The sequence below is a fragment of the Myripristis murdjan genome, chromosome 17 (assembly GCF_902150065.1).
Source record: "Myripristis murdjan chromosome 17, fMyrMur1.1, whole genome shotgun sequence".
In the NCBI taxonomy this organism is placed as follows: domain Eukaryota; kingdom Metazoa; phylum Chordata; class Actinopteri; order Holocentriformes; family Holocentridae; genus Myripristis; species Myripristis murdjan.
The window spans coordinates 8,905,482-9,193,839 of record NC_043996.1 but is presented as its reverse complement, the minus strand read 5'-3'; the positions used below and the strand labels follow the sequence as shown (position 1 = coordinate 9,193,839).

General features: G+C 40.2%; 1 protein-coding gene across 1 annotated transcript; it reads right to left on the bottom strand.

Annotated features, from left to right (window-relative positions):
* Positions 1–155,684: 155,684 nt before the first annotated feature.
* Positions 155,685–284,717, bottom strand: brinp2 (bone morphogenetic protein/retinoic acid inducible neural-specific 2). Its single transcript, XM_030074545.1, has 8 exons — positions 284,329–284,717; positions 245,267–245,457; positions 240,264–240,445; positions 226,557–226,662; positions 212,115–212,351; positions 163,638–163,860; positions 157,411–157,717; positions 155,685–156,506 (listed from the first exon to the last, which is right to left on the bottom strand). Exons 1-8 carry the CDS (start codon positions 284,715–284,717, stop codon positions 155,685–155,687), a joined length of 2,457 nt encoding a protein of 818 aa, XP_029930405.1.
* Positions 284,718–288,358: the final 3,641 nt, after the last annotated feature.

Below are 288,358 nucleotides of genomic sequence, written 5' to 3'. Positions count from 1 at the left end.
CACTACTACTACTCCTAACATTACTACTACTACTCCTATTACTACTACTACTCCTAACATTAACTACTCCTATTACTACTACTACTCCTCCTACTCCTACTACTACTACTCCTTCTCCTCCTCCTCCTAGTACTACTCAGTGGTGTAGTCTAGTTTATTCTAGTGGGTATACGCGTGCGCGCGCACACACACACACACACACACACACAACATACTGATACGTATCTTTGCGCATTTTGAAGTGGTTATACGGAAATTCGGGACTTTTTCTAGTGGGTATACGGCGTATACCTGCGTATCACGTAGACTACACCACTGGTACTACTACTACGCCTACTACTACTCCTACTCCTCCTACTCCTACTACTACTACTACTACTCCTCTTCCTCCTCCTCCTCCTCCTCCTACTACTACTCCTACTACTGCTACTACTTCTACTCCTACTACTGCTACTACTACTGCTGCTGCTGCTACTACTACTACTACTACCAATAATAATGATAGCTTTATTTAGCACTTAAAAAAGTCTCAAAGCTCTTTACAAAAACTATCTATATAACAAACTATCTATATAACAGTAATATTTTCATCTATTTACTGAATGAGATTCTGTTTTTATCAGCAATTTTATCAGCACTCTGTGCCAAAATGAGTGTGTGAAAAGCCAAACATGATGTACAAATGCTCTTCCTGAGTTCAAGAATGAATGAAAGAAGCATAAAATAATACCAAAAAAAAAAAAAAAAATCCCATCTGATCCCAGACTTCATGTAGAATGTGCACAAGCCCCGCTGCCTCGGGCGAGATAAACATCCAAACAAATGTGAACATTGTTGAGTTGGTTGTGCTACAGTTCAAAGCATTTCCTCTCACATTATCCAGAAGATGTTTATGTTTGTCATTTCCTCACATTTAACAACATAATACACACACACACACACACATACACACACCTTTTGCAAGTTCAGTCACATTCTCGTTTGGTTTTACTTGAAACAAAAATGCCTGTTCAAAGTAGATGCATGTAATTACAGAAGAAAACAACCGGGTATTAGATGAAGACCAACCAACAAACAAATAAAGTCAAATGCCTGTGTGTTTCATTGAAACGTTAATAATGTCATAAATACAGAGCGCATCTGGGGATGAAAAACACTACCAACTTTCCTTTATTACGCTGCCTGCCTCTCCTCTGCTTTTTTGCATTTGAAATTGTTTAAATGCCAAATAAATGAACCTTTTTTCTAGAGACAGGTAATTAATCAGAGCTCTAATTATTTGAGAATGAACAAGAAACAAGTTTTTTGGCTCCATTATCCTGTCAGTCTTTGCCTCTGTGTTTCAGATCTGTACTCATGCTGTGTAATTTGGTATTTCGGGGAAGTGAGGCCGCCTGCTGGATCGTCCTAATAGACTGGAGCACCTGAGGTGGTTTGGCAAATTGAGATTTGTTACTACTGAAGTAAGCACCGAAATATGAGTTAAGCATAATGTACAGTGATGGAGGAGCAAAACCTTTTAGAGACACTAAATACATAAATAAATAAATAAATAAATAAATGATCCCTTCCAGCTTGATGTTTGTGTTGGAAGGAAATTAGAGATTGTTTTATTTTAATATAATTCTAACATCAAGGTCTTTAGTACAGAAACAATAGGGACATTTCAACCATATAGTATGCCTTATTATAATGACAATAATACTGTGTATGACCTTTATTTATTTGTATAGCACCTTTAAAAACAGTTTACAAAGTGCTTTGACAGAGACAGCAAATGCAGAATACTCAGAAAGCAACATAACAACAGAAAGCGTACAGAAAAGCCAACAAAGAACAAAATGAAGGTAAAGTCAATATAAAAGTTAAAACAGGGAAACCAAAGACACAAAAACACAGTAGACAGAAAACAGTAAAAGCGTAAAAAGACAATAAAAGAATAAATATGGGCAGTAATAAATAAAGTAATAATACAGGCAGCAAAAACCATGAAAAATGTAAAATAAATACATAAATGCAATTAAAATGAAAGCAATAAAATAAATACATAAATAAATAAAAAAATAAACAAAAAGGCAGCACCATATAAAAGAAAGTCTATAAAAATGTGTTTTAAGAAGTGATTAAAAAGAAGTTACTGATTCAGCAAAACTTCTCTCCTCATGCAGGTCCTGTTGGTAAAATTCAACCTAAATCATGTAACACCAGTAAATATTTTCACACTTTAAGTGATGTGACGCTCAGGTGACTTCAGGCAGGCGAGTCCAAACGCATTTGCACTTGGACTTGCCTGATGTATGGAGGTTTATAAGCATCTGGTGCCACTTACTGTCCCACTGACCCCCCTCCCACCTCCCCGCCTCCTGATTCCCCCCCAACCTTGCCCCTTATTGCCTCACTTATACCGCTAAGAATGGTGATCCCCTACACATCTGAACAGACAGAAATCTGAGCAGAAAGTTGGACATTACATGCATAACAACAAGCATGTGCAGATTTTTGGCATCTTGTGTACAGAAGCACGTGCACTTGACAACCGGTTGGATTTGGGGATCAAACACTGGATAACCAATTGGATGCGGGGATCACACACTTGGCAACCAGTTGGATTTGAGGATCACACACTTGAGAATGAGATAAAGACTGGGATAACACGCATGAGAACTGGGATTTTAGATGCACGCCACCTGATTTCCAACAACCCACAACCCCACAGTTTCATTAAAGCATGAGTTTTGCGCGACTATAACACAAATAAAATGACTGGAAACAAACATGGACGCTGATTGGTACTATCTCCATACCTCATCCTGCCCTGCTGGGAAGGAAGGGGTCATCACTTTCAGTCAGTTGGTCAGCAGCGGGCTCCAGAGGGCTCTCCATATCCATTGATCTCCATGACATCATTCATGCTGTCTAGAGGATGAAATCTGGTGATTCTAATGAACCCATGACCTTTCTTCTACCACCACCAGCCGCTCAGATTCTTAAAATTGCACACTAACATTTATGCATTGCCATGAAACATGATGACAACATTCATGTTGCCTTGAGGATGAAGCCTGGAAATTTGTGACCTTCACTTGCATGCCAGAGGCAGGGCCATTGGGGCATTGGTGTTTGAAATAATGCTGAAAAAATCCTTCTCTTTCATTCAATGAATGTTCCTTGGCTGCTTCTGGACTTTGCTCACATCTGAGTCACTGACCAGATCAGACAACAGATGAATGCAATATCTTTTTTTTTTTTTTTTTTTTTTTTTCAGTCTGCGAAAAACTGGTGTTTGTTGGTTGATGGGCGAAAAAGAACACTGCACATATACAAAAGCCAAATGGTGGTGGTAAGCGACTGTCTCCTCACACCAGCCTCTACATCCCTCCAGTGTCTCTCTCCACATTTTCTTGTCTTTATGTCCATCTGTCCCTGATTTCTACTCCTCCTCTCTCCCTGTTGATCAGCTCACTATATCATGTGCATTTCTCTTTCTTTTCTCTCTTGCTCGGTCTTTCTCGGCACTGCAGGGCCTCAGTAGGAGTCAGCACAGTATCAGTGGGAATTATCTCTGTTTCTCCCATCTTGGCAAAGACAGGAAGCAACCACATGCACTGAGGGGCTTTAGCAGCAAAGTTAATCAAGACTTTTCCTTCATGAAAGAGACATTTAAAAGGGAAAAAAAAACATAGTTACTTTTCTCCAAACAGATGTCAAAGCTCAAAGAGAGGAGATGAGCAGGGGCGTTATATATCTCTAGCTGGATTAGGATGATTGACATAACTCAATAGCTCAGTCTAACTGATAAAAGCTTTGGATTTGCCTGTAAAATATCTATCCAAACATCACATGTGTTTTGTTGCTTAAAGATATGGCATACATGATGGTTATATGGCCATTAGTTGGTTCCCTTAAATATTCCAAAGTGCATTTCTTTTGTTTTTGCCTCCAGATAAAAGCATGAAGTATATTGGAATAACAGTTATTGAAATAATCTCCTTGCTGTGTGTGTGTGTTATTTTTTTTTTTTTTCTGATTACTACCTATTTTCTGTTCTCAGGAAACCTATTTACTTAGTTCATGGAAATTTCATTTCAGAAGTTTGCCTGACATTCGCTTCACAGTTGGATGGAAGCATAGCCAGTTTCTCTCTTGTTACCCCTCACTGTTCACCTCTTTTGTATCTCCTTCCATTCATATATTTCTCTTTTTCTCTCCTTCTCTTTTACTTTCTCTCTCTCTCTCTCTCTCTCTCTCTCTCTCTCAACTGTCTTCCTTTTGGTCTGTGATACAGAGCAATCTGGAGGGAAAGGGAGGATCCAGCTGAACTGCTGGATCACAAAGGCCAGATGGGACAGAGAGCCTCGGGAGGGCTCTTTGGGAATTTAATAAGTTTCAGGGGTTTGCCCCTTTGTAAAAAGTCAAATGCTTTTCCTTCAGCTAAATGTCGATGCAGACACTTACACAGATGGACAAAGCTCTATAAATGCACACTTAATCTGGGGAACATAAACACACACACACACACACACACACACACACACACACACACACACACACACACATTCAGGCGCAAAGCTTGTTTTGGAGGGCGCTCAAGCCCTTTGCATTGTTGTTTATATGCCAAGATGAGAGGCAGCCATCCGTCAAAGCTGCTAGCTAGTCCTGCTGGTGCTTCAGAGGATGTTTGATGGTGCAAAGACAGAGAGAGAGAGAAAGAGAGAGAGAGAGAGAGAGAGAGAGTACAGAAATAAAAAGGGCAGAGAGTGACTGTCAGTGGAGAGAATCTTGTTTGGGTAAATTAGTCACGTTGTCTTTCTCCGAGAAGCCGGATAAAACACCACCAGGAAGCCCAACTGCTGTGGCCCTCCGCTTTTCTGTGGTCTTGTCGTCATAGACATAGTTAATTGTCTCCCCATTCCACTGTTTGGTGATGATTTGTTTTCTGAACAGGAACAGAAAGGAGAGAGAAACATCGCCACAGAGAAGGACTGAAAGCTCAGTGTGTCTGTTTGTGAGAGAGAATTTGTGTCTTTGGGGAAAATGTGCAACCCTATTGGGTTAACAGATCTTCATGCATAAACGGGCAGGAGCAATTACTTCAATACTTATCATTCAGTGACACACATGCACCCCCTCCCATTACACACACATATTTATGGTTGTCCATCAAAACTGGCGGTAACTTGCACTCATGCAAAGAAGGCCCACTTGAGAAGGCTGTGTTTATTTCCTATGGAAGAGGGAGGAAATTGGAGCTTTCAGCTTGACAAAATCTGGTTTCAGGTGGTAAATACTGCTTGGCTTTTGCAGGTTAGCCCATGAATATCATCAGCAAGCAAATATCATCAAGGGATGATTCTTTGATTTTGAATTAAACAAATGCATTGTATGACTGTCAACACTTTCAGTTCCATAACAAGACTACATCTGTGGTTGACATGGCAATGTTTGGTGTGCTGTAAAATACAAAATATCATAAAGTGCATGTCTGTCAAGTGAAAAAGCTGACTAGGAGTAACCAAAACTCCATGGGGTCTTAGGGCTTCAAAGAAGTCTTAACTCCTGAACGCTGGTGGGTCACGGCTCCTGCAGTTTCTCCCACAGGACCTGAACGCAGCAGAAGAACTGCAGGTGGAGGTTGTGCGGTTGCTTCCCCTGTTATGTCTGCCATCTCCTGGCTATCGTTTCTTCCTCCAGCCTGCGAGTCCCTTGCGAGTAAGCGGCAGTGTCCTCTAAGTACTGAGAACTTATTAAACATTTCCTTAGCAAAGCTTCAGCTGGTCTTTGAAAATGGCAACCTTGATGTGGAGATAGAGAATCCTGTTTTGAAAGACGCTGTGCTGGTTTCCCAGAGGTGGCTGAGGCTGGCTATAGATCCAGTATAAAGCAGGGATGAAAACTGTCACCTGTTTTGCAATATTTGCTTCATGCTCCTGAAATACTTTGTCTCAGAATGACAGAAGAAACTGTTGTTATGCTATTGGACTACTTGTTATTCATCTAGCTGCTGACTCAGGAGAGATACTGAGTGTCAGATCTCATAAGAATTACAACCATCTTTATCAAATGGGTGTTGTTTATAGAAGGTGTTGGTTGTCTCATCACCAGGGAAACTCAATTTTCTTTTGCTCACACTGTTGGAGTGTGAGCGAAATGTAGTGACTTCATGGCTTAAAGTAACTTAGAATTGCTCCTGAATGTGGTGGGCTGCTCCTTCTTTGTTTTTTTAAACTGTTCAGTCTTGAAGCTAAGTCATCCGGTCACAGTAACTTGATCTAAAGAGTTTCTGATGGATTTTTCATTAAAATGACTAGAAATATACTTTTAAACATCAACTTTATACTTGTTTTGATCATTTTTGCCCAGCATACATTTTGCACTTGTTTGATATTCCATAGGACTGTGCACGTACAGGCATGGATTTATGCTTGGCTTTGGAATGGATTTATGCATGTGGAAAGGTGTTAGCATTCGAAATGCGCTGCATACTTGGTCAGTAAACCCTCATTCTGACTGATTATGATTCTGATCTTTTGAAAAATTTCCCCTGGTTAGACAGGTACTGTGGATTCGTGACTTGTTCCCAGACATGTTCACAGCCCCAGTAGATTTTCAGCAGTGTACATCGGGCGATAAGATTATAATTGCAAACTAAAATTGAGGCAGAAATGTGTCGAAACCAATGTTGTGAACTGAAGTTATAAAACAGACATATATATTTCTTTCCCTTTCCATTTGATGACAAGAACTGCAGTTAAAAACTAGCCTGCTGGCTAACACTGAGACGAAATACATGAAAGTTGATTCATGTGTTGTCCTTTAAGTAAAATTAATACCAAAATACAAACTAATAAAACAATACTTTTGTTAAAAATAACTAAAATTGACCCAAAGCTATCATGACAACTAACTAAACTATTGTGGGAGCTATCTGTCTGTATACATGCATCATCATAGAATGAGAGAGATATATTTTTATTTATATTGTTGAAATATGTCTTGTTTTTGTTAATGTGCAAAATAAAAAAACAAAAGGTCTAACTTCCTTGATTTTATGTATTTGCAGTTAAAACAGGATGTTGAGGTGGGACATAGACCTGAGACCCCGTGGGGAGACAACAATTAGTGTAACAGCATGGGGTGTGAGTACACACTCTTTTGTTTGAATGGTAGTCTATGGACAAGATGCCTCAGTTTGCTGAACAAACACCTTTTTTTAGATAAATAGTTGGTGACTTGATAAATTTAGCTTGTATATGACCATACTCAACATGTTCCTCATGACGTGATAATTTCAAAGTCATGTTGAGTCTGTTTAGTAAAAGTGATGATATGTTGTGAGAGACTGCAGTAGAAGCTGCATTTGCCCCAATGCAGACTCAACTAGATGTTTGCTATCAGAAGGCCCTACTGTTAGAGTCCCATGCAGCTGGAGCCATGCACTGTGACATAAAAGTCAGACAAATTGGGAGCTAACCAACAAACTAATGTAAATTTTACATTTGTCCCCAATGAATTGGTGAAAACATTGGTCACAAAACCCAGATGCAAACTCACAAACAGACTTAAAAACTGCGCCAACACTAAATCCATTCACCTCGAGATGACTCTTCATCACAGCTCATGGTTTTTGAATGTTTATAGATGAGAAATTTAAGCTTTGAAAACTGTCTTGCATCAGAGCTAAGTTTGCATTCACTGCTATAAGAGACTGCCACCATTGAGAAAATTGGCTTCATGATGTCAAGGACTGATATAATTGGCTTAAAACAGTGTAACATGGTCCGTGGTCCTCTTTGCTTTTGCCAGTATTGAAACCCGTCAGTCTGTTATCTCCTCTCTGTGGGAAAAAGTGGAGAAGGATTATTGACAAGTGTAGGCCAACAGGAAATCAGTTAGAGAGGGAATCAGTTTTATTTGCTGGGGTGGGTGAAAGGACAGTGTTACTCAGGATTGCTGGTTGAAATTTTTATTTATGCAAACAAGGACAGCATGAGGTCACCACTAAACATGCCCTGTGTGGAAGCAGGAGTCATGGGAGTTGGAGATGTATTGAAGAATATGAATCCATTTTAAAAAGAATTCATAATTTATTATTTGTTTTGCCCGATATCTGTTGCAAACATACAAGAAATCCAAGTTTTACATTTTTATCTTCATTAAAACCCTAACTAAAATATTAAAAGTGGAGCTGAAAGCCAAACCAGACTATGTAAAATTCAGTGGAACAGGCTCAAGGTCCTCAGCAGGAAAGCGCAGTCACCTGCATACTTCAGCTCAAGGACCCGCTCTCTGGAGAATGAGGTGACTGCTTGGAGCCGGCTGAGGTTGACGAGGTTCCCATTCAGCCTGAGGTTAACTGCAACTCTGCTGCTTGCAGGCACACACACACACACACACACACACACACACACACACACACACACACACACACACACACACACACACACACACACACACACACACACACACACACACACACACACACACACACACACACACACACACACACACACACACATACACACACTGAGTGTGCCAGGGCCACTTTATCCTATCCACTCCATTGAGCCAAAAGGCTGAAAATGGGCCTTCACTGTGAGCAAGAACAAGGCCTTGTCTCCAGTGTTTGTGAGTTCGACCACTGGCTTCAGGCAATTACCCTCTTCTGATTTCAGGAGCAGACAGAGACAAAGTGTTCCAGACTCTCTCTCTTTCTCTCTCTCTAAACGTTCAGTGGACTGAATTTTTATACGGGACTCTACTGCACTGCCATCACTCCATACACATACACACACACACACACACACCAAGAATTCTTAATTACCCTACTAAGTTCAAATAAGAGGGCTTGAAGGGATGGCAAACCCATGGAATTTCTTATTTAATATAATTCATGAGTTCTGTCCTCATCATCCAACAATATTTGAGAGTCCCTAAAACTCAGTAACTGTAATAAAATGGAGTTTTAGGGGCTGCATTTTCTACAGTAATCCATTCTGGCAGGGCAGGCTGGGATTTAATTCGTCTTGAAGGCTAACAATATTGTCTGGACCCTAGCAAGACCAACCGACTGTCTAAAAAAGTCAAATTATCCTGTTTGTTGAAACCGAAATAGTTAAAGGTCTTACAACAGTACTTTACCAAGCAAATGTTGTCCTAGATAACATTATTGCTGCAGCGTTCACTTGCTAAAAACATACATTGTGGAGGCTTGTAGTCTAAGCTCTATAAACACATTCTATACAGACAGAGAGAGGGAGAGAGATTTATGAAGGTACACAGTGACAGCACCCACAAAAAGTACTGATGTTTGTGTATTGTGCAGAGAGACATTTGATTCATTTGACTTGGGATAATACATGTAGGCACTGTTACATTTATATAAAGTACAGCCAGTGTATACCAGCCAGTGTTAATAGGACTTGTAGCCATAGCTTAATAGCAGACCTTGTCCCTGGTTAGGCTGGGACAAATTAAACACATAATACAACCTCTAATACCTCTAATAGTAATTTTATTAATTATATTAACAGTTTAGTATTTTAATTTGTTATCATTTTAAAGCAATTCATTATTTTTTTCTGCACTCCTATTTCATGCTCCATTTTAGTCTAGCTTTTTTCTTTCTTTCTGCCTTTCTATTATGCTGCTTTTTTAATCTATTTATTAATTATAATGATTTTAATTGTTATTATTTTCTTCTGCAATTGTTTGTATTTCTTACAGCAGGGTGTTCCAAATCTGTGGGGCCTGCACTGGAAAAGAGGACTGACAAAATGTTGACCAAATGCTGACTGACAAGTTCTAGGGCAAGTCCTTTCACATACTTAAAAATAAATTTTATAAATGAGAGTTTTATAAAATTCTTGCGGCTAAACAAATTATACTTTTTCAGGATTCTGTAATGGTGCCACGTTACTGGCATCTGATCAAATGTTGTCAAAGCTTGTTTGGATAATGACATTATAGGTTTCATTGCTGGTTGGGTTGCCAGGCCCCAGTTGCTGCACAATAAGAAAGATGCAATAGAATAAAGGCGTGCATATGTCCTTGTCAAATGCATTCTGCCTCTTCCACTTCCTACACAGACTGTTAACCTGCGTAATGGCTGCGCAAAATATCATCTGTACCTAAAACCCTTACAAAAAGTACTGATGTTTGTGTACTGTGTGGAGAAACATTTGGCTCGTGTAATAACAGAAAAGGGAAACAGAGACATAAATGGAAGCAAGCAGCCAGCGCACCGAAAGGCCTGAAAAAATTGGCGTTTGTAAGGAAAGTCGCTATTGGCTGTCCCAAAAGTTATGAGAAATCACTAGATGATCTAATTTGCTTACAAGGCTGATCTGCATGATTAACAAATATATAGTATCATTCGTGATTGTTTATCATGAACTGTGTTAGACTGCGCATCCGCTATTTATTTGCACTTCTGCAGCTCCGACAGTGTGAATGACCATCTCAGTGAGACTGAGCCACAGAGCTGCTGTGGGACAGGGGAGACTCATGGTGGTCCCATGACTAGGTTTTGTAATTTCTGCTGTATTTGATAGTTACAGTAGAGAGAGACAGGAAGGGCATGGAGAGAGGGGATGCAACAAATGGCCTGGGCTCGGTTTCCTATCCTTTTAAACAGTCTCTTGCTCTTTCCTGGACTTTTGAACTGAACCCGAGCATTCTCAGTGGCTGTGAGAGTTTGACCACATACTGCAAGTGGAAACTTCTCATTTCACAAGAGAGGGGGAGAAAGAGAGAGACAAAGAATGAGAAAACAAGGCAGGCAAACAGAGTTAGGAGACAGAGTGAGACTGGAAGAAAACAAAGTCTGACTACAAATATGCTTCAGTTTTGGCAAGGCAAAGCACAGTGTTGGCTGGTTTTAATTAATGACTTATTTTGGCATCCAAATAAAATATTAAAATCCAATCTAAAAAAGCAGATTATTCAGAAGGAAACCCAAATTGGATGTTTTTTGGTCTTGCCTGTTGGTCAGTATCTCAGTCACTCTCTCTTAAATTTACCCCACCCAGGAGCATCAGCTGAAACCTCGAAGCTAGATCCACTGCAGCAGGTTTACAGGCACTTTGCTCTTCTATAGCTATATCTAGATCTATCTCTCTATCTATCTATATACACACACACACACTTTGTGTGTGTGTGTGTGTGCTTTTTTTTTTTTCGCTCAGTAAACTTCACACTAAGGATTGTAATCATGTAAAGCCTTTATTTGCATGGGATTAACATTACCTAGGGACGTTCAGTGATTTGTACCTACAGAGATTGTCAATGGCTGTGGGCTAATCCCTTGTGCAACTGCCATGTCTATAATTTCTAAAGTAAAGATTCCTTGGAAAATTACTTCCTGGATTTTGGTGAGGACAGAGGTCCCCTGATAATTACTAATCCAGTGCAAATCGAACTCTGGGTGATTTCAGACATAATTTGTTTTTGGCATATAGTTTTGTTTTCTTCCTCCTTTATTTCTATCATCTATAAACACACACACACACACACACACACACACATATATGTATATATATATACACACACACACACACACACATATATATATATATATATATATATATATATATATATATACACACACACACACACATATACATACATACACACACACACACACACACATACACACACACACACACACACACACACATTATGCTAATGCCATGATCAGTTGCTACTGCCTTAAAAGGCCCATAGCAGTGATTTTTAATGTTGGGCCCATTTACTGCAGTCTACCCACATTTCACATTGCAATAAAGCATTTTGAAAATCATGCAGAGAAATTAAAGATTTGAAAAAAAAAAAACATAATAAAAAAATCCCTTGATTTTCAACTTAGAATATTCTGCTTCTGTGGCTGACAAAGTTATCACCATTCATAAAACACAGAACTGATAACTGGCTGTGTACAGCAAACGTTTCACCGGGGACTATTTTCTGGCGGAGGAACCTTTTCACCCCGCCCAATTTCAAGTCATCAAAACACAATAGTGCTGCTGCTTTTAAGTTCATTTTGATAGCATAGTGGAATAAATGGAAACCAATAGCTGGATAAAAAAGGTCAGAAAAATGGTGTCAGAATTTGAATATATGAATATATAAAGATGCAGCATCGCTGGTAGGGTCCTTTAAGTGACATTCACAACCAAGCAACAAGCTCTGAAGATGCTAAGAACAGCAGCTGTCAAAGTGCAGAGTGACTGCTCTATTGTCCTTTGTAACAGTGAAGGTGTTGAAAACAGCAGACTCTGTGGTACACGATAGCTCTCAAGGTAGATTTATGGCATTTAAACTCTTTCCAACCTTCTGATACCTGTCCTGACATTTCAGGATCAAACGTCACATTGAGAGTGTGAGGACAGATGAACCAGCCCTGTATCATATTAACATAGCCAAAGGGAACATTTAATATTCTCTCTCCATCACAACTGAGGTAAAAGTCGACATCTTGATAGAAACCATGACATAAAATCCTGTCTGTGAAAATGAGAAAATGATCAGGAAGTGGCATTAAAAGTCTTATCATGCAGGTTTGAGCTCCTTTTTAAGGCAATAAAAAAATGGAAGTATGAAATAATTTAATATTTTGGGATGCCCGAATGACAGCAAGAGCTAACTAAGTTGAGAAACCAAGTTAAATACCCAGAAAACCAGAAAAAAAAATATTTATTTTTAGCTACTTTTTTGAGTAGTTTTCTTGTAACTTTTCACTAATTTCTTGTAAATTTTCAGGCCATTTCTTGCTGATTTGCTCATTGCCTTTTTTCCCAATGCTTTGAAAGAAATCAAGTGAATGTGCTCATGTTTCAAACCATCAAAGTAAATTTGGAAGACATCAGTTTCACAACAGTGATCTCAAATTTAAAGATGTGATGATGTGGATTAAAAAAAAATGTGGCCATGTTTTGTGTTGCAGGGGACTGAGAAACGGAGTTCCACAACTGGTAATTTCTTCCTCTATTATATGGCCATTTTTGCATTATATCAAACATAATTACACCCTATACACACTCTGCTTAGCCTTAAGTGTTGACTTTCACTTACAGAGGCTCTGACCATGTAGAGTCATGCTCGGGTGTGTGATATAATTTGTGTTATTAAATGCATCCCTGTGATGATTATAGATTTCAGGGGGAAAAAAAGTGAAAACTAGCACCTGCTTACTGAAATGTATTCATTTATTTTCTTTTTTTTTTTTTTTTTTTTTTTTTTTTTTTAGTAAATAATCAGCACTGTACTGGTCCGTTTCCTCCTTCTATCTGTGGTGTATTGTGTACCATCACAGGAAAAGGGTATAACAAAACCAAATCAAAGACAGCTCTTTGTGTTGCTGTGTTTTTTCCTCTGTCACACACAGATATGGCCACAAACAAACCCTGCCAGGTAGAAAATGTTGACTGTCCCTGATAGCGGCGATGAAGTGAAAGAGCAACGAGGCCTCTCTAATTAAAACCAATCACACTGAGTACAGAAACCCGAAAGCTATACACAGCTGGACAGGAATGTCAACGGTTGTTAGTCTGGTGAGTGTGTGTGTATGTGTGTGTGTGAATAGGTGTGTGTGTTTTCATCTTGCTAGTGCAGTGTGTTTGTGGAGTTGAAAGCTAGGTAATGAAGAGAGGCTGTTTTCTGTTCACTGGACAAAAGCACTTCTGTTACTCGCCAGTCTTGGGAAAAGGCAGTTTTTCATTTCCACTGATAAAATGAAATTCTGACTGTTGATGCCCATGCCTTCTGAACATCCCACACTGTGTTGAAGGCTCATGAATTAGTATACAAAAAGTATGCTGAAAGCTTTTAGAAACAACTTTCTAATGTTGAGTTGTGCTGCTGATCACACAGTTCAAGCCTTGAAGTGATAATTGGCAAGGCTTTCACAGAGAGCGATCCAGCCTGTTTACTCTTATCAAAGAGGTGAAGCCTTCAGCAGGAGGTTATGTTATTGCCCCTGTCCATCTCTCAGCAAGGTAACTCAAAATGCACCAGACTAATTTGCACAAAACTCAGTTGGAGTGTTGGTCATGTGGGGCAATAAGGATGTTTCAGGGGGTGTGGCTGTGGGTGGGGCTTAGCACAAGCAGGGCTGCAGTTTCCAAACACATTCACATTCACATCACAGGACAGGACAGGACAGGACAGGACAGTTTGCTGTGGTGGGTCAAGCGGCCACTGTTCACCACTGACTGGCTTTGAAGGGGTGTGTCTTTTGAAAGGGGGTTGTGGTGGAGTCTTCTCGTTCATAAAGAGGGATGCAACTTCTGGGTGAATGCTCTTTCAAATTTAAGGCCTAAATGTCAAGGACAGCTAAAATGGTGTTATCCTTCACAAGCAAACTCAGTTTGTGGAGAAATCGCATGCATTATTTAAAGCCAAACTTAAAAAGATGTTCAGAAGGATGATTTATTCAGCAGAAAGTCATTATTCGTTGCTTGCCGAATATGGATTTGGATTCATGTTCTTAGTTTGCGTGTGTTACATTTCACCTCTTACTGACAGATTTTTAAGCATTTAGAGACTATAATTCAGGTTGTGCAGTCAGTTCTGTGGTAATGATACCTACCCTTAATGTAACTGCTGATGAGAACTCAGACAGACGTCAGTTAAAATGTGAAGTTGTCCCCATCTTTTCTTAGATTGTTCACTTGCAGATCGAACATCTGGCTGAGCATCACTGGGAGTTTCCTTTGGCATCTTTACATGTTTGCACACTGTGAGCTGGTCGGAGTTGAACACACTTACTCTTTTAATGCAGCATAGTGCATAAAACGACAAGAGGCATGCATATCATTTCCGCCAGCTCATTTAGGAAGTAAGTTATTCTCTACACCGGTGTGTGACGAAGAAGAAAAAAAAAGGGGGAAAAAGGAAATAAAAAACTCACTAACTTCAGGATTTAGTTGGCATAAACCAAAGAGAAATCATGCCATTCTCATCGATTCCCCAGGTTAAAGACTCAAGAATGGAAATGATTTTCTCTGAGTCCAGTTCTGTGAACTCTGATGCTAACCTTTCCCCTGCAATAATCCACTGCTTTTTTACTGAGCCCTGGAGCAAATAGCAAAGCAAAAAACATTGTTTTAGCCCATGACAAGTCAAAGTTTTCAACACAATATACTGAGTCACTTTTCCCCCCAACTGTTGAAAAGTTGGAGGAGTGTAAGTGGATATTAGAATATTTAACGTGTGCCTGAGGGCAACATCAGCAGAGAACACAGCCTACTAAAATAGACATGTTTGATTTTCTACATTCACACATTTCAAAGAGATCTGCCAGAAGGGATGAAATTCACAGAGAAATAGGGAAACTTGTAAAATGTTGGAATTTCAACAAGGTTTCCATTCATTATCTTTAAAAGTTTTATTCACTCTTTGAAGCGGCCTGCATTCGAAAAGGTAGGACGACAGTTTATAGGGCCATAATTCATGTTATATTTACAGGGAATGCAAAATGCATGTGTTTGTGTAGTGGCCCTGGCTGCTGTATAGCCTGGTCATTTGTTTTTGAAGTGATATGGTATGGAAGAATTTCTCAGAATGGTGACAGTTAATTCCAAAGCATGTAAAAATGACAAAATAATGTTTGCTGAGGTCTTAATCAGGAATGCATTTAATGCATGAGTTTACTCAGACCTGTGATGGAATCTGACTCTGCTGGGTTGCCTTGTTTTAAGGGAGAACCTGAGGAGGAGGAGGAGGGAGGAGACGGGCTGAAAGGGAGTGGTTATCTTTGTACTGCACACAGGGATGAAATTGGTATTGATCCTCTTGTCTAAGACAGGGTGAAATTGACAAAAAGCAAATTTCCCCAACACTTGGTGTGTTCTCTATAGGAACAGGCTGGTACACAATGACTTCAACTTCACCATAAGACACAGAGACCTGCTAACACTGCAACCCTCAAGCAAGTAATCATCCAGTAAATAAGTTTGCTTTCTTCGGTGTGTCAACTGGGCCTTGGCTTACTCCGCTCAGTGTTTCTGGTCATGGACAAGGCCACGGCGTCTGACAGCAGAATTGGAGTAGGAGGAAGAAGCCAGCGGCATCGATGCACGCGCCACAGGAGGGGTGATGGACTGCCTCTGCCCCAAAACCTCATCCACGGGAGGGGAAGCAGGACTGAGACGCTGCCTTCACCTCACCCCTGTCTGCGAGTTTTTTCCAACTCCTGCACACATGGGCAGCAGTGATATTAGCTGCTTCAAACATACCTGTACACCTTCAATTCTGTCTGCCAAACACTAGAAGAAGTTAGGAATGGGAATGATTTAACAACTGAGCAACAGGTGCTTTGTGTCACTTCACCTCCATCCATTCGGGCCACTTTTTCACTCATTACATCATTGATATTCTGCTTCGGTGTGGGCCTGAAGAAAAAGGTCCTCTTTTGGTTCTATTGAAAATAAAATTAAAATTCATTAAATAAAGCTAACTGATAAAGTGTTTGTATTTCTGAAATAAAATTTAATTAACTGATAGGATACAACGGTAAAACGTCCTCTTTAGCACACTCGTACATCTCAAATTTGGAGCTTATTTAAACTCAGGACATTTAAATAGAATCAGTGATGACCTTGCCTGATTTTTGGTAGGAGAAAAAAAAAAAAAACAGAATAAACTTTTGAAACCAACCAAACTAAATAGACACTGTAATGTGGAAAACAGGTTGATAGTGCGGGAAGTCCCTTATCTTCCTGAACTTTTGCTGAGCTTCATGAAAAAGTGCACCAAGAGAAAGCGCCACATGTTTATTCCTATCATGTCAAATGTGGCACATGTGGAAATGGTTGTGAGCTGCAGCTATAAGGTTTCGGACGCATAAGGAAAAAAAGTTACAACATAAGCCCTACAGCAACATTGCAGCAGATTCATCTCGATTTCTACCAGTGCATACCTGGAGGTCTCAACTGGGCACTACTCTAATACAGGTTAGAAGTTACTTTACAGTAGGGGAGAGGTCAGCTGTGTTTCCGTCAAGCAAGGTTTTCTCTAGGCACACGTTTGAAACACATTTGTGTGTTTCCGAGTGTGTGTGTGTCGCAGTGGTTCATAAATGGATCACTATCTGAATGACAGCCATTTGTACAAATCACACTGAATATTCATGCACTCTTCTTTGTTCCATCTGCAAATATAATTTTAAAGTCTATGAATCTCAATCCTCCCCTTTTCTCTCTTATGTCTGAAGGGAAATTTGTCTGAAGCCATTTGGAGTGAACAGAGCAATTACAAACTGAGGAGAATGAATTGATTTTTATTCATCAAAACTTCCCAGACAGAGCTACATGCCCAGTTTTCACAAGCAGCTTTTCTGTGTGTATCTCTGTATGCGTGAGCATGTGCTAGTACCTTAACTCATTTCTCCATTACAGCCCATCATTTACATATGTTTGTTGATCTATCTATATTGATCGATCTATAATTAGGATAGAGAGAGCAAAATAAAAATAAAAATACCAAAGTAGGAATGAACACAGTGCGTTAAAGACAAATATGCAATCGCTGTAACCAATTTTCAAACCAAACCTAATTTCCACGAGCAGTGAGGCTTTGTGTTGTTGACTGTTTGCATAACCAGAGGTAAAGAATTAGCATAAATCTTTCCAGATATTCCCAGATTTCATTGATCTAAGCACATCGAAATGTAGATCTCCCTCACAAGTGTCTGGTCATTGTCACCGGTGCACAGTAAACTCAAGGCCCGTGGGCCAGATCAGGACCATGGCACAAATATATATTGTGCCTGTGAGATGACTTTTGATCTTCCGAAAGAAATGTCAAAATGAGAAGTGGACAGTGAAAACAGATATTTTCAAAACCCGTGGGAGGCTGAGCACCTGTTTGCTTGCAATAAAAATAAACCTGTCAGTCTAATGTGTGGAGCTGATGTGGCTCTAATGAAACAATATAACCTCAGGAGACATTATGAGACAGTTATATTAAGATATTTGCATCGTTATGTTGTTGTTGTTTTTTTGTCTTTGTCACTCCCTTCTCAAGCCCTTTCGAAGACCTTCATGAGTCGAAAACATGTTGGTTATTTTTAATGATTGAGCCACTATAATAAAGGCTTTATAAATTTTAATATGTCTCTTTATTGTCACATTGCCTGATATTTGGAGCATCTGCATCGGTCTCTTAAGCACTCTGTTTTCCCCGCTGCCAAAAGCACCTGACACATTCTTGATTTTTGTTTGATCATATAGAGCAACCAGTTATTTTTTCCTGTTTGTCAGCCTTTTAATATTTTAATGTTTGACTTTTGAAATACCCTGGCATATTTTGACCAAATTACTCATGTAAATTAGTGTTATTTCTAGTTGGATTTGTGTGCCAGTGATGTGTATGTATGAACATGTACAACTATGGATTTCTTTTAAGTTGTCTTGACTGTGATGTAACTCTCGCTGGTTTTAAAGGATTCAGGGGAGGCTTGTAGATTAGTGTTCGGCTCGGGCTGCAATCTAATTTCTATCCAAACCTGACCCAAGGCCGAGGGAGTAATAACTGAGCGTGACCCGAACCCAGCGCAGTTCATATAGGCTGAATCACTGAGTTTGTGCTATCCTGTCATGCAATAGTTGTTACCATGGTTACAGCTTGCCTGTTTACCATGATTACACATGTGGGGATTGGGATTTTTTTAATACGGCCCCTTTAATGACTGAGTTTGACATGTTTGATTCAGAGAGCTGATTTGTATGGAAAAGTCCCATTCACTGATGTTCTGTTGACTCTGTTTAGCCCTGTTTTAGGGCTCCACATCTCCCCCTTGGGGTGGCTTCATGTATTCCTGCAGGTTGCACATCTCCCTGAAACCTCACGAGCTGCAGTTTGTTTCTCATCCAAACTTTAAATTTGTTTCTTCGTCACGGCTCATTTATTGTGCAGAGCGGTTCAGTCAGCCTTAACCGCCAGAGGGGATCTGGTGAGAATGGATGGCTTATTGGTAAGTGACTTTCATATGTTTTATTTGCAGTGTTCAATTTGCTGGGTTGAACTTCTACTGGGAAACAATATCAACAAAGCAATAATGTTGCTAATAACTGCAGGAGAGGCTATACCCATTAAAACATAGTTGATGGATCCCCTAATCAAACGCTCAAGCCAACAAGAGGCGAGCTTCTTTGTAACGGTAAACGCTCATTGAGGGCAGCTCTTTATGCAAATGAGACGGCACATTCATGAGCCGTCATGCTTTGAAACGAATGGCGTTTCTCAAGGCAGAGTAGTTACAAGTGAGTGTAAATCAAGTGTACGGATGACTCATAAACACCAACTTTCTTGTGCACGTGAGCTTGCTAAATGTTCTTCTCATGAATGAATTTAGTAACTTTTTAAACACAGCACTGGTGAAAGAGGACTCCAGTGTCTGCTGCCCTGCTGGCTTGGTGCATATTGGAGGAACGCAAGAAGTGGGAGAATGGGGTTTGTACATTTTGACCTGAGGCCGGAGCTGGACAAAAGGTCATGAGGTCACCAAAGTTGACAGTGTTCATCCTCTGGGTTGCATGAAAATGCTTCTCGAGTTTCCTGGAAATCTGCCCAGTAGTTTTTGACATATCAGATTTACCTTTTGGCCTCAGGTCAGCACTAGAGGAAAGGTAAAGTAAATAGAATCTACCTTTTGGGAGTGTGAGTGAACTTGCAAAATACCATGGTGATCCACTGATAATTAGATTTGGTGAATTTTTAGTGATTTTTGTTTTTAGTAGCAACAACAGTTTCTGGATTTATTTGGAATAAACAGAGGAAGAAGAGGGGAGTTACAGCATGAGCAGTGACAGCCAGCATGACTGAACAGACGACGAAAAGAGCGCCACCTACAGAAACTCAAAGAAAGGGATCACAGCACTGGACAAATTGATCGACAGGTGATTTTCGGTAAGTGCTGGGCAAAAAAAAAAAAAAAAAAAAAAAAAAAACAGCAACAAAAAACACAATTAAAAAAGGAGGAACTAGAGAATAAACCCCGTAAACAGGATTTTAATGGATGATTTTTCCAACTCACACAACACAACAACATTTCCACTTCAGGCTGCAGCTGTGGGCAAACAAGTCAGAACAGTTCTCACAGCACCCTAACTTTTTTTTTTTCCCTTTGACCTTAGTTGTTGTTTGTGCTGAGGTGTGTGATTGTGTGTCGGTGTGTGTACATAAGCCATCGATCCGATCAGAGCAGCAGTGTCTGCCGCCCGTCAGTTACAGATGACTTGTGAAGGCAAAGTGACAGTATCATGGCTTTGTGTGGTGACCTATGGTCCACGTGTGTGTGTGTTTGAGTATCGAGTGTGAGACTGAAAGAGGGTGAGAGATGATGAAAATGAAAACCGACTGTGCTCTGAAAGTCCAAGAGGTGAGTGGCAAAAGTAGCAAAGTTATTTGCTCATCCGCTGCCAGTTTATTTTCTAGTTTTGGGTTCACAAACTACCAAACTCTATCACTGAGCATTTCATTGAGAGAAACTGTCTGGGTGTCACAGAAACTATCAAGTGAAAATAGTGAAATTGTTCTGTTTCTATATTACGTCTCTGCTGTGCATTTCAGGTGCCAAATCAATTTGGTGCAGTTTTCCCCGGTGTTTGCAGATAAATTGGCTGAAATGAAAGTCGTTTTGCTATCCACTACATTCATCAGCTCATTATAGCAAGAAAAAAAAAACAAAAACATTTCATATAGACCCAAAAAGACAAGTCCTGTCCTCTGACAGTGTGCCCACAGAACTTGAGTGGAGCAGATCGCTCGCTGTACAAACAGCAATGGGAGGCGACAAAAATCATGGATCGTGGGAAAAAGGAAATACAATGAGGTGAAACGCCAAGCGGACAAAGCTCGTTCCACAATGAGAGTGAATGTGGGGTTGGCTCTCACCCACCGATGAGCACTGAGGGAGAGGATGAAGACGAAGAGCAACCTGTTTTTGTTAACTCATTGACTGCCAGCCATTTTCAGAACAGAAAGCCCATACTGCCAGCGTTTTAGAGCATTCACCGCTAGGCCCGGGTTGGTGGACATTTTTTTTTTTTTTTTTTTTTTTTTTTAGATGGCGCCTGGAACGCAACATTAGTCTCCGTGGCTTCACTTGCCTAGATCACTCGTCTCCATGGTAACCATCAGAGTCACTGGAATTCGAAGAATCCTTTCTCACGTTTGCTACCGTCTTACTACTAGAATTACCGCAACACAAACTCTGTTCTAGTGTAAGCAGCCTAAACTTGTGCGATTTGCAACATTGCGACATTTTTCTCTCTATCCTCTCCGCCTTCTCTCTAGCATCTCTATCCTCTCTGACGCACATACAAGCTTAAATTATTCACACAAACTTCGCCAGCCCCCTCCTAGCCCGCCCCATTGAAAAGTCTAATTGACGTTGCATGCCGTCTTTGGCAGTCAACGTTTGGATTTGAGTGAGTTAAACAGGCAGGTGCTTCAGGACAGACATTTTTCTTAGGGCAGCGACGTTGCATTTTGGGTGATCAACTCATTCTGTCGCCATCCCAGGGAACATAAATTCACTGCTGGCGGTGAGCTCAGCCACGGAGGAGTCGCCACCTTTGAATGTTGTGGTTACAAACTGCAACCATCAAATATCACAAGGGCTGAAGGTGGCAGAACTCAAATGGTGTGGTGAGTAATGGTGAAAGGCACGGTATGGTGGTGGGTCTGGTGAAAACACATGGAGTTACTGATAAAGCAGGATGGCAGGCTCAGGTGAAGTGGTGTGGCTGGCTGGTGTGGTTGAAGGCTGCGTGGCAGAGTGAGGAGCTCGATGACGGGGCAGAGGCTGGCGGCTGGCGGCTGGTGCAGGGTTTAAGTAACACACCGGTGGCTGCATGATGACTGGCAGGTGTGGCGATTAGGATGACTCTCAGGTGTGCAGGGAGAGCGACAGGGACACACACACACACACACACACACACACACACACACACACACACACACACACACACACACACACACACACACCACACACACAGGGAGACAGGGGGAAAACACCAGGCCAGACAGGGACCATGACAAGAAATCCGACTCATTCTGCCTGTCATGTTAAAAAAAAAAAAAAAAAAAAAAATTAGATCTCTGATCCGTTTAATACTGGCCCTTTTTCTGTTTTAAATTCTGTATTGAGAAAATATCTAGAAAATACATACTTATATAGGGAAATATAATACCAGATAGTTGTTTTTAATATAGATTTTTTATATCTTTAATATATTTAATGCAGACAGTGACCCATCTGTGCACAATGTTGTTAATTAATTAATTTTATTTTTCTTCATTTAATTCTGTGTTGGGCAAAAATGCACTGCTGCAGTCGGAGACACGGGCAGCTCCATTATTTATTCAAAAAAGCAAATTCCAGCAAATTCACATTTACAGCAAATTCCATGTACAACCCACAAATGGAATTCAGCAAGGCAAAAATGCTGCAACACTGTAACAAATCAGTAGTTTGCTCTGGCCTGACAAAGGAAACCTCAGTTGAGTCTCCAGCGTTAAAATCTCATGGCTGTCTCTTAATAAAATATCCTAATTAAGAGTCTCTCCAAGAGCTATTTTTCTCTTCCTACCATGAATGTGTAAATATAGAATACAGTGTCTGACTCACTGATTCACGTCATTGGATAGGCATTATTTGAGTTACAAACAGACACACAACAACCCCCATGTAGAGAGGACATGTAGAGAATTTTAAATGCAAAATTGACTCAAGATTACAGTCAGCAATGGCACTACAGTCTGACTCGATTAATGGGGGAAAAAATCATATACTTACTGAGCTGAAACATGTTTGTGATGTAATGGAGTCCAATAAATCTATTGATAAGAAAGAAATGTGACCTGTTTATCGGTCATTCATGCTCCAACACTCTTTTGAATGTATTAAGCAGTGGACATGAAACACCTGCATGAGAAAACTGTCCCTAGTTACTATAATGCTCTGTATACTATTCAAAAACATGAGATTTCCACAGGGTGAAAAGCCGAGGATAAACCATCCACATAAAGTCTGCTCAGTTTTTAGAGACATGCATTACGGCTTTTGAATTAATAAGTCACGCTCCTGAATTTTTTATTTAAAAGTTCAGCTTTATTCAGTAAAAATTATATCTTTGCAGTCTGGCACTTTCTTGTCAAGGATGCTCTGACTGTCTTCTAAATCCATCCTCTCCTTTTACAGCAGTATATACCAGGAAAACAAATACTTAACGAACAGCAGATGGAGGTAAACCAAAAGAAGAGACAATAACAGTCACAGCGCACAAATAATATAAAACCTACTTAAACTTGATAACACAACACAAAGAGCACATGATAAACAATACACGCACTAACTAAATAACTAAATAGGGAACATGAGCCAAACAATGATGAACTGAGTTAATGTCCATTGCCCAAAAGTAAGTCCTCCACATTTTTTCACAGCTACATTTCTATTGATTTGAGTGGGTTTCTTAAATCTGTATAATTTTAATGAATAGGAATTCATTTCAGTCATTTTTTTAAATTTCTTTGTGGTTAAAATCCAACAATTAAAAAAAAAAAAAAAAATCTGGTTTTAGGCACACCCATCTTTTCCCCAAATCCTAATCTGAATTATTTTGCCCCAAAATAAATACAGAAACAAATACAAATTCTAATAGTGGTGCCTCTGCACACCTCTAATACATAGGATTCTAAGAAGAACAACATTTTGAATGATAAGGTCTGGTCAGTGAGGAGGAACTGGAGGGGACTGATGCCCAGTGTGCACTCCTCTGGATGGGCAGGGTGGGGTGGGAGCACGCACATGAACAGATAGAGCGCTTTCGGCCAAAGAAGTGCCCTTTTTGCAAGATTTTTTTCCATTTCTTTTTCTAATTATAGGTATTTGTTTTTAAATTTGTCCCATGATATCAGTTCTAAATTAAAAGAGTGCTGTAATGCCCAACAGCTGCATTCGATTTCTAATTCTGTGAGATCACAGCCAATGCCACTCCCCCTTTGACCTCCCCTGGCACAGCATCCACAGTTGAACTTGACGTACGCTGAGCGGCTCTCATCGGTGACAGCCAGGTAACAACAGTGTTTGTCTCTGTTGTGAAATTAAACCACCATTAAAAGCCAGCCTAACTGAGGCTACAGCCCACCATTAAATTGAACAACAAGCTGTACAAGCTCTTGTCTGGCGTGAACTAGTGCCATCAATGAAAACGAGTGAACTTTGTTCCTTTGTCACCGAAAAATTATGCATTACATGGTTAATATTATCTTTGTTGTTGCCTGTGCTCATGACAAATGCAGAGATATTTCTCTATAATATTATTATAGGGATTTTTTATGTCTTAGATAGTAAATAGTTCTACTCCAGTATCAGTATAAGGTCTCTAACACTATAGGAAGATACTGTATTGCCAAAAGTATTCACTCAGCTATCCAAATCATTGAATTCAGGTGTTCCAATCACTTCCGTGGCTGCAGGTGTATAAAGAGCTCAGTGAATTCCAGTGTGGTATAGTGATAGGATGCCACCTGTGCAATAAGTCCAGTCGTGAAATTTCCTCGCTACTAAATATTCCACAATCAACTGTTAGTGGTACTATAACAAAGTGGAAGCGATTGGGAATGACAGCAACTCAACCACGAAGTGGTAGGCCACGTAAAATCACAGAGTGGGGTCAGCGGATGCTGAGGCGCATAGTGTGCAGAGGTCGCCAACTTTCTGCAGAGTCAATAGCTACAGACCTCCAAACTTCATGTGATCTTCAGATTAGCTCAAGAACAGTGCGTAGAGAGCTTCATGGAATGGGTTTCCGTGGCCGAGCAGCTGCATCCAAGCCTTACATAACCAAGTGCAATGCAAAGCGTCGGATGCAGTGGTGTAAAGCACGCCGCCACTGGCCTCTAGAGCAGTGGAGATGTGTTCTCTGGAGTGATGAATCATGCTTCCAGTGAAAGGAACTCTTAACGCTTCAGCATACCATGACATTTTGGACAATTTCATGCTCCCAACTTTGTGGGAACAGTTTGGAGATGGCCCCTTCCTGTTCCAACATGACTGCGCACCAGTGGACAAAGCAAGGTCCATAAAGACATGGATAAGCAAGTTAGAACCCGATAGAACACCTTTGGGATGAATTAGAGCGGAGACTGCGAGCCAGGCCTTCTGTCCAACATCAGTGTCTGACCTCACAAATCCACTTCTAGAAGAATGGTCAAAAATTCCCATAAACACACTCCTAAGCTTTGTTGAAAGCCTTCCTGCCCTCACACATATGTGTGTGAGGGCAGACGAGCAAATACTTTTGGCAAAATAGTGTATTTTGTGTGAGAGATTCACTGAACAAGTAATTCAGACTATAACACATTTTGTTTTTTAGATATGGGATCCTATAATACTCCTGTTATTACAGGGACTTACAGTGAGCTTGAAACTATATTGCAATACCACACTAGGTTTCTCTCTCTCTCTCTCTCTCTCTCTCTCTCTCTCTCTCTCTCTCTCTCTCTCTCTCTCTCTCGCTCACTCTCTCCAAAAGGCCTGTGCAACCAATGATAGCAATTTTCCATACCCACTGAAACCAGTCTCTGCAATATAGCATTTTTTCAAATGCAACTAAAACTGGGACTGACAAGTAGTTTGATTATTGTACAAGTAGTTTTTTGTGGAATTGCTGGATCAAGCCTTAGGCGAAATATGATTTCTGGGCTAAATTACCATTCACTTTCAACTGGTACGAGAGCAGAGATTTGATTTGTTCACTTAACAGTTCTGTGATGGGCCTGCACTTCTTGTTTAGGCGCAACCTGGTTGTAATGGGATGCTTGCAGTCTCGGGCTGTGGGTTGCTGTAATAAACTGCCCTGCGTTTAGGCTTAAATTCAAGGATGTTATGTGACTTTATTTTTTACAAATAATTATGAGAGGGGTACCCTATTTTTTTTTTTTTTTTATTTTGCTTGACCACCTGTCCCTCAAAATGTCTGTGCACGGCACTGGGTGGGACAGAGGGACAATGTTATCTAAGGACTTGTTCTCTCACCAACCTGATCTCACAGAAATCCGTGAAATGAGCACAACCTCTTAACAACGCATTGCGTGCTCCTGGCACATAACCTGTTATAGTTATGTGTGGCCACCACAGAAACAGCGTCCACTGAAAGTCAATTAGGATCCGTGTCGTATGGCCACCACGCAAACGCTGTCCACTGAAAGTCAATTTCATGTGGGTGGTAGTTCATAGATCCCGGAAGTGCAAATTTAATCAAAATAAAATAATAAAATAAAAAATAAAAAATCGCCAGTTTTCTAGACTAGGCCTACCATATTGACCCGCATAAAAGACGACCCTGATTTTAAGATGACCCCTCTTTTTCAAGACCATTTTTGGAAAATAGGCTACTTTTTATATGGACAAAATCTTGTTTGAATAAAAAAGCCACCGGCCTGCATCAGGCGGGTCGGCCGCGGCACCGGCTGGTACCGCGCCCACCCGGTCAGGTCTGCGGGATCTGACAGGTGAGCGGTCAGTGCCGCGGTCGGCCCGCCTGGTGCCATGGCCGGTAGGAGTAGTATCTAACATGGAAGGGCGCAAGCCAGTAATTTCGCCTAGGGCGGCACATAGGCAGAACCGCCACTGTATAGTTTATAATGTCATCATTTTCATATTTTTCTAGTCCACAAAAATCACATTTTAAGCCATTTTGAAATCAATGAACGAAATTTTATTTTAATCTGAAAAACACCGGCGTTACCAAGGCAACGCGCTTCATGCTACCTGGTGACTCCCGGCTTCTCGGCTTCAAAGACGTCACGCCGTGGGTGGTGGTTCATAGATCCCGGAAGTGCAAATTTAATCGGTATTCTGAAAAAAAGGTCTGATTATTAGCCATAACGTTGTAACCACCCAAGGCAGACTTACCACGAGCTATGAGGATGTGTAACGATGGCATGTGTCCACAAGTCCCGTATAATATCAACTTTATTTTAAGAAAACACGTTTTATTTGCGATATCATATCACGGAGAAGCACTACATTACCCATAATCCTAGTGTTTATCAGCGACGTGTCTGAATTGACAGCTTTCATCAATAAAGTCAATAAAATCTAATAAAGTGCATGAAAGTTGATAATGTGCTGATATGTTACGCCATTGAACACAACCCTTTCAGTCAGCGAAACAGAGCGGGTGGAAAACCCGTCGAAACACGTCAAAAATAGCACTAAAGATTTATATAGTCTATATATATATATTTTTCATAACACATCTTCATTCGTGGTATAAACATAGGCTACATGTTACGGTTATGCTTTTGCTGTTGAAAAACTACCGTATGTATGGTTTTTAAACCTAAATTCACAATGTTTATCCTAACCCGGAAGAGGGGTACCAGAACTACAATTCGTGCAGAGTTGCAACACACAGAGCTGTCCTGCGCCATAGCTTTTGTAGTTCTAACATGTTATGTCTATTATATGAAGTGGTGATCACTAATTTTGCAATCTTAATCAAAGTTTTTGGGTGTGGGAAGAACGCCTGAATGGTCAGATTTTAATTTTTTTTTTCTTAAGATAGTGAAATCATGTTTTTTCCATGTTTTGACACTAGTCGGTGGCGCCCCCTATTGGTTTGCCATCGGACATGATAGTAGAGGTCAAGAGCTTTCCAAAAATGTTGACCCCATGTCTCTACCATATTTTGTTGCTGCACTGTAAGCCTTTAACAGCTATCTCCATGTCCCCTTTCTCTAATCCTTTCTTTGATGAACCAGTTTAAGGCTCTGTGGGGCACCTTTGAAGCATTTAAGAAATTGTATTTTTTTAAAAACATGTTTTTTTGTGGAACCAAAAAAGGTTCTCCTATAGCACTGCTGCGTAAAACTTTGCACTTACTGCAAGAACCCTCTTAAGAACTTTTAAAAATGGCTTCTTTTGTCATTTTTTAAGTTTGTCTTAAAGGCACATTCATGAGTCGGGCCCCTGACCTAAGCATTCTTCTATTCCTGTTCAGCCGTTCACTTTAATGTCACTTAACATGGTCTGCACAATCTATAGACTGCAAGGCCCTTACTGTTCCTGTCCGCTTCATTTTATTTATTGTTATCTGCTGTTGTTTGTGCAGATCACTACAGGCCTTCATCTTCTATTCTATTTAAACCTCAAGGCTGCCCTGCTTCACCTTATTCCATGCACTTCAATCCGACATCATGCTGCTGTGTCACAGTATGCCTCTCCATCACTGCTGCCTGAACGCACACAGGCCTGCTTTACATGTAACATTTAACACTCGGCTCATGTTCAGATTATAGGTAGATTTGATTCACTCTATGTAGTGTTAAGATATATCTCTATACACTTCTCATTTCTCTTTTCCTTGCAAAGACCAGATTGCTGCACCAGCCCCTCTCACAATACTTACAGCCATTAAAACTGACAGTAAACGCCTCATCTTGTTTGCTCCATATCCCAGAGCATCCTGACAATCCATTTAGACAAACATACCGTCCCAACTGTCTGCCACCTGTTTGATTTGCGTGGTTTGATTGATGCATTTCCCAGTTGGGTTTGCACCAAGATTTATTTCCATTTTCGTAGTCTCTATATGTGAGTTGCCGTTGCATTTGCTGTTTGCTGATATTATGTCCATATGCTTCTCTGACCACCTCCTGGTCTAGTTTGAGTGATCAGTGCAAGTGGGAGCCTCAGTGCATCTGGGGTGTATTTACATCTACAATGTGTGTGTGTGTGTGTGTGCATCTTATCAGGGCACAATGTTTATGTGAGACGTTTTGTGTGTGTGTGTGTGTGTGTGTGTGTGTGTGTGTGTGTGTGTTTGTGATGTATTCGGTTTACTTTTTGTTGTGTAACTTGTACTATCTTCTTTCATTTCACGTGATGTCATGCTGTATTATGTACTTAAAGTGAGATATCGATATGTTGTGATGCCAGTGACGCAAGACAAATTCCTGTACATTTATTAACTTTGGCAAGTTCTTCTGACTGTGCAGATACCTTGACAGTATGTACCAAATACATTAAACAATGAAAAATGGATGCAAGCTATAATTTTATGTCCTTCCACTCACACATTCTCAACACACATGAAAAATCACGCTCGCTTGAAGAGAATCTAGCAGATTTTATTACCTAAATTTGAGAAAATTAAAACTTGTGACACTCAGTAACCGATTAAATGACTTATTAAGACAGACATGTTTTCACAGTGTGCCCTCACTGTTTCCGTAAAACTGCACCAGCTGATTCTACTGATGAGTTTCTCCTGTCAGGTTGAAGGTGTGCTAATAAGTGAAATCACCTGCTGCAGTCTTTGGCTGAAAATCTGCAGGCTCCATGGAGGATGGCTGCTTATCCCTGCTGTAGGTTATTCACAAATGCACTTGAAGGGAACAAAAACCAAAAATCAAACAACAAACAAACAAACAAAAAACATGAATTGGTTTAAGATAGAGTTCACTTCAACCTTACTTTACTTTTTCATTCCTCTGCATATGTAATGGAAAGGATTTAGCCAGTAGCATAACACTTTATGATATCTACAGATAACTCATGATTTAGAGACCCAAAGATCCAGTATAAAACCTTTCTATCTATCTATCTATCTATTGATCTGTATATATCATTGATACTGGATCTGAATAGACACAACTGAATTTATACTTGTTGTTTAATAGCTATTTTATTCATTTTAATTTAGAATTTTCCAGTACAAAAACAGTAATTTATTTGGGTATTTTATTTATTTATTATCGCAAGGCCATGCATGCCTAGAGGTTGTCTGTGCTCTTTTTTATCACATTTACAGTTATAGCACTTCAGTTGGTTGGAAAGTTTAGATTATGGGGGCGCTGTTGCTCCATTTAACCAAGCTGAGCAATTTGAACAAATTCTGGCTGTTTTCAATGGCATGACTAGCCTAACAGCATCTACCTGTTAAATGGACTGCATTTCTATAGCACCTTTCTAGTCTACTGACCACTCAGATGTTTGACTCACATTCACCCACTGATGGCAGAGGCTCCCATGCAAGGTTCCTATCTGTCCATCACGTGAAGGGTTCAGTACCTTGCTCAAGGACACACTCTGGAGGAGCTGGGGATTGAACCGGGAACCCTCCGATTACCAGACAACTGCTCTACCTCCTGAGACATGCTGCCCCACCTGTTGTCTATCTACAGATGCAAAAATAGATAAATAAATACAAATAAAAAAAAAAAAAAAAAAACTCAGTGAGGTAAGCTCAATCCCACAGACTGCTGAAATGGGTGACTGGTCCAAACCGGTACAAGAAACTACAGACATCCCATGTTCATAATTAAACAGCGTTTGGGAAACTAATCCTGTCCAAATAAGGTTTGTATAGAGCTTTATATTCACAGATTGCAGTGGGATTTTTTTGGCCCTGATAAGAAACCATGTTACCTCCCAATCATACAATCTTATTGCGACTGGACAGACAAGAGAATAAAAGGAATCTGACGCCAGGCCTTGAGGAGAAATCTGGCCTAGCAGAGCGGGAGCAGCAGCTGATAATGCACGCAACCCTTTGGACAACAAGACAGCGTATATCTTATCTACCTTGCTGTGATTTAGTCTAGGGCCACACTTGAGGTGTCCCGTCTCTTTTTGTTCCTGACACCACAGGGGTGGCGTATGTTAGATCTCATCGGACCAGCAGTTGCAGGTTTGCAGCTGCTCCAGCTGGGGGAGACTTCAAGGATAGACAAGCCTTGACAACAGATATGTAACACTGAATGACACTGAATGACAGGTGTAACATCTGTCCCTCACAGAACACAATGTGAGTGAGCGAATGGAAAAAAAAATGATTAGCAGCCAGTAGTTTCAGAGAAGATGTTCAAACTTGGCATCACATTGCATTAAAAAATCAGCCACTTTGCCTCTATTTCAGCGACATGTTGAGGTGTAGCAAACCCCTAAATGTCTGTTGGCTGTTGGTTGGAAATTGGCTGTAGGGACAGTGATATGGCAACAGGTTCCCCCAGTTGGGCCAGATTAGGTCAGGAAACACTGCTCACAACATGTACCAAAAAGTTAAAAAAAAAAAAAAAAAAAAAAAAAAGAGTTCTGCAGTCTCCCAAAATGAGAGTCCAGAGTAGGCAGGCTTTATTTCCGTTAAAGAACAGAATCCTCCCATGGGTCAGCCCTGCAGCAGACTGAAGCTAACTGGCCTGTACACCTCTTTGTATACTGTTTCGAGGGCCCTCCCTGCTTTTACAATGGAGCTGAGGAACAGCCCTCTTTCTTTCCTTATCTGGCTCTTTTTCCAGACCTAAAAATAATTGTGTCATAGGTACTTTCTCTGGAAACCACCGTGCTCAGTCAAGTCCAGGACAAGTCCAGACATATCCTGACACAATTAAATTCAGACCTGGTTCCTACTCAATTTTTCAAAGTTTATTTTTACTCACAAAAAACTAATTTCTGGTTAAATCACTTAACAGTCTCGGTTATACATTGTTTCTGATTGCTGTTTTTATCTTAAAATTGCTTCCGCAGTTGGCGAAGATGGCTTATCTTGGGAGCAGAGAAGCTGTCCACCTCTCTAGGATTTTTCCAGCACAAGTTACAAGGACCTGAACAGAAAAACAAGGCATGGGTGGAAATTGCAAAGATGCAAATGCAATTCCTAAAGGCAACATTACCCACGACAGATTGGCGTTCACTCATTTTTGCCAATTAAAGTATGAGGAGAAGCAAGACGGCTGGTTCCCTTTTTGTCTATGATGCTGCTGAACCCTGTCAGGACACTTCTCACGATGTCATCACATAATCGAGTAAACTATATTAGGTATTCAATATATTTTCACCGATTCCCCGATTATCTTGCACCTTTCTTTCTCTGTTTGTCACTCCTCTCACCCCTCGTCTATCTCGTTCTCGCCCTCTCCCTCTATCTCTGTGTCTTTGCCTCACACCCTCCATGCTCCTGTGGCGAGTTGAGGTTATGTGCCCCTACATGCCGTTTTTTATGTAGTGTGAAATAACTGCTGGTTAGGTTTGGCACAGCGGACAATGAATACAAATTGAAGGGGGAGAGATAGGCTCAAGGTCACCTGGGAGGATAATTTCCAAATGTGGCTCCATTGTTGATGCAGTAATGAGAGAAGGGACCTGAATTACAGGGTTCACTGCTGAATGAGTGCTTCCAGCTCATTGGCTGATCAGCTGTCCACAGCTCAATCATGACTCTTCATGCCTCCATCCACCTCATAACTTGTCCTTTTCTTTTATGTTTTTTTTTTTTTTTTTTTTTTTAAACCACATTGGATTCTGTCTGTAAAGCTCTGGTGTAGCTGACTGGTTTCTACCGTATGCCTCTATATTCGTATCCACATCAATCTAAAGGAGGGATGAATGCTCTGTGCCAAATATTACCAAATGAGCAATCAATGTGTTGATAAAAGCATGCTTTGGGTGCTATAGGGTTGACTATTGGAGTGTTCATTTGGAGTGTATTGATCAGATTTTCAGATCAAAGTCATTTGATTTATAATTGGTTTGGGACGTAAGGGACAATTCATAAATGATTTTGGGATATACTGAGCTGCAAAAAGCTACCCACGAACACATTTAAGTTAATGAAACACTCACTTGTCAAACGAGACATTAATAAAATACATATATATAACATGTAAGAGAAAACAAATTATTATGGTGAGTTTCACTTTGTGTTAATTGTTCTGTGGCTTGCCATCTCCATTCTCGTTTAACATGGCTGAAGTATTAACATCAGTATTTTGGAGCTCGTGAAATCGTTTTGTGTACACAGATATAATTTGCACATGTGTAAAAAAGTTTTGTAGCCATAGAATTTTTTTGTGCATGTGTTATTTTTTATTTATTTATTTATTTCTGTACACAGAGATATAATATGCATATGGGTAAAAAGTTTTTGTAGCTGTAGAAATATTTTGTGTATGTGTAATCATAATTTGCCAGGAAGATTTTCAACAGTGAGGTTTCACAAAGTCTGAGAGATTTCACAAATTTCATGCAAATTTCCTACTTTTTTGTGTGACACTGAAGTTACAGGCACGAAGATGAGGTCAAAATTCATGCTTGTAACTTGTAGTTTATTTGAAGTTTGTAACTTAAGTGTTGCACAAAAAGTTGGGGAAATTTCTCTCCGCAACCTCAGTGATTCCATGGGGCAATGCTAACCTGACCTTTCTTAATTAAGGACAATTTAGGACAATCACGATTCCTCATCTGCTCTAATGAGAGCTTGACCTTGGAAGGCAGAGAGACAATGCAAGACAGAATAAGAGAGAGAGACAGCCTTTGATAGATTTGTGCTGCTGAATCTCTCATTCTATTAGAGCTGTGGTTTTTCAATCCTCGTCCTGGGACCCAGTGCCCTGCTGGCTTCCTTTCCAGCCATATAATCAGGGACACAGGGTGGATGCTATTAACCGCAGGTAACTACCTGATAGTATACAAAAAAAAAAAAAAAAAAAAAAAAACCCTGGGCCTACTCACACTGAGTCTGATACAAATAAACAAAATGAAATTCAATTAAATTTTTTTGCCCACCAAAACTTTCTACTTCAAGTCCAATGCCGGATTTTTGTCAGTCTCAGAAGAAGTTTGGATATGGTGCAGAAAATGAGATCTAGCAAGGCGAAACACCAAGGGGACAAGGTTTGTTCCAGTACTGAAGGAGAAGATGAGGATGAAGAGCAATGCAGTGTTGGCCTGTTGCAGGTGCTGGTGGACTTTTTTTTTTTCGTAGTGTGGCGACCTTACTTTTTGGGTGTTCGTTTCATTCCATCACCGGCAGTCAGGGGCGCTGTATATGGGGGAAAAGTTAGGACAATTCCAAGGGCCCTTGCCTGACAGGGGCCCCAAAAATAGGTAAAAACTAATATAAAATTATTAAACCATCATTGAGTAAATATATATATGTATTTTTTTTTTCCTGGGGCCCAAAATTCCTGGCGGCGCCCCTGCTGGCAGTCAATTAACTTAGCCAGGGGGGAGGGGCAAACTTTGAATGTTGTGTTTAATTCTACCTTTAAGACTTAATTGGGTAAAAATAAACAAATAATTTTGTATTATTCTTTTTTTTCTAATGATGGAGACCTCGTAAGGTTTGTGCACTAACTGCATTGTTGTATTCATGCATAGGTATTCATGAATGATCATGGGATGCTACAGTGACTTAAATCAACTTCAGTAGTGAAACAGAAAATGCATATGCTGTAAGGAGAGGAAATATATCTTGAAACTCCAGTGGCTGTGGAGGAACAGCAATGTTTAGCCTTGAGACAATTAAGACAATGGATAGTGAAAAAGGGGATTAAAAGGGATTCCTTTTCTAGTCTCTGAACCATGACATGTTTGTTTGGACTAAACAGAAGAGCCCAGTGGACCCAGTGGGTGTCCCCTGGGCGCCTGGACCCACAGGTGCAAATCCTTACATGTCTCTGGATGGTGCATGTGCAGCTGAATTCAAACAGAGAGCTTGCCTGCACAGCAATGTAACCACTGGCAGCTCCTTCCCCAGTGAAAATTTAAAATAAATAAATAAACTAAGATAGATAAATAAAATATGATTTTTTTTCCCCACACTTGTCCTTCATTAATATTTTATACCTATTCTTCTCATGTCCTAGCAAAAACCACTGTCAGTCCTTTCCAAAACCCTTCTAACTGATAGAATGGCTGCTGAAAAAATACAGTGCCAATTGGTGTTGCAATCAGAGGCCAAGTTGTTTAAAACTGGCTTGATTATGAATATTTTGAGTATGAAGAGGCCATGTTTAATGCTGTAACTGAGGTACAAGTAGGAAGAACACCTCCACATCCAACACATCCAACCCAAGTTGGCTCCAGGTGCACGATACAATCATAAGTCAATGAAAAAATAAGGCAATGATGGCACACTGAAAATGAAAGCTCCCACAATATTTGTTGGTGCAACATTTCCACCCCTTGGGACTTCATCGGGCAAACCCATGTGAAGGGGAGGTGTGCTTACATAGCCAGACAAAGCATGACCTCGCACATCATTAGTCACATGACGCTAAAGGGAAAAAAACAACCCTGAAAAGTATTGTAGGAAAAAAATGCAACTACATTCCATTGTAAAATGTACATAATAATTGTAATAGTCCAATGGCCTGTTTTTTTCCTTTTTCTTTACATTCTCCAGTGTCCAAGGCCCTCTTTTATTAGAAATGGAGTGAGATTCATAAAAGGAACCTACCCACCCCCACAATCAATCTTGTCACATCTCATTAACACTGTAGATCCTCATGATTGTGCTTCCTGCACAGTATGTGCTTGACCAGAATCTGTCTCTCATAATCACATCAGACAAGGGTTGTAGAGAAATGACAGTCTCCAGCAGTTTATTGTTTATTAATTTTGCAGATTTTTCTTTACTGACACCCCCCCATATGTTTTTTGCATTTGTTATTTTTGTATATTCTAACAATTGTACCTCCTATTGTCCAATTTCACTTGTGAACATAGGTTCTAAAGATACTTGCTTGCTTCTAAACAACAAAACTGTCTTACCCTTAATCATATATGAGGTCCAGACAGCATTCATAAACAACTTCACAAACATACATAATTTGCTTGGTGTGATCTCTCCGACATCCTCATCTAAATCCTCCCCAGATGCAAAGAAAGCCTTCGGTAGAGTGGAATAGAGCTATCTGTGCTTTTTGCTAACACATGGCACCAGTGTTAAACTTGGTCAGTGAAGACAGTGACAAAAAATGTTTGTCAAAGATCTTTTTTTTTTTTTTTTTTTTTTTTTATCCATGACTAAGATGTAATGAGACGAGCTAAAAATAGCTCATAGATAATAACAACTATGACAAAATGTATGTTTGGTTTTCATTGATGAAATGTTATTAGTATACTTGGTTGAATGAGGGCGGTGCTGCCAATGCTGATCCCGAGTCACAGCCACACAGCTACACAGAGTTCACTTTGATTCAAACTACACTCCAATCAAGCTCACTGGCTTGGTTGGAAAAAAAAGAACAGATCTAAGGACACACTTTACTTATAATGCTGCAGAAAATAATGTTTTGAATGTTTTGCGTCTTGATTTGGAGTAAAGCAACAGTCAGTGCAGGGTCCTGTTACCCTGCTCTTCACACTGTATCATTAAAATGCATATAGTTCACACTGAAGTGCATCTAAAATCCTCTGTGTGTGCTTGATGAAAAGTTACTGTGTTGCTTTCATTATAAAAAATACAAAACGCATTTGACTAAAATGAGACTAAAACTTTTATAGATTTTGTCGACTATGTGTCAAAGCTGAGTCCTGATCACTGCGTCCTGGTTTCAAATCTAACCACAGGCCAGTTGCTGCATGTCATCCCCTCTCTCTCTCTCCTCTGCTCTTCCTGTTTCTCTCTACTGTGACTGTCAAATAAAGCAGAAATGCCAAAAAAAAAAAAAGTTTTTATTTATTTATTTTTCAAAAAGAGTAAAACTAAGACTAAATCAAAACCAGCTGCCAAAATTAACGCTGCATGGCACATGCCAGGGCTGCCAATTCTCTCCCCTCCTCTTTGCTTTTGCCTTTGAACTTGTACAAGTGACTCTGAAACCCAACTCATCATTTCATCCGCAGGAGGTGGGAAACTAAGCAAAAAGTTTCACTCTTTGCTAATGATTCACTTCTCTACATTTCTGACCCTGCCTTATCCATTCCAAAACCGTAATGGTATCAGAAAAATTCAGTCATTTGACATCTTAAAAATTTAACATAATGAGGGGCAAATGGTTTCCAGTTAACCACCTAGCTATCAATACAACACAGTCCCAGTGCCTTCTCATGTTCCACGTCTGGATTCATTTACCTTGTCTCATTCTGTTAGTTCAGTGTGGGAAACTAACATCTCTGGCACAACAGTAAATGTAACAAAAATGATTTATAAAGAGCAGATACAAGAGCATCCTCGGGCCGATAGGGTACAATCTATAAAAATGATTGTCTTGCCTAGATATCTGTATTTGTTTCAGTGTCAGTGCCAGCTGCCAAGGAATAGGTCATATGGGCTTGAGCTTGCCAAATTTACTGTGGTACTATTGGGCAGCCAACCTGCATAATCACCCTTGGTTCAACAGCCAAGACAGCAGTTGGGACCATATGGAAGCTGAATTGTGTCTCTCATCCTCTCCTCAAGCACTAACACTATGGAGTAACTCATCCTTACACCTTCTCATTATTCTTCCAGCTTGATTGTAATATTGACACTAAAGATATGGTTTCAAAATAGGCAGCAGTCCAAACAGACCCCATGCTCCTTCCTATTTGTGACAATCATCATTTTATCAACCTAGCTGGACATGGGTTTGTGGTTTCTAATGGTGGGTGAGTTACTTGAAAGAACTATTGACAGATGACAAGTTGGCCAGTTTCAGCAACCTTTACAACACATTACAACACACACTGCCACACCCTCATACCTTAAACACTCACCTACTACTCCATTTTAATTCCCTACAGCTAATATAGCAAAAGGTTGTGTCATATCATTTCTATATTATTTTATATTATCAGAGAAACTCTTTAAACTCTATTTTAAAAAAGCCCAGTAACTGCTTATCCATTAAACCCTGCTAACACATCTGTCCAAGCAAGTGACATTGTTCCTAGCATTGCTTTGTGACTCATGGAGTTCACCTGCACTTGATGTAAAGATGTATTGTGATTATTATTTTGTTTTTCTCATTTCTAATTTCACCTCACCTAATTTCTCTCAGTTACTTTTTCTGATGTGTTTTTGTGTTTGCTTTTACTGTAGTGGGTATGTATGTGTTTTCTTTTTGCTTCTGCAGGATGGGATAGAGGGTTGTTTTAGGGAACTTTGATGGGAGTAAAGCGAAAATATGCGCCACTAGATGTGGTTGAAATATCAGATATTAAGGTCAGATTTCACAAAATAATGTTGCCAGGAACTATGAATCACAACTGATGTCATCTCAACTTTATCACTAATTATTTATGTCAAGGCATTTTCAGTTAAACTACTCAAAATCGTTTCTTTCCTGGGCAGAGGTATCTGTCTCTCTCCTTCAATTGCTCCCTTTATTCCTTTTGTATTGAAAACTTGCATAGGTGGACACCAACCACCCCCTACACACACACACACACACACACACACACACACACACACACACAGGCAAATTGATATTGATATACAGACTGCAACTTAACAGCTGCCACTTTGCTTTTTTTCTTTTTTTTCTAGAGTTGGTGAAAATTAGGCTCTTCAGTCCAGTAGAAAGTCTGCTTAATGTGCTGTGAGGGGATGTAGAAACACATTGGCAGAAATCTGTGTTTATAGTTTGGAGCATTAGTCATAGACACACATGCAGCTGTACTGAATTAGGGACTCCGGCTTTCACAATTTAAAAAAAAAAGAGAGAGAGAGAGAGAGAGAGAGAGAGAGAGAGAGAGAGAGCTATTGCTTGTATGACTGAAATTAAGAGGAAATGGATTGGATGGGAATTTGCACTGATGCCATTTGAATGTAAATGAATGCCCCATTTAAGAAGATGACTATGATTAACAGTTTCTTCCAAAGTGCTGGATTGTTATTGTCCTGGATGGTGTCAAAATTCTGCTGCCAAGTCTGAATAGAAGTGAGTCAGCTGGCTAATAGGACAGTAACAGAAACAAAAGTTCACAGAGAGTCTGGTTGGGGTTGATGACAATTCCAAACATAAAATCTCAGTTCAGACAGTGAGCTGTTGCTAGACTGAACTAAAGTGCAGTGTGGTGCGGCAGGACACAGCTGGAGTCACACCAAATGACCTCATTCATGTCATAAGGCGAACATTGTGTTACTATGCTTGTTTCATGTCCAGTGCACTGTTCTACCAGATCAAAACCCTGCATTTATACACAAAATCATTGTGTACTGCTAGTCCTACTAATCATATGTTACTGAAAAGTAGTTGCAAATCCAAATGCTCTAGAGTTCATTACATATTTGTGACTTGAGAGAAAAAAAGTGTGAGAATTCATTTTGACATTTGTGATGATTCAGCAAAGGGAAGAGGTATTTCCTTCAGAAGAGGAAAAAATGAAAGTAGTCAAACGCGTCAGTTGGTACTCTCTCTGAAGAAACTAACCATCTTTGTTAAAATGCTTGTTGACATCTAGCCTGCCTCTTCAAGCAGACTGATTCTGAATGGTCCCTCTCTGGAGTGAACGCCTTCAGCACCATGTCAAGATAAGCAGTCACAGCCGTACAGAGAGAATTAAATCACAACTTTGAAGCATATCGTTATTTCAAAAGTGAGGAGAATGGAATGCTTGGGAGTCAGACTTTTTGTTTTTATCATGACGATGAATCAGGAGGTTTGTGTCACTTTTATTGTGTGTATATACAAACCCTACCCTCTAGATATGATATTAAATTGCAAGAAAATCCCAATGAAATTTATCACAAAATGAACCAAAAAAATTAAGAACTACCAATGAAATTGGAACAATCTTACAGAAACAAAGTAAAAAGAATTAAAGAAAGAAAGAAAGAAAGAAAGAAAGAAAGAAAGAAAGACAGAAAATGAAATTGTCCCCAAACTTTGTAAATGCAATGACGTCACATGGGCCAAACTGGGATATCTGTCTGTTTAAACCTTAAAAAAGTGGGTAACTGCAGATAAAAATTCTTTTTAAAAAAAATCGCACAACATTCTGCAGATGACAATTGATGAGTTGATGATGCTGGTGAAAAGATAGTTGCAAAAACGTAAACTTGATTATTACAATGCCACCTTGAGGTCAATGAGTGAGATTTTATGTGCCTGAATAGTGGGTGCATTGAATTCAGCCTGCCAGGTTTTGTGTTTTTGGGTGTTTGGGTTTTTGCTATGAAATTAATGAGTTCTGTAGTTACATTTATTAATACAGCATTACAGCCGCAGGGATCTGTGAAAAAGTAAATATTGCCTCATGTTTTCAAGTTCAGTGTGGCTCTGACACTGAGTCTGGACTAAGCCACCCATACAAAATGAAAGTCATGCATTAACCAACCGTCTATTCATCCATGATTCTCGCAGCATTTATTTCACATTATTAGATGATTAAAAATAAGCAGGTGTCACGCTGTCTGTTTGTGTGTAATGTTGTGGATTGCTGTGGTTTGTGTTGCAATGCCGTCTTCATTGGCATACACCGTTTTGTTCAGTTTGCTTTTGAGTTGTCACGGCTGACACAGATGTAGATTGATGAGCACATGAAATATTGAGACAATTGCTGTTGACGGCCAGCCAACCGGCGACAGCGCACTGGCCGCACGGCACCAATGGGGGATTTGTCTTTTACTCTCTTCCAGCATGAGGAGTCATGGCACAATGGAGACAGAGGAGGGAGAGCAAGGGTGTTTATTCTTCATTATTGTAATGAGCAGACTGCGTTGCTCCAAGTTCTGCGTTGGACTCGGGCTGCTGACCAGAGCTGCAGGAAAGGATTGTTGTTGGCTCTTATGAAACAAATGGATCACAGCTGGGCACTTCCATGAGGATGTTAGCTACATCATGCAAACAGAAATTTTCAGGGCTCATCACCTTACCTTTTTGTGTGTGTGTGTGTGTGTGTGTGTGTTTTGTGTGTAAAAATGCCACACAAACAGGCGAAATTATAGCTGACCCTTCTTGACTGTGTTTTCCTCTAAGTACTCACAATATAATTGAGAATACAATTTTCATTATTCTTTGGTCTGCCATGCTCGTCTCCATCCTGTGTGGTTTAAGTGTTTCTATCACCCTCAGTCACCTCGTTTTTCCATTATAGTGAGGAGGCACCTGTTTGTTAAATGAGAAGAAAGTTGGATTTCATCTTTTTGTGGAGCTGGCATAAAATCCAAACTGGCTCCCTCTCCTGGGTTTAGTTCTTGGCACTTGGATTGCAACTTTATGAAGGTAACTGACTTTGGCACATGTGTCTTATGGGACTGGTGCTTGCACATCATTCCCTCTGCTGTTTCCCATGGTGCAAGTCAGGAGCCAAATTTAGGCCAATCAGACAGTCATCACATGCTTAGCCCCCACCAGCTTCAATTCAAATGGCAATTTTTTTTTAGATACCTTTTTGTTTCTTTATTTTTCTCATGCTTTTCTTGCAGGAAATTTATGATTTAGTACAACCACACAATGTCCAATATATTTTCATGTCCTTGCAAAAATTCTTTCTTTATATTTTATACACTCAGTTACACAAACAGAATGAGAAAAAATAACTACACATGCATCCATTTATATGTACACACACATATATTCACATGTACTGCACAAATATTTATATGTACAGTCACACATTCATGTATGCATACAGAAGTGTCTGCATTCATATATGTAAATTAAATAAGAGAGGTGTTAATTGTGCAAACTAAAGAAAAAAGAAAAAAGAGAATGTGTGTGTGTGTGTGTGTGTGTGTGTGTGTTTGTGTGTATGTGTGTGTGCGTGTCAGGTCATTAAATACCACAGCTTGGCCACACCCCTTTCCCTTCTGATACCGAAGCCAACCGACATATTTGAAGCGCAGCGGATGGTGATGTAGCATAAAGAGCGACAAAGTCTGTGAAGGGAGGCAGTCGGGGAGGATGGTGGGTGTGTAAGCCACGGGAACCTTCAGGCACGAGCCAGGAAGACGAGCAGAAAAAGAGAGCGGTGACGCACAATAATCTGGTTTCTTGTGTGCATGTAAGCATTGCAATTGCAGTTTTACTTAGTTGCACTCTATGGGCCCTATCTTACTTCAGAGACCCTAAACCCGTTATTTGGGGATTTAGCATTGCGTAAGAGGCGTTCCCCCGCATCCCTAAAACACTTGCGCTACCCGCTATATTATGCATAGGTGTGGTTTGGCCGTTACGCCAATTAAACCAATCAGTGTGCCAGGTGCCGTTGCCTTTAAGAGCAGGCTGCGCTATCCCAAATCCTCAAACCGAAACCTGTGATGGAGAGAGGAAGGCCGCGATTTAGTACTGTCTCTGCCATTTTTTCAGGGGTTCAACTGAGGCTAAAGCAAGGTGGCTTTTTATAGGCGAGTTAATTGGGGAGGTGGAGCCGCATGTGCACGTCCACATGTGTCCAAGTAGACGCGCATTGAAGCCGCCTGGGCGCGCTCTTGTAAAAGCCCAAATGGGATAGCAGGTGGTTCTGAGGACCCGCTATACGCTTTCCCTAAAGTGTGTGCTCAAGATAGCAATTATAGGGAAAACGCATACACACGCCCACGGACACACCTCCAGGCCACAAATAAAGGAGTCGGCATAATGTATAGCGGTAGTGTGGCTGCAAGATACCGTTTAGGGATAGCGGAAGCTGCTAAATGCGTAATTCACAGGTAGCGGGTAGTGGCAACGGGTAGCGCAGTGTGAAAGATAGAGCCCTATATCTCCATTTGATCACTCTCTCTCCCTCTCTGCCTCTGCTCCCTCCACACAGGGCAGAGCAGTTGGTGGACGAGCTGCAGCAGAACTTTACCTCCTAAACACTAAACATGTCACATTCTTTGCTTTTATTAATTGATACTCACTGGACATCCATCGTATGTGCGCATAAAACGCATTATTATTATGTTGTAAGTTAATGATGTTGCTTGATCGTGTCTACAATTTCTGTCCACACACAACAGAGATCCAATCTCATGTGACCAACATCCATACACACCTGACAGTCATGTTGAACTGAAAGAACCACTTACAGATGCTGCAATGGAGTTAAAGGACAATACCAGTGATTCTGCATGTTTAGTCTAATATTGTCTTTTTCCAAAGCAGGTAGTAATATTTCAGAACTCCAGTATCATGTTTCCTCCCTTTTATCCAGCCATTGATTTCCATTCATTCCACTATGATATGAAAATGAACTTCCTCTCACCAGTATTCCATCTGTGTAATAAAGTTGTCCACATTAGTTTTCCTGAAAGCAGCAGCACTGTTGTGTTTTGAGGACTTGACCAGGGAAATGTTTGCTCTACACAGCAAGTTATCAGTCTTGTGGTTTATGAATGGTGATGACTGTTAGAGAGAACATTAAAAGATGGGTGTTTAGTATCTCCACATGATTTGCAGAATGGTTTGTTGCAATGTAAAATGGAAGTAAATTGTCGGAAATGAGGCAAACACTCAAGATCACTGGTGTTTTTCAAAGGCGTTAAATAACAGGCACCGTTTCCCTTGCCCCACCAGCCACCAGTCATGGTAAATCAGATTTAGTGGTTCATTTGAATAAATTTCCAGTCCCTCCTCACCTCAGAATGCCTTAAAATACATATGCATTTAGCTGCCCATGCAATTTTCAGTGGTGCCACTTTTCTTTGATTTTGCCAGCACAAATCTGTGCTGTGGCACCTCGGTAAATCAAAGACATGCGTTATTTGTCTTGCTTGCACATGAAAACGCCCCACAAATCCTTGATAAATCAGGTCCTAAGCTGTCGGGTGTCCAGTCATCATTTGGGCACTCATTTCATCGCACCACCAGATGGAGCTGCAGTAATAATGATGATGATAATAATTCTTACTGTAGCCGTAGCTCTTTCTGCCTGCAGTGTTCAAGCTCACTGAATAGCCTTGGAGCACACCTGTGGTGCACTGTGGCAGAGCGCGTGCCCCTATGATAATTATTTGATTTGCTCCTGAGGGGTCTGGAGGTTGGTCATGGGTGTCATGTGATCAAGAGATAACCTCTATCACCTACAGACAAACTAATTAACCTGAAGACCCAGGTTAATTAAACCTCCATTAAGTCAGCAGAAAAGAAAAGGTCATTAACCAATGCGCTGTGCCTCTCTAGGAGCACACTGGTCAAGATGCACGAACACACACACACACACACACACACACACACTGCTGTTCTGCAGCACCATTCAGTCTGTCCTGGCCCTCCTCCTAGATCCCTCCTGGCCAGCGCTAAACCACATGTAGGAGGTTTAGGCTGACAAACACGCTATTTTGTGTTATGGTGTAAATAAGGAAATGTTTTTGTTTTTATTTGATTATGATCTGTTTTAGCTCATGGGTCACACAAGTAGAGGGTGGGGGTGTTCGATTTTGGCCAAAAAAGGGAATAAATTCATTTCTACTGTGTGGCAAAACAGGTCCCAAGACAACACTTGCAGCACTTAAACAAATGTAACCAAAATGGATTATGCCAATAAAATAAGCTAGAAGTTCCGGTACCCACTTTGCAAAGAAATCTGTATATACTTTCTTCCATTTTCCAAATTGAATTGGAAAGTGGATGCAGCAGGTAGCATCTGCAGGAAACTTCCACATAATAGCAGTCTCACAAATAATTGTAACTACACACACACACAAAGGGTTCTGAGAAAAACAATGTTTTTCTTATTGTCATAATTTGCTATGTTGTTTGTTTTTTAGGTGCTTAGTGTTATTTTGGGGCCTGTTTTTCCACGCTATGGAAGGGAATGCAGACATAGAAATACAGTATTGTGTCATAGCAGCCCAGAGGAGCACGGAGCAGCTGTGGACACAGGTAATGTCCAGGGAACTCTACAACCCAATACTTTAACAAAGTTTGTTTTGCTTTAAAGGCAGGTCTACCCATTGCTGGATTCTGTCTCAGAATTTCTTATCAGAACACATCAACTGTACCCTTGATTCCTAGTAAACATGTTGACAGCATTTCCCACCTCAAATTATATTTTAGCCTTATTTTGCAAGATTTTGGAGGTTCCATTGTTATTATATTGGCCTGTGTAATAGGTTACCACCATGCTCTGCTAGAAGACCACGTTATGTAAGACACACACACGCACACGTCTGAGAGGTCGTGATGTGTGTGTGTGTGTGTGTGTGTGTGTGTGTGTGTGTGTTGGTGTGTGTGTGTGATTTCTGAATTTATTCCTGTTTTTGGTTGTTAGCATGGTTCTAACCTGTCTCACCACTGAAGGAGGTGAAGGTGTGGGTAGCTACTGAGCAGTGTGTGTGTTGGAAACATTCAGTTGCAAAATACTCGGAGTTGGAGGCTATGACGCAATTAGCCTTTCCTCTCTTTCAGGAATGTCATCAGCACATAAAAAAGTAAAAATAAAAGAAAGAAAGAAATTTTGTTAAGAAGGTCAAATAATCCATCCATCCATCCATTTTCAGCTGCTTATCCAGAACCAGCATGTCCTGGGTCTTTTCCGGGGCCTCTTCCCAGGTGGACGTGCTGGGAACACCTCCACCGGGAGGCAGCCAGGAGGCATCCTGGCTAGATGTCCAAATCTCCTCGCCTGGCTCCATTCAATGCGGAGGAGCAGTGGCTCTACCATGAGCCACTGGAACAAAGACTAACCGGCAAATTGAAAGCCTCGCCTCCTCGCTTAGCTCCTTCATTATGATGGTCTAAAATCTGTGTGGTGTATTCTCACTTTGGCTTCATATTCATGTAATACACTTATATAAGTAACATGAAATATGAATGTTATTAATCAGTAATCTTCAATAGCAAAGTAGCTGACAGTCATACACAATATTTCACAGCCTCTACGATACAATTCGCACACTGCAGTCAAGACTCCACCTTCTGACCATTAGAGGGCGTTGTGAGCTCAAACTCTCTGAACAGATTCAGTCCTTCTTCTGGGTTCACGGTGAATCATTTGTACAACACTCTTTTTAGGGAGGGAAATGAGGGCTACATTTCACTCTCAAAGGCTCTTGTGTCATTACTTGTGGAGAAGCTGCAGACTTTCATCTCCAAAGTAAGCTGCAAGGAGGAGGAAAGTGTAGTGGTAAACATACTACAAGATGAAGATCCTCTCAAGGAATGTTTGAACCTCCTTCCATCTGGTTAGATATAGAACCTGTGTGCGCAAACAGCTCAGGCAGGATCTTTGTGATTAACATCAGAGACTACTTAAGTGTAATATGTGTACTTTATCATAAAGGTATTGTGTTTACATATACATATAGTATTCACTGTACCTTTAGGAGGACAAGTTGCCATTGTCTTTTTTGAAAATGAAAATGAAAATGACGGGCACTGATCAAGCCGTATCACCAGTAGCTTTTTTCTCTTTCACCTGCTGTATCATTACCCCATATGCATGCAGTAGTAAGAATTAAATAGCAAAAGCAAAGCACTAGTCAGGAGTAGTGACCCAGCTAACAGAAAGTGTTCTAGAAATGCCCCCTAAACTTCATGCATGGTCCCCAGAACATTGCAATGTAATTTTCACAAGAAATGAAATGCTGAGTTCCCCCGGGGTTATCGCAACATATTCAAGAAATGTCCCCTAAATGTTTCCCCGACATAATAGGAACATTCTGTCCAACTTTGATGGGCCATTTCCCTAAAGTTACAGAATGTATCGTGTGTTTTGGGCTGAAGCAGCTCCTGGAGCCCATGTGTTTATGGTGGACTCATAATTAATCAAAAGAAAGAAACAACTCGGTAGTATCTGCAACTAGTCGTTAGCAATATAGGAACCAAATGAACTGGTTGACACTGAGCAACAAGGAAACCTATTGGCAAAAGCCCAAAGAGCACCGCAGTAATGAAGAAATGCCAAAGCTGCTGCTGGTGCTCCATGCCCATGTTGGATAATGTATTAGCCAAATGTGTTTGAAATAAAGTAAAGAGGAAAAAAAAATCATCCCTGAAGTGAAAGCATCCTTTCTCCACCTTTCAACCCGGCCATTTGTCTGACCTTGACCATTGAGCAAGCGGACAGCTCCCACATGACTTTTGTTGCTACATTTTGATTCATTTGACTTATTTGCCCTGTTAATTCAAACTGCACTAAATGGTCAACAAAGTAGCCTCTATTCCACTGATTCGAACCACAGCAGACAGACTACAGGTGTGAAATAACCCTGTGAGGTATTCCAAAATCAAGTGGTTCTCTACTGAAAAATAATGACCATCTTAGAGGCAAGAACCTTGGTTTCTCTTTGGTTCACAGTTCCCTCTCGAAGGTTATTTATCTGATAGAGGACCACCTTGGAGTGGATTACTCCGTGTATTGCATGGTTTTGCCTCACCAAAGAAGTCACAGTATAAGCAAAGACATTGGGCTCTAGTTTCGCAGACCAGGCGAGGCGGGGGCGTAGCGCAGATGCGCTTCGCCAACGGGGTGTGGCCAGGCGGATTTTCCAAGTTTGGCACGCCGTTCTCGGTGGCGTAAGTACTCCGCCGTCCCTCCTACCGGCGCAAGGGAGGAGAGAAGGCGTGGAGTGGGTTTGACACAGCCGATTCACATGTAACCAATCAAATGAGCCCCTGTCCTTGCCTTTAAAATGTGCTGCGCGAAGGCGTAATGAAAGTTTACACAGCTGACATGGAGGTCTATTGCCGCAGGCGGAGCGGAGCCCAGGAGACAGGCGCGGCGGAGACCGGCGAGCAGTGCGCACACGTCACCAAAACCTCACAGGCAGGCTTCCGGAATGTCAGGAACATGAACGATGCAATAAATACCGAAAAAAACACTATTCAATGCTACGATCACAATCAGCACATACATATATCTCCATATCAACTGTCCCGTCACAGCTGATGTCAGATCAAAGGAGATTGGCACCGTTTGTGCTGATTGTGAGGTTTTGGTGATGTGCGCCAGGCAGCCAAACTTCCACTGCGCCAGCTCCGCTCCGCCTTGCGCTGAAAGTAGACGTGGTTTCAGATGGCGAGCTTTTGGCGCACCTCGGCGAAGCCTTTTGGCACGAAACTGTCACTGCGCCAAGCCGAATCTGTCGGCACCTCCCCCCGCTGCGCCGCCACTCCCATATCGGCGAACCTCCGCCTGCGAAACTTGGACACTGTCCGCCTCAGCCGTTTCGCCAGTCGAAACTAGCTCTGCGCGGGGTTCGCCTCACTGCGCCACCCCGCGCTGCGCCGGGAAACTAGAGCCCATTATAGTAAGATCAAACCACTGATCAGTCATTTCTATTACAGCAGCTGCAGTGAAGTGATATTTGCCTCGCTTATACTCAGACATCAAGTTGTTCCTTTCCATTTAATCCCGAGCCTGTGTACTTGAAATAAGCCCCAATATTTTACTAAGAGAGTGTAGAATACTAATAGGTCTGTTATCAGTGTAAAATGTCTTCTTACTGACTTTAGGGATTAGCTATAATTTGGCTCATATTCCTGTGTGTCCTGATTCCAGATACTCCACCTGGACCAAAGGAAATGCTGCGTTACTGATCAATGTCTATGAACAGGTCTAAAAAAAAATCAAGAATTTCCATCTGGTGATAACTGCTGCAGTTTTACAACTTCATTGGTCTGCCAGAAAAAAGAAAAAAAAGACAAGATTTTTTTTCTTCTTTTTAATCATGCATGATATCATCTACAAATTGTGCTAGGTTTGGTTTAGCAGCTGAGGATCTGACATTTGACCACAGATCATCAATATTCTTTTTAAAGCAGTTGGCAAAGTGGTTTGAGATTTGAGCTCTTTTAGGCAGTATTTCATTATCCACTTCTATGCTGCTGGTGCGAGTGATACTCATACTGACTTCTCAAGCACATCTTGGGTAATTCTTACATTCTTTGGGATCCTTTTGATGAAAAGAGGCTTTTTTAGAAGTCACTTATTGTCAGACAAAATTACAGAAAAGTATATAATTATGGACTGTCAGATATTTAGATAATGCTCCCACATTGCCTTGTTTCACTACTTAAATATTTTTAGTTCAAGATCAATCCAAGGAGCAGCATTAACTCTCTTTTCCTCAAGGGAGTGCCTCAGTTTATCACTTATGTTTAAAGCTTTATAAAACTTTTTGTTGAGTAATCATGATTGTGCTCTAAGTGTAACAACATCCATGGAGTAGCAGCCAAATCCTTCTCACAGGCATCCTTATTAAAGTTGTTTAAGTTCCTATTCACAATAATATGCAGAGGATTCTTTGGAATTTTTGTATAATTAGTGATTATAATTACATTCTGGTCAGTCCAACTTGGTTGAACTAACTTTGTAGCACCACGATGTTGCAGAAAAAACAAAAAAAAAAACAGTCTGTACGTATGTTTCAATATATTTTTTTCTTCCTAAAGGGTAGGCTTATGGATTCCTTCACCAACTGTATCATATTTCAAATGTCACCAACTTGAAAACTTCTTTGTATTTGCACCGCTTTCAACCTTACCATTAATACTTAAATCTGCAGAAAATGGAAATGTAGTACATTGTGGCTCCAGCTTAATGACACTATGCACCATGTTGAAATTCGTGTGGCTGTTGAATGGCTGTATGCCTGCCTGGTCACCTTAATTGCGAACCCTCCTGATTTCCCATAGAGACTTATTGAGAGAATTTCATTGCCCAAAGCAGTTGCCCTCCTGTGTTTTTTTTTTTTTTTTTTTTTTTTCAGTCTGTCAGTGTGTAAAGGTCCTACAGGTATATTCTTAAATCCTAGTGTTTCCAATTAGCAGCAATACATCTAGACCAAATGTGTGGTCCCCATGATTATGATTAGAGATGGTGCACAGAAATCCAAAATGAGAATTCAGGCACCAGACAAGGCAACAACTTGGAAAAACAAAATTTTTGCATGCTGATATGTCGAAAGCTCCTAAGTTTTGATAAAATGATCCATCCATCCTCCATCAGGTTCCTGATGACTGTGAAGACAACTGTCCTGAGTGACTTGTTAGTGAGAGACACTGAGATTTTGAACAGAGACATCCTTGTGTAAGTTTAAGATGCTCTGGAAAGAACAATTTCTCTCTCTTACAGACATTTTCAAACGAAAGGGATATGCTTTTTTAAAATCTACTGTACTTTGTACTCTGCTGATTTTTTTCATCAAGCGACAGTGTCAGTCATCACTGAAAGTCTGAGAAGCACAAGAAGGCAGTAAAGGTGCTTTAAGGCCAGTAAAGCATTGAACACCTCAGTGTCAAAGGCAGACCTGAATCAGCTTTGTATGCCAAGCCAAAGTGGCTACATTAAAGGTTAAATATCCCGTTTTCTATCACATTTAATAAAGAACTCAATATTCAGTGAAGTCACTGACAGATAGGTCATCTGTCTCAGAGAATGAAAAGCAGTTTTTATCTGGAGAACAAAGGAGCAGCTTTTTACGTCCCTGAAAACAGGTAATCGCAAAATCAGGTAGGTAGGTAGGTAGATACTTTATTCATCCCGCAGGAAATTCACATTTTCTTCAGCAGTATCCACAGATTACAAATTAAGTAAATAAATAAAAAAAAAAAACTAGAAATAAAGAATAAGATCTAAGTATAACAGAATAAGATCTGAGTACAACAGAATAACCTAAGTACAACCCAGTGTGCAAAAAGCAATGTGCAACAAAAAAAAAAAAACAGAAAAAACCGTGTGCATGAGTGTATAAAATGTGCATAGAGGTAGGTCAATGTGCAAATTTAGAAGAAATATACAGTATACACATGATAAATAGCAGAATATACAGTATACACATGATAAATAGCAGAATCTACAGTATACACATGATAAATAGCAGTAAGCAATATAGACACTATGAACAAGGATTATAAAAAGATAGGAATATGAACAATTCATCCAGATAAATTACAACAATTTCACTGACACAAAACATAAAACACTGTCTGAGACAATACTTTGGCCTTCAACATGAGTCAGTATAAGTAAAGGCAGGCATACCTTTATGGCCAATCAGATGAAAGAGATCAATGACTGAGTTGATTGACATAGGTTGTCACCCATCTAGTCCTGATGGAAACAGCATCAAAGCGCTATACCAGCTGAGGATGTGTTCAGCTGCATCTGTGCTCTCTTTTCAGTGGGTAAATATGTTCATATTTTGCAAATCATACTTGCCTTACTAGTAAGAGTGTGTTATAGTCTGTGTGGCACAGGTATTAGTTGTCATTTTGCTCATAAAAAAGACTAATTGTTCCATCAGGCAAATAATTATTTGATGGAACAAATGGGTACATAGGCAAATACATGAACAAATAGTAGTGTCTCAACACAGCTCTGTGTGCCTATTAGTTCTGCTGCTAAGTGAAGGATCTTAGTCTGTGTCTCTTGGGGTTTGCTGCTGATTACCTACATCCTCTAACACAATTTTTGGTAACTGTTAGGCCAGCTGATGCCATTTGTGTGAAACCAAGAAGAAGGAATGAACAAGAGGCTTGGGAGGAACTGCCTGCTGTGCAGCTCTCTACTCTGTTCCACTGAACAGAACCCCCTGCTGTTCTCACTGTTCAAACACACACAGGCAGACACACACTACACACAGGCACACACGCTGTACGGCTGCAGGTTAGCTTAACCCAGCTCTGCCAAAGTGGATCTTGGCCTGATCCTGTCAAATTGTCCGTGTCGCTGATCAAAGATGGAAAACAGGAAGAGTGGAAAGGCAGACCATAGAGCGACAGGTGTCCAAAGGGGATTACACAGGTCTTGCTATGCAACATAAGTGGGAGTCTAAGAGGGAAAAAAGTCTGATTCATTGTCTGTTGTCATTGTAGCAGATAGAGAGAGAGAGAGAGAGAGAGAGAGAGAGAGAGAGAGAAATCGACATCAAGGCAGATGTGAAGATCGTGAGGAGTGAGAAAGAGAGATGAGAGTGATACTATACAGGGAGCAGAAACAGAAGAGTTTTCAAGCTATTCAGCTGTCACCTTTTTAATTAAAACTGCTCCAGGCAACTTTGCACTTTGGTAGATCCCAAACTGCCAAAGATCACGTGTGATTTCTTGGTTAATGAAGCCCCTCATACTCACATATTAAGTCGTCTGCGTTGGAGTAGAGTCAGAGGAGTTTCATATGGTGAAAAGCAATGGGGCAATGGAAAGAAGAAAAACAGAAAAACAGAGCACATTGAACAGTGGAGACTGGTGTAATACACGTTCTGCAGGGTTTTTTCACTCTTAAGTAACCAATGTCAAATTTTGACTCTGATAACAGACCTGTAAATACACACTGTATATAATTAGAATACTTTTCCCAGTAATGCAGTAACATTTTAACTACATTTGAATTTTCGCTAATCAGACTGCTGTTACTTTTCTAATAAAAACAGTATTACTATCATTACTTGATTGTTACTTGGATTTCAGTGCAGCCATGGCATCAAAAATTACTTCAAAAACCACATCAAACAAGCAGTGATAGAAACCAGGAAAAATCCACAGTCTTCTCCTGATCAAGTTGTTAGTTTTTGAAAGATTTAATGGATTCTTTGCAGGGAAAATATAATATGAGATGAAGGTTGGAGCAGGTTTGTCCTGTCCAGTCTGCCGTCTGTCTGCTGAGGCTAATGAGCACTTCCATTTCAAACAGCCTATAATCCCGACAGTAAAACACTGATGAAGGAAGAAACTACTCACTACTTGCATCTTGTAACTGCATATAATGAACTCGCAATAGACACTGCTGTGACTTCCTCTGACTCAGAATAATCCTCATAATATGATATTCAACCAGCAAACCATCAGAGAATGAAGAGAAATTGCACACACACACACACACACACACACACACACACACACACACACACACACACTCACACACAAATAGATGGGGAACATCAAGTTATACAGTGCTACAGGTTGAATTATCAGCTGTAATGATAATCTGGTAACAGTATGATATGTAATAATATGTAATATTCAAAACTGGTCAGTGCTCACGACTTATGTCTTGTTCTCCTCCTGATCTGGCTTTAAAAAGTCACATAAAAGCAAAGCAATGAGTGTAATTCCTTTATAGGGAGAGCAATTAATAAAGTAATGTGACAATTTGTACAGATTAATGAGTAACTTTACTTAATTATTTTGAATAAATTCCCAAACGGCAAGTGTCACTTTTTCTGTGCCTCTGAAAATGGACAATTAAAAAGTCAATTCTGTAACTGTCAGTATGCAGGTATCATTTTGTTAATTTTAAAAATCTTACCTAGTGCAGCCTGATTCATATTTTCTTGCCTTTATTCCATCCACATCTTAAGTGGATCTCATTTTTCGCATACATTATGCAAAGTTTGAAGCAAACCAGCAACAAAAACTAATATGGCAGATGTACTTTCACAAATGATGTTAATATATAGCATGTAGGAGGAACTCCTTGCCCATCATTGCTCTGCCATCTGCTTCAAAATATCTTAATTTAGTGGTGAATTTCTGTAGCAACTGTCCATTTTTGCATGAGCAGCACTGAGCGTTTTGCTACATTGAACATTCAGCTTTTTATTGGCTTCGGGGGTGAGAGTTATCAATTTTTGGAAACTATCCTGGCAGGCCAATAGAGAGCAAAAGGCCATGTGGCGATGACATTTCTACCCTTTGGACGGATACTCTCTCTCAATAATGCGAACACATTTTATGGATTGTATTTACACCAGGCTAAGGCCCAGCTGAAATCCAGTTATAATGCACAGAAGTGGTCTGGCACATCCCCGTAACAGTGTTTTGTTGAGTGCATTGTACTTTGGGCATTATCATGCATTTGGCCTCATCTGGATCAGACATACATAAGAGCATAACATTTTAATATGAAGGATCCAAAAGTCAACATGGAGCAAGCACAGGGAGCAGGCACGCTCACACAGCATCTGCCCTTTCCTTCCTTCCTCCTTTCATTACATACAATAACACATGCATGCATATATCTGTATGTAACCCATATTTTACCATGTTACATGCAAAGTGCTTATTCTACAAAACAAATGACCTCATTAGAGGCTTTACCAAATGCTGAATTACAGCACTGTCATATGGGTATAATTGGTATAATTACAAGAATGATGGGACAGACTGGAAACGTTAACATGTTCACATAAAATTTTGATTATGAATGGAAAATGCAGATTTAGATTTATCTTTACTGATCCCCTGAAAAGGAAATTCAAAAATGACACAGCAGCAACAATACGTTAACATCAAAGCCATCAAATCAGCCATAAATGAACTGCAGGCAAGCATCACTCACTTTTTCTAAGACCTGCGTGTATCATTATCGGTGTTATCATCTTAGACTGCTAACATTGTTTGATTCACTGCAATATTTCATGCTGGTGGTGAGAAAATTCCCCCTCATCCTTGATTGGACAGTAATTACCACTCTAGACTCAAGTGAACTTTTTTCCAGATGTAGGTCACTTATATCAAAAGAATGACAAAAACAGGATGGAATTTCATCAATATAACTTGGAAGTGCTCATGTGTGTAACTCATCGGAGGACGCCAATGAAAGGCTCACCTTGATTAAAAAAAAAAGAAGGGGGGGGTGGGGGGGTGGGGGGGTTGTTGGCACTGTGCCCACGAAAGGACGTTAATGACAGAGGATGGTGAGACTGCTGCATTATTTCATATTCATTTGAACAGAAAAATCACATACACATGCTAGAGGTGAAGATAAAAAAAACAGCAGCTTTTGGATGCTGAACAGGCAGGAGAGCAGGCTGAATCTGCTAATCCAACTTATTTCTCAAAGATAATCCCAAATGTAGCTGCAATTACAAAACAGATCTTTTTTATTCATTATAAACATGCTGAATATATTGCTTAAATAACTCAGCTATGGGAGATGTTTGAGGGTGTATATCCCTCTCTTCATGGCAGTGAGGCTCATAGCTTCCTCCTGCAGCACTGAGCTAACTCAGCATGCAGCCCCTTGCTATCTTTGTACTGCCTCCACAGGGATGAAAATGGTATCAACCTTCTCGTATGTCTCTGGGTAAGATAAAAGGGACAAAAACTGAATTTCCCCCAAAACTGGGGTGCTCAGAGCTTTTGTTCTCATTGTCGGACACATGTCAGCATTGTAAATTCACACTTCACACAAAGTAGCTCAAAGTTCGGTTCACACAGATTCAAATGAACCAGTTCATGATCATAGTTCACGAATTAGAAATTTGAACTAAGTTCACCGTCCCCAAAATGAAGTAGTTGACATTCATTTCTTCCATTTTTAAATTAGTTGGTCTGTTATGCTTTTTGAGTAGAACCTCCTCCTACCATCCATCCCAGCCGTGAATCATTGTTTTTTTTTTTTTTTTTTTTTTGGAAAGTGGGCAGTGACAAAGTACTGTATACTATTATAGAATAACAGAGGATGAATGAATTTTTGCGATCATCACTAACTTGTAAATATTTCCCAAGGCTGGATACTTCAACTTGATGCGTCTTTTTGAATCCGATCCAAGATGGCTGCTGTTCTGCCTTGTTTTTTTCAGACCTGGCATGCACAGTTTGCACAAACGTGTTCCTATGTTCTTCCCCTCTCTCTTAGCTCTCTTTCAGTCTAGACTCAACTGTCTGATGTGTGGAATCAGTATGTAATTTAATGGTTGAGTCTCCATGGTACTTATGGATGGACTGACTTATAAGCACAATTTCAGTTATTGTAGCTCTAGAAGTGAAGCTGCTTTGCCTCTGGCAGAAATCGTGTCTCCTCAGTGAGAGTGGAAATACTTAGAAAAGTGACCTGCCAATAAGGAAACCATGCAGACTGTATTTTCTAATGTATGCTGTTGACTGTTCAGAAACAGCAGCAATACTATTTTTAATAAAGTGGATGGGCAGAGTTGGAATTTTCATCAAACTGTGGGTGAAAATGAGGGGAAATGAAACACGAGGAGAAAAGTGGGAGAGGTCAGGAATATCAGAAGAGTTGGTGATTATGGGATACATATTTGGCCATCTACAATGCATTTGCAATACATTTTCTTGTGAAATTTGCTTGTAGAGAAAATAGACTAGATGCTGAAATTGGCACTTTGTATCGCAAGCTTAACTTGGACATGAAACTTATGAAGCCATAATTAAAGGCCACCGCAAACAAGCAAGTACCTTTAAGCAACAAATCAATTATTGTTCCTATGGGAAGTCTGTGTAATTTGATATGAAGTGTAAAGAACTGATTAAAAAAAATTGATTTGAAAAAAATTCCACCATTTCAGTTTGTCCAAAATGTGATGCACAGAAGTCAGAGTGTCCATAGCAGTCTGCACGTTCTCAGGTCAAGCATGGGAAATGAAAAAGAGATATGCATCCTTTTAGTATATAGGCCTTTACACTTGAGGGCCCAGGTGGATTCACTTATTAGCTCCCCTCTCTGGTTGAAGGGGTGCTAATCAGTGAAATGAACCTCCCACTGCTTTAGACATTTCTGCATGAGATCACGAGTGAGGTGTCTCCCAATTTCCCAATTTTTATGTCCCTTGGCTGCAATATTTTTTTTTCTTGTCTGGCTCTTGCATTTTGGTCCTTGACATTAACCAGTATTTAAAAGAAATTTCTCCAAATTTGTATTCATGCCCACTCATGTCCAAACTTTCTATGTTATTATCATTATTATCATTATCATTATTATTATTATTATTATTATTATTATTATTATTATTATTATTATTATCATCATCATCATCATCATCATTGTCATCATCACACGAGAATGCAACCACACATACATTTTCACAATGAGCATGTGCAAAGAATCTGAGGAGTGACTTGAGTGGTTTGTTGACATCCCAGCAAAATAAAAATACAACTGGAAATATGGCTAAAAACATCTTAACATCCAAAACTGTAGGGGAAATTAAATGGGGTGATGAAAACAAGGGTGGGTGGTCTAAACAGACAGAGGGAAAGGTTGAGTTCCTCCTAAAAGCTCCTCCACAAGTTGATGAACATAACTGCATGATCAAAGGTGCACCTGTGTGAGGTCAGCAACCTGCTGTGAGCAGGCGCGAAGAAGCAAAGTCAGTGTTATCAAAGCGCTTTGTTTTCACTGTCCACACAACAAAAGGAAAACAGCATTTTCCAAAAAAGAAAAAAAAAAAAAAAAAAAAATCCAACTTGCAGAGCGTTTTCCAAAAGTTGTGGTTTCGGTGACCAAAATGCTGTTTTCATGTGGACGGCAGGTCCAAACAGAAAGAAAAAGTTTTATTTACTTGTGTCAGATGAGAAGCACCGTTGTCTCATAGCAATTGGCTCCCTTCCCTGGAACCCATAGCCTTCGGTTCCCCTGCAGCTTCCATTCCTGGCCTGTCATGTAGCATTTCTATGCTCCCACCTGTGGGTTTCCTCTCAGATGGGAACATGTTTTTGTCCATTTTACAACAATAGGCATCTCAGCTGGACTTGAGACTCTACATTGTATGAAAGTGAGCATGGAGCCCAGACAGAACAGCAACACTGCAATGTCAGTTAATGCAGTTTTTTCGGTAAAAAGTGATGATAATGCTTATGCTCAAGGGGAGGTCTCAATGAAACATGCTTCCAACCTCCAAGAGATTTCAAAAGTCTGTGAGCTGGGGAGGAGGTAGAGGCCTGTGAAATGAGTGCTGCCTGGTAAATATGAGCACTATGAAACCCATAAGGAAGCCTCACAGTGTGTGGGCAAGCGTTAAGCACAGGGTCACCTCATCATGCCTGCCTAGAGACACAAAGTGACCCGAGGTGCCACAGATCATAGGCTAGAGTCATTTTACTTGTTATCTGTGTGTCCTTTGTTTTTAACTTTGTTGCAACCGTGTTTACCTGGAGTCAGGGCCAGTAGAGCATCTTACTAAAGGACACTTTGGCAGGGTGTAACAGGGCCGTCTTTGGTGCAATATCATGGTGCAATTCATCTAATGATTGATCACTTTGATGTACATCTTAAATGGCTGGATATGACTGCCCTCTGAGGTGAAAAATTTTATATTTTAATTTCAAAGCAAATTTCCTGAGTTGACTGATTTGAAAAGGGGCCGTGCCAGTCCCAGAGCTTGACTCCCATGCAACCAGTCTCCTCCAATCCCCTTCTGGCTGCAGGAATGTCGGGATGGCAGGTACATGGCAGCGAGCCAGCCGCCCTTAAAAAGTTTTGAAAAATAGGCTTCTTAGGTTGGCTCATCAAGCTGTGTGCGCGCTGGCTTATCGATCTTTCCCAGGCTTAAAGGAGGAAAGAGAAAAGAAGAGGAAGTGGAAGATTCAAGCTGTGCTGCCACCCCAGCAGGACCAACAACCATAAAAGAGGAGAGGAAGACCCAGAGAGAGAGAGAAAGAGAGACAGACAGACAGACAGACCGAGTTTGTCCTCTCTTTCCACTACTTTCTCCTGTGCTTTGCCCCAAGGCTAACTAAAGTTTGATTGTACTGTAGTCTGTTAGCCTGACCTCGTGCTGTCTAAATAAACAGTTTGTGAATATATGGTCATGCTTGTTGTGTGTGAAAATATACACAAGTAATACTATTTCAGTCTCAATTCAGGTGAAGTGAAGATACTACAGCCTTTACGTTACTATAAGCTCAATAAAAGCTTTGCACCACCCCCAAAGCAAATTCTCCTGTGTGACATTAATACATGAACTCGGCAGCATCAACACACAAAATAGGAAACCTTCATAAACGTATCATATTGATGTTAATGCTGACAGGCAGGGTCACAAGATGCAGATATGAATAGGATTAGTGTCACCTGTGTTTACGCTGCTGTTCCATGTCAACATGGCTGCTGTGAAAAAGGTTTGTTGTCTCAGTTCAGGTGTCAGCCATAGAAGAATCTGCCTGTGTGTCACATTTTACAGGACAGCACACTTCCTAAGTGAAATTTTGTCAAATTCCATTGGTATTTCTTGGTGTTTTATATTTAGTACAAGTCGCCTTGCACTTGGCGTTGACACTGGTATTAGCCTTCACTCATACAGGGCCTGGTTTGTAACTTTAACTGAGGCCGTCTTGATTAAAGTGTTTGATTGTTCCTGTACGGCTTCGCAATTTCTCTGACCCCGAGGTCCAAGGCAGGCTGATTGAAGTAGACATGGAAAGATTATCATGCTAGTAATACCTTTCTGTGTCAATCTAGAATTTTAAATTGTGATGGATTTTCTGCATTAGTACAGAAACAAGGATGTCAGATTTTCAACCGCATGAACGATATAACACTTTTAACTGGACCCTCAAATAATATTGTTCTACTCTAATTATTAAAGCAGACAGCAAGAAGAAAAAAGAAAAAAAAAAAAAAAACAGAATGACAGAAGAAATAATAAATGGGTTGCTTATGTTATGCCGTGTTTCCCAGCTGAGGTGCAACAAGTCTCCGACATGATTTCAGTTGTTAGATTCAACTTGACGTGGGTTGATTAGGGCTTAGCCGATTGACTCCTGCTGGGGAGAACAATGTCTAACACTTTGATTTTCAGGCACACAATATTTTGATCTGTGCAATATGTCTCGGGTAAAAATAAACAAATATTACATTACTCTTTTTTTTTTTTTTTTTTTTTTTTTAGGTGCAATTAATTAAGTGGAAAGCCGTGTGCTGAGGGAGGAACGCTGGGTAACCAAAGAAATCACTGATGAATTATTGAAATCTTAATCTCTGTGACTTTCTGTAAGACTTTTTCTTAAGTTACATCTGCTGCTGAGCGCCACATGCTGATTTGTTTGTTCATGCACCTGCACATTAACACTCAGCTACAGACACACACACACCCAGACATAACCAGAGACACACACAGACACACATTTAAATTTCACAAACTCTAAACACATGCATAGACACTCACAGATGCCTGAATACACACACACACACACACACACACACAGAGAGAGAGAGAGAGAGAGAGAGAGAGAGAGAGAGAGACATCTACCATTCCTGATCTTTCATGCAAATCATCCAAACCGTTTTTGGCAGCTACAGTTTCTCCCTGCATCCAGTTTTTCTTTTCTTCCTCGCAATTAATCGAGGGCTTTAATACTAAACATCTGTTTTTCATAACAAGCTCATCTTCATAACATTTATGTTGCACCTGTGAGTGAACATGAAAGAGCTGTTTTGCCTCATTTTTCATCACTTCTCTGCTACATGTTGCCCATTCAAAATTCAAAAAATATTTAAAAAATGAATGCAATCAATTTTTGGAGTATAGCACAATCATTCGTAAAGTGACTGATGTAAAGTGGTAGTAATTTTCCTAGCCAGCCCATGCATTATAAATTAATTTGTAGATGTCAAATCCTTATAATCCAATTTATATGCTGTTGTTAGAACTATACAGACACACTTGTGATTACAATTCTTCATATTTTTTCCACTATTTCCACTATTTCATCTCTGTCTCTATCCATCTATCCAGTTATCATCTATACACATAGCTCAGAGTACTTTCACGCATAAGCATGCGCTGTTGAGAGAGCATGCATGCATACAAACACACACTGCATGCACGAACCTCTCTTTTTAACAAGTCACAGGTGCATAGAGAGCACACATGGTCTCTCACACACACACACACACACACACACACAAGATTTTGGTATTCAAGATTTTGGGACTGCGCATGTGAATGACGCAAATGAGGTGGCATCAACAGCTGTGCTCTCACTTAACAGCAGACAGTAGAAATCAATATGAGCTCATCTCTTCGGATTATAAAGACACATGGATGTTGTCAGAGCAGTGCTTTTTCAGATAACATGACATCAATCTAACTTATAGTGGTGAGATGATGCTCCTAATGTTTAGATCCATTCACAAACGTGCTGTCGGTGTAAAACCAGCCTCACAACTGTTCATCGTCCACAGTAAAAAAAAAACGTGTCTGCATGGATAATGTGGCAGAGACAATGGAAATAAATCCTTGACGTCCTTAACCTTAAGAAGTCCTCACGTGAATTATAGTTGACATTAGTGGATTGAAATGCAGCATTTAAAACACTCTCTGGTGCTTGAAAAGAATGTACCTTCAATATCCTACTAGAAACGTAAAAAAGCAGCCTTGTTTTTTAAATGAACCCTTGTGAATTTTACATTTGCCAATGGGTTTTGGGAGTTTTTGAAAGCAGGGTCACAGATTGAAGCTTGTAATTCTTCAGTAAAGAGGAGACAATAAAATCAACCAAGTTGGAGTTGTCAAGTTTTCACTCCAACGGATAAACGTATCAGTGATGAAATCAAGTAACACATTTGTGAGTTAGAGAGCGAAGCAGAGAAACTGTACATCTGTTTAAATGATTCCCCGTGGGTATGTATGTGTGTGCCTGAGTATATATGCCTGTGTAAGTAAGTATAACACACACACACACACACACACACACATAAAATAAAAGGAGAACAGATGGAGGAGACATATAGATCCTAAATCTTTCCAAAGATCTTCTATAGAGATCTATAGAAACAGTCCTACAAGGATGTGTGTGCTGAGCATGTGTGTATCCTCTGGCACTGTGCTTTAACCGGAAGTTGCAACCACGACATGGTAACAACGTGATAGAGTGATGATGACAACAGCTGGTGAAGGTGCAGACAGTGTGCAAACATGAAGAATGTGCATAACATTCTAATGATGTCCATCTCTTAAACAGCAAAAGAGAGGAAATCATTAATAATTTCCTCCAAAGTTTATTGAGATGCACCAAGGGCACAGAGAATACGGTGCAAGTACACACACACACACACACACACACACACACAAACACACACACACACACACACACTCATATACATACTGACATGCACACACTCATATACATACTGACATGCACACATATGTATATTCTTACATTTTACATCATATCAATATGCATGCATGTGTTTGTATGCATGCATAGTTAATGCATGTACAGTATATGCACACATGTATTTATGTACATGCATACCTGTATAGACGTACATGCATGTATGTATGAATATAGTGTATATGCATGAGACTCTGCATGTTTCTGCAAGTCAAGTATTCACTTTTGACTGAGGCGACTTCCTGTGTATTCATACAGCTGTGCACACAAACCAGGACGCACAAAAAACTGACATTGCTTCCCTCTCATCTGTGCAGTTAGTTAGCTGCCACCCACAGCCACTGATAGATAAACAGCGCTATTACACAGCTATGTTGAATACTTGATTCTGATTGGCCAATTGAAGAATTTTGCGGTTGATTATTTCTGAATATCCAACCGCCGTCAAACCCTGTTGTCAAGCCATTGTCAAGCCATTGTCACCAAAGATACCCGCTGTGTGTACTGTGTACAAGTACATAATGTGAGGAAAACAGTTCAGCAGCTGACTGACATATTTAATTTTTCTGAGAGTATTCACTCTGGAAAAGGGTTTTATTTAATGGGCATGTAGTAGCTGTGACAAAGAAAAAAAAATGCTGTGAGGCCCCTAAGGCCAAGCAGCTCTCCCATCCTTTATTGTGACTTTTCTGAAGAACTTGAGAGAAAAGTTTGCAGCAATTATCTGCCCCTGTCGAAGCGGCTGCTCTCCTCTCTCCCTCCAGTTATAGACCAAGTTAATTGTAGCACCAGCTGCTGTTTTGGTGCCAAAATGTCTGAATCAGATGGTGAGACAGAGGAGACAGGGTGGTGGGGGTGGGCAAGAAAAAAGAGAGGATGGGAGAGGGAGTGAGAGAGAGAGAGAGAGAGAGAGAGAGAGAGAGAGAAATATACAAAAAAAAATGATGCCTCGAGAGTTTTCTCCTCCCCTCTCGCTTGAGTCAAAAAGATAATGCGAATGAAAAACTGGCCTGCTAAATGATGATAGAAGCTTAAAACCGGTTTGCGGCATATCAGGTCTGCACTGACGGCGCTGTTTCTGCTTTGCCTGTGAAATTAGGGAGGAGTTTTTATAATCTGGCTATTCAACACCTTCTTGTTTTAATAAGCTTAGAGTTGCCTTTATCCCTTTCCCTTCTAAAACCCCTTCTTGACAGCTCAACGTCCCCATCGCACGCGGGGAGACTAGAGCAAACATTTCTGCCTTTTTTCCCCCTCTGCTTTATTCCTGCATTCATTTTTGAATCTATTGGAACACACGTTCCTTCATGCTGTTGTGACAGATGCTGGCATAGTTATTTATTTATTTGTTTATTTATTTTTCATTTCATTAGTAGTTCTGCTCTCATCATTGCAAAGTGAAGAGGGACAGTTAGGAATAAGGAGGAGGATTATGTGCCAATCTGTTGTACTGAAAGACCACATCAATAACAATCTCCATGTGAGTGGCTGACGGGGAGAGGTGCTGCTGCCAAAAGAAGGAGACTTTAAAGGTGTAGAAAAACATATTAGAAAGCCCAAGTCCTATTTTCCCAACTGTAAAGACGAGTTATTGCTTAGAGTAACCAAACAAGGAAGACAATGTGCTTTGCAATGTGCTCAATTCTGACGTTTTTCTCCTCTCAGTTTGTGGGATCACTCAAATATGTAAAGTAATGAAATTAAATAATTAATGAACGTGTCAGTGGTCATTTCAGGGCTTTAAGGGTACAGCTGGATGAGTGTTTTTCTTGCGTATGGTAAAAATGAAATGGGAGTTTTGGGTGCTGTTCGCCAACAGTTCTGCCGTTAACATAGTTACAGTGGTTCGTCTAAATTTTAGTAGTTTTTTTTTTGTTTTTTTTTTTTAGAAATTAGAAATGTTTGGGAACATACTGAACACACTAATAGAGAGTGCAGACTTAGATGACCCTGCAGAATGAGTTTGACAATTTGGTGAGGATGTTTTCCATCCAGTTTGCTGCTGTTTGCTGAAGTTGCCGATCAGCGCCATTCTAACCCTTTGGCAACACCGAACATGTAACCTCACCATTCAATTCGTCGAGCAGCTGCTGCAACCAAACATCATCACTATAATTAGTCAAACCAGCCACACCAAGCATGAGAGCAGCACACAAGTCACATTTATGCTCCGCAGAGTTTCAAATTATAAACATAAAAATAGGCCTCTCTTTTTTTGTTGTTTTTTGTTTTTGTATTCTAAATTATTAAACTTTACACAACTGTGACTCTTTGTCAGATTGGCTATGAGATTTTTTTTCTTGTTCTCCAAAATGTTAATGCATTGTCAGTACTTGACAACAGAGACTGAAATGCAGTAAGGTGCAGAGGATTAGCCCAATTTGTGCCACTCACTATATATCAGTAACTCTCCTTTTTCCTCCATCAGGAGAGACAGACCGGCGGGGAAAATGGGGGAGAATGGGGGATAATATAGAGACTATTTTAGTATGCAAGAGATGCAACAGGTTTTCTGGCCCAAAACTCAGGGTTAGCTCAAGTAAACCTGCTACCAAGCAACTTAGCTGCATAATTGACCCAGAGTTAATTTGATCTTGCTTCTTGGAACGGAAAATCTTAGGTTTCCCTTAACTATGCGTTAACAAAAATCAGTTTAATCAGTAAACCTGCTTGTTGGAATAGTTTTTGATCTGACTTCCAAAACAAAAGCTCACCTTGTTTTGACTGCAATATCATCCACAAGCTGTATGGAGTATCTAGGTGCATATTCTGCTGCCTGTGAATGTAACAAAGACAATAAAGACAGAAATGGCCACAGGTTTTGTAGCCTTTGTTGTCTGTGAGGCATCATTTAATATTTTATTTAGACATTCAAGACAACTCAGAGTGAGTAAATGTTGCAAAATAGCAAAATATATAGTTACTGGGTGGAGAAAAACTGTCTCCTCAAAACATATGCAGAGAACATCAAGATGCCTCTGAATATGATGCATTGGTTGTTGTGTTAAATTAATCAAGTGCTTCCTAAGACAGTGAGCGAGATCCTGTAGATCTCTGAGATGAAGATGAAACTGCTCCAGTGGCAGGCAGCAGCTCTGACGGATTAGTGGAGCAAATACAATATAATCTGGCAGTCCTCTTCCAGGAAAATGTAAACAGTTCCGCATGCATCTGAAAGGGCAACACAGGAAATCATTGAGGATATTGATCAGTTATTTTCACCATCAGAACGTTTGTTGTGATCAACATCACTTCTAATTTGTGCTATGATGATTTGACTTTTTTGGTGGTATTAGTTGGAACCTCTGACAAACAGTGCATTGTTGCAGACAGCTAACATACTGCAGAATCATCACTTGTGTCACTTGAACTAACATAAGCTTGTTAAATGTTGCTTATCGCAGATAAAAACTTAATTAAGGAGCAGACTTAATACAATGTATTGTGCCATTTTCCATTAAAGCTTGTTGAGGTAGCATTTTTCCCTCATAATTGAGACAAATCACCATTATGCACAGAAGGTCCTCGCCAGACTAGATGCATTAAGGAAAGAGAATCTGGTCTTCCGGGCTGCTCGTCGTGGTGTAATCTCATTTGTTGAAACCATGTCAGTGGAAAAAATGAACAACCGGAAGCATCGCTACTTCAGTCCAATCATGTCTTGTGCACACACATGCAGGGATGCTGTGCACACTCACTTTCCCTCCCCAAAAACTCCACCAAGCCCACCAGTGTCGGCATCAGACCTGCATGTGCCAGGCCAAGACATCCCTGCATAGTTGCTGTATCCACACTGGAAAGCAGATCAGGCTGCATATTTTTGTCCGAACCCGACCCAAGCCTGAGAGAATAGTAACCGATCCTAACACCAACCCAACAGGCATTCTTGTTTTTGTCTCAAAACCCAACCTGAGCCTGAGATTTTGCTTGTCCTCCATCACTAGGTTACACTTACTAACTGAACCAGCCCACGTGTTGCCTTCAGTGTCGTCACCTAAACTCCAGCACTACACAGGACGCTACCCAGAACAGACAGTGGGTCCATCATTGTTCACTGAAATAACACTGACTTGTCTTAACCCGACCCAAACCGGAACATAATTTCTAAATATTTGTCCAAACCCGGCCCAACCCGTCGAGTCCCAACAGGTCCTGACGGTCAGGTATCCACATTTTGAGAACCAACTCAACACTCAAAAGCTTTAAATAACTCTAAACCGAAAAAATAAAAATTAAAATTAAAATTAAAAATTAAAAAATAACCTTCAGTTTTATCAGTACATTGTAAATGCACTATTCTATGATTAATGAAAGGCTGATAATTTAACATTGGAAGAAAAAAAAAATGATTCAATAATTTTTGACATATTTGTCAAGCCCATAGAACCGTCTTAACCCCCCCATACTGCGCTCCTGGCTGGTTGAGCTGTTTGAGTTTAAATTTTCAATGAAACTCCAGCCTCTCTGCAAAGTTACAGTACCGACCTTAGCTTTACATATTTTTCTAGAAAAAGAGTAGGCTACTTGAGCCGTTTCATTCCTGATACGAAATGGGCCATAATATGATATGACCAAAGATGCCATCCAATATATTTCTTCCTATTATGGGCTATTTATGTCATGCTGATACACTGAACACTCATGTATTTTCAACCTGGATCTTATTTTCCTTGTTTTTCCCCATCAAGATGATTGACTGTGCTCAATGTCATCACTCTGCACAGCAGAAGTTTAATACCTCCTGGTTGCTGGACATAGTGCTGCAATCTCCAACCAGTAATCTCCACAATCTGAATCCAAAAAGTGTTCAAACTCTTCCTTTCAACACCATGACAATGACAATGTTTACTTTGCTCGCTGGCTATTTTCTGCTGCCTTCAAATCATGTAAGAAAGTAGCAGGAAGGAAATTTGTTGCTTCAGTTTGAAAGCGTTCTCTAAATGGTTCACCGTTGTGTTAGTGTCCACATCCCAACCCATTTTTCGGCCATGTATAAATTTAAGGGCTGAAAAATGCATTGAAATATTATTAAGAAAATAATATTGAGACACAGGAGCTGCACTTTGTTGCTAAAGGTAAAAAGTGTGACAAATAGATGAAGTGTGGTGCCCTCATCTACGAATCATTCTCTAGATGTAAAAAAAAAAAAAAAAAAAAAAAAAAAAAAAAGTTGGTACAGACCTGAGCGACAATCATATCATCACCATCATTTTTTATTTTTCCAGTGAAAATGAAAAAACATGCAAAAAGTTGTGATATCATTTTTTCTCACTGTTAAGTGGAGATGTGGTGAGTAATTGAGAGCAAACACAGCCCAACGGAGTCAATCAGTTATTTCCAGAAGAAATTTGGTGGGAATGATATTTAAAGAGTTGGATTACACTAAAACTGTAAACTGTGACTTGATCAGTGCAAAAATTATCAGAAAAATCCTGCATGTGTTTCTTCCCCAGTGAGTAAACCTCACTCAATTTGCTGTCAATTTGCTGTGCGTCTTTATTTTTCGTGACTCTCTCTCACTCTCTCTCACAGGTACACACACCACCCAGCACTCTGTGTATGGCTTACCAGTGGCCTTGACGTGTCCAAACAGCTTTCATTGCTCATTATGATTAGCTTCTCACAACATGCCAAAGGCCTTTACCCCTGACAGCCTTCCTTACTAACACCACCTGGGGCCATAAAGTCATTTGGAAAAGAAAAAAAAAAAAAAAAAACTCTTCCTCCAGCCTTCTTTCCACTTGCACACCACAGCTTATTTCATCACATTAATGCTTTCTGTCCCCATGATAAACTATAGACGGGTCTCTATCCTCTCCTGCATTTGTCAATCATTCATCAAATGCAATATCTAAGACACTGCTGCTCAAATTTTGATGAAACGCATTTTCAAAATTAAACCGATTTGCCGAGAGGCAGGGGCGGTACACCTACAGGTCAAAACAAAGTGACAAATTTGCTTCTGATTGGCCGAGAGGGAGGCTGCATTATCCGTGTGGGCTGAAATGTTTATTGTGGCTTTCTCCCTCCTCTTCCTCCCTCTCTCTCTCTCTCTCTTTTCTCTGTGTCCTTCCTCCCTCTTAACACTCTCGCCTACTCTCCTATACAGGCAATGTGTGTCATATTGCCACTATTTGCTGTGCTTTCAGAGCCGCTAGATTGCTTTGGTTATTTGCTTCTCCGGATGAGCTAAGTTTGGGAGCTGGGAGCCTTGGTGCGGAGAGCTAGTTAACCTGCAGCAGCCCCTTGTTTTGCTTCGTCTGACCTTTGCCTATCTCTGCTCATAAGACGCTCGCTCAATTCATTGAACTGTTTCTCAAAGCAAATGAGCAAATACCAGTGTCAGCAAATATCAATTTATTCCTCCAATTCAGCATGTCTGTCTCTGAGGACATTTGCACTGGAATAACCGGCTGTGCTTTGTGGCTGTGTGTGCATAGCTAAGCTCCCGCAGAGAGATATGAGCTGCTTGTAGATCAATACCATGACTCCGCCATGACTCAACCCAAAAAAAGAAAAAAAAAGAAAAGAAAAAAAAGCTATAGACACATTCTCACAGTGATGCCCAGTTCAGTTATTTTGCGTAAAAGACTGAATGATGAGTAATTAGCAGAACCATATTAAGAAATTTAAAGTATTTGACTGTATTTTCATGAGTTGCAATTGATGAAAAAATGGGAAGCAGGTGGAAGTAACTCATCCCAGACACTGCTGGCGCCTGGTAGACTCATCTTTCCTCTCCTCTCACTGTTGCCTCCTTATCTGGTCCCCTCATTTAGACTCATGTAACAAAGTGCCACTGCTGCAAATGTTCCTACTCTCTGCTCTGACTCAACACTGTGCCACCAATTTATGGAAGCCCGTGTTTTATTTTTGCTCACCCATCTTTCTTAAAGTGCATGGTAACCCTATGGCTTTGTATCCTTGCAACACCTAATTTTCAGGACTCAAAAGTCGGGGGTGGAGGTTATTTCTGAGTTTGTAAGACTTTGCTTTTGGCTACCTGGATTCCCCATGTCTGCTGGACCTGGTGCAGGCAGAGCTGTGTTGTCACTGCTATTTTAATCCTGTAGTTAGTCTCTTAATTTCCCTGCCTGGGGTTCCCTTTTCATCCATTAGTGTTGTAGTTCATTGTGGTTATTTTATGCCTGAAAAGCATGCTTTGCTAGCCTGCCTGTTCTTATTGGTGTTTTGCATTGTATTGTTTAAATGGTAGTCTGAAAATCAGTCCGGCTATATGTCAGGCTATAGGAGGACTTTTATTGTTGGTTACTCTTTGGGTGAAATTCCCACCCAGAGTGGCGTTGTTGGGTGTTTGTAGACTGGAGTCTCTCCAAGTGCCCAGGTCACATAGACATTGAATGAAAAAGTGTGCTTTTCTTCAACACCTTAGGAAACAATTAGGAAAAGACAAAAAAAAAACTGAAAGTATTTTGCCTTGAGAGCACAGTTTATAATTTGTTGTCTCAGTCTGTGAGGCCTAAGCATAACAGAACCTCACTTTTCTGTTGTACACAGATTCACCACCACTACTGATTAACATATCCCCATGGGTTTAACCTCACTGTACGTTAACCTTTAACCTAACTATAATGCCTTGTGCACCTCGCTCAAGTCCAACCATCTCCGCCTTCCGCTGTGCTGAAGGCCAACCGGTTAATGGGAACATGTTCCCCTACAAAGTACAAGATGCAAAAATGCGTCCTGGAAGTCTTTGCTTTTCACGGGGACCTTGCAGATTAAAAACTCAGTGTGGCCTACAGTTTTAGAGTGAAATGGATCAACCACAAATACAGATGCACTCCATGAAGATGCATTCAGCCTCTTGAAGGTATTCGTTTTTGTTAGTTTCTCATATACACTTTGCCTTCATTGCTGCGTATGCCACTGTGACCTTTCACTGGTTGGAAAAACGCCTGTTAAATGCCAGTGGTGGATTGTGCTTCCAACGTTCATAAAACAGAGAAACTCTTTCATTTCAGCAAGGTTCACCCAGCATTTTTCTGTAACTATTGATGTTATTTGATTTATCATGCTGTCTGGATTCATCAGCTGCTGGACTTGGAGAGCATGACTGGCCAGAGAGGGCACTGATATTGAATAAAGTGCTCTGGCATTGCAATGTGAGGCTAGTGGGTTTGAAAAGGCACATTCCAATTTGGTGAGCTGAAAGACTGGGCCAAAAACACAGACAGATAATTGGAAAATGCAAAGTGTAGTATTAGCTGCACTGAAAAGCATGCCCCAGCGTCTGTATATCTGAGCTCCAGGTAACAGCTAAATTCCAGCATGGTCAAAGCATTTGGAAGAGTGGTCGACAAATGAATGATCAAAAGTCCAAATAACCCATATTAGTATAATGCTCTGCAATTAGGCTAGTGGTCGAAATCAGTTCAGTTATGTTATTTTTTTCCAAAAAATTGATTGGAAATGTAAAGGGGGCAACCGGGCCTTAAATAGGTTAATGAGAGAGAGAGAGGTTGACGCTATTGAGTTCCTATAAATGTTGAGGTGAAAGGATTCAAAGAGCTGTTGGTGTGCAGACAAAAGCACCAGGCGTCAAGTGATCAATGCAGAGCCGCCATACACCCCGAAGACCCATATGTACTGTCAACAACTGCTGTCAATTAATCTGAAGAGGTGGTTTATAGCAGTGACTTGACAGCTCTCTTTCACTGATAATGAAATATCATAATATAGTTATATAATAATAATATAGTTATTAATCGTGCTTTTAACAGCAGCCAAGGGTAAGAACTGGCTCTAGTGTACTATTAACCAAATCTTGCACAGGTGTCTAGCACAGGCTTCACAAGTCAAGTTGTCATCTGCCTCTGATCTGTGAGCATTTTGGACACATCCAAACATAAAACTGATTGTCTACAAGAATAATGAATGCAGTTTTTCAAGAAAAAAGGGAAGATTTGTGCTAATTTTGTGTAATCTGAAAGAGTTTGGTTTAATTTCACAAATCAAATTGCTAATAGCTAAGTGGTTAGACATCCCAACATACCTGCTGCGCAATTACAACATCACATATAGGAGCTGTCGAGCGACAGCTACATTCAACTGTTTTGTGTGCATGTATATACACTACAGGAATTTTTCTACCTCAGCAGCAAGCTACAATGACTGCTATCTAAAATCTAGCAGGCAAAGCAATGCTGATTGCCCAGCTGCGATGTATGTAACGTGTGAAGCAATGTTAACTTTTGGTTAGCAAAATAAAATTATTTTGATTGGAGAGCGGCAGCAGAATTCAGTTCAATGTAAGAGAGAAATGTGAAAATAGTACATTTTAAACCTTAAATCACAAACTGACACAAAAATTTGTACGTCACCATAACATAATCAACAATCGGTGCCCTCTGATGGCCTTTACTGACCCCTGGCGCCAAGGCTCAGTCAAATTAACCATAAACAGATGCTGACACACCCTTCAGTTGTGTATACAAATGCCGGGTCTCTTAAGACTTGCACTTGGGCTTGGCGCTTGAATTGCCTTCCTCTGGTCTTGTTGAATGTTCAATTCAGTTGTTTCAAAGCTATGTTAATGTTGTTGTGGATATCACCACTGACATGACCTTGGAAGAGTTATTCCTCAATCTCCCCAGAATAGTTCCCATCAAGCATCATTACTATTTATGCAGAGAAACCCCGTGCTTGTGAATGCTAAAACTCAACTTTGCGGATCTTGAGTTTTGCCCGTCCTGTAATGTTAAAAAGGAACACTGTGGTGTCCTTTTGGCATCAAGCCCCGAGTATTATAACCTCCCACGGTCTAACCTTATGCTGCATTAACAATTCTACACCCTGTCGAGAAAGGAAAAGAAAGTGTCCACCTCCAAGGAACTGATAAAAAACAGGGTTAAAAATACCTTGAGTGTGAGCGAAATGTCTTGAGGAGCTAAGGCGCATGCTGTCTGCTTCGTGAGACCACAATAAGTCACATCCTTGTTTATCCATGGAGAACACTGCAGTAGACTAACGCCAACGCTGCAGAGATGTGTGTGTGTGTGTGTGTGTGTGTGTGTGTGTGTGTGTGTGTGTGCGTGTGTGTGAATCTGAGTGCAATAAGGAAACACATTGAGGTCCTATGTTGACACATTCAGAAATATTCATGGCAAGTCAAGCTATTCTAGAGATGGGCAGGCCTTAGGGTGTTTCGAGAATCATGCGCGCATGGAGATCACATCCAAAAAGCACATGCAGAAATTGCCTCGGGGATTTTCCAGGAACACATACATGCACAGATAGACAGGCACTCATGAGTGGAGCAATAGGTCAATATCATGCATGATGGCCATGAGGTTTTACCCAGACAGACTGTCACATTTCATGCTTCTCTTGTCTTTCTGTTGACCCAGCACAGACTTGTGATTGAGTGGATATGATTCTGGGAATAGTAATAATAATAATAAAAAAAAACATATTCCTATTTAGCAGTACTACAAGCATTATCATTTTTGTGAGCCTTTTTCTTTGAATCTTATGAAATCAATCTAGATTTTTGACTTAGACTTGAACATGAGTGTTTTTGTGTGTTATATGCATTATTTATGATTTACCACACCTCATACTGAAGGAAATGGCCTTTAGGTGCCATATATCATAAAACAAATAATGGGTCCTTTCTCCTATTTATGCAAAGGTATTTTTTCTATTTGTGCCATTAATTAAAAAAAAAAAAAAAAAAAAAAAAAAAGGAGAAACTTCAATATTATGAATTTTGTTTACAAAAACTAAAATTGGGAATAATGAGGGGTTAGCAAGATATTAATTTTTTATTTTTGTTATTGTTGGATCTCTAGCTTGTGGTAAAACTAACATTGCATTGCTACCAACCCTGTTTTCTTCTTCTTTCCTCTTTCTTTCTGCCTGTGCCATGCCACCCCAGATTTTCCCTCTCTTTCCTTCACAAATTTAAGACTAAGGCCAGTCACTTTACTTTAGCCCACAGAGGAGAGTGGAGCCGCAGGTGTCACTATTTTGCAGAATAGAGGTGTTTGAAGAGCGGTGTGGTGGGCCGTGACCCCTCAGCAGTCTGTACCTTTGGAGCTGGGAGCCCAAGGGAACAGGAACCACGCTGTGCTTTGATATAGTGTGTGATCAATTGGTGACGAGGCCTTTGATGTTGTGGAGTTTGTGTGTTGCGTGTCTCTTAGGGCGCGTGTGTGTGTTTGTGATGGTCAGAAGTCAGTGCAATGAAGTAATGTGGACCTGGAAATAACTGACTGTGACAGCCAGAATGAAAGAGCAGGAAGTCGTGGAGAACACATCTTTTGTGTGTAAATGCACTCTGCAGTCCAGGGTTGACATTTTGACCTGCTGGTTGGAGTGTTGATGCTGTCAACAGCTCAGTGGGCAAGACAAAGACACAAACTGGGTCTCTTTTATCAAATGTGTGTAGAAAGGAGTGCAGGTTTGAACGTCAGGAAGCACGGTGGCACCTCTTCAAAATAAGCGGCGATATGATCACTAATTGATATATCAGTGCCAGCTGGGAAACAGATTCCAGTCGCTGATTAACCTCTTCAACTCTGCCAATCCTATCAGTGGGTTCATAATAAATGCAAGTTGCTTTACTTTAAGCTACAGAATTTAATGTGAAACTGTAGTGGAGATTACAAGGTTTCCAAAGATCCCAAATATGTCCTGCAGAATTACAGGGAAATGTGTACAAAACCATGCACAGGATATGTCGATATTTTCTATCTGATGTAATGCTGCAGCCATGAAACAACGCTCAGAATGAGTGTGATGGAGCTTCAATGAAGTGCTGCAACCAGCAGACACAGAATATGTATGTGACACTGTCGTACAATATAGAAAAAAAAATCTCTAACTTTGAAGCTGCTTGAAAGGAAAATCAGACTTGACGGGTTGAAATTCCATGGACTTGAAAACGTGGCCTAATTATACATGTAATTTGCATTTTATTTATATGAAACACAAATTTCGTAGTTGTATAGCATACGGGCTTTGGCATTTGCACCTGGGGGGACAGAATATATGCCTGTTGCAGCAGGTGTTAAAGGAGCACTGTGGAATGTGGGCTATACAGAAGGCCAACTAGAAAACATCCTCTGGCAGTTCAGCTACACACATGAAAACTCTCAAACTGTAATAACTAAGCCACTTGGGAAGATTGTATCAGACACACAATTGTTAGTGCCATACAACGTTCAGCCGTGATGCTGAATCGCCATATCATCTGAAGAACAGTCACCTGACTGAAGCTTTCATCAGGTATAAATATTACATTTTGTTGGCATTTATATGGTCTCATGGTGCCATCACAGTAGTGGCATTAAAATTTGTCGTACTATTTTACAGTCATATCTGGCCTTACGTCCCTCTGACAAATGAGGCCCACTGTCCACACACTCTTGAAATAATAAGGTAACACTTTACAATAAGAATACAACAATTAATGTTAGTTAATGCCGTAATAAACATAAAGTTAACAGGTAATAAACATTAAGTAACAGTTAACCAACCATTAACTAATGTGTCTAAGAATCATGTACTAATGCTGTTCCTGCTAAGGCATTAATTTATATGTTACTTAAGGGTTATTGTAGATATTAACATAAGTAAATGCCATAATAATAATTAACTAACAGTTAATTAACCATTACGACATTAACTAACGTTAACTAATGTTAATTGTTGTACTCTTATTGTAAAGTGTTACCAGTAATAATAAAGAAAAATCCAATGCTTCTGAATCCAAAAACTAAAAATTGTATCTTATATTATATTAAAATAATAGTAATATCCATCCATCCATCTGTATGAAACTGAATTTTCAGTACTGGGAATGTTTTGGAGCATGCACCATTTGTTTTGGGTGTGCAGCATGGAAAAGGAGCAAGGAAACACAACACAAAGAAGACATCACAACAATGGCACTACAGTGAGGTTAAACATTTGGCAGACAAAACCGGTTCAAAACCACCAGCGAACATCAGCATTGCTTTTCAATGCGGGTGACATTTGAAGCAGACAAAAAGGCTGCGAGGCAAGACAGAGGTGGCTTTATATTGCTAGACAGGCAGGAAGCCTGCCAGTTTATTATGTTTTCAATATAAAAAAAAAAAAAGGTGCTAGATTATCCCACAGAATTCAGGCAGCTTATCAAGATGAGTGACAAGTGTTTGGGGCAGGACTTGCATTACACTTCACTGCTTCAAGGCAAAACACTGGATATTGCAGCTTTAAAAATCCTGCTTTATATTGTTTCTCCTGGTGAGTGAAGAGGATTTAAGGTGATCTCTGAGGACTGTAAAATCTCATTTCTTTTCTTTTATCCACATTAACTAACAAAGGACACCACTGATAAAGTGTAGAGACCTGTTTAGAGCATTGGTGTTCATTAACATTGAATGATTATCAGAAAATAAGTCCACAGGGCCCATATCATTTGCATATTTAAATGCTCCAACTCGGACCATGCCCAGAGTCTCACTCTTTGTTATCCCCAGTGCCTTATAGGCAAATTGCAGGGGTCTCAGCCAATCTGCTATTACTGACATGAGATTTTTTCCTCTCTGTCACACAAAGTATTGCATTTCTCAGGGACGTTTTTGACCTTTAAAATAGTTGGAGGCGTAATCCAAACCTATAGGGGGATCCTGAGGCATCCTGAATGTGACAACTTATTTTTAAAGCAAATGGCCACAGAAGTCGAAGCTGATCAAACTTGTGATACATTTGGAAACAGAGAAGCATCTGAATGAAGGCAACGTATAGACCCAGCCACTATAACATCATGAATAGGATACTCAAGTTCTCCCTTTTGGAGGTGCTCTTGCACATTCAAGTAGTTTCAATACAGCAAATTACTTCAGCCATGTGTTGTAGCTTCTGGCTCCATTTCTAGGGATAGCTTTCTAGTGGAGGTTCTTTTAAATTAACTGGAAACTTAACTTCATTTCCAAAGTAGTCGCCCAACGATGGGTTTCCATGTATAATTTCTGACTTAATGCCGACCTCTTATTCATTTTCAGTAACAACCCCCAATCCAAATAGACACAAAATGGCTTCTTCTCAAGCACACGCCAGCTGCAAATAATTTAGGCAGCACTGAATTCCAACAGTTTTCAAGTTCTCAGTTTCTGAGACTTAACAAATTTCCTTTTTTTTTGTTTTTTTGTTTTTTTGTTTTAAAATGGACCTGAGGCTGACATTCTCTCCACAAAGTGTGCCCCAACAAAGGCTAATGTTGAGCAAAAACAGTGAGTTAGGAAACATGGAGGAAAACTTTCTAGGCAGACGAACTTGCATAATATTACAGCCACAAGAAGAAACATTTGGCTCAGGCTTGTGAACAGCAACACATAAACAGGACGCCACTACCCAAGGATTATTATTTATTTATTTATTTATTTTTTTGGCTAAATGATTTCGTTTAGTAGAGCATTTAGTGGAGTGGGGAAGTGTGATCCACAGACTCCCTAAATTACCAAACAGGGCCACCTATTAACAACCCAAACATAGGAGACCAGGCAGAAAAGCAGGCATGAAGTCTTGAAGATAAATTTAATATCATATAGGCAGGTGATACAGGAACACTGGGACGCACATGCACTGGCAAAGACTGAACTGAAACAACAACTTAAATACACAAGAAACTAACAAGGAAACAAGACACACCTGAGGAAGGGGCTGGAACACAAGACAGGAGAAAACACAGGATAGGCTGAGGGAGACACAGGGAGGGACCAGGACAGTCCGAGATAATGAAAGCAAACTCAGGATAGGTGCCAGAAACCTAACATGGCCTTTAAAAACTTACCAATATTTAACCCAACCCAATATTTATTTTGTAAAACAGAATCTATTATTAAGCTTATTTTTAATAGCTAGAAACAATTTGCTACCCTAAAGACACATTTTGACTTGCCCTTTCTCTTCATGTGAGAATCTGGCTTGAGGAATACTGTGGACAGTGTGTGCGTGTATGTGTGTGTGTGTGTGTGTGAATACAGGAAGAAGTCCCTGCATGTTCCCATCTGATAATTTTAGAATGTTTGCACTGTTCTCTACACTGAGTGACAAAACCAATTACAATATTCACCATCAGCCGACCTTCTCCCCTAGGATATGAGAGCTGTGCACGTCTGAGCAACCCAAAACAGAGATGTCAGTCCCTTGTGACCGACTGTGACAGCGTTCCGCCTTTTGATATGATATTCAGTAAGTTGTGATACTGTGATGTGATAAGTTGTGATTTGTTGATGTGTCTCGACTGAGGGGACTGGCTGTACCTACGCAATTCAAACCAGAAACAGTCCGTGGAGATCAACAGAAATAGAGCTTTGCTTGTTGATTGGAGGCTTAATGACCAGAGACGGAGGTGCACTATGCGATTTCTGACCACTAGAGGGTGTTGAGAGCTCAAACTCCATTTGAAAACACGCAGAGTCAGGCCTGCGTTTGGGTTCATGGCAGCTTGGCTGTACAAAACCAAAAGTCAAAGGTGAAACAATGGTTTTTTGGGATGGAAATGGGGGATACAGTTCACCCTCACAAGGGTCTTGTTGGATTTCTTGGATTATTTTGTCTCTGACCTGAATTTGAAAATGTGGTGAAGATGCAAATTTTCAGCTACAACTTATTGCATTCATCTGCTGAATGTGCAGTTTCAAAGAGGCTAGTTAAGAGAATGAAACTGAAGCAGTGAGGTGATGAAGAGGAGGGCAGAGGAAGGGCTTATTCAGGCAATACAAAATTAAAAAACAAAATAAAATAAAATAAAACCAGTAAATAACAACAAGCTACAGTGATTATTCTCATATTGCAAGCGGCCAAATACATGTAAATTTGCTTAATGTAACTTTAAGCGACTTGACCTGTCACAACTGAGGGATTTGTATTTGTGCACAACCAAACAAGAAACATTACTCAGCAGTGACCAATACAGCAAGTTCTCTGGTTGCTAATTTGATTCTAAATGAATGGCTACAGTTAAGGTTAGTTGACCTATGCTGCCTGAAACAAGAACATCACCAGGTCTGTGCGATACGACAATATATATTGTGGGATGAGACTATCGTTTGAGATTTTCCTCTGTTGATTTTATCGCTGTTGTCACTAAAGCCGCTTTATGGCAGCATTTTTTGCGTCACAGAATCAGAGCTCCTGTTGTCTTTGAATGCATCAGCACTACAGATGGGACTGAATAACAAGCAAATGGAGCATGACACATGATGAAACTCCTTACAACACTTGAATACAGAATATCCACTCAGACCAGTAAGGACAAGATAGGGAACTTGTACATAAAAAGGAGGGTACTCATTTAGATATAAGAAATCTGACACTGACCAGAAAACAGTGCTTTGCAGAGTACGCCACAGACCTCTCCTACCACAAAAAGAACATGACGAGAGGCAGGAGAGGGAGAGCCAAAGTTGTGAGCTGCACTGAAGGCAAGAGCTGAAAACAAAAGCAAACTCACTTTTGTTCAATGTCACTTCCAAACAAAAGGAGAGAAAACAAAGTGCCTTTCATTTGTATTTAATTTACAGAATTATCAAAAAGTAATCATGATGTGTGTGGTTATTTTATACAGACAATTTTTTGGTCAAATTTACAGAAAGCATACTGTTTTGTGATCAAGATATGAAATTATCCATATCATGATAGATGATTTTGTCCATATTGCACGGTCCAAAATTTTAGACAGTCAGGATGTGGGGTGCTAAAGCCTCGTTTTTTGACACCATACTGTTGTACGAGAAAAAGTCAGTGATGCATCAAGAATGAACTTCTGCAAGAGGCAGAGGAGAGCAGAAGCAGGGGCAATATCCTCTAAACACTGAATGCCAGGAGTTGATAAAACGCCACCGATTAGATTGTGCATGGATGATGTTTGTGATTAATTGTGATCTCATGCGCTCACATCTTCCACTCAAGAAAAGCAACGCTAATATTCCATTAACGCGATTACTAAAATGGAAGTAATCACAATGTGTTAAGATATTTGGCGTCGGGCAAAATGCGACGGTGCAGCGGCCATGATTTGTGTCTACCCACTACCCTCCATCAGCAGAGTAATCACACAAACAATTATAGCTCTTTCACAGCCTCTCATTGTGCCGCAGTTTATTTCATTCCCATTGGACGTAAGCACAGACAAAACAGCATTTGTGGACATAGTGGCTCTCACCGGCATTGTTGGGATCATTGACTGGGCTCCATTCACACGGCTGACAAGATAGTCTTGCTTAACAACCCTATTTATATAGGCTTGCCCATGCAGGTCAGCAGTCATACTAACTGGTCAAAGCCTTGGGCTATTTTCACCACTACAAAGTCGTAATAGGATTGCTGCATCCACACAAATAAAGGCATCACGTGTCAACACATTATGCTCCAAAGGACTGGCATAATCAGGTAGATTTGATAGTTCCCTCTCTCTTTCACTACCTCTTCTGCTCAGTGCATTGAAGTGGGTCTGAAACTGGTGTAACATTGTGGTTTAAACACAGTTTTTCATAATTTAACTACACTTTATTGGAAGACTGTGTGATTGTCAGTTGTGCCTCATGTGTTCTGAATAATTAAGAGCTGTGTCTCTTTTTGATTAACCCCTTGTATATGTTAGAAAGCTGCTGAAACTTTTGGTGCTAGTGGGTCAAATATGCCCCGTGATTTGAAAAATAAAATAAAATAAAATAAAACCAGTAAATAACAACAAGCTACAGTGATTATTTTCATATTGCAAGGGGCCAAATACATGTAAATTTGCTTAATGTAACTTTAAGCGACTCAGCCCAAAATAGTCAAAAAACAACAATTATCATCCAATATTGTTTTTCACCTCATCACTAACTTATTTTGCATTCATATTCATGTAAACAGTGTTTTCAATTTTGTATTTGTTAGCCCCATGGACCTTTCATCTTACAATACCACTCGTTTTCAATTATAAAAAATATTTAAATTCACTCCATTATATTTCATACAGTGAAGACAATGGATAATTATGTTATCTGACTATTACAGACTAATATTATAACATACCTTATTAATTCATTAATTTATTAATTTATTGTATATAATATTATTAACCATAGTGACATCTGTGATGTTATGGGTCAAAATTAACCTGCATAGATTTATGTCAGGAGGAAGGTAAAAAGTCCTTTTTTTTTCATAAACCCAAACTTTATTTTGCTCAAAATAGCAAATGCAAAGTGACAATGAAGAAGAAAATGAACGAGGGCAAGTTTCTCTCTCTCTCAAATTCAATATTGACAATATAATGTGTGTGTGAGTGTGTGCATGTTCAAAATATTACTTTCAAACTGATCATTGAGCATTGGCAAGACATGCAGATGGCATTTGTACCTCATTGACCTGCCCAGTCACATTTTGTGATACAGTGACACAAACACATCACATCAGAAAGGTGAAATGTGTACATCCAGCTCCCCACAACACCCAGCAGTAGTAACCCATTTCAAACGGTGCAACATAATCAAAATCGATGGACAGCCAGAAGTAAAGCAACTGTGTGTGTTTGCATGTTTGTGTGCTAGAGAGGGAGACAGAAAGAATTGGACTACTCTTCTCTAACACCACAGATGTAACTTTTTTTGGCTTGTGCCATTATTTTGACTGTGAGTTGATTTATCCTCAGTTACTTATGTTAAGAGTTTTTTCTTAGTTTTCTTGTTTTTGCACATTGCCTGGTTGCACATGTAATTTAATGTCCACTGATGGGTTTTTCACCAAAGCCTCTTGAGTCTGCCTCCTACTTCTCCATAGACCCTCTGGCTACAACTATTCTACAACCCTCAAACTCATTTTTGTGCAAAATTGGATCAAAATAAGTCCCTAGAAACAGCTGACCTGTGTATTGTGTAATTTAACTAAATTGTGGCACATACTTTATTTGATTAACTTACAAATTTTTACACATAGGCCTAGAGAAATATAGATAAATGAAACCCTTTGTGTAAGTGAATCAAAGATTCACATAATTTGAAAGAACCAATTAATTACTTTAAAACAATCCAAAAGATAATTAAAACAGTCGGTCCATTAACTCCTTCCCCTTTGCAACAACGGGAGCTTCACCAGAAGCGCACTGCTCCAAAATGAATGAAGTAGTAAAAAACATGATTTTGAGCAGCAACACAAAGCTGAGAAGTTGTTGTTAAGGATGCACAACAACACAACTTTGCTTTGGTTTCACCTTCAATGCTCTGTCCTGTACCCTGGCCTCCAAAACAGTGCAATCTGTTTCTGGTCTGTATCTGTCCTCTGGCAAAAAAAAATAAAAAATAAAAAATATCTCATATGTCTTTTGTACAGCAGCTTATTATGACCTTTACTTACATTTTAAAGTTAAAATGTAAAAAATGACACTGTGGTGCAAGATTAAGGGAGCAACAAGGTCCATGTAAAGAGGCTGGTGGATGGATCATTCAACACAACTTCCACACAGCCAACACGAGTTCAAACCTGAGCTACAGCAAAATTCATCATTAAATACCTAACATTTTGTAACCTTAATCCAGACCTTTTCCCAACCTTAAACATTAAGAAAAACCTTTCCTTAACCTTAACAATAACATTTTCCTAACCTTAAGTATTTAGTTCACATTATGTGCTTTTAATTTAGGAAATGCTCCTGTGGGTCGTATTAGAGGGTTGGAACAAACAAACAAACAACCACCCAATGGGCTCTAGTTTCGCAGACCTGGCGAGGCGGGGGCGTAGCGCAGATGCGCTTCACCAACTGGGTGTGGCCAGGCGGATTTTCCAAGTTTGGCACGCCATGCTCGGTGGCGCAAGTACTCCGCTGTCCCTCCTACCGGCGCAAGGGAGGAGAGAAGACGTGGAGTGGGTTTGACACAGCCGATTCACATTTAACCAATCAAATGAGCCCCTGTCCTCGCCTTTAAAATGCGCTGCGCGAAGGCGTACTGAAAGTTTACACAGCTGACATGGAGGTCTACTGCCGCAGGCGGAGCGGAGCCCAGGAGACCGGCGCGGAGCGGAGACCGGCGAGCAGTGCGGACACGTCACCAAAACCTCACAGGCAGGCTTCCGGAATGTCAGGCACATGAACGATGCAATAAATACCGAAAAAAAACACTATTCAATGCTACGATCACAATCAGCACATACATATATCTCCATATCAACTGTCCCGTCACAACTGATGTCAGATCAAAGGAGATTGGCACCGTTTATGCTGATTGTGAGGTTTTGGTGATGTGCGCCAGGCAGCCAAACTTCCACTGCGCCAGCTCCGCTCCGCCTTGCGCGGAAAGTGGACGTGGTTTCAGATGGCGAGCTTTTGGCGCACCTCGGCGAAGCCTTTTGGCACGAAACTGTCACTGCGCCAAGTTGAATCTGTTGACACCTCCCCCCGCTGCGCCGCCACTCCCATCTTGGTGCAAGTCCGTCTGCGAAACTTGGAAACTGTCCGCCTCTCCCGTTTCGCCGGTTGAAACTAGCTCTGCGCGGGGTTCGCCTCACTGTGCCACCCCGCGCTGCGCCGGGAAACTAGAGCCCAATGTGTTCATGTGGATTTGAGAACTTGTTGATCTGCTTTATTCATTTTGTGCCAGTGAAGCTCTCGTTCTTGCAACAGGGAAGGAGTTAAAGGAGCAAACTTGGTGGATATATTGTGCTCTCCTGGAGCAGCAAGTACCACTGTATGATTAAGACTCCATACTATCTCTTTAACCAGTCATCTGTTTCTTTTCATTCATCTTAACGAGGTTGTCTCCAAGTCCGGCCTACCTGTGAGTGGGAGTTTCATTTCTTTGTAATTGCTAACTACACGGACAAAATCAACTTGAGAGACTGTGCTGAATGCACTTTCACCCTCTGTCCATGTCAATGTAATTACCGAACACTGAGGCAAAATCATATTGCTCTCCCAGAGGGATCTAAATGTAATGTACCGTAGCACATTAACTACTGCCAGGTCAAATACTCAGAAATAATAACTGCCCAATTTATTATTTGCTAATGAACATAGCAGCATGTAGTGGCTTCTGTATGTGCTATTAGTGCATTCCAACAGGGGAGCAGATAATTAGCAAGTCTACAAATGAGCAAAGTTCTTACTTTTTAATGACTTTTCCTTTATAATCCTCCATCCACCATTAACGAAAAAACGTATTACCACTCCTAATAAAATGAGATGTGTTTTGCCAAAACAACCCCAGAGTGAACCCCCACCCTCCAGTGACCACCTCTATTTAACTCTGCCCTGTGAAATAATGTGTCAAGTCAGAGGCTGTAAAACCCCACGAAGGCCCAGATGTATTATCAGTATTTTGTTGATGTAAATGAAATAAACTTTCACAACAGAGATTCTGTTGCCAGTCATACGGTTCTTGGTGAAAGCCTGGGAACTGTCATCTTACGACTGTAAGGAGAGTCAGGAAGCCATATCTTTAAATATCAGGGGTGCTACTTATGGCCCACAGCAGAAGACATCAGACTGACAAGAGTGTCTGTCAATTAGTTATTTCATGGAGTATCAATATTGAACAGCATCAGACAAGCAAGTGACAGTGCTACCACAGTGCATGGGTATCATGTATATCATGACATGAGAGAGACGAGTGGACACACAAATAACTGGAAGATAGTGGTGGCATTTGAGGAGTCACAGTGTGGTCCTCACAGAAGAAGGCTGTGAGTTCAAACTCTACACTTGTCATGTCATGAATAGCCGACTAACAAAAAACTGTCAGTGCTGTCAGTGTGGTGTATTTTTAACTCTGTAACCCAGGAGGCTTTCATTTTGAAAGGTTTTGTTTCACCCCTTTAACAACATTTACTTCATTTCTTCTCATTTTTTGAATTCTGGGGGATTATTATTATGTTTTCCAAATAGTGGTAATTTTATGGTAATATAAATATATACTTATTATGTGTTTATAACTAATTACAATCATTATAACATTATAATAGTTGTAAAAGTTAGAATTAAAACCTTTTTCTGTGAATGTTTTACTAATTTTCTGGTAATTATTTGTGCCAGCTGTCCAGTAGGTTGTATTTTGTGTGTGTGTGTGTGTGTGTGTGTGTGTGTGTGTGTGTGTGTTATTTATTTATTTATCTATTTATTTACAAATTGTTTGGTAATTTTCTGTTTTTTTGTTTTTTTTTGTTTTTTTTTTAAGTAACTTAACTTCCAAAAGAAATCCAATATTGAACCAGCATCATTGATTTGATGTTTAAATATATACTTTTAATATTTATCAACACAGTTTTCTTGTAATTTCTGCCATTTAAAAAAAAATGCAATGATTACGTTTTTTTTTTTTTAACTTAAGTTCTGTTAATTGTGTCCCAATTTGATAATCCTCTTTGTAATCATTTAAAAAAAAAAAAAAAAAGAAATCCAGTGAGCTTGCTCAGGTTTCAAAGGGTTAATAAAGCCATTCCAAGGTGGGCTGATAGCAAGACAGCAATCCCACAGATGAAAATTCACTTTTCATTTGAGGGATCCAGCTGTGATTCTGTGAAAGGTTTCTGGAAAAAAAAAAATCTGAAATCTTCAGTCCTTTGCCAGTAAAGATGTAGAAAATGGACTATGGGCCCTATCTTGCGCCAGACTCCCTAAACCCGCTATTTGCGGATTTAGGATTTAGGAAGAGGCGTTCCCCCGTAAAATTGCTATCTTGTGCACCTCCCGCTATCCGCAAAACACCTGCGCTACCCGCTATATTATGTATAGGCGTGTTTTGGGCGTTACGCCAGTTAAACCAATCAGTGTGCCAGGTGCCATTGCCTTTAAGGGCAGGATGCGCTATCCTAAATCCTAAATCCTAAACCCGCGATGGAGAGAGGGAGGTAGATTTTCTCAGGGCTTCTACTGAGGCTAAAGCAAGGTGGCTTTATATACATATTATATATTATATTATAGGCGAGTTAATTCGGGAGATGGAGCTATGCGTCCAAGTGGACGTGTCACAAGGTTGTACTGATTGAGTAAAATCCCCGGGTCACACACCACACACAAGAGGCAGAGGGGGAACTATGTGTAAACTAATTTATTGACAAGGTAGATTGGGCAAATAAAATATTAAAATAATAATAAAAAATATAGCACAGCTGCTGGCTTATGATAAAACAATAAAACGTGCTGGGGTAAGTGTCCAATTAAAACAGTCTTTCCTCTAAACAGTCTATATGAGTAATATACTCAGTCCATTCCGGCGGCGTCCCGGTATCAGTCCGACCGTGTGCGTGGTGAGGCTCCGTCGGGGCGCGCATTGAAGCCGCCTGGGCGCGCTCTCCTAACAGCCCAAACTTTAGGGGAAGCGGATAGCGGGTGGTCAGGACCACCCGCTATCCGCTATCCCTAAAGTGTGTGCGCAAGATAGCAACTTTAGGGATAGCGCATGAAACACGCCCACGACGCACCTCCAGGCGCAAATGATGCAGTCGGCATAACGGATAGCGGGTAGCGGGTGGCACAAGATACCGTTTAGGGATAGCGGAAGCTCCTAAATCCGCAATTTGCGGGTAGCGGGTCGTGGCAGCGGATAGCGGGTGGCACAAGATAGGGCCCTCAATCTCAAAAAGTGAACATTAACCAGACCATAATCTAGAGCTGCAATTGAACTGAGGACCTCACAGCCGAATGTTCAACATATATCGATCAATTAACAGCATACAACATACTGTCAGTACTCATAAGATTATGTTTGTAAAACCATGATGAAATTGATTAATGGTAGGTTTACTATTCTCATAAGTAAATTTATAAGAGGTGGCTCAATATAAAAAGCATCTTCCTTTCAAGCTGAATATTGTAGAAATAAAATCCACGTCTGTCCATCTTGAAGTCATAAACTGCCAAGACCAGTAAGCAAATTTCCAATAGGTTCCCCGTGATTATACAAATGACCATAGGGTTCTAGCCAAACGACATGCAGCATGAACACCATTTTTGTTATAGTTTAATTTCTTGACATCATTAAATACAAAATGTTATAAAATGTCTAGACTGTCTGGATGTGTGTGCAGGGTTTGGCATCAACTGCATTTGAGGTGTGAGAATGAGATCCAACTTGTGAATACAGTTTTACAGTTTACATGTTCTCAGCTGCCGACACTTTTAGCAGAGAAAATGAATAAATAAAGATTTCTGGCCAAACTAACGGAACTGTGAAAACTCCAGTATTTTCCTCTAATTATTTCCCGTGAAAGTTTGAAACACTCCACTCCACTTGAGTAAATCAAAAGAATGACTCTTGAGATGAAAATGACTGTCTGGGTAAGGTGGCTTGAGCTTCTGTGGTTGCTTGAGTGTCTGATAGTGTGTGTCCTCCGAAGATGATGAAGCTATCTCGGATTAAACTGGTGCAGCAACACTGCTTCTGTTTTGTTGCTGACAAATGGCAGCAAAAGTGGATTACATGTCCAGATCCTTAGACCTTAATCGAAGAGGACACTGCCAATAGAGCCCTGGCTGGCCAATTGACCAGAAGGCGCTGGCCTTTTTCATCATCCGCACATCCATTTAAGGATCAATATCAGAGACCTCAAGCTCATCAGCCCCGCTCTGCTGAAGACAGGGTGAAATAAAATTGAATAGATGGGATTTGAGTAGAATGAAACAGTTGCAAGGTTTAGAAAAAAATGAGAGCAAGAAAAGTTTCTCTCTCTTCCTTGCTGGGGTCAGGGACAAGGAGAGAATAGATTGGGCTGCTTTCAGTGAAGCTGTGAAGGATTCATAAATCTCTAGGGAGGCAAGAGAAGATCAGGTGTGAGAAGAGGAGAGGAGGGAGAAAAAGCAAAGTAGAAAGCTTGCAGAAAGAAATGCAGCAAAAACTTTGGCAGTAGATAGATGCTGATGCGATAGTTTGGGGTAGCAGTGAAAACCCATGTAAATTCAGCACCAAAATGAAAGTTGAGGCAACATATTTTAACCTAAACATCACTCTGATTTTAGTTAATCTCCAAAGTCATTAATTTTTACAGTCCCAAAATATCACTGCACGACACTTTTTTGTTTGTTTGGGCGTGGGTGGCCATGCTTGCCAGGAAGTTAAAGAGCTGCAGGAGGCAGCGTCTGTCACAGCAAGGTTACACAGATAACTCTTGATGGATTTGACATAAAAGGTCCCTCAGAGCACTAAATAAAAAGCTTTCTTGAATGCAGAAAATGAAAAGTGTGGCTACAGTGTATTCGCTCACAGCATTTGTTCTGAACTGCCGAGTAAGTGAGAAGAGCTGAAAAGGTGAAACCCTCTGCATGAAGTTCCATTCACTTTTCATTCAGGGTGACCTTACATTCCAGGTGTTTTGAAGAGATGCTTTTAGGGAGACTGTCTGGGCACCAGAACACGAAGAAAGGTACAGTTCCCTCCATGCACAATGTTTGCTTTTGCTATGAAAAAAAGAGAGTCTGCTGCTTGGTTAGAGATTTAGAGGTAGAAAGCTCACTCACTCACTCTCTCTCTCCCCCACTGTGTCTGCATGGAGATTAATATAAAGTCCTACTATAGGCTCATGAATTTACCTCATTATCATGTTAATTCAGACATTTTCTTTTCCCAGGATTAAAAAAAATACTCTCACATGTAAGGCAAAGATGACGGTAAGATACTCTTCTCACTTCCAGGGGTAGAGGGGACTTAGATGATGAATACCAGGCTGACACTAGATGGGTGTGTGTGCCTGTATGTTTTTACAGGGGTGACACTGAAGTGACATAACTGCTGGAAGTGCCTGACTTTCTCAAATGAGGATAGATGTTAAAGGAATTAAAACATGGCACTGGTGTGTTTTGTCCTTGGGGTTAGGATTACTGACAGCACAGCTGGTGAATTTGATGCTGCTAGTCTGAGGGAAATGAATGGACCCAGTGAGCATTTTTCAGTTGAAAAGAATTTTAAAAAATGTCAGTTGTCACTGTTGAAAAGATGTTCAAACGGGTTTAAAAGTGAAAGTTCACTGATTATTTGTGGATGTTGATTGAATGTTCACATTTAGATCATTTTTAACCAGGATTTGCAGTATTTATATTTTTCAGTTGCTCATATACACAATGAGCATTCAACAGCTGTATACATTCAATACATGGAGAAAGAGAGAGAAAAAGGTGAATACTATACAGATTACCAATCCAAGATGTTACTATGGATTCTATTCAGCAGAGCAGAGAATCAAACTTCCAGCATTAAATCGTTAAAGTGCTGTACACTAACTACTGGGCTACTACTGCAATGGTAATCACATTTTAGGTAATATGTGGTCATATGTACCATGTATATCTTGAGATTAAAGACAGCTGGGATAAGGATGTGTCGCTCGCAAACACCACAGGCATATAAGGATTAGACAGGAATACAATTTACATGCATATGTATATATGGCATAAAGCTGCTTTAAAAAACAAAAGCATCGTAGCATTACAGTAGTCTTTGAACATGCAAGGGCTTAGGTATGTGCATTACAGCAGTAATTCCCAATACAGTGCTTGGCGGTCAGCCTGTGGTCAGTCTGAGGTGTTATGGAAGCACAGGTTGCTTTGATGGCGGCCAATCCTTTTGATTGGTCTTATGTAATATTCTAATATTTTGAGATACTGGATTTTTTTTATTTTCATGAACTGAAAGCCATTATCATCAAAATTAAAACAAAAATGGCTTGAAATATTTCACTTTGTGTAATGATTGTAATATCTAAAAGTTTAACTTTTTGTATTAAATTACAGAAAAGTACTAACTTTTCCATGATATCCTGATTTTTTGAGATGCACCTGTAATTTTTCCAGCAGTGAACCATGTCCTCACTCCTTCAGGTGCTCATGCTCATCCCAACCTCTTCACACTCGGCTGCAAACAGCTTTAATGCATACTGGAGGTCACAGTTCGATGAGGCCAGCAAAACCACATCATCTGCAAAGATCTGCAAAGAGCAGAGATGCAAATCTGAGGACACCATACCGGACATCCTCTACCCCATCTGTGCCTTGAGATCCTGTCCATGAAAATCAGCAGCAGAACTGGAGACAAGGACTCAACCCCAGATGATTCTATCACCTGTGGGAAGAAGCTCATGGGGGGATGCTATAGGTAAAAGTCAATATTTCAGACTTTGACAGGCTATGGCTGCTATACTACTGGTTTTGTTGAACTTTGGAGGGATGATGCACAGGTGACACAGTGGATGGGCTATGGAAGAAACAGTTGTCCCACTTTGAAACCAGCTGGCAGAAACCAACACAAACATGCCAGTTTTGTGTTGCTGCTCAAAATTGTGTTGTTTTCTGGTCTATATCTACTCATTTTGTAGAAGTACACTCTACACACACACACACACACACACACACGCACACACAAAATAACTAGACGTCACCCACAGACAGCAGCTGAGTCTCTGCACTGATTAATAACCATATACCAACACTGTAGTTGGAGCATGGTTGATGTAGTAAACATTTCTCCATAATCTTGCTAACTAAAAAACTCCTCTGTCACAGTGTCAGATAGATCAACATTTTAAAGTCTGATCAGAGATGTCCGCTCAGTGTGTGCACGGATGCAGCTGCAAATATTTTGTGCCGATATTCATTAAAAAAATAAAAGAATAACTAAATAAATAACTAACCAAATAATACAGAAAACTATTATTAGAGTGAATATCTTCTTTTAATTAAATGCTTGAGTAAACAAGAGCAAAGAGAATATTGCAAATAAAATTAATTGAAGATGAAAGATACTCTCAAATTCTCAATCTCAATATTAAAACTCGTGTTTAACAAGATTTAGATTTCTGTTGGCTGTTTTTGGGGTCAGTGCAGTTTAATGGGATTGGCAAATGTTTGCTCATGCTCACATTTATCAAAGCTCATCAGGGCGTCACCTCTTATACTACCTGCAGCAGTGCAGTCTGGATTCCAAAGAGTTGGGCACATACTGTACACCCTTCCCTTTTTACACAAATAGTTTTTTTTCTTTGTACTAAGATAACTTATTATTGGTCCAACTGAATAATATCGTCCTCAGTAAAACCTCTATATATGTGAATTTGGACCAAGTAGATGAAGTCTGACAGTCAAACATCTTTTTGTAAACTCATATAGTAACTAATCCTGACTATCAAACAACACTGAATGAATGATTGTTAATTCCATTAATTCAGTTACTCCATTGATGGAAATCAGAGATTTAGCCTATCTCTTTGTCAAAGGCCACACAGCAGCAACACAAAGCACCAAACAGCCAATGGAAGAAACACTGAACTTCTCTTCTTGGCATTTCTAACATTTCTGATTGTCCCTGTTTCCCATACCCATGTCATCCAGGTAGACGGTCAGGTCGTCCTGCTCTGCAGCAGCTTCAGCAGAGGGAGTCAGAGTCTCCAGAGGAGCTAAATTAGCAGAATCTGGTCTTTCTGGGCCTGCTGCTGTAGTCTCCTCCAGGCCAGGCTCCTCACCCAAACTCCAGCTGACTGGGAGGATTTGTTTTGTTCCACCTGAAGAGGGGGACAAGTCATTTTCACTTTAGAAAATAAGAACTGTTTTCTTACTCTGTGAGCAGGTCCTCTTAACTCTTCAATGTTCAGGTTAGATGTTTCTCTGTCAGCTGGTGCTTCAAACAACAAAGAAATTTCTTCACTGTGTTTTTCACAATGTTGATGGTAAATGCTGGGCCAAAGGTGTACAGCTATCCTCCCAGGACATCTGGCACGTACAGCTCTCTGAGTTTGTGCTGGACAGAGAGAGATGCCCCATCTCCGACAGAGTGGGAGAAGGAGACCTGATAGTCCATCAGAGAGGAGGACAGCTGATACAAGTCAGCCTTAGTGACTCCCTCAGCCAAAGGACTGGCTCTTAGTGATGGCATAACAGAGGAGAGGAGAGGTGGATGGACCCAAAGGCCCTGCAGGACTTTTGGCACAACTTCCATCACCACCTCCTGGGGACCGAGGAGCCCGGAGCTGGGCTCCAGCTGGTGCCTCTCCAACAGGCCCTGATGACTTCCTCTGCCAGCCGCATGATCTGAGGCTCCCTGCAGAATACAGACATTCAAAATAAGTTGAAAAGCACTACACTGTATCACTGAGACATCCCCACATACTAATACCATGTAGCTTCAATGATAACTTATTACGGATATATGTGACTCACTGAAAACAGGGACTATCGGCCTCTGGGGAGTCCAGCACCATCTGGACTCCCCAGGGGCCGATAGTCCCTGTTTTCTGGCTTCAAACTCAATGTCCCTCATTTTGAGATTGACGTTCACCTGCCACGTCTGAAACCAGAATTTGGATGGAACTTTCACAGTTGACATATTTAGGATAAATCTAGTATTATACAATCATTTAGTCTTAACTAAATCTCCTCATGATAATGTTCTTACAAGCATGAGGAGAGGCTGGACCTCAGTTTCCTCCTGATCCTTCAGTAAGAACCTCCACAGTCTGCAAACAGAAAGCTTTTCTTTACTTTTACTTTACTTTTACCTTGAAACTGAATGGGCAGAACCAGCATGGGTCTTTGGTCCACAGCAGGGCCGCCCCTCCCTACACGCAGAACACACAGCTGCATAGGCCCTCATGATCCATGGGGGGCCTCATTTTGCCCGCGGGCATCGTGCACGGACCGCGGGTGACACGCGTGTAGTGCGGGCGATGCGTGAGGCACGTGCACAATGCCCGTGAGACTAGATCACCAAGTCAGCCCAAGCCAGGAGGAGAGAAAAAAGAGACCTGTAATCTGACACCCCACTGCACTCATAGCTTCAATGATTGACAGCAATCTGCATCTGACCAATCAGTGGTCAGATACACTGACACTGCTGCAGGTGAGGAGAGAGATGGCTTCTAAGAAGCATTTTGAATCTGGGGCTACTAAGAGGAAAAAAAAAATCAAAACAAGAGGAAGCTCCTGCTTCACTTGAAGGTGGGTGTGTTGTTGAAATAAATGTAAAACTTTGTGGCGCCACATAAACACCTTAGCTGCTCCTCATAATGATAGAAGAGAGACAACAGTACGTCTCTGTCGTTTGTCTGCATATGCATTCACCTCTGTGAAGAAGTGATAAATTTACCAGTTGGTGGTCGTATATTAGCTTAAGTTTATAGCCTATCAATCTATTCATCAATAAAGAAGATCAATTTAAGGCTATTTGAATTGAATTTATTTAATTCATAACACACATGCTTGTTTAGTTCACTGACCTGCTTTCAGATATTTGCCAGGTTGAAGTTACTGGTTGAAAACATCTTTTGTTAAAATTATTTTTTCAACTGATGACTGTTTGAGACTCATTTATTTATTTATTCTAGTTTGAAGTTATTTTTTTAGTTGACTCATATAGTACTTCTTATTCCACTAACGGTACTTTGTTCTTACTAATTAAGCTTGTCAAGTTTAATGGAATGTCGTTATGCCGTCATTTTATTCCTATTATACATCTGGGAGGATACATCTGAGGGGGGCCTCCAAATAAAATGCCGCTTAGGGCCCCAATTTGGCCAGGGGCAGCCCTGGTCCACGGAAATCAGAGTATTGGTTCTCCTCGCCATGGCAACAGTAACTGTTCTTGAGATGTGACAGTGTCAGCAGATGAGTTTGTTTATCTCGGCTGAGTTAATGTAAGCCTGATGCAAGTATAAACGTAAACACATTCTGTTTTCACAAGAAAATGAATTTAAAAAATCTGAACATAAATTTGTGGCTCTTGATTTTGATTCAAATGGGAAAAAAGTATGTTGTAGGTAGCTTTGTTAACATCAATGCAGCTAATTAGGATTAGCTTCTAATTAGCTAATATCATCAGACAGACGATGTTTACACCAGGAGAACTGATGCATGGCTAATGGAAACGTGTTCTGTTTTCACAAGAAAATGAAAAAAGAATTGATTCTGACAAATGAGACAAAAAAAAAGTTGGTTTTGGGAGGAGTTGAGCCTTACCTGGTAGCATGTTGGCAGCTGTGCCAGTTACTTCGTTTACAACAACACAGCTAACTAGGATTAACTTAGCGAACTATCTAATTAGCTATTAGCTTCCAACAATTTGTAAAACTTTAGCAGCACAACGGTGACTTGAACTAATTTCATGCACTAACTTTAACTTATCCCTTCACTGATGCTGTGAGCTGTGCCCACTGTGACAGAGAGATCCACTGAACAGCCGGTGCTTGTTTTGTCACGACTGAAGTTTCAATAAAGTTATTCAAACACACTCTTCACCGAGGGGAAATACACTCATTTGCTGTGAACTAAAGGCCCAAAAAGGCCAACACAGGTTCTACTCATTTCATTTCTATGTTTAAAACATTCCGTTTTGCATAGAAATGGGTTTTATTTAAATAGATGCTGAGATGCGAGATGCTGAAGATGAGCCAACAGGACCAGAGCGCCCGTGTATCCTGCAGAAACCTCTCACAGGGGGAGAATGAGCTGTCTGACAGTGATCTGCAGCGGTGGTTACACTGCAAACGAAGATCTAAAAAACAAACGAGAAATGAGACTTTAGTATTTTGGAAGGCAGCCATTATTCAAAGAATCTATGATGAAATCCTTTTTAATCTGATGGTGTAACTGTAGATATTTGTTATTTGAGTGTATTGCAGCTGAAGGAACATCTCTAACACTGAATGAATGAATGAATGAATCGGTGTATTGGCAAAGCCTTCTCTTATGAGCTATATACACCCTCTGTGGGTTGTTTAAATTGTTGATCACTTTTCCATCTTAGGTGCAACATGATGTGTGGAGTGAACCCACCTTATCTCCTGGATGTTGTAGAGCTGGGATCTCAGACCACGCGTCAAGGGGTTCCAGGTTTTTGCTGTAACTAAGCTCAGCACCAGCTTGGCCCCAGCTGAGCTTGGTTACACTAATTAGCCAGGAAAGGCAAACCAATTTGTGAAATCAACTGGTGCAGAACTTGGTTGTGATGAAAACCTGTGCTCTCGTGCCGTCTTTGTCACAGTGTGTAGCGATGGGGCAGATGACTGGGCTCTGTCATCGGTTGTCCACTTCATGGTTGATAATGGGTGGAGCTCATTCTCATTTCTTGGTTCCTGTCTCCTCTCCATGTCCAGCACAACCATTTAGTTCAAGCACAAGAAGCCCTCACTAAGGCAGTTCCTACAGATATGGACTCAGATCTGTCATATGCTGGTTATTATGCCCTCTCTCTACCCCACTTTCCCGTATCTCATTACTGATTACAGTCCAATAAAATAAAAATGCATGAAAGGTGTTGTTTTCTCTACTTTTCCTACATGAAACGTCCCAGCATCTCATGACCAGGAGTTAATCAGTCTGCCATTTGGTTATGACATAGATGTCATTAATAAAGGTGCTGTTAATGTGTGATTATTTAACTCTGTGTTTAGCATCAAATATAGCTATATAGCAAAATATAGCAAATAAATATAAAGGGAGTGTTTTGCCCCCCAAAAGTTCCTTCAGGAACTCTGTCTTCCAAAAAAGGTTCTTTAAATAAAAAGGGTTCTTCACATGACCATTTACCTCCATAAAACCCCTCAGAAGATTTGCCAAGAGAAAAGGGTTCTTAACAGTGAAATGGTTAAAGGTAGAGCTCAGTCTATCTGCGGAAAAACCCTTTTGGGACCCTCTTTTCTGAGAGTTTAGTGAAATTTTGGGTGCTCGCTCCAGGATGTACCCCTTAACCTTGAGAGTGTTGATGCCATGTTCCATTTCTTTAGCTTTCCTTGAGTGATGTGCTGCACGTGCAGCGTTGCAGCCCAGCTGGCAGTTTAGCACCTGCACGATCACCCTCTCAGAGACGACGTTTGGCAGTTATGGCATTAAACATTCTTAACCTGTCAACCTGATTTGCAAGAAAAAGACATTTTCCCAGGCCCTTGTCTTTCTGCTTCATTTCAAATGTTGCTCTCTGCCTTGCCTTGGCTAAGAGGAGCTTTCCGCAGGCTGCTCATTTTAATGTCTATGCCGGTTTCAGAAACACGGCCGTTTCCACACATTTGCACATTTCAGTGAATTCTTTGCACATTCCTAATGAAAAATGAAAAGACAATGGCAACATGAATACATTACCTGAAGTGGTTCATTATATCAAGTCGAAAAAAGAAAAAAAAATGGTGGCAAGGTTGAGTAAGTTATTATATAGGCCATATTTAAGCTCTTTGCTGGCATGTGTTGAAGTGTCCTTGAATCCCTACTAGCTGCAAGGTGTTTTGTAGCACATCCTGACCTCTGACCTCCCTGTGTATTAGACCAAGCAATAAGAGCATATTCCAAAAGCGATCAATAAAGTTTCATATTATTAATAAAAAAACATGCCAAGTCAAGTGCGTGCAATATCAGCAGTATCCTCGCAGCAATTATCTGGCTGGTCTGCAGAGCCACAGACATATGGGGAGGTTTCCCAGACAGGCACTAAGCCTAGTTACAGACTACAACACAGTTTTAAACTGGATTAACTCTAATTCACTTTCTGGGTCAGATGTATAGATTTAAATGCTCTGATTTTCAAGCCAAAGATTATCATTAGTCCTGACATAAATGAAGCTTTACATTAAACCTCCAACAAAGCAGGTTAAGCTTTGCACTGATGCCATTTGTCAGAGGAGATGATGTGTTGATGTGTTTTGTGTTAATGGAAGCTACAACAGTGGGTTAATGTGAGACAGTGGGAGAAATCTAAGTCTTCACTGACATTCTTTATCATTGTCTTTATCTATGCAGAGTACCATCAAAGCAATGGCAACACATATCTCACCAAAAAAAGAAAAACCTGGATCTGGTGGATTATCACAACATTTAATCAAGACTCCATAGTCCAGATGTCACTTTTCAGACAGTGGATTCAGTTCCAGTCCTGTCTTAATTCAAACCCTATATGGGAAACCAACCTATACAAATGATACTTCTTTATACCTCATTGTAGCATGTAGGGAAATTCTCTTTTCTGTAGCTCTCCTCCACGGGGAGGTCAGAGGTCAGCTCTGCTTCAGAGCAACACCCTGCAGCGAGAAGGCTGATTTCTTTCTCAAGGACACTTGAGCAGGCTGAAGAACAGAGTCAAAATGTTAGGCCCACTGTGCTGCCTGGGTAAACAGAGGATCATATGAATCCATAATATTTACTTTGTTCTTAGTGTTGATGAGGATGTCCTTGCTTCAGGAGGCTATGACATAATGTAGCTTTATCAAGTTAAAAAAAAAAAAAAAAAATCTCTCCATTTGCAGTAACATTAAATTGATACGTGACTCAGAACTCAACTGGAAACTACAATGGCTGCACTGAAATGTCTCAGTGAAATTCAGCATACACCCAGTGTCCACTTTATCAGGTCCACCTGTGCAAGCTAATGCAGTTCACAGCAACAGCTCTGCCATAAAATATACCTTTTTCAGAAAGCTTATAATGTTGACTTTTTGTTGACATTGTGGAGAATGAGTCAGTTTTATTCTATGTTTATTACTGAAGTTGTAGTTTGCAGAGGTCTTGTACTGGACTACATTGTATTGAGAGGTGTTTCTAATTTTTTGTCCTCCCTATTTATATACATGATTGGGACAGAATAGTGGAAACACCTCTCAATAAAATACAGTCCTTTACAACAGCACCACTAACTATGAGCTCAATGCCAAACATAGAATTGAATGAACACCTCTATTACTGGTAGAAAAAGAAAAGCTGAGCATTATAGGCAGCAGAAAACGAAACTTTACGGTAGAACAGATGGATTGGATTTTATTAGATTGTACAGGTGGACCTAATAAAAGTGGCCACAGAGTGTGTATAGTAATTTTATATAATTTTCACTGACTTTTGCTGAGTTTTAGTATTCTGAGTGGGACTGACATTCACAATACATGAATTTGGCATTATCTAGCATGCAGCAGTGCACCGGTGATGCTGAGGTCCAGGTTGTCTTTCTTCTTTGATGATTGATTGATACTACCGGATGGAGCTAATGCCTCTGAGATCCTCTGGCAGGGCTCTTCTGACTATCCCACGATCGAGGCTGAACATTAAAGGTGAGGTTTGCTATCAGGGCTCCCACTGTTTGCAGTGCCCAGCCTGATGGACGAGCTGAATCTCTCGCTTCTTTCAAGTCTCTTCTCAAAACTCATTTTTACAGGATAGCTCTCAAACAATGTGCATTATGTTTTTTTAGTGTTTTATTCCCTTGGTGGTGTCTGGATTCTCAGTCTCAGTTTTACTTTTTTACTAGGTTATTTTAAGATTGGTTTGGTTTGTTTATTTACACATATAAGAAACTTTATAAAAGCCAGAAAATAAAATTAACAGGGAAATGTGAGGGAGAACTGCCTGAAAACCCTCAGGGCCTTGTAAAGTGGCACTCTCTAGGCAGCACATAGTTTGCTTGTTAAATTGGTTACTTGAGCCTATTTCTTTCACGTTATCCATCATACCTTTTTTTTTTTTTTTTTTTTTTTTAACTTGCCATAGCCCTGTTTTTAGCTGTATGTTTTTCCACTTGTTCGTCCTTAGGATGTCTATTTTACTCATCATGTACAGTGGGGAGAACAATAACTTGATACACTGCCGATTTGCAGGTTTTCCCACTTACAAAGCATGTAGAGGTCTGTAATTTTGATCATAGGTACACTTCAACTGTGAAAGACAGAATCTTAAACAAAAATCCAGTAAATCACATTGTATTATTTTTAAGGATTTTCTGGATTCTGTCTCTCACAGTTGAAGTGTACCTATGATAAAAAATTACAGACCTCTACATGCTTTGTAAGTGGGAAAAGCTGCAAAATCGGCAGTGTATCAAATACTTGTTCTCCCCACTGCATATCAACTAATTTATCTATTATTTCTCATGTAAAATGTGGTGAAAAACACTTTCAAGTATGTAAAGCACCTTGTAACTCCCTTTTGAAAGGTGCTGTATGAATACAGTTTATAGTTATTTATTATAATGGTGCTGCATGTAGGACTGCCACATGCCACTAATGCCCAATGGTCTTACATGTGTCTTTGTCATTTGGTAACATTCTACTGCATAATATTTAATGCATTTCATTGTATTTACATTGATTGCACTAGGGTTAGTTGTATTTGGTGTGGAAAAGGTTCTCAACAAAGTAATTCATGATCATTACAAGCTGGACCTTTTAACTAACTTAGGGGCATCCAGTTGAGCAAAGGGTCTAAATCAGAGGGTTTTAATGGCAGAGACTGCTACTGCTGCACTGTTAAAAAGTAGAGACGACTTATCTGCACGGTGTACATGCTCTCTTCTTACATAACTTTTCATGCAATTAGTAGATTTAGTCAGGTTTGTCCGTGCAAGATAGTGATCTGTATGAGTTTGTTGCGTTTTAGGAATCTGTGCACACTGCCACTGATGACCCCCAGTGAAGCATATCTGATGGTCTTCATGTGTGTGTGTGTGTGTGTGTGTGTGTGTGCGTGTGTGTGTGTGTGGGTGTGAGTGTGGGTGTGTGTGTGTGTCCATCTGCTGTGAAAATCCCCACAGAGAGGTTGGTGTATCTGACATGTCATTGGTGCAAGACTTTCATCCCAGAGACAGAAGAGCATTGGAAACCGATAACAGATCAATAGTAAGAATGATTCAGGTCATGCTCTATCTGCAAGTCTGTCATCCGTTGCTAAAGTGGGTCTTGGAAATAATAGATTTTGACGCTCTATGTGAGGATCTGTTTAAAAAGTTGGATTTTAAATTATAGGTTATTGATTATCTGCTAAAAAAGCGATTTTTTCCAGCACAGCAATTTAAACTGATTGCCTTTAGTTACTTGTGTCCATTTACATAGTGTGACGTCAAATGGACAAAGCCGTCATTAATGTGAGTTTGTTAGGCCCCCATGAGTGTCCTCACAGCAGAAGTGTCCATGAGCAAGTCACTGAACCCTCCTCGGCTGCATGGCTGCTGCTGGGAAGCTGAATTTGTCCTCACTGAGGAAAGGGCCAAGAGAAAAAAGGATTTTTTCTTCGACAACAGAGTATCATCAAAAAAGATGTGTAAAATAATGCTTGTGTTCTTTGCCTCAGTCTATGCTAATGCATTTTTTATCTGTTCCAGACCAGAGCATGAATTTGAATTTAAAAGTTACCTGTGCTCGCACTTCAAAAATGCATCATCCTAGAAAGAACACGATGCCTCCCCAATCCCACAAGAATACACAGATATTCAAGTTGCCTGTCAGTTTATTACATTCAAATTCCACCCGGAGATGAGGCACCAGCAGTCCTTTCATCATCAAAACAGGCTTCACTGACCTCTGGTCCTGGTTGTGGTTTATTCTGGTTTCCAAAGAGACAGTTTGGCCACTCCTCATAAAGTGTTGAGGAAATTCACAGATGTTTTTGTTATGAATACCGCAGACCATGGATGACCAAAAGCTCAAAGGAAACATCTTACCTATCCAAACAAGTTCTCTCTTTGAACAGAAAGGGCAGCCCTCCCTTGTGCTGGGATAAAGGTGTGCAGATCTCAGCAGGTCTTAGCAATAGGCCCTTGTACAGGCCTCCACTGGAGGTAACCCTTACATTTATCAACCGGACCAGAGCATGTGACCGGTGCAGAGAGTGGTGCAGTGGTAATTTACACTTTAAGTGATATGAAAGTTTGCTCAAATATTTGCCTGTTGGTGGTCTTGAGCAGAGGGCAGACTATGAATTAGTTTCCAGTCTTAGTAACATTCATCATCGTATTGTCACGATGGAAGTGTCAGCAAAATAATTCCATTTGGTTCCCCAAAGACGCTGTAGCAGCTGAGCATGATATGGTCAATGCAGGTTAATTTCACATTACCTGCTCCACTCCCAGGTTACACCAAATATCTATGGTAAAAACTGTATGTGTTGTCATGTCTGCCATAAAAGATTTTGTGATAGAGGTGGCTTGGTTTGGGGTCTATTTTCAGTAGCACAGACGCTACTGAAAGATCATAAGAATATTAAAGAAATATAGGAGCGCCACAGGCAGTGTGTGTCTCTATGATCGTCTTGCACTTCCATAACTACACACTGCTACTTGTCACTTCGATCATGAAGGTAACAATATTCTCTAGCACATATAGGCTATAATACAGTACAGAGATTAATATTTATAGATTCAAGATGAAACTGACAGAAGGGCAGGAATGAGAGAAAATGGTGCAATTACAAATGGTATTGATGAATGGCGAATTGTCACAAATGTCATAATAGAAATTACTACACATGTCAGTGAATCAGTAAATTGTTATGCCATGGCTTGATGAATTATGTTATTGTTGTATTACACTTTGTGTCTTACCATATTTTGAATGCCAGTCATGTTGCTAGACATTAAGAACTGTCATTTTGCATCCAACCTGTGGCCAATAACTATTGCAGCATAAAAAAAAATAGAGGCTGATACATAATTACAGTGGTCTTTGGGTGACTTCTTTCTGCCATAATGCATTGGCACGATGAGGCAAGAAAAAAGAAAATACACAAAGTAAACTGAGATCATTTTTTATTCCTTTTATTCATGTTTCTGATGGGCTCTCCCTGTTAAAAATTGTTTATAGACCCCAAACTTTGAGCCCCTCAAAGGTAATTTCTGTTCATAAAGTACAGTAACATATATTACTTTGGTTATATATATATTACATATATTTTTTTGGTTTGTTTAATTTTTGACCCTGAAGTCAAAGAATAATGGATGTGCTAATGTTAACTGATTATTAACATATGCACTTATGTAGAGGTATGGCCTAGTTTTATTGTCTTTAATCTCAAAAAGCATCTACAAATGTTTTAGTGTGTCGAATCCCTTTAAAGGTAGAGATTTTTTTCTTCCTTTTTTTTTTTTTTTTTTTTTTTTTTGATTTGAGCCATGAGCAAGAGTAGAAGGATGTTGATTAACTCTGAATCTTGAAATCGTCAGTCAGGTGAGTGTATTGGCAACAGTTTTGTCCATCCAGCCATGCTATCTTGCTATCCGTTAGCGCCAGGTTTAACTCCCGTATCCGAGGCCTCAGACATTTGTCAGCTGCACACCTGCCGCCGGCTCTTTACTCTTCAATCAATCAGTATTTGGCACTCAATAGAGCGGAGCGCTATGGTCTTTTTCTCTCCAGCTATAGACCCAAGTTGCACTCAGCAAATGAAGAAAGGGGCTGGCAAGATTGAGAGAGGGGAAGAAGGTAGGAGAAGAGCGAAAAAAGGAAGAAAGCAATGTGGAACACAGAGGGTGGATGAGAGAGAATGAGAAGAGGAGATTAAAAGGAAAAGAGCAGCAATATTTCCATAGACCCAAGCTGTCCTGTCAAGTTAGGTTTATTTGGACGTGCTCACTACATGCTGGTAATGGGGATACAGGACGCTCTGCGAGCTACAGAGAGCTGCAGAGCAAAGCTGTACTCCATGACTGCATGGCTTTGCATCTGGCTCTCACATGTGCATGAAGAAAAACAAAAACAAAAAGCAAAAACAAAAACAAAAGCAAAAACATACCAGACACATAAAACATAACACCAGAGGAAAGCAAGAGAAAATGATAATGCTCATATTTTCAGAATTCTTAAAATTCTCAGAATCCTTATCTGCAAGAGGTCTGCATGAATAAAACTATACTCCACTTTCATGCATGCATTTTGCTCTATGCTTCAAGGGAAGATTAAATTAAAGAGGAAGAAGGACAAGGAGGGAGGGACGAATTGAAGAAAAAGAGCAGTAAAATGCTTCAATCTGCATGGATTTAGAAGTGGCTATTTACTGTATTGCACAATGTAAATTCACTGTGATGAATTGGTTGGAGATGAGGGATGAAGTGGTTGCTGTGGTCTATGACCTCTCCATGGAGAGGCGCATATGTGCACGGTGTCTCTATGTAAGCGTGTGTGTGTGGGTGTGTATATATGGAATATGAAATACTAATGCAAATGAGTTGTCCTCTTTGGTGGGTTGAGTGTGGCCACTTTAGCCACCAGTTAATAATACTGTAGCACCATACTCCATCCCAATCTGCATATTCATGTCATCTAATCAGGCTGAATTGTATTAAGATGTGTGGTGTGATATTTTTTGACCCAGACCCCGCAAATCCATCCCCCTTGAGACCTTAACAGAACTTGTTCAGTGCTACCACTTGAGTATTTTTAACTCACCTGAACCTGACCCAGCCGGGTTTTTAAAATTAGAAGGATGTTTTGCCAGCACAGCCGTGAAATCTAAGTCTGAATTATCCTGACTAACTCAAATATCAAAAATATCAAATGTACTGTCCAGCCCCTCCTATTCCTACTGAGAGAGCTGCGTTGGCAAAGCGTGTGAAGCGTCGGAATTTGAACCCCAGTGGGATTGTCTACACTCCACCGATGCATTAATCGTGATTTGCTGTGGACCTTGCACACAGCAAATCACTATGACTCTGATACTTTGGTATAATTACCATAGAAACATGAAACCATGACAAATTTATGAAAAGACGGGGGGGAAATCCCAAAAGGGAAAAAAGACACCTTAGTTAATTGGATACTGATATAGTATACTGCAGCTGTATTACTGCAGTGAATTACAAATGTAAATGAATGTCTATTTTCCCATTACCTTTTTTTTTTTTTTTTTTTAATTCTTTATTCTTGGTAGCATGTAGTAATCCTTGAATGGGTTTTTACTGGCTTTTGTATTGTTGGATTGATTCTCTCCTGTTGGTATCTATTTACTTTTGTTTCATGAATCTTGGCATAAGCTCACCTTTCAGTAATGTTGTGACCAGAAAGCGAAGGCACAGTGGTGAAATAGACTGGATCAGGTCCAGTACATTATCAGTAGGAGTGGCATTTTAGTTCGGGAAAGCAACACTTGTAAAGTGATGTTAAACCTTCTTTGAGTGGATTAAAGCAATTATTTTCGAGACTGTTAGCTGGGGGGAAGTCCACCTCAATGGCAGGAGGCTAACAGTTAGCATTTGGAGCATCCAGCCAGTATCCAGCACTCAGTAACAATGAGAGGAAGATAGCACCACTACTGTCCTACATAACAGCTAGGGGGGAAGTTAAAGATTATCAAATTTTTCAAAATAGGTGAACTATCCCTTTAATACAATTATGCCTTTATCTACCATAGTAGATTAGTCTGGTGGCTTTTGCTATTCTCATGTACTAAGAGGATTATAAGTGTGTTGTTCCACATATCACATGTATTGCCGACTATCATTTTTACCTATTCTTCTTAATATGATGAAAATAAACTGATAGGCCAACTGCTAAATGCAGTAAATTGCTCCTTTGCATCTTTGGGAACAGGGCAAATCTTTCAAAGCTCCCACTTTTAAAGGGTAGATTAAACAAATATGGGTCCTTGGGTGCTGCACGCTATTACCAGGTTATTATTTATGAGGTCATATCCTAGAGCCTTATCTTCAGCTTGTGGCAACAATAAACTCACAATTTCCTCCGCTGAAACAAGAGGTAGGGCAAAACAGTAATTCTTTACCAGCGTGATCTGATCAATGTGTTAATGCCTCGAAATTTATTTGGCAATAATTTTTATGTTAAATTGCTACCAATAGCAGCTTTTAAGATGAAAAGCACAGCAGAGGCCACGATTGAGTCAGTGTTAAGATAATTGGAATGCATATTGCTTTACTCACTGTCGGCCCTAAATGTCTGGGTCCAGCCTTGTTACCGAGATATACAATATAGTGAGCAGACTTTACTGCCGTGTGCTACATAATGTATTCTGTGTGTGGAATAAGCGCTCGTTCAGGACTCTAGATAGCTATTAGGATTTCAGATTTCACTTGGGAGATATCCCTGTGCGAATTGATCTCTGCAAACCCAGGCAGCGCAGTAGAGGTCCTCACCCCTGTCAGTGCGCGAGTAAATATTCTTCCCTCCAAGAAACCAAACTAACAGGGAATAGTTAACAAAGAGTACAAGCACATCAAAAGTTTGCTCTGCTGTGCCAGGACTTTTCTTTCTTTTCTTGAAAAAAAAAAGAAAAAAAAATTCAGCATACACTTTCTCCCCCATGTAATTTGATGTGAAGCAGCGCTGTGAGAGGTGTAGAGGGCTGAAACATTTGCTCTGATGTAGCCAGGCTTTCTTGTACCCGCTTTTTTTTCCTCCAATGTGAACTTCTTTTCCTCGATGCAATTTGGCGTGGAGTATGAAATTGTATTGAGGCTGAGTGGCTGGGTTCAATCTGCTTATCGGAATATAATAAGGTAGTTCAAAACCGAGAATTCATGGGAGACAAAATGCAGACGGCTTCAGAGGTGCAGCTGAGGAGAAGAGAGCGCGCGAGGTCTTCTGTCCTCTCTCTCTCTTCCTGTTGGCGTACACTCAAATGCAGCCCTCAAATGCAGGATGAATGCAATAAGATCTAATAGCAGCGATGATAATAATAATAAACTTTACTGACACAGAATGCTTCCCTAAAAGTTGCACAAAGTTTACAGCAAAGTTTTTGTGTGACCCTGGGGATTATCATGTATGCTTTCGCCTGGATGAACAAGCACTGGCACTAACTACTGTAAAGTTTTTCTGTCCATCTGTCCACCTGTTTGTGCCCATGCCAACGCCGATGCCGGATTCTCCCTGAACCCCCCAACTGGTTCCCAGTCCTATTTACACAATCCCATCATTCTCTCTCTCTCTTTCCTTCTCTCTCTCTCTCTCTCTCTCGCTCTCTCTCTCTCTCTCTCTCTCTCTCTCTCTCCCTCTCTCTCTGTGCTGTGCCAGAACATTTGAGGTAACATTTAAAATGAGGCGCTTTCAAAGTATCAGTTTTAGGAAGATGATGATGATGACGATAGTGATGGTTCTACCATTGTTGTGTGGAGGAACTGCAAAAGCTTTGGCATGGCACTGTATAAAGTTGTAGATTTTATGGGAAACTTTTTTTTATTGTTAGTTTATTTCTTATTTTTATTTTGTCCTGCAGCCAAGGTAACTTCTATTAATTATTAAGCATCATCTATGTCTGTCTGCCACTATGAAATACATCATTCTCTGTATCACAAATGTAGGCTGTGTGGAGGAACTTGGCTGGGGTGAATAAAAATGAGTGCCGCACATGAATAGTTTTCTTTCTCATATAGTATATGCTATTAAAACTAATGAAAAAACGTAGAATTTTGAGCTCCTTATATTTTATATGTGCATGGGGATAAAGGGCCACAACAGGTATGCTGTGGCTTACAGATACAAAAGTAAATGAATGAATGAAAATTAAAAAAAAAAAAAAAAAAACACTCTCAAAAATGTGACTCAGTGGGAAAAAGTACAAAAGGTGAAGTGAGGTTAATAGAAAATGTTTTGCTGCTGCCCCTCTCTTATTTCAGTGAACATTAAATAGAGCTATGCATTGCTCCTGAGAGAAATGCGGATGGTATAATGTCGATTTTTTTTTTTTCAAATGTAGTGTAAACAGCTTTTTATGCTATTTGGACAATTTTCTAAGGTTTTTCTCATTTCAATACCGCCATTGTATTGAATCAAGGTTTCAAAGATTGTTGATTTGTTTTTGTTTATTTTATTTGTGCTCAAGTATGTGTAAGGCAAATAGTTATCAGCCTTGCTCTCCTTTGTCGATAGTGTCTGACACTGGAGTCAAAGATTTCTATATGATTTTTTTTTTTTGTCTGTTCAGTCTTGGTAGACGAAAAGCCATTTTCTCCACTAGCGGCTATATGTTTTCACCATAGTCTAAAAAGGTTAACATTTGCTTTCCAATTTGGCACTGTCAGTTAAGTGGCAAAGCTGTAAAAATAATTCAACAGTAAACATTGCTGTCAAACTTGATAACCCCAATGATCTGCCTCTTGCATAGATTTGGATACTTTTTGGTGCAATGTTCAATGAAATATCAAGTCTTCCATTTCATTAGAGCGATCAATAATGCTTCCATAGAATTTGGGGATATGGAAATGTGAAGTGGGATGACAGAAAGAAGCTCACAGGGGAGATAACTGCCTCTGGTGACTGTTAAAACATTTAATCTTTATGTGAAAGATTAAGAGGAAGTCCTATATATGACATGTGTAATATACCAGGGGAAAATTTGGCCCTTATAGTCACATGTAACTCATCGGCTGCCACGGGCTAAGTGCTGGAGCCACTTGGGCAATAATGTATTTTGAAATGATGTCAAATATCTTTTCGCTTGTCTGGAGTGTCGGGGAAGATGAAGTAAGTTCCACAACTTACTTCATCTTCCCCGACACTCGGCCAGCCGAAAAAGTGGACTCCTCGCTTGCAAGATAAGAGAAATCAAGTGCTGCTCATGTTTTTATTCATCAGGTATTGAAGATTTAACTGGTTCATTGCCCAGACTGAGCTTAGCTCCTAATACAGGGACTGAGAAGGGCTTCAGCCGCTCTATAGCCAGGAGCTCTTGATACCAGCATCATCAGAATGATTTGGATATCTCGTTTTAATCTTCCTTCAGCCCACCTTCAGGTCCTGACCCACTCTTTGAAAAACAGTGGTACACATGCATAATGCTCTGCCTGGGGCTCAGTTGTGGCCTACATACCCCCCTACCAAGTCAAGCTGACTGGGTAATTACAGTATTTGTGTGCTGCTCAGGCACTGTGTCTGCCCACTGGGGAATGGATGTCGCTATAATTGAGGTATTACAAATTGTTTCATTTGGAATGAATCGCTCGGTCAAAATATGCAATTTAGGGATGGTTTAAACTTAACATCTACTCAATGGAAACAGGTAAAGTTGGAGCAGGCGGATGTACACATGTTTTTAGACCAACGACTGTCAAGACTCAGTGTGTCTGACTTACTAAAAGCCTCGAGAGAAAGAGATGGACAGCCAGAGAGAGAAATAGACTGTGGGGAAGTGAAATGACTTTGTGGCCTACTTAAAAAAAAAAAAAAAAAAAAAATCAATGGCAATTAAAAAAAAATCTTCCTCTGGGCTTATTGCTGACACTATTTTATGATGGGATGGGATATGATGAAAAGGAGCTTTTAAAGCACATTATTCTGTCTTGTTCTATCAGATAAGGTAGGTGATAGCAATAATGTGAGGGACTCAAAAGCTCCATGGCCTTTGAAAATCACTTTTGCATTCACAGTCATGTATAAAGATTTTTTTTCTTTGTCCAAAAGGGAGCCAACTATTATAGTGGGCAGTCCTTCAAAATTTAAAGAAATTCATTTTAAAAAAGCCTCACTGAGGCTTTGATAAGCAACATGGACATTGTATATTTGATGTTCTTTGAAACGGTGTCTATTTTTCTAAAAGATTTTTTTTTTTTTTTTTTTTTTTTAATTATGATCTTTTATGATCTTTTTTTGCACGGGCCAGGTAAAAGAAGGTAGATACAGTTACCAAATCATATAAACTACTACTGCTCAGCCTGTCTGGCGCATAATACACAGACATAAAGAGAACATGGGGAAAAGAATAACCCCTGTGCTCTGTGTCTGAGATGTGTGCATCCTTTCTCTCTCTTGTGGTATGTAAGTGTACAATTGGTATTCTGTACTAGCTGCTGAATGCCCAAGATGTGTTTACACCACTCCCATGTGTGTGGTCAAGTATGAATCTGCTGCTGAGTTTATCTGTACAGCTCCAGTGATCTGTCTCCCATGGTAACTTAATAATATGACCTTCCGATGACACTTCACGATGCACACCCCTGCCAACATCTCCTCGGCTATTTCCAATGATCACATCAAACATGTTGCCTTCAGTCTCACTGGGGACCCTGTAGCCAGTCATGGACATGCATACACATACACTCACACACACACGTTCGCATGCATGCACGCATACGTGTATCGTATAAGAATCTTTAAAGCGCAGCCCCCCTGGGAGTGTGGAAGCGGATGATACAAGTCTATTCACGTTGAACAATGGAGTCGAAAAAGGGCGAGATGGTTGGTTTGTGGCGAGAGTTGATTGTGGCAGTCACACACACCCACACACACACACACGTACACCACACTCAAGCTTAGACACACATAAAGATAGTGACGCATGCATACACTCATACACACATTTCTTTTATGGATTAGGTGGCTCACCAGGCTGGACAATGTAAGCTCCTATCAAAATAAGGTATTAGGTGGGCAGCGTCAAAGAATAGGGCTGTCCTATTGTTATGATGGAAGGAGAGAGAAGAGAGGGATAGAGAATTGTTGTTGATCAAGAGAAAATGAGAGTGGGAGGGAGCAAGAGCGCAAAAAAAGCTGCATGGAAATGAGATCTCAAGCAAGCAAGAAAGAGAATAATAAAGAGAGCAAGACAGGAAGGATGGCTGAGAGAAGGCGAGCACAGTTGACAAAGAAAGCAAGAAAATAAGAAAGCAAATGAAAGGTTAATAATGCAAGCTCAAAAGAAGGCAGGACTTTTAAAGAAAAGAGAGGGAGGACGGTTGATATCGTCTGGGAGTGAAGTGGTTGTGAGAGGGAAAACAAAACAAAAAAGCAGGCAAAAGGTTGAAGGTTGATGGAGTAGGCTTGAAAAGGCGCTGAGAGAGAAAAGACGAGAAATTGTGGAAGTGAGACAATACAAGGATGACGGAGAAAACACAGAGGCAAAAGAGCAAAGAAATAAGGAGACGTTTGAGAGAGCCACGTAAAAAGACAGGGCCACAACAGAGAATCGAGATAGAGAGGAGCAGAGCCAGATCCTAACGGGTTTGAAGCACAAAAAATGGTTTAGACGTGTTAACTGATACCTAGATGCTGGGATCGAGGACAATAATACTTGGTGTTGTATAAGGAGAGACTTAGGGTGCAATCACCCTTCTCCACTGATGAGAAGAGGGTTTTAAGCGTGTGTGGTTGGCTTGGTGTGGAGGGCTCAGGCCTGGTTAGTGAGCTTTGAGAGGAGATGACACCCTAGCAGCTTAAGGCAGGCTCGACTACAAGGCTTTATGACCCAAATAATAGGACTTACACTAGATGGACTAGTTGCCTTAGCCTCTAATAGGCTTATGGTCAAGCGACAGCCTCATGTAGCATCACACAGTGCTGCTCTTGTCCCATATTCAATCTACAGGGCGATACAATGTCAGCGCTATGGCAGATAACAGTTTCACCATTTTGGAAGCCAGCTGGCTGATAAAAGCATTCAAAGTGAAACTTAAACAAACATGTCATGCATCCTTCAAAACTATTTCTCAGCTTTGGGTCTCTGTTCAAAATTGTGTCGTTATCCAGTTTTGTCTGTGTACTTCATTTTGCAGAAGAAAACTCTGGGTGACGCTCTCGTTCTCAGGACAGGGAAGTTAGCGAGTAAAGATACCAAACTCTGTACTATCACTGTAACCACACCAAACCATGGCCCAACCTTAACCAATTCTAATCTAAGCTTAAAGGATGGTAAAATAACACATGCATTATTTCATTAAAATGTTTTTATTGTCATCATTGGGTGTAGAAAACATCATAAAACCGAGAATCTAAGGGCTTTTCTATGCACAGAGAGGCCTGTCGGTCGATTTATCCTTAATCAAAGCATATGTTTTGCTGGAAAGGGAATAAAACTTTCTTCACACATTTGAGTCTGGTTGTAACAGTAACTGTTAGTTTGTTGTAAAGGCAGGCTGAGGAGTATTTTAACAATATACTGTTATATCAAAAGTGACAAGGGCTAGCAAAGCCCCTCAATCGGACTCTCTCATATCAGCTCCACGACTACAAGCCTTTAAAGTGGAAGTTTTTAGCAAGTGAGCTTTACAGCAATGTTAGATGGGAAAACATCAGCTGACACATTGTTGCAGCATTAATACAACCAGTGGATATTTCAGTTTAAGCAAGTTTTTTTCACTACAGTTAGTTGGTCTTACCAGAGTGGTGACATTATCATAACACATGCTTATTCAGCCTGGAATAGATTGTTGTTAAAAAAAAAAAAAAAAAAAAAAAAAAAAAAAAATCTATGACAGTCAATGACTTTCAGGAACTCTCAAATCTTAGTGGGTGATAACAATAATACTATGTAATGCAATCCATAAAAAAATCCTTTATCCATCTTTAAGTGCTTTCTGGAGGAGAATGAGGTGGGTGCTCCACAATGTCTTTGTGTCATGCCACCAGACCTTGTTGAATGAAATTGAATGAGGATCCAAAACAAATGGAAATCCATGAACAGTTTCCTACAATAGGCCTGCTTGCAGAAAAACAATATATGGAAGCTCTCCGCCCGGTAAGCCTGACACAAAGAGGTCAGGGGTTGAGTTTTGCAAACCATTCTACCCATAAGTGGAGCAATAGTACTGCAGTAGTTTGTTATTGCAAGCCCTGCACGCAATAAAAACTGCAACTTTTATGATGGCGAAATGATATACACTGCAGCCATCTGTTGTCTGGAACTGCCATCAGTCAATGGTTTTTGAGGGGAGTGACCCCCTCATAAAAATGCTGCCACAGCTGGTGAATGCTATCAAAATTCAGCATAGTGCAATGATTTTTTTTTTTTTTTTTTTTTTTTTTTTTTGAAAAAGCCTTCTCTGGTGTGTAGCAACAGTGAGCATTAAGTAATCCACTGTCATTTAGAAAAATAGAAACCCCTGCATTGGTTATATGTAGAAGTACTCAAAAAGAGCTATGGAAGAATGCATGTACTGCTCAACAATAGGTAGACAATTTTTTTTTTCACTGAGGTGCTCATTAACAGATATTTTTTTTCTTGAATGATCCATAATATTCTTCAAAATATGAACTGCAAAGTGTTCAAGTGTAGTGTTACTGGAATTTATGCACCTGCAGGCAGGTATTAATGAACATCTACTGGGCAACAGTTGTGTTTATTGAACAGCCCATATCTCTAAGTACCTCAGCTGGCTGGATTTGAGACCTGTTGCATTTTTTCTACCCCCGAGATCCCTGTGTTCCTCGAAGCCCTCACTCATGTGTGTTTCAGGTGAGATATAACTCCTGTCAGTGTGAACGCGAGATGGAATGCCTCCTATGTGCTTCCCATGTATTGTAAAGCGGTTGGTGGGTTTTGCAGGAATGAAGGTGTGGAAAACTGAGTTGGCAGGGGTTAATAGCACTGGGTGAAAAGATGGGAGGTGAGGTAATGGTTATTTGAAATGTGATAGTCCTATTCTCGATTGCACACTCTTTCTAATGCACACACACGCGCGCACACACATACACATACACAAACATACACACCTCTTCCAACCCTCTAGCTGCTCTAATTTCTCCCCATGGGGTTCTCATCAATTCCTCCCAAGACTCATAATTGCTTTGCTGGCTTCTCTATGTAATGGCCCCATGCTGTGTAATGCTGAGCCTGAGCTTGTGCCGTGCCCATGACTTAAGATTACTTTATTGATCCTTTATATGTCCCGCCCTCCCACTCTCCCTCACTCATCCTCTCTTCTTCTCTCTCTTCTTTTCTATATCCAGCAATAATTTCCTGACTTTCATCCACCGCTATGTTCCACAGCTGAGTTCATATGACCCCATACGGTGCAATGCTGCACTCCTGTGGGTAACCCGCTCTTTCTTAGTGGTGGTCGATGTCTTGGTTTTTCGTGAGTATGGCTGATGCAGTCCAGTTTTGCAAAATGGCATTAGCACAGTGTTACTGCAGTGAGACCATCAGTCCAAAGTGTGCAGTTCAGTGTGGGTGGAGGTTTGAATGATGAAGCACCAACCACTGAAAGAGGAAAAGAGGTCGAGACCCCGGAGATAATGCCTTTGGTTTTTGTTTTCAACTGAGCAGCCTTATATACATAGATGACTGCCATTACACCATTTAAGAGAGAGAGAGGAATAACACGAAAACAAAAGAGAGCGAAAGAACACCAGTGAGGTGATGCATACTTGGCTTGAGCCAGCGTTGGTCTGACGAGACCGCGGCAGAGCAGAGAACACTTGACACCAGGGTTGGTGTTAAGATCATAGGTGGCTTTTAGATGCGCTGCCCACTCCTGCTTTTATAAAGAGTCCGTTGGACACTGCCTTGTTCAGAAATCCATTTCACAGTCAGTTTAACAACCCACTCCACCGGGAAATATTCATATGCTAGTTCCTTCACACTACAATCTCTTCGGGGGAAATTGAGGTTTGGATTCTCTAGAAATGAAGTTTATATTTCTTTTGTTTATTGTGGACGGGGTGAGAGAGAAAAAACAAATAGACATAAAATTGACAATATCATGTTCTCATAGTGAATGTGTATGGAATGCCATTTGTTCTCTTTTCTTGGCCAGCCATAATCCAGCAGAAAATTCTTTCATTTTCTCCTTTATCATGCAGTCGTAAACAGCGTGGTTTATTCCATGCAATACTGAACAGAGCACCACAGATGACAGAAACTCAAAAGAATATAATAGTGTACACAGAAACTGAGGTCAACTGAAACAGTTAACTGTGTTCAGAGGGCTATTTATCAAAATTTAATGAAGTTTAGAGTTATTAAAGTCAACTGTTCCATTAATTTGACCTGCAGGCTATTTGATATCATATGACTTTACCATGTGGCTGTGACTACAACCTGAGACTTTTGTGTTGAAAGAATGCACTGAAAAAGGTTGCTTGAATGAAATGTTTGGTGCCCTGGACTCTTCACATTTGCACCTATAAATAAAGTCAATTAGTTCCTCCCATAGAAAAAACAACTCATCTTCATTTTATGTGACCAGATTCTTAACAGCAACAGTCTTAAAGCTATACTAAGCAATATTACATGCATTTTTTAAATTGTGAAATGACCCGCATATCACTGTGGCTCTTCTTTCCACCAAACAAGTTACAGTTCCATGTTATTTCCTGGTTTTAATGTGCTAAAATTCTACATCAGCCCAAAAATAAGTTCTTCCTCTGCCCTCCTCTTCACCCCCTCGCTGCTTCAGCCTCATTCAAAGCATTTCTGAAACCGCACATACTGCAAATAAACTTACCCAACTTTCAGATCAATTGCAGCGTCTCTCTTGCTGCAATCAGCACTGTCCTCAGAGAAAGTTCCCTCAAAGCAGCTTTCCTTGCAACTGCAGCTTCACCATATTATCAAATTGAAGGTCACAGATAAAATAACCCAAGTAATCCAAGCCTCATATCCATCCCTAAAACAAATTTCTTCGTCTTTCAGTTTTGCATATATGATCCCCCATGAACCTGGCCGCAGGACTGACTCTGTGTGTTTACAAATGGAGATTGAGCTGTCAACATCCTCCAGTGGTCAGAAATGGCTCAGCACATCTTTACGGAAGGGATTTCTATCAGCAAAACATTTATTCCATTCAAACGTTTTGAGTCTTTTTCAATTTTTTTGATGCTCTTACCTTTTGCAACATTTCCAAAAATCAAAATTAAGAAATGGGTACTTTTGTATAACTCTGTGATGGATTAGCAACCTGTCCACAGTGTTTTGCTGTATTTCACCCTGTGCATGCTGGGATAGGCTCCAGCCCCCCATGACCCTTAGGCGGGTATGGAAAATGGATGGATACATGCATGCATTTGATGTTATATGACCTAAACTGAGTGGGAGAAATGCCGTGGCTCCAACCTTTCTTACTGGCCTTTCAACTGAACAGTAACAGTTTTAAGTGGAGCCTGAATACATGGCAGGTACATTTTAAACTTTGAATTGAGAATTTAAAAACTTTTAAATGCAACAAACACAACATATAGTCACTGCACATCAGACTCAGTCTCTACTGAGAAGCATTCAATGACAGAGAACAGACAGTTATAAAAGATGAGCAAGCCTATTGATGAGTCCATGTTCACAATACATTTAGTATGCAGAGATATGAATCAAATTCCCAATGTTATGGAACTGTGGAGCAAATGTTATTAAAGAAAGAGAAAGCAGAAGTGTGGGTGTGCAGCAACCGAGCAACAAGCATGCCTCTCGCATCAGTACGGTGCATCCATTGTAAAAGACTATCCTTGAAAATGTTATGCTTTCGGGACTGTCATATTGCTGAACACACACACAAACACACACACGCACACACACACACACACACACGCACACACACACATGCACACTCAAAGCCAGGATTTCAAGGTTGGCTAGAGCACACAGCTTCATGAGTCTGATTCTAATAAAGGGCAGAGCGCTGTGATTGGTTTCCCTCCTAGTCACGTGTCCCTTACTACTGATAAAACAGTTGCTATCAATAGAAGTCTCATTTTTGACGTTCTGTAGTCACAATATCAACAAATTGGGATGTTTATCTTATTCAAGCCACCTGCCCAGTGCATGATTTGGGGGGAGCAAACGTGTGTATTTGTGTCCCCACTATTAAAAGTGTGTGTGTGTGTGTCATATGCAAAACATAAAATTAGCTCATTAAGTTATGACACACACTTAAGACTTTAAACTAGTGCAAAGAACAGTAAGATGTCCAATATTAAAATATTTCTCACAGGTTAATGCCTTAATAATTTTAACACTGTGAGAGGAAGCATTCTCCACTGATATCTAAGTGCATTTAATGGATAATACGATCCAATATAATGTCACTTAAAATTCTCAGTGTAGGACTTGTACTTTTATTTGGAGGAGAATTTGAATACTTTCTACCTCTGCCAGTAAAAACAGATAAAAAGTGTTATATATCTTTATGACACCAGATGCGGAGGCGTCTGTCTCATCTGTTCAAACTGTTGCGTCACACCTCAGATGTTGCATGCTTGACGTACTGTATGCATTATTCTCGTGGGGAGATCAGGCTGCTCGTGTAACTGCTGCAGGCCAATCTCCACCCTGACATGCACATGTAAGGAGAAGCTTATAATTAGCCAACTGACAGATTGCCTTTATGTCTAACGGTCTCTCCGGCCATGCCTGTATCACAGCAACTCTTCAGGTCCTCAGTCAGCTGTTACCACTGCCCTTGACTCCTGAAAGGGTTGTGCTGCTGTCTCCATTGATGTGGATACGAGACCAGTCCTTAAACATAAGCACAATAAACTGAACTTATTTCCTGCCTGTCACCGAGGGAGCACCCCAAGGCTCCATTCTCAGTCCTTTTTGTTTTGCCTGAAAATTGATGATAGAATCTTCTATTCAGGAATAGGCAGTTTTCACAGCAGCCATTTGGGCATGAACAGCAGAGTAAACAAAGATTTTACTAATGCCATTAATTGAGATTCTGTTCCGTTTAAGTGTAGCTGAGCCTTTTCAGTGAGCCAGCATGAACCCTCACCCTAACACCAGGACCCCAACTCTGTTAGACGGAAGAGGAACAGAACCTTAATTAATGTCATTAATGACATCTGTACTTACCTCATTATTCATGTCAAGATAGCTGCTTTGAAAAAGGGGTATGGGAATCGAGGTGTAGAGAGGGAACAAAGAAGTTCAAAATACTCAGTACACATACTTAGAAGAGAAATACATGACACGCTGTTTATTCTGTCTCGTGTGTAAGAAACACTGGGATAAAAGTATGAGCTCATTTAGAACATACGCAGTGGCCGGAGAAAAAAAAATACAATTCATCAAGCCACTAGCAGTAGCACCCTGGTAAATATCCTTGACAGAGCACTAGGAACTTTTCTATAGAGGTTTTTTGTACAGTGACATCTCTACCCCAGACAGTAAAGGTGTTACTAAAGATAATTTCAATCATGTAGAAGTTATCCAGGGTATTGCTACCGATGACAAACTCCTTTAGCCGGCTAAAAAGTTCTGCCCGTCGTTAATGGCTATTAGTACCATGTGGTGTGACACTCATGCACATGACCATCCTCTGAAGTCTTGATGATAATGACATCAATGAAATTTTACTGGTCAGCAGGTAAAAATGCACAAAACAATGAAATGTGCAGCAGAGGGAAATGGAAAGACAATGACACATGGTTTGCAAAGCCCTTTGACACTGGAAGTATGATTAAGGTCTCTAAATAAACTTGAACATGATGCAGGGCATGAAAAGAGGTAAGGAAACAGGTAGTTGATATTGGAAATGAGCGGGATATACGGCATATAACGGGATATAACGGCAAATTAGAAATGGTGCATGGAAGTCATGTTTAACCATACCATTTAGATGCTCTGCAATCCTCATCTTGTCATCATCACCGTGTTTGCCACTGATGGCCAGTGGTCAGTCAAACACCCTCAAGAATTCTGTACTCTCTGATGAATTGGCTTCTTTGTATATTGTCCCTATTGAAAACTGTATTACCTTCAAAACGTCTCTCACAGATAGCCTCTGCATTCTTTCTGTGCTTGCAAGTACATATGAAAGCTTCTTGTTCCTGGTCTTTCAAAGTGATTTTTGCTTATATTTTATGACTTATGGCTTTTGGGTCTATGTAACGTCATTCTCTTGATCTTGCATTTTATTATTATTATTATTATCATTATTATTATTATTATTATTATTATTATTATTATAATCTTTTAAAATGTATTTAGTTATTTTAGGTTTAATCCAAGTGGCTCAGCAGGCATTTTCTCTATGCCAACCCATCATTGCAAATTATACTTGATTCTTAATTGACCTCTTGTGTTAAAGGAGGTAAAGTAAAATCAATACGCGAAATTGATTCATGCCAGTGGGTTTAAGCTGCTGAATGAAAGGTACATAGTAGAGAACAACACAGCAGCACTCTTTGAATTCCCCCTCCTCTTCCAACTTGATCAAACCATCATTGCCTAAAAGCAACAGCTACATGAATTCAGCGACTGATTCCAGACATCCTTCATCCAAACACCCCCCACTGTTCCCTACAGCGAGGTGCAGTCAGCAGGCAATATACCCTGCAATGACGGATCTTCAGACAAAATTTCACTGCGGGCAACTTTCTCCATATGTGAGCTGCTCCCCTCAGGAGAATGCAGCTTCAAAATATCTGGCAAGCTTTGTTGAGATACAAAATGTAACTCATTATTGATTCCTGTTTGTCTGCTTAAACCGTATTCTTGGATCTGGCAAGTTTCAGATTACTGGAGGCTAGTTTATGCTCTACATTAAAGTGCTTTGCCATAAGGTGTCTGTGATGCCAGCGTAACCCGCAGAGGCTGCCGCTGTACCTTACAAGCACTTCTCTGAAACATGTAACTGCACCTAACTACAAGAACTGCATGTTTCAGCTGATCAGAGACGACAGCATGGAGCTGGTTGAAGAGATATGAGCAGAGGAGGTTTGTACTGAGCTCTTTAAGGTGCAGCAACCACAGTTTGACAGCTAGCCAGTCAGGATAGAGTTTTGAAGCTCCAGTAATATAATGCAGATTCTATTTGCATGAAGATGTGAACATGGAGTGGAAAGGCAATGCTTTCCAAGGCACAAACAACAGGACAGCACCAGACAAACCCTCTGTAATCTAGTGTGGCCTGAGGCCTACAGGTGCTTTATCCCCTCCTACTCCCCCGACTTCATACCAAGAGGGCACCAGCCAGAACTCAAATGCCTGAAGGGCAGAATAAGGTTTGCAAATATGATCATTTGTATGATATTTTATCCCCAAATTATAAAGATTGCTAGATGTTTATGAATTAATGGCGAGAAATATTCCAAAACGGCAGTTTGGACACCAGCAGTGTAATAGTGGATGTAAACATGACTAACTTCTGTTAATCACAATAAAAATTTGGCAATGCCATCTGGTGTTTTTGGCTGTCTATCAAAAACAGATATGATTACTTGTGGACTTACTGCTAACTTACTGCGCCTGCAACAGTAACAGTAGTTAACCATTTATGTCTAACCAATTTTCTGCCAATAATAGCAGGAATGTGTAACTGCATCACTTCTCTGTTCAAAGTGCATCAAACATCATGTGTGTACAGACCACTACCACCAACAACAACCTGATAGCACAGCCCCAGGAGCCATTCAGGGTTAGCCTTCAATCAACATTTTCAATAACAAATCATCAATCATAGCACTGAGGTCAGGCCACTTACAGACACGCACGCACGCACGCACGCACGCACGCACGCACGCACACACACACACACACACACACAGTGAATAGGAACAACAAAAGCTATTTCCTCTAAAGTTTTTCTGACTGAAAACGCTGGAAACAGCACTTTGAAATAAAACCTCTACATATGGCAGCACCAACATGTGTTTCGGTAACACACAGTGTGACTTTATTTAACTTTATTCATACTTTTAGTGCTGACATCTTAAGTCCTGGAACCCTTAGCATACAGAAAGACAGCCAGCCATTCATTCATTTATTTATTTATTTATTTGCTTGTTTGTTTGTTCGTTTGTTTGTTTGTAAATTGAGCATTAGCTTTAATAGGTGTGAAACCTCCCCCTGACCACAGTCCGGACGAACAGCCTAATCTTGGTCTGACGAAAAGAGGAGCCTTATTTGGATGTATGAGAGTTTCGGACCAATTAAATCCGGCATTCAATTGTCAGAAACTGAAAAAGGAATGACAAGTGTAGTACATGGTGAAATCAACTGCAAAAAACTCATAAAATAGCGACATTTTCCAGGTATTTTCAGAGAGGATGAGAGAGAGAGAGAGAGCAGGAGAACAAAACTACCTGAAGATGCAGAAACTGTGGTGGCAGTAGCCTATAGAAATTGCACTGGGGCCTCGGTTATAAACTGCAAGCACAAAACAGGAAGAGTACGTATGTCAAAAAATATTTAGATTTATAAAAGCCATTCCCTTTAATAAATCACAAATCTACCTGAAATGTTGAGCATGTGCACGAACCTCAACTTCCACCCTGTGAACGCCCACAATGAGCTACATAGGCTTATAAGAAACGCTCTTGATGAACGCCGATATGCATACTGAACAGTTTGTCCATTTATCTTGGTTTGGAGAGAAAATGGCACAGTTGGAGTGTGAGGCAAGACATGGAAGCTTTATTTATACAGCACATTTTGTACACAGGCAATTCAAACTGATTTACATAATAAAGATACAGTAAAATCAAATCATTTGAAAGAAAAATATAATTTAAAAAAAGGCAGGAAAAGTAACAATTCTCTAGGAGTGTGAAATCAAAGTTTTCAACAGCAGCTGGACAGCAAATATTCATCGTGACGCAGTGAGCTTTAGGCTTTTTTTCAGTGTCCAGTATTTACAGAGCATTGTCCTTTTGTTCTAAAAAAGTAACATGCTTAAGTAAAATTCCTTCAAATTTAGAAAAAATCTGCCAGAGTTAAAGGCAGCAGTAACTTACTGCTGTACGCTCAGATGTGAGAATTAAAGTGGTCTGACATTTAAAAAACAGATGCCAGCCGGTAAAGCCTTACTGGGCATGGTGAGGGTGCCAGTGTGGAGTCAGGGACGGAGATGAGCGTCCAGCAAATATAATTACACAAGTTGACATTATTGAAGCAGTGCCACATAAGGAGGGAGGCGCTGGTTTGGCTGATGACACTTCTACAGGTGAACCAGGTGGGCTGCAGGCCACTGCTTCATCTTGTTGATGGAAATATTGCACCAAACACCACTTGCACACTTTCCACTGTGCCAGTGCCGGTGTATCGGTCATTGCAGTATTTTTATTTACAGCAATCAGACTGCTACTTGACACTTGGCCAAAATGATCGTGTCAGTGGCATCACCCGTCCTGGGATATCATTTGAAAATGGAAGTGCAGGTAAATTTTTCACATCGCTTTTGTTATGCTGAACTTGGCCTGCATTATTATTAGGAGTAATAATGAGGATACAAAGGGTTATGACTGTGCAAGAGCTGTCAGTGACACTATTTCCAGACTTTGTTCATTTGCAAAATCCACATGAAGATCCATGATGAAGATATGCCAGGTGAAGTGGCTGGAGAAGTCTCCTATGTGCCGTGAACATCACATCATGATGTTCACTGCGACAGCGACAATATTAGAAGAATATTATAGAAAACTATTGACGCTTTTTTCTGCAATTCTTTAATGCTTTTTGATGTAATCTTATGTATTTACAACCGATGATGATAATTTCATCTGTTAGTTACCGTACAGTCTGACCCTCTCTGTACTCTGCGGGTGGAGAATGTGATGCTGAGGCCACACAGATGAAACACTGCTCAGAATTTGATTTGAGCTGGCTTATAACTTTTACAATTGAAATGTTCTAATGGAATAATTATGGCTCACTATCACAAGCGCAAGTAACACTGCTGTTTTGAATGTTTATGATAACATGGAATAACTTGTGAATAACCTATAAAATGTGGTGAATATAATGTGGGAGAGGAATCATGATACCTATAATATTTTCTCTCACACATTTCAAAACTCTGGCTTTAGCTCACCACCTCACCATCTCTGTCACCAATTTCTCCCTGTCTCCAAAATGGTCATCGCAGGGGCCAGAGTTTCACACATTCTCTCATCAAGTTTGTTTTTATAGATCCCAACTTTTGCGTGGGACGTGGCGCATGGCTCTTCAACACTTCAAATCAAAAGCCCCTCTAGTCCCTGCAATTTTTCTGACCCTTACTGCATTACTACTGTGACTGAAATTGAAAGTATTGACAAGTATTGTTGAATTCATTAAATTTAAGCGATGAAAATGTATATTTCATATTTCTCCATTAATTCAAACAGCAGTAGAAGGCTACCTCTATTCCTCCAGAGTATGTCAAAGTGTCCTTGAGCAAGATATTGAACCCCTCACCGCTCCTGATGGACAGCTACGCACTTTGCATGGTAGCCTCTGCCATCAGTGTGTGAATGGTTGTGTGAATGGGTGAATGTGAGGCAAACATTGTAATGTGCTTAGAGTGGCCAGTGGACTAGAAAAGCACTATAGAAATGCAGTCCATTTACCATTTACCACTACATACCAATCAATATCAAGTGTATGGAAATCAGGCCTTGCTGGTGATGACAACAGGACACAGGTAAATCATGTAACCTTCTTTCACTTGCATAATTGCAATGTGAAACCAAAACTAACCAGAGCAAATATACAATCTAACAAAAACACAAACCTTGGTTCAGACCGTGCTGCAGATTTTCCAGTGTGAAAAGGCCCTGAGATCACAACTCATGTATACTGATTGTGGTGATGATAAACTATGGCATATTAGATGCTGCAGCATAACAACTTTGGTTTATAGGCTCCATGGTGCAAAGTAGCTGTGTATTCTGTTGTAAACCACATATAACAAACAGCTTCTCACACAATACAGTGGAGCTCTGTTCTGTAGTTTGGGGATTTCTTGGCATGAAAATGAGTGGGAACTCTTGTTACATAGTACCATTTGGTAATATTTTGATTTTATATTGAATCCTTAATATATTATCAAACCACTGTAGGCTGTATGTCTGCCATGAATATCAGTCAAAGAAAGGCTGAGGCATTTTATTCTGATATCGTTCTGTGTACCCTCCACAATGAAAATGTACCTCTTTTTCAGTAGTTGCATCTCCACTTAAAAGTGATAAACAGAATACTGGATTTCATCTGAACATACAGAATACTGCTACATGTAGCACCGGAGGCTGAAGTGTGAACAGTGTTGAGTTGGAGAGAGACAGAGAGAGAGAAGAAAATAGGGTGAGGGACGGAAGAAGAGGGAGGCTGAAGTGTAAACAGTGTTGAGCTGAAGAGGCAGAGAAATGGGAGGAGGGAAAGACAGAGAGAGAGAGAAGAGGCTGAGAAAAGGACAGGCAAAGACAGATAAAAGACCAAAGCAATGTGGTCTCAGGAAATTCTATGAAATTCGTGAAATCTCTTACAAAGAATGTTTGATTTTGAACACATCTCTGTTTCCTCTACCCAGAGTTGTGTTGCCTCTCAACATTACATGTTAGCACCAATACATTTATGCTGGAAAGTAACACGTGTGTATGTATGTATGTATGTTGATGTGTCTATAAGGCGATTTTGCAAAGGTTGTTGGTATACATCAAGAGCATAAGCTTCACAATAGATTTTAAGACTGGGTGACTGATACAGTTACAGGACAGCAGAATTCAACTTCACATGAACTCTCCTGCACTTGTGTAGCAGCTGCAGGACGGCTGCTGACAACCTGGAGAACACCAATCACACCAGGAATCAGGGTCTGCACCTTTATTATCTGTAAGACTCACATAAGGCCCAGTCAGCACACACACACACACACACACACACACACACACACATACACACACACACACATACACACACACACACAGGGGCGCCGTATATGGTGGAAAAGTTTGGACAATTCCAAGGGCCCTTGCCTGACAGGGCCCGCAAAAAATAGGTAAAAACTAATATAAAATTATTAAACCATCATCGAGTAAATAAATATACACTTTTTTCATGGGGCCCAAAATTCCTGGCGGCGCCCCTGCACACACACACACACACACACACACACACACACACACACAGTGGCAGGCTTTCTCTCTAGTCCCCAGCACCAAAAGCTGCCCAACTTCCTTTTATATTAAAAAAATAGCATAGTGAAATAGTGCTGTGAAGAAAATATGAGCACAATAAAAGAATGCATGCCGCCACAGTGGTTATGCATGTGTATGTGAAATCAGTAGTCACGGTGAAAGCAGAATCAAAAATAATCAATAATTAAATTTAAAATTCAGTGAAAAAAAAAAAACGTTTTTTTCTAGATGCCTCACCCTCTAGGCTACTCACCAAAACCAGCGGCAAAACACGGTAGACATAATCTGTTGTTACATTTCCATGCAGTTTAAGCCAGAATAAATGACTTTTAAACATGACAGCTTATCCAAGGGATAGAGAGCTTCACAACACGTCTCACCAGCACAAAAGCTGCTCAACTTTTCCAGGAATTTGCAGCTTCATCACTTGTGCGACTTTTGTGTTTCACTGCTGAAACTCCCCCTCACTACAGCAGCTAAGATGGAACTATGAAGACATATTCATTCATTTAGCACACTCAAATTTTAACGTTATGGCAGATAATATTAAACACAGATTTTGACAGTGTTCGCCAAAAAAATAAATAAATAAATAAAATGAATATATTCTTTGAACTACACTTGCATGTCCAGTACACAGCAGTAATAGACTTGACTTGTAATACAGCATTGGATATGACTGTCATGCTGCAAAATATGAGGCTTTGGTGGTGAATTTGATTCATCTTACTCTCCTCTCCCTTGTCTTGTGTTTTCAGGACTGTAAATTCTGAATTTTCTCCCCAAACACAAGATCCATATGGTACTCTGGATCTTGGACAGTTCAATCAATATTTGCGAGCACAAACAAGTCTCTCTAAAGACTGAGAGAAGAAAGCCAAAAAAAAAAAAAAAAATGTCTTGGTTACATCACCAGTAAACAAACCCTGGAGCTGCTTCACTGGCAATTAAATGGGTACAGACTTTGTGGATAAATTCAAGCATTGGTTTTATAGTTTTAGTCACTCAGAGCAGGTTGTTTGTGTTTACAGAAATTGATATGGCAGTTCATAGTCCGAGTTACTCTGTATTTTTTTATTTGTCCGCATTTGAACTTCAACTCCAACCCCAACTGTAACAATGCTCTGCTGTTAAATCTATCACTTTATATTGGCCAACAAAAAATTTTACAGCTTTTCTCCTAAATACACTATATGGACAAAAGGATTGGGACACAACTCTTCATCATTAAATTCAGGTGTTTCATTCAGTCCCATTGCCACAGGTGTATAAAATCAAGCACTTAGCCATGCAGTCTGCCCTTGCAAACATTTGTGAAAGAATGGCTCATTTCAAAGAGCTCACTGAACTCCAGCATGGTGCTGTAATAGTAATGCAACAGGACGCCACCGCTGCAACAAGTCAGTTTGTGAAATTTCTTCCCTCCCAGATATTCCACAAACAACTGTAAGTGGTATTACTGCAAAGTGGAAGCGTTTAGGAATCACAGCAACTCAGCTACACGTGACAGACCGCGAAAGGTCAAAGAGCGTCGGGTGAAGCGGTGTAAAGCACGCCGCCACTGGACTCTGGAGTGGTGAAAACGTGTTCTGTGGAGTGATCATGCTTCTCTATCTGGAGGTCTGATGGACGAGTCTGGGTTTGGTGAATGTCAGGAGAACATTCCCTGCCTGACTGCACTGTGCCAACTGGAAAGTTTGTTGGGGGAGGGATAATGCTATGAGCTGGTTTTTCTGGGGTTGGCCTCGGCCACTTTGCGTCAGTGAAGGGAAATCTTAACGCTTCAGCTCACCAAGACATTCCAACTTTGTGGCAACAGTTTGGGGAAGGCCCTTTTCTGTTCCAGTGAGTTTGGTGTGGAAGACCTTGACTGGCCCGCACAGAGCACTAACCTAAACCCCATCCAACACCTCACAAATTCTCTTCTGGCAAAAACTCCCACAGACACACTCCAAAATCTTGTAGAAATCCTTCCCAGAAGAGGGGGAGCTGTTCTAGCTGCAAATGGGGGGTTAACTCCATATTAATGCCACTGGACTTAGAATTGGATGTCATAAAAAGCTCCTGTAGGTGTAATGTGTAGGTGGCCCAATACTTTTGTTGATATAGTGTATAATACAACAGACCAATCAGCTTTATTTTGGTTGGAAGTGCATCTAAATTCTGGCTACAGCAGACCAATTAACCTTTTGAACTAATCTCAGTGAAAACTAACCAACAGAATCAGTTCATGTGGTAAAACTGCTGCCTTTTTGGACATCAGTTTGTGAAAACATCCTGTCATCCAAGATTTAATGCCTATTGCAATATGTGGTATGCAACAGACTGCAGTCTAGCAGCTCAATCGTAGGTAGCTTGTTCACACCTAAATGTGTGCAGGTAAGTTGCTGATTGCTTTTGCCAGTTTTCTTAAATCGCCAACTAATGAGTAGACACATCATAATAATTTGTGATAACAAGGTGGATATCAACCACTTTCATCCTTTTGGTTATATCAAAATTATTGCATATTAAAAGGCATGGACCATCGTTTCACGCTGAGCTCTCACCTTGCAATTGATTGCAGGGAAGATGCTGCAGAATATCAAATTGTAATTTCCCCCAGGAGAACACATTAAAATCGAATACCTGCTGTGATAGTAGTTCGCTGACCATTTTAAGTATTGGACATAAAAAAGTTACAACACAATAGAAATGATTCGCTTCTACCTTCAGGCTGTTAATGACTGATCAGAGATGGGATATGTGTACTCACACATGCACACACACACACAAAGGCATACAAATAAATGACTACAGATTACATTTCTGCAGATTGCAAATTGACAGATCAAAATTGAAAACTTGGTCTAAAGTAGAAGGTGCACTAAGGTGTCAGCATTATTTGATGTGATTTTTTTTTTTTTTTTTTGGTCTTTGCCTAATTAGCAAAATGTCCAGGAGTCAGAGTCCACTGGCTATTGTTATATTAGTACATCACATAATCATATTTTCACTGAATTCAGGAGGAATCACATTTTCTATTATAAAGCACAGCTCAAGGAGGATGTAAGCTATCGTCTCACTTCACTTCATCTGTATCTTACTATAATTTCATACTCAATTTAGGGCCTCCATGCAGCGGCGCTCTGGTCCCATATTAATTTGTTTACCTTTTGTGTAAACAAACCGTCCCTCACGGAGCACTGCTGCGTAGTGATACAGCGGCAGTTCTAGGAAAGAAAGTAGTTCTACCATTTTGGAGGCCAGGGGCTTGGAAAGAGAGTTGATAATGATTCAGTGACAAACATGTGCTGTTGTGCATCCATGAAAAACATTTTTTTTTTTTGTTGCAACAGCACACTTCATCCACAGGGAAAAAGTTGACAGACCAAATTTGGGAGATTTATTCCACTCACATGGAGAAGCAAATACAACTGTGTGGATTAGAATGTGAACTTGCACTTTAATTACTTGAAAGCAGAGGTGACGAAGGTACACACATTTTTTTCCTCAAATAGAAGTACAGAAGTACTTGTGTACAAAAAGACAGAGGCACCGCTTCAACTTCATCACTCAAGTAAAAGTAAAAAAATACAAGCTCTGACATGTGCTCGGAGAATAAAAGTAAAAAGTGGCCCTCTGAAGGACATTTCTACAGCCCTTTTTTCTGACAAGCGGCTGTTTCTGTTAATTGCTGCTCTGAATTTGCTCTGTCGGCAGTGTTGCCGGTTCACTGTCCACTCTGTCCATGTCCCTACTAGTTCTCTCTGTCACGGACATCACATTCACCAGATGACATTTCTCCACGGTCCAGTCTCCCTCTCTTGTCTGGTTTGTCTTGTTACGGCTGTTGTGCATGATATGCACAGATGGAAACACCAAGGGATTGTCTTTTCTGTGTCATCTCATCCATTGAGGTTCAAATGGGTCTTGATGTTGGGAGGTCACGCAATGCAACATAACAATAATTGATCATTTCCTATGAATAGATTGAAACTAAAGTAATGAAACTAAAGTAAGGAGCCTGAAAATGAAAGGAGTGGAAAGTACATATATTTGTGTTAAAATGTAGGCATACAAGTAAAAAGTTGGTTAAAAAAATACTCAAGGAAAGTACAGATAGCTGAAGAGCCTTGGTAAGTACAGTAACAATGAACAAAGTGTTTTTTGTTGCTCCCCACCTCTGCTTGAAAGTGAATGAGCTCAATTTAATCACCAAAGGAACTGAATCCATTATTCAAAATTGGTTCAGTGTCAGCGGTTGGGACTGCAGTCCATACAGTTGTAATTGAGCCTTCAAGCATGTAAATGCTCAAGATAATGTCATTTGTTATCTTCCTGCCTTGGAAATTACTTTTCATTCTGCTATTCATTCTGTCATTTATTGTCATCATCACGTGACACCCAAACTGAGTATGATTCATTCAGTTTGTTCAACAGTGGAGCATGTGGATTGGTAGCTATGTTGCTGAATCAACATCTTATGCTCTGGCTGCCATGCAGTTGCTGTGTCAGGGTGTTAGACGGGTCTTTGAGGCTGGTAGACGATGGTGGAAAAAGCATTCTGGCACAACTTCACCCAATCAATCAAATGAACCAACCCTGAATTGTTCCTATTCTGGTGTTTGGAACCAGTCCAGTCTTAATTTAGACAACCTGAACATATTTGCACTACTTAGAAGAGTCTGTCTCGAGTGTGGGAGTGAAGAGCACCTCATTGTGGAGCTGAACATGGCTTGGGTTTCATCACTGTGTGTGCTCACTTGAGACAAGATATTGCTTCAAGCATCATGAGACACTATCAGATGTGCTATCAGACACTATCAGATCAAAACTGCTGCACACAGCTGGCCAGCAGTGCAATATAACTACAGCAACAGAAAATAATGATAGGTTAACTATACTTATATTCTACTATGTCTTGGACTGTTGTTGCTACTGGAAACACAAAACAAGTTACTTCCTGGGCACCAGAAACCTTTTTCCTGCCCGTCACAAGATGTTGAGAGCACCGAAATAGATTGATTCATCATTATTCATCATTCATGATTATGGTTTTTTATCAGTTAGGCTTAGAGAATAGCAAACAGGCTATTTAATTATTAGTATGCTGTGATCTAATATACTTATTCCTTCAGTGCTGTGATGTGCTGTACACCGTGTACTGTGACATTCCACCACTGTTTGTATTAGAAACTTTTTCAGGCTACAGAAACAGCAGGAAAGTATTTCTGTAAATTGCTTTCCTCCAGGCAGGTAAGTCATGTGTGGGATGTAAGGTGACATAACATTTATGAGTAATAACTGTCCGTATCACCCACACATTGTGCTATATGTGCTCTCACCTTATACGTCTTACTTGCTCTTTAGAAATTCAGTCTGTCCCTACCTGCCTCTATTATTTGTTGTCTTTCTCTTGATCTTTCCGCCTCCATCTCGTTATTTTCATTGTATCACCTAATTTTCCCTGCATCCCTCTATCTGTAACTTGCTTTGTTTCTCTCTATACCGCTCTCCCACTCAAGACTGCATATCTCTCTCCTGCTTCTTGTGGGGATCTATGACCCTTAGTTTTATTGTCAGAATTATTTTACTCACTCTGTCTCGCTGCTCTGTTTAAGTACTAAGAATGCAAGAGGAGTTTTAGAAACAAGTCCCGCACATCGTCTGTGGTGAAATGAACTTTTCAGCAGCATTTTCAGAGCCACAAAAGGTGATGATGCCAAGCTTCACAAACTAAAAAGAGGATGTTTTGGCACTGGCATTTGTAAGAGCATCCCCCAAGCTGTCAGTAGCTGCAGGAGATGAAATAAAGTCCGTCTCTACTTTTCTGTTGATGAATCAGCAAACCTGGCCAGGGGCCTTAGGTGTTTTAATGCTGATAAAAGAGAGGAGGATTCACAGTTTAGTGTCATGCACAGGAACCAAAATTACAGGCCCAGTCTGTTTTACAGTGCAACCTACATTGGTGGAGGGAGTTCTACAAATTGCTGCTCAAGTAGAATTACTGCTATTTTGCTGACATTTTACTTAAGTAGAAGTGGAAGTAGAAATACTTTGGTAAAAGTCTACTGAAGTGAAAGTAAAGAGTAGCTCATGTAAAATGAACTCAGAGAAAAAGTTTCTGAGTGACTTTTTCAAAACAGTAACCATGTTAGGTGTGATCTTTTCCATGCAGCTACAAAAGGATGAGAGAACACAGTTTAGGGGCACTGCACAAAATTGCCAAGGGTGGACTGAAGTGAGGACCCTGTAGACTCAACTGACAAATGTGGAATAAACACATATGTTGCTTGAGTCCGAGTGGTTCTCGTCACTCCGCCAAACCACTGATATTATTCCACTGATTTTATTTTTGCCAGTTGAGTCTAAAGTCTAAAGTCCTCACTTCCAACGACCATCTGCAGTTTTTCATCATGCACCTTTTTATTGGAAATTTGGAATCAACACAAAGTAGAACCAACAAAGTAGAAGTAGATTCCTCTTCTCATCTTTGCTGACTGAACTTTTATTGTGAAAGGTTCCACCATCTGTCATTGATCATTTGTTTTCTGTAACGGATCTGTTTTTAAATGTAGTGAAGTTCAATACTCAAGCAAAAATGCAATTAAAAGCAAAATTTCTGACTTAAGAAAAATACAGAAAAAGTGCAAGTACACAAAAAAGCTACTCAGTTACACTAATGTGAGGAAATGTAATTAGTTACTTCCAGCTCTAAAAACTTACAGTGTTGGACTGAGGAGACCCTCTTGCTGGACTGATGATGTTGATGCTCGTTAAAGTTCATGATGATACTGTTTCTCTCATTGCATTTTTGACAGTTTTTGCTGTTTGTGCCATTAGCAGGGGGAAGGTCTGGACATGTTACAGACGGGGTTGAGCAAGCACAGCGCTGGCCCATCTAATTTCAGAAAAACTTGAAAATGATAATGAAGCTGTGTTTGACCCATAAAGCATCTTAACCCTAACAATGTAGGTCATGCAGAGAGTTTTTAAACCACCAGGGCTCATGTAAAAAGCATTTGATCCATGAAGTCGAAATTGTTCCAGGAAGACGTTTTGTGTCTGGTACTTTCTGGCAAAACACACCCCCATTCACCGGTCGGCCTTCAGGTGGGTGGGTGGGAGATGGGAGCAGCTGACCGAGGTGTGTAGCGCAAGGTATTATGGTTATTTGAGGGTTTACAAATCTGCAACCCTAAAACCCAGAGGTAGTAACTAATACCCATTTTTTTTTCCAATTTTAATGTAATGTCAGAAAAATTAAAACCTGTTGTCAGGTTACAAACCCATAGGTTTAACATGCACTTCAAGCTTTTTAATATAAGTGCATGTTTGTCTTTAGACAAACTCAGGCTCTGTAAAGGTTCCCATGACCGCAGGATTCATTATTATTTATTTAAGAGAGAAAAAGGTCAATAATCAAAGTACAGCAAAAATAAATAAAGGGGGTTAGAGAGCGCGGCCAAACTAAACAAAGGGCATGGGGAAGACACTAGGCCAACCACACCATGGGCCATGTGAACCCAGCTCCTCCCCCTAAAAAAAAAAAAAAAAAAAAAACAGACTACCAGAAATCCCTAACCCAAACTAAAATTATAAACTAAAATAACAAAAATACAAAAGTACAAGGACATGTTGGGAAAACCCAAGCACTGTGCAGCAGGTTGTCAGGTGTGTCCCTGAAACAGAGCATTTTAATTGTGTTTTGAAGATGCAAAGAGTTTGTTCACATCTGCTGCTTTGAAACAATGAGCCTGTATTTTGGATCTGAAAATGTCTGAGAAATTATTTTGCATCACCAAGTTGACTGTTGTACAGTTCTTTGTGAGCAGACGCCAAATTGCAGTATTCACACAGACATATTATGCATATTCAAACAAATCTATTGTCTAACCTGTCATTTCTCCGCAAAAGTCATCAGGTAAGCAGGATGTAATTACAACCAAAAACAAGTTCTAGGTACCGTCTACAGCAACAATATATGCACATATTAAAGATACAACTAATTATGATTGTAGAATAATTTATCACTTACAAAACTGTGACTCCTTTAATTGTCTTTATTATTTTTCATCAGAACTTGTATGCTGCAAGTATACTCTCTCGGCAATATTATGTCTGCATCACCTCAAAATGTCAAGCAGGTGAAGATCTCACATATCATCTGTGCTCACGCAGAGCATCACTTTGACATATTCTGCCAGACTGCAAAGTTACTTCCCCAAAGTTGATGCACTGGGCTGCATGACTATTTATGTATCACATTATGGCTTAGCTTTGGTGACAGAAGCGGGTTGTCATACACCATCCTCTCCTGGTACAGTTGATTTACATATTAAAGTCTAACGCGAGGTGTAATTCAATCATTTGCTCCTTTTCTATGAAAAAGTTCAGGGGCCAACGTGCCTCGGTATGCTCTTGGAATAGGCACCCCAAGCCCTTGTGTGTTTGCTCCCCTTTTTGCACCCCAACAGCAACAAACCCTAATGCAAATAAGGACATATCCAGTTATTCTGTGTGTGACTGATTAAACTGACAATACAGTAAACATAGAGGATGTTATGTTCATGATTACAGCAGACTACTGTGCTGCTGTGATATTTGGTTTTGGAGAAAACGTGTTTGGATGTCAAAAAGGATATTGAGGAGATTTGAAAACCTGGAACAGAAAGGAGGAAACTGATTTTACATAGAGCATAGAAATTGAATGAGTAGAACTGGCATGGCCTTCTTGTTCAAATCAGAATATTTCAGATAAACTGTGACATGTTGTGCAGTCACATAGTGAGACAAACAAGATATATTTCCTCTTAACTGCTGCCAAATTATTGTCGTCATTCAATCTTTTTTTAAAAAAAAAAAAATAAATAAATAAATAAATACTGTGTCATACTGTGTGCATCATAGGATCAGGGATGTTCAGCATTAAAACCTCAGAGCCTCCCAGGCAAAAAGAGGGACTGGCTCCTCTGGTGGAAACAGGGTTAAGGCTTTCTGGTTCCTCAGAAGAGTACCTTTGTTTCAGGGGCAGGTCCTTCAGTGCAGAGGATGTATTTGGCACAACAGCAGAGCTGAACAACCAGCAGCAACTGCTTCAAACAAGAGGGCAATCCTCCCACTCAAAATATCACAAGAACAAGGAAGGAAATATTAAATCATGAGAAAGCCAACATGTTTCGATCACTGTAGGTCTTCATCAGGGCTTTTCAAACGCAAAGACCCACAGTGGTCATAACATGTTTTTTTTTTTTTTAATGATTTAGCCACTACAATGAAGACTTTAATATTTCCTTCACTGACGTCCTGTGTTGTTTCTGTTTTCCAGTTCAGCGCCAGTTCACACCTGTAGTTCCTCAAAGGGTGCTGATAGTTCAGACCAAATTTTTTTTAGTGGGAGATTGGCCAGACTAGTTTTGCAAGTAAAGTTAATTTGATCCAACAAAACCAGCAGACTGTGCCAAGTTAGATGTTGTGGCTTAAGTGTTAGAGCAGTAATGTGAGTGTTGTTGGGATAAATATAGGCAGTACTCGAGTTGAGGGGGGATGAGGGTGGATGGCATCCTCCCTGAAATAAAAACGGTCCAAATCATCCCCCCTGTAAAACTGCCATCCTCACTTTTCATCAAGTGAAAAAAATTGCTCTCAAATACATTTGAGAGCAGGTTGGTGTGGATTACTTCTGGTAAAGAAGGATTAGTTGTTGAGCGTTCTTAGAGGTGGGTCTAATTAAATGGTGCATGTGTGATAGGAGGCTTCCACTTGATGATTTTATATCAACTTTCATGCATTCATTCATCTTCTGCTTCTTCTAAGATAAAGAAATCACTGAGCACTGACTGGGTGTGTGGACTTTAAGAGAAAACATACCATATGGTACGTGCTTCAGAACACCCACCACACTTTCCTGCACTGTACACATACAGCTCTGTGTCTGTCTGCCTTCACTCTCTTTTTCTGTGTGACCTTTCCTTGACAGAGGTATCTTCCTCTTCATGTTACTGTTCAGTGTTCAGGGAATGCTGATGCATGAATATGTAGGTATTTTGGTAAACAAACTTTGAATGTCCTTAGAGAGACAATACATTTTGAAGTAGGCTTCAAAGGGTGGAGTTTGGGAATTTTTTTTGTAAGACGGCCGTCAGTTGGTGACTAAGACTATTTTTGAGGACATCCAAAGATTTTTCGTGCCAGTGTTTTCAGCGTTTGAGAAATATTGACGGCAGCTTCCTGCCAGCTTTTGTTTTCAATGCCAGCCTAAGTCTACACGGAACCAAAGAAATTCTTTCAAAATCACATGAAAGCCATTTCATTTAGTTGCCTAAGTTGCAGTAAGAGCAAGAATGACTCAGATATAAACGTGCTTTTGGAACTAGTTTTTTAACTCTTTGTTACAGCGAGGCATCACACTAGAATTTAAGAAAAGGGTGTGAGGGATTTAGGAAACATTTGAATTTAATTGCTGAAGGCTTTCCTCTGCTGCTGTGCCTCTGCCAGAGTGTCCTTGGTGAAGGACAGCTGCCAAATGTGGGCAAGCTGTCGGGGAACTGCACCCAGCCGGCTTCAGCTCTCTGGGAAAGTGATTCTCAAAGTGGCGCCTGGGGACCCGCAGGGATCCTTGAGGGGGTTGTACTGAGTGTACAGTAAAATGAGGAATAGCTTAATTTGACAAAAACTGAATTCACTAGAAATGAACCCTAGAAAGCGCAAGAGCAAATGTGCTGAATCATACATTTCACTTTTCAGCAGAATTATTTACCCACCTGCAGTGCAGACAGTCCTAAAATTCAATCTTATCAAATAGGGGAGGGGGGTCCCTGGTGTAATGTGCGTACATGGGGGTACCTGACATCAATGAGAGCAGCTGCTGTGGTGGCTGCAACTTTGTGTTGTAATGCAATCCATTCAATTTTTTTTTTTTTTTTTTGTAGGTTTGTGTGTGTGTTCATAAGAATTAAAGCAGGTGGTCTGTGATGTGTAATAGAATACAATGCCCACTCCACATGAACTGAATGCATTAATTAAGTGATGAAACACAATATGCTGTGTGTTATAGTAAAATAACATCACTATGTTTACTATAACTTTACGATAACACACTATACCACACAGTCCTCAAGTGTTGTGTTATGATGACCATTTTTCAGCCCCTGCCAAAAAGTATAGTTCCCAAAACTAAAACCTGTGTAGCACATACTGATGTTTAAATAAGCCTGCTCGGAGGTGGTAAAATTTCACTTTGGCTCACATGTAATCAAACCCAAATCTCCACTTGGCTTGTCCAGCCTCCAACACTGAATCAGATCTTCCTCCGCAGGTCTCCATACCCAGCAACCATGGTACTTCATGTTTCATGTTTTTTTTTTTTTTTTTTCAGTGGAGCCAGAGTCAGTACTAGTAATAGATTGAGGATTCATGGATTTCATGGTCTTTATTAGGGAATGAGGTTCTCTTCTTTTTTGGGTAAAAAAAAAAAAAGAGCGGGATTTGTGGCTTATTTATGGGGCTGCTTCCTCCCTCTTGAACCGCTTGATTTTTTTTTCCTTTTTAGGGCCAGCAACCTGCTCTGAATCTTCTACATCGACATCCTCCTCCTCATCATCCAATTGCATTTGTTTTGCAATCTGGTTCCTCTAATTGTGACACTTTCTCTAACTGTTCCATGGCCTAAACCCATTCACGGACATGCCACCTTAAAACTATCCGGTCTCACCATGGGTATCACGATATTAGGAGGTCTTTTTTTTTTTTTAGCCATCTTGTTCCTTTGATAATTCTAAAGGGTTATCCTGCCAAACTCCATCCATCCATCCGTCCACTCTTGGCGCCGTTCTTTAAATAAAAAAGCCTGTCTAAAGAAAGATGCGCGAGAACAGGGCATGTGCGTGCGTGGGCATGTGCATGTTGAAGTGGGGGAGGGAGGGTTGAGGTCAAAGGTCCCCATCCATCATTTTGAGTGCTATCCTATATCTCTCTCTTAGCTACCACACTGCTGTCACATTAAATCTGTATAATTCTAGCTCCTCTTTTCTATCCAAAAAGCATTGCAGAATTGATGGTGAGGGCATACTGTGTGAGGTTTCCATCTGACAGCAGCGGCACGATAGGAGACACTGAGGCTGTGGAAACGCAATGAACTGTGTCAGGCGCATTGAGGGGGGTCAGAGAGTGAAACAGGCAGAAAAGGTCGTACCAAGGACTACATCCGCCCCTCAGATCTCTGAGTTGTCAGCATATCAAAAAGAATCTGTATTTCACACTGCTCCCTCAGCTTTCCCATTCCTCTCTTGTTCCCTGAACTTCTCTCTGTCTGACCCTGACTTATTTAACCTTGAACTTCAAGGGAAAATTAAATGGAACAGAACTCATGTTGTTTTTATAATTTGAACCAAACAGTCAGGTTTTGATTTAAGGCTTTAACATCTGATGTACACAAGAGACAAAAACCTGAAGCTGCTCCTCCTTTCAGCCATTCGGAGACTGACTTTGTATACATACAGAGTGGCTGCTTGTGCTTTCATGGAGCCAGTGGGGAGGGAGCTGTTTGGCCAAGAGGGCCTCGAGGGGCCTATTCCCATTTTACTGTGGCCCTTTTTGCATAGCATGGATGGCTGGTTTGCATGGTTCTTAGTCAGAAAAAATGAATGCGGACTTTACCACAGATGCTGCTTTTGCATCTGTATGGATGGATATGCCAGTTGCTCATTGAGAAAGGGAAACCTTCACATTTAGTTAATGGGTATTTTGCAGTAGTGTCACAGGTACATGGATTTCTCCTGATGCACATGTTTCATTTTCTGTTTAATTTATTACAAATTTCTTGTATGCCAGGAGAATGCATTGACTTATTCTTAAATGTAAATCCAGATATTACTTTTACAGGCTCCCCTTGAGCAGTTCAGTGATAAATAATACAGTATATTACTACGTGGACTTACCACCACTACTTCACACTACTACTACCACCTCACTATCTTAAATGAAAAATTAAGTTTTCTTTGATTTTTATGCGTCTTACAGACTTTATTGGCAATGCTGAGCTTTTATAGCAGAGTTATTGGGTGACATATCTGCCTAATTAGTCTGTTTTCCCTTGATGCACCGATTCAATCAACCAATTGGTAATCCTCCAACTGGTGAATCAAGAATGCATCCTACTACAATAAATCATAGCAAGGCAACAGTCAAACTACATAGTATTCAATCAAATTGTTACAGATTTTTTTCCACAAGTTACAGAATTATGACCAGGTTTAGCGTCTTTATTGCGATAAATCTCAGTGCTTGAAACATATTGCAGCAAACTGTCTAAATGGCCCAGATGCACATTTTTATGTGGCTGTAATGACGGAAGCCCAGCTGATTTTATTTCCCACACTTTTCAAATGTAATTTCTTTTATTCGACTGGTTATTGTTTCTACTTTGGATCATTAATACAAAGATTTGACAGCTGTCATTGTAAAAATCAATTGAAGACATTCTCATTACAGCTCAGGCTATAATCCTGACTATGAATTTCTTGGCTCAACAGTTAATAAAACATGGAGAGAACAGCCGGAGGGAACTTGTTTTCAAGTGGAAAAACTAAAGTCTGGAAACATTTCTAATGGTCAACAGTGGGGCGCAGCTTCTTCAAAGAGGGTGTGATAAATGGGTTTCTTCTAGCTCGTGTTCTTGGATTTTGAAAATAAGAATTTAAGATGTGGATAAAACAAGAGAAACATCTAACTGTAAGAGGACCTAATAAAGGAGTGCCTTCATTCTGATTACTGTAGCTTTGCCAGTCAAAAAATAATCTCTGTATAGCTGGAAAATTGGACTTTGCTTCAAAAAAAAAAAAAAGCTTCCAGTTCTTGGAGGGATCTGCTTCCCACCAAGTTTCAGTGACATTCAGATATGGTAATTGTTGAGGCCATGAAGGAGTTTGACTTCACCTGCTGTTCCTCAAAACACCTCTCGTTCTGTTTAGCAAAATAGAAATATCATAGAGGAGTAATGTTTGCACCGCTGCTTTGGTGAAACGGCTTCATATCGAGCCAAATATGTTGAAATTTCAGGAAATGAGTGCACAGTGTCTTAAAATGCAAATCTGTGTTCCTTGCACAAGAGTGAGAGAAATATTACATTTTTTCAGCATAGAGGAATCATGACGAGAAACAGGCTGTAGCCCAAAGCAATGCGCTGAAAAGAAAGGACACTTCCACATTTACCTTCAAATCCAGGAACCCAGGGTTGATTCCGAACTCACACAAATACGTTTTCCACAAGGTCATGCTGAAAGTGATAGATGGGAGTCTTACACATATACTAGTATGTGCTGGTGCATGTGAAATACATATCCACCAAGTTTGGTCCAATAACCCCTTCCCTGTTGCAAGAACAAGAGCTACCCTGGGAGTTTTCTCCAAACTAAATGATCTAGATCGTAAAAAAACAAACAAAAAAAAAACAAACATGATTTTGTGCAGTGGCATCAAGCTGAAGAAATATTTAAAAAAAAAAAAAAAACCTGACCAAAACCTTATCTTCACCTTTGTTAAACAGTTTTAGTTGCCTAAGTGTTACCATTTCATGTGTGAAGTCGATGTTATTGTCAGTTCATGGTGGAGGAATGTTCAAAGAAATTTGTGTCCAAATGGATGATAAGGTTATAGCTGATGTAATCAACATTTTAAATAAATTAAAATCTAGCCTTGGAAACCACCTCCTTGCAAAAGAGCAAGAATTAGCCCAACTTCAAAGATTTTTTTGTCAAAATCTTTTTTCATAGGCTTTTCTTACATTTGTTATGCATTGAGTTGGCATAAATGATACAAAGTGTTAACTTTGGCTGACGTTTTTGTAGTTGGCTAAAGCTGCTAAATTCGATTGATTTGCGATATCGCTGTAACGCACCTGCAGTGTTGACTGAAAACCACGCCACAGCTGGCGGACACAGGACTGATATCCCTCCACCTATAGAAATCAATACGGAGGCAATTTCAAACTGAATAATGAGTTGGAAAAGGAATGGTCATTTAGTCTGAATATCAGGCTAAAATGCATCCATAATAATAAAATAGAACAGTTTGTGCTCATTTCATTATGAGACTGGGTTGTTATATTCCTTGCCTGCTCTACAATCATTCAGAGCAATCATCAGACCTGAACAATGAACATGAACAATGACGGCATTAGACCATACATATTATGTGATGAGCTTTTATGTCTTAGTCTTCAATAAGTCTGACACAGTTCCTGAATGACAATACTGCCGTAAGAACAAGTTTGATGAAACTAAAAATGTAATTTTTTTTGTACATCGTGTCCCAGTGTTCATCATGACACTGTGTCCCAAAGGCACTGATTTTAAAGTTTCTGAGTCTGCACTGTCTGTCCATCACTGACCTTCAGCCTGTGAACACTGCTCAGCTTCGGCCATGCATTTTGACTTATGTTTCCATGATTCTTCAGACTCATACCCTTGCCAGGTTCAATAATTTAGCAGTTTTTGAGAATGATGCACCTGCAAATTAGGTATCGACTATTTCTCTGTGGAACGATGCTGTTTGCTTTGAAAACTCGCATTTAAAAGTGGTGATTGTCAAACTTCATTGAAAGTTAAATGCAGACTATGCAGCTTCAAAGGAGATGGCACACCACTTTGTTTACCAATGTAAAGAATCGAGCTGGGGAGGGATAAAACCACTAGTTTTATTGCCTAAGCTTTTCTGTCAGAGCTGATAAATGATGGAATTAACACTTTCTTCTTGAATCCAAGGTTTCAATGTCAAATGCAGACAAAAATATAAACATGTAATTAAATGTTCTCATTTTTGGGCTTATGCTGGGGTGAATTAGTTGTGCTAACCTCCTAAGGCATTTACAATATATATTGTTTTAGAATTAATTGGCATTCATCGATTTTTTACAGCATCATAACCAAGTGATGTGCCCTCCCCTTGGAAACTGTATAGTCTGCCTTTAACACACACTGCTAATTAGCGTGCAACACAACACAGTATGACTTGTCCATGCAGCTGCCTTTGTTACTGCAATTCCACTACATCAAAGTTAAAATGCTTTTTTTTTCATGTGGTGTTTCCTTTATTCTGTCCGCCCACATACTTGAGCATGATAACACAAAGTGTGGAAAAAGCATCGACTGAAAGAAAATCATAATAGGCCCCTAAGACCGAACTGTCCAAGATCATAGGAATAATTGTCTGTTGTGTGATTTTCATGGATTTGTTTTGTAAGTGGCACAAAACGCAATCCATTCTCCAGCAGCTGTTGGATTGCTATTAAATGCTTCTGTTCTGATCTGTTCATCTATTCAACATTGTGCCATTGTCACCTGAATATAATTATTTCAATTATGTTTACACATTTGGCACTTTCATTTGGTTGTCTCTTGTTGGAAGTAATTGTGTCAAGGGGTTTCTCTGTTATTGTGCATTTAAACCATTTTACGCAGGTTAATGAATTGTAACTATTTCCACTGTGCAGATAAAACTTTTTTTTATTATTTCCCTGCATGTGTGTAAGACACTACCTTTTCTCTAAAAATAGATTGTATTTTAAAACAGCTGACCTCCACTCCTCTTTCCCTCTTCTCATTACTTTGTGGCGACTAATACTTTTTCACTTTCTTTCTTTTCATTTTTCCATTTTCTTTACCCCCCTCTCCCCTATTTTTCACCCTTCTCTTCCCGCTTATTGCCTTGTGTTCTTTCTTTTGCACATTTCCCTGCTCTCCTCTTTCCCTTTCAACTCTCGAGCCAGAATTCCTAAGATACACACAGTATGCTGTACTCAGATAGCTTCCAGCAACTCCGGTCCTCTGGGAAATAACCTTAGATCCCTATATAATTATAACAAGAAATGTTTTGCTCTATGCTTTGTTTTTTTTCTGGGAAGATTGTTGCAGCATATGGTGAGGGATACAGAAACTGCGCTCATCAAGAATCTCTTTTCCCTCTCTAATCCCATTTTCCATATTTTCTCTGAGAAGTATGGATTTATAAAAAGTGAAAATCATGTCCTATTCTCATGGTATTTTTCATTCGTGGAAACTGTGCACATTTTAATTTCACTTTAAAAAAATAAATACATTTGAAATGCTTGAGAAAGCAGAAAGAACACATTGATTTACACACACACACACACACACACACACACGCACAAGCCATACGCATGCTTGTCACAAAGGCAAGTGGTGGCACAAAGAGCCCTGTGATACATCAAGTAGTGACTTCCACTCTCGCTCAGGGGTTAAATTTCTGACCTTGGATGAGCTCTCAGATGCCTTCCATGCTTTCAGAAAATCACTCACACACTCATGCTCTTTTCCTCTCCTCTCTGCTGTCTCCTCAGTCTCTGAGTCACAAAGCACAACCCCGATGGTGGAATATGCTTTCACACATCACTGATTTCTCTTCAGTCTAAGCTCCATCACAATTCTTTCTCTGCTTCTCTTTCTTCTCTCTTTCTCCCTCGGCTTCTGCACCCTCTCTATCTCACTTGCTCTCGGAGTCAATCTCTTGCTCCCATTTCATTTAAAAAAGTTCCTTTTCTCCATCCCACCTTCTACTCCCCAATCCTCAGTAACCTCTGACTTTCACTGTGGAAAGAGATTCTTTTGTGGAGTTTTAGCCCTTTAACATTATAATGACAGTTTTGTGCTGTTCAGTCTTTTGATCTGCATTTAGGCATATGACCTGTGCTGAAAAAAAAGGAAAGAAATATACGAGCGCTACTTATTCCTATGGGATTTTTAGCTGGTGAAAACTGTGATATATAGCTTGGTTGGTTTGACAACTGCTGACAAAATACACTCATGGTGAATCGCTGAGGATAAATGTGTCTCTTAAATGATGGAACTTAGCTGAGCACATTTAAGTACATACACACTTTACTCCCAGTTTTGGGTAAACATGAATCTTTATACACAGGCAGTATTAAAAAAAAAATCACATGTGAGAGCCCATGTGTGGAATCAGGTCATGTTTTTCCTTGCTGAAAGCGGCATTTTCCCCTTGTGAATCATCAGTTTGCATGTGAAATTAAGGCAGTGTCCACACTAAGATGGGTAACTCTGAAAACTCAGATTTGACCTCCCGTCCACACCACACTGCAGTAGCGTTTTCACACCTTTTTCCAAAAGCCTGCTGTCCTCACAGAAACAGCTGAAGATGTGACAAATCCCATATTTTGTGGGCAACCTTCGCTCCAAATGGCTTCCACTCAGCACAACAAATATAGACCTTGAAGACAACATAGAAGTGGGCATTTGATGAACATCATTGATTTCAGATGGCCCTGTTCTCTCCATCCAAAGGAAAATGCCCTGTTCGTATGGAGGGAGGGATAAAATAGAGAAAAAAATTATGTGTTTGCAAATCTTTGACCAGCTTAGTGTGTACATGTGCTACGTTTTCATCTGTTTGGAAACAAAAAAAAAAGTATCTGTACGTCCACTGGTTTGGTTCATATTTCATGTTAGCTTAGCATAAAGACTTGAAGTCTATGGGAGTCATTAGCCTGGCTCTGACAAAGTGAACCCCCTGAAGGTACTTGCATCACTGTGCTAGAAGGAAGGATACATGTGTTCAGCAATTATACTTCAAACCATCAAACTCCCTTTTTTTATTCCAAGATGTGTATTTCAAATTCACGATATGCTGTGTAAATAAGACAGCTTCGAAGTTGCTGTAAGGTTTCTTTTTTTTTTTCCCTTTAACGGAGCTAGGCTAATGATTCCCACAGACTTCAAGTCTTGATGCTAAGCTAACACAAAATGCTACCCAATGGAACCAAACCAGTGGATGTACAGAGGTGAAAATGCTATCAAAAATGTTGTCTCAGTCTGAGTATGTCAGGAAAAGGATATTCCCCAAATTCTTTAAAGACATGGGACAGAAAGACTGTTTACTTGAATGAATGAATGAATGAAAACCATCTGAATTGACCTGTGACTTTCTTGTATGAGTAAGGTAACATTGTAGTAACCACCATAGCAAATAAACAGCGGTCAAACTGTGTGTAAGAAGCTGAGTTATAGGAGAATGAGGCTTTCTGAAGAAGGAAAAAGTGTGAAATGTCTGATATTTTGGACGTAATAGGAAAATTATGAGTCATTGCTTTTCTTCTTTGTGTTCCTGTTTATTTTGGTGGATTATTGACTGATTTACGAACACTGAGTGGAGGTCAGGCTTTACTATCCTATTTATTTAGCACTACATCACCACTCCTGCATGACACCACCATCTGTAAATCTTGTGAAGGGATTAGCTGACAAAGCACACTTGCCCATCTGCTTGGTGAGGTTGATAATGTGGATGGCCTGCAATGAACATTTGGCACGTGCTCCACCGTAGACGCTCTTTTAACAGATTCTATGTGTCAAAAGACCTGAAAACAGCTGCTCCTTTGTAAATCTCTAAATAGTTGATATAGTAAGGATTCTTTCAAGTTTTCAAGCTCTCTTAAAATGATGAACACACTCTGTTTTTAATCTTAAGTGTGCTCTTTTCTTTCTTTTTCCTTTTTTTTTTTGTCTTTTATCTACATCCTATTCATTGCTGCCACAATGACCCAATTTCCCCTCGGGGATCAATAAAGTTAATCTTATCCTCCCCCTTTCCTTCCGTCCTTCCTGTCATACCCAAGGCTAGTGGCTACATTTCCAGGCCTAAAATGTTGCAAAATCAGATGTAATATTCAGAGACATTTTCTGAATCAAATTAACTATAATGATGTAGGAACTGCGCCTTATTTGGGTCACTGGAGCCTTTTCAGATATGACTACAATGGATGTGTTAACAACTAATAAAATGGAGGTTCATCATCGAGTAGACAATTTAAATGATAATAGAAAAGAGTAGGGTGTGGGGGAGGGGGGAATTGTGACACATTTACAGGATATGCATGTCACCAGCTCTGATTTACTCCTTACGGCAACATTTCAGAGCCGCATTTCCAATCCAAAATCCAATCTTCTGATCATATCTCATAGTTAGACGCGGTTGTCCTCGTATAAACTCTCTAGATTTGATGTAGATCAGATTTGCACGCCCAGACTGAGCCGCGCTGAATGCCTTGCACGCACATGAATGTAAGCGGGCGCCTCATTCATAAAAATACAGCACGATCAAATTAAATCTTCAGCGACTGCATATATCAGCATCATTTTCGCTGTCAACAAAGTAAGTGTTGTGTATAAAATAAGCACAGGAAAGTTACACATGATTTAACTTCATTCTGCTGCTCTGATGTTGTTAAAGATGATAACAGGCCTCATTAGGAATGAATTACATTATTTTTCTTTACGATATTGTCACCGCTGGCTGACACTTGGCAACTGAGAGCCAAAAAAACTGGCATCCCAACAAAATGTCTTCTATGAAAAATGCAGCAGTGCACACAAGCTTTTCATGGCTCACACCTTCGGGACTCATTCTTCACTGGCTACAAAGTTGGCCTACTTAAAATCATGAGGGTCTAGCCATCAGCTGAATACTCTAGCTGTCATTTACTTGCAAAGCTGTTGCCAGTTTTTGCCCATCCCAATTTAAAAGGAAAATGATTATGAACTGAAGCTAATCAGATGCATACGCTATGACTAAATTTCATGATTTAAATCAGAATCTGATTTATTATTGAGAAACATGCAAGTTGCTCATACACAATGGACAACGGTGGCATCCAGTGCACCATTCAGACACCAGGTAACAAGCAACAGGCAATATGAATCCAACAGTTAGCAGCTACAAGTACAATAAAGTATAAAAATAAGCCTCAAAAATATAGATTTTTTAATATTTCTGATATGTTGCTTCAAGTGAATGGCACCTGCACAATCCAGTTTTAAAATTCAAAATTCATTTTCACCTTATTATATAAGCACTGCTGTTGTGATGATATATTCAAGTGATGTTTGCAGAACAGTAAGTCCTCTTTCTGTCTCTTAATAGCAAGTGGATTGTTTGCTCACCTTGAAACAGTTGAACTGGCACTCCAGAAGCTTTAAATTAAGGAAAAATGGCTTCATCTGCATCAAGTGTCGGCCTCATCTTTATCACTTGCTTTTATCACTTTCTGTGAGCTATAACATGTCTGCACTGAGTGACATCCTTAAGGCTGGGAAATTAAAGATACCTTGGAATCTCCACTTCATGCTGTCTCTTTTGCAGAATGACTGTGGATATAATTAGAGCTCAAAGGGTTAAGAGACAGTGAATATGAAGCATAGTTTGTCTCTCTCTCTCTCTCTCTTTACCTATCTTCATTAAATCTTTAGCTGCTGTTGATTGCTTTCCATGTTCAATACTACTTGACTAATAAAGACTGCCAACATGATGTGAGAAAGTGTGTGTGTGCTATACATATATACTTTTTTGGTCAGTAAAACCTGCAATAAAACCAATCTCACTCTGCTTTAAATGGGCAACAGTGCAGCGTTTATTGCTCCACAGCACAGTTTGATAGGGTTATTGATCAGTACCAATGACTCTATGATAATTTGGCCTTGCACTAAGATCTCTGGCTTTCAGAACTCAGCATGTTTAAGAATTAAGACTCCGTGTTGACTGGCATTTAAAGTAGCTCCCAATCCCAATCGTCAAAATGTGACTTTATTATTTGCGTTGATTACAGGTCATCGTAGGTTAAAGAAACAGGACAAGTGGGAGGACCACCTGTGCCAGATATATTTCAATATTGCAATTCCAACTGCTTGCTGATCAAAGGCATTGATTACTGCACCTTCAAGGGACTGCCAATCAACCTAAAAACTTTGTAATAGCGGTTTAAATGGAGAGTTTTAGTGTTCTGTGATGGTCTAATAGCTGTTTCAGTGGCACTCCCACCGTGAAAAGAATCAAATTCTGCAGCATTCAGCAAATTCTTGAAATGTTTGGCTATCAAAGTGGCCAATTTTAACTCCACTTATCCCACCAGTGGGTTTATCATTACAAATACCTATTGCTTTGTTCAAACCCACAGAGGTGCGCTTGGAATTCTAGTGGAGATCTCAAGGTTTCCAAAGACACCAAATAAATGCCGCTGAGTTAGAGGAAACTGTGTTGGAAATGATGCACAAAACATAGACGGGTGACAAATTAAAGGAAAAAAAACAGCATAAAGTGTCTTAGTGAGGTGTTGGGCCACCTGGAGCCACCAGAAAAGCTTCAGTGTTTCTTGGCATAGATTCTACAAGTGTGGATCACCATTCATCCAAAAGATTTGCCCTCATATGGTGTTTTGATGATGGTGGAGAGTGCTGTCTAACACTGAGATATGGTGACTGTGAAGGTCATAACATTTCCATCATTTCATCCTCATCAGACCATTCAGTAAGCCCTCTTGGCATGTCTTTATGTAGAGTTCCTGAGCTGTTGTGCTGGCTGAGGTGGCCAAACACTTTACTAAGACTCTTAATGTTGTTTTTTTACTTAAATTTCTCATCCACCTGTAGATATTTCCTTTTTGATGGAATAGTGCAGCCATAAAACAATTGCATGTTGAGTTTCAGTATTTCACTCAATATAAATGTGATGTAGTTTCAGTAAAGCTTTGCAACGAGCAGATACAAAATATGTATGTGACACCGGGACACCGGGATTAAATGTGCAGTATACTGGTAGAGATTTTTGACTAGCAACAGATCCAACCACAAAATCTTGGCCCTAGAAAACAGCAGTCGGTTGAACCCAGTAGGTACAAAATACATTAACATCACCATTAGGCTATTTTAGCACTTGGATGTGTCGTAAATCCCTGTTAAGAGCGTAGCTGCATACATGCTTGCAAGTGTTTGTGTACCCGTGTGTGCATGTGTGCCAATCCAACATCCCGGGTGCCAGGCCTTGATCAACACCTTCCATCCCCCAAACTTACATCATCAAACGCCGCATAATTGTTCTGTGCGAACGGAAACTTTTACCTCTCTTACATCGTTAAGATCCTCAGAGACACCTCAAAGATTTCCAGACCTTTTGTTGTAAGCTTCAAAATGAGCAGTACCCATTAACAGGAGTGTCTCTTTTGGTTCTGTCTACTCCATGTGCAATTGCCTGGAGCAGATTGTAGAGATCAAGCCAGGGCAGCACTCCTCAGCGTTTTATTTCATTATTTTTAAGACAGCTACTGCCAGCCTCCTCTCTCCTCTGTCCTCAGGATATGATGGTGAGTCAATTCCCTGTGTACTAACTTCCCCTGCTCGCTCCCTTGTTTCTGACTGTGGTATAGCTCTTGAAGTTGCTTTTCTCAGTCTCGGTTTCTCTCAGTCTCTTTGTCTCTCTCCCTTTGTGCCTGAATTTAGTTCTTCAGCAGCTCTTTCTCTTTCTCTCCATTTCTTGTTTCTTCTCTCTTCCTCATGTATGTCTGCATCCTTCCCCATGGTTTTTTCTCTGACTTTTGTCCTTTGTATCTCTCTATAATTTCTCTTCTTTCAATACTTTTGTCTCTATCTCCAGTATAGCTAACTTACATGTCAGTAGAAACTGGAGTGGAGTGAGAGCACACTGAAAGTTTTGGCAAATGAAAACTCCGTACTGGAGATCTAGGTCAGGGACTTAGTATGGATGAAGTGTCATGTCTTAGGGCATGACTTGTTTCTTTAACTTTTTTTTTTTTCCCCAGCCAGACACTCAGATGAGAAATTGAGTCTTGCGAACTGGAACCCAAGCCCTTGTAAACTTACTGGGATCCCTCCACAGCCCATGCAACTTGGTCCATTTTTAGACCTGACCCACAGTTTATGAAGGCAGTTATTAGGAGAATTAAGCACTTTTATGGACCAAAGTAAACTCAGCAAAACTATTCTGACCTTGGTCTGGTTTCCTGAGCGGGGATGGCCAAAAATGTTGAATGTCCTATAACAAAGTGAAAGAGTGACCCCTACATTGTTGAAACACAAATGCACAAAAATAAAGCCAGCTACCACACAAAGAGATAATGCTATAATTTAATCTAGTTTATTGCTTGGTGTGCATGTTTGCTTGTATAAATGATTGTGTGGGAATGTGGTCATTCAGGGATGACAGGCTTTACAGCCGCAGTTTTCCAGCAGCAGTACTTACCATGATCATATAATGGTTTACTGTCTTGGGCTATCATTGTATATTTATTTAGGCTAGCTAGTGAGCTTGTTGAGAGGTTGAGCCATGCCAAACAAACACTCGCTACAAACCAAATTGACAAGCTCCTATAAAACTCCTGTCCTGGTAGCTGGTAGACGATGGAATGGCTGTATTCTTGTGGGTTGGGAGCCATCCTCTAGCAGCTCGTGTGTGCAGACTAGGTTTGTCTAGTTGTTTTCTATATGTTTGATATTTATCCAGTGAGAGTTAACTTGGCAGACTTGCTCCCTTCCAAAGACATCGTGGTTCACATTCAGACAGCTCTATCGTCACGCTTGCAGCTGCTCAGTACCAGCCACGTCTTCTACTATTAGCCAGGGACCAGCTCCTCTGGAGAATCCTGTGATTCACGGCCACTGGGGAAGTAGTTGCTTAGGGACAGGCTTACTCATTCACTTTTCATCCATCCATCCATTTTCCATACCTTTTTGTTCGTATTCAGCATCACAAGGGACTGGAGCAGAAGGCATTAGGCAGGAGATGGGAATACAGGTCATCAGCCCAACATAGGTCTAACATGCATACAAAGCAAGTCGGACCCCCTTTACACCTGGTGTTAACATGCGGGATCGATAGCACGCGTGACCACATAAAAGTACCGATGTAAATGAACCTGAGACACACTGAACAGAGATTCCAATTAAGTTGCCCAAACCACCACCAGTGGTTCACAGGGATTCACTGTGACCGCACTCAACAGAAATGTAAATGTACATGCATCTCCAATCCACATCCAGGGTTTTGAATTTCCACTGCCACTCACGTAGAGAAAAAATATATTGCCGTTATGATTATCATCAGTCTACAGTGGTGTTAATGTCTAAGGGCAGGCTGCTACTCTTTGCTGCTGCTACACACACACACACACACACACACACACAAGGCTTTCTGAGTGTTGGGATCAGTCTCTCTTCATTATATTCTGTTCTGTCAGAGTGCAAGCCATCCACACTGTGCAAATGAAAGCAGAAGAGAATCTTACATTTCTACAAGTTGCTCCAAACTTGGCAGGTGTTTGTGCCAGTGGCTGTAAACGGTGAGCAGACACTTAGACACAACTTATATCAGAGATGTTTAAAACTACCTCATTCTGAGTCTTAAATTCAACAGACCTGCATGTGTTTGGACTGGGGGAGTAACTGGAGATTGTTCACTTTCCCCATCTGCATCACTGCAGCCAATCTGGGGATTTGAAACAGGCAGCTCCTCAAAGTCTCGGCAGCAACAGAGGGAGGCATCGTTTCTCGGCTGCTACGTCATCAAAGGCTGTTTCATTTGGAAGGATCCATCAAAACAGCTCTTAGAAAAGCAGCCTTCATCTGGTGTTTTTATGAGAACATGTTAAGATGTATGCTTCCCAGCCATACGTATCCCATAATCTTGTATGTGCATAGGGAGAAAATATGCTGCAGCTCTGGTGGAATTCAAAGTGCATGTTATGTAAAATTGTACTTCTGATGTGTTTTTTCCAGTGTGCATGATGCCTGAGACATTTAAGACCGTGACAGCATGATGTCAAACTTGACGTTTTAAGCAACATATTTCCCAGTGATGCTCTCATTTGGTCTTGGCCGACCATTTCAAAGGAGAAGAATTGCACCCTTCATAGTGCAGTGCTACCCATGCCCAGCTGCAGCCTCGACTTTGGAAAGCAGCTCCAGTGAATATCTGGTCGAAAGCCTGCATCACTACCCTCTAGGCTAATGTTGCACATATGAGAACTCAGTCACTGAAAAAGTTTAAGGAGCTGGAGGATCTCTGGTGGAATTAGTTCCACAAACTAACGCAAAATTAGCAACGGCTCAAAAAATAAGATGAATAGCCCACTGAAGATTTACAATTGCAAAGCTTGTGAATGCATCAAACAGAATGCTCTATTGTGCATTTGTGTATTTGTGCAGGCTTTGTGTGTGCAGGTTTGTGTGTTTGTATATGTGCCTCTGAAGGTGTACAATATGCTTTAGTGCGTGTGTGTACGTGCATGTGTGTGTGTGTGTGTGTGCTGACAGCCGTGACGCCGATGTGTAGAGGGCTGAAGAAGTAGCTGGGGTGAGTGTTCTCCTCCCCATACTGAGAGTGTCTGCTTGATGAACAATTATCATTCATTACTGCTCGCTGTCAACCGCTCTCCCTCTTTTTCTCTCCTTCTTTCCCGGTACACTGACTCTCCTGCATTCTGTTTGTGGCTGCCCTCCCTCCCGCTGTGTCTCTTTACCTCTCTCCTCCTCTCCGAGTCTTCCTTTTTTCCTGGATGTCCTTCAGCGATCAGCATGAAACTGTCATTCTGTCAGCCCTCCGTCCACCTATCGATTCGCCGATCTTTGCCCGACCGTGGACAAATGCTTGCATGCCAATTTCTCTACCCTCTTTTCCCTTTCGCTACCTCTCTCTATCTCTCTTTCTCCCTGACCTCCTTTTTTTTATAGCTCTAAGCAGTTTTGGCAGGGGGATAAATAATCCATCGTGAACTTCATTCCACTGTGGCTAGAATATTGCTCTTTTCGACCAAAGTGAAAATCTGCCAGTGGTGATTGGACATACCGATAACAGCAGACTTTACGCCATTACAGAGGCACAGATCTGATCTTCATCGGGCAGGGCTTTGGGAGCACAGACAGCAATGGATAAATCAGATCAGTGCCACAAATGGCTGCCTGAGTCCCTGGCAATCTGACAATCTCTCTGTTTAAATAGTTGAAGACACATTTCTTTATTTTTTGAGTGCTTGAAATATTGTTTTGAAGTTTGTTATTCTGCCCGTCTTTACTTACAGACTTCAAACTTTGCACATTGATGGCTTGAAATAATATTAAGGGTGTTTGGGAACAGTTTGAACCTCAGCACCCAGAAATCCTGTATGATGGTGTTGGCAACCCGCTCATCCTCATTTTTACTTTAAGTTTGTATATTTACCCTTAAGTTGACACTTCCTGTGGGCATAAATTTCACATTTTCATTTGAGCACATTTTACGGCAAAATTTTGCATATTGCAGCTTTAATGACAGCACTACTATTAAAGAATAACTAAACCCCAAATACAGTTCTGTTTGAAGCCTGACCTCTGCTGGTGAAAATTAGGGTTCCGGTTCCTTCTGAGTTACTTTTCACCAACAGAGGTCAGGCTTCCCACAGAATTAGGTTTGGGGTTTAGTTCCTCTTTAATATTTGAGTGTGACACTGTAATGCAATTTCTGTTTGCACAATATTAGGCAATGTTATACTCGAATGAACTGCCCACATCTTTAAAAAAAAAAAAGGAATTTTGTGTATTTCTTTTCAGCACACAATCAAAGTAAAACCAGTCACTCATTTCATATTAACTTTCATCATTTAATATAAGAACATTTACATCCTCTTTAAAACATTGAGAGAAATATTTCTGATCTTTAAACCCAGGAGAATAAAAAGCATGTCATTTTAGAGCTGACCGGTAGGCATATCAGAACTGTTGGTTTGTGGGTTGTACAGCAGCTTCTGTATGTACAAGTTAAAAATACATAAAATATTGTCAGGTCACCAGGTGTTACATGGTTAGAGTGTAACTGTACTTGCTGATGAGTGGAGGAACAAGGTGAAACAAGAGTCTTGCTGCACCTGTTAGTTTCACTTTTCACGTGGGTTTGCAGTGTTATCAGGCTTCTTGATTTACTTGATTTCATTACCTTGACTGTAAGTCAAGCATTTAGCAGACTTCCCCTTTTATTATGTTGGTTTTAAACCTTTTCAGCAAAATGAGAAATTTGTCATCTCAGTCTGCAGGAGTCTTGTCTTGCGGGGATCCATCTGTATGTGCACTGAAACTGGAGGAAAACTCTGGAGCAGCTGTCTTGATCACTACAAAGTTGCTCCAGAGTTTGGACGCTAGTCCTTTGGGAATGTTTTGATCGTGTTTTCTTTTTCACTGCATCAGAGTGTTTTAAGTGAAAACTGCAAGAGAGGTGTAGATGCAAGGAAAGGAGTTAATGAGAGTAAATGGGTTTGTTTACACTCAGATCCCTAATTAAATAAGCCAAATTATCACCAGGAGACAATGCAAAAGATTTGCCACAGATGACAATTGTTACATCAAGAAAAAGCAAAGGCATATTCACATTGTTTGTCTGACTGAGCTGTCAATCAACTCTTCTCTTACAGAACCTTGGGAGTGACTGAATTTCATATCATTGCAGGAAGGCTGCATATTCAAATTTGTTTTCTGAACAACTTCATGTGTGAAAATGTTTCAAGCACGTGAATCCAGACCAATGGAAATTCATTATTTTCAACGACAGAGGCATTTTTTTTTTTCTGAGCATGTGTAACACACACTGCCAAAGGTATCCATTACATCTTGAAAAAAATGGGTTTTCTCAAACACACTGTGAAGCAAAGCCTTAAAAGCCCCCAGATGTGTAGAGTGGAAGTCTTTCATAGGATTAATGGAGCTTTCCACTGAACTCGGAACTAGGGAATCAGACTTCCGAAATGGAAAAATAAAAAGGAACACCAGTTAAATCGGAGCTTCAAGTCGGTTTAGCAAAATGCATGACTTCACCACAAAATAGCAGACGAGAGGGTCAGCAATTACCTTTTATTCTGGCTGGATTTTTATTTGAAACCATGTTCGACATTGATCTTGCCTTCTCTGTAGTCTGTTTTACTATGGTGTAGATTGTGTACTCTTCAACTGGCCAAACTAGTTGTGACTCTTGACTCTTGCTAGCGCTTCACTTGCTTTCAGTGGACAAATCTAACTTTTCCTTTCTTTTCCTTTCTTCTTACGGGCGTCCATGTTGGTTGCAATGGAACGTATTCAGCACAGAGGAGGGAAATTCCAACCTGGACGGTCAATGGAAAGCTCCATGATATTTATTCAACCAGAGACTACATTTTATAGTGAGAGTCAGGTATTCATTGTGCCCCTTTCTCATTCCATTTGGGATGCTAGAGTGTCTTTATAGTGCAGAGGTGAAAAAACTGTGGGAAGTTGTTTTGCATGAGCCGAGTGATAAACCTCTTGCTGAAGGTCATGTTTCTATCCTCTCAAACTACTTTCCTACATCCCATCCTTCCTTCTGCAGTGCACCGTGTCTTTTCATACTCTACCATCCTTTATTTCATCCAGATGTTTTACATAACGGTTGTGGGCACACTTTCAAAGGCCTGCCTGGCTGTTAACTCCACACCTCTTCATCTATAGTCCCCGTTCAAACCCTTGCAAATGAGGGCAATTTTGTACTCCATCAAAATGAAAATAGTAGCTGTGGGCTAACAGAGGCTAATATGCATTTTCCATTCTTGAATCTGGGTCTGTTTGTCCCGAAATTGTGGCAGCGGTCCCACTGCTTTGCCCAACAGGATAAACTGTCCTGTTCTGTTGTACGCCATCTTCCTCTGTTCAGGCCAACGCTCAAATGACAGGATCGCTATCACAAGGGACAGCTTTTTTCCACCGGGGGATATTTGCATGGCAGACAGTCTGTCTTTCTCTTTCTCAATTTGTCATTTGTTCACTCTTGTTTTCTCATTCCCTCTCCCAACTTTTTTCCTCCCTACACAGAGAGAGGAGGAGGAGAGAAAAAGAAAAGTGAGGGAGAATAAAAAGCCCCTTGTCACAGATATGAAAGGAGATGAAAACAAATTTCAAGGGGAAGAAAACTGCCTGACTTAATAAGTGGTTTCCGGCCAAATGCCCACCAGCTTTGATGCGCTTGAGCCAGTTATAATGTACTTCAAGCAATTAAAGCCAACATGAAATGGCGTTGCGGAACTGTCTTGCTTCTGTAACTCGACGTGTTTCAGGTTAAAACAGAAAACGGTCAGGCCGAGACCCAATGTGGGGAGGAATCAATAAGTGAGTGTGTGTGAATCATAGGAAACATGGAAGGCTATTCTGAAGAACTGGATGCAAGCCTGGATTCCTCCTCCAACACCTCCATCCATCACCCCGTTATTTGGGCAGCAGTTGATAACGGAGGAGGAAGCTGAGGAAGAAGATTTTGTCTGTAACTTGTGCCACTTTTGAAGTTTGAACGGCTTTATATATATATAACGTCGGGGAGGAGGGGACTGTTGAAAGTTCTATGATGATATCACTGGTTATATTTTTGTATAGCTATGTGTTGCCTCTAAAAATATGCTATTCTCAAGGAACCAAAAAGGGGTTTTGATATAAAAATATGAGAAATAGTTTCTGTTTTGTTAAAGGGATCAGAAACACAAACTAGGTGTTGTCTGAGATATAAGACAATAATAAGAAGTGTTACCTCAACATATTAGTGCATATGTTTAGGCGTTAAATCTACAATTCTTTTTTTTTTTTTTTTTTTTTTTTTTTCCCCAGAGTCTGAAATCAATAGTAGTACATTACTGGATGTTTTGTAGTGTTGTGGTTTAGTTTGAATATATAGTATGTGATAAAATAGGCTTCTTCCTCTCAACCATTACTCTCTCCGCCCAGCACATTGCAAGTTTTCATACTTGTGTGGCAGGCAGAGCGTCTAACTTAAAGCGGCGATGCTGTCATGCTTTAAATAGATGTCTGTTAGGAAACAAATTAGCGGATGCAGTGTAAAAGCTGTTTGCTACGTCGTTGTCTTTAAAGACCTGATGAGCTGAATAAAAAAGTCACTATGTCTATAAAAAAATACCCCGTGCTTCTGCAACAGAAATGCGCTTGCTAAGAGAGATATCATTTTTGCATTTTTTGGAAACTGTCATGGGAGACTGATTTGGCCTGGCGAAGACATACCTTGCATTGCTGTTTACCACACTAAGCACTTAGTTTTTAGAAAGAAAATCTACTTTTATGCCCGCTGTTTTCCAGTTTTTAATAATGCAACTGTAGCTTCTTGTGTCATCATCATCTAAACCACCAAGTGTGGTACCTCAGTGAGCGCTGATTGGTGCAACCATTTTTTGGTTAGGACACCGAACCAAGAACAGACTGGTTTTGTGAGTTAAACTAATTTTTCTCACAAGGCCAGGTGGCTATGCCAGGCTAGATGTTCTCTATCAGGGTTAAGTTTCAGATTTACAGACATAAGAATTGCTCATGTTGCCTCTACCACTCTCAGTCAAGGTCACACAACCGCTGATTTTGCATCTCAGTCTCCCACTATCGCACTCTTCAAACATGAACCATTTCTCCGGATACGTTTTTAATAATGCAATTTGAAACCCCAAATCTACTCGGTTATTGATGACTGTGCTAAATGACCTAGAGGTACACAAGTGCTAAATGTTCACACACACACACATGCCACTCTATTTCACCAATTCTACCTCATTAATTCAAACCGTCTGACTTTCTAAACATCATAAATCATTGCAGGACCGGTGGCCCAACCCCCCTCACCTTCTCTCTCCTTCTTTCTCCCTCTCTCTCATTTCCTTATCCTCTCTCTATCTCTCTCACTATGTCATCTGTTCCCCTCTTCAATCACTCTCTCATTTTCCCTCTCCCCCACCTCTCTCTCCCTTCTTTGGGAGGTCCAGAAAGTTTGTGCCATGCAGTCTAAATAGTGCTCTGATGGATTGGCTGTCTTCCACAGGCCTGAAGATTAGCCCAAGGGCAAACCCACTCCTGTTTCCTGGGTGCCACACTGAAGATGAATAACTGTTTATTAACCCAATGCAGAGTGACTCCTTCCCCACCTCATTATGGGGGGTGGGGGGTGGGGGGGGGGGGGGGGGGGGGGGGGGGGGGGTATACAAGCTGCTAAAGTTGGCCAACCTAACACCCTCTCTTACTCTCTCCCTCTTACTGTCTCTCTCTCTTTCTCTCACTCTTCCTGTCTCTCCCTCAATCTCGCTCTCCCTTTCTTTCTTGCTTTCTCAGATAAACCAGCAGCCTGATGTGATGTGACAGTGTGCGTTTGGTTCTTGTTCGCTCCTTGACAACCCAGGAAATTGGCTTTTCATCTTACAAAAAACGCTGCACTCCGTATATTAGGGGACATTTATCTTATGATGAGAGGCCGAGGGTAATTGGAAGTTTATGCATCCATTTTACGACGACATACTGTGTCTGTACCGAGTTCTCAAATGGTGAGGACAATGGAAAAGATATGAATTTTAGTTGTCAGTGCATCAAAGAGGACCTTGTTTTATGAAATACGTTTGTAATTTCCTAGAGCATACATGTTAGGTGGCTGAAACCTTTTTTTTGAAATGAGGAAATGATTCGATATAGATAAATCATGTTTTTACTTTAGCAAGCTGGCCACAGCGGACCTGCTGAAAATGAAATGTAAGGTTGACTTTCAGTGTGAACCTTGTGAAATAAACATATATTATGTCAAGTACCGTAGTGGTAAGTTTGTAGCTCTCAAGAGAAGTATCATCACTGCCCTTCAGAAGGCTGCTAACTCCATTGTTTTCTGGTTCTTTGTGGTAATTGGCATCTGACTTTGGCCCCACATGTAGAGAAATGTTTAATGGACCTGAGACTGAGCCAAACCATTGAAAACATCTTGTAAAATCATCATACATAGACTCAACCAGGTTCTACCAAGTTCTGAGAGACTCTTATTGGAGAGTTTTTGCAGAACATTTAGGCCTACATTATTAAAGTACTGGTGTGCACTGTGAATAGAGTAGTGACTCAAAGCTTCACAACATCAAATCAAAACAAAGAAGTCTGCAGAAACTGTGACTGGCATTTACATGTAAAAGCTACATTACCACGGATTCTTCAGAATGTGTTTGTTGATCACTGTTGGTAGAAATATTGAAATATAAAAAGCAATGCAGCCTCTGCTAGGAAATCAAACACAGAAACTAAATGTGCTTCTTATCTTAACATTGACTCTCCATATAAGGCATGATTTTGTTTTGTTATAAACATTTTTTTGGTCTTTGCACTTGGTTATTTAAAAAGCAATGTGCACTTCTTCACACCTTGGGTTAGATGGAGCAATATTTACAGCACTTTATCCGCAGACCTTTTTGTTACCACATCAGAAGATTTCTTTATGATGTCAGCTCAAAAAAAAAAAAAAAATCAAACAAACAACAAAGAAAAAAAAAAACATTAAAAAAAACAAAAAACATTTAAAACATTTTGTCATTCAGTTTGCCAATGTGTTTACCTTCTTTTGGTATAGTTACACCGCCAAATACAGAACATCACGGGCTTCTCACTCAGATGTTAAGCACAGATACTTATTGTACAAGATTTCAAATGCCAGATAAAATGGAAGGCAGGGGTTAAAAAGAAATATTCAAAGACAGTAACAGGGTTCAGGATTATCAAAGTTTTAAACTATTAAGCATGACAACTCATTCACCACATTATATAATATTTTCCCTTTTTCCCTTCCCCCGAGATCGTTCTGTAACCAAAGAAAATAGGGTTAGAAAAGGGCAAATCCTCTTCCAATAACTCATTAATGAAGACCCCTCAAGAGTTCCTCTTTAGATATCAAAATTACCTTGATCTTTGCAAGGCAAGTCTTAGGTATACATAATGACATCAGCTTCTTCAATCTCTGAGGTTCCAACTCACAAGGCTTGTGTAAGTGTCTCTTGGCTTCATCCAGTGGTGCAGTTTGTGCATGCGTGCTGTCAGAAGCAGGGCAGTAAGAGCAAAGTATGCCTCCAGGCTACGACAGAAGAGCTTCTGCAAGATAGTCCCAGCATCTGCTGTGTTCCCCAAAGTCCCAAACATGACTCCATTGCTAACCAAGGGGTACTGATAGTAACTTCTAGCCCCTCTGATAAAAAATGTGACCATGTGCACATACTGGAAAAACCAACTAGAAGGAACAATAATAAAAGCCAAGCAATCCAGAATTTTGGGGTTGTACACTCTTATTCCAGACTACGTGGGTTCAAGACACTGTTAATCCTGACTTTTCAAGACCTTCTCTACCCAATGTGGGGCTGTCCTTTACTCAGCAATTCCCCCTTGTACTTGTGGCGACTCCTGATACTGGCTTGTGAGCTTAAACAGCTAACTACACAGCTGGGCAAGCTCAGGCTCAGGAGAGGCATTGGGGAGCTTAGAGTTGAACATTTGCAAGGAATCCTTTATGCGTGCCACCTCGCCGGCTGACAGCTTGAGCCGGTGGCGCAGCAGACATGAGAACAGGTCCAGTGGCTGCGGTGCGGGTGGCGAGAGCCGGTTAATCCGATCTCTCATCTCCAACAACATCAGAAAGGCAGCATCCTGTGTGCCCTGTGTATAAGGGTAGTCCAGCTGGAGAATCAAATCCTTGATGCCCTCAGGATCAAAGTGCATGCTGTATCCAAAAACCTTTAGCGTGTTGATCTTCATATACCCCAGATTGGACGTCTGGTCGTCCAGGTCCAATGGTTCATAGAAGAGTGTTTCATTGACTGTAGGGTCATCTGTGATGATGCGGCTTCGCAGGTAGATGTGCACTGTTTCAAAGAAGGACTTCCATTTGTTACCCAGTGACAGTGTCCAGTTGTAACACTGTGACGTGACAACAGCGTCCAATCGAGTTCTCTCCCAGTCAGGGAAGTCAGGCTGGTTCACTGGCATGAACCAGCTCTCTGAATGACTTCCCCCGAAAGGATTCACGTAAACCGCAGGCACGGGCTCCAGTGTTGAATTCTTTGTGGAGCAAATCTGGAAGGAGATGCCCATGAGCATGTGGATAAGATTGGACTTGTTCTTGTTACTCTTCAGTGTCAGCAGCATCCTCTTTCTCCAGGCAGGGTTGAACCAACTTCCCAGACGAACATCATTGCTTATGTAGATGGCATGGACCTCTATCCTGCTGTCTAGACGTTGAAGCAGATACTTCACCTGAAGACAGATCAATAGCGAGTGAGAGTCAGACAGACAGACAGCCAGACAAATAGGCAGGCAGACAGACAGATACACAGACAGACAAACAGACAGACAGACAGAAAGACACAGAAAGATAGACAGATAGTAGAGATGCAGGGATCGGCCCCGACATCATCTGAATCCTGCATATATGCTTCAGTCATCCACCTGCCATGCACCAAATTAACTGTTTCCTCAGATTTAGAGACCTGCACCCACATGGACATTTCATTCCACCTTTACATGTCCCTGTAGGCTATGTTGTTTTTTAAATTATGTTGAGCAGCATGAGCTTTCCAGGTGATATCTTTATTGTGTGTTGTATTGATGTATCAGTGTTTTCTTTGACAATTTACTTCAAAGATAAGAGAGGCTGCTTTCAGGACTTTTAAACATTTCCATGTACACAGTAATGTCACTGCAGCAAATATCGTGGGACATTTAAGCAGCAGAACTAAAAATTGTAGTTTAAACTTGACAGGACAAAAGGAATTCTCCAGGGGAAGCAGAATTAAACTTTTAACTTCTGAAAAAATATAAATATTTTTAACAGCTCAGGACGGGGTTCAGGATTTATCAGTAGGATGACTGCTTTACTCCAAACAGTTTCATACCTGGACTGTGTGTGTACAGGAACACAGAACAGTAATATACATTAGATATTGACCGATCCTGTCAATGTTCACATTTTAGAGAATGTAATTAGTATTTTTCTCATTAATGATGTATTATTTCCCCCACTTGCAACCCATCGGCTATTAATCAGAAAGTTAATTTTTATGACCTGTCCTGCCCAATCCACAGATTACGCCCACGGATACAACTGTAATCCATGCATCACTGCTAAATAGACAGATAAAACTTTGAAACTTTTCAAAACCTCAGCATCAGGCATGTCCAGGTCAAAGTTCAGATAATGGTCCAGGGACGCAGCGATGCTTGGCCGACATAAACCGAAATGAAGAAGGTTGCCATGGTGACAGGAGCCGCAGCGGGTGGCATTGTCGGCAGCACAGGAGGAGCAGGAGGTTGATGAGGTGCCGACAACACAGGGAACAACTCCCTGGCAGGAGGGCTGCTCCACAGGGCAGCTACAGCTCTTCACCTCCTCAGAGAAGAAGCCCAGAGCACCATGCTCGTTGCAGTAGAGCAGAGACTGTGCCTTGTTCAACCAAAACCTTACAGGCCTGGAAACAGAGGAGGAAAAAATTATGCAATTCAGGATTCAGTGTATTCCAGCACAGAATACAAAGTTTTCTTTGAACTGAACTTTGACCGATCTCTGTATCTGTCTGTCTGTGTATCTACCTAGCTGCCCATAACATATTGTGAGTCAATACATAAATGAACGACTAATTTAGTGGCAAATAAATTGCCTATCGTTTTTTTAATAAGAAGCATTCGGGCTTGTTATGTATATTGCAAGTAACCACAAACTGTTCTCTGACTAGCATAATCCAAACATTGAAAAGACAAAAATTATTTGTGATTTACTAATGAGATGATACCATTAGTGTGTGCTTAACATTCAGTATTAAATGTTGCTTGATATGTGTTCTATAATGTATGACAGAGACTTGACCCTCTTTGCCAAAATCTGGCGGCACCTGAGTGGCGGAGGAAATTTACTACTGTGTAATAAGATATGATTATTATTTGATTTGGCTAGGACTGGTGCTTGGCATTACATGTTATTTAACTGGGCACAGCTCAGCAGCAACCTGGCTCTGAGCCCTGGAAATGAGTTGCAGAGAGAGGGGGGTCATATATTTTAAGTGTGAGATACTAGACACCTATAGAATTCTAATTATGAGGCACAACCATAATTATCCAATTACCAATATAAAGATACATAAATAAGAAAGACGCCCTATAACCATGGTGACGATCCTTATCAAGTTTGTGGAACTTCTCCTGTTTTTATTTCACTCTAATGTGTAATAGCTTGATATTCAGTATTAATAACCATTCCATTGCACTGAGTCTGAAATGGCCCCTATGTTGGTTGATTTCTGTAGGCGGAGGGAATTCAGTCTAACTTATCAGTCTAACTTAGCCATCTACAAAACTGTCAAATGTCAGAGTTGACACTTTGTGCCGTTTACGCCAAATCAATTTGTTGCTGAAAGGGGTCATAACAAATGAAGTCAAGGCAAATCCTAACTAAGATCGGGGCTCCTTTTGAGCAGGGTTTGTTGTTTGTTGTTGTTGTTGTTTTTTTGTTTTGTTTTTTTTTTTTCCCAAAATCTCATTGGCAAAACACAAAAACACATCTTCCCCTCTCAGAAATGCCTTCAGCACACAACAGTGCTCTGCTTTGAGTGTTTTTAGTTTTAATTTAACTTAACTTACTATAACTTCATTATCCGTTATGATCTCCCTGGCTTTGGCACAGCTTGATTATGTCAACAATGATTGCACTGTTGTAGGCGCTAGTTTTTCAACCAAGAAATCATAGTTGAATTGGGTAACAGCAGACTTGCTGGATTGCTGTAAAAAGCTAACCCTATTTTGAAGAAATAATTTCGGTATCATTTGTAGAGGTCATCATAGTGTATCATGTTATGCACTTTGACTGGAGGGAGTACAGTGATGCTGTATAATCATTTGTTTTGGGCTGTGGTGGACTACAGCATGAACATCACCACTGGCAACACTTTATTTTTGAGTATTTGTAATTACGTCAGTATTGATCATTTACTAACTACCACAGGTAGTGTATAATGTTTAACAGTGTCAGTGTTATGTAAGAACAAGAACCTACTTTAGTGTGTAATAGTAATGCAGTAATGATGACTTATTTGTAGTTACCTGGACACAATTAACATTTGTCATGTGTTTAGTTAGACATGAATAAACATGAATAACTCTTAGCACAGGAGAGAATTTGTTTATAATAACTAATTCACTACTAATGAATTACTAATAATGACACCAATAAACAACTTAGTGATGGCTAATATATGCACACTAAAATATAGTGTTACCTCACCATTCTACAATCTAGCAGACTAGAACTGATGGGTATACAAGGTGTATCTTGATACAATGATGTACATATTATATATTTATCATGGATTAATGAGTGAAGTAATAAGTGTAGAGAGTTTTATCAAACAGACCTTGTACTGTAACCTGTAACCTTGCACCTGCATAAAATATGACCAGGTCAACTCCACCTGACACTAACAGGGATAAGTTATATAAATGATGTAAATTTTTTTAGCAGCTCAGTTTGAATTTATTTGGAGCATAGAAATATTCTGTCCAGACTGATTGAGCCCGCCATGTATTTCTTAAACTCCAAAAAACAAAAGCAAGCTCTTAAGATTAATGAACTAATCCTCAGAGTACTACGATAAAAAAAAAAAAAGTGTTATGCTGAATGCTGTGAGAGTTGTTGATACTGCGACAAGTCTGAAATTTGACCTCAATTCCTTCCAATAATTAGGGGCAGCCGAAACAATGAAATGATAACAAGGTAAAGCAGTGCAATTACGTCCTGAAGACACAAGCCGACTTTGGAGTTATTCTCCTTTTCAACAACAGTGATCCTGCAATCCAGGCAAATGTCCTTCATTTAGCGCAAATCGATTCCTCAATAACCATGACTGCTTTCCCTCTGACTATAGCAATAGCAAACCCCACTGCACCCAAGGGAGGGGGGTTGGGGGAGTAGGGTGGGGTGGGGAGCTTGTGTGGGACAGATGACGATGTTTTAGCTTTTAATTTAACATAATCCCATTTATAGGGAGTGTCTGGCTGATGATTGATGTTACACAGGAGCTTATCAGCCTACTTACAGAGGCCTTACACAGGGCAAGAGCAAAGCCCTTCACACGCTTGCTGCTTTAAGTTCAAGCCTACAAGAACACGTGTTTCCACTGACAGCTACCAACAAGATTCCCTATCCCACACGCTCTATGTGGTTGGATTTACCCTGGTTCAAAAGATCTGGCTTTTAACTCTTCAACGCACAGATCTGATCTTCCCTCTCTCATCCCTCTCAGATCTGATTTTTTCCCACCAAGACAGCAGTTAAAAAAGACTGGATCTGGTCTGCAAAAAAGTAAAAGTTACATTTTATCAGCCACACAAAGGTTCCTCTTAACCAATTTAACCTAATAAAAATCGAATGAAATCTTCTATTTATGACTGCACACACTCCTGTGCAGGAACACACCCCTCTCCCTGAAGTAAATAGAGTTTCCTCTCCCTGAATGCACAATAACTACCAGGCTTGACCCCATGTTGTGTTAGCCTATTGGTCCTTTAACATAACAGCTATGTTCCTAAAGCCACATAATCAATTTAAGTGTACACCAGGGGCTCTCATACCTTTTGAACCTCTACAACAACCCTTTCTGGGCTCCCGTGTAACCCCTTGATGTAGAGGTATTGACTGGAAGTTACCCTGCTGTCCTCGGATTGAATTTCACCCAGGAAACTTCTCCCGTTTAATTCCTTCTCTTCTCTGAGTAGCATTTTTTTCCCAACCCGAAGCCAAATCCTTGGAATAATTGTCACAGGTGCAGAATATTGCATAAAACTCCCATATAACTTTCTGTGATCTTTCTGTTGGTGAGGGGGTTTCTCCCTTGCAGGAAAACCAGACATTTTTGCCAGCCAGCAGCAACACACACATCCCCTCCCTCCTGCTCCTCTATCCTCTCTCCATCCTAAAGAGGTAAGCAAATCTCTTCTCTTATACACTCAGAGGCATAAACAGAAAGTTAAAAAGTAAAGTTAACGGGGAAGTTCAAAGGTAGTTATTATTCAGCATCTCGAAAAAGAGCCTGAAACGATGACGTCCCTAGAATACCCCACCGTTCCATATGCATCTCACTTAACTCTAATTTACAGTGTGCACTCTATTATTGATAGATGAGATTATTTGTCAATGGCAATTTGACATACTTTTTCAGGGGGCGTGGGGGTGGGAGCAGGGGTAGCATCACAGCAGTTGATGTGAAAACGCAGACATACATAAATTACCATCCACTTTGCTGCAGGAACATCAGCAACAAGTTCAGTCTGAAAATTGGCTCTGCAGAGATTCTATCCCCGGGCTAAGCTCAGGAAATCACACACAACATTGCCCAAACGCTCCAGCGTTTCCTCCCCCCAGGCCTGCGTAAATAGACAAAAATGAATGATGATAAAACAAATGGATTTGTGCAGGAGAAAAAAGGGGGCTGTTGCAGCCGAGCAACCCTCGATAACTTGCTGTTGCCGGTGTGAACTAGGTTAAGAGTCTGAGTGACAGGGGCGAGGGAGAGAGAGAGGAGAGAGAGAGCAAGGAGTGACAAAGGTGACAGAGGGAGAGAAATAAAGACGGAAAGAAAGAGAGCGAGCGAGAGGGAGGGGGAGACAGGGAGTGATGGGTAGAGGGAAAGGACTGTCAGGGAAATTAAAGTCCTCGGTAAACAAGTGCCGAGCTGTCAGTCTGGGAGAGAACTTGATTACAACATGCCACAACGCCATGCACCGAGCCCCACAAAGGCCCCTTCATCCGGTAACTAGACACTTCATCTCTCTCTCTCTCTCTCTCTCTCTCTCTCTCTCTCTCCTGCTTTCTTTCTCTTGGACTCTCCCTCCTACCATCACATATTCTCTTCCTCCTTCGCGCCTGCTCTTGCTGTCTTTCCTGTCTTGGTTTCTTTATGTCTCTCCCACTGAACCTTTGAATCTTTCCCTCTTACTCTGTTTCCCTCCCTCTCTGAACACCTGCCTTTCACGGGCTTGTCTTGATTTTTCCCCAAGGCGTAGCAGCCAAATTGCCATGTAATGAAGGCTGAGTGAAGCATTCAAAGGTATTTTGTTCAGTAATCAACCACAGGTGTAGAATTCACCATCAGGATGGAGGAGTCAGTCAAGCTGACATATTATTGCTGCGATGATTTTCAACAATGAGCAGGATTACAGTGTTATACTGTGTTTGAAAAATATTTTAGGGAGTTTATTTTTCTACAGAAGGTCTTCCTGGAGAGTTACCTTGAAGGACCATACCAGCAATTTTGAATGTTTTGCCCATTTACCCACATAACAGTGCAGCAGACCATTTTGCAAACAATTTAAGATTACTAAAGATTTCTTAAGATTTCTGGAAGTCAATGGCTGAGTACAAGGAAGGGAAATGATATCAGAGTTCTAAAATACGACTGCTTGCTTCGGGAAAAGAAATGTGAAATACAGATATTTTGTAGATATTACACTAAACATGCAAAATCTCTGGTATAGTAATCTACAAAATTGAAATATTCTTTATTTATGCATGGCTAATTGGTCAGCAAAACAACGTTATGTAAATTCACTGATGGTTTACGGGCTGGGAAAAAATTTAAATGATAAAAATATCCCATAAACATCCCATAAGAAGAGGGCTATTTGCAAAATGAGCTCATCTTCCCCCATACTTGATCCCTCCTGGCATCATGCGACGTTATGCAAGTGGGCTCATGGGGATGTAGGTTTGAGAAGGTTTATTAAAATTACCACCACATCGGGCGGTTGTGGTCGGGTGAGTTGTTGATGTGGGTGGATTCAGGTGAACTTAGAGCTGACCTGTGCATCACTTCTAACTACACAGTTCTGGTGCTTCTGGGACAGTAAATACATCACCTCCTGTTTGTCAGAGGAGTTTTATACCAAGAAAAAGCAACCAGATGTTCAGAACAGAACGTGTGTATATAATACTGTATATATAACAGATAATGCATTATATGACAATGTTGGTTTTTACTTCAATTTTTTCAAGGTAAACTCTCCAACCTTGTTTGAAATAGTGAAACTGTAAAAAAGAAACTTTACGCTGAAATACAGTCTACACTTTTTCCCGATGTAATTTCCCCCAGTGATTGTTTTTTCTGTCTGCTTAGCTCCACCTCCCTGTGTGTATACCTGTTGGGCTTTTACTTAATTCAAAGGCAGAGCTCTTTCCAGGCAGATATCACTGGGTTTTCATAATGTGCCTCTCTTGAGGCAGGCTGTTTTGGACCCTAGAGCCGTAATGAATCAACACAAAAGCAGCCGCCAAAACCTGCAGTAATGACGAATTATTCCTTTTTCATTTTGTTTGTTTTCAGTCTGTTTATCCAAGAGGCCTACCTCTCCCGGGGCAGGCTCACACTGGGTTGCTTGGGGCAGCGTTTGCTCAAGGTGAACAGTTTCCTGACAATCTTCTGGGCTTTTCCCAGGACCAGGGCAGTGCTGGACTCCAGCTGGCTGTAGCGCTTCTGGAGGGACAGGTCGGCTGACCAGAACTTGGAGATCGTGGAGACATTCAAGAACCGGTCGGTGGGCAAGCGCTTCAGGAAGGCTTTGAATTCATCTGAGAGAAAATCAGCAGGGTGTGGGGATTGGATGGGGGATAGAAGCAGAGAAAAGGAGGGTAAATAAAGAGAAAATTGGAAACAGAATTAGTCTTTCTCGAGTAATTATATATTAACAAAACCTTTTTAAGTGTGGAAAACCTATTCACCACACAGTCTGTTATACCCCTTGTGGCGTGCACAGACAATGCCTGACTGAGGAAATGGTTTCATGTGTCATTTGAATACAAAAAAGCTGTTATATTCTAATGAATTGCCATTACAAAGTAAACACCTGCGCCTTAGTGTGCAGTTATGCTCATTCACCCTACCATTAAAAGCTCATGGTATTCACAATCACACCATTTGCAATATTACCATTACCAAGCACACTCGTTATCTGAAGAGTGATAGTGTGGCGTCACATATGGATGGGCATTTCCATTTATTTTCATAATTTGACTAGGCACACTTTTTTTTTTTTTTACTAACAATATTGGTCAAAGTCTATAATCACTACTGCTGAAAAGGGCAATAAAAGCATGTGCTAAAATAGCAAGAGGACATCTTCTTTTTGGTGCTCCCTTCCTAAATGCAAATGCACAAAAACAGTGATTATCGTTCTATTTAGATTATATTACTAATTTGCATGAATAAAAGGGTTTCAGCTGTTATGTGGCAAACACTTTGCACCAGCCTAACATCATCTCTGCCAACATGCAAATCAAAGGCATATTTTATGGAGATCATTCTCTTCTTATTTGAGAGTGATATTTCATCTTGTGTAGTTAAGTCATTTTTTAATCCTGGAGGTTAGGGTTATGGACTAAATACACCAGACATGGACATGGCGAGACACATGACCAATTTGACAAATTGTCCATTTGCATTTTAATGTTGGACCTCTATCAATAAATATGCATACTAGGTATCAATTGCGATCAGGAGCTCTCTTATTGTGCCCCTCCTACAAATATGTCATACTTGGGTCCATGTATCATTCAACCCATTAAGGGATACCTTAATAGGATTAATGTACTAAACTGTTTAAAGCTGCAACAATTAGTTGAATAATCAATAAGCTGCTGACTACTAAATTAATCGCCAGCTATTTTGACAATCAATTATCTGATTGCAGCTTCTCAAATGTGAATATTTTCTGGTTTTTCAGTCGTTTATGACAGTAAACTTTCTGGGCATTACTTGGGACAAAACAAGACATTTGAGGACAGCACCTTGGGCTGTGGGAAACTGTGATCTTGAAATTGTTTACATTTTCTGACCTTTTCTGACATTTAATGGACCAAACAACTAATCGGTTAATTGCAAAAATAATCAACAGATTCATTGATAATGAAAATAATCATTAGTTGCTGCTCTAAAACTGTTTAGTTTCACATCACTCCACGCCCCTGCTTTCGTGGTCACTTTCACCATGTAACCAGCACTTTTATTTGCCCACACACAGACACAAATTCAACAAAGTTTCACTCCCTATCTCCCAAATAAGATGTTAGATACATATACTGTATACATATTGTGTTTTATCATCTGTGGAGACCCACTGGAAATATCGCCATGAGTCTCAGCAACCATGCGTCAACTTTGCAATAGCAGCACAGTCCTGTTGTGAATAAAAATTTTGCATCAGCAAAGCTCTCTGAGATGGGAGACAGCGGCCAGAACAGACACCTACTTTATTGTTCAGGCCAAAATGACATCCATTTGGCTGCACCAGCCTAAATGGACATATCATTTCAAACGGTGCTTTCCAGTCAAATGGTCATCACTGTTGGGGGGCTTCGACATAAAACGACTGAGCACCATTGTACTAAATTACACTGAGAATAATATCTGCCCAGAAGACATAGTTAACTCCATACTGAGTTTTGCCAAAAGCAGCTGAATGTTAAGATCATTTCGGTTCCATTATGAACCAATGGGAAAAGACTATGCCAGGACTAAGCCTCTGGGAAACCTATTATTTCTTTTTCTCCCAAAGCCAACTGAGTGAGACCTTCTAGGAATGCTCTGAGTCTGCTGGATAATCATATTCCCATGTGTTGTTGCTGGCAGGGAGACGGCGAGAAAATTTGCAGCCAGGCCGACCTGAGCTGAGCTGAATTGAAGAGACTCAAGCCTATTACAGTGCTCACTGATCCCCGCTGACACAATGGTCTCTCTCCCTATCCTCCTCTCTCTGTGTATCTCTGCTTCTTTCTCTCTGTATGATCTTTCTCTTCTATATCGTAGCCTCTTGCTCTCTCTGGAGTTTACTGTCTCTGTATCTCACTGTGTCTCTCTTTTTCTCTCTGTCTGCATCTCTCGCTCTCATCTCTCTCCGTCTCTCCCCTTCACGCTCTCAGTGCTGCCTGCCTCCCTGCTGACACGAGGCTAAATTAGTAGGGTAACATTAACTTTGGAGTTACACTGTTTGCTTGGTGTATTCCTCGGCTGGTCTGGTTTTACTGCCTGTCTCACTATTTCACCTCTGCTATCTTCCCCAAGCTGGAATAGCTGCAGTGAGCTGGCTAGGTAGGACTCATCATTGGAGAGGTTTGGAAGACAGACGCTGAACCATTTAAGGTCAATTTATAAATTTGCATCAAAATGCTGCCGTACATCTCTTCAGAAATGTAACTGCGTGTATGGTGGCTTAAACCACAAGGTCTGTGATTGGTCCACTACACTGTGTATGCCACTTTTGTGTTTTGTAAGTTGATTTCTGCAGAATTAAGACAATATGATGCCAACTGGAACTGAGGAGGTTTGCAAATCTGTTCTGATGGTGCTGACTCATTCCCAAATTATTCAGACTGCAAGATGTCACGGAATTCATGGTAAGGAAATTACCAATACATTGCTTTGGGGAGCATCAGTGTGTCCGAGAGTGAACTCTCTGTTTCAGAGGATGCAAACAGCATTGCTTCCATGTTTATCTGTGCTTCATTAGCTCAGAACTAATCAAATCTTGACACTGCTGTCCAGTGTTGCAGTATGGCAGTGTTTAAATAGAAAGGGGAAAAAATGATTTTGAGAATGAAGTCATGGTGCTATGAGAATAAAGTCATAATATGACAAAAATAAAAGCCTAAAACCGTCAGAACTTGAGTTCTAACGGTTTTAGGCTAATATGAGGAAAGTTACAAACCGGAGAGCAGAGTAGCTAAATGGCTGCATGGAGGGATTTTAGTGGTTCTGCGGTGTGGATGGAGGTGTTCAGTGACCTACATCCTCCACATCCCTCATTTTGACGTGCAGACAAGGTCCTTCATGGTTTTTAACCCTTTTAACCTGAGGTTATGGCTTTTCTTCTTGTAATATTATAGCTTAATTCTTGTAACACTTCAACTTTAATCTCAAAATCTTTTTTTTTTTTTCAATCTAACACAGCATCATAGTTTCAGTTTTCACCTCAGTGGTTGCACAGATTCTCTTTTATACTGGCTACCACTGTGGATTGAGTATTTTGTAGGGACGTTTACATGGATTACAAATTAGTTTTACTAGATATAAGGCTCAGTTTTGGAACGTCACATGGGATTTGCCCCAACAATGTGACATTTCCTAATTTTTTTTTTTTTTTTTTTTTTTTGCCACAGTGCCTGTTTGGTATTTTGGGGACTCGGTGTAAACTTGACCGCGTTAAGGAGGAGGAGAGGTGCAGTGGCAGTGTGTCAGTAGCAAACAAGCAGCACAGTGCAATTTTGCTGTCACGGATTACAAGGATTTGCGCTTGCATTGCCGGCTGCTCAGATCAGGTCAAAGGCCCGTGGTGCAAGACCCAGTCGTGTTCTGTACCATTTTTATGGCTTTACTGAACGATGTGCACATGAGCAGATCCTCTTAAACCTTACCCACTCTTTCTCTGGATGATATGTGTAAGGGTGGATGTAGAAGGATGATGATTATATTGTGGTGCGAGCAGAAATGCTTGAAATCATCTACATGCAGCTCATATGTAGATGATTTCAGGCATTCGAGCTCAGGACACACAACTATACGCTGGTGCGAATGGTTTGAGAATATTAACCTCAGCTACAGGGTTTGGATAAGCATATGTTAGCATAGGAACATCCTGACCCTATAAACTCCGGAAACTATAGTGCGGAGACAGTATAATAATCATACTATCAATATGATGTCATGTTTGACTTTGACATAAATCCCTGAAGCAGAAAAAAATAAAGACGTTTGTCATCTTTCCGTAATTCTGGATGTAAAGCACAGCATAAAACCTCACCTGAAACAATTAGATACAAAGGGAGCGTAGTAGGATGCAGAGGGAGAGACATCAAAGCGAAATGCTGTGGTTCAAGTTGAATGATACACAAGTTATTTTCAGTTTTTCCAATTTCCAGAGAAATTACGGTGGCTATTTGATGACTCAATTTAACAAATTAGACACAGCAATTAAATTTTAAATGACTTTAAAATGTGATTATGAAGTGAATATCATTAGACTGCAATATAGGCTGAATCACTGGCTTAAAGTGAGGGAAAAGTAAATATGCAAATGACATAATTAGACAGATATACATGTTGTAGTTGTTGTTGCTAGCAGACTGATAAAAGTGTCGTGTCTGATAAGCGCTGTGTGTGAACCGCCACTCTCACCAGCATGAAAAGTGCGATCCTGTGAATGAACTAAAATAATGTATACTAATATAACTTGAAGGTGAAGGTGGTAAAGTAAAGTTTGATTGTACACACTGCGGTTGTGGTTTCTGCATATGGTCTGTGTGTATATTAGAGCACGGATCGGGCCGTATATTTTTGTACAAACCTGATCCGAGCCTGACCCAAACATTCTTTTTTTGTGTCCGAACCCAACCTGAGCCCAAGATTTTGCTTGTCTTCCATCACTATGTTACATTTACCACCTGAAATAGCCTACGTGTTGCCTTCAGTGTCATCATGTGAACCCCAGCACTACACAGGAAGTACAGGAGTTTCACTAAAATAAGTCCGATGCAACCAAACCCGACACAAACCCAAACATAACTTCTAGATGTTTGTTTGAACCTAGAGTGACCCATCAGGTCCTTACAGGTCCTGACGGGTCCCGACAGGCTCAGGTCGGGTATCTTCACTCTAGTGTGTGTAACTTTGCAGAAAAGTTATTGGAAAGGTTAGTCATGGGCCAAAGAGCTGGTTATGTTTTCATGCTGACTGATCAAAACGGGGCATGGCGGTGGGTGTTGACAATCACAAAAGGGCGTTAAACTTCCAAACGGATTTACGTAACATGGCAGAACTTTGTGGGAAGCTTGGTCATGGGGCAAGAGAGAGCTGATTAACCTTTTATGCCCCCAAAAGTAGGGTGGTGGGTGTAGCCAATCATAAAAAGATGGAGAAATAATATCCCATGTCCTTTGGTTATTTTGCTCTAGTTTTATATGAATTCTGTTTAGGAATGGATGTTAGTCTTAATTAAAGCTACAGCTACAGCTGTGTCTCTGGACAGATGTGAGTTTGCATAGAGAACACTACTGTCTGTCAGCTGCAGCTTCAGTAGAGAGGCACACAGTCAGTCTCAGTCTGACCATTAGCCTGGGAGATCAATGCCTGCACACACACACTCTGTCCCGTGTCTCGCTCTTCCTCTTTCTTTTCCTTTCTTTCTCCATCACTGATTATCTCACACGCATTCACCCTTATTCCTCATCCACCCGCCCCCTCTTTGTCTTTTCCCTTTGCTCTGTCTTCAAATATCGCCCTCTAGCTCGCTCCAGTTTGCCTTCCACTCTCCCGTAGCATTACTCTCTCCTCTCCCCTCTCTCTCTCTCTCTCTCTCGCTCTTTAACCACACAGTCTTAGTGATCATTAGCACCGCCATCACGCCGGAGGAATTTGTCTGTCTGTTTTCCTCCCTTTTTCTGACATTTATGACTCCATGTCCCAAATTTATGAACAATTTGGCTCACTCAAAATCTATCAGATAAAGAGGCCGGGGGGGTTATTTTCCATAATGGGCGACCACACGGCCCCAGAATCTCAGTCTCCGGGCTGAGTTAGTGATTCATGACATCATCAAGTAGAGACGACAGCTAAGTGACTGGCTGGCTGAAGCCTGTTCATTTAACTCCCTACAAGGACATGGGATATTATAAAGTCAGGGCTCTGATTTGCTCTATGCAGTGTAGTGGAGACGGACGTCGACTAAACTCTGCTCTGCTCTTTTTCAGATAGAGTTTACCTATCGTTATGGGGATAATGCAAATCTGTGACTTTCAAACACAAAAGTGTCAAAGGGCTTCAGATGCAATCAAATAGCTTCAATGACATGATTGGTAGCAATTATTTCATTAATTATATCAATGCTTATATCAGTCAATCAATAACACTTTTCATACAAACCAACGCAGGAACCTGTAATAAATCTCTCAATAAAACAGGAACAGAGGCAACGCAACATTAAATATCAATAATTTGAACAGAAGAAACACTAGAGGCAAGATTAAGGCTGATACAAAAAAGACCAAAATTTCAAAATAAAATACTACTACAAAGAATGAGGTATGAACAAATAAAAGGTGTAAAAACAGATTAAAAAAGGAAAGCTTAAGATAAAATAGAAAAAAAAAAAAAAAACAGGAGAGGTACAGAGGAGAGGAATACAAGGAAAGGATTAAAAAATAAATAAATGAATACATTTAAAAAAAAAAAAAAAAAAAAAAAAAAGCCAGACTAAAGGTAGGTCTTGAGTTTGCTTTCAAAAATATCAACATTCTCTGCTGCCCTCAGGTCTTCAGGCAGGCTCTAAAAGGATACCTCACCTTAATTAAATTCCATAACTACCATTATGAATTACTACGCTGCCAATATGCATGGCTAAATGCAGCTTCTACACAATTTTCTTTGTGGTTCCAACTCTATATTGCTTGCTCTTTTGATGCCGAGTGCTATCAAAATGTTTTTTTTTTTTTTTTCTAAGACTATGAGCATAGATCTGCACAGTATCCCTTGAATAAAAAGTCACAGTTGCTGCTGGAATTAGATTCGGTGTGTTTACAGCTGCCTGTCAAAAGAACCATGCAACACTGGTGTCAGGAGAAACTTAGTTTTTCTTAAGATGTATGTTGTTTAGTTTCTCTGCAGTTTCCTCTATCTGTCAGTTCCGTCTCCGCCAAAATCATCCCAATGAATCCCACATGATTTCTCTCAGCAACTTCAATAATCGTCCTTATTCGTATGCACCTTTAATGCAGTTAGAAACATGACAGACAATATGATTCGAGTTTCGGATGTGTTCTGGCAACTGCCGCGCTGCACTCCTCTCTTTTATTCTCCAATAATGCAGGACAGACGTCGGCTGGGATAGATGGAGCGGAAACAGAGCTGTCTAGTAAGCTGCTATCTCCATCACTTCAAAGTGTCTGTAACACATTAAAGGCGCCATCCATCATGCGTCTCAGACATAGCTCGCACTATAGTTAGCAAAGATGGTTTTATGGTTGGCAGTCTCCATAGCTCCTCTGTATTAAAAACTGGGCTTAAATTACATTTTGAAAGATCGGTTACTGCTCATTAGATTGATTGATTTTGCCAGAGATAAGGGATCCAATGAGATTATCCCAACATTTAAAAGCATTTTCCATCCTTGGAAGACTAAAACAAATGTAAATGAGAGGATTTTTATTCGTTTTTGTAGTGCATGTACCGCTACTGGAGGTTATGAATAGTCAAGCAAAGAGATTGGCCACTCTGGGGAGCCATAGAAACCATCCCTATTGCTGTCACTGTTAAATGTGAAGAGCAGGGGGAAAGTCTTATTTTTCATACATTGCCAGGAATAAAAAGTTCACATCTACTGCAACACATTGGTATCTGTGTAAATCCAGTCAAAAGAAACTGAATAAGAAAAAATAAATAAATAGAGAATTTGCCTTTTTTTTTTTTACTTAGTAGTTTGCGATCCATAACTGATACGCTCTAATTGCATTTGCTTCCTAATAAAGTAAGCTTTTTGTTTGCAGATTAGCCCATAATCCCCTCAAGACTGTCCATTTTTTCCCAAACACGTCTTCCATAATTAGCCAAAAATCCTCCAAGTGTAGGGAGCCCTCAGAGGAGAGCATCCCTACACTTATCATAAACTAGTGCTGTACATTAATAAGCAAGCACAACATACTGTGAACTATATATGGATAGCACCAAAAATAAATTGTAATTATCTCTCTGAGCAAAAAGGATTAGGGTTAGGTTTCAGGGGTCTTATCAAAACAAGATACAGCCATGTATAATCATGTATAATAATGATAAAAAAAAAAAAAAGATGCTTTTCCATGAGGCATGCAGGTAGAAAAAAGGACTGTGTTGTATTATTAATTTTCCCCAGTCACATGAAATATACAGTTCATGATACAGTACTGGAAGTGATTTGCCTGTGAATCTGACTGTGAATCTTCTGGCTCCCACAGACCCTGAATAGGGATTGTTTACCTGAACCTGATATGGCAATATATTTTATTTTTATGTCGAAAGCAACCCAAGATCAACAATAAAACAAACAAACAAAAAATGTTTTTTCTATGACTGAAGCATTTTCTGTAGGAATGAAACACACATGTCCTGTTTGTTTAGATCATAGGTGGAGGGAAAAATAAAAAATAAACCAATAAATAACTGTAATTATAATCTTGTTTGCATACCTGTTTTTTCATGTGAGTCATTGTACTTCACTGTGTTTTGTTTTAAGTATTACACTTCATTATAGCTCTTACAGCAATGCAGCCAAAATAACAGGTGCTGTTATTTGACATCCAATTGGTATGGATTGGTATGAGTGTGTGTTTGCGTTGGTTTGTTTCTTATTGGGATTATTAAGATTGTTTACACGACTATTTTTCAGGGGAGTTGGCTTTAGCATTGGCTAGCCAATTGCCTACAGCAAAAAAAAAACATCAAAAAGAGTCAAACAATGTTGTTTTTGTCCATGAAGAGGTTTATCAGAATATTTTTTTTTTTTTTTTTTTTTTACATGAGCAGTAGTTATAATTGGGTTTGGGTCCACTGTGCTGACTAGTAATATAGAAAGGAGATGCAATATGTCATTGCAAGAACAGTCCAACAGCCGGTGCCAGACTTTGATATATTAAAGTCAATGGGACGAGTGTGGAAAATCCCATTATAACCCTGCTGTTTGAACTTCAACAGGACAGAGATTCAACTATATAACAAAACACACTTTACATAATGCAGACTGATGTTTTTTATCCAATGTGTGCATTAGTTGTCCTTGTGACTGGTCTCAAAACATCAGGAGTCTGTCCAACAGCTGCATAAAGACTAAAGCCATTATCTAACATTAATGAAACAATGCTAATATTAACCACATGCAAGTTTAAAATGTATAATCTGATATATCAAATGTGAGGCAGATAGCAACAGACAAATTACTCATAATTCCAACACCTGACTGGGGTGCTAACCTGTTAAATAAGGCATAAATGGGGTGGTAAACCCATTCGAAATAAAGACAACGACACAGAATTTTTCCACACTCCGCAGCCAATTTAAAAGAATCAGGAGGAGGATGATGTTAGATCAGACGACGCCAGCAGTTAGTAAATAAGACAGATGACCATTTTAAATGGGTTTTGTAAATTTTCAGTTATTGGAGTAATTCATGACATGGTTAATTATTAAGCTAAGTATCGTAATCATTGAAAAAAAGATGTATATTGTCTAATAGACAGAGGACAAGGAGAAGAAGGCTATAAACAGCAGAAGGTAAGTGCTGGAAGTTAGAAAACAGACTTTTGGCATTATGACACATTGGAAGGTTAAATGTTTTCAAGGGAAGAAAGCCTTAGTAAATGTCACCAGTGACTCACCATATTAACTCCACTTTTCTGCAGCACTCTCACTTTTCTCAGTATACCAATATAATATAGTTTATATCACATGTTAGTTGATTGCTGCATTGCCCGTGACTATTGTTGTTTTGATTCTGGACCGTTTTCTACAGCTAATCATTTTATTTATGTACTTATTTATTTATTTTAAACTGTGAGTCCAACAGGTAAATATGAGTCAGTTTTGGGGATTTTCCCTAACATTTGCGTAATGCTGCTTGCATTTACTTTGAATTGGTTTGTCAGATGTGACATCAATGTAAGCATTAAGATGGAAAGTTAAATCTGTTTGTATTACTTTTTTTTTCTTTGCAGTTTTGACAAATCACGATTATACACAGAGCCAAGAGGTCCAAGCCAAACTAAATGCACTGAGAACAAAACGTCTGGGCTTTCGGGCTGCTCCTTGGGTTGGAATCTCATTTGTTAAAATCTGTTCGGTACGAATAAAACAACCAGTCACCTCAGAGTTTACTTCCCCTTCCCCAAGAACTCTGACTAGCTTGGTTGAAGGAAATCTGTTTGAGTTTAGTTTTCAACAAAATTCAAAAGTTACCTAGACAAGCTTGAAGAGTTGGACTGTGAGTTGGGGCTAATACAGAGGATTCCTCATTAATTCTTGACTCTCGCCCCACTTTACCTGTTTTGTTTTGTGTCTTCAGGCATGTTACAGTCAACATCAACAACCATGTCAACATCCTTGAGCTGAATGCCCTCATCCTTTTTGCGTTACATGAGAAAATTATAAATGAACTACTTTTTGCTTTTACTGAACGCTTGTTTTACTTGTGATGTAAGCTGATTTCAACCACAGTAATTCACACCACTAATATTTTGGTGCCATTACCATGATTAATATCATCCCGTTCCGTCCCCGTGGTGAGCGGACAGGAGTTTAAATACCAGCAGTTCACATTCAAATTCTTCACCAGTTCATTACAAAGTTCTGTAACTCCCAGCTGAATACAAATAGGCCAGCGATCAATTCCCTCCATGTCAGGCATTTCTGCGAGGTAGGTCTGGTTTACTACTCGACAGTACTGTAATGTCATGTTTTGAAATTCACAGGACACAACTTTCTCTGTACTAGCACTACATGAACTGAATAAAACTGCGGTGCAGAGCATTTCAGTAATGAAAGAAACTTGCTCCATTGTATCTCACAGACATATCCAAACATACATTTGCATGCCAGATTTATATTTAACCTCTCAAGCACATCTCAAACCTGTAGTCTACAAGAGAAACTGGAATTCATTTGGGCAAACAATGCATCCCCTTAGCCTTTGTGCACCATGTCGGGGAGCTAATACTATCCAGCTGTGCATTTATTGGACTCCTGTGGGTGATTGTGACATGAAAGACAAAAAATGCTTTGGTTTTGTTCCTTAGTTGTCTCCCGAGTCGTAGAGAAGATCAATGTCAACCACAAGCACCATTTTCTTCCCTATTTAAGGTTGGTAGGGAGGCAAAAAAAAAAGGTAACACCACCTCTGTCTCTTTAGGCTGAGAGGCTGAGGAAGATAAAGATGGTTAAAGACAGGAGGTGCGAACGCCTGAGAGAGAGGATGACAACGTGTGGATTCACCGGAACGCAGCAAAACCACTGGTTACTAATGCACGTTGGTGAGGGATGACTGATTTGCACACATGAAGGTGAGTGCACCATACTTGCATATGCATCACAGCATCTTGTGTGCATGCACTCGTTCAAAGACACGCATCACACACATGTGCATGCACACATAGAACCAAGGGGTGTAATTATTCTGGTCGTTCTGAAATGTCACCAGAATTATCCTGCCAACACACTGAACATGAAGCTCTATGGAAGCGTCCCAGATAGAGGAGAATAGAATAAATAGAACTCGACAGCCCATATATACATCAAATATGTACACTGTCAGTAAAGCTTATTCCACAGGCTCAACCTGATCATGCAAATGCATCTAGTGCACTTTGCATAATTATTGACAGTGTCAATGTTTGTTGCGTGCATGTTTAGGTATGTGTGCGATGTGTGTGTGTGTGTGTGTGTGTGTGTCTGTGTGTCTCTGTGTGTGTGTGTGTTGTGCGCACAGGATGTATAGTTACACGCTTGCAGGTGTGAGTTGTTACTAATATATTAGCTCAAATTTTCATCGCACTGTTCCCTTTGATTTATACAATAATTTCATGGATGATTCATACCTAATGCTGGTTGCCAAACAACAGATTAGCATAATGAATAGCCTAATGCAGAGATGCATTTAGGTATGGTGACGTTGTTGGACCATATGTGGATTTAGGAAGGTATATTTGGTAACACTTTGTTTGGACTGTCCAGTGTAATTTGGGCCTTGATCAGACTGCCAGCCCAAATCTGTTTTTTTTTTGCATATCCAGATTGTATCCAGATTGATTTTAGAAAGTCTGGACAGCAAAAATACATATGGAATGAAATGATATGAAATGATCCAAATAAAATGATCCAATAGAATGATGGCATCGGAGTCTCCAGAGTGATGGAAGTGCATCAGAGAGACTGAACAGAGTCCATGCTGCTGGTAACAGAGTGTTGTGGAGAACACAGAGAACAGCAGCCTGTGGACAGACACTGAAATGAATTGTCTGCTGGCACTTTTGGGGGGAGGCTGCTGGACATGTCTCATGCATCCACAGCATATGTTACTGACTGATGCCTTCTTCCTAACCACAGCAAGATATGCAGACAGGTAAGTGATGTCTAGACACACAAATCCAATGTGGTCACTTGCAAATAACAGTAAGGGAAGTCTGTCTTAAAGATCTGATTTGAGAAACAAATTTGATTTGCCTGCAGTCTGAACAAAGTCTTTTTGTCACCTTTGTATCAACCCAACCCTTGTCTAACTTTATTTGAATTGCCCAATGATAATGTTCAACTTAGTATCAACTTGACCTTAAACCAAACCCTAACCCTGCTGTGTGCAACAGAGTTGCTCACACACCAAGACCGACATACTCCTTCTTGGAATGGGGCATCATGTATTGTAGCAGGGGCCATTTTTTGAGGCGCATCCATAAATCACAAGAAATCAGGGTTTGTTTATGTAATGTACAAGTGTCGTCACTGAAAACTGCATTTCATGAACCACAGTGCATGGCCACTACTGGATTTCTGGCTTGTTTCTAGTGACAAGAAAAAACGTATCATTTAAAGTGAAAACTATACTTTTTTTTTTTTTTTTTTTGCTGGTTAAAGAAGTTCTAGAGTGGACTGGTGCAACCGGCCTCCTGGCAGTCAAGACAAACATCATGGGAGTAGAGGGTTTCATGGCTCACCAGTAATGATGTGAGCAACGTAACAGGAGAAGAAGCAAGAGTTACAGTTTTGTTCACAACAGTGGCAGACAAAGACATAACTGCTTTGTCCACCAAGGCTGGCAAAATTTGCTCTGCAGAAAGTCTGCAAGTTAGCACAAAAAAAAAAAAAAAAAAAAATTGTAAAATAATGGGGACTGCACTGAATAAGTGGAAGCAAATAATGAGGCAGCAAGGACTGAGGACTGACCAGGAAATATATTTTGCTGAACAGGTAAGACAGTGTTTCTCATTCATAGGCTCATCTGTGGCACAGTGCCACAACGCTGGCACAGCACCGACAAAATAACACATTGGTCATTATACCGAGTATTGAGCTGATTTAAATCTCATTTGTTGCTAATGAGAGGTGTGTGTCATGTTATGCTCTTGGTCACAGCAGAGACGAATGTGCTCTCAAGTAGGTCGATCAAAAGATAGATGTACTTTATTGATCCCAAATTGGGGAATTCTTGTGTTACAGCAGCAGCTTTTCCAGACATTGCACAGGTACAGTAGTACACAAAATATACCTATCAACACTAGGAGAGAAATATATATCTTCGAAAAATAAACACAATATCTAACTAAATAAAATATAGTTGCTCAATATAAAGAATAATAATAATAAAAAAGAATATAAGAAAAAATCTTTGCATAGCTTACAAGCTTGCAAGTAACAGTGTTTGTAAACCATGACTTTAGTTATCAGAGATAGTTCCCAGCCTCCCAACATTCGGATAAGAAATAAGAAGAAGAATGCGGTGCAATGACAGGCATATTGGCTCTGTTTACCACTGGTTCCATAAGACACTCTGCTGTCACTGTGGGTAAGGACAGTTAATTCAATTAATTAATGGGCGGGTTATATTCTGGGTTAATTAATTCATTTAATTAACCCACGACAGGCCATGATATATTGAAAACAGGCCCTCCTGCCACCACTAAATTGTCAGCCTGTGGGAAACAATGGATAAGAAAGTTGTTACCTAAGTTGAATACATTTAGTTCCTCAAAGTAAGTGTTGTGTTCATTGGCCTTTAGTGAAAGGTTGTTCTGATTTTGGATTCTTGGACTTAATGATGGGAATTACAGCTCTTTGACAGGAACCAGCTTTTATGCTTCCATTCCTTTCAAAAGACCGGCTCTTTTGAACGAAGGAGGGGGGAACCCTGCTTTAAATGATGTTTTTGATTTGCAAATACTGCACTCTGCTTTGTCATTGCCTTTACTGCTGAAGTGCATCCAAATGCTGCTGCGTTTTTGTATTTGGCTCATTTTCTTTCTTTTTCTCTTTTTTTTTCTCTCTCTTTTTCTCTTTTTTTTTCTCTCTGAGTCTGACTGCACTGTCTCTGTCTCTGAATGGCTAATTCCCGTGGAAAGTTATAATCTTCGTTGGTTAAGCTTATAGTTAGGGCACGTTAGCCAAAGCACAGTAGGGGCAGGTCTTCCTGGAATCTGGCCGGGCTTTGTGACTGTTCTCAGTCACTTCACATCAATGGGAGTGGATTAGGGCAGGCAGTGAAATTTTGGGCACAGCAATAAAACAGAGCGTCTCGTTGGATCATTCGTGAACGTGACATCACAACTTTGACTGTTGATGATCAATTTATATCAGAGATGCAACAGAGGAAGGAGGAGATTCACGGGAGATATAGTGATAAAAAAGGCGGTACATCTCGCCCACAACCACTTCTATTGTGCCAAACTTGAATTGGATCACAGTAAAGAGCCTGGCCTCCAGGGAGATACTTATATTTGGACTCCCAGAGTGAAAAAAGTAAAACAATTGCTTTGTTCCTGTCTGCATGAGTAAAAACCCCACGCTTCCCCTTCTACTGTGGTATTCCCTGTATCATTTTATTATCTACCAGGTCAAATTCTGTAGCTGAAACAAACACCTTAGGAAGCAGCTGTGCCTTTAGCATAGCCGTTTGAAGATGAACAACCTCCCTGACTCCTGCTGAGAGATCAGAAATGGATAATGGATTTAGGCGAGCACGAGTGGGGTTCAATCTCTTGTATCCAGCCAGCTATTTTCAAGCTACTTACACCTGAGGGGGGCAGATCTCACCTTTTTTTTCTTTTCTTTTTTTTTTTTTGGAAACCTCTATTTATTTATGGAGGGCTCACAGAGCGCACATGCTCTCTTTTCAGCAACGTCCTGCTTTAGACCTCACAGTCACACACAATTGGGAGCTGTCCAGGAAAACCTCAGCCGCCCACTGCTGGCCAACGGGAGCTGCCCAGTACAACCACAGTTTTCTGCCGTCAGCTTCCAAATCAGCTCCAGTATAGAACAGTTGGAGGCTGCTCAAGGACACTTCAACGAAAGCAGCTAAAGAGAAGGAGGATGTTGCCTGTTCACTTCCCCTGCCAGCCTCCCTGATTGAGATATTGTCTGAGGATCTGTCTTTGCAGGGTATTATACGTATTGCCTGCTGAGTGTAGGCAATCGCTGTAGGGATTAAATTGGCAGGTGTTTTGAAGAACGATGTAGGGAATCAGCGTCTGGATTGCTGTGGCTCTCTGGCAGCATTGGTGTGTGTGTGTGTGTTTTTTGGCAGGGTCAGCAGGGTGTTGCTGTATTGTTCCATACGTGTGTTTTCTTTCAGCCACCTAAATGTCAGTGCTTTACTGCAAAAGACACTGTGGCATTTGTAAAAATGGTGTGTTTCGTGTGATGAGGGCCTGGCGTCTTTGATCTCAACTGTCTCTTTACAGGTATCCACCAAACACAATCAATCTGTTTTCTGAGTTGAACCCAAGAGCAATTTAAATGTTACTGCTAATGCAGACATGATCATCACAGTGTGAAAAAAAAGAGGTGAAAAAATGTGAAATAGAAAAAGTGTGGATATATTTTTGCTTCTATTTCAGACTCCTGAGTATAATAATAGAGTTGTTTACGTACCACAACAAAAAACACATTTCTCGACTCTCAGCTGTGTTGAAATACAACACAGAAGCAGTAGAAATTAATTTACAGGGAAGGGGAAAGGGGCTTATAGTTGGTCAAACATGCAAGGGATTTCAATTTCCACATTTCCAGATATTATGCTGTATAAAATGTTACTGCAGTGGTAAAGAAACCAATCCTGTTTCACAGTACAGTTAAATGTGAGGGCACTTGGCCTGTGTCTGTCTGATGTGTGTGTGTCTGTGTGTGCGTGTGTGTGTGTGTGTGTGTGTGTGTGTGTGTGTGTGTGTGTGTGAGCACCATCGTTGATTTTGATAGCCAATTTTGATTTAGTTTCAGTCTTAGTGTTTTGACTAAAATACATTTTGGTTTCAGTAACATTTTAATTATCTTAATTTTATTAGTATTCAATAACTTATGACTTAGTAGTCTGTCTTGTTTTTGTCGCCAAAAACGACTGTGGTTTTCCTTGATGCAAACATCAGTTTTAATCTACTGGACCATTATTTTCCTTTCTATAAATTCCTCATTAAATTATTTGTTAGTGGCCTTTATACATAGATTGGTCTACATTCCTCATTATTTTGTATTTAGCATCTATCTAGTGACTGTTTCTTGCATATTTGTCTTTTTATTTGCTGACAATCATGTCATTACCTGTCACCATAGTTTTGTTAACAAGAGTTCATTTTCGTGTAGTTTTCATCCTGGAAAGTGTCACTGACTAATATTTAGTGATCGTGTTAGTCAGTAAAATTACACCAAAAAATATGAAAAAAATTTGAACACATATTGTATGTTCAAAATGAACACACATTTTGGTGGTGTATTTGAATCTCACTCAGCCCACAGTGTAATCGCTGCAGTGAGCCGTATAACATAATATGCATCATTTACTTAATTAGCCTCTTGCCTTTTGACTCAAAAAATGTGCTCTTCCTTAATTTCGGTGTGTCTTGAGTCTGCGTGGGCTCTATGAGAGCTAGCTCAGCTTTTTTTTCTCTCATCAATATGAGCTCCTCCAGCTTCTCCTCTAGTTTAAATGCTTTCTCTCCTTCCTGGTAGCTCCTTTGTGTTCACTCTCTTGTGCCCACAGAACTTGAATGAAGTAGAACAGTCTCTCCCATTCAAATCCTCATACCAGCATGGTTGGTCGTTTTTATGTGTATCGCTGCCACAGGACCGGGCTGGCTTCTGTGTAAACCGGCTTCAGGCAAGGTTTTGCATTGAGGACCAAATCACTGGAAAGATGTCCAGCCTTTCAACCGCTGTTCGTTAGCCATTTAAAGTGAACAAATACTTTTCCTCTCTGCTAATGTTTGACTCAACTATGCCAGTTTGGAGCATTTAAGGAGTTATATTAAGTAAAAGCTATGTTTGATGATGTTTACTGGAGGAGCTAGTAGGAGAAGCACAATCTTGCTGACAGTACACGGACACACACATTTAAAAGTTTACAATTCTTTAAGTAATTTCTGCTTTCAGGCTACAGCCATGGCTCACCATATCTGCACAGTTCTCAGGCAAATGTGACCCGTTTTACAGCCCCACTGAGGTGTGACCATGGCAAACAACTATAATCGCCATTTTGTTCTGTACCAGCCAAATGGCCACGGCAAAACTCCACTACACTCAGGTTAAGTGTGTCTTGTTTGTTTTTTCCTGGTTTTCCTGGTTTTTCCTTTCCTGAGGAATTGTTTTGAGAAGTCTGGAAAGCAGTTAGCTGTTTTGAGAAATAGCGACTGATACTTTTAAAGATGTGTGCTCCTGTAAACCTCTTCAGAGCCACACATCAGCATTTGAGAAAGCGTGCGGCAGCCACCACATTATTAATTCAGGATAAATGGAGGACAGATGCATGATGGCAAACCTCTACTTAACCAGTGTAAGTCATTCGTTAACATGCAGACCTCATACATTAGGGGGAAGCCATTTCGGGGTCTGACGGCTGTGCCTAATAAGGGGGCATTAACCTTGAATATTCCCAAGGTCTCAGATACCAAAAGGAACCCAGATGGGCCGGCACTGCATTTGTCTGTAGACAGATGGGTTTTAACGGCGCTCCCGCTCAAGCTGCAAACGATCCCAAGTTATGGCACTGCTCTGTTTATGTTTTTACACCCACTGCATTATCACTGAGTTCTCTTTATGTGTGAAGGTTATGAAGCCAAATGGTAAGTGGGTTATCTATGGAGTGGAAAGCCAGCCATTTACAGGGATGGCGTTACAGGCATTATTTACATTGGAGCTTGTTTACATTATGATATTTGCATTTTCAAATGGCACTTTAAATGTTTATTATTTGAGTAATGCATGCTACACATTTCAGTCTTACCAGGCATTGAAAAAAAAAGACTGTCCAATTTGTCCGGGTGGGATCATATAAATGTTTATATATTTTGAGGAGAAATGCTCCATGAGGTACCAAAGATGTTTCCCTATGATGAAAAACTGTATTTGTATGCTTTTGTAATTCAGCATTGAGAGAAATGTTGGTCATTTTTATAAACTGACAAGAGGGCTTATGTAACTGTACTTGTGCTCTTTCGAACCAACGATGCTATTTGCATTGGCTTTATGCCATTTTTCCAACGCATAGTTTCCAACTCATTAAAGGTACACTATGCAAAACTGTTGATTTAAGTGAGGACCCTTTAGATTCAGCTGATAAATGCATGCAATTTTGTGCTTGACTCTACATGTTTCTTATCATCATTGGCGCAACTCCAATTTAATACAACCCTGCCACATATTTTGGCCAATAAGCTCTGTAATTTTAACCTCAATAGTTCAACAGTTGCTTGAGCCTTGGATTACCTCACATGTAGACCTCAGTATGTGCGGCTTCATGGCACTCTGCCTGGCACCATCACCACTGATACAGGGGTGCCACAGGATTAGGGTTCTATTTCTGTTTTATATTTATCTTTTTCAAGGTATTTTAGCAAGTGTTTGTTTTATGCTGCTGTTTGTTGGGAAGGTAGCATTATAGCTGAGAATAGGAACAGGATCAATGACGTGATCAAGAAGGCAGGATCCAATATTGGCCTGATTGCAGATTCCCTGGCGAGCATCACAGAGCAGAGAACCAGAAGGGAGTGCTCTGTCATTGGCTGATCATCCTTTGTACAGTACCTTTATAAAGAACAGCAGGAGCAACTGGCTCCTGTTGCCAACAAGCTCCTCTGAAAGGTTGAAGACGTCTTTTGTTCCTGCAGCCTTTAGACTGTTTATTGAACAATGTTGATGCAATGTCTTCTCCAACAATAATGCATTGTATATGGCAATTATGTACATTGTTCTTATTGCTTAACTTATTGACAGCAGAGCTTGATTTTTCTTGTCCCTCATACTGGTGTTGCAGTGGAACTATGTACCTCGCTTCAGTATTATCTACTGTGTAGATGATTCATTGTGGATATCGTGTCTATGTCTTTCTTGTCGTATTGTGCATGTCTTGTCTGTGGTGGCAACCATTAATTAATGAAGTTCATCCTATCCTATCCTATCCTAACTCACTGACAGTTAACATACTTATTCTATTTATATTTCTTAAGTAAAACAACCATCAGTAATTTATGCCTAGTGCATTTATGTCCATTTTTATTTTGGCAAAATTATGCTCGTGCATTGGCATGTTAAGAAAGCATTCCACAGTGGAACAATGAATGCTAGAAGTCAATGCTTTAACTACAAATCCCAAAACGCACATGAAATAGAACAATTCTGAAAGAGGGCAGATTAGCTGGTTCAACGTGCAACAAATCAGAAAAAAAAAAAAAAAAAATGTTGCACTGTGGCAAATGTGGTTTTAATGACTACTATTTTCCTAATTGACTTCAGTCTATCTCTAATAGTCATTTATTTCCATTCCTATCCCCTTGTGTGTGGAGTGGTATCTGAAGAAGATAAAAACATATTAATACCTGATTCTGACTAATTGGGCAGAAAGCTCAAAGCTTTTCTGCTTTTTCAGCCCAAAGAAAGCATTTTTGTTTTCAATCCTAGGGAGGGTTCACATTGTGCTACTTACAAGCTGCTTTGCTCGGCTTTTAAATTTCTTTGAAAGCAAGAGGTGGCCTCTCGCTCTTGTTCCATGGCTTTATCGTTTGATTTTTTCTTTTTTTTTATTAACCCCTTTCTGTGGTGTGAATAAAATACTTGAGAAAAATGTCTGCTCTCCAGTCTCACAAGCCTCAGCCCTCTGCTCACCTATTCATTATCTTGCCATTCATTGGCTGTGTTGATGCAAGTACATCACATATAATACACAGGACTCTCTTCCCCGTGACATTCTGTAAAGCTTCTGTTTTCTCTTGATGAAATGAGGTGGCAAGAGTAGTGTCAGGTGGGTGTGCACACACAATCTGATCCATGCTCTTCTAAAATGCCAAGTTTAGCTTCTATTTATTGATCAAAGTTCATTTATTTTCAGCAGTGCCGGCCTTGAGGCTGCCTCACAGGCGATGTCCTATGGCAAGTGTGTCAGCAATTACAGGTGAAAACTTCATTCCACAATGAAGAGCTTGTAGCGAGCCATAAATCTTTGTTCTTACAATACAAAAGACGGGAAGTGTTTCAGGGTCTCCCTTCCCCCTGCTGCAAGAGGACTGAGCTGTTTGGGGCCCAGGGCAAAGTAAAGGTGGGTGATGTTTGCAAGAGGCTTATATTGCACTGAGCTCTCTGTACTCAAGCACTGGGAATTACTTTGTTCCCTGTGGGGGTTAAGAGGGAGAGGGGAAAGAGGGGGACAGATTAAAAGAGATTGGTTGAGAGAGAGAAGAGATCCCTGTAAGGGATTTGGCAAGCATTAGCACTGATCACTTAGGAGCTAAACTTTCCAAAGTGCTGAAGAATTGAAATGGACTTTTCCTCCCCCTCCCTCTCTTAACCTTTACACAGAGTAAAATAATTAAAAATCCCAAATGAAGAGCCCATTGTGAATTTATGAATAGCAAATTTGGTCCCAATTATATCCAACCAATAAGCTGTCACTGTTGAGGTGAGTAATGAGGAGCTATAAATATCTGATGTCCTCTGGCATGAAATGAAAGGTGATCAGCTCATCATAATAGGATGCCTCCTGTATGCTCAAAAATTACTGGATAACTTGTTGAGGTAAATGGGTAACTAATTGTTGAATCTACCATCTTCACAAACTTAGCATTCAAACAGGTAAACAACTGAATGAGCCCCTAACTTCCCAAGCTCACATTATACTGGATTTGCCTCAGGATAGGGCAGACAGGCAATTCACTGTAGGATTTGTTATAGCAGAGTTTGATTTTTTATGCTCGGGTCTCCAAACTATGGTATAGACTGTAGCAACAACTCCAAAAAAAATCATTACAATCTGACAAGTGCTGGATATTTGTTGCATTATTTCCATTTTGCTTTTTGCACACCAGACACTGGGAGATATAGAAACAGGGGAAGCAACCACATGGGTGGCTGACATATTGTTATAATAGGCGTACCTATTATTCTACAATGGATACAGCTGCAGCGCAATATTTCTATTTTACATTCTCAGAGGTAGTACAACCTGCATGATTTTTGGATGTGATGCCTATCTGTTTTCATCCACATCACATCATCACAGCTTAATGGGACGTCTTCAGCATACAAATAAAGTTAACATTTGTTTTTTGACAATATTATGTTTGTTGCAATAATGCAAACAGTGAGTATGGAGACCATCACTGTAGGGCGCACAAAATAGGAAGAGTAATCTAATAGTAACAAGGCTGTGTAACAAGTGGAAATGCAAAAACTTTCTTTCAGGAGCATGCCTGCCATCCACCCCCTCTCCATCCCGCAGTAGCAGAAAGAGTGCAGGAGTGGAGGGGTTGTTTAGTTGAACAGACTCATCCTTTGACTGAGGTTTGTGCAAGTCAGACTCTATGGCTCCGATCATGGCTCTGAAATATCAGTAGCCTAACTGTGCTGTGTACTGATGAATCAATGGTGCTGTCCATGGTGCTGAACTAGCAGAAAGATTTGAGCCTTTTGTTCTGTCAGTTTCATGTTGGATCTATAATATTCTCCAAACTCTAGAAGCACTAAATACTTAACTATATTGTAGCCTATAGACTCTAGAGTAGTGTTATCTTCATGATCAAGGTAACAAGTAGCCATGTGTAGTTGCAGAAGAGCAAGAGGATCACAGGGACACACTTCTGCCTGACTTAAGAAACCAGGGCTTGTGCGATTTTAGATGTTCTGACCAAGAAAAACAAAATGACGTAGAATCTTTGATTTTGTAATCATTAAAGCCAGCATCTACAAATAGCAGCACAAACCCTTACCATGCACCAAAAACCTGAACTGGCAGCGGTCTACTCTCCTGTGCCCAAATGACTAAATCTTATTATATAAACAAAGTTGGCACAATTTTACAAAGATGAGGGACAATTTTTGGCAGGGAAGTTAAAAGTAGTTTTGTATCACGAATCCCTCTCTCTAGTCTCCTGCATGTGTTTCACATCCACAAATTATGTTTTGTTTTTCTTTTCTTTTTTTTCTCATAAATAACACTAAGGATGTTTTATGACTTACATTTGTCAGAATAATGCTACAGTATATAATGTCCTCTAATCTCACTAATTGACATTTTGGGCTTAATTAGGCTTAAAGATGAATTAAAGTATGAGTGTAGAATACATGATACAGTGGATCACTAAGCCAATCCATTTCCCATGTGTGGGCATTCCTCCGTGCAAGGTAACATTTTAGCATTCAGTACGTCACAGGAGGCCAATTTGGCACAGGTTGAGAAGTTAAGTCATCTTTTCTCTAGGTATTAAATGCCACACGCAAAATAATGCTTTCTGGCTTTGTAAACTACATGGAGGAAATTGCTGTATAAATCTCCTTCCCTTTTGTGCTACTCAACTAACACAACTCAAGACACATATCTTATAATATAGCAGCTGCTTTGCCAAATGAGAGGGTTATTTACAGTATGTTCTTTCCTCACCCAGATTTCCTGCAGATGGCCCAGGGATTCAAACCAGTGAACTTCCATTCACAAGTCTGCTCCTCCAGGAGTAAAGTTCAGCTCTAAGCTGCAGGTTCATTTTTGAAAATATAGAAAACATTCAACTGATCTGAGCCTGCACATCTCAATAAATGACATCTACCTGCAATGGAAGTATAGGTATATCACCTCTCACCTTTCTGGCTCTCAAACTCCACTCCTCATAAAGTTCATCCAGTAGAGGATGAACTTTATGAGGCCCTGGAAAGAAAAAAAAAGCTGTCTTTGGCTATTGAGGCTCGTTAATGAGCACCTCATTAACTGGAAGATCTGTCTGCATGGCTGTGTGCAGCTGTGACACACACACTCACACACACATGCAAAAACACTTACACGCACATGCACACATACACACACTCACATATACACGCGCACGTAGACACACACTGTGATGACATTTGACAAGCTGTGTGTCTGTGTTCTAATTGAGTCTCCAGAGAGTCGTGTTGGCACTTGGCACTGGGAGAGCCTTGGTCCAGCTAGGCAGGCCAGCTTAATGCGACTGCAAACACATAACGGTAAGTCACTGGTACAATGCACACTCTTTAAACACTCAGTGCCCTTTTCAAAGGAATTCACTGACTGGAACATCATTCTTTCATCTCAAAGTCTTGTACGCATGTAACTTTTTTTCCGTGTACCTCTTTGTTATTTATGTTCTTTCTTTTTTCACTGCTTTATTCCTTCTCTTTAACTGATGCGTTGTGACTCATGTTCCCCAGCATGTTATTATGGATCCCACTCCAGTTGTGGGCAAGAAACACCCACAAGCACTGTGACTGGGCATAGGATTTGTCGACCTGCTGCCCATTTGCTAAAACATGCTTGACCTAAGCCCTCATCCTACCCTAACCTTGTCCATGTAGGCATAGCTTGCCCATAAATCTGTTGGGATTCATAATAACGCTTCCCAAACAGGAAAAAAAACAACATGACAGCTTAACGTGAAGCTTCCCTTCAGTCACCCAAACTGCTCACCACTGACCCTCTTCACTTGGCAGCCATTTTGAAAATTTAGGGTGGTTAACTCTACCTGAAGAGTGAGTCCAGCAGCTCTGTGTATCAAACAAACATTTACCACTGCACACACTGACACTGAAAAACATTAGACACTTAAGTTCATTAGCAATCCAGGGCAGAGGTCTTCTATAGGAAGGAGATAGGAGACTCGTGGGTTTCAGCATTGGCAGTGGCTGACTGGATCATGTGCATGGTTTTAAAGTAAACATATTAGTCCTTGCCATCATGAAGCCATCTCTCAGATTTCTCAGTGGTGGCAGTCTCTCACTGCAGCAAATGCAGACTCAGCTGCACTCGCAAAATAACATCTTTTATTTGTAAATGGATTCATCATCTCTGTCTGATTTTACCATGTCCTGAAGAAAATGCTGGGCATGAGCGGCATTAATGTCAGTTTTTGTCACAAACTGTTTTGTCAAAAAAGCTGTTTGTTCAGCATACTGAGTTCAATAAATTCTTCTTTGAATACTACTTCTGCTCATGGTTATTATGCTACTTTTACAACAGCATATAGATTGAAGACTGTATTGTGGTAGAAATTAGCAGAAGAAACAAACAACCCACTTTGTGCTTTTAAAAAGTATGTTTTGTTTTATGGTGTGTTAATTGATCAATTATTGTTACTTTGCATGTGTTGACTAGTGCTTGGCAACACCCACTCACACATTAGTCATTCATTTACTTTACTGGAGAAAGCTGTACCACAGTGCTAAAATTAATTCATTATTTTACCCAATTAATTAGTATGTAAGTAATCGTGTTTTAAATGCATTCAAAATTACTTACAGGTCAAAAGTAAAAGTAAATGTTCAGTGTAACAGGCGAGTTTTAGTGCTTTGAGGCATTCCGGGCTTGACAGCTGTTAATTTTTTTTGGCTGAAAATCCATTAAAAGTATAAATGCATATTAATATTTATTGAATGCAAGCATAAAAAGCAGCAGTTCCCCAAATCTCCTTTCACCTGTGATTGCTGTTGTTTTATTTTCTTGTACATCTGTGTTAAGCCTCATTTTGCAGAAACAGCATGCCTGTGGCACTGTGGAAGCAAAGTCCCTAGTATAGTTCAAAGTGCATTTATAGCAATTAACAACACTTCCATAAACTCTCATGAAAATCTCTCTGACTGAACAACCCAATAACAGTTTGGTTTTGTTGTAAGAGATTTCTTGAATCTCGCATCATTTAGGTCCCAAACTGTGGAGGTAACCTGGGCTTTAATGGTAAATGATGTATCCCCATAGTGCCTCTATGCCACCATCTCAGTTACGCTCCATAGAGGTTGCTTCCAGGAAGTGAGGCCGGCAAAGAGATAAGAGTGTTCATTACAGCAGCCAACCCCCAAGAGGGATGGAAGGCACCTCCTGCTCCTCATCTTATCTCTATCTTCAGGAAAAAGGGAGTTTTTACTCAGGACTGGGGAGGGCTACAGGTTAGGGATCAAGAAACAGAGAAAGAAAAGTGAGGTGTGTGTGTGAGTGTGTATGTGTGCCTGTTGGTGTGTGTACATCTATCCTAGAGAGAGGGATCTTTTCTCCTCCCCTGCTGTGAAAAAAATATCTTCGACTGCTTTAAAGAGCCAATCCTTGATTTAAAACAAATCTGAAAGTACAACCCCGCCACAAAAGCTTAAACACAGGATTAGAGGAAGTCTACGCCTGTGTGTTTATAATTGATATACTGGGGAAAATAATAATAAGGAAAAAAAACTATAGCAGATTATGACTTGAAATAGCTGATTAGAACACTAGCTTTTCTCCCACCATTCCTCATCCCTTCTTCTACTCTCTCTCTTCCCTGACCTCTTCTTTCTTTACTGATGTTGCCAGTGTTTCCTCCCTTATCCTTTCCTCCATGGTCCTATATTCTCAGGGGCATATGTTCCCTACATTTAATTTTCCCATTTTCTGAGGACCATATATTCCCAATGTCACAATTTCCCAGGGTTCTATGTTCCCAAGGACCAACACTCTGAGGACCGTATGTTGCCCTGGCCCTATTTTCCAAAAATCCTACATTCCCAGGGCCAAATGTTCCCAGGGTCCTGCGTTCCCAGGGGTGTATGTTTTAGTCGTACAGTCAGTATTTGAGGTAAAGACTTCCCACTGTCATTGTGTATTCAAAAAAAGGTCCTATGTTCCTAGGGTCCTGTGTTCCCAATGTACTGTTTTCTCAGGGTCATATGTTTCCAACATCCTATCTTTCCAAGCTCCTGCATTTCCACAGCCTTATATTCCCAAGCTTATATTCCTAGGACAGTGTGGTCCCAAGCTTCTACATTCCTAAGGCCATATGTTCCCAAGGACCCATGTTCCCAAGGTCCTTGGTTCCCTAAGAACAATGTGCCCAGGACCTTGTGGTGCAAAGGTTCTATTTTCCAGGGTCCTATGCTCCCAAGGTCCTCTGTTCACAGGGCCATATGCTCCAAAGGTCATGTTTATTATGACTGAAAATGTATTCCCTCACTGTATTATTTTCAAACTGAAAACAGTTACATATTTAATAAATCTTATGTTCCTTCAACATAAAAAGTAGAATAATTTCCACAATATTCATGTCATCTGGTATATTAACAAAATGCGCAATCTGATAGTGCATGTTGAGTAAATGATACCTGAAATGCTGCCGGAAAATGCTATTTGATAAAAAAGGCTCTGAGGTAATGTACAGTAGGGCCTTGTAGAGTTGGGCAGTATACTGATATTATATCAATATTGTGATATAGGACTGCTTGTCATCTGGGCTTTTGGATATCTTAATATCATGATATGACATAAATATTATCTATGCCTGGTTTTAGATATCCCTATATCTCCATTACCAATGATCGTCCGAAAATCTCTTTGTCTAAATATTTTTGCAAAACACAAATATGCATCCCTATAACATTGTCACAATACCAAGATATTCAGTCAGTGATTTTGCAATATTTCCTTTGTCCATATTGCCTAGTGCTAGGGCTTTGGGAAAGTACATTCTCTATCTTTTGGCTCCTCCATCCCTGTCCTCTCAGTGCTCAGGTTTTAAGGTAACTGTAACACAGGTTAATCTCCTCCCTCACCTCACCACCCTGCTGAGTTTCAGAAAAAAAAACAAAACAAAACAAAACAAAACTTCCCATCTTTCTCCTGATCAAAACTGACCATGTTTTGTGTAGAAACACAAGAAGGAGGAAAAGGTGGAAGGGGAGGAGAATGGGCAGCCACTTCTTCATCTGTATTTTTATGTATTTTCTTTGTGGCAGAAATGCCCATCTCCCAGTAGACTTGACCGCTGGGATCCCTGAGTTGATTTTCTCTTCCTTCCCTCTCCTTACTGTGTTCTCATGTCAGCTCCTCTCCTTCTCTCCACAATTTTTTGATTTACTCCCCTTTACTGTTCTATCATACCACCTCCTGTCCTCCCCTCCTCTCTCTTCTCATCTGTTCTCATCCTGTTCTCCTTTCTCATCCTCTGCTCTCTTCTTTGATTTACTCTGCTCTCCTGCCCTCTCTTCTCCTCTGTTGCTCTGCCCTCTCATCTCCTCTCTCCTCTACCTGTGTTGAAGGATTCATAGCTACCAGGTTACCCTTTGCACAACCATTGCCTCGTTTCCTCTCAGAGGGAGTGATGTCCTGAGGTGAACTGCTGCTCCCTCCCTATTTGTCAGCTCAGGGCTCAGGCCCTGAGGCTATTTATAGGCCTGCATGTGGTATAAGTAAAGAAAGAAAAGAGAATATTGAGCACTACTGATGAGATTTCTTTTTTTGGCCATCTCTTGCTTCTGTTCTCTTCCCTCTGCCTCAGCCTCTCTTTTTCTGCACAAAATCTGACTGTGATATACCTGTATGTCCGCTTGTCAATCCACAGTATCTGGCTACCTTACCCTCTGTGTAATCCCCTAATCCTCTGCCTCCTCCTTTCCTTCCTGCCAAGACGTCCTCCACAGACATCTGTGCTGGTTCGGCGATGCCAGCGGTCAAGTCTTTTGGGAGACTGACTATTCCACCATATCACCAGAAACACAGACAGAGAAATGGCCGCCCACCACCCGCTCCTCTTTCTCCTGCCTGCTTTTGTGTTTCTACAATAAAGATGGTTTGTTTTTGATCTGCAGCAAGCTGAGAAAGTTGTTGGGACTTGGCAGAGTGGTGAGGTGAGATCAACTGGTGTTACAATTAGCTTAAACCCTAACCTCTGCGGTCAGAGAGAAAAAGGAGGACATGTAGAGTAAAAGACAGTGAAGGGAAAAGGTGCATGAAAGTGACAGATGGGGCAAAGAGAGACAAGAAAGTATTGGAGGTAAAATGTTAAGGCTGTAGCCAAATTAATTTGTTTTTAGCAAGTACCAAAATTCAAAACCCTTACCTGGGCCTCTTCAACCCAGAAATTTTCAGCCATTTAAAACCTCTTTAAAACCTAAAACGTCTCTTGCATTTGTACCATGATTTGCATAATTTACAACCATCAGAAAATCATATAGGACTTACCATCCTCCAAATCCAGTGTTCACAACATATCATATTACAGTTATAAGTAGGGATTTGCTATGAAGGAACACTTGTGTAAGACCCCCTGCGTTTTGAGCTTATATGTTTGAGGCAACTTGAAGGCAGCATGAAGTCTACATGTGAAGATCTGTTAAAAGATACTTGAATCAAACTTATTGTACCAATGTATTGTGCTGATTTTTCGCAGAGTTGCTTGGTTACATGCATGAACACATCATCAAAGTCACAATTCAGTCAAACCTATATTATCACCCTATTATTTATGTCACACAAAGACTCGATCAAATTGACACAAATCAAAAATAGCCTAATTTTTGTGAAACATTTTGATAGGTATTATCTCTTGTATCAAATCAATAAGACACATAAGACATACTTTGTAAATGCATTGTTCTAATAACCTAAAACCTAACTATTAAATTCAGCATAACATCAAAACAAATATCTTATCTTCATTGCGTTTTGTGTTCTTTGTTACTGTATATATACCTGTTCACCTGTTCTTTTAACTTCTGTCTACTGGCTTTATCTAGGCTCATGTTTTACCTCTTGCCGAAGCTTATCACTGCACCCTGCTTAACTGTTTTAGACTTACGAATCTATTTGTTCTCTAACCTACGTTTTTTTTCCCTGATATTAGAAATAAATGAGCTGACATAACCTATTTAGAGATGTTAAATTTTAATTCAAACACTGGAGATGCTATGGTCTTAGTTGTGCATGACTTTTTCCAAATATATAGGGCTCTAGTTTCCCGGCGCAGCGCAGGGTGGCGCAGTGAGGCGAACCCCACGCAGAACTAGTTTCGACCAGCGAAACGCAAGGGGCGGACGGTTTGCAAATTTCGCAGACCGAAGTGCGCGGACATGGGAGTGGCGGCGCATCAGGGGGAGGTGACAGTTTTGTGCCAAAAGGCTTCGCCGAGGTGCGCTCAAAGCTCGCCATCTGAAACCACGTCTACTTTCAGCGCAAGGCAGAGCGGAGCCGGCGCAGTGGAAATTTGGTTGACTGGCGCACATCACTAAAACCTCACAATCAGCATTGTATCAATCAGTCAAGATGCTCTGGTAACACTTTACAATAAGAGTGCAACAATTAACGTTAGTTAATGTTAGTTAATGCGGTAATGGTTAATTAACTGTTAGTTAATGATTATTATGGCATTCACTAATGTTAATAATATCTACAATAACCCTTAAATAACATATAAATTAATACCTTAGCATGAACAGCATTAGTACATGATTCTTACACACATTAGTTAACGGTTAGTTAACTGTTACTTAATGTTTATTACCTGTTAACTTTATGTTTATTACGGCATTAACTAACATTAACTGTTGTACTCTTATTGTAAAGTGTTACCGATGCTCTTATGATGACAAACTATTTTTATTGTATATTGTGTTCGTGCTCAAACAAGGTATTAATTGCTCTCATTTTTGTACATGCCATACGTTATGATAGCATTAAACAAGGTGGCAAGGGCATCACATTAGCCTTAGGCCTGTAGCCAAAACATGATTTCCAAAGTCGACTCAAAGATGGGCTTTCAGTGCAACAAATCAAATATGATGAATCCACCCAGACATTGAGGGCTCTAGTTTCCCGGCGCAGCGTGGGGTGGCGCAGTGAGGCGAACCCCGCGCAGAGCTAGTTTCGACCGGCGAAATGGCAGAGGTGGACAGTGTCCAAGTTTCGCAGGCGGAGGTTCGCCGAGATGGGAGTGGCGGCGCAGCGGGGGGAGGTGCCGACAGATTCGGCTTGGCGCAGTGACAGTTTCGTGCCAAAAGGCTTCGCCGAGATGCGCCAAAAGCTCGCCATCTGAAACCACGACTACTTTCAGCGCAAGGCGGAGCGGAGCCGGCGCAGTGGAAGTTTGGCTGCCTGGCGCACATCACCAAAACCTCACAATCAGCACAAACGGTGCCAATCTCCTTTGATCTGACATCAGTTGTGACGGGACAGTTGATATGGAGATATATGTATGTGCTGATTGTGATCGCAGCATTGAATAGTGTTTTTTTCGGTATTTATTGCATTGTTCATGTGCCTGACATTCCGGAAGCCTGCCTGTGAGGTTTTGGTGACGTGTCCGCACTGCTCGCCGGTCTCTGCTCCGCGCCGGGCTCCTGGGCTCCGCTCCGCCTGCGGCAGTAGACCTCCATGTCAATTGTGTAAACTTTCATTACGCCTTGGCACAGCGCACTTTAAAGGCAAGGACAGGGGCTCATTTGATTGGTTTAAAGTGAATCGGCTGTGTCAAACCCACTCCACGCCTTCTCTATGTAACCCATGATTACGAAACAGCAATAAATATATAATAAATATATAAATATAACATTAATAACCATAAAAAATATAAACATATATTATACGTTTATATCATATCCCATTAAATGTTCCCCCCTCCATTTAATGTGATACTGTCTCTTTAAGAAGCAAATTACATGGTGAATAGAATACGCGAGCCGACTGAGCTCAACTGACAGACACCAACTGAAGGAAAAAGACAGAAACCCCACGGAAAAAGTTAACGCATGATCCAACGAAAATATAAACACTTGTAAAGAAGATTATTCTTTTCAAAACGGACAGTATACAGTGCCACATCCCAGTGGAGATTTAGGAAACAATTGAAGACGGTTTTGGTGAGTTTACAATTGTTTCTTCCTACTTTTAAGTCTGAATGTCTGAATGAATGTGATACACAGTAACGAGTCAGCGGTGTAAATAATCAGTCAAACCAATTATAAACATGTAAATCTGATAAGTTTTATTTGTTTTTCTATCCTAAAGTGTAGCTTTAACCATAATTATCTCTATAGTAATATCTTCTGTTGATTATTTTATACTATGTGATCGGTTTTATGTTGAATAGTAGTAACATTTTGTTAGACGCTAGCGGGTAACCATGGCAACACACTAAGCGGTGAGCGGAGCAGTTACTCTCCTGCAACAGCCGTGTAGCCTTTATTGATTGAGTTACCCATTCCTTTCGGTTGGAAAGATAATTAATTATTTTATGTATTGTTTATGGCCATTATGCAGGCCAGGTTTTTGCCCGACCTGTGAGGACAACCCGACAACGGACAAGGACCCCCCCTTCCTCTTGTGTGTAACCGCGATCAGCATACACACCCCGATAGAATTCGATGGCGAGCCAACCCCAGGACCTGTGACCCGTTCAGCACGGTTTGGATAAATTACACTGAACTGATAAATACCGGAGTGGATATAACAACGGAGACGAATTGGATTATATAGTACATGACATTTTTTCATTGATGAACCAGAACTGAATATTAACTGAACATTCTGAAATTGAACAATTTGAGCATTCTGAATATTTTCATCAAATGTATGTTGTTTTCTTTTAAATGTGAATGTGGATGGATGTTTAATTTAAGGTGAAGAAAACTGTTTAATGAAAAATAACAGAGAGAAGAAAAGAGAGTTAACTCAGGGGAAAGAAACAGATAAAATTAGAATTAAATAATTAAAAAGTAGATTAAGCAATTAAAAGACCGGTCTTATACCTAAATTATAATATACATATATAGGTATACACTATAATATCTAGACACATCAATAAAATACTTCAACTCTTTTCAACATAAGAGGTATTAAAGAGTTCAAGAATATTGTTTGTATATATATATATATTGTACATATTTTATTTCATTTATTTATTTTCCAAATTTTATTTATTTATTTATTTATTTTATCCTTCTTCAGTAAACTGCCAGATTATTTTTATATAAAAAAAAGAGTCTCTGTTCTTGTTATTTCTAGTTTATGCCACCACTCCCTTCGAGCCTAGATACTGGTCCAGTAGCCAAATAATTGTTTTATTGTATAAATAGTGATAAAAGTGCTACATCTACTCCCATGCGCCGGTAGGAGGGACAACAGCATACTTGCGCCACCAAGCACGGTGTGCCAAACTTGCAAAATCCACCTGGCCAAACCCTGTTGGTGAAGGGCGCTGCGACCCCGCCTCCCCAGGTCTGCGAAACTAGAGCCCTTAATCTTTGAGGGCCTGCATTACCTAAGTAAGAAAAATGTACTCAATTGGCACCTTTCTACTGCAGATTACACAATTTTTAAACATGCTCTATGGTCAACATCTGATATAAAAAGTTTCTCTTTTATATTCCTGAACATTTTTTTAAATCTATTTTAGAAAGTTTCTCTCACTCTCTCTGTGTAGTTTTAACATCACTGAACCACTTCCTACATTGGGCAACAGTTCTCTTGGAAACAGAGCAAGAAAAATGCACGTCCAAATGTGTTACGTTGTCCAAGTCTAATTTGATTTAAGGTTCCATACATATGATTCTGCACCTCCTACACATTGGACACCAGTTTCCTCTTGGGAGACATTTTCTGTGGTGGACCTGCTCCAGATAGTTCTCTCCGTCACCAAACTATCGAACTGCCTTGGTGCAAAGTGCACTGCTTTCAAGGGATGGAAAAGAGGTGATTTGATTGGTCAGGATGATGTAAACCCCTACCACATGTACGACATAACCAACGAGTAGGTGTGCGTTAAATGGTTTTTCAGGCACAACATGGAGGCAAAGAACCAACCAGTTTTAGGGCATGACGTGGAGGCAAAGAACCACCTGACGCAAAGTGAAGCCACAATTGCCAGCTTTGTGTGCTCACACCATGCATACTGCACTATATGCATGCTTAATTTACAAAAGCAGAGCCTTATATGTGAGTGACAGTTTCCAAAAACAGGGGGGAAAAGGCCAGACTACAGTGTTCTTGTTTTGCTGTGAGTCCAGGTGTAGCTTTATCCAAGGCAAACTGACACTGAAATTCTTGAGCACATTTTCCCCACACGAAAGGATTAACATAAAGGAGACGTGACTAGAAACAGTAGCATTATTCTGGCAGTGAGAGTATAGCTGTGTATGTCAGCATGGTGGATGAGTGGATACATTTACCTTCAATTGCAGCACCCCAAGTTGTAATTCATATCAAGAAATCATCTACAATAAAGTCAAGATTTTTAGCAAAATCTGATCCTTAACCTTAAGATAATGTTTTCTTGTGATGAAGAGGTGGAAATGGCTTATCCAACTGTTATGTAATCCAGTTTGTGGTGGAGGAACATCATGTTCACATGAGTTTTATCCAGAGTTTCTGCACTTTTTTTCTGCAATTTTTTATGTGACTTTTGTCAAGTGAAATAGCTGATTGTCCCTGTTGCCCTCCCCCTTGGAGTATGGCACGACATTATAGATCCTCTGCAAAGTACACACACACACACACACACACACACACACACACACACACACACACACACACCCCTCAATCCTCCATTAACAGGCCCTTCAAAGCAGTTACTCTCCTGCTGCTTCCTGTCCCAGCTGTGAGACAGTGACTAGCAGCAGTTTTGGAGGTTTTAAAAAGCAAGAAGAGGATTTAAAACAAGCGAAGCAAAGGACAAGAGAGAAACAGTGAACAACCAGGAAAAGGAAACTCAGCCATGATCTTAATTGGCTCCTGGCTGGCTGGCTGGCTGGCTGGCTGTCGGTCTGAGATCACACCAGTATGATTCATCAGTACCACAAGAATCAAAAGAAAAGTCAACAGAGGAGTGAAAATAAACAACACATGGCCATGTAAATAAAGGGTCTTATGAGATGTGGATATTACAAGGAGAGTGCAGAGTAAAGGAAAAAAAAATACAATTGCTTTCTTCTCAAATATGCTAGTTTTATACTGGCAGACCTAATTATGTGTGGGCAAACAGTGGAGCATCTGGTTATTATCTGCATAAAGAGATAGTAAAGCAACTGGTACATGTGCGCTGTGTACTGTGTGGCTGTCACTCAAACAGGAGAGCGCCTTAGTAACAGTTGCCTGTCCTGTATAGGAGCCATGAAAGCACAATATTTTACGTCATAATAAATTGTTGTTTTGTGGCTGGAAAATGAGACATATGGTTTCGGTCATAGAGGACAGTTTTTTGTCTTTAATTCCCCAAAAAGAGAAAATAAGACACATTTTAAATGCATCTTGTACAATAGAACAGATTTGCGAGATACATGTTAGTACCGCATCATTTTCATGCATGTATTCCAACTGAGTCTGTATGGCATCATTGCATCTGAGACCTCCTCTATGAGACCTCAGTCTTTCCAAGAAAAGATCCAGCGTCTGACAGAATCACTATTTCTCTTTGCCATTATAGGCTTTGCAGTCCATGGAAAGTATAAATGACTTGGTTCTGATAATGAGGCCTATTATAAGAATATCAAAAAAGGATGGAAATTAAATTATACTACCCTTCAACACACCCTTTCACTTAAGTATAAAATAGCTTTTAACCCACCTGGGTATCGTCTGCTCTCTTTCAATCAGTAATGGCAAGTGTTCCATCGTGATCTGTGATGCAATTCTCCAGTCACCCAAGCCTGGCAGTATAAGGCACCTAATCTTTTACTACTCAGAGGCTGAATAACATCATGATGGGGCGAGGGTGACCTTCAATGAAGGCTTCATGAAATCCATTAGAACTGAATTAATGTTTGAAGGGTGTGCGCGGGTGCAAGTGTGTGTGTGTGTGTGTGTGTGTGTGTGTGTGTGTGTGTGTGTGCGCGTGTGTGTGTGTGTGTGTGTGTGTTCGCACATTTATTAAATTGATCACTCATAGGTTTGTATGGCCACTTGAGTCTGGTGTCCAAATTGCCATCTTAATTATAATAATTAAGATTATTATCATAATTATTCCTGTAGTCCCTGGCTAAAACCAGGTTGGCTGAAACCCATTATTGACTATGACTAGTTCACATGTTATGTATAATAATCCACTCAGGGCTAATGTGATGATACACAGCTGCACTTGTCCATTGACCATCCTGCTCCGCTGTTTTGTTACTATTCAAAGTGGGATGTCAAGTTTTATTATTGTCTTATTATTTCCACTATTATTATGACTATTTTTGTCTTTGGCTCACGTCTGTGACCAAAACACAGCCGTGATGTTATTTATTATTACACATAGGCCTTGAGCGTTCTATTGGTTTTATTTCCAAGTTTGCAGCAACAATATTGTTTTTATCTAAAATAAAACACTGAGAGTGAAGTAAAAGTAAAGTGGTGATTACCATTTTTAATGATGCTCAGTGAAAAAGTAGTTCCTCAACTGGGAACTCTTAGACAACTGTTAGAGCGGTTCAGGGCCATGGTGTCTGGCTTGTGGTGGCCACCTCAGTTCTTCATTCTCTAGTTCACTGAACTCATCCTCTGTGACCAGAATGAGGTGAGGAGTTGAATCAGGAATGGCTGCATTTTTGGCACATTGCCATTGGATATTTGTTTTTTTTTTCCATCTTAAAACTTATAACCCAAATCAAAAGTTATATTTGGGAACACATCCTTTGGTAGCCACATGGAAAATGTTAATCAGCTTAACAAGAGCAAAATCACCTGTTAGTTACAATCAGTTGTTACCTTGACAGCTGTTGTACTGGAATAATACAGATTAAATGATGGTTTCATAGAAGTGGATTTTATCTTCTAGTGCTTTCTAAATCCATACTGATGAGAGGGGAGTGCGCTCACTCTGGATTTCAAGCATCTTCGAGAAACGTGGCAGGAAATAGACACTGTAGGGCAGATGGTTGTTAAAGGATATTTGGGCCCCAGCCTTACAATTCTTAGGCCGTTCAAAATGACTCCAATTTCTTGTATAGCTTTATGCGGGACCACCTTCCTAAGCCTGAGCTGAATCACCTTTTGAACAATTCATCTTAAACCCCTTCTTTATGCTCTCCTCTCTCTTTCATCTACCTCGCCCCTTTGTGAGTGAAGTGGAATTTAACAGGTGGAACTGATAAGGGATCAGAGAGCTTTCACCTGGATTCACCTGATCACCTGGTCTATTTCTGGAAAAGAGCCAGCGGTCCTAATTTTGTTCAGTCAGTATAACCCTTTCACCAGACTAATTCGCTGTCATTCCAAATGAACAGACCTAGCACCATTTTCTGTCTGTGTGTCTTGTGCTTTCTGGTGGCTCAAAAAGTTATGTCTTCAAAAGTAGGAGAACAACACTCACATTTTTGGGGCCACACAATATCTGAAATAATATATACCTTCAGCCTCTAGTCAGATACAGGTGTTTCACATTTGCATTAAGTAGAATATATAGACTTTCAACATGGGATGTACATTGAAAAATACATCATATAAAGCCTCATCAGTTGGACAAGTATTATGCAGCAATCGTATAAATTCTAACTACATGCAACCACAAAACAACGGTTCCTTCTTTTTTTTTTAAAGATTATTTTTTCAGCATTTCTGCTTTATTTGACAGTCACAGTAGAGACAGACAGGAAAGGCGGGGGAGAGAGAGGGGATGACGTGCAGCAAAGGACCTGAGGTCGGATTCAAACCCTGGTCGCTGCGATCGGGACTAAGCTCCGGTACATAGTGCGCGCTCTTTGCCGGTGAGCCACCGGTGCGCCCCAAAACAATGGTTCCTTCTTTTCGAGGTGCAGCAATTTGTGATGGCATGATCTAGACTTCTACACTGGCGGTTATGATTTTTTTATTTGACTTTTTTTTTCTATATTACAGATTAGTCCGCATGAGTTTGGCCTCTGGTCAAATCTCAGTGAGCTGTTTACCCCTGGGTTTCATGCCTTTGGGCAAAGTACAGCACTTCTGCTGGATTTACAGGGAGAATCTCCAACAGCCAACCCTAATACAATATAATCCTCCCCCGTCTCTCCGCCAAAAAAAAAAAAAAGAAAAGAAAAAAAAGCCTTAAAAAGCACATTCTGAATATTTCCCAAGATAGCATTCAGTCTGTGTAGTGGAGAATGCTAATTTTAATGAGTGAAAAAACAAAACCCGTTTGTTTTGTTTTGATGTTTGTTTGGGTGCTGCTATTATCAGCGTGTCAAAATCTTCATCATGTCAGAATGTGCAGACATGCAGAGGCACTGTTACCATCCCTAAAACGACATGTCAGATGAGTGACGGTGAAATGCCGTCTAAAGGCTTCATCCACAGAACTAAATCTGCATGGGACTGTCATCTATGAAGTCACACTCCGATGGGTCTACTGAAAATGTCGTGATATGGTTGATGTCATGCTTCACAATTTGGCAGGCAGATTACACCCTCTAATCTAGCTCCTAGTCCAGGCTCAAATCTCAAGTCCAACTACTTGCGCGTGTTTGCTTTCATTTAAGAGAGGCTATGAGACACAATGATGACAGCAGCGGCAGCACAAGGCGAGCGTGATGTCAGAAAGACTTCTTTGGGGAGTTCTGCTCTGAGAGGGAGAGACAGAAGCACACACTGAGAAGACAAAGCATAAAAGAAACAAAGAAAGAAGCAAATAAAACAGACAAACAAAGAATGAGGCAGCAAACATGATTGTCTGTGCCAAACGCGGCCCTCCTGTGAAATAAATGTGAAAAAAATGACAAGGTTAGAGGAAGCGGTGCCAAATCTTGAGCAGAAATGAAATCCATCTCTGGGAGTAAAAAAAAAAAAAAAAAACAGGGGCCTCCTCCTTTTGTTCTTTTCAAAAATCCAGGAAGTACATGCACTACATCTACACAGTCAGACCGCAATAAAGGCGGAAATGGGCAGAGATTCAAAGCAGCAGGGTCCTGATATCGTTGAGTGGAATCCACGCCAGGACTATTTGTAGGTGGTACTGAGTATCAAACAGTTCCCTGTTAGCTTGCAGGCATGCTTTTTAATTAACATAATGGAAGCACAGAGACAATTAAATGATTTGTACTGCATGCAGGAAGGGAGGGCGATATAATGGAGGGTAGAGAAAGGCGAGAAAACTGTTAGAAGATGTGAAAAGAGAGGATTTACTATTTATGGCCGACATTTATGGGTTCGTCCGTGATCTATGGCTGCCTCTTGTAACAAGATGATGAATAACTAATAGTCTCTGTCAAGAGATGTGAAAACACCAGCGAGGACGGGGAACACATGCACCTGGCACGGCTATCCAAGTGTAAATACACATTTTTTATCCACCCAATATCACAAGCAGGTCATACTGTTGGCTTCCCTGAACAAGTCAAAGTCAAACAAGTTCCTCCACAACATCACGACCTAACAAAAGGGGTCACTCAAACAGCCATTACTAAAGGCATTCAAACACACCCACAGGGATTCCCTCTGCAAGCTGTAAGCCGCTAAAAGGGGTTTTGAAAAGACACCCTTGGGTGCCGCCTCCATTAAAGCCAAACAAACAATCGGTGCATATTGTGATCTGCTGACAGAAGAATCTTAACTGTAAACTGAACAGTTACAATGGCACTGCAGTATCATTAGAAACCATGCTCTACTTTCATACACAATTTAATTGAAAAACAAGGCCTTGCAATATATGAATGTCATCCAAGTCTTGCAACTGTGTGTGGTCGGGTTTTGGACCCAGAGGGTAAGACTGTAGATATTTGCAGGATGAAAGAGGTGGAAATCTGCCTCTCATACACATTCAAATATACTAGATTTGGTATCTGCAGGGTCTATGGAGGAGCCCTGCTGTTCCCCTCAATTTATTTAGCAGTGTGTGTGTGGGAGCAATATTATCTTTGAACATGGGAACACTGAGAAGGAACTGCATTTGCCCCATAGAATGAATTTGGTCCTGTAAAACGAGCTCAAATGCCGTGGTTTTTATGAAATAATGCAAAGCAATAATCAGACCTAATAACTTCCAGTGGGTGGCTGCTCGTCCCATTACAGAAACACCACCACATTCAGTGGCTGACAGACATCAAGGATGGAAGGTTAAATGTCCATCTATCCCTGTTGGCGAGATTTGACTTGCAAACACGGTTCCTCTTTGCTGGTGTAATGAGCTTGTCTTGTCTTTTGTGTGACCATTAAGCTGAGGAAAGACACTTACCTTTGCTTTGACATATAAATGAACACATTATTTATTTATTTATTTTCATGTCATACCATCTAAATGGCCCATCCCACACTGGATTACATAACCTACCATTACAACAATATAAGACAAAGGTCACTTAGCATATGAAATACATATGAAATACTATTAAAATATGTCATGTAATATGTCATATATTACATGACATATTTTCTTGCTTTATCCAAATATTCTGCAAAGGCAAATGCCTCCTCTTCAAACAAGTCTTCCATTGAAAAAATAATTAAGATCTTCCCTATTAATCTTACTAAACAAGCACTTCCTCAAATTTATAATACAAAAGGACAAAATAAACAAAAAATCATTTCATTTAACTCACGTAAGTGGCAAAGTTTACCCATTTCATACTAAAATACCATCCTGTTGCCACTTGTAAAGGCAATATTTGAAGTGAGTCCTTGTTGTATTTCTGTTATTTTGTATGCCTATTCTATTCTCTGTCCTTGAGTTTGGGAAATTCTGGTTTTCAGAGGTAAATAGCCATGCTATCGCAGCGCAGGTGACACAATACTACACAGGCTGGGGGAAACCGGGGATGGCCAGTTTTCACATGAGGAGCTATGATTGTGGTTATGATTACTGCACCAATAGCAAACTCAACATCATCCAAAACAATGGGCTGGATTATTAGATCAATTAGACCACTGTTGCATCAGTTGTGGGCGACAATGTGAGGAATGGGATTCTTGGCCACCACACATCTTGTAGAGCGAGGAATTAGTATTGCTAATGAGGTCAATCATACGTAAAACATGAGAAGGGCCTTCACTGTAATTTAGATTCAATTCCCTGCTCCAAGGGTGGGCAGGAAGGAGCGCTAACTTCCCACTGTGAGAGAGAGAGAAGGAGAAAAGGAGAGAGAGAGGGAGAGATGGTGAGGTTATGGTTATGGGGTGCAACTTTCCCAGACGTATTCTTATAAAAGTGGCTTTCATACCATCTCATGCTGTTTTTTTTTTGTTTTTTGTTGTTTTTTTTTACTATTAACATGGACTGATCCACTATGAGAACAATGTTTAACTCCGATTGCACACCTTTGTCTGTCATTCAGATGGAATATTTCTGTGATTCATATGAATTCAGACTTTGTTGTCTATGGCATTAATAATGAATGGGATTATGAGCCTGAAAATTATACTTGGTACCTTTTAATTAATGTGGAGACAATTAATTATGTTAAGATCAAGATAGAAAGGTCATTTTTCTTGGTACTGATAGATGTATAATAAAAGAAAAAAAAAAGAATGAGATGTTAAGCATTCATCTCTATGCAAGTACACCTGTGTAGCTAATATCACAGAGGCTCTTTAATCACAGAGGGAGAGAGAGAGAGAGAGAGAGAGAGAGAGAGAGAGAGAGAGAGAGAGAGAAAGCATGCCCACATATAATGACTATAGGTGAGTTAAAATAATTTTTACAGTAACTCTGACAACTGACACATGGATTGTGCAAGAAGGGGCGCATTATGTGGGCAGTGGCAAACAAGTGCTCAGGCCACAGACTAGCTCTGTTTTCCACTTTCATAAAATCAAAGGTGTGATGCTTCAAAGTGCATCTTATTCACACTCTCCCGGGCCATTTTGCTGCTCCAAAAAAGTGCATGCACTGCTAGTTAGGCCAGAGTAGAGAGTGTGACGCTCTCTCTCTCTCTCTCTCTCTCTCTCTCTCTCTCTCTCTCTCTCTCTCTCTCTCTCTCTCTCTCTCTGTGTGTGTGCGTGTGTGTGTGTGTGTAGCTAGCTTTGTTCCTTCGTTTGCAAATAGTGAGTGTCTGAGGTTTGAGGGTATGATTCTCCTCTTTTTTTGTCTCACACACAAAATCATTTGCTGTCTCCCTTGTCCTCTGAAACTCTCTTTCTGTGTCTCACAGATGCACGCACACACATACACACACACACACACACACACACAATCCTCCCAGTTGTTTTCTCCTCGCCACAATAAATTTATCAACCCATCCCAGCAGACGAGATGCAGCCCAACCTCCAAGGCACTTCAAGCCAAAAACTGTGTGTGTGTACGTGTGTGTGTGTGCGTGTGTGTGTGTGTGTGTGTGTTGGGAGTGGAGGAGTGGATAGAAAGAGAGAAATTATGCGAGAGAGGGGGACAGAAAAAGACAGAGAGTGCAAGAGAGGGAGAGACTGTGACTGCTAATGTAAAGCTCTGAAAGTCAAACAGTATTTGCCATGTAGATTGCCCTCCTCACATCTCACTGCATTCATTTTTCATCTAAACTTGCTTTGTGTGGGGTCTGTGCAAGTGTATGGATGTGTATGTGGACTGCATGTTTGAAGGTAAAACTTTGATGATTTCCCTGTGGGTAAATTGGGTATATGTCTGTAGGTATACAGTCTATGCCTGTCAGTGCATGTACAGGCCTGTCCTTGTGTCTGTGTGTATGACAAATTGTATACGCCTTTTATGATATGTTTAGCTCATTACTCAAACACAAGAGCCTCCGCAAGCACTAAAGGGCCTCATTTTTATGACAAACAACGCAAAGTTAGGCTTCTAACAAAAACGATAACGTCAGCGGAACAAGAAAAGTCGTGCAATTACGCAAGCCTCACTCTCCTCTTTTCAATACTCTGTCAGAGAGGTTACATCTTTGTAAAGATTTAATATGCAGCAAAAAAAAGCCACGTTGCAAAGTCAGGCGCTGTTGAAATGAGGCTAAGTGAATGCACAGAAATGCTGTTTACCTCCGTAATGTCACTCACTAAGCACTTTCTGTATAAATGGCAGCACGCACAGAATTACATGAGCTCTGTGGGGGAAACTATACAATACGCCCACAAAGTTCAAGAGAAGCTGCCAGAAACCTGTCTCCAATTAAATCGCTCCTCGCCACCTTCCAAGTCATTAAGAAGTAACTGTTGGTGTGTTGAGTTGCAGAGAAAATGGCTCTTGCCAATTTAGGAAGTGACGCCTGAGTTATTCTGCATCATTGCCGCCATTACATGACGCACCTGTGTCTCGCTCCCCATGATGAATAGTTCTCATAAAACAGCCCGGCTTGGTGGAAGTGAATTTAACAAGAGTGAGATTGTACACCTGATGGGGGCTCCGACCTCATGGCTCAGGTTTCACACTCACGGTTCCCGTCTCAGTCTTGAGCTCATACTTGCACGTCACCGTATAATATCTAATAATGCATTGATCTTTATAATTCTAAATTTAATACACAGCAAAAAATATGTATCTTGAAAGGAGATTACAGGGCCACTTATAACCTAAGCCTAAGCTCCTGTTCTTTTATTGTAAAAAGAATTTTAGAGATTGAATAACTTCTGAGGAAACTGAAATCCCATGCAACTTTCCCTTAATTATTAACTCTCATAAAACAGCTTAGCTAAAAATGAACAGAACTGCTGTGAAGTTATGTCCCCTATTCTACAGTCATAATGAGGTCTATTCTCTGTTCCCTCATAAAAATATTACATAGTGCCAGAAAATTATTAAATTCTCCAATATTACAACTGCTACTTGTAGTGTCAGTACTGCAACTACAATGACTGCCACTGCAACTTCCAGTACTACTAATAATAACAAAACAATTTACCCTGCAGAGCCACAATACACAGTTATATTGCTGCTTCTAATAAATTCTGTAGATAAAATCTGTGACCTCTGATTATTAGGGTTATTGCGCTTGACAATCAAAATATGGAATCAAAGTATGGAAACAAGGCAAATTTCAGACAACAAGGCTCACAATGTTATTTTTATACGTCATGGGCAGCATCCCACAATATTACATCTCAACCATGTATTGTGATCAGGAGGCTTTTTGTCTCCCCTCAGTTGCTCCTCCCATTTTAAACTAAACTAGAGAAAAAGAAGAAAAACAAGACTAGGTCAAAGCTGAACAATGTATGTATGTTTGGATTGCACACTTGCTTTGGCAATGTAAATGTCTATAGTGTTGTGCATGAATGTGCTCAATGAACAGCATTCATTGAATGTGCTGATGTTATTGGTGAATTAGTGATGGTTGATGGGTAGGAGGAGGTTCTTCTGAAAAAGAATAGTTCAGTGCAGCTTGTTAAAAAAGCAGAAATTAACATGAACTAGTTCATTTTGGGACTTTGAACTTTCCAAAATTCAAAATTGTGGGCTGTGAATGTGAGTTTAATTTTAATCTGTGCAGACTGAACTTTGAGCTAGTTCTTGTGAAGTGTGGACTTGCACAACACTGAAAGTCTGTGTCCCTTGCCAATATAGCCCCTTTGAACAGAACTGAACTGAACTGAATTGTAACTGAAGAGGAGTTGCTAATTATGGTAATGTGCAATTCCCATAGGCTACCATAATTACTACAGTGGCAGCGTGACTACATCTAAAGCAACTGTTTTAACCTCGGTTCCATGAACAGCAACTGTCCTGACAGCAGTTTTCCATCCCTGATTATTTATACAGTTAAATAGTGCAAAATTATTTTTATAGGAAATAATTACTGAGGTCTAGACCCACAGCACACCTCGGACCACCGAATATTTTGAAAGAGCAGCAGCCAATGGGGGAACTCCAACAATCGACCGACCAATCGTGTACCTTCATCAGTCAATCAATGACTCAGTGATTCAATGACGGACATTTGCATTTGTAAGTCTGGCCCACCTGTTGCGGTCCGGCCAAAAAAGAAACACTTGAGAGCAAAGGCAATAAAAAGCTGGCCGACACACTCCAAAAGCAGTGCCCATCAGCTTCAGTTTTGAATGTCACCCTGGACTGTCATTTATTGAAGCAGTTTGAGTGTTCTGATTTTGACTGCCTTTACTCCCACTTAACAACTGCCAGACTTCCCTCTCGTTTCTACAGCACTAAATAAAATCAAAGAAACTGCACCTTCACTCACAAGTTGAAGACAACAGGACCAGAGTTAGGGACAACTTATGCATTACAGTTCTATTTGATTATTCAGTATGTCACTACAGTGTTTTACATATTGGGTTACATGTATAATATTGCTTCACTAATGAACATTATAAATTGTATTGTAATTAAGTGAAAGTAAGTTGCGTCACAGGGTATTATGAATGCCATCATGAATGCATTTACTATACTTGTACGCAGCTATATCTACAGATTCTGAACATTCTTACACAACTTCAGAGATGTAAGCTTTATATAAAGCGTTACTAAAAATTCTACTAACCCAAAAACCGCATATAGCTTGGGGAGCCATAAATCATCGCCATTCCCCTTGCTACATCTCTCACTGGAACTGAAACCATCTCATACCATGAAATCATTGTCCAGATGTCCAGGCCAGGCATTACCCTTATTTAATACAGTAAGAAGATCATAGTGTAACACTTAGGTCAGAAGCACATCAAGGAATTGATCACTTATTTCAGATGGGTATACAGTCCCACATGATACATGGATTGAAGTTGTATGCATGGGCACCACGGATAACCTACAGATCAGGCTGGCCAGGTTATAAAAATTAACATCCTGATTAATATTGGATGGGTTGGGGGTAGGTGAAATAATGCACCATTAATGAGGAAAGTATTAATTACACTCCCTAAAATGTGAGCACATTTCCAGCTTCATTTTTCATCAAGCAGGAAATAGCAAACTAGAGTCTTTAAAGTAAATTGATAAAGAAAACACTCATGTATCAATACAACACACAATAAAGAAATAGCAGGTGGATAATTTATACCTGCATGCAGATTCAGATGATGTCAGAGCCTATCTGTGAATCATTAACATGCAGTTATATTTGGCAGACAAGGCTCCACAAAGAAACCTAGCAGCATAAGGAATTCCACTGGGAGTCATAATCCCACCAAAACAATTGGTTGCTCCCAGCTAATGATGATGCAGGGAGCACATTAGGCCCCTTAAACAACAGAGCCCTTGCTGATATACCATCATATAAATGCCTAACCTATGCAAGAGGCATTCTGCAGTTTCCCTTGAATATTAGCAGCCTTTTACCTTTGATGTAGCTGAGCAGTTTGCTGGCTACTGTCAAGCAGACATTCAACATTTTTCATGTATTACTTCTTCTGTTTTTTTTTTTTTTTAATATGCTGCTCATAACGTCTTTTAAGGCTTGACGAATATAATGCTCATATACAAGCACACCAGCATCCCATATATTTTAAGACTGCTCTGATGCAAAATGAATCCGCAGTATACAGGACAGAGCACAGGAGGCAGTGTTGTGGGCTAGCCAAGCATAGCCAAATTGTGACAGTCAGGGCCAGATGGTTTCATGAATGAAAAATAATATGACCTCAAAGTCAGTTGTGGGCATTAAGTGAACCAGGATCCCGACATGGCTTTTCCTACATCTGTGATGAATCGTGCCTCATCTTTGGCTGCATATGTACGCCACAGCAGGGAATATCTCATAGAGGAGAAAGGACAAAGACATAATCTGTTTGAGCCATAAGAGCAGAAATTCCTTTTCTGTCTCAATCAGCTTTAGAATGCTAAAGGTGGGTGGTAAAGAAGGATGCAAAATCACGCTTAGATCAGAAGACCTCTGTGAGTGGTGAATTCCCCTCACATAAGAAAGCCATAGAGAGCAACGAGAAATCCAGCAGTGAGTCTACAAATGGAGAAGAGAGCCTCAGATGTAGCTTAGGAAACAGTTTGTGAATTTAAGGCACAGTGAAAGGGAGACGTTGTCTTTATTTTCTCAAATCCAGGGAAAATAAGTTGAATTGAAGGGTTATCTAGTAAGCTGCAAACTGATGGAACTGTGATGGAGTTGAAACTGAATCCCTACCACTAGACGTTTGATAGAATGAGGCTGTACGTTCTGACATGTAAAACTGTGCAGTATGAAGGCACAAGCCATAGAAATATTAACAGGAAAAAGAGTTGTAGCAACGGCTGCAGAAGGGGAGAATAGTAAGTACTGAGTCATACGCATTGATGCATATTTTTGCCAGACACATTTTCATATCGTATGATGCTGAGGACAGGTAATATCACAGAATTGTTCATCTGAGATCATCTGACTGAATGCAGGGCACTCCAGGCTAGATGGGGCGGTATTGGGCATGGTTGTCTGAACTCCTGATATTTAAAACAAGATAAGGCATCAGCTAACCTGTTATCTAATCCTGAAATATGAGCTGAGGCCAGTGAGGCATCATTGCACTGTATGCTGGCAAGGAAATCCCGGGGGGAAAAAGCAGGTCGAAGAGTTGAGTCAGGGCTGGAGCAATTCTCCAGATCTTTCATGTGGCCATCCATTTGCTAAAGGGAACAGTGGATTTTTTGGAAGGCAGCAAGGACCTGGTCAGCAGTGGGTCAGCTTAAGGCTCTAGAGAGACAGTGGGACCTTTTCTTGGATGGAGTCCTGGGATCAGGAGTAATGCCTGATGTGGCTGACTTTTGAAACTCCAGAATATTTTCTACACAGAACTGAAAAGCTTTTGGTGGTTAATACCCAAGGCAGATGGGCCATTTTTCCTGTTTGGGCTATCTAATATCTCGTACACTGGCCATTCCTTGATATCAGGATTTGCCCTCTTGACTGCTGAATGGGAGCTCCCACAACAAGACGGGGGAGCGAAGAGGACGCAGGGACATCACCGCTAACTTCAGTCTCAATGCTGGCAGCAGGGCAAGGGTGCTTGAATTGATTCTTAGGACTGAGGACATCTTTTTCACACTTAACATGTATTTACGGCTAAGAATGGATTTAGTTAACTGGAAATTTAAAAATACTGACAAAGGACATCTCACCAAAAATGCCCTTTATCTCATTTGCATCTGATTGCAACAGTTTGATAGCCAGACTTCCACTCACTCTGTGTAAAGCATTCTTATACACTACAGTACTCCAAGTGAAAGTAAAACTCAGATAAATAATGGTCATTTATATTTATTTACTTTTTTTTTTTTTTTTTTTTAATTTTTACTGTCTGAGCAGTTTACCGTATTAGTTCATGAAGTTCTTTCAGTCATCTTTGCTTCTTGTTTGGTGTGCTACAATTATCTGTAGTCTCCCAAACATTTTATGACCACCCTTGGCAAAGATGAACCAATCAACCACCTTACATGACTTTTTCAAACCTTGGGTGAAATGTCTTCCACCCTCCCAACAGAATTTCATTCAGTATATTGAGTTTTCCACCTAATTATTAACATGTTTTTACACTAACACAATAGTGCACATGACTCCATAGAATGTTTGTTGAAGCTAGTTTAGGTCCCTGTGCTCTTGCTTAATTAAACAGAAAGCTCATTTTGCAGAACCCCATTATTAACAAGTCTTCTGCCTCATTACTAGCATTACTGACAATAACTATACCAACCCATACTAGACTCCATAAATTCTGTGTTGAGGATGCTATGGGTCTTTTTGCGTCTGATAAAGACTGGGGCACATACCACTGTGGCTAAGTTTAAGTTGATTTCGGCTTGGGCCCTTTGCTGCATGACAATCCCTCTCTCTGCCCTGTATTCCCTGTCTCGCTCTGCTCTACCTATCTAATAAAGCAGAAATGCCCACAAAAAAAAAAAAGAACAGACACTACACTAAAATCTCATTCAACACAACCTCATTACCAGCCATGCTCCTACCTCATTACAGCTGGTCTAAGTCTCTTTGCTGCTCTTCCAGACACCATAACTAAAATCTCATTCAACACTACCTCATTATCAGCGAGTTTAATAGCAGTCATTCCAATGCTTACCTGATTCCATGAATTCTTGGTTGAAGCTGCTCCAGGCCTCTTTGCTCTTCTTCAGGTTCTCCTCCATGACCTTGATGTCAGCAAAGGGACAGTTGCATTCTGGGAAGCGGGCTGAGCATCGGCACCAGCAGTCGTTGTTGCGGCAGAGCAGCTCACCCTCCGAGTTACACGCCACATAGCTGAGAGCTGCCTCCACAAAACGCCCACGGAGGAACTCTGGGAGGACATCTTGCAAACCTGGATGAACACAGCAAGGTATATTTATTCATTTTCAGTATTCAAGCATTTTAATCATTTTTTCAAAAGCTGGTACCACCTGCTTCCACATACTGAATCATTGTAAAGTTAGTTTTGATTTGTTGAAGTTCTTTGTATCAACATTACACAGACTTGTTTGAGGTGGTTCCACAAATTAAATCAAACAGCCTTGAAGGACATGTCATACAATTTCTAACTTTACTAAAAAATACTACTAAAAATATGATTGCTAGTAACAGTATAAGTCTTGGAAATGACTGGAACATAGACATTTTTGATTAGCCTAGGGGGTTAGGTTTCATTAATCACAATAATGATAGCCACTCTTGAAAAACTAGTTGTAAGTGGGAAGGAAAAAATGGCTGATGTTCATGCATTTTTCATATTTTACATACATTGATTTGCATCTGTAGTTCTTGACACGGGGGGGGGGGGGGCTATCTAATGCAATATAATTCAGCATGGAAAAGTAAATATAAGCACGCAGCTAAAACAAGAAAAATATGTTTTAAAGTTGTATAAAATAATAAAATAATAAGAATAATAAAAACATTATAGCTGTAGCTTATATATACTGTAGAATTGTTTAAATACGCCGTTGACTATGTCAGCATTTTAAGTATAGGAAAATGAGTATAGGAAAAATTGTCAACATTTGCTCTCTTTTCTCAAGAAGAACAAAGTATTATAATGAATACATACAATATAAGCAATACAAAAACATTAGGTGATGAAAAGTAACACTGCTGGCAAGGCTATAGGACTGCAGGACAAGAACTACGTAAATATGCAAGTTAACAAGCTTCTCTTTGCCTGTCATTAAGGCACAGTGGGCACACATTTCATTTATACAATACTGTGTCATTACACTGAGGCTGTGAAATGATTTCCTATTCACAAAGTCACCCCATGTTCCCTCAGGCTGCAGTATTGGGAATATGGGCATAATCTATTGCATTGATCAGTCTTGGGAACATATTAAAGAATTTCAATCCACTTAATTTGAAACAGTAAATTTTATTTATTACTTATAACTATAGTCAACTAAGCTGTCACGCCCTATTTTGTAGCCAGAGTGGGCAGACGACCTGGAAATGCTGCAAACATTTATTATATCTCTGATATAATAAATCATCTCTGAAAACAAAGTCACAGTCTCTAAACATCACTGCCCTCAGAGCAGCGTTCCTTTCTATCTCCTAATTCAGTGGTTTCTCCCTGTACTCTTCTTTTTATTACTAGTGTCATTTATTTGAATGCAGCGTTTTTGTTCATATTAGTTTTTGGAAATAAAATTGCTGCAATAAAAATAAAATTTATTAAAGTCCACATGTTTCTTGAGGAGTGGTGGTACCATTTTGTCTCCAGAGAGTTGACTGGTTAGGAGACTGCCTTTTTTCCTTTTTATAAGTTTCAATCAAAAAGCTGGAACACAACCTGCTCTGGAGTAGGTTAGGTGTTAGGAGTCACTATGTGACACATCCTGCTATAAAGTGAGCCATGGTTACCAACTATTCAGGGTAAAGCCCAAAGTCAGGTTGCCAACACAACATAAGACAAACCCCTGTTCAGTACGGAAGGCTGATGAGGCAAGAAAATACCACACCGTGTGTGATCTCTTAACACGGTATAAAAATACACATAGAGGTGATGCTTTAACCATGTCATCACACCTTCAGCCAGTGATGTTCCTTATACATTGCCATGTGAAGAAATACAAACATTAGAAACATCTCTGGCTGGAATGGTTGACAGAGCAATTATGTGAGGGCAAATTTTTATACTGTTTTAAGAGGCAATAAACGGTTGTTTTGACAAGCATTTTGCAAGATGGTTTTGATCCCATCTGCATTCCATAGTTCAGAAAAAGGCAATGAACCTTTTTAATTTAAAGGGTGGACAAACATCAGAAAGAAAGCTGTGAGACTTTTATGTGACAGCTGCAGTATCATGCATGTACCATTACTGAATGTTACACAGGGATATTGATGCTGACAACATGTCTTAACATGGCTGAGGTCATTATAACTGACTTGGGCAGACAGAAAACAGGCCTTCGACCGGCTGTCTCTCTGTTATGTGTGGGCTCTTGCCTGAAGAGAACAGTCTCTTAACCACTTTTCACATGGCTGTCTGTCTGACTTTAATTGGTCGAGAGACTTCATCTACATACCCGCTTGTATTTTCACGTGGACAAAAGGAATGGGTCGTCTTTCTTTTTCCAAAGCATCTCAGCTCAGAGTGTTTTCAGTGCCAGAAGGTAGGCGCGCATACATGGGGGGGATTGGATAAGCCTGCTGAAGGGCATTTTTTTCAGTTTTGGGCACTGTCAGTAGCAACTGTCACCTACTCTGCATCCATCCTAAACAACCTGCTGTGCCAACCTGCCATGTACAGGATGTTTCCTATCTACAAGTTTCATTATTTCCCCTCCCTGCTGTGTAATAGAGATCGTCAAATCATCTTCAAAGTAGCAGCCTATCACCAGGGCTATTGTTTTGCTTTATTGCAGGCAGAGATGCCATTAAATCTTTGCTATTTTTGTTTTAAAGACAGCCTAATTATGGTGGGTTTTTTTATTTTATTTTATTTTTTTATTTTTATTTTACTACATGATAGTGATGATTTTTCCTGCGCTGCATTTTTGTTCCTTCCTTCTCATCACTCTCACTACATGGAAATGTCACAGTTCCACTTTTAGTGCATTCATAACCATACAGTGTATGAACCCCATTCGCAAGCCACTGTGTGAAATTATGCTTGGTCACATAGTAGAAAATGAGTTTTTTCTTTCTTAAGAAAAAAAGACTTTTCTGTCAACAGCAGGATTACATAAGACTGCAGCATGGCGCCTCATGCTGCTCCTCTGAATCTGTCAGTCCACAGGTGTCTGTCTGTCTGTCTGTGTAATAATCATCAATTTGTTGTGTCAAAAGCTTCCTCTCCCCTCAGTTCACAATCTCAGCTTGGATGATTTTCAACAGCCAAGTCAATCCCGCTGTGCCCCACTATGAATATGCATGTCTTTTCTTTGGTATTTACTCTTTCAATGGCTTGGAAAGAGATGTAATTAGTCGCATTTTTCCCCTTCCATGCTTTGGCAGGTGCTTTTGGGTGTGTGTGTGTGCATGTGTGTGTGTGTGTGTGTGTGTGTGTGTGTGTGTGTGGTTGCGTGTGGTTGTGTGTGTGCGCGTGTATGCATGTGTGTGCGTGCCAGTAGCAAATCTGGCAGGGGTGCCTTCAATTTGGGAGACAGCTAAATAACACAGTTCTCATCACCGATCACTGTGCCACTTTCTCTGACTCTTTTCCATCTCTCTGCTTGTTGAACTGTCTTTCCGACTCCCCTCCTCCCCATTTTCCTCTCTCTCGTTGCTTTTTTCTTTCAGACTGTTCATCTCAAAAAGGAAGTACAAGTGGTAATTTGCTTGTTGGACTGCAACTTTTTACTTGTCAGAAATAACAGTTCCCATATTACATTTTCTCCGGTGGCTACTTCTGACTTGTCTTTTATTTGCCTCAATAAAGTAGAAGAGTGTAGAGGAGTGTAGAGGAGTGTTGATTGTGTTGACGTTGATTGTATCCTGAAGTTTATTTTGGTGCACTGAAGCCTTAGAACTTCCTGCTGAAAATAAAGCAATGGTCTGCTGCTGTTTTTAACACAAAACACACAAATTGGAAATGAGCAGCCTAGATTCTGTTGTTTATTTATTTTTACCTCAGTCAACAATAGAGAACAGCCCTTCATATTGGCAACACAAAAAGCAAAAGTAGATTAACTCTTAAATTAGTAAACAAGCCTAAAACTGACTTGCCTCCATGTTTACATAGTGATGTGATGACGATAAGTGTTTTTGGAAAAGTGTTAAAGAGGGAGTGAAAAAAACAGGCACCAAACACTTGTGGATTGAATGTGATTTGTTTGATTTGCCAAAGTGTGCTTCACCCTCTCATCTCCTCCTTGAGTTTTTTGGCAGTGCTCTAGCTCGGGGGTTTTCAAACATTTTCATGCTCTGGACCCCCAAGCTGATTCTCATGAAGCCTCAGACCCAACTTGAAGAGCTTTTGCCCTCAGGAGTCTGATATAAAAAGATATTTTGGTTTGTGTTAATTATGGGTTTGTCTGGGTGTCATGCTTCATAAATTCAAAAAGGTGAAAGTAAAATATTAAATAAAATAATCGCATGCACATACTTTTGCATCATAGCGATATGTAGTGAATTCCAGTGCAAATTCACCTCACTTCTTTCAAAAAAGTGATGATCGAGCATGCAAAACAAAAAAACAAAACAAAAAAAAAAAAAATACCAGCACATTGGTAATAATTATCTTCAAGAATAATAATAACTATTAGTATTTTCAATAATTATGTTCAATATTCAATAATATATTCAAGAACATTTGCACTACAAATACCACAAAATTATCAACAAATTACCCAAAAATTATTAACAAAAATCTATTAAAAAAGAAAGAAAGAAAGAAAGAAAGAAAATTTAGGTTGGACATTTAAATTCTATTTCTATTCTAGTCTTCATTTTGCTGAGGACCCCCTGGAAGACCCTTAGGGACACCCCGGGGTCCCTGAACCCCACTTTGAAAACTGCTGCTCTCGCTCCAGATCATTAAGGAAGTGAATGTCTGTCCTGATGTTAAAGCACATAATCACATTTAGAAATGGCCCTGGTAAAAACCTTGGATTATGACTCTTATGAGACCTGTGCTGATGGAGGGAGGGAAGGAAGTGAAAATGAGCACAACCTATAATTTACCATCGCTGCCGTTGGCTGCTCTCCCGGCTCATTTTCACCTCTGACATGCCTGTTGTCACTGCGGCAACATATAAACATTCAGCAAAACGTCTGTCTTCTCCATCATGCAACCCACATCTGTTAATTCAAAATGAATGAAAGTGCTCATTTTATTATGTCGCATAATGTTCCTTCGGTGGGTTTTAACCCCATTTGACATTTCATATCATTCAAAACCACACAAGGCCCAGAGATGCAATTAAGGCTATGAATGTTGCTGAGGTTGGGATGATACGGCGAGCTTGTCTGGATTGAAAGAAACCTTCAAGTGACAAGACTGTCTCTGAATTGTTAGATATAAATAACCTCTGAAAGGGGAATTAGCTAAAAGGGAAGCATATCCTTGAGCATCTGAAAAGAAGCTGAATGGGGGAGGCTTTTCACGAGCCAAGCAAGCAAATGAACACAGTGTTGCTGTTGGGTGAAACCTTGTACAGTATCTCCCAAATGTCAATTTTCCAAGAACTGTAAGAAAGAGACTTGATTTCACATTGACCACTGATGGATTTTTCAGTTTATCCAATGGGGCTGTAAAAGAGTTTTATAAGACCAAGAATAGTTTAATTTGAGCAGCCCAGGGAAAGACAAGCTACCCTTCAGCTGCAGTTATATATGACTATTTTCAGTGCAATTACGCTACTGAATTAAAAAAAAAAAAAAAAAAAAAAAAGGTTCCTAAGGTGATGAGAGCTGAACTGTTTGTGAATTGTTTGTCTATTCAACAGACATAGCTGTGAGCAAATGTGCTCTAAATAATCAAATAGACACTATTGGATTATTTAGAGCACATTTGCTCACTGCTTCTGGGTTAGGCGAGTAGATTTAATGAGTGTGATCACACTTTTTGCAAAATTAATTACAGTCTTTGTGCCCAGAGTTAATTTATCTGTTTATTACTAGTAGTATTCACATTAAAAATTAAAGCGTCACTCCTTTCCATGGACATTTTCCATGCCCTATTTGCCACTGTAGGTGAAAGCAGACAGGTTGCTCATAGCCAAACAAGGGTAGGCAACATAGAAAGCAGTGGCTATATTTAGTCATACCTTAATACCCCCTGTCCTATCTGAATATTCTCTGAAGACAAAGTGAAGAAAAAAAATAATAAGTCTCACAGCTCACATGCAGAAACAGAGGGGCATGTAGAAGGCAGAAAGTCAACTAGTCAACTCCTTTGATAAGGACAGATAACAAAAAATAATTTCTGAGGTGTGAAAATCCATGATTGAAGCAAACATTTCACTGTAATATACAGTATTTACTTCATTTTAGTAATTGATCCTGTTCAATAAAATGCAGAGATAATTTGTGGAGAAGAATGTTTTGATAGCGTCTAACTACAGAAGAGTAAATGTTCTCTGTACCTTCTTGATGAATAAACAGCTATAAATGTCAGAGATAATGTACCCCAGTTAAAAGCATGAGCAGCACCTGTGCTTTATCTAATTTTGCAAGTGCTGAGAACGCTCTGTCTTTTTCAATATAATTATCCAGCGCCGACTCTCCCATAAGCCGAAATACCAATAATAATTGCAGTAACTTTTGAAGATTCTTCATCTATTTTCAGGTGCCCTTTGGAGTCTGCCTTTCTTCCTGCCGTGATTTTGGAGCAAAACCTGTGGGTGTCTCCTGTTGATGGTGGCTTTTAGGGTCATTACCCATAAAGCCTTGCTTCCGTCCAGCCACAGATTTAGATTGCCCCAGTAGACCAGAAATCGCACAGCCACAGTTCTCTTGCTCTGTCTATCTCCAGCTGTGAGCAGGCTTTCCATTTTAGGCAATTTGAAGCTCTTAAGCCTCCCCCATGGTCAACACCCCTCGTTATCTGTGTGTGCGCGTGTGTATGTGTGTGTGTGTGTGTGTGTGTATGTGTGTCGGTGTCCAAGTGTGCTCTCTCCCTTTAAGCATTTCCTTTGGAGACTGTTGGGTCCACTCTATTGGAATGCTCTTTTGGCTGTAGGGGAGATGATGTTTGTCCCCTTGAACTGGGGCCCCATCGTCAGAGCCTCGGTAAGCCTTGGCGGCTACCCAGCCTCGATATACACACACTGGTGCAGATGCCAGTGGATCACAGTCTCTCTCTCTCTCTCTCTCTCTCTCTCTCTCTCTCTCTCTCACTCTCTATCTCTCTCTCTCTCACACACACACACACACTCTCTCTCTCTCTACTTATCCCCGTCTCCCTTTCTCTCAGTCCATCCATCCGTTCCTCTCCATCTCTCTGTCTTGGTTCTCAGTCTGTCAGTCTCCCATCTTCTCTCTCTCTCTCTCTCTCTCTCTCTCTCTCTCTTTTTTGTTGTCTGCTTTTCTGTGTCTGTTGTATGATACCAGAGCCATGTTTCCATCCAGCTGTCAAGCAAATTTTCCGCAAAAGTTTGAAACGTCGCAAAAAATAAAACGCAAATTTGATGCATTTCCATCAGCCGGCTGGAAGCGAATAAATTGGCTTCCTCGGTGTCGGAGAGAAAAACACCACATCCAACAACCGCCTGAAAACATGACGACTATTTCAGGAATTGATTAGCGCCAGGCAGGTTGTTGCTCCTTCATCGAATGTTTGCCATATTTCAAACTTTCACCGGAATACAAAATCAAAGAAATATGGTTGACAATATCCCAATGTGCTGGCTAACGACCATACCCGCCCAATATACACACACACACCACCACGACAACCTCCCCGCCACCCCACTCACACACGCTCATTATTGCGGCATCTTCATAATCACACTCATAATCACACACTACGTTCACGACACCATGGGTAGTGTTCAAATGCAAATGAGGCGTAGTTCCTTGACATGTTTTCATGAAGGCAGTTTAGTCTGTGTTTAGTTGTTTAGACCAGTTCAGTCACATTAAATTGGTGGTTTCTTCAAGAAAAGACACATACGGACCTGTTCATGCATCGCTCTCACTACAGCATCAATTTACACAAACAACACACACACCTATTTATATAAAGGAGCTCTTGAATGCAACAGTCTGACTCTTTTTGTCAAAACCTGGAGGGAGCTGGGGGGCAGAGTTTGACAGAGAGTGAGAAAGTGGGACTTGAGAGAGGAATATTTTCATCTTTCATTTTTTTGGCAATTTTATTTGATGAGCTGCTGTGACATTTCACTACTTCAACTGTGGACATAAACACCTAGCATTTTTTTTCTGACAGAAAAATGCTGGCATGGTGCTGGGAAGCGCTGGGATGAAGGGCTCCTCCTCACATTGTGGGTTTTGTATCACTGAAAACAGTATTGAAGTATCGACATCACCACTCTAAGGTCTGGCTGATCTGCTCCCACAAATGGGCTTTTCTTTCTTTGTTATGATAGCTTCTGACATATCATATACCTCATATCATAAACCTCTGGATGAGCCGAACAGGATTAGCAGCACAAGCTTCTCCTCCCATTATCTTGGTTGCAACAAAGTTAATACCGTCACTCAGTGTCACTAGGATTTCCATGGGGTTGAATAAAGCATGCATTTGCAATGACAACCATACTGATGAGAATGGAAGAGGTGAAGATGTTAAATGAAAGAAATTTTTGAGGAAATATTTTAAGTAATTTATTTTTCAGGGCTCCTCTTGCACCTGGAATTTAACATGCCATTATGGATGAAGCACTGGATGCTGATTGGCTGCCCTCCTCCTTGGCATTAACAATCGCTGCCATCCCTCAGCAGAAGCAGGCTGATGTTAATGTAACACCGAATATGAATACACAGTTTTTGATGATGTAACAACTGGTGCCAATTCTGATTCTGTTTTTCAAATGATTTCCCACAAGGGAAGAAGCAAGGAGTGGCATCACTATCTTTTAACATCATATAAAGCAGCATCCCAGAATGCACCATCCATGTCAAAACTTGGGAAAAAACCTGTTATGTTTAATATCCCTCCTTTAAACTCTCAACCCTTTATCTCACCTGCACAGTGTCTTTCATTTATTTACTTTATTTGTATGTGCTCCACTGTGCAAATACATAAATACATAAAAGCTTAAATTAATAAATAAATAAAAATTACTCTTTGTTTCCTGTAACGCATGCCCGCTGCACCTGGTCAAACATGTAGTTGTCATGATGAACCAACACACATTTCACAATACAACTGCTTAGTGAGAACCTTTTACAAGTCATGACTCCCATCACAATAAGCTAGGCATTTTTTTATGGTTGTTAAATACTTTGACTGTTCACAAAAGCATGGATGTCTGTTGCTTACAGGCTTCTCTTTCATAAATCATAAATCATGAATATATACTGCAATCTACATTTCAAGTTGTTTTAGGCTATGGGGATGTTCTGTATATGCATGCACCAACCTTTGTGTTACATAAGCTGGATTCTCTTTATCATACATCCTTGTGTTTTACCTTGGATGTTGATTAATGCACTCATAATTGTAATTTATACTTGTTAACTGGAAGGAATTAGACTGAAACTACATAGAAGGATTTTGTCACAGATTGCATTTGTTTGTAACATATCAGAAAAGCATTTGTAATCACAGTCTGAGGTCTGCCTTTGCAGGAAGGTAGGGTGGTAAATGCCTAAGCGTAACCTTTTCCTAACCATAACCAAGCAGTTTGGTGGCTAAAGGTATGAAACTGACTAAAATGCCACCCAACATGATATTCAAGATATATTGGTTAGAACAATATTTGTGAGACGTCAGTAACAAACATAATCCACGACAGAAATACACTTCCTGCTAAACGTAATTAAGACGGGGTTGCCACCAAACAAGGTCCTCTAAGGTGCTTCTTTTCCATGTTCATAGGATGAACGTTTATTTTGGCAAATCAGCCTTCTCACTTTACGATCCATGGGCCTGAACAACTAACTTAACTTTTTAAACTAGGATATTGATTGTCACATAGCCTACATGTGCCCTTAACTGTTGCCTCTTGCTGCACGTAGATTGGGAAATACACTGCATGGACAAACATACTGGGACACACCTCTTGATCACTGAATTCAGGTGTCTCATTCGGTCCCATTGCCACAAGTGTTTGAAATCCAGCACTTAGCCATGCAGTCTGCCTTTACAAACACACTACAGACAATGGCTCGTTCTAAAGAGCTCACTGACATCCAGCCTGGTGCTGTAATAGTAATGCAATAGGATACCACACAAGTCAATTGGTGAAATTTCTTGCCTCCTAGATAGTCCATGATCAGTTGTAAGTGGTATTATCGCAAAGTGGAATCGTTTAGAGAGCGGGGTCGCCAAGTGCTAAGATGCATAATGCGTAAAAGTGGCCAACACTCTGCTGAGTCAATAACTGCAGAGCTCCAAACCTCCTCTGGCATCAACATCAGCACAAAAACTGTGGCATGGGTTTCCATGGCCGAGCAGCTGCATGCGATTCGTCACTCTGTGGAGTGACGAATCGCACCTCTCTATCTGGCAGTCTGATAGACAAGTCTGGGTTTGGCGAATGCCAGAACGTTACCTGCCTGACTGCTTTGTGCCAAGTGTTGGCCTCAGCCCTTTAGTAGTATATAATATAGTGCCAGTGAAGGGAAATCTTAATGTTTCGGCTCACCAAGACATTTTGGACAATTCTCTGCTTCCAACTTTGTGGGAACAGTTTGGGGAAGGCCCTTTTCTGTTCCAGCATGACTGTGTCTTAGTGCACAGAGCAAGCTCAATAAAGGCATGGTTGGTTGAGTCTGTTGTGGAAGAACTTGACTGGCCCGCACAGAGGCCTGAGCTCAACCCCATCCAACACCTTTGGGATGAACTAGGATGGAGATTGTGAGCCAGGCCCTGTGGTTCAACATCAGTGTCTGACCTCACAAATGCTCTTCAGGATGAACGGGCAAAAATTCCCACAGACACACTCCAAAATCTGGAGGATGTCCTAGGGGGGGCCAACTCCATATTAATTCCTATGGATTTAAAATGGGTCACAAAAGCTCCTGCAGATGTAATGCGTATGTGGCCCAATACTTTTGTTCATATGTGTATTTGTTGTATGTGTAATATGTTGCTCCCTGTTTTTTGTGAAATGTGTGAAATATTTAGCTAGCTGTCACCATCTTGACCAGATCTTTCTTGTAAAAGTGATATTATAAAGAGACATCCTGGTTAAGGAAAGGATAAATAGAATGAAAATTAAAAAATAAAATAAAATAAAATATGTGCACCAAAGAAGTGAAACCCATCCTATATTGCCTTTTGGAATATTATCATGATTGTGGATTATCTGTCTTTTAGTGATGTTTATGGGGAAAAAATGTAAGGAAAAAAAAACTGTTACTATAAACACCACTGAGTAGGGCACTTGTTAAATTTGAGAGCTAAAAGGCAGGGGGCTGCATTAGTGCATGTCCCTGCTATACAGCCACAACTTCTACACAGGACGACAGGTGTGACATTTCTTGGAGGTCACAGTGGACAAAATTTGCATTTCATTTGGACATTTCAGAATGTCCAAAGCCACTTTTAATGTGCTATGCAATAAAACTGCACCCCTGACTGAGCCAATCATGCTGCACTTAGTTCATTATTTATTCAACAAACCCATTTCCATCATTGTATATCGATCATTTCTTTAATTACAAAATAAAATCCTTAAGCAAGTGGAAAAAACAAAACTTTTTGAACTGTATTTCTATGTCGCTGTCTCTCTCTGTCTTTGTCTATGTTTTTCATAACAGGTTTTTTGTCACTTCCCTTCTCTCAACTGAATTCATTTAAATTCACTTCAGCTGAAGTCTATATGTTGCATACATTTCATACATACATTACTTCTGTGAATCAATATAGAACAGGTTCTAAATGGTGTGCGAATTGGAAAAGTAAGACATGACAAGCATTCTCTCTCTCTCTCTCTCTCTTTCTCTCTCTCCCTCTGCTTATAATAGTGGATGATGGCACCTGTCATTTATAGTCTTTCTTTGTATTGAATCTTTGTTTTGCCTCTTGTGTGTTTGTTTCTTGCTTGCTTTGCTCTTGTTTTCTCTTCAGGGTGGAAGGTAGTGGAAGCAAAAGGCTGCTCAACCTGATTTGTGCAGTAGTTTCTGAATTGATTTGTATAATGATGAAGTCAATACAGTTTTTTTTTTTTTTTTTTAAATAAAAAATCTCTCTCTTTACCTCTGTTCCTCTCTCTCTCACACACACAGACACAAATGATGCTGCACAACTAATAACCAAAGAGATTTAATTTTCAAGCCAAAAAATCCTTGCAAAAACTTTCAATAAAAGTAATAATGATGCCACATCTCCACTTCAAAGCAGTGCTGTCTCACTGCTGAACAAGGAGGCTATTTTTTTCTCAACCAGTTAATGATGAGAGAGGAGTAGCCACTGCAGGCACCAAAGCAGTGGTCTACATTTAACAGAAGCACATATGCACACACACACACACACACAAACACCCAGGCACACCCTAGAGGTCCACACACACACTCACACACACACGCACACAAAATCAGAGATCAGAGAGTGAGAACAGTGGAGTGTTGAGGCATATACAGATTTTTTTTAAAGATTTTTTTTTTTTTGCCTATAGAATGTGCAGCACAGAGCTTTAAAATCCCTCCCCTATTGCCACTACATGATGTAACATCTCACTTCAATTCTGCACAGACGTGCTCTCTGCTCTTTTGTTATCTTTTTTGCAGGAGTGGAGAGGCTCAAACACAAAAGAGTGGTGCATTTGAAGTGGTATTAGTGCCAGCGCTGATGGTAGTGCTGGTAGAATCTCGTTAAGCGCTAAATGGTTCCACAGCATGATTTATCACCAAAACACCTGAAGTGGCACAACACCGAGGCCAATTAGGACACAGCCACAATGCATCTGCAACAGAGAGTCTTTCCCTAAATTGTGGGGTGTAGATTTTCATCTAAAAAAATAAATAACTGATTAAATTAAAAACTAAATATATATATATATATATAACCCTCATAAATTAAAGTAACCACACTTTTCTTTGATTTTTTCTTACTTTGGTCAAGAAAAAAAATATTTTTCTTTCCTTATTTGTTTTTCATTATTTGTTCTCTAACACTAACCCTTTTTTATTTTTTTTAATTAATGATGATAATGATAATAATTGATTCACACCTCAGGATAATAAAATCCTGTGGTGTGCATTAGAGTTCTCATCGGGCCTGAAAATTAAGACCCTACCCTAACCGGGCCCAACTGGGCCAGCCCGAGGCCCTACCCTACCCTACTAATTAGCCGAACTTGAGGCCCAACAGCCGGACAAAGCCCTAAAAAAAAGAAAGGAGAGGGGAAAAAAAGATCGCCAAATTCGCCATTATTTAGCAGTGCCGGTGGCTCAAATTCTAGTAGCAGTGAGAGAACGGACATAATAGTTGGTGTTGGTGCCAGGTTTATTATTGATAGTCACTTTATGAATGGGGAGCACATGTCACATAGTGTGGGCGTCACTGACTCACCTCAGTAGTGAAACCAGCTGGTTTGAGAGCAGGTTTTTTGAATGAGCTGAAGAGAGGGGGTGAGCAGTGGAGGCTCACATTTTGCTGACCTATTCACATTGACATTTACCCGACCAATTCACATACATTTTAGGCCCGACCCTACCCGAGGGTCGGGAATATGAGAACTCTAGTGTGCATAGAGTTATGCACATTATATATCCTGTATTTTGTTTGGAATTGCTAGAAGAAAAAAAAATGGTGATAAAAGATAAGACCGCCACTTCCAGAAATTCAAACCTAATCAACAGAAAATACAGAGAGAAAGATTTCAAAGTGCTGGACAGATTAATTGACAGGTGATCTCTGGGAAGTGCAGTCCAGAAATATCAGTGAAAAGCACTTAGCTGCAAAGATGGAGACACATCCTTTCCTTTTAAAAAAAAGGAAAGGAAAGGAAGGAAACCAACTTGAAGATTACCACTTAAACTTTGTTTGTGACTTTTGAAGGTGTTGAAGTTGAAGAGGTTAGGTTCGGGTCAGCGTGGCCAGACACGGTCTATCTAAAGCCTGGTCAGATAACAGATGCCCCGTTAGACTGAGAGGCCGTCAAGCAGAACAGACACATAAACTGCTGGACCAGAAAGTAAAGGGTCACCCTGGCCAACGACAACACAGGGAAGGTGAGGGGGTGGGAGGTTAGTAGGTGTAGGTGGTGATGGGAGTGACGTGTGTGTGTGTGTGTGTGTGTGTGTGTGTGTGTGTGTGTAACCCGTTGGAAAATCTCATCCCTTTGGTGGATGCTGTCTTCAAGGATGGGATTGGAGCACAAGAGTGTGTGTGTACATAAAAGGAAAAGTATCCATAAATACAGTATGAATGTATGTGAAAGAGTGGATGTGTGCCTGTGCTTGTGCGCGCGTGTGTGTGTGTGTGTGTGTGTGTGTGTGTGTGTGCATCTTCCAGCCTTACCCTTAAGGTGGATCTTATTTTCTGGGCTGTGCACCAACACCGAGCTAACCGAATCCAAGCTGTCATAGTTACTGCAGCCGAGAGGGCCCGTCCTTGTTTCGGTTACCTAGGAAACAGAAGAAGGACAGATCTACTTTCTACATACATATATATAAATATATTTTATAATGCTACATTAGCAGAGAATAATGCAGATGTTTGTTTCTGTTCAGGGCAGCCTCGTACACAGCTTGTGGCAGGCAAATTGTGAGAAGGCAGACATGGGACTGAATGCAGCTGTGCCCTCTGACAGTGGAGGAAACTATCACTGCTTTTTCTTTGACTCCCACACCTTTAGCAACAGCTGCTTGCAGTGTGCTGGCTATCGCACTAAATGTTAAGAGGAGCAGACAAAGAAGCAGACAGAGGAGAAAATAGAGAAAAGGGGAGGGAGGGGATATATGAAGGAGAAATGAATGTACTGAAGGTGCTTAGGAAAAAGAACTTTCACTTTGAAGTAACTTCATCACAACTAGAAAAGTGCTGTTACCTGTGGAAAATGCATGCTAGGCCCATGGTTTTCAAAATAGGGTTCAGGACCCCCAAAGGGTCCTTGGCAAAATGGAAAATTGTTTAATTTCCCTTTAACTGAAATCTAGCTGAAAATCTTCACTGTAACTGAAATCTAGCTGGGTGCAAGGTGGTTGTTATGGTGTTTTGGATGGTTGCTAAGGCGCTGCTAGGTGGTTGTATAAGTCACAGCAGAAGTAGTTGTACTATAATCCGTATTAGTATTAATATTAATAGTACTAGCATGACTATTAGTATTAGCACTAGTAGTCTTAGTATTAGTATTTAGTGTCAGTGTCAGTATTAACATTAGTGCTTGTGTTAGTTTTAGGATCAGTATTAGTAGTGCTAATACTTAATACTTGGGTGACTTTAATGTCTCCTCCAGGCTACACCTGGAAGACATCATGTGATTTATACTGTGTGTCTGTCCATGGCTAATCTTGGAAACTACTTGGGTCTATCAGCGTAAAATTTTCTGTGCACAGTTATGCCCTCGTCATGAAGAACCTCTCATGGTTGCAATGCAGTGATTCAAAACCTTCCTCACTTCATTCGCTGTTTAGCTTACTATTTTTGATCCTATTGTGATTGAGTTTACATACTACTCAAGAAAGTCAATAGCACACAGAGCAGACAGATGGATAAAACACTGTAGAAAGGGAGGGAGTGATGTGAAGGAGGAATGAATGCACTGTAGGTGTTTGTGAAAAGGAACTGTCACTTTGAAATGGCCAAATCACAATTACAAAGGCAGCCCCACAGATGAGCTCTACATGCTGAATGCCAATTAGTAGCTTGGGTGCTTTAAAAGTGGTCTGATAATCACCTCTGTAATACGTGGGGTTGCAAAAGTTACAAAGGGGTCAGATAGATGGCCTCTTGGTATAATTTAATGTGGTCATTGTTGGGTCTGATGACAGCTCCATATGGCTGGATCACAGGCAAGGAATATTACCTCACCAGGAGCACCCTCGGTGCAAACACTGCTCGCTCATGATGTTCCCCTATCCTGAGACAATAAATGAAATAGTGGTTTTATGTACTCTCCGATGATCTCCCCAGTCACCAGATCTACACATCACTGCACCTTTATGGGAAGTAAAATTTCATCCCTCAAAGATCTCTCATTCGCAAGGAAAGGTCTAGGTTACTATATAACAACAGGATGATTGTCTGTCTATTTATCTATTTATCTATCTAGTGTGTGTGTGTGTGTGTACAGGATAGAGCCCCACATAATCTGTCTTTATCTCCTTCTACTGAGACTGAATTCTTTATTGAGAAAGAGAGAGCACTGGAGTATAATTATGTTTGTGTCTCAGCGGTGATGGAAAGAAATAATTTCTCTGTGAAAAATGAACATTTCTGAAGCAATGTTCCTGAAATTTTCTGCCATCCAGGTCAATGAAATATTAATTTTGTATCTTGCGCAAAAGTCTGAGCTGGATATTAGTGTCGCAGAAATGCATGCCATGGTAAATATGACGCATAAACAATATCCTATTTGATGTGTTGGGTAAGACACCCTGCTGTGGGGCTATAGATAAGAGAAAATAGGTGACATGAAATGAGGAAGGGAAGAAACGCAGAGAAGAGAGAGAGCAGTCAAGATGACAGACAGAAAGAGCGAAAGCACCGGAGATAGAAGCAGTAAAGACCAGGCGTGAGAGAGAGAGACACAATGTGATCAATAAAATGAGAGGACAATGGAAAGAAACAGAGGCAGGAAGGCATTAAGGAGGAATGAAGAGAGGACAGAGAGAAATAAGAAATAGTTAATTTCCGATGCCATAAGTGCTTGGGATAGGACAATTAGCAATGAGAAGATGGATGTGCCTTTCGGCAAAGCTGCTCCCCGGCCAAATTACGCTATTTGGCAAATGATGCAGACTGTGTGAATTTGTCGTCCCTAAAAAAGGCCTTGTTCCATCTACAGCTCTTCACTCTGCCTTCCATTAAGATTGCATCTATTATCAAAGGAAATGGAAGTTGCCCTTCAAGGTACTACAAAAGATACAGTATATATCTCAAACCTCTCAGATCTTTAATATCTTGACAATGTCAACATCTCTGGGATGGAGTTGAGGATTAGGAGAGAAATCCTGGATGGAGTTAAAGATTAGCAGAGATCTTGGTTTGGAAAGGAGCAGCAGTCTAACAGAAGGGCATGGAACCAGGCAGCTTTTGGTCAGTGTCTCTGCCAAATGTGATCAGAAATAATCTCTTTGAGTGGAAAAAATAAGCCAATACATAAAAATAGCTCATCTTCTTCTCCCTTGTTTTGGTGACCATGCACTGAAGTCAGCTTTGCTTGATTCTTCATCATTTCACCGATCAATATTCTAAATCCTGTGTGTTTATTCTATATTGCAGACATCATGTTGTGATAAAAAAATAGCTAATCTGAAACTCTATAATCTGAACTGCGAAAATACCTCATTTCAGTGTAGCTTGTCCCGGATAGTGCTTTAAAAGTCCTTGACCATATAAGTGTAAACACAGAAAATCACAGCATATCTTACTGAATTGCTCTTTGCTGTGTGTTCAACACAAGTTGTAATCAGGTATTCAATTTTCTTTGAGGAAGAAACAGTTGATCCAGAGAAAACATCAAAGTGCACAATGTTGGTGCTCTTCAAAAACCTTGGATTTAATTGAATTGGCATATTTTATGACCTCAGTATGTAGCAAACCCAACAAAATTGTATTTTAAAATGTCAACAGGTAGTGTGCCACCTGTGAGAAAGACATAGCTCATATTTTACCGGTTTATGTAAATTAAAATTCACCTCCCTGGATCTCTGGTAATCAGGCAAATAATGACTTTTGTGGAGAATACAGTAACTACTACTTGACATTAACAGTTGAATCATTAGAAAACATACCTAATAGCAGGGATAAATCCAGCTTAAAACACATTCCTCCTTAAAAACTGTTTAGTTGTTTTAAGGCATAATTCCATTTTTCCATGGTTAAACTCATTAAACCTGGTGCTCATAGCTGCAGTGCTACAGTGGACCTCAGAAAGAGGTGGGCTCTCTCTGTATGTTTTGTTTCACATTGCTGCAAAATGGTGAGTCCATAAATAAGCCCTTGCTTGCACACTATGCAAAATGCAGAGGGCCAGGATCGCAAATCCTGGTGGGTGCTACGCTGGTGGCAAATAGATTTTTTTTGTCCACCAGAAATTGTTCTATACTGACACTGAGCTGGCATGAACAGGCCTGTTGAAGCTACAAAAATGGCGGAAGGTGGAAATGCCTAAGAGGAGAAGATTCTCAGATTAAAAGTGGTGAAAGAATGAGAGGGGTAAGGAGCAAAACATGACAATGTACTATTTACTTTGCCCAAGTAAGAAAAAGCTAAAATGGTCGGAAAATTAGCACAAATTACCAGAAAATTATCCAAAAATTACCTGAACAATACAATTGGTGTAATTATAGAACAAAAAAGTGTCTGGTAAAACATGTGAGTGGTTTCTAAAATGTAGCCATCCACGGGACACTATGCATGGCATAGAATTTGATAGTTGAGTCTACATGGTTCTCTTCATCGGTCCCACCATGCCACTGCTCTGTGGTAAGAATATGTCTCTGATGTAAATGTTTTCACTTTTAGTTGACCGTATAATACCAAAATTATAACATCAAACAACAAAAATCACACCAGAAATGTAATGCAAATTGCCAATCAGTAAATACATTAACAGCGGAACTGCATGTAAAGAATTCCCTGCTCCTCCTTGCTAACTTGCTTGCTCGTTTCCATCAAACACGTCTGTGTACTCGCTGATGCAGGAATGCTGTCATGCCAAGCAGCTTGGAAGGAGCTTTCCTTCATGTCATCAGATCGTCTAAACGAGCGCATGAAGTGTTTTGTCACTGTCTACACAAGTTTCCAAAAATTCTTGTTCCAAAACAATGAAAAGCAATACATTTCCTGCACTGAAATCCTTGTACTGTAATCTGCAAATGAAATTTACTTCATCTCCATCCAGGATTAGCTGAACATAAAGAACCCAGAAGCTCATGCTGATCTGGTTGGTTTGTTGGAATGAGTGGAGATGAATTTTCCAACAGATTCACCAGCGTAGTGCAGTTTTCAGCCATGCAGTTGCCATAAGAAGCAAGAGGTGTGAATTTCAAAGGACACAGACATAAAGTTAGTGACTACTGCACATCCAGCCACGGGAAACATAAAACAAGCTTTCTGCTGCGGGATATGTTAAAAGGAGCAGCTTGGCCAACCAGCTGTGGAGTATACTTGAGCTGCTAATATTTGCAGAACATTTTGTTAAAAGTGCTACTTATTGGCACATTCTGTCACAGAGTCAACTGAGCTATTAAGCAGGGATACTGTTTTAAGTCATGAGTTGGTAGTAGGCCCTTTCAGCTAGAGGGAGGTCCACAAAGGGATCCCAGGCCTTTTAATTTGTATTTTGTGTCTCCAAGTAAGAAGTTTCACGTCTGCATGGATGCTTTGATATTTGTTTTTATATTAGGGACTTTGATCTTACAACTATCCAACTAACTGGCTGCATACCCACGTCTCTTTAGCACATTATCACTATGCCTAACACCCTTACATCAGGCTCAATTCGTTTCATCGGTAGGAACATTAAGGAGATACAACATCCTATCAAAGGTAGCAGGGTCTTCACACATTTAAAATCACTGGGCTCAGATATCAAGTTTCACCAGGAGACTCACCTCTGGATAAATGAGCATGGAAATCTAAAAAAAAGAGGCTGGCAGGGTTTCCACTCCTGCTAGAAACAGAACTAAATGTGCAGCATTATTAATAAGAAACAGAGTGCCACTCAGCACACTACAGCAATAGCAAACCATAACGCCTGCATGTTATAGTATTGGGAAAGCTATACACACAAGTTGCTCTCATTAGTGGCCCAAACTGGGACAATCCATACTTTTTACCACTTCATGGCAATGTCCTGTGAGCATATACCTCACAGTTTATAGGACCATGTCCACAATGATTATGAACACATAATTTTTTTTGTTTTGTTTTGATCTTTAGTCCAGACTAAGATGTTTTTTTCCAAGACAAAAATAGGGCTTTTTGAAAAAGTTCTCCAAAGTGTGTAAATCTGAAAACACCTGCAGAGTGGAGCAAATGAGCAAAACTGAACTTTTTAACAATGTTGACATAGGATTGTCTTCTAATCTATAGTCAGTGGTCTACTACTGAGCGTGCGCACACCATGCATACCCTGCACATGCTTGACAGAGGAAGTGTTTCAAAATCTACAAAGAAAGTGTTTTAAAAAAGCAGATGTGTCGATTTATAGTAAGTTACTTTTCACAGTAATACAACTTTTAAATACAACTTTTATTAGTTACTGTACATACCGTTCAGTAAAGAACTGTCTTGATTTTTACAAAGTGAGTTTTACTATACCAGGATGATGTGTCATAGCACCCAAATATAGACAAGTGAAGTGACTCACTTCCAGTTCTCCTAGCTTACTTTGAGTCTTGACGAGTACAGCGTTGTGGTAAAAAATACATCGCCTTCGTCAGCATCAAAAAGCCAGTTCCTCTCTACTTCGGAAAAGCAGACTTCACAAAGATGTTGGAGATTTTTTTTTTTTTTTTTTTTGGTTCCATAGATCTGTAGCCTGTAAAAAAAATCCCTCACTTTCAGTATGAGGCAGACCTTTGCCTTTAATGCCACAGATAAAGATAATGTATTTCACGCCCACCTACTACTCTGTGCTGTGGCCCAGAGGCATACATGAACACAGGTCAAGTGCATCCCATTTAATGCCACTTCCTTATGGGTGATGAGTTGAGCGAGCGTATCAAAGTGTAGCAGGTGGCCTGCATGTAAGAGATGCTCACTTAGCAGGAACATGTAAAGAGAAGCTCTCCAGGAGGTGGAAGTCCATATGTGTTTGTGTGCATGGACTGTGAATGTAGTTCTGAGTCTGTGTGGGTGGGACAAAGCCTAAGGGTGTTTTCAAATGTCTCTAAAAGGCTTCAAATGCACCAATCATTAGACACAGTTGTACAAATGGGACAAGGTGCACCCTGGGTATATAGTAGATGGAGTTTTGGTACAGGAAACTGTTGACACACTGATGAAGGTCCACTAACTCTGAAAGGTCAGTAAAATAAACTATTTTGTGCAAAAAAGCAGTGTGCGGGATAACTTTCTTTGATGACTAAGTTTTATCCAGCCATTAGATTCCATTCATGTCACTATGGTATAGAAATAAACTTTCAGAGACTTCAAACTTTCTTAACAACAATATCCCCTAATAAAGCCATAATAAAGTCGTCCACATTAGTTTTCCTCAAGGTAGCAGCACTGTTGTGTTTTGATGACTTCAAATTGGGAGGAGTGAAACGGTCCCTCTGCTGGGAAATAGTCCCTAAGGGAAAGATTTACTTTACACAGCCAATTGTCAGTTATGTGGTTTACGAACGGTGATGAATTGTTTAGTGCACCACTTGATCTGCAAAATGTAGCAATGTGAAGTGTGTGTGAATTGTAGTGAATGGGCCAAATATTCAAAATCACTGGAATGATCCTTTAACTGGTTGTCTCTCTATTGCTGTCATCATGGACAGTTCAGATTGGTGTCAACAGTACCTTGTATCAACATCAACTTTAAATACGTACAACAAAAGAATAAGATTAAACTCTTGAGTGATTAAGACTGCCAGAAAATAAATTATTTGTGGCAGATCACATGACAGATGACATGACAGACTGTTACTCTATAAGTTGTGAGCATGGGCTCTAGTTTCCCGGCGCAGCGCGGGGTGGCACAGTGAGGCGAACCCCGCGCAGAGCTAGTTTCGACCGGCGAAACGGCAGAGGCGGACAGTTTCCAAGTTTCGCAGGCGGAGGTTCGCCGAGATGGGAGTGGCGGCGCAGCGGGGGGAGGTGCCGACAGATTCGGCTTGGCGCAGTGACAGTTTCGTGCCAAAAGGCTTCGCCGAGGTGCGCCAAAAGCTCGCCATCTGAAACCACGTCTACTTTCAGCGCAAGGCGGAGCGGAGCCGGCGCAGTGGAAGTTTGGCTGACTGGCGCACATCACCAAAACCTCACGATCAGCACAAACGGTGCCAATCTCCTTTGATCTGACATCAGCTGTGACGGGACAGTTGATTTGGAGATATATGTATGTGCTGATTGTGATCGTAGCATTGAATAGTGTTTTTTTTTCGGTATTTATTGCATTGTTCATGTGCCTGACATTCCGGAAGCCTGCCTGTGAGGTTTTGGTGACGTGTCCGCACTGCTCGCCGGTCTCCGCTCTGCGCCTGTCTCCTGAGCTCCGCTCCGCCTGCGGCAATAGACCTCCATGTCAGCTGTGTAAACTTTCATTACGCCTTCACGCAGCGCATTTTAAAGGCAAGGACAGGGGCTCATTTGATTGGTTACATGTGAATTGGCTGTGTCAAACCCACTCCACGCCTTCTCTACTCCCCTCCGCTGGTAGGAGGGACGGCGGAGTACTTGCGCCACCGAGAACGGCGTGCCAAACTTGGAAAATCCGCCTGGCCACACCCAGTTGGCGAAGTGCATCTGCGCTACGTCCTCGCCTCGCCTGGTCTGCGAAACTAGAGCCCCATGTTTTCGTTTTGAAAGCAGACGTGTCTTGGAATTGTTCCACTGACAGTGAATGGGAGAATAACATGGTGAGAGTCAGTGACAGGAACCAGAAGGATTTTATAGCAGTACGGGCACATTTTCTGATTCATAACCGCATACAGCTCAGTTAAATTATGTTTATTTGGAGATAAAAGGTCAATAAACATTTTAGGAGTTCACAATATCTGTCATGGTTCTGTGATTTCTAGCTTTTGGACAGAACTGTTTCAGGCTATTAAAAAGCTGATTGAGCTCTTTAAGATCACAGAAATCTTGTTTTTTTCCCCTTTTTGTGTAAAACTGGGTTTACGATGTGCTTTTGTGTTACAAGTGGTTTCCTGGACGTAGGCCGGCAGGGAAAGCCATTCAAAACCCACTGCAGAAATTTCACAAATGGATGCTTGCCAAAGTCACAATAAATGTGTTTTTCTTCCCTCCAGAAAAGTTGACTTTGTGGAAGCAAAATACTGTCACCCGACAGCAGCAACATATGAACTGTAATTTAGGCTGACTTTTCAATTTTAGAGTGAACCTTTTGAGCACTGGCTAAGCAGATGATACTTCAGTTTCTTAGTTGGTGCACCACACCTTTTGGGACATCATTGGTTTCCTGCCTTATGCTGTGCTGTTGCATCTGGCTCTACCCATTTTCCTCTTACTCTTCCCAAAGATTTGCCTATCACAAAACTGCTAAAAATGCATGAGGTGGGTGGACAGGTGGACTTTCTACTCCTATAAAGAGTTTGGGAGAGTCATTCCTGTGTCCTTGGTACTGACAGCTGATGTTACTCATACTTTGCAGCTGACTCCAGGAGAAGTACAATGGCCATTGTAGAACTCTCCCATCATGCATTTTGGGAGCATTTCCCTTCTCTTTTTATGTCCTTTTCCTGCACTGCATGACAGGCACCCACCGAAAATTGCTGCTTTTGCTGAGTTAGGCCCAAAAGTTTTTTTCTTAATACATTATTAAACTAAACTAAACTAAACTAAACTTTTAATTGACTATGGTCATGGTACTTTTGTTTATTATATAGCAAACATGAGATTGTAGGCCTGTACATTCCTTGATCCTTTAACCTCTTCAAGACAGCTAGATATTTTCTATTTGATGTAATGCTGCAGCCATAAAATAATGGCATGTTTAGCTTGAATATTTTCACTCAGTGTAAGTATGATGCAGCTTCAGTGAAGGGTTACAACCAACAGATACACAGTATGCATGTTACACTGTCTTACAATATGGAGAAAAGGTGTTTTTTTTTTTGGTGTTTCTGCTTTATTTGACAGTCACAGTAAAGAGAGACAGGAGAGACAGGAGAGAGAGCAGGGATGACATGCAGCAAAAGGCCTGAAGTTGGATTCAAACACAGGATGCTATGATCAGGACCCAGCCCCAACAAGTGGCACACGCTCTACCAGGTGAGCTACTGGGGCGCCCCAAAAATATCTAGATTTGAAGGGGTAATTTCAGAAAACTCATAGCTCATGGGTTTAAATGGCTGAAAAGAAAACAGCTTTTTAAGCTTGGATCATCCATTTTGTAATCCCTTGATGATTAAATTAGTCCAGATTTATGTGTAAAATTATGACTGTACACGTTTTAGCACAGATCAATTATTTGTTCATCTGTTATTATTGCTCATTATGGGTTAGCTGCATCTAGATTGAAACCAGAGAAACAGATAACGCACTATCCCAAGTAAATGTCACCCATTGTTCCACTTTTGAAACACTAGTGGTTTTGCATCAAGGTGCAAAAGTGCAAAAGTGATCAAAGTTAACAGAATTTAAATTCATTGAACATCACTTTATTATAATTGAAATGCAAAATATTCTAGTACTTGATGTGATGAAGGCCACTGACTCAAAGCCTGATGATGAATATGAAAATTGTATGATTTTAAGCATGCAGAGGTTTTCTCTTCTCAGCGAGTAGAAGAATGTCTACTCCTCATTCATCCCCCCAACTTAAAAAAATATCCCCCTCCAAAGATCCCTGTTTTCACAGCCCCCCTAAAAAAGAAAGTGCTACCATTAGTCATCCTTGGGAAGTTACAGTCATTGCAGAGCAGCTTGGGTGAGTTACAAGCTAATGCGTGCTACCAACAAGAGTACAGGGAAGCATTTATTAATGCATTTGCAGAAACATGGTTTGACAGTCAGGTTACAGCCCCTGACCCATACACAGTGGGATTTGTTACACCTATTCATCTGGACAGGGACAAGACTACCTCTGGCAAGGAGAGGGGAGGGGATGTCTGTCTACATGTTAATCAGAAGTGGTATAAACGCATAGTAACACAAGAACAGCGTTGTGAAGCTGACAATGAAATGCTCACTGTCTTCCTCCATCCTTACTATCCACTAAGAGAATTCCCTTACCTTATTTATGACATAGTGTTTATACATGCTTGAGCATATGTAAACAATGTAACTGAAGCTACATGTGAGGATATTAACAATCTCTGCTGATGCCCCCAAGTTCATATTTAGAGTCTTAGCTACTGTTCACTAGATGTCGTGTTACCAACTTATCACTAAATACATTGACTGTCCCACTAAGACCAGCCAAATATTGGGCAAATGTTTTGCTTTTCTCTTGAATAGCTAAAGATCTTTTCCTCTGCCAGGCCTTCGTACTGCTGATCGTAACTCCATCTTGCTGGCATCTGCATATCGACCAGCCATTCAAGGAGAAGGAAAAACAAGAAAACCTGTCAAGGTATGGACACAGGACAATATTGAAGAGGGTGTTTTCAATGTACTTTTAATGGAACACCCTTGCTAAGCCAGGTTCAGACATCAATGAGCAAGTGGTTATTGTTACATCATTAATTGTAACGTTTTATGTGGATAACGGAAATTGCCTCCAAGAACATCTCAGCCTTTCCAACTAACAAACCTTGGCCAACAAAAAGGCTAAAAAGCTTACTTCACAAAAAGAACTGGTAGAGCTGAAGAGAGACAGTTGAGGGAAAACAGGTGAATAAAGTCAAAAGGGTAGTGAGACAGGCTAAGGTAGCCTATTAAAATATTACAGATCATTTCAAAATCTGATATATGGTCAGTATGGAAGAGGATCAAAGCCACGTCAGAGGGCAACACCAACACAGGCCACAAACCCATACACACAGAAGGTATCAGAGAGGAAATCCTGTCAAACAAGCTGAATAAACGTTTCTCCCATTTTGATAGGAAGGATTTTAGTGCCCGACGCAGGGAGATACTTCTATCACCTTGAAGCTCGCTGCAAATTTCCACCCTGTCTGTTACTAAGTACTTCCAAAAAGTGCAAGTTAATAAAGCTCGAGGGCCTGATGGAATATGTGGAAGAACTCTTTAGCACTGTGCTGGGGAGCTCAGCAATGTGTTTCAGAGATTGTTCCAGCTCTCAGTGGACACTGGGTTTGCTGATTTTTGGAATTGGGATGGTCCTTGAGTTTTTTTCCCCCAAAGATCAGGGATGATCCCTGTCTTAAAGTCTTAAGTCTTAAATGACCTGAGACCCATGGCCTTGACCTCTGGTGATGAAAACCAGAGAAAGTCATCAACATTGTCGACTTCATTGAACTGTTCCTTGATCCTCTCCAGTTTGCATACAAACCAGGGTGGAGTGTAGAAGATGCTTAATTATTTCTTCTAGACACTGTTCACAAACACCTAGAATACAAAAGCTCCCTTATCGGATTATTCTTTCTGGACTTTTCAGCAGCATTCACAAGGCAGCCCAATGTCCTGATTGAAAAGCTCATCTCCCATTTTAAATTGAACCACCAACTTCAGGAATGTGTCTCAGAAGCCCCACTTGCAGTAGAAATGATAGAAAACTTGTTTTTATCCCTCAAGAAATGAGAATGGTAAACAGTAAAAGTTACATTAAAAAAAAAAGATGATTCTCTCAGCACTTCAGTGTTAATGAGTCAGTATATTTAGATCCCATTTATGCAACATAATAATTCTCACTGATTTGATTTCCTTTTAATAATTGGTTACAAGAAGTATTAGATTTGATTTGGATTTTTTATGTATGTATTCATTCATTTCATTAATTTATCTAATTATCGATGTTGAATGTGTTTGGCGAATGTGACAGCTGTTGCTTGTTGTTTTGTTTCAAATTGCCCCCTGATAAATAAAGTAAATTTGAGTGTCTTTAGACAGAATCCATATACCTTATATGGACATTCAGCACACGTCATTGTCATTAAGGCTCATTTTAATTATGACTTTTCTTTCTTGGCAGAATCAGTTTGGTATAAGCCCAGGAGGTCTTTGTGTTTGCTGTCTCTCTTACACAACAGTTTTGTGGAAGATGTATTTTTTATGCAATCAGTGCTGCGATGTGGCTTTTAGAGTGTAGCTTGGCAACAAAATGGTTGAGAGACTCTTTCACCTCTGCATACTGCTAGCACACCGCATACCACATTTTCAATAACAACACTTGGAAATGAGCCACCCAATTCAAGGTACAGACAAAGTTGACACTTACCAATTACTCATTTCAATCAGATTTGCTATTTAAGAAGCGTGAAAAGCAAAAAGCGTGGTCCACCCACCCACACACCTGCTGTCATCACATGAAAGCCCACAGATTTTTTCTGAAGCGGATAATGTATTACTTGCTTTTGCTTTGCTTCTTTTCAGCAGAAAAACATGGAATTATACAAGGTAAAGCCAGGCAACCCAAATAATAGGATTTATTTTTCTCTGTTCCTAAGTATGCCTGCTTGAAACTGATGATGAAGAGAACTGGTGAATTTTGGGTAAATGACAGTTCACCATGTCCTCTCAAACAGAGTGTGCAGGTAAATAAAAATGCACCACGCTGCACCGCCCACAGAGTCTCATCATGGTACCACTACCTGAATCAAACATGCATGAGGTTTTTCTGGCACTTTTAATAAGCCTTACAATTTCCAGATATTTTTCCCAATGACTTAGGCACATACAGGCTTCGAACCTGGTGCAGATTGCATATAGTGCAGTATGCCCAGCAATACACATTTCCCACTGGCACTTGAAAGCAAAGAAAAGTGACATTTGCTATGCCTTAGTGCCGCAGTGAGCTACAGTGCACAAGCTGCACTCGCAAAGTCATGAGCATTAATCCAGATTGCCATTTTTATCAAATGTCATGTTCTCTCTCGCCCTCTCTCTCTTGTCTCTCCCCACGCAGGTTTTTGAGTAATAAAGCACCTTGAAAATAATCTTTGAAAAAGATTGTTTTGCGTGCATAGCTAGAAAGCAGAGCTATTTGTTACGGATCCTACATGCAGTAATACATCCCAATGGGACGGTTTTATGGGACTGTTAATGTCTGCATGTCTACCTTGATGGGTGGCTGTTTGTATATATGCTGCAGAATGGTAAACAGAAGTCTAGCTCCACAGTAAAAATACAGCACAGGGATGCAAATGGAAACAGTGTGGCGTTAAAGTAGAGAAGATGAATGTTAGTCAGTGTTAGTGAATGTGTGTTTCCCTTTGGCTCGCAAATGTAGATGTGGTGCTTTCTGTGTTGTGTATGTACCTTGATAGCAGACGTGGCTATCTGGAGGTGGTGCAGCCTCCTCAGGGTGCTCTCTCGGTCTGTGAAGTAAGAAGCTGCAAGCTGGTGGAGCAGCTCTAGTGAGACCACTGAGCTGTTGCTGTTGCCCTCAGACTTCTTACTCAGCTTCTGCTTGTCCAGGAAAATGGTCAGGGACTCCTCTCCTGTGAACACATTAGTCAATGGAAAAGTCAATCAATCAATCAGCAAATCAATCAGCCTTTTTACTCTGCAGGGGTAGGAAGTAATGACTTACAAGTAAGGCCAATGGATAAAAAAAAAACATTTTATTTTTTTAATTTTGTGTACATTTTTTTTTTACCTAGTAACTGACTTTTTACTTTGTTACTCTTTTCTCAAGCATTTTTGACCCAGCAATTGACTTTTTACCTCACCACATTTGACATTCATACCTTTTGTTAGAAGTCTGCATGCTGCTCTAGATGCAGGGTTGGGGAATCAAGGAGCAGCTCACCATAAAAGATATCAAATAAAGACATAGTAGAGAAAATAGTCTGAGGAAGAAAATATCTTTTGAAAATCAAAAAAGCTCATCACAGCAGGGCACACTAATTTTTTCCACCTATTTTTAGTCTAAAAAGCACAACAGTTTCATAACACAATGCTTGCTATGCCTCACAACACACTCAGAGATCTCCACTTTTACTAACCTCTCTTTAAGCCTCCACAAGCACATTAAAATAACTGCCCCATAGTAAGAGGGAGCGTGACATGAATCACACCATACTCAAGCTTTGCAAGACGAAGGTGAGGGAATACTAAAAACATGAGGGTCACATCATCCATTACCATCACCCAGAGACAAAAGAAGTGGACTAACTCCAGCAGCAAAGAAGCCAGCCAACCAACACACATTGCTCTACTTTTCACAACTTCCAGCCAACTGTGAACAAATCAAGAATCGATTTTGAATGAATTTGAGACCCTAAGAATTTAAATCTGAGAATCAAAATCTAAGGTTCACTAGAAGGTTCCCAAAATTCCTATCCCTATATGACTAGGTGAAAATGCAGCAAGCTATTTACAGGATGTTTACCTGATTTTACCATCCTGCTGTCATTCACAATAACAACATCTGCCCTAATGAAAATGTCACATTTGAAATATGCCTTTTCACATGTGAATATTTGAAATTCACATGTGAATTTACCATTGTCACATGGGACTGGCAATTTTCACATGTGAAAAGAAAATGATGTGGCATGGCTTCTGAACTAGACTTTCCACATGTGAAAACAACCACATGTCGTTTGTGGAAAAACATGAAAATCACATGTGAAATAAGCCATATGCAGTTTTGGAACACGTGTTTTCATTTTGTGTTTTCACATGTGAAATAAACGCATGTGGCTGCAGATCATGTGTGCCAAAACACATGTGGTATATTTCACATGTGATTTCACATGTGATTTTTTTCATATGGGCGGTTCCTGATTCCACCTGAACACAATATTATTCTATTCATCAACCTGCAGCTCAGCTGGCCAGTCAATCAGATAGTGTGTCATGTAGCCAATAATTGAATTAATTCCTGTCAATTAATTGCAGAGACTGTCAGAATCTTCACAGCACCAACTCGTGGTAACTATTTTCTGCTGCGCTGCACACCCTGCATGGTGATGACCACCACTCTCCCTTTCAGTCTTTAATAAAGTATTGAATCATCTCTGTAATGCAGCCACAGAGCGAGAAAGCAGGACGCCCAGCTCACTTCAATCATCAACATTTCACCGTGCAAGTGCAACAGGCTAATGTTCTCCTTGGAAGAAATTAAAGTGACATTCTGTTTTTGCATAACATTTGTAGTTTCTGGCAGGTCTACAGCATCTCGCTGTGGTTTTGTGGTTTGTCTGTCCTTGTTATCTGTGATGTGGATAATGTATCATTTGCTTGGCTTCCCCTCGTCAGGAAGGTAGAGAAATGCGCGAGCTAAAGCCAGGCAACTAAGATAACAGGGAGTATTGTTTTTTTTTTTTTTTTTTTTTTTTCGTGTTCTTTGATGGCTTTTCATAACGTGTTTGTCACTCCCTGCAATTATTGATGAGGAGAAGCGGAAGAGCCTGAAGAGTGACTGACGGTTCACAACATCATGTTAAGTTGAGCATGCAGGGAAATGAAAATGTACTGGAGGGAGAGAGTGATTTAAGTGCTGTATTGAGGTAAATTACAACCCCCACGGTGTCTGGCTAGGATCCTGTTTAGTCTAAATCAGACAGAAATTACACTTTACCAAGGGTTTAACAAAGTTGATCATGTTTTCTAGATATTTTAGGCATAGTATGATATCATCATCATCAACACACACACACACACACACACACACACACACACACACACACACACACACACACACACACAAACACAGACACCCTATTATGTAGAGTAGTGCAGTCCAGCCAGCCCAATAAAGACAGGATCACTAACATTAGCTGGTTTCCATGCAAGTGTTTTCTGCACAGAATTATACCTGGAATTAGAAAAGCTACACGCAAACAGTAAAATCAGATGACAAATTTCCCAGATATTAAAGAGAGAAAAAGTTTTCATACTTGCTCAGAGGGGAAAGCGCTGAGAAGGGCAATAGTGATGGAGATGTATTCTAGCAAATATCGATGTAGGCCCGGTGTGATCGGCTTGGAAAATGGTTCAATCTCATTGCACAGCGGTTCAAAAGTGGCTCTGAAATTCTGAACTGCCTTCTGCAAAATATCATCACTATAAGCGATTCAGTGAATACTGAAGTTATTTCCTTTGTTTTCATCTTGGGACAAAAACATGAAAAGTTAGCTAGAGAACTATAATAATTTGCTCAGTGCTAATTCTTGAAAGTTCCTTGACTGTTTTTCTGCTCGCTGAGTTAAATTTTTTGTCTTTCATGAAGGCTGTCTATTAATCCACCTGATGGGTAGTTCAATAGTTTGGCAGCGAAATTGACTTTATGCTAAAATGGAAACATCGCAGTGAGAAAAGAGAGAGAGAGGGAGGGAAACAGAGCGCTAGAATGCGTTCATTGTTCCCCGCGACATTCTCATCAGTATGCAGACTCAACCCACTTAGTTGAGACTGTTAATTACGTATAGAGTCTAACTATCTCTCTGCCTCCGCGTTCAGCTCTCCTTTGTTTCCCACGCTAATGCTCCGGCTCATACATCCAATGTTAAGTGGCATTAAAATGAGGCGTCTGCGGCTCCTAACTCAACACAGGACTAAAACATCAGAGTGATTGTCAAGAGGAACGCAGTCTGAAGTTTTTATGTCTGGAACAGCAGGTGTGTGTGTATGTGTGTGTGTGTGTGTGTGTGTGTGTGTGTGTGGGTGGTCGGGTGGATGAAACCAAACGCTGGATAGCCAATACCTGACAGTACTGCCAATTACAGAAGTACTTCATAAAAGTAAACAGCTAAAGGTGATGGACAACTTCACTGTTAGTCAGTGGTAGTTTTGCTGCAATGCTTTTGTTCCAGATCGCTTCGTAAAAATTCAACTATCATAGTGAGATAACGTTTCACCACTGTTAGTTTTTTTTAATTCCCTAAATGTCAATGCAAAGTTGCAGTGGAAAGAGTGAAGTCTGTGCAAAACAAAACCACAGTATTGTGAGGGAGCCATGCTGTTGTTTGCTTGGCAATAGCAGCCAGGGCTAACACAGTTATATGTGTCTCCTTTTTTTTTTTTTTTTTGTGCTGTTCTGAAAAAAACGATCCATGAGTCAAACCTGTGATACGATCTCCTGCACCCACAGTTTCTTTTTATCCCTTTACAATAATTCCTGATATTGAGCCGGAGCCAATGTTGCACGATCCACACCTTCTCATCTCCTCCTTTGTGATTGTTATAGCCTTAATAAAGGGAATTGAAAGGAGATAATAGCTTTTACCTGGATGCAGCTCATCAGTCAGTCCGTTATATTTTGTACCTTCAATGAATAATACAGGTCTTGACTGTCATGAGCAGCTTAAAAGACATTTATTCACCATCAAGCTTTCAAATGGGACAACTTTAAAAATTAATCACACATCTGCGGGACTGTGTGACGACCACGAATGGCAGTGTATCAATATCTTGAGGTCAGTGCTCTGAATGTAACACTAGTCTTCAGTCTTGTTTTGTGAGGCGAACAAGATCGATACTGCTGGCGATTCTGTTTTGCGAGTTACTTTTCTCCTCTGAGATTGAGTGTAAAAAGAAATTCAATAAACAGGCTGTATTTCTATAGCACTTTTCTCGACTGCCGACCTCTCAGAGTGCTTTAAAATGTTTCCCTCACATTCGCCCATTCACACACTGAGGGCGGAGGCTAATATGGAAGGTGCCAAGCTATCATCAGGAGCGGTGAGGGGTTCATGGTCTTGCTCAAGGACACTTCAGCGCGCTCTCTGGAGGAGCTGGGGATCGAACCGGGAACCTTCAGATTATCGGACTCCTGAGCCACACCGCCCAACAATAAAGAGACACTGTCTGAGAAAACAGGTCAACTTAATCCCTCTTGTGCTTCTTGCAACTGTGTAAGGATTCTGGTATAAAATCCTAAATAAAACGCACAACTCAAAGCTACAGGTGCAAGCTGAGGTGTCATTGTCACTATAATGATTATTATTATAACTTGAAAAAAAAAAGAATAATCTCATAATCCACTCAGACATACAGTTCTTAATTGATGCTTCCAGTTTTTTGTTGGTTTGTTTGTTTTGTTTTTTCAATATTATATACTTTTGTCCAGATATATAGAGGACCAATTTCAACTCAATAGCAGAAACTGAAAATGCTGCAAAAGCTAGGTAATAGATTCTACATTTCATTGTACCGAGTCGATATTAAGTTATGCTTCCAGCAAACTCAGTGTATTTTACCGGGAACCAAAAAACTGCTGAGACCTAAAATGAGTGGCTCCCCTATTTTTGGTTTGCTCCGACACATTATACCCCAGAATAAAGCAGAATATGTCATCCCCAGCCCTTCCTTACCTCCCAGGGTAGCAGAGACTAGGAAGTGGGTCCCGTACTTCTTGATGAGGTTCTCGTTGATTTGCTGCAGGGTTGGCCGTCGCCCCAGTAACCGCAGGTTGCGCAGGAACTCGGGTGCTAAGGGCAACGGCGCTTTGAGGAAATCTCTCTTCTCAGTGGCAAGGCTGTTCACCTTCCAATGGCTGAACTCCCTGAAATGATGAATACATAAAGATCATGAACACACACACACACACACACACACACACACTTTAACTCCTTGTTAGGGCACATAGCCTACAAAGATAAATGAATGCACACACAAATACACAGAAACAAGTGTTTTACAGCGAGCCTGTCAGAAGAAAATTCATATATCACATATCAAATAAGTTGTGATACCTTGGTATACCAAGTAAGGGATAATCCACAATGTGGTCTTCTACTTTTGAAAAATAATGACTTCTGCGGAGGCGAAGAGTCTTCAGGCTTCCTCCGCAAAGGCCATTATCTTTTGATAGAAGACCACCTTGAAGTGGATTATCCTGCTTATTACACGGCTTTACCATACACAAGACGTCGATAAAATGACCGAAAATAATCACTTATGTTTGTTTTATTCGCCTTTGCTTGTAGGCGAATGAGGAAAACATTTTTTTCTTGAGGTGTTTCCATACCAACGTCAATGGTGACAGCAAAGAAATTACAATAACATGTATTTATTTCACGGATGGGGAGGGTGCTGTATGCCGTGTTTGTCATGTTTACATTTGTCCAGCAGCCGACAGCAGGCAGGAACTCACCGGGACTGTGGTACAGTCACCTTTAGGTCTGCAGTGGTTGGAGCAGAGTAATTAAAGTTAAAAGTTGATGACTGTAATGTCTTTTGGACACTGGAAGCTGTGTGTAAAAATAAAGTTCTACTGTATTTTCATCGCTTTTACTACTGTCTCCTCGCAAATTATCCCTTAGATAACAAATTGACACCATTGTGGAGACAGTTGGTAGCCTCTGTCTCACACTAGTGCTAATGTTTCTCAATTTAAACCTTGCTGACTGCTCTCATCCCTGAACTTCCCTGCACAGCACAAACGTGATTTTTTTTCCATCGGTCTTTCACTTCTTCCACCTCATCTGCATTTGCCAGAAACTCTGAAAACGTATGTTCTGTTTGTGCTCCAAGAACAGCGCCACCTTCCTGTAAAGAGAACCATCAAATTCCCCTCCAAATCTGATCCAGCTAATAGAGGATGCTCATCTTTTCAGTGATGGTCTCTTTTGCTTAATGAAATTAATTACTATGTTACTATTGTTGGTGGACAGTAAAGTTTGACTGATATTTATGAAATTGTAATGAACAATGTTTTCTAATTGATGCTGCTGATAGCTGATATTTTGTACCAGTTTTTAATATCTTTAAAAAAAAAAAAAAAAAAAAAAAAAAAAAAGTATTGAGTGCTTCCACCAGATATTATCAGCACAGTGGAAAGTCCTCTAAAACTGCATGTGGAATATGAGACCCTAAAATTTATTAAACTAAGCCCACTGAACCCCAGGATATATTACATCTTTTTTATTAGAAATTCTTTTGAAATATTTTTACTAGTGGATACATACTTGTGTGGAATTCAATAAAAATGTTGCATCAGACCCAATTCAGGTTATGGGCATCCCGCAGGACACCCAGTGTAATACTGGCCAGTTAAGTACTATATTAAATGTACTGAATATGTATAATTCCCAATAAATCAAAATGCACATCCTTATATCAGACATGGACAACACTGACCAACATCATTTTTCATGAAAGGCGATCTGGGAGTTGAAGTGCAGTAACAAGCCCTCAGGTTCTTATGCAGGGTTAGATGAAGTAAGGCTAAGATATAAAGCTTGCGAGAAAGCAGACAGAGGGCTTTAAGAAGCCACTGTAGCCAGACAGTTCCCTGTTCAGAGCATGTCTGAGGCTTTAGGGCTGAGCGACATTAAAATTAGTAGATTGGACATTGGTCTGCTGGTCGTCTAGGGAAATGCCGGGCAGCGGCACAAAAAGAGACCTCATTTCGGTTCAAGTGGACAACGGTACACAGCGGCAGAGACACAGCCAGTGTGAAAATTCTGCCGTTTCGAGTGGCTGATAATCATTTCATCAGTTCATTCCTTCCGTACCGCAACCTCGAGATGTGTGAAGATTATGCAAATATCAGCAGAAAAGTACAGCTCTACTCCATCTGCATAAATTTGCTTGAGTTGAATATTAACATATTAAGGCTGCATTCTCTGAGAACAAAACACTAGCAATAACACTGTTCTCCCATGGGTGCACACACATGAACACTCACACACACACACACACACACACACACACACAAATGCATATATAGAGAACCACAAGCCTACAAAGAGAGAGGTACATATACTATTTCAGCTTTCCGTTGGCAGCTCTCACGGCGCCTTTTTGCGGTCAACCATTTGCCATTAACGGCCACACTACACTGTAATTATGCTGTTGACAGCACTGTGACTACAGTAGGCCACATACAATAGGCTAATTCCCTGAATAATATACACAGTGAATGCACACGGGGTCATTCAAATGTTACCAGGGTAAGGATAATATTGGACTGTAATTAGTTTTTTTATGCACTGCATTGCTTATTAGTCTTAGAAGGATAGTTCAGCTTTGTAGCCATTTAACATGTATGCTGACACAGCTTTTCCTCATAAGGACTGGCCCTTGGAGTATACAGTCAAACTAGTGCTCCATTAGGATGATCAGTTTCTCAAGATGCACCAATTAATGTCTCTGGACTAGGCACATTCATTGCACCATTTGCATGAGCTATCCCTGACTCTGACTACACTGATCTTTCACAAATATAAGACAGATTTTAAATATGAGGTAGCGCTAAATTTGGCTATACTGTGTTATTTTTTTCCTCACAAAAAAAGGATAAATGCATGTGAAAATAAAATACCAAATGGTACAAAATTAAGAACGCCGTGAAACTGAGCAAACAAGGAACTCGCGGCTGCAGGTGAATCTCTCCATAGGATGAATAGATTAAAAAGTCAAGAGCAGCCAGAACAAGCTTCATTTCCTCAGCTCTACCTGTCAGCTCGGCTCTCTGTAGAAAGTGCTCATTAGTTAAATTATATCACCTTCCCCACCGCAGGAAGGCGACACAAAAGACAGTATTGCACTATTATTGAACCTAATTTTAGTGACTAACAAATGGCAAGACCCCCTGTCCTGCTCATAACGCATACTGACAGCAAGTGTTTCTATATATAGAAGAAAACTCTATGGAAACATCACAGAACAGTGTTGCCAGGTGAAAGGAGGAAAGTATACTGTAGTTTGTATCACTCACCACTTATACAACGGTATGAAACGCAAGGCTCTGCATTGTCTAAGCATCACAAAAGCTGTACATAATGCCATACATCACCGTATTTCAGCTTTGACCAAAAAAAGTGTAAAACCTGTGAAAAGCTTTGACAAAGGATCTGGAACTATGCTTTTGGAAGCATGTGCATTTAAGCTACATCTGGCACAAATTAGAAGTTGGTTCATTTAATTGCATGGCCTAAATGACATTGTTTTGCAATGCAGATGTTCCCAAAGTTCAGAATAGCATGAACCAGTACAAACTCCAAATGGTGAGGCCAAGAAAGCTAACACGCCCAGCCCTCACTATGAAACTGTGAATTAATAAATAAAGTACACTACATTAAAGTGAGAGGCAAACACAATTTGTTATGGCCCCTCGTTGTGTTTTTCGTCTTTTTTCTTTGTTTTATGGACGGCTGGTAAACAACTAATTAAGAGTTTTATTGCAACCCACTAATTCTGAGGGTGAAGAAGACAGACATCACTTTCTTAATATCCTCTGAACGCCCACTCCCGGAACATCGGCAGTCCCTCTGAAATGTTTTGGCAGCATCTATCATCATCTTTATTTTCTGTCTTTCCCTCTACCTCCGTGGTTTAGTGCATGACCACTTATTGCAATAACTACAAGGCATCTTGCTTCATCCAGTCAAATAACTTGATCATCTCTCCCTTTTTAATACTTTATACTATTTTCTACACAATCTCTCAACATGTCCACAGTCCTGACAGCTGCTGTTTAAAACTGGAGCACACTGATAAAGTCTGACTGTTGTAGTCAAGATTAGGGCTAAACCAGCCTATTGGTTTTGCTGATGTCTCATTGTAATATTGGCCTTTTATTACATGCATTTTTATAACACTCAGCCAGTAATGTTATCCCGGTGTGGCAGATGTTTCTTCCTAACTACAGCTGAAAAAAAAAATAAATAAATAATAATAATAATAATAATAAAAACAGTCCTCCCTGCCCGCACATTTTATTATTTTCATTCAGCTGCTGAGGTCCACTTTTTTGTAAATTAGTTCTTCATGTTAAAGACTGTTATATTGGGTCTCCGTGCCTTATAAGCCGCTAACCTTGAAAATAATTTCTTAAATATTGTTTCTGTGGTGTTTTAGTGTCACATGGTAATCTAAATGCTGTTTCAGAGGCTTTTCAACCCTGACAATTTTTTTTAATTCAAGGGAAACATGGAATACTTGTACATTTTTTAAATGTATGCATATATGGATGGATGGATTTATTCATTTATTAATTTGTTTTTTTTGTTTTTTTTGTTTTTTTTTGCCAGGATAGTGGACAAATTTAAAGATATTAAAGGTGCACTATGCAAAATTGAGAGCGGTTTAAACTCAAACTCAACTTATTAGCGAGTCAAGGCGATGATGGTCAAATGTTGGGCTTATTCCACTTTTTTTGTCAGTTCAGTCTAGCAGGAGCTTGTTGTCAGGCTGATGCAGAAATCTTGAGAGCGCAAACCAGAAAAATAGCAACAGGCTGGTTATAATATTGTCTAAAGAGACCCACCAATGATGATTCTCACATTGCAAGGGCTTATTTTACCGCAGAAAAATTACATAATATTGCTTAATGTAGCTTTAACTATTGGCAGAAATGATCAGCTGTTTTTTACTTTGGTAAAAAATGCCATAGTACCATGTCAGTCTACCTTGTAGTAACTCTTTGTTGCAGAGGTGTGGAAAGAAGAAGAAAGCACAGTGTTGCTCACAGTCTTAAATACCGACTCCCCTTCTCATTCACAGACTCAAGTGATGACAACAATACCGCTTTTTGTCAATGTCACTGACTCAACCTTTCCATTTTCATCACACACCAACTGTCCTAAATCCCTCACAGAAAAATACAGAAATCAATGGCTCACAATCACCGCATGCCAACTCCTTTCCCTTTATATCCTCCATGAATGCCTGCTGTGTGTACAGTGCTATTATATTTTTAATGGTATAGAACATTGCAAAAGGAGAAAAAAATCAAATAATGAAATAGCAGTGATAACCTTTTATTTTTTTGTAGTGCAACAAAACGACCAAAAGTTGTTGTGAATATCTTTTTGAGCACATAGAGCTGTGCCAGTTCCCGCAGCAAAATCAAAGGTCGTTCTCATCTGGATGCAGCAGAAAGTAACAATTACTTGGCCGCTATCACATGCACCAAAATGCATTAGTTTTAGTTCAGTGTTTCAGTCCAGCATGCGCACCAAGTCACAGGATGCTGGCCATTAGTTCTAGACTGATTAACTCGGGCTGATTTAGACTGATGTGTTTTCAGAGCTTCTCTACAGTGACTGAGCATGGGCCGGCTAGTTGACGGCGACAAGGGGGGGTGGTGGGGAGAGAAGAAGAAGAACAAGACTGGTGCATCATTTACCTCTCTCCTCGCTTCGCTCTCTAAGAGTTAACGGTGAGAGTGTTGGCTGACTATCTGGCTAATGATGATAGATGGTGTTAATTAAAAGGTTTTAGCACAGCGCTGATTGCACCTGCAGCTCTGGCTCTTGGTTTTGCTGAACCGGAGGGATTTTTTTTTTTTTTTTTCAAAGCCAAAAAAAGGAAAGGAAAAAAATTCTACCTATGCAGAAAATTTCCCTTGGATGTTCTTCCTGGCAGCGTGTTGGAAAATAACACCTGGATATTATTAGCTGTCAGGTAGAAAGCACAACAGACGGCTCTCAGAGTGAACGTATTTACCAAACACTTCACATCACTGCAGCGACGAAGAGTGGGAGTTCTGTAGAAATGACAATTCGTATCCGCTGGCTGCGTTTGCTGCAGGAGAGTGGGTGAAAATGATTAAATGTACATGCGTACGTGTGTTGATTAGCTGTGCGTCTATGGATCCCACTGGAAGATGTGATGTAATGGGACATAATGTGGTGTTACACTCTCTTTCTCTTGTTTTCAGGCAGGTGACCAAGAAAAAGCATTTTAATGATCTTTTTTTTACATTTCTTTTAGTTGTATTACTGCTTTTCAAGCTATAATAAGATAGCTGGAAAAGATTTGGAATGAAAAGAGAGAGAGAGAGAGAGAGAGAGAGAGATCAGGTCATCTTTCTTACAACGTTGCACTGCATACTGTCCTGTAAGCTCCTTAGCTCGTCACCCCATTGTATGCCACAAGCCTATTTCTGCTGAGCTTTATAGCCCGATGAGAGGTTTCTGGTGTCCAAACTGAAAAGGACCTGAAACTTTATAATGAGCAGTTTCACCTGAGTCAGGTACAGCCTCACCTCTTAATAAGAAGTGACCCAAATACTATTTCTGGCTACACGAATGAGGGGGTGGAGAGCGAAAGAGGGGTAACCTTCAAGTCCTCCCATGAAAATTCTGCGTAAATCCTCGCAACCCGTCCTCTCTGAAAAAGCGCATCATTCATGTTTTTTTTTTCCCCCAACTATTCTTAAACTTGAGTGGGATTTGTTCACAAGAATAAGAGAAACAAAGAGTAATGAGAACAAAAGAAGAAACTGAAAAACAGATGTTGTGCTTTGTTTTAGTTTTACATTTTGTTTAGTTTCGGTTTATAACAAATGCTATAAAAAAGTTATAGCATGAGAGAAGCCTTTTAGACGAAAGAACAAGCCTCATGATTATCTTCTTGTTGTTTACACATGGTTGAGACACTGATGGGATGAGATTGTGACTTTGCATACAAATTTAATGTTGCGTCATAAAAGCTGGCCAGGTGGCGTCATCAAACATAACAGCAAAAGGTTATTACGCCGAAATAGTTTAAATAAATGAGGTTCCACTTCTGCAATAGGCTCCTCTATTTTTTCAGCCCAGGAGCCAAATAAGGAAACCGTTCTCTTGTCCCAGGACCCGAGTTCATTAAAATCTACTCTTGTCATTTGGGAACCCACTAGAAACAGGCCCTCCACGCAGACTGGAGTGGAAGTCAGTCCATGATTTTTAATGATGTCTGAGTTGCTCCCACCAGAGCCATTATGCATCTTCTGAAATGAATTAAACTGGAAGCTCACTACTTGGGACTTAATATGGTGCTCCCAAAATGAGCTGCGACATCAAGAGAAAGCAAGGCATTTTATGTAGACCGATGATATAATTTCATGTAATTGCAACAGATTCACACTGAATCAACATATCCTTACTGCTGGTTCAGTAATATTTCACCGCATGTTAAGTGCCAAGATTTAAGTTTGTATTTCGGTGTGGGAAAGTCAAAACAATTTAATGTGTGGTAATGCTAAATTTGCATGGTGTGCCCTAAATCTGTACAAGGCATCACCTGCCTACTTGCAAGGCTGGCATATCTAGGTTGAGTGTCTGTGTCAGCTATTTTTAAAATTTGTCAAGCTTCAGCTGAATCTTGTTGGCTGAAGATGTCAAAGACACCACAGTATATACAATAAATGTCAGTGATGTTGCTGAGATTTGACATTATTTCAGCAAATTGGACAAGCCATTTGTAAGTCTGGGGCTTGGATAAATGTGCTTGGGCAATGTGATGTATTGTTGCATCATATCGGTGCATATTGGTGGAAACTTTAATGATCCCGGTGGAGAAATCGCATTGCCACGGAAGCTGACAATAGGGTATACCAGGCTAGAATGAAGCAAATACAGAGTAATGAAGCCAATAGAGCTTTTTTCACAGCAGCCATTTGGACATGAAATAGCAGGGTAAACACAGATGTTGCTAGACATTTTAATTAAGTTTCTGTTTCTGTTAGGAGTGCCAGATAAATAGAACCAGGGCCCTACATTCCACCTCCCTGGAAAGGCTCTCCTACACTGAAATTGAACAGAAACTTAATTAATGTCATTATTAGAACCAACTGTCTTTACCCTGCTATCTCATGTCAAAATGGCTGCTGTGAAAAAAGGTATACAAGTATGCAATAATACATTTTATAGCGTAAATAAAACTTTAGCATCATTGCTGACATGACGTGAGTGTGCATTGCCAGCTGTTCACATTATCAAACAGACATAGATGGAATATACATCTAGAAGGTAAAATATATCCAGGAAAGAATCTGGATATGCAGTGTTAGCATTTACACGTGTACATAGCATACATGCAAGGATGCTTCCAGCAATGTATTTACCGTCGGTGTCAACTCATACAGTTTGTTCATAAATAACATAATTTACGATAATAATCATAAGTGCTTCCAGCGATACTATTTTAAAATGAGCTTTTACTGAATTTGTATATTTCATGAACAAATCAAAATACAGGGATATATTAAAGATGAAGGGCAGCGATCTGCAGAGGTTCACACCTACGCATGCACTGTCTCATAGGCAATGAAATATACAGGTTAAGGTCACAGATGCAGAACCAAATTATGCATACATTGGCAAATGGAAGTGGCATATGCACACAAATATATTTACACATGTGTGCAGATGTGTATTATTAGCTATCTCTTTGCAAAAAAAAAAAAAAAAAAACATACAAAAATGATACCAAGTTATGAGCAGGGATATCTACAGTACAAGTTGTGTTCATGAACACAGATCAGGAAGGATCTGTAGGAAATTCACTTTAAATACAAAATAAAGTGTTTTCATACACTAGTAGCCATCAGAGAGGCGTCTCATCCTGCATCCATGTTCCATGAGCGATGCATTGTCCACTGTGGACAATGTGGACAAATAGTACAAGGGAAGAAAATAAGTATACTGACAGTAACTACACAGTAACAATAATGTGTCTATAATGCCGCATTACCTTGCTTATCATAGCTGAAACGGCAACATTTTTCTGTTCAATTCAAATAGTTCAGCAGTGGTGCAACAAGCATACAGCAACATGTGGCAGGCTGCCAACTGATATCAGAGAGTTAAATTAAACCTTTTTTAAGATGATGATGATGGGTCTTGTGTGCAAATGCATCCCATATGCAATGTAAATGTTGCAAATGCGATGAAGTATTAGTGAGTAATCAGCAACAGGCATTTTCCCAACAGGTTAAGTGTAGGATGTCAGTAACCCAGTACTGGGTTCAGCAGTAGGTTGAGACTTTTGTAACGCCAGAAATGTTGAATTTCATCCAGAATGCAAAAAGTAATAGAAAGATGAATAAATTAAATTAGATAACACCTTCATGCAGAAAGACCTCATGAATTCAAATGTAAGACTTTTTAATGACTTTCAAGACCTAATATTTATAAAACTGCATTTAAGACATTTTAAGACTTTTTAAGGCAGACACCCTTCTTCAATGACTTCATCTGCAGACTCATACTGAAACAAAATCAGCTAGGCCCTTAATTCAGTGGCGTTCTGTGTTAGGCTCCAAATTTCAAGTTTATTCCAGTGTTAGCTGTGTTTTTAGAGAGGCTTGCTGAACACATTTTGCAGGGGAGGAAGTAAGAAACAGTTTAACCCGGAGTCATTTTAAGTTTGCATGATGTGCTCTGAATCTGCTTGCCGACCTGCCTGCCTTTCCGCGTGGCTGGCTGCACTGTATCTAGGTTGAGAGTTTGTGCCATATGATAGCGATTAGAACATAGTGGCAAAATCAAGGGGGCTGAATGCCTCACTTTCTCTGTTAAATTTCTCTTAGCTATTTTGAGAGCTGTGGTGTAGCCTATCTCCTTCTGTGTGTGTGTGTCTCTCTGTGTGTGTGTGTGTGTGTGTGTGTGTGTGTGTGTGTGTGTGAGACAGTGTATGTGTGCACGGAGGTTGATGTGCCCTATTTCCCCTCTAAACTGAAAACTAGGTTTTGGGCTTATTAATATTTGTATCCACTCCTCCAGCCCAGAAAAAGAGAGGGGGTCTATCACTTCAGTGTAAGGCATCCATTTCTGAATTAAAATGAATTCATTTGAAAAAGAAGTTTCAATTTGATTGTTTCTGGGGCTGAATAATTGTTCTGAAAGCACAAGACTGAATACTGTGTGTGTCTTTGACGTGAAAAGCCAGCCTGTCAGTGTTAATTTATTGAGATACAGTCTTTCTGTCTCTGCTTGGTGTTGCTGTGAATTTCCAATAACACACTGCTGCAGTGGCACTGCTATATAGACAACAGCATTATTCATAAGGTGTACTGCCAGAGGAAAAAATTACTCAGTGATGCATAGGTGTCCCCAAATCTGATAGGTGGAGTTTCTCTGAATACAGTTCTAAACTCTCATAGGTGCGATAAAAATTAATGTATAAATTTCATGCATACAACCACACAGACGTGCTTTTGATGAAGTGAAAGGAACTTTTTGAGAAAACACACAGGCAATTAGGAAGGGTTTCCTTTTCCCTGTTGCCTCTTTTGTGCAGCTGTGCTGTTAACAATGAACAGGTTAAATACCTACGTTGGAAAATATGTGATGAGCATAATCCTTTTTTCTCACTGTCACTTTTTCTGTTTCTCCCTCCTGTGTACTCTTTTTTTTTATCAGTTTCTTTTTACTTCCACTGTTTTTCATCATTTGTCTCATTCTGCTTCCCGTCTCTCCATTCTCTCGATGATCTCTCAATGCTCTCTTTCTCTCTGTGTCTCTGAGCCACTTTAACATACCCCGTCAGAGGAACGAAATTGCCTATCACAAAGTAAAAATAATTCAGCCTAGGGACAAATGCAGAAACAGAGATGCCCCTTTTCCCTACTGCAACAGGGACATTTCAACCAAATGAGATCAGACATCGTTGGGGACTCCAACGGATCTGGGTATTTCCCCCAGCTCATAACCTCTCTCAACTAGTTGAACAGGAACTGAGCTTCAATATTAGACTTCAAAATGACTCTTGCTAAATTAATAGAGAGTGCAGGAGTTGCAGCATCTAAATGCCGGTTATTAGATTTTCTACTGTATTGCCTCAGAGGCATCTTGCCACAGAAGAGTAAATTGTTTGTGTTTTTTTCCAGCTGGGCTGAAATAATTGAATCAGTACGTGTTTATACACAGATCTGGTGGCACTTATTATCGCAGTGAGGCATCGACAGTGTCCTGGTGTGATGCCATTTCACCAACTCGCATATACAGAACGCTTACATGTGCTCACGCACACACGTGGACCAGCTGCAATCCAATTTCACTGCACTAGTATGGGGTGGAGATCCAATCTGTCATCTCCTTAACAAAGTGAGAAATTTTAATAGGAAAGACGAAGTGAAAGATGAACATGAGAGCGAGTTCAGAGCAAGAGACCTGGAGTGCTACGTTGCAAAGGACATTACAAAATCTAAAATGAAAAACAGAAGGAAGAAAGGAATGAGACTGAAAATGTAAGGGTCATCTTCGCCACCACTGTCACTCAATGGAAATAAAAATGATTAAATGATTAAAGGAAGCAAGCAGAAAACATGTTTTGTTTGTTACCAGTAAATACTGAGCTGACAGGTGCGATCTGATGATGGTAGCTGTTGATGTATGCAATTCTTTTGAAACAAAACAAAACAAAACAAAACAAAACAAAAGTGTTTAGCACATCAAATGGGGGACGGCAGCTCTTGTATTGCTTTGTATTGCTCTCAAGGTCACATGTATAAGATGAGTTAAGAGTAAAGTATGCTAGCTTCAACAAGCAGCTTTTTTTTTCAAGACAAACTTAAAAATTAATATAATTCCGGTAGCTTATGATTATTCTTATAATTATGCAAAAAATTGTTCACCAGAGCACCGGAGCCAGTCCTAACTGCATCACATTTCGGTGTCTGTGTTCCCATCAAAAACCAGCTAAAATCACCAATAAGCCAACTGCCCCAAAACCTAGTGCATACCTAAGTTACAGCATGAGAGAACGCTAAAATGTATTATATTTAAAAAATAAATAAATAAATAAATAAAAATGGCACAACAGAACAGGTAGCTGTTGTTGCTGAATATTTCTAAAGTCATGTACTGGGTTCAATCTTACATAGACTGGCCCCGACAAGAGAAATAACAGTACAATTCCCTGTTTATCTATGTAGTTTAGTCAGGAATGCCTTGAAGTGCAGCAGGAACACAAGAGGCCAGTGGTGCAAAAAACATCCTGCAAAATACTACAGCACAGCCATTAATAACCTCTGAACATGGTATAAATATGTGTGTTAAAGCACCACTTGTCATTGCATCTTCAGGCACCTTCACCAGTTAATGTTTTTTATATTTGCACGTCTTTCGTTAACTTGAGCATATGGTATTAGGGGGCTATACATATTTCATGTTCATGACATATTAATGAGAAATTGGCTTACTTAGTGACTACAGCCAATAGGGAAGGTCATTAGGGCACGCTATGTACAGAAATGCAAATAAAAGGAATGAATAGGTGTCAATAGCTGATGAAACATAACAAGCTACTTCAGTGCATATTTTTATATTGTGTTAAGAGTAGTGCTGTCAAGTAATTAATGTTGCTGATAGTGCTAATCACAAGGTAGTCACAGATTAATCATATTTTTAAAATGTATTAAATTACCTACCTTTTCACTGATGTATAGTATTTTGGAAACAACTGTTCAGCAAGTGGGTTTATGTGGTGATATATGATTCCCTGACACAATTTGTATGATGATTTTCAGTTTGTTGTCTTTAGAATCACTTGCAAATCACTTGTAAGGTGTTGAACTTTAAAAGTATTGTCTTTCTCTCCTGTCATTTAGCTGTCATCTCATGTCATCTCGTTCACATATAGAAGCTATTCCATGGGATCGCCTCCCATGGCAATCTACTTCCTGCTGCAGTCTAAGCACCAAAGACTAGTTCCCCTGTTCAAAATAAAATTTAATCTACTTCACCTTTCTCTCATTCACAGAAAATTTAATCTTATTTCAAATTTCTCTTTCATTCCTATAATAAATATCTCCTGATTGAACAAGGATCATTGGAGGTACTAGCAAAAGATGTTTGGCATTCAGATGGGATTTTAAACTTGCACTTCAACAGAATAGCATTTCAATGTTGCAGTATGTGCATACAACTGAGACCCATCAGGAAGTTTCGTGAAAGAAAACTTGCCATCCAGCAGGATGTCTTTTTTCATATCCTCTTTTATTGGCATTCAGTAGCTCAATGCTGGCAGAATGTGTTGCATTATGTGTGCCATCAAGTGCAGTAAAAATGGTTCAAAGTGGAACATGGCATTAATTTGTGTAATTTTATTAATAATGTGTTAAGGTCAAGTGTGTTAACTTTGAAAGTCTTGGTTAAAAGGTAAATGGAAATGTTGGAAAAGTATTTTGCAAAAAAAAAAAAAATGTTGGAAAAGTACTTTGCAAGATAGTTTTCACCCCATCTGCCTTCCATACAGGAACTACATTTCAAACTGGACCATTGAACTTGCCAGCTGTCATTAGCTTTGCCCCAAAAGCTACACTTCAGGTTTTTGTACTTAGTCAAGTGGCCACTTGCGTGTTGTATTTCCAGGAACTGTCCAAAGTGTGCAAGTAGGTGTGAAGACTACAAGTGCTCAGAGGTTTTGTCAGCACACTTTGGGACACACTTGGCAAGAGAAAGCAAGCTGCAGCAGCTACTGCAGTTACTGGTGTTTTATGACCCAAGAATGGAAAAAAGAAGATACATTTTCTGAATAAATATGTGAATTAAAAGCCCACTTAGTGTTTCAAACATTAAAGCACAGCTGGCCAAAATCATGAATAAACACATTAATAAAGACGTAAATAAATAAGAAAATAATTAGATCTCACTTGGCAAATAGAGAACATACAGTAACCTAATATAACTTATTTATATCTTGCGTGTCATCTTAATTGCCGCTGCTTCCTTTGGGCATACAACTCCTGATGAATTGTGGGATACTCTCAGCCCTTGATACCATTCTGTAGTGGTATTAGGATAAGGGTTCATTAACTGTGGATTAAATGCTCCTGCACTTAGACATTTTTAGAAATGGGACAGTGTTCCACACTTACTCAGTGGTGCGTGAACACACGCTTGAGACCACAAGTGTTCTAGTGTTGGGATTGGTGCAAAGACATTATCGCACAACCCACCAGTGTTTCAAGATCCAGGGACCAAACCGAACAAATGACAGTGGATTACAAATTGTCAAAAATTCATGGACATCACTGGCACAACCAACCACTGAGTCTTGATTTCTGAATGGACAAACATGCTGAAGGATGCCAGTGACCTGCTACTATGGTTTGTAGTTGTATTTTTTTTTTTTTTTTTTTTTTAGTATTTAGTTATATTTTTGGTTTCCCCATTGATTTGTGCCCATGTGATGCCTAACAAGGAATTGCTAAGGGGCAATGGACCACAATGTTGGTTTCAAAATATAATCCATGACACAGATTTTACTGTAGTCAAATTACAATAAACCATTTGCATGCAACCCTTTGTTTATCAGCTCAAGGGTAGACCGAAAATGTACCAGAAAATGCCAGCCCCAGAAAGTCTGTGGCAGTTTGCGTGTGTTTCCATTAGTTTGCCAGTTCCCAGTGTGCTAAACATTAGGCTTTGTGCCAAACAACACAATGTGGTAGGACGAACTGGTTCTTAGCACAACCTGGCCACCGTCTGCTCTTATCCATATGGTCAATTTGTCTTGAGCTCTCACAGTGGAAGTGAAAGCACACACACACACACACACACACACACACACACACACACACACACACACACTTATTTTTTCCCCATCTACCCCTTTTCTTATAAAACGCTGTTACCACCCTGCCTCTACATTCGTCTTTTGTTCACTCTTCTTTTGTTCTCATATGTTCTCTTTCTCTCTTGACATCATTCCTCCTCCTGGCTCTCTCTTTGCCTTCACTAGATCTCATTTCTTTCTCTCCATTGCCCAGGTAATATTTGAGCAGGTATTCAGGCTCTTCAGTTGCCTTTGTGTTTGCTGTCTGCTGTGTCGCCATCAGCTGCTGCGAAAATCTTTTTGGCTTTGCCTTCCTCCACTACAGAGCTTTTAGTTTATTCCAGATTTGCCCATGAATCATGAGAGGGAAGGATTAGCCACAACAAAGCAAACATAATGCTGCAAATTCATGATTTCAGCTATAAGTTATCAGCCATTCAAAAAATGATGGGGGATATTTTTTCTGGACAAAAAAGACGTAACTATTCTCAGACCCAGTGTTTTTAGTTTAGCTGACCTGAAGGCATGTTGCAGGAACACAGAAATAAGTCCCTCAATAATTGTATAGAGCTATTAACATAAAAAAAAAAAACTTAACTTTGGTAACAAAAAATTAACAATGAACATGACTTAAGTCTCTCAAGGTATTGTTCTGTTTGTTGGATCATGAGTCATCCCGCCTCAAGCATGAGCACAGCAGAACCTGTCAACCCATGCTTGTGTAACGCTACTAAAATAGCTTCAGCTGCCACAGCTATGGCAACAATATGAGGTACTCCATTAAGACCTGTTCGGGGTATTTCTGAGAATGGTTGCCAGTGCCTTCAAGGGTCACACCGCCATGTTGAAAGGGTAAAAGCTAAAGTAAATATTCCAAGTTTGTTACCTCTTACTTCCGGACAAAACAAAAAGAAATTGCCTAATTTGTGGTTGGTTAAAGGCTTTTAAAGACTAAGAGACAAAATCAAAATCTGTGTGAAGCCTCTAATGGTGAAAAGTAGGGTGTCTGGGTACCTGTTGCACTCTATGGGTGGTGAAATCACCTGCAAACAAAAAGCTTGGCTTCCTTTGTGAGTTTTTCCCTGTATAAGCATGTTTCCTTTGCAAGTTCTTTGTACACATTCTGCCCTCATTACATGACGTCTTAAGATGCATAACTTGGTGGATAGCCAACAGCAATCTCTCTCCCAGTAAAGTTACAGAGTCAGAGCTATAATGCTGATCTTTTAATGGAAGAATCGAGTTTCCACCTTGTGAAACTGCACAAACATAAAGATATGTGTCAGAATATCAATTCAATAGGAGTTTCATACACCACAAACAAACAATACAAGAAAGTACTATGCCATAGCAATTCAAATATTAAATAACCATTTAACTCCAGCTTAGCATAATAATCAAAACTCGGTCAATACTCACAAGTCTCCACTGATGGGCAGCAATGGAACTACAGCAAGGTTTGTGAAGGTTATCTATATTGTCTATGGGTAGTTACTGCAACCCTTGTGGGATACAAAAGTTAAACTGCTAACTAAACCTATTCTACCACTATATTCTAGTGCAAAACACAAAAACTGGGTGGCACATTACATTAGTGACTGAAAAATCACCGTGTACAGCATCTACATGAATGTAAACAGAAAACGCTACACTCCCACAGTGCAGCACACTTGTCACCCAAAAAGTGACATTGATCTCTAAATTCTACACTCTTTAACAATAAGCACTAGCTGCCAACCTTGTTACTGACTTGTCATAGGGTGCATGCTGCATACAAGCAGTCATTTCATTTTTGCAATTTCATCAAAGATGAATGACTTCGTCTTTGCAATTGAATCTTTGCAGTGAACAGAGAGGGAAAGTCACTGAAAAGAACAGGGTCAGACATGTGCAGCTGCTTTTTTTAATCCAAAGACAAAAGTAAATCCCCAAGCCAAATGTGTGCAGAAAGATAGTAACTTCAACTAAATGACCACTCCTGTCCAGTCCTGTTTGTCTTCACTCCGTCTTAATGTACTGGCTCTGAGAGGACCCAAGACAGACAGAGCTGAGTGATGCTGAAATACAGACAGGCCTAGTATTCAGATGAGTCAGAAAATGATAAGACAGTCATCTTTTAATGATGTGAAGATAAGGAACACTGGCATAGTTTTGATTTTAGTTAACTTGCTGGAGGACACCTCTGGGGAGGTGTGCTTATTTCCCAGGCATACAACAGGGAAATTTAAAGCCTGGTAAAAGTTTTGTGGTGAATTACACGAGACTTTGGAATGTTAAAAAACATCAATTAATAATGTTTGACAGATGGGAGCGGAACTAAGACAGCAAGTGACTGATAATATTTTTTTCTTTCTTTTTTTTTTTTTTTTTTTTTCCTCTGGCACAGTAAAATCACATTCAGTCGATACAAGTGTTACAACCTCAAGTGAGATCTGATGCAAAATGTCTTTGTGTATGTTTTGTGTATGAGTTCTGCCCGTTCCTTGAACTCTGAGGCATCCAGGATTGTTATTAACAATTCTGTTTTTATGCCCAGACGATAGCTGAAAGTGTCACAGAGAACATCCCTTACACTTTATCTTAAATGAATACAAGTTTGTCAAAAGTTAACACAGGACATGTTCATGAAAAGTTACCCAAATTATTCTTACTGTTGCCCTTTCAAAAACTCTGCCTCTGGCTGTCAACAGAATCAAAATTCCAGTCTGCCTCCTGGTGTAAATGCTAGCACCTTCCAGCAGTTTTAATGAATGGTCTGAATGCTCAGCAGTATGCATAGTTAATGAGGTGCCCCATAGTCTGTCAGAGAGGAGGCATCCAGTTTCTTGTCAAACAAGCCACAATCTCTGCCCCTCTGTTGTTTCTGGGTGGTGAAGTTCCAACAATGAATATTTGCACCCCAGAGATACAAGTATTGCTCTACAGTGGATGGCACAATTACATGGAACGTTAGACTCTGAAGATTTGTGCCATCTAATCATTAAAAACTGAAAAAAAAAAAAGATCCTTGTGTCAGTGCCAGGCTTTTCCTGGCTGAGCTAAAAATCATTGCACTGAATCTTTAAAGGGATGGTAAACTAAAATGTGATTTCTAATTGAAAATCTTAAATTGTCATCACTGGACATAGAAAACATCATGAACCTGAGTGAACCTGAATTTCTTTGTATGCAGAGAAAGGCCTATCAGCTGATGTCTCCTGAGCCACAGGACTGTTTTTGTTGGGGATTAACCTGTGCTCGAGACGTCCTGGGAGCTGGGAAGTGCCCAATTTAAACCTCCAAGTTCCCACTGGGGCGCATTCGAGAGCTCCACTTAGTCATTTTTAGCATGTGCATTGCTCACTACAATCCAAAGCACTATCCCGCACTTTTCGGTTGGATAAAAAAAAGCTGGTGAAGTGGCGCCCCAGTGGCTATATAGCCATGATACCACATATCATGGCTATATCCTTACTGCAGGGGCCCGGGTTTGAATCCAACATACCCTTGCCCCCTTTTTCTTGACTGCTTTTCCTGTGTCTTTACTGTCACTATCAACTAAAGCAGAAATACCCAACGATACTCCTAAAAAAATTGGTGAAATGAAATGAAATGTTATCAATAAGATATTGCACTTTGTGTGTTCGTTGACAGGAAGTTTTTGTTGCAGCCAGGAACTTGCTTTGATGTCAGCTGTTGCTTCTCGAAGAACCGTGGGGTCAGAAATCACACCTGAGCTTCCCTGTGGGAGTTCCCACTGGGAAGGGCAATCAAGATCATATTTTCTAATGAGACCCGGGACCTCTCTCAGTTCCCAGGCCGTGTCAAAGCAGCATAAGAGCTACTTTCACATGTACGAGTTGAGTGATCCAATCAGAGCATGACCTTCATTTTTATTCCTCCTCAGCTGCACCTGTTATCCTCCACTAGGCTAGGCTCAACAAACAGTAGTCACAGTAACAGCTAGCTTGTTAGCATGGTAATTATTGCTGTTCCTGGATATGAATCTTCCATTTTGCCGAGGACTATTTTTAATGTTATCATTATTTTTATCCTTATTATAATTACCATTTTATTACAGTTACTGACTTTCAGGCACTCAACACTGAATGAGAAAATCCATATTTTTAACTGAGCTTACCATCCTTTTAACATTCTAGTTGGTTTTCCTTTGCAATCACGTTCTGCATTATGACACTGCAGACTAGGTATCATCATTTCACAGATATTTCTCTCTAGGACAGATTTCCTGTAGTTCAGGTTCAATCAGCGTTAATTAAAGGGCAGCTTGTAAAACACATAATTAACCAGAAATAATCTAAGTCACAGAATGTATAGGAGTGATCAACTGTGTACAGGTACATGTACACAATTCTGCAGTTCAATACTAAATCAGCTCCCTGGGACTAAATGAGGTTTGGTGATGGGAAAAGGTCTGCGAGGCTTGGCAGCCGCTGAGCTCCCTGACAACCCCCAATAAAGGCAGATACTGTCCCGCCCCAGGATGTCTTTCTGTGTCCACTTGAGGGGAGGGTAAATTAGATCGCATTTGCAACGGCAGAAAGGTCTGATTTAAACCAAACACCTGTCTCTCACTAATCAAATTCCAACTGTACGGATCAGATGGGTTTGCCAATTCTTTCTTTGAACTAATCAGCTTTCCTATCCCTCATGTTTGTGTGTGTGTGTTAAAGAAGGAGAGGGCAAAGACGACAGGGAGAAATCTGCGTCGTCAGGTTGTGTGGTGGTGTTGTTATCTCTGTATGTGTGAGTGAGAAAGAGGGGAGGCAGGGGGGAGAAAGAGAGAGTGGTTTATTCAGAAAACATCATCTTTTCATGATGAAAAAAGAGGAAAATATTGCCTGGATTTCCATCCCATCAGTGTTGTATCTAGCCTAATCTTCTCTGACAGAAAGTACTTTCAGATGTTTTATTGTCTTGGTAGTTCTGAGTTGTCTGTCTCTCTCTTGCACTCTCTCTCTCTCTCACACACACACACACACACACACACACACACACAGCAGGGGCCTCGAGGTGCAAATGCACATTTGGTCCTCTGAAATTTATGTGCTTGTGCGTGCATGTGTGTGTGTGTGTGTGAGCACTGAACACCCTCACTGGGACGGAGTGCCAGTCCCAAAATTTCACACTCCTACCTCCTGAGATCTACAAAACAGAGCTACCAAATTCGAATCAAAACAATCAACAGACCCCCGATAAGTTTTCAGCGAAGCCCATGTGAAATTTCAAGACAACACTCTGCGCCTCTCATCTATGTTAGGCTGTCAAAGTTTATGAATATGATTTAGATTTTAGTCTTATTCACGACAAAAAGCTGTAAAATGCCTTTTCTTGTGCAGTAATGGCATTCATGCAGAGCTGGATGCCTCCTTGACCTCAGTGCCAGAAAAACACAAACAGAGAATTTAAAGTAGTTTGCTGCTGAAAATAAGCCGCACTCACTGGATTCTACATTCTTCATGAAGCAATTAAATATTAAATCGTATGAATTTCATTTGCACAGTTCACAATGGCATGGCTCAAGGTTACAGTTCATGCACCATGCACAGTTTGAATTCCCTGACATGGACAATGAAGCCTGAGATTGACTTAAAAGTGTTTTGTTTAGTTTTACATGATATAATATATGTTTATATGTATGCATGACTAAATGAATGTTGGACTAATTGAAAAGCTGCTGCAGGTGAAATCTAAGGGCAGTTGTTTAATTACTTCTCAAAGATACTGTTTGTGTTTTGTGGAATTTTATTCAGAATTAAAAATACATTAAGATGTAGTCTAATGATTGCAATTTGACTTTATAATATTTAGTATTCAGAAAGGCTTTCTACCATTTCTAATCTGTTAGATTTTCAAAGGAATACCATGATCATAGTTTTTCCTCTTTGTAAAGTCGTCCTCCACTCAGAAAATGTGTTTTCCTTATGGTAATGTCTCCTAAAATATCTGACCTTGACTACACTGACTCGTATCGGTGCAAAGTCACAAGAGAGGTGTTTTCACACTCCTCTACGGAAGGTGGAGGTGTGTGTGCACACTCCTAAAATCTGAGATTCAGACGAACCCCTGGTCAGCTCGATTTGGTACGTCAAAAATGTGACAGCCAATCCCGTCAGCTGATGGAGCGCTGCTTTGCAGGTCATTAGCAGCAGCTCAGTCGGTCGCAGTGTTGGACCGCTGATCGTGTTTTGTTTTAAAAAAAAAAAAAAAAAACAACAAGATCAACACAAGATGGCTACTTCACATCAACAATATCAGTATAACAAAGCAATTCACTGAAGAAAAATACATATTTTGTGATGGTTAGATTATGAAATATGGACCCATTTTCATTAGTTTTGCAGGACGGGACTTCTGTGACCTGTGAGCGCTGGTTTCGAGGTGCGTGCCAGCAGGCAGGGGGGTCGGCGGGGACTATCTGCATATTCATAAATCTGAGCATTTTACATTTAAGGCACCGAGGGATTTTTTTTTTTTTTTTTTTTTTTTTTTAGGAGAAAAACTTCTAAATATGTAATATTGATGAACAGAGATTCTTTTAGTACCTTTTTGGAGCTTAATAAATGACTGGAGGGGGACTTTAAATCATTCATATTTTTGTTGTTGGCTTTTAAGCGCAAATGTCACCCTGATGTAGTTAAACCCCTGGAATCCCAGGGGCCAGTGGATGAGTTTTTCACTCTGGGCAAAATTCACTTTTTTTCTTCATTTTTAATATGTCGAATTTTTGGGTCATTTTTGTTTTTTGTTTTTTTTTTTCAACTTTGTAGTAGTTCTGTGGTAATTTTCTTGCAATATAATTTTAAATACATACTTATAAAATCATCTGTCTTGTCTTTTTGGGCAAATTCTCAGACTTTTATTTACTTATTTATTTGTTCAAATTTGCTTTTTCTCTTGCAACTTGCTTCTTGCTAATTCTCAAAAAATGTACAAGTGGACATCCTTCCAAGTTGTCCAACAGCCTAACACACTACTGATGACAGGCACAAAGCATTTTAGTGGAAGTTTATTCTGCCTTATTTATTCTCTGATTTCAATTTGAATACCGACTGAACAGGAAGGCACACAGATTGACATACATAGTCTACACACACACACACACACACACACACACACACACACACACGCCCACGCATGCACACACACACACATACTCATTCTTTCTAATGATGTGTTTCAACAGCTTAGTTTTGCTTTTTAATGGTGAGGCCATTTTTCATGGCTCATAAGCTGACATCAAACAAGCCCATGGTCAATATTTAGTTATTTTGTTTTGAGCACCAGTGTTCTTTTTGAAGTTGTAGAGCTGCTTTACACACATTTTACCTCACACCACCAACTGTGCTGGGCTCATTACTCAAAAAACGAATACATTACACGTTTCAAAATCAACATTATTACTTAACTTATTACTACCTGGGGAGCTGTAATTATAAGACCCACTCATCCTTTTTCATCACAAAGTCAGCTGTGAGAATGAATCAGCTCAGAGGACCACACCACTGATTGTGTTTAGCCTTATATCTACAAAATGTATAAACTTCACCTTTCTGCAAATCTTTCCCCAAAGCAAGCAGTCGAATTTTAGAACTTGAATAGGCTATCAGTTTTCCTCCCTTTTATCCAGCCACTGGTTTCCATTCATTCCACTATAATATGAAAATGAACTTTAAGACCCTCTTCATTCCAGTATGCTATCACCATAATAGAGAGGTCCACATTAGTTTTCCTAAAAGCAGCAGCACTATTGTGTTTTGATGACTTGAAATTGAGCGGGGTAAAAAGGTGCCTTCCACCAGGGAAAATAGTCCCCGGGAACATTAGCCTTACACAGCCAGTTATCAGTTCTGTGGTTTATGAAAGGTGATGACTTGTTTAGCCACACAAACAGAACATTATAAGGTAGGTGTTTCAACCAGCAATTCAAATTTTAAAACTAAGGGATTCTGATCATGTGTTGTGAAATTTTCAGTTTCCCCGCATGATTTGCAAAATGGATGCAAAATGAGCCAAACATACAAAATCACCAGTAACTGGTACAAGAACATTGGCTGGACCTCTTAGTATCAGGGGTTGATCCCAAGTCTTGCAGGGGGTCCATGGACAACCTCCCCTGGGAGAAATTTTTGGAAAAAAATAAGCTCTCAATGTTAAACTTTAATGCTTTTTGTCTTAATGCGAGGGTCTACACGCAAAACTCATTCTGGACACCAAATACTTGTGAGAGAACTACAAACATGCCACAATCGAACGATCACAAATAGCTATCCTCTCTACTCTCCTGTCCTCTCCTCTTTTGTTTGTCCGGCCCACCGGGACTGTCTGGCTGCTGAGGCTCCCCTGCTTTTCTGGTTTTGAGGAAAAACTTTCGTATAGCCACTGTTTTGCTGTGTGTGACCTGTCCTGTCTCTACCTGTCGACTTTGCACATCAGTCACCGGGTGGGGATGGTGACAGCACCAGGTGTTGGGGTGAGACTAGACCAGATGCGGCAATGTGCTGGGAAGGGAAGAAGAAAAAGAAAAGGAAAAAAAAAAAACAGCTTGTGACTGGAAAAATAAAAAATTAAGGACTTTAGCCCCGAATGCCCCTCCTAGAGTCAACTTCAATCCATGCTTTAAAAAAGGTGATGGTAAATGTAACAACTTATTTTTTATGACTGTAATTATTGCTAAAATTGAAACAGTAGTTTGTCATGACACTAATAATCAAGAAAAGTCATCACTTTGTCTTGGTTGTCTCATGTTTTCTGTGTCGCTGACTCTTTAAAACACACACTGGCACTCTCTTCTATCTGTGCTGCGTGGCTCAATAAAGTACCAGCATCAGTACCAGTTTGCCCCAAGTACTCAGCTATCCTTAGCCTCAAAATCATCATATAAAGAAGCACTGTCACCCAACAAAGGACTCCAAAGGGGGGAAAAAACTACTATTCACCATCTAAACATACTGTTTGGAAGCTGCCGACAAATGGAAAATGAAGCCTATCAAGTACTCTTCAATTCCTTACCCCAGCTGTGCTGCATTGAAGGCTCATTTGTTCGTCTAAAAATTGAAAAGGCTTTGCACTCGAAAGCTGTACAATAGTGTCCCCGCCTGGGTGCAAAACCAGACAAGCCACTGTTTCTTCTTTTTCCATCAAGGTGTCTTTGCTGAGTCTATTTTTTGGCACTGTGCTGTATTAGGCACCGGAGTCGATGATACTATGAGCTGCAATATTACTGATCTCCATGGTCAAAAATGGGTCATTTGAGCTGCAAATACTCAGATGATACAGTAAAGAAACATTAAATGAAGGAAAATATGGCAAATGTTGGTTAAGTGAACACACAAATGACAGTTACCATGTTGCATGTTAATAGAACGCATAAGCGAAAGGTATGGAAAGATTGCGTCCAAAATCACAGCAGTGCAACGTACTGAGACTGAAAAAACAGATGCAGAATATGATCCACATTTAGAAAACAATTCAATATACCGGTAAATGTGACATATAGTTATTGAGAAGAATACGGGAATATCTAGAAAACATACATGTTTATGGCAAATACACAGGACAACAGAATGTTTATAGGCTGTCTAGATGTGCACTGTAGAGAGAAAAAAAAGAAAAATACAGATATGAGTATTGCTTGTTGCCTCTTTGTCAAAACTCTACATGTTAACTTTTCATAAAAACTCTAAAGAAATATAACACACCTGGATCACTGTCGTGTGATATACAGTGAGGAGTGGCAGAGAGCTCAACACTTCCACCTTAGAGGAATTTGAATCAATACATGAGTAGAACTATTAAAAAAAAAAAAAAAAAAAAAAAAAAAAAAAATCAATACAGTGGACTATTATTCTACTTTTCACAATATTGGTTCTCAAGCTTCTTTTATTGATATGTAGTCCTCTATGGAATGCAGGAACCGCTTGTTCATTCCTCAATTCCAAGTGCTAGTAAATTAAGAGTCACCACATTCACCAATATTCTCAGAAACAGAACTTTCAACAAACAAACAAAATTTACGACTGCTCTGGATCTAAAGTATGACATTGTCCACAGTTTGCCTGGTTCCTTAAACCTAAAAAAAAAAAAAGTGTTTTTTCCAGCGGATTAAAAAATGATCAAGATTAAAAAATTTCAAATCTACACACATTTAATCAAGCAAACTCATTAATTAAATTAGATAATTAATGGTGGCTGACCCATCTCATATCTTCCACTCTAAGTAGGTGCTTCCCACCTCAAGCAGGTGATACAGAGTCCCAAAGCACCTGCGTCTTTTAAAGTAGAACATTTTTTGAATCGGGCACCGAGGTGAAAGCGGCTGTGATGAGGTGGTTCTGCGACGCCTGAATGTGCAATATAGTGGAACAGAGATATGCAATGGGAAGGATAAGTGCAGAAGAACATGCTGGAATGAAAGTGTGCAGGTACAGTGTGTTTGGTTGGTTGTATTATTACTTAGACTACCTGTATGCATATGTGTGATGAGTGTCTCTAATGCAGTGACACTTGACTCCAAAGGAAACTTAGTGTATCCGATTATATTGTCCAAAATAATTTAAGTTAGTGTAAAATACATCAAGGCCTCAAACTGATGACTTGAATGATGCACTTTTTGAATTTTTTTAAAATGATGCCTTCACAAGTGAGTTATTTGGAAATTTGTTTGTGTTGCTCTATTTGTGCATTTTCTATCAGCTTTGGAGAGAACTGCAGTGTATCATGATACAAACCACACTCTAATCCATGCTTTGCACTGTATAGCCTACATACTGTAATGTGAGATCCTTGCCAATACTCAATGCCCAATACAAAGACCCTCCCCAATTTTCTTCTTTTTTCTTTTTTGTTCGATGCACTGTATGGAACACTGTCTGTCTGTCTGTCTGTCTGCCTGTCTTTCTCTCACATTTAAACAATGTTTGTGTCTGTCTGTGCTTCTCTTTATCTCCGTCAGCCTCCATCCCTCCCTGTGTTTGAACCCAGTTGGCGTTTAAGACCATTGGTAATGTGCACAGCAGTTGGTAGATCTTTCATTTTATCCCTGTTATGGAATGGATGGGTTAACATATCAAAAGGCCTGCAAACACCCTCTGTGTGTGTGTGTGTGTGTGTGTGTGTGTGTGCGTGTGTGCGTGTGTGTGTGTGCGTGTGCGTGTGTGCGCGTGTGTGTGTGTGTAGCACTGAGTTATTTCTGTCCACTGGTGAGAGATGTGTTGGTCAGCTAACACAGAAACTCACAGTGTGTGCCTGCAAGGTCTTTCCTACTGCGCTGGCTGTTGCTCCCTGACTGTTTCCATCACAGAGCCACTGGCCTGTTTCTGCCCTGCTGCTCTGTACACACTAAACTCTCGGTTTGTGATAGGGTGGACTGCAGCATGAAGCTCACAGTCCAAAGCCCTCTGTCCTGCATCCATCCTGCGTCTATCCTCTGTGAGCACTGCAATGGCCAGTCATTTTTGAGTATAGCAAAGTGAAAGTGAATAGTGGGCAAAATTTCTATCTCACTCACATAACAGGTTATAAGACCTTTATTTGAGAATTCAGAGAGAATGTAATTTTCACCTCAGCATGGCTGCCACATTCTCATGAACTTCAGGAGTCAATTTCAGCCAGGAAAACCACAGGTGAGACACTGCTTCCCTACTTACAAAACTTTAAGGTTACTTGCACCATCTGGTGGCCAAGTTGGAGGTCCCTAGCTTCTCGGCAACATGCAATTTTAATTAGGCACATCATGCGTTATTCAATTATTTTTTTAATCACATCAATCACTTGTTTCCCTCATTTTTTCCCCTCCTATCGCGTGGCTAACTTTCAGCCGGTGACGAATTCAGATAGCAGCGAAAGAGAAGACAGACCCCGCGGTGATATGAAATAGTTCTTTTGCCTTTAAGAGGCTGCCAGACGGCTCAGCTGACAAATCGACAGTAACACAAGCCTTGTGTCAAGTCAAGTATCTCCGTAGTAAGAAAAGAAAGAAAATATCCTGCTGACAGCCTTGAACTGTATTTGGCTGGCGAACTCTGGACACACAAGAGCTAAGTTGTAATTTCATCTGATTTATCAGTTCATGTGCCTGTTTGCTTGTATGTGCAACCATGTGGGAGTGAATTCAGGTATGGATGATGAAATGTATAGCTTATTCAGCAGCCACGGACCAGTCTGGCTGGTCATTTCTGTTGAAAACATTTGCGCGCTAGCCAACATATTACAGAGGAGATGAATGTTAACATAACTGCATGTTAACGTAAACCCCAGCAGGCCTACAGTGCCTACCTTAGCTAGCAAAGTCAATTGCTGCCACATTTTGCTCAACAGACACAACATATCAATGTAATTAATCTGTTCAGCCAATGGTTCACTTAACCAGTTTTCTATATCAGTTGGCGGATTTGTCATAGCAACAGTGTTTTAAATTTACACTGGTGCCACTAATATTGAAGTCGATGGGGCAGGCATGGAAAATCCCATTATAAACCACTATACCTCCGAAATATATCTCTTCAACAGAACAGAGATTCAACTATATATCAAAACACTCTTTACATAGTGCAGACTCATGTTTTCTGTCCAGTGTGTGCAGTAGTTGTAATTGTTAAAAAATGCCAATGTTAGCCACATGCTAGTTTAAAATATACAATCCAATATATCAATTATGAGCTAGTTGGCAATAGACAGATTACTTGTAATTTTGACACCTGACTGGGGCGCTAAGCTGTTAAATAAGACATGAATGGAGGAGGGGCAAACCTATCCAAAACGCACTGAATTTTTCCACATCTTTTCCCTTCCTTCTTTTCCCTAATTGTTTCTTGATTTTTGAATCCAAAAAATTAAGACAGAGCTTTACAAGTTAGCAAAGCTCTGTGTGCTACAAAAGTTTTACTAAGGTGATTCAGATGAACCAGTCCTGAATCAACGTATGGTCGGACAGCTTATAGAAACTGAGTTAAAAAATCATTTGATTGGCTGTCCAAGATTACACTGCTCTGCTGACCCTAGGCTCACCTCCATCAGTGATGACACAGTTGAGATGGTAGTGAGCTTCAAATACTTTTGACTCAACCTTGACAACAATCAAGAGCGACTCTGATCATAACTGAGCCCATCTTACAAAACAGCTCCCCCACAGCCCCCAGAAGAACAATCTCATTCATATTACTCACACTGGCTCCAAGATTACCAGCCACCCGACCCCCAATCTCTCAGACCTCAACAACAAAGCTGTTATACTGAGAACAGAGCATGAGCCCAAGCAGCCCCTCAACTCGTTTTTCAACTCGTCCCATCTGGCTGTAGATCTAGGTACAGCTAGTTTGGAAAAGGGCATGATGCTTTGGCATGAACTTTGTACCCCGTGCCATATCAGCTCTCAGCAAGCCCCTCCCACCCCCGCCCGCCCCACCATCTATGCATGGTGTAGGAATTGTCTGTGTGAGATTCTGCTTTGTGTTTAGATCAGAATATTGTTCACCAATCCACCTATGTGTTTTTCTGGCCTTGTTATCATACAATTAAACATACAGCTATTTGCACACAGGTGTTTATCCAAGCACACAGCTATTTGTCTAGTGAACTAAGCAAAGCACACAGCTTTTTTGTCCAATGAGCTAAGCTAATAAACTAAGCTAAGCTAAGCTGTTGTTGAACAGATCACAGCATCTGCTCTTTTTCCATCAGTCATTGTCAATTGAAGAGAAGGAGGGTGTGACAGTGGGGCAATTGACAAAGGCAGGCAGGGCAACAGGCTGATCTGGGTGGTGGGCTGAGGGTATTCTAAGCAAGATCTACTGAAATAAACTGCATTAAACTGATTAAAAAATGAAATAGAAAAAAAAATATGGAAACATAAGAAACAGCGGGGAAAAGAGTAAGTGGTTTGAGAAAAAAAAAATAGTTATCATTGATCAAAAAGTAACCAGCAGAGAACTAGGGATGCTGGAGGAGTGCTGTTAAGATTTAAAGATTAGTATGTCAAATAGTATTAGGATGACTGGATTAAAAAAGGTGTTAAAACAGGCGAGAGGAGGAAACATATTTGTGGGTATGGAAGTATGTGATGTGTTAAGGTGGCATGTGCTGCCATATCGTAGATGGTGATGCTCCACTTGTCCATTTTGCTTCTTGTGTTATTGGTTTGATAACTGGATTGCTTGTGGCTCTTTTGATGTATTTCTGTCCCAGGATGATTAGTCTTTGATGAATGCTTTGCAGTCCAAAGATGTGATGGCAGTGGTGTGGGTTGATATATGGTGGGAGTCTATAAGCTAGTCTTATTGCTTTATTTTGTATGAGTTGCAGTTTATTAGACAGCGATCCAGGCCAGTGATAAATATTCAAGTGGTAGCTGCTCTAAATTTGTAATTCAGTCCTTTCTTGGCCTTGGCTTGCTGAATATGAGCTGACCATTTCATGTTTCTTTGAAAAAAGATGCTGGGTGCCAAGAATCTTGATGATTTGGTAATTAATGGTAATCAATCATTTTGTGCACACCAGCTGTGTACACAAAATGATTTATTACTAAATTATTAAATTATTATTAAATTATTAAAATATTTATTACTATTATCAATATAGATGACAATAATAATACAAACAATACTTGCAACTTTTTGTGAGAATACAGCTGATCACTGCGCCTGTCCAATTTCAGTCAGTTAAGCTGAGATGGAGGGCCATATGTAATGGATGAAGGTGATGTCAATCAAAGTCATGTTTGCTACAAGATGTCAAAGGTAATTTCCTTAGCTACAGTTTGGCTGGATTCACACAGAATCAAACAGAATCTGGCAATTCAGCAGAAACGCACTCGTGCCACGTGGGCGTCAGTGCTCTGCAGGGAGCCGTCAGTGCGGGTGTTCTGGAAAAAACTGACATATAAGCTGGCAATCAGACGGCGCAGGCAGACGGTAGACAGGCGGGACATGTCGTGATACGCCACATCGCCAGACGATGCTGCTGCAAATCACAAGATGGCCTGATTCTGCGTTCTGGTCAAAAACAGGACATACCGCATATTTCAGGACATCTGATCTAAAATCGAACATTGGGTGTAAATGGAAATATTTCTTTAGCACCCCATCGCCCTCACCAGTTGGACAAAATATTTAAGCTATAAAAATCACCAGTTCGCTCTGTTGCTGCTTAGCATGCTGCGCCTCCCTGCCTGCACTACTTCCTGCTTTGACTAGTTGTGCTGTTTTCTTATTTGCCTCTTCCACTGCAGCGTTACATTAGGCTCAGTTAAAAATATAAGAAGGCAGGGAATTGCTGTTCCTGCTGCTCTAAGTTACATTCTCTCTTTCCCCCAATGGCACATCAGTTCACCTAAGCTGGCTATTAACTGATAGTTGCTAAAATGTTGCAAGCTTAGCATTCACAGTTAAAATTTCAGTTATTTCTAAATATGAATCATTAATGTTGGCATGTTGGCTGAGCTCTTTTCCAATGTCAGGTGTAATGCATTTTGCCACAGTGCCACACTTCAGAGAGACAAAGTGGGATGTGTTCTTGGTTGTACGGTGGGCGCTGCTGGTTTATGTGGTTTAGGGGGTTTGCATTGATCGCCTGCTTGTTCTTTCCCTGCTGGCTTTAAATTACACTCCGCAGGGAGTGGTGCAAAACAGAGCCTTGACGCCAAAATGAAATCCGTGTTTATTCTGATTAATCCTCCCATTCGGTGCACGAGTTGACTGACTAAACGGGGCAAAGCCCGCAAGCCCATTCAGGCACACCGCTCTGGATCAGCTGATGTGTCAGCTGAGCTCGCATGCTGCCTTCACTTCACTGACTGGGCGGTCTATTTAAGCTGTCAGACTCACCTGCTCAGTCTGCTGCTGCTTGCCTCTGTTGCCGCTACTCACTATGCATGAGGCAGTACGTCCCTAAACAGGCTCTTCTCTCTCTTTTCTCTTTTTGTTTCTGCATGGTTCCTTATAGGGCCTCACATTGATCTCTCTTGCTTTTGCTGCATTTAAATTACGTTCCACACAAACATTTTATTTTTAAATCAAGACCAGTCAAAAGTTTAATTTCTGTTCCATATCACGTGTGTGCCAAAACAAAGTGTATCTGCATTTTTTCTGATCCGTGTGTTCCTGGTGTGAATGATTTGAACCTGTGGAAAAGTGGAAAGACAATCCGTTAGTGTTTTCATCCATACCTGAAGTGTGTTCAGGTACTGATCATGTTTCAAGGTCTGGTGCTGACATCAGAAACTGATCTGCACATTAGAGCTAGTTAGGTTAATGTGCATTATTTGAGGTTAGAATGGTTTAAGTTTAAAAGTGTTTGACTTATATTTATATGACATGAGGTTCAATTAGCTTGGCACTTACTGTATGCTAGTATCTCACTAATAATTAACAGAAACAAGATGGTTGTGGAAAAAAGGGCTTTTTACCTTCTTGCAAATAGATTGTACATGCACAAAATACATGCACAAAGTATTTTTTACATAAGTATCTGTATTTCTACTTGAATAAAGAACATGTGTACTTTTGCCGTCTCTGCCAGCTGTTAAGGATTACTTTGAGCAGGAAGCACCGAGTGACATCCATCCATCCAGCCAGACAGGTGGAGAGCCAAACGCAGCAGTGCTAGCATAAACACATGAAACTGTTACATATGAATGACTTGAGTCATGGTTTTCTTATATGAAATACATTTCCTCAAATTTGGATCAGCTTGTTGTTGTTATTTGCTCCTGCATCCAGACAGAAAAATGAGAGTCTGTTTCTCTGGTTGCTAAGAAACTAAAGTCACTTTGCTGCAGTCTGAGCAGTGCATACTGTATGTTTTGACGTCTGAGACTATGGGCGCATTAAACAACTATGAACTGACATTGTCAGTAAATTTCTTCATGAACACCTACATGCTGTCATAAAATAAGGGTTTACTGCACAAATATTCCTCGGCTCAGTTTTGACAGGCAACACAGTAAACAATTAATGTGGCTCAGACTCAGTAGGGAATCATAGATGCCCTGCATGCCCAGTGTCGGCAGATAGAGAAACTTTGACTTGTTCGCCCTGCACATGGCAGCATTATGGTGCATGACCAAATGAAAATGCACATGGGGAGATAGCACTAATTGATTAAAGCAATTCTTTACTCATTGAAGAGTGCAGGGATTTGATGCTTCGCATTTAGTCTTATTAGACTCTGCTAATGTTTATCAGTAGCCTGAGCGAGAGCACGAACGTGGCAGTGACGACTTCTGCTCTGTGCAAGCTCAAATTTGAATAGAATTTTACATCTCTTGCACCTAATACACTATAGTACAGTGCTTTAAAACAGCTATGATTCCCAATTCCATGTGCAGAGGAAAATACAAATAAAGTGCACATAGTCACAAGCCAATAAATCACCCTCAGATGTTGTGCTATGTATTTGGAGTGTTCATACATTGATAAGGATGAGATTACAGGCTGTCTGGATGCAAGATTAGGTAAGCATCTGGATAAAAAAGAATTACAAAAAAAAAAAAAAAAAAATACAATGATCATCTGAAACTCGATGACTCATGACTCACACAGAGAGAGAGAGAGAGAGAGAGAGAGAGAGAGAGAGAGAGAGAGAGAGAGAGAGAGAGAGCATTAGAAAAGTGAAACTGGAGGGGGGTAAACTACAGCTCTGTGACACAAATGGAAATGGCACCCCGTTAAATCTGGTGAGTCACAAGCCCCCATCGTTGAGAGATGGAAAGACATTTGCCTATAATTAAAATATTTCTAGCTGATTTAACCAAACAAACAAACAAACAAACAAAAAAAAAAGACCTAGAAACTAAGCAACACTTTTATTCTCATAAATGAAAAAAAAAATGCCAGACACTAAACATCTGAAAAGGTACAAGCCCTCTTTTGGAGCAAGACAAACAGAGATCAATGACTGCTGAAAGTGTCCTGCAGCAAGAAAGGGGGAGCCATACCACGAGCTGCCCCACTTATGTCATGAAAACTTCACCTGTCATCTCGCACTACACTTTCCCTTCATCTGCAATGGATGCTGTCACTTCCATTTGACTCAAGTTAAGACAGAGAGAGAAAGAGAGAGAGAGAGAGAGAGAGAAAGAGAGAGAGAGAGAGGGATGAGGACAACAGAGAGAGAAAAAGTGAATGGTGGAGGGATTGTGAGATTAAGAGGAAAAAGGAAGACAGGAAAATGCTGTCATTTTTTATTTGAAAGAGGCGACACCAAGATTGAGAGCACGAGGAACAGAAGGAGAGAGAGAGAACAGGACGGAGAAAGGGTGTAGAGCTAGCCTAGAGGTTAGACAGGCGGGCTAGTTTGAATCTGCAAAAGTAAAGTGGAAGTGCCCTTGAGCAAGGAACTTCAGCTCCAGTATAGCTGCTCAGAGGCCAGCAGTGTCAGACTGTGGTTAGACTGGCAGCTTGTGGGTGCAAATGTGTGTAAGTGTGTGAATATGAATACCACAGCATGCTCAGTCAACTTTCCCTGGATAAGTACAGATAAAAAATAAATAAATAAATAAAAAAATACAGACAGGGAAAGAAAGCGAGGCACTGGTGTAGATGATTTATTTCAAAGCTGTATGTATGTGTTCTTCACAGCTGTACAGCTTTTGAAACGTGCCTGCGGTCAACTCCCATTACTGTCCTTGCAAGAGAAAATGCCACAGATAATAAGAACATATAATTTTCTAGCAAGTCTACATTTATGACATAACAAACAGCGATGACTGCATTCAAAGCTGAGAGAACCTATTTTTAAAGGCTGCATGGGTGGGCGAAGAAACGAAGAACCCAAGTAATACATATATACATATATATATCCAGGATGTATTCCAAGTTGAGGAAATGAAAATTCAAACTGCAGCCGTAGTGGATACAGTGTATATCCATCACGCTGGGTATTAAATTTGGAGTAATGATAATGGTGATAGGGGCTGAAGTGAACTCTGGTCCAGGCACAGGACTCTACTGCATCATTTATAGGCCACACATCTAAAACCCGCTGGACTCTGCTAATGCCCGCGGTATTCTTAGCAGCCGACAGGAACTCTTGTGTCTCAGCTGACACTGCCTGATTTGTCAAAAATAATAATCACCAGAAGAAAAATATTCATAATATTATGTTCATGTTAACTGCTCACAAATAAGCAAACACATACAAATGATTTTTACTGCATTTAGAAATGTTAAGTGCTTGCAAATATTAAAGAAATCTTACTGAAAAGTTTGTACACAGATATTAGGAACATGCAAGAGACCCTTAACCTGTACGCAACCCTGATCTATTTATAACTATGACTATTTTAGAAATGTTGGAATGATAATTGATCGAATGATTATGAACGTCTTAGGAATAAATTGTTAAGAAACATTATTTTAAAGTGTTACCCATAATACATTAAACTTAAGACATAAAAAACTGTGACACCAGTTGACAAAGAGAGAACAGCAGTACACAAAGGTAATATCTATATAATGAAATGCATTAAATTTTAAATGTTATCTCATAGCAACACTCTACTGTAGGTATTGGTGCAATTATTTGAATTCTAAGGTTGCGTTGACACAGAAATTTGTCTTTTCTTTTTTTTCCATTTCCAACCTTCTGCCTGCATGAAAAATACATTTTTGGAAAACATAATCCAGAGTGTGATTTTTTGAAAACACTGAAAACACTGAGGTCACCAGTGCAACTTCAGTTCCTTGTGCTCACCTTGCACATGTGCCATTTAGATCATGAAGCTATTTTCAAAACTTCATTTGAGATTTTTAACAAGAACTCGTTATCTTCCCTTTGTCGCCACTCTGATTTTTACCATTTCACTTCATTGTCTGTATAGTTTTAGTCCTTGTTGGGATGTTTTTGTATTTGAATTTGTGGCTAACTCTGGGATGTTAAGAAATTGCAACAGTCACTTCTCAGCTGCTTTGCATATACTCATATCACAAGTGTTTCTGTGTTCTCATGTGTACAGAGATTCTCCCATGAGGACAGTTTTTTAAACAGATATATAAAGTTGTGTTTTCAAACAACAACAACAACAACAACAACAACAACAACAACAAAACTGTCCCTAGAGAATTTTCCTGTCAAGTGAACAGACTGCAGACATAATCTATCTATCTATCTATCTATCTATCTATCTATATATATAGATAGGTATGCATGTATGTATATGTATATGTATGTGTATGTGTATGTGTATAAATATATATATATATATGTATATATATATATATATATGTGTGTGTGTGTGTGTGTATATATATATATATATATATATATATATATATATATATATATATATATATCCATACACTCCATACATAAACTATGCTGAGTGGTAGTGTGAGGAAAAATAGCATGATCTCAAAAGTGAGAAAAATCAGTGAAAATTGCTGCAGCTCTAAAGCTGAATGATAAATATAGCTAATAATAAATCCTATAGCGATCAAATATCCCCACAACACCAGCATAAAGAGCAATTTTATTGATAGACCTTGATTGTTCAGCTTGTGTGCTTCATCAAGGTCATAAACCAATGTCAGGCTCATCACCCTGATGAAGGCCACAAGCCTAAGCACACTGGTCTCTTAATAACGTTGTTTCTGCTGTAAATTGTTGCTGGAGATTCGATCTCTGTAGGCTTTCTCCCCTCCCTGTGCACCTTGGTGGTAGGTGACATTGTGCCAGAAACCCCTCCTCTGCTTCTACAATCTTACATTTTATGCACCGAGCTTGGATGTTTTACTCAAAAGGATTTGCACCATGTATTCTCATGCCCAGGTTATCAAATACCAATGCTTTGCATCTGATTCTGACACCAAAGGCACCCTTCAGCATCTTTATGAAGTGCACTAGGCTTTCTTGCTTTTAATGTCAAGTGGTTAAGGTTAGGGAAAAGTTAGGTTTAGGCATAAAGCTGACTTGGTTAAAGTTAGAAAATGGTTAGGTCTGGCCGTAAAAATGACTTGGTTAAGGACAACATGAAAAACTGGACATGCTTTCAGTTTCAAGGTAGGCCCTCTTACTTAAAAATAACATTAGTTGCTTAGTATCACTCGGCATGGTACATGCTAAAATATTAGCTTGGGCACTAGATATGAGCTACTAGGGACACATGGATGACTTTGGTGTCTATATTCTCATGACCTGACAGGTAAGGTGACTAACAGGCTGGTCTTGATGTTTAAAGGACCATACCAGTTTACTAGTTTTCTGACATTTTACATTGCAACAAACCATCTTGCAAATCATGTGGAGATGCTACAGATTCCACAACATCAAAACCCCTCAATTTGCAAACATAAATTTTGGTTGAGTAACAAACACTGAAACTTTGCTGTGTAAAGCCAACATTTCCCAAGGGTCTGGTGGAGAGATTGCTTCCCTTCGTCCAATTTCAAGTCATCAAAACACAACAGTGCTGCTGTTTTTAGAACAACCAATGTGAACGACTCTATTACGGTGATGGAACACTGGTGTGAAGAAAGTCTGAAGTGTCTGAAAGTAAATTCATAGTGGAATGAATGAAAACAATGGCTGGATAAAAGGGAGGAAAAATCATATCAGAATTCCAAAATACAACTGCTTGTTTTGGGAAAAGATTATCAGAAACATGAAGTAGCCTTCATTTTGCATCTACATTTTGTGGATGCAAAACATGCCAAATCACTGGTTTGGTCCTTTACCAAGGTTAAAGTGTTAAAAGCAAAAGGTGTCTGTGATGAGGATGATTTCAAAGGCTATTCAGTGTCACTGATTAACAGATTGTTAGAGCACAAACTATTATGCAAATGCTTAAAAGGTGATACAAAGTTTGGGTGTCAGTGATATAATGGAGGTCACTGTGGCTCAGTCGATTTGTATGCAAGCCATGTACTGTAACCCACACTGTATGGGTTAAAATCCTAATGAATGTCCTGTTGCTACTTTCTCCAATATAATTGTCACAGAAACTAGAGACCATTACAAAATGAGTATTCTGCTTTGAATTGTGCATTGTACTGCAATTTCTGCAAAATGGTTTCACCCCATGCTTTTGTTCTCATCTGCCCTTGCACAGACCTCTTGTTGTATTTCACCTGTCAACTAAATTTGAAATTGTATGATGAAAAGAGTTTCACAGAGGAGCTTGATCTATTGATCCTTCTTGATTTATGACAGGATTTTAGAGACACTGCTACATTTAAAGGGGGATTCCACCAGGAGTAACTTTTGAGTGGTTGTTAGTCTGCAAAAGTTGACAATTTCCTGAGATTTGTGTCCGCTGTTTTATGAGTTTTAGGTTATGACCTGTCAGAAAATGCAGTCCTATAAAATCTTTGAATTGCATTATCTCAGGTGTTTCAGAGTGGAAACTGCGGACAGTCATGTCTCTTTGCTTATATTAAACATCTATTATATGTATTTTTTCATATACATATTTCACAATGTTTAATATTGGTATGGGGAAATGACTTCAGAAACTTCTTGATGTTGAAGAGCTCATAACTCAGAGCTCATAGAGACACAGAAAAAAGCTTTGGAGACTTGACAAAAATAGTCTCCTTTCATAGAATCACAGCATGTTCGTTTTGTGTAGAATTACCTTTTAAAACCTCAGCGGCACATCTAATGAGGTACTGAGGCTTGTTTAAGTGAGTCAATGACAATCACACATTAATCAGTATGACCAGTCCATGACAGCTATGTGGTGACCAATTCGATGCCAATTCATCAAAATTAATAAGACTTAGTTTGATTAATTGATTGTGTGCTCTTCTATATTGTATTAACCTGGATTTCCTGGATTTACATTCATAATTTTATGCTCAACACACAGATTTTATTGTAAGACTCTAGAGACTACTGTGTATGAGACATTCAGGGTCTTCTCTTTAAAAAGGTTAAAATATTCATATCCCAATGTCACTGCAGTGGCTTGACGAAGATGTTCTAACCATTCATCCATTACCACATAACAAATAGTACCAGAGTGTATGACGCAGATAACACAGCTAACCTTGGCCAGACTTCAGCTGAGTTAGAAGAAAGCGACGTTCACGTCGGTTCAAACACCTTTTCTAACTTTGATTCGCTTCACTGATCAACAGCTTCTCCAGTGTTAATATGGCGCCTCCTTAAAGCCATTAGTTTGCTCCACTCAACATCAGCTTTTGGTTTCTTTGCTCTCTCAAGCTCAGCTGTGCCTCTTTTCTGCCCACTGTGTGAGCAGAGAGGAAAAACAAGCTGGCCGAAGCCCTGCTCCCCTACACAATACGGCGCACTACATCACCTCTGTACTCGTGCTGCACTCATACATAATAATGCATGTGCATGAAAACCGTGGGATACATGTGATTTTGTTTTTGTCTGGGGGCTCACTGTGCCCACTGGTGTCAGCAGTCTAAGGCTGAGATCTCTCTTAGTCGTTTTTGACTTTAATCTCCCACACAAAATGCATTTTCTCTTCTCTCTGATCATTGTTTGTCCTGTAACTGCTTGAGAACAGCAGTGTGCAATTATTGTAATCAGGCTACTTCATCAATTGTTACCACTTTTTTTATTCAGATTACAGTAATTGCTATATAGCATGTAATCATGCCCCAGCTCTGACAAAAGAGAGGGTTTAGTGAAGGTAGCTTCACAGAACTAAGACGGAACATACGATGTGCCATAGCAACAGCACACGCACACCATGAGCACACATCTATGAGCATCAAACACTAGGGTATATGCAGGATTTAAATGTAATAGTTTTGAAGCGTTTTTAATACTACCTAGGATCAACTTTGAGATAAAAAAAAAAAAAAAAAAAAATCTTTTAAAAAAATCTGATTTAATTTTGCTGATGAAATTCTGAAACTATACACAGGTATATAAGGAAAAAAACAGATATAAATTAATGGAATAAGGAAATGATGTTCAATTCTGTTTACTGAAGCAGATAATAGTAAAATACCTCTTGCATATCATATTAAATTTGTCTTGCTAATCTAGAGATGGAAGTGTGTGGGTCAAAATTACTGTGACTAACTGGAAGTGCAAATAAAGTCGTACAATATAAGAAAATAAAACTTAAATGGTGAAAAATATGGAGCCTCTAATAGCTAAGACTATTTTTAGGCTTTCGAGGGCCTGCGGAAACACACCTTTTCCTGTCATCTGTTGATCTTCGCTTTGACACATGCACCTCTCTCACCTGTAAATCTTGTATCTGGTAGAAAATCCCTGCTGGAACCTCTCTCTGAACTCGGTGTACTCCGGACAGCGGTGGAAAGGACCTTTTTCTGACAGCAGCCAGTCCAGCTGCCCTCGGCTCTGCCTCGTGCTGAACCCCCACGATGAAGATGAGGACGAGGAGGAGGAGGATGATGAGGAGGAGGGGGACAACGACAGGGACGGCGAGGAACCGGGGACGGCCTTTGCCCCCTGTCCCCCGCCACCCACCAGTTCAGCTCGGGTAGGCCACAGCAGCCATAGCAACGCCCACAGCAACCATAGGAGCATTAAGGAGGGCGCCGACCATCTAGCAAGGGGGACAGAGCCATGGGAAAACCTCTCTCTTCTCATTGGCCAAGGAGTTGCCATGATCCCGGTGGTGATGTACTAGGGCACCTGGGACCGGCATTTCTTCTGACAGTCACCTCCCACTGGCCTGGAGGGGAACAACAATGACACACAGAGAGAACAGTTTGGTTAGTAGGCATAACAGGGTTGAGGAGGATTGACAACTCTTAGATGCATTAATAAGCAAGGACTCTGATATTTTCAGTACTGTCACGAAATACACACTAACACAACATTTGCTCTCTTTTGCATCTTCTACATGCCCGACAACACTTTTTTTTTTTTTTTTTTTAACCCTTTCTCTAGCCCTGCTTTGGTTTTGGCAATTCTTGTATTTATCTCCTGTTTTCACACACATACCCAATCCAAAGAGTGTTCAGTGTGAAATACATGTGCAAGCATTGGGTGTAATATTTCTAGTCCTACCTGGCAACCTATGTGAAACGCTGTCTTTAAAAAATGACCAGCTGGCCCCACACTCAAAATGGATGTGGCAGATTTTAGATTTGAGATGTAGGATGTGTTTACATCACTTGGTCACACTTGTGTGCAGATGTTAGTATTAGCTGGCCACCACTTTGACACTGTAAAAGTCAGAGACTGTCCTCCGGCAAAAAATGACACCATAGGTCTTTTGTACAGCAGCTTGTTTACGACCTATAGTTGTGTTTTAAAGTTAAGCGACCTGTAAATAACAACACTGTGGTGCAGTATTAAGAGCAACAAAGTGTGCATTAGGAGGTTGGTGGTTTGATAAATGGGTTGCCCAAAATGCCTTTCTTTCACTCGGCTGACCTCAGTTCAAATGCAAGCCAGAGCCATGTTTAGGTAGCTAACGTTAGCTAGCTAATATCAATGAATGTTCGCTAATATTTCGTAACTTTAACTCTTCACCTTTTCCGAACCTTAACCATTTTGACAAACCTTTCCATAACCTTAACAATAACCTTTTCTTAACCGTAACCAGGTATTTTTTGTGGCTAGCAAGCTTAGCTCGCTTGGTAGCATGTTAGCTCACTAGCTTGTGAGTTAGTGTTCATTAGCAAACCTTAGCTCGCTGGCTAGCCTGCTCAGGAAACAGTCCTTTGGGTCGGAGAACTTTGTTGTTGTTGTTACTGTTTTTTCACAGCATAATGTTGACAGGTGTGATTCTATAGCAGCAAACATGACAAAAGGAAACTTTCTTTTTTTTTTTTTTAAACTGACATTATGTAACATGAGCCTTTTGACTGCACACCTGTTTGAGTTTACTACCTGGGTCGCCTCTCGACCTGAGGAGAGCGAGTTGTTCCACAGTTAAATCAATGCACAGCCACGACCAGCCATCCACACTCTCACAGCCAGGCTCATCTGCACCGTAACTGGAGTCAGCAGTGGTTGTGGCCACACGTCTGGAGCAGGACTCTGCGTTAGCGGCTGTCGCTCCCCAGTGCACTCAGAGTGAACTTGACTGTATTAAGCGTGACACTGAGGAGTGACACTTATGTATTTAGCTCTAATATGAACAGCACCGTACTGAATCGCTCCTCCGCTGTAGTCTGAATATCAACGTGCATGAGTTCATTCAAGCATTTGGGAAGTGTATTTTCATCTTGTACACTCTTCACAGTATGGATCACACTGGATTCTGTACTCCAGTTAAAGCGCTGAGAAAAGTTGATAATGGGTCATCATCATAATTTGACTTGATTTGTGAGAGATAATCTGCGTAGTGTTATTGTGCCTGGGATGAAGGTCTGGTGGCACAGTGATAATGTTATGCTGATGATGATAGATGCAACAGTCATCGCTATACTTAATCTGAGGGACATTAACTTTTGATGGGGAGGCTGCAATGCAAGGTGAGTTTTGCCCTGAGTGTCATATATTTTATTATTATCCGATATGTGCTATGATTAATATTCTTTTAATCTCTTGCCCTGGTTATGACTATTATGGGTGTTCTACCCTGCCATGAAATGGTATTTAAAGCTGAAAGCATTCCCTGTGTTGGTTTTATACCTTATGTGTTTTTTCTTTGTTTTTTATATTATTAGTATATTGTAATTATTTATGTAGCTGTTTTTTTTTTTTGTTTTGTTTTGTTTGTTTGTTTGTTTGTTTTTTTCATTTCTAGTGTTTTTATTTTGGTTCTGGTACTTGTTCATGTGATGTCCTTCTATGTGGTGTCACTTATCTAAAAAAAAAATAAATAAATAAAAATAAATTATTTTAAAAACACCCAAGAAAAGTTCATAAATCAAACATGTCAGCTCTTGAAATTTGTGATCACACACATAAATTTTCAGATACAGAGTTAAAATTGAATTCTTTTTTTTTTTTTTTTTTTTTTTTTTTGGGAGTGACTGAATGTTGCTTTTGTGGTGAACATGAAAGCTGCAACAACAGTCTACCAGAACATAGCACCATAGATCTAAATCTATGTGCCTTCATTTTCCTCCTAAACTCTTTGATGGCTTGTGTGTTTGGACTGGAATGTCATCGCCCTCCTCCACACAGATCAGGGGTGCGAGAAAACACATCAGTGGAACCACAATATGGTTAAAGTGTGAATTCTCACTCCTCCTGACTCACACACCAAGCATCCTCCTTCTAACACTGCTCTCCTTTGGTTGCAGCACGGGGACACATCAGACATTTCTGAGGTGACATTTTAAGAAGATTGTGCGGTACCCATCAGAGAGGCAGACGCTCGCTGTTCGTTTCACTGCTAATGACTCGCAGTATCGCTGGGTGGAGTCTTCAGGGACGAATCAACATTTCAGAATGGATATGTAAAGTAGCAGCCAAGATGCTATAAGTGGATTGGGATCCCACGAATTCCCTGTTTATCTTACAAACAAATTGAGAATTAATTTCAGGTGGATAAATGCAGGCTCAGACATGAAAAAACAATACTCAGGGTGCTGCATTTTTAATTTTCACTCACTGCACCTTGAGATTACTGCAGAGTTTGAAAAGGCAATTAGCAAAGTCATCTGTCAAATGAATGCATTTATGCATCTGAAAGCGGGATGAAAACTTGATGAATAGGATGGTTTGCAGATGCCGTTTCATGTATTGCATGGCCCCAAGGTAAAGCTAGTGCAAATTAAAAATGTAGCACCTTGTGCTGCTTATGTCATTTCTTTTTTGTGATGTTATGGAAATGACCAGAATCATACTCTGTAATTAGTTAGCTACAGATCTCTTGGATTTTATGCAAAGCTATCACACTCACTTAGATGTAGTGCAGTGACTTGATTACGTGTAATTTTTAAGATACAGGATGGCATCATAATTTTTCTGCAGCACTTACTATTTTGCATCTGTAAAAAGCCTGTAATGCAATGTAAATGACTCTTTATTAATACAGAGAAGTAGATGAGCAGATGGGTTGTAACTTGGCACTTCATTCTGCTATTTCCTTTGATTTGGCAATTACCTGTATCTCGCATCTATTCCTATAACATTGCAATCCAAAGCAAATCATGACCATGTTGTTACTTATATTGGTGATTTACACCTTCCTTGTTTTAAAGGACGATATCCGGGCATTTTGAATGTTTAGCATAGTATCTACAAAATTTGTATACTTATGTTCCTGGAGTAATCAGTCATAATTAAAAACTCCAATACTATTTTCCCTGCCTTTTATCCAGCCAGTGGAATTCACTGCAACA

Bases quoted from the DNA above. Each gene is read 5' to 3' on its own strand.
- brinp2 (XM_030074545.1), bottom strand. From the start codon at position 284,717: ATGGCAACTCCTTGGCCAATGAGAAGAGAGAGGTTTTCCCATGGCTCT. The intron at 226,663-240,263 runs GTACATACACAA...TCTGTTTCCTAG, and splicing joins TAGCCACGTCTGCTATCAAG to GTAACCGAAACAAGGACGGG. The intron at 163,861-212,114 runs GTAAGCATTGGA...ATTTTCTCTCAG, and splicing joins CCAAGAATTCATGGAATCAG to ATGAATTCAAAGCCTTCCTG.